A 288,358-nucleotide genomic window follows, 5' to 3' on the forward strand; every position below is an offset into this window, starting at 1 on the left:
ACATGTTCATTCTTCTGGCGGAAAGCGGATTAGTTCAGTGCGGAAATTCCACTGTGTGAACTGCAGAGCAGAATTTCCATTTAACACAATGGAAATTAGCTCTGCACCTATTTTAACGGCTGAAATTTCAGCGCTGATTCAGCGCAGAAATTCAGCTGCTTTTGCTCAGTGGGAACGAGCCCTAAGGCTGCCACTTCCTTATCCATGCTTTACACTGCAGCACTGCTTTCTCAGATTGACTGCTCAGCTGAATTGTAATACCACATACAACCTGAAGACAGGGGTGGTGCTGTATTCATAAGAAAGATGCTATGTTTTTTTCCCCAATCCTGGATACATTGTGAATACAATGTGATACACACTTGGGTCGCATAGTGGCTGCCCTGTCTCACAGGAAGGTACCAAGGAGGAGGAATACCCTCTACGTCATGCAAGCATTTGGTTAAATGGATGTATTTTCTGAAATCACAGCTATTTACACCAATATTCTATAATGTTCGGTGTTTCCTTTGTCCAATACAAGTCGTTGCAGCAAATATCACTGCATTGGAAAAGAGATGGCTAACGCAGATGTAGCAGAGCTGAGGTAGTGATTTTATAAATGCTTGGTTTCACATACGACTGTACTTACCTCCATTGTATTCTTCATCAGGGTACAGTCACACAGGGCAGATATACAGTACCACAGCAGAAAAGCCACATCAGATGGTGTAGATATTGGTGCAGTATTTTTATGCAAATACCATCTACTTCGAGTTCAGCATTAAGGGGGGACAATTGACCTGGACTGGTGGGGGTCCTGGTGGTCAAACCCCACAGATCAGCTTGCCATCTCTTCTTCCGAGGATAGGATAAGGGCCGTATTACACAGGATGAATATTGGTTAGAAAAATCGTTAGATTGTTTGTATTTGAACGATAATAGCAGGCAACGGTTAAACGACCAACGAGAAATTGTTGATCGTTTGATACAATCTGAACCTATTTTCATCATTGATCGATTACAAATCGTTCAAACATCGTTCGGTGTAATAATACGTTGTTCAGTCTATCAGCCAGGAAAGGAGGAGCGCAAGAACGACCGAAAGTAACGATCATGGTCCTGCGTAATATATTGTTTGTCATATCGGTCGTTTATCGTTAATTGGCGAAAAATCATCCCATGTAATACCACCCTAAAACTTTAGAGTGGGGCATAAGACGCTCTTAGCTCTGCTTCATCTGTGTCGAAGTCTCATAAAAAAAAAAAAAAAAGAAAAGAAAAAACTTCCTCTCCTGCGCAATGCAAATTCAGCTCTACTATGTGGGTATAGAGAGCATTCCCACCCAGGCCCTCTGCTGCCCCCTTATTGTATGGCAGGATACAATCACAGCAGTATAAGCCTCTGTTCACACCAGTGTTGGAGTTTCCATCATATATGATATGAAGAATAACACAACATAAAATTGATGGAACCTAAAAGACATATATATATATATATATATATATATATACACTCACCGGCCACTTTATTAGGTACACCTGTCCAACTGCACGTTACCACTTAATTTCTAATCAGCCAATCACATGGCGGCAACTCAGTGTATTTAGGCATGTAGACATGGTCAAGACAATCTCCTGCAGTTCAAACCGAGCATCAGTATGGGGAAGAAAGGTGATTTGAGTGCCTTTGAACGTGGCATGGTTGTTGGTGCCAGAAGGGCTGGTCTGAGTATTTTAGAAACTGCTGATCTACTGGGATCTTCACGCACAACCATCTCTAGGGTTTACAGAGAATGGTCCGAAAAAGAAAAAACATCCAGTGAGCGGCAGTTCTGTGGGCGGAAATGCCTTGTTGATGCCAGAGGTCAGAGGAGAATGGGCAGACTGGTTCAAGCTGATAGAAAGGCAACAGTGACTCAAATAGCCAACCATTACAACCAAGGTAGGCAGAAGAGCATCTCTGAACGCACAGTACGTCCAACTTTGAGGCAGATGGGCTACAGCAGCAGAAGACCACACCGGGTGCCACTCCTTTCAGCTAAGAACAGGAAACTGAGGCTACAATTTGCACAAGCTCATCGAAATTGGACAGTAGAAGATTGGAAAAACGTTGCCTGGTCTGATGAGTCTCAATTTCTGCTGCGACATTCGGATGGTAGGGTCAGAATTTGGCGTCAACAACATGAAAGCATGGATCCATCCTGCCTTGTATCAACGGTTCAGGCTGGTGGTGGTGGTGTCATGGTGGGGGGAATATTTTCTTGGCACTCTTTGGGCCCCTTGGTACCAATTGAGCATCGTTGCAACGCCACAGCCTACCTGAGTATTGTTGCTGACCATGTCCATCCCTTTATGACCACAATGGACCCAACATCTGATGGCTACTTTCAGCAGGATAATGCGCCTTGTCATAAAGCTAGAATCATCTCAGACTGGTTTCTTGAACATGACAATGAGTTCACTGTACTCAAATGGCCTCCACAGTCACCAGATCTCAATCCAATAGAGCATCTTTGGGATGTGGTGGAACGGGAGATTCGCATCATGGATGTGCAGCCGACAAATCTGCGGCACCTGTGTGATGCTATCATGTCAATATGGACCAAAATCTCTGAGGAAGCTTCCAGCACCTTGTTGTATCTATGCTACGAAGAATTGAGGCAGTTCTGAAGGCAAAAGGGGGTCCAACCCATTACGAGCATGGTGTACCTAATAAAGTGGCCAGTGAGTGTATATATATATATATATATATATATATATATATATATATATATATATATATTGAATGCAGCACAGTTAGATGGTGATCCCAGCAGAACCACAAGGAGGGGGATTGGGTTGAGGGGATATATTATCTATCTATCTATCTATCTCCTATCTATCTTTCTATCTATCTATCTATCTATCTCCTATATATCTATCTATCTCTTATCTATCTATCTATCTATCTATCTCCTATCTATCTATCTATCTATCTCCTATCTATCTATCTATCTCCTATATATCTATCTATCTATCTATCTATCTATCTCCTATCTATCTATCTATCTCTTATCTATCTATCTATCTATCTATCTATCTATCTATCTATCTATCTCCTATCTATCTATCTATCTATCTATCTATCTATCTATCTCCTATCTATCTATCTATCTATCTATCTATCTATCTATCTATCTCCTATTATCTTTCTTTCTTTCTTTCTTTCTATCTCCTATTATCTATCTATCTCCTATCTATCTATCTATCTATCTATCTATTTATCCATCTATCTATCTATCTATCTATCTATCTATCTATCTATCTATCTATGTCCTATATATCTATCTATCTCCTATCTATCTATCTATCTATCTATCTATCTATCTATCTATCTATCCATCTATCTCCTATCTATCTATCGATCTATCTATCTATCTATCTATCTATCTCCTATCTATCTATCTATCTATCTATCTATCTATCTATCTATCTATCTATCTCCTATTTTCTTTCTTTCTTTCTTTCTATCTCCTATTATCTATCTATCTATCTATCTATCTTGTGTTGACGGGATATAATATTATAGGCCTTACAATGAAGGAGCGGAGGGCGTGTATACCTGCCAATGACCGTCATTCATCAATATTGTATAAAAACAAAAAATCTTAACAATCCTAACACCGACAAAGGGAGAAGTCGTCTAAAGGCAGCCCCAGTTCTGTATCCTGTCCTTTGTCCGCTCTTGGCTTTGTGTGTGTGTGCAGTGTTTTATGCGTGTGCATTGTAGTGTGTCTGCCTCATGCATGTCCCATCTTGTGTACAGCTGTGTAGTTCTATACTGATGTAGCAGAGCTGAACAAGCGTCTTAGGGCTGCACAGTCTATATGCTAGATACCACTCACAGTATGATAGTCTGCAACTTTATAATATATTAGGATCCCCTTCTCTAATAGTGGAATTTGTGGAACCGCTGGAATCCTCATCATTCAGGAGAATGGAGGGAATTATTGGAGCAGACTGCGCATGCACAACCTGCTATGTGTGAACAGAGACCAGATCAGAAATAATTTGCTGCTGGAAAAATGTATCTGTCTGGAATAGAGATGCCCAACCTGTGGCTCTCCAGCAGCAGTCAGGGCATGCTGGGAGTTGTAGTTTTGCAGTCACTGGTTGGGCATCACTACTCTAGAGCAGGGATAGGGAACTTTGGCTCTCCAGCTGTTGCAAAACTACAACTCCCATCATGCCTGGACAGCCAAAGCTAAAGCTTTGGCTGTCCAGGCATGCTGGGAGTTATAGTTTTGCAACAGCTGGAGAGCCAAGGTTCCCTACCCCTGTCCTAGAGGATCATCTAGACTAAATTCAATTGTAACAAAACTTCCGATGTAAGAAGCAGCAAGAAATAACAATTTGCTGCTCAGTATTAGTGCATGTCTATAGCAGCAATGTAGATCTGCAACAGCTGGAGAGCCACAGGTTGGGCATCACGGCTCTAAAGGCTGTCATGGCATGCTGGGACTTGTAGTTTGGCAACAACTGTGGGGAAGATCTAGTATTGTCTAGTCTAAATACAATTGTAGCAAACCCTCAGCTGTGATAAGCATTGGGATGTTTCCATTCACTGACAGCAAAGAGACAAGGAGACACTGAGCTGTATCCCCGCACACACTCAGCTCCGCTACATCTTTAGGGTATGTTCACACTTACCGGATCCGCAGCAGATTTCATTTAATTAACTGAACACAGAATTAAATCTGCACCATCAAATCTGCTGCGGATCTGCTGCGGATCCTGTAGGTGTGAACGCACCTTTATAGTCACATGTCTGCAGGGTGTCTCTCCCGGTCACACAGTCCTGTCCCCCGTGGTCCCCCTTGCTCGGTGTCCGCTCCCCGGTTAGCGCCCCGCTCCATCCCCGGGTATCGCTCTACCTTGCGCTCACACTGCACGCTCACACACACACACACACACACACACACACACACACACACACACACACACACACACACACACACACACACACACACACACACACACACACACACACACACACACACACACACACACACACACACACACACACACACACAACAGGAGCCCCAGAGTAACAGCGCGCTAAGGGTTAAGGATTCCGCGTGACGCTATTGGCTCGGGAGGAGAGCGGCGTGCGCTGATTGGCGGAAAGTTTTGGAGTGGGAGGGTCTTGTGTTCTCGCTCTGCGGTCCCTGGAATCACAAAGCCTGCGGGGAGCGCATAGCACGGCAACTACCGGAGCGGGGATCCCGGGGGCTCTGCGTGTCCCAGCCCGGGGCTAGCACCAGCACAGCGGGGGAGCACGGGGATATAGCGGCTCTGTTATATGTGGTTACTACGAGGAGGAGGAGGAGACCCCCGACTGCACGGACTGCCCGGAGGTGGGTGATCAGCGGCGGCGGCGGGACACGGCATCATCCGTACACCTCTACAGGGCGGCATGTGCCCCGGGCATCACTGATGGAGCCTGCCCATACCCATCACCCATACATCACCCATACAGTGCCAGGATAACACCAGCCCATACATTACCCATACATCACCTATACATCACCCATACAGTGCCAGGATAACACCAGCCCATACATTACCCATACATCACCTATACATCACCCATACAGTGCCAGGATAACACCAGCCCATACATTACCCATACATCACCTATACATCACCCATACAGTGCCAGGATAACACCAGCCCATACATTACCCATACATCACCTATACATCACCCATACAGTGCCAGGATAACACCAGCCCATACATTACCCATACATCACCTATACATCACCCATACAGTGCCAGGATAACACCAGCCCATACATTACCCATACATCACCTATACATCACCCATACAGTGCCAGGATAACACCAGCCCATACATCACCCATACAGTGCCAGGATAACACCAGCCCATGCATCACCCATACAGTGCCAGGATAACACCAGCCCATACATCACCCATACAGTGCCAGGATAACACCAGCCCATACATCACATATAATCACCTATACAATGCCAGCCCATGCATCACATATATATTACCCATACAGTGCCAGCCCATGCATTACATATACATCACCCATATAGTGTCAGGCAGCCACCAGCCCATACATCACCCATACAGTGCCAGGCAAACACCAGCCCATGCATCACCCATACAGTGCCAGGCAGCCACCAGCCCATGCATCACCCATACAGTGCCAGGCAAACACCAGCCCATGCATCACTCATACAGTGCCAGGCAAGCACCAGTCCATACATCATACATACAGTGCCAGGAAGCCACCAACCCATGCATCACTCAAACAGTGCCAGGCAGGAGAAGACACCATCCAATACAGTCCCCTGTAATAGCAGATGCTGTATGATACAGTGCTTTTTGGGAGCAGATACTAAGTCATATAGTACCCTAGAAGAATACCCAGTATGCCATACAGCAGCCACCAGCCCATACAGTGCCCTATGGTAGCAGATACTGTGCCATACAGTGCCCTATAGTCGCAGATACTGTGCCATACAGTGCCCTATAGTAGCAGATACTGTGCTCTATAGTAGCAGATACTGTGCCATACAGTGCCCTATAGTAGCAGATACTGTGCCCTATAGTAGCAGATACTGTACCATACAGTGCCCTATTGTAGCAGATACTGTGCCCTATAGTAGCAGATACTGTACCATACAGTGCCCTATAGTAGCAGATACTGTGCCCTATAGTAGCAGATACTGTGCCATACAGTGCCCTATAGTAGCAGATACTGTGCCCTATAGTAGCAGATACTATACCATACAGTGCCCTATAGTAGCAGATAATATACCATACAGTGCCCTATAGTAGCAGATACTGTGCTCTATAGTAGCAGATACTGTGCCATACAGTGCCCTATAGTAGCAGATACTGTGCCCTATAGTAGCAGATACTATACCATACAGTGCCCTATAGTAGCAGATACTATACCATACAGTGCCCTATAGTAGCAGATACTGTGCCCTATAGTAGCAGATACTGTGCCATACAGTGCCCTATAGTAGCAGATACTGTGCCCTATAGTAGCAGATACTGTACCATACAGTGCCCTATAGTAGCAGATACCGTCCTTGTACTATGTCACATAAGCAATAGAATATGCTATAAAGTTAAACTATGAGCCAATGCACCATATGATACCTAAAAAGAATAACCCTACGCTATAAAGTGACATATAACCCAAAGAAAGGCCTATAAGAATAGCAACTAATCATACAGTGCTATATAACCCATATGCTAACTCTAGAATAACAAGTACACTGACCCATAAACTGTCCTATAAGAACATCAACCTATAGTGCCAAACAATATCCATATCCATGGGAATAACCATATACCAAAACAGTGACACACAAATCCTATAAAATCCTATAACAATAACCACCCATGTAATATCATATAACCCATATGGTGCTGTATATTTATATACCAACCCGTACACTGCCCAAGAACCCATAGAATACTAAGTCCCAAAATGCAGAAACCTACAGAACACCTTCTACCCTATGAAGAGCTGCTGGCCCATAGAGTGCCCAACAGCAGCAGCACCTAACCCATTGGCTGCTACCTCTTCTCTTATGTGCTCCACCGGAACAAGTGTCCTATAGGACTTCCCTGTAATAATCCTCTAATAACATGTCATGGTCATTGTATAGACTGCTCATTGTTACATTTGTGTTTGTACATATTCATCCTGTTATTATATACAAGTAACTGTGTGTGAAACCTATCATTTATACAGTACATAATAGATACAGTGCCCTATCCAAACAGCACATTACCCATACAATGCCCTATAGAAGCAATCCGTAATAGACACAGTGCCCTATACAGACAGAGTAACCCTATACTGTGTATATATACAGTGTCCTGTACCTTCATTTATACATTGCCATATAAGAGCATCTAATAACCCGGAGTGCCCTACGTGAACGTTTCCCTATAAGAGCGTCCTATATCCCATAGCGTTACCTGTATGCACAGCCTAGTTTTACATGAGCGGTAAGCACCCCATAGATTTCCTATAAACAGCACATAAACCATACAGCGCACTACAGTACACAGATCAAAGGAAATCTTTACAGCGTGTAATAAGTGAGGGGCGGCCATACATCTCTGTTCACAGACTAGGTAGCCGCACACAACGCCTATGGCCAATGTTACAGACGTAACCCTATGAATGTGGCGTATACACTTATATCTGATATCAGTATTGAGCCCTATGGGTCAGAATGTCTCATGATGTACGAGAATGTGTGTCACTCAATGGCCAAGTATATAGAGAAAAATTTCAACATTCCAGCATGTGATGGCAGATTATCAGAAGTGGTGGATTATCGGAGGGGTATGCCATCAGGATGTATACATTGCCAAGCTATATAATCTGTACACAGTAAACCAATTTGTGGCTCTCCAGCTGTAAAAGAACTACAATTCCCATCATGGGGCATTCTGGGAATTGTAGTTCCACAACAACTGGAGAGCCACAGGTTAGCGACCACGGCTGTATACAGTGTATGTATCCGGCACAGCGATGGAGGGCCACATGGTACATTCTCAGGACCCCGCTCAATTTCTTAAACTAGGTTATTCTTGGCTCCCAAGTTGCTCCTATTTACTTTAAAACCTTCCCGGAATTTGATATTTTGACTCAGAAACGCGGCGGACAAGTGTCCTGTGTTCATCAGGAGCTGAACCCACTGAATGCAGCTTTTCATGACGGCCCATCAATGTGACTGCGCCGTATAGGAAGTGAAGACCTATAGAGCACGTGGCGCTATTGATACCACATAGGGCCAGTGCAGACCAGAGGATTGACCTCTTAGGTTAACCCCTTAAGTATCAGGCTGTTTTTTTGTTTGTTTGGCTGGCAAGGGGTTAATAGCCCCCTCCCCCCCTGCCATCCCCCTTTTTTTTTTTTGCTAAATTTGTCGTCCAGATTGTAGGTGTAATTATTTAACTTGTTGGAATCAATCCGCGGATTGTTGTGTGTCCCCAGGGTGGGAAGCGTTTACAAGAGCCAGGAATTCTGACACTGTTTAGAGAGTGAGAGTTTAGCCGTGTACTTGGCTGCAGTTAACGTGCACCTCTGGGCTGTTTTCACAACTCGTTTGTAAATCGCGACGCCCTTTGACACGCTCGTCGTACGATTAATTGGCATCGACATTTAATTGGCAGCGACGTCGCATTGTCACCTACACTGGAGGAAACGCATAGTCCCAGATTGACATTGTTGGTGAGTTAGATTGTAAGCTCTTGGGACCAGGATTTTGTAATCAATAATAATAGGCAGTACAAATATAGTAGTAAAAATAAGATCACAATTACACCCAGGGCCGGAAGGAGATCGCATGGTGGTTTTTAATGCAGATTTGAGCGTTTTAATGGGTACTGTCACTTTAAAAAAAAACAACAACTTTTGATACATCGTAGGGACATGTCCAAAGTTGGGATCTTGGTGTTTGACCCTTTGCTGATTGTTAGAGCTGGGAGAAGTGCTGGGGTATGCGCTTCACTCCTCAGCTCACACTCTTTTCCGTTTTGCTGAAGAGGACAAGTTTCATTTTTAGTCTATGGGCCTGTTTCCTGACACAAGTCGGAGATAGAAGCGCCCAGCTATGTGCTTCTCCCACCTAATGATATAACCATTGTTGAGGTTCTGAATACCCAGACCAGAACACTATAGGGGCAAATTCCCATAGTGCAGATTTCTTTATTTCACAAATTCCTGCAATCAGTTGATATTTTTTCTCACATTTGCATTTGGAGTTTAAGCTCTGTAGGTCACTGTCATTATTATTATTATTTTTTTCTTGTAATATATTTTAGCAATTTTTTTATTCATTGTAATGTGGCATACATAGTAACTAGAGATGAGCGAACCGGGTTCGGGTTCGCGTCGATCCGAACCCAATTGATCGGCATTTGATTAGCTGGGGCTGCTAAATCTCTAAGGTTGTCTGGAAAACATGGATACAGCCAATGACTATATCCATGTTTTCCACATAGCCTTAGGGCTTTATCCAACTTCAGCAGCCACCGCTAATCAAATGCCGAAAGTTTGGGTTCGGATCGACTCAAGCATGCTCGAGGTTCACTCATCTCTAATAGTAACAGAAATGTACAGTGACATCATGTGTTTCCGTTACAGCAACATCAGGTCTTTTCGAGGTTATTACATTTTTTAAAATTTTAATTAAATTTCGAATAAAATTAAAATTTCTTTTATGAAAAATTAGATTTGTGTTCTTTGAAGATCTGTACTGGATAATATTGAAGTCAGATGTTTAATTTTGTCGTTCTTGTTGTTGCCTTTTAGGTATTTGAAAGGCTGAACGCGGCAGACATCATGGAATTCCAGTTTGCTTTTCTTGTTGCTGGACTATTTGCGTTTTGCGACTCTGCGAGAGGTAAGACTGATGTGCAAGAGTAATGTATGGCGACTGGAAAAGGGGGAGGAGTTGTCTAAAACAGCCAATCAGATTTCATCTTGTTATCTTCTGGTTGTTGTTTAAACAGCAAAAAACTATCAGATTGGGCGTTGTAATTAGTAAATGTTTTTCCCGTGACAACCAATGACTTTTCTGATTCTAGAAGTGGATGGCGCCGATTGCTATAGGTAACAAGCTAATGTCTCAGGTTTGTGTTTTCCTTTAAAAAAAAAAAAAAGTGAACTCTTTGAAGTTTTTGTCATGTAGTGGATGTGCCGTGTTGGGGAACTCTTTGGTGAAGTCTCTTATGACGTATGTTACGTTTGCATAGAATCTCATATTGGTGTAAATCAGGGATGGGGAACCTGTATCTCTCTGACTGCTGCAAAACTACAATTCCCATCACGCCTAAAGCTGTGGGTGTCCAAGTATGTAAGTTTTGCAACAGCTGGAGGGCCACATCCATCCGTGGTACAAATCAGTGAGAGACATAGGCATTGTGATGCGTTCCCTTTGTATTGTATTGATCTGGATGTAAACAAATGTTTCCATTCACTGACAGCAAGCAGAGACAATGGAGGCTGCGGTAAGGCTCCACTAATGGATATATCAGATGGAGTTTTTTTTGTTTTTCTCTGGGTAAACCAAACAAACCATGGGTGTCATTCCCCCTCAGTGTGAATTGTGACGGCTCCTGCGGTGCGGCACCTTTGTTATCACCATCAGACCATAATGGCAGCTGCTTAAGAGATCACTTGGTTTATCTTAGAGGAAGCCGGACACTAAATGCTTTACGACCTTTTAAGAAATTGTCTGACTTGGAATAGATTGTAGCTTTAGTCATGGCTGCTGCTGTATAACAAAGGGGGGATGAAAATGGAAACATTTATTTTTTCAATGTTTTGATTATATTTTGATTATTTGATTGTAAGTTTATAATTTACCTTAGACATTGTGAGACCATATACACAGGGTGGTCCAAAAGTAGGTGGACAGTATGTGGAATAGGGTTAGAGATTTATCAAACATGGTGTAAAGTGAAACTGGCTCGGTTGCCCATAGCAACCAATCAGATTCCGTCTTTTATTCCTCACAGACTCTTTGGAAAATGAAAGGTGGAATCTGATTGGTTGCTAGCGGCAACTGAGCCAGTTTCACTTTACACCATGTTTGATAAATCTCCCCCTTAGTGTGTAAATGAGCTAAGAGGTCAGAACCAGCTCAGTGGGATGGTTTTGGACCTTTTATATCAAATGGGCCTTTTTGCCCATAGCAACCAGTCAGAGCTCCATTTAATGTCTTCTATCATTGGTTGCTATGGGCAACAAGGGCTGGTTTACATTTAGGTCATTAGCGCCACCAACCACGCCTCTGTGAGCGGACATGGCGGTGAACATAAGTCTCATGTAACTGTCGTCGGTTGCTCCTCAGCCCCTGCACAGTATGCTCCTCTGTATTAGAGGCTTCATGCAATGAGATTGCTGTTATTGAGTATGAGTTTCTTTTCTCTAAGGGCATGTTCACACAGCTGCAGAAATGCAAAGTATCTATCATCTGTCAGTCTATCTATTATCTATCTATCTATCTATCTATCTCCTATCTATCTATCTCCTATCTATGTATCTCCTATCTATCTATCTATCTATCTATCTATCTATCTATCTATCTATCTATCTATCTATCTATCTATTTATTACCTATCTATCTATCTATCTAGTTCACATAGACACACACAACATAGAAGGATCTATCTATCTATCTATCAGGAACTCTTGCAGCACTCCAAGATAAGGTGAAAACAAACGTGTTTTTATTCCGTAAATGCGAAATTCACATGCAATGTTTCTGCTCCTTAGTGGAGCCTTTCTCAAGTGCTTGAGAAAGGATCCACTGAGGAGCGGAAACGCTGCATGTGAATTTTGCATTTACGGAATAAAAACACGTTTGTTTTCACCTTATCTTGGAGTGCTGCAAGAGTTCCTAAAAGATATTGAAGTCTGTTTCATCAAGTCCCTGCTCGCTGGCACCCCCTGCACCTGTATAGCAGTGCGTTCCTCTTGAAAACTTTATCTATCTATCAATCTATCTATCTCCTATCTATCTATCTATCTATCTATCTATCTATCTATCTATCTATCTATCTATCTCCTATCTATCTATCTATCTATCTATCTATCTATCTATCTATCTATCTATCTATCTATCTATCTATCTGCCTGTCTTATCTATCTTCTATCTATCTATCTATCTATCTATCTATCTATCTATCTATCTATCTATCTATCTATCTATCTATCTCCTATCTATCTATCTATCTATCTATCTATCTATCTCCTATCTATCTATCTATCTATCTATCTATCTATCTATCTATCTATCTATCTCCTATCTATCTATCTATCTATCTATCTATCGGATTATCAGCATTTCCAGAATAAAGGACTTTGCCCTCCTCTCATCTATGTATACGACATATATTACGGGATTATATCCCCTTGTCTGACTTCGCCCCCTCCTCCCCTCCCCCCGCCGCCTCCGTTGGCCTCCTTACAACCTGCACTTGATCTCTTAGCGGTGCGCTGCACTTAGTGGAGCGTACACAAGTGTGAAACTGCACAGATCCCTGCGAGAACAAAGCCGGAGGAGATCAGGACTGAAAACACCCGCCACATCTGGCTTAATTTTTCGTGTTATGTTTTAGTGCTACAAATTTCTCCATAATTTGTATTTCATTTCCTGATCTGCGAGTCCTCAGCGCTGTGCCGGAATCTGCAGCGTCTTTTGTTAAACTCCTTCGCTCCGTCTATACGCTTTATGTAACAGGTGTCGGTAGCCCTGGGCACAGCAGCTGCTGGTGCACTACATCTCCCGTAGCGCCATGCAGCAAGCAGCAGTTCTCATAGGGCTTTACATTACAACAGTGGCATGTTTGTGCTAAGAGCTCGGAGGTACCTGGTACAGTAGTAATGTGACTTCAGCTCCGGGTGGCGCTCACAAAGGAGCTTTTGTTGGGTCGGCGTAACCTAGAATTTCCTCTGTGAGCTTCTGTTTTTTTTTTTTTTGTAGAATATTTTTGTAGCCATTTTGCTGGCGTCTCTGATATATATATATATATATAAAGGGGGGCTCTGCTTTACCGGAGATCACAGAATTTCTTAGACACGCAGTTGGCGTCCCAGCAGACGCGATGTCATGTGCGGCCATTCCTGGAGTTCTATGGCAGGTTTACATCTAACCCTAGCCGGGCATAGATTTCATTTTTACGCTACGACCCGGCGAAGCAGCTGTTGGTTTGCAGTAGTTGGTATGCAATGTGTGCGTTCTGTGGCCTCAGACAAATAAAATAAAATACAGATGTAACAGAGATGAATTTGTTATTGTGACATTGTATTAAAGGAATCCATGTTAGTTACATAGTACGATTCACACATGTCTATCAAGTTCATGTGGCATGCAGCAGAGCTGAATTTGTTATTGTAACATTGTATTAAAGAATCCATGTTACATAGGTGCAGAGTACTATTGACACATGTCAATCAACTTCATGTAGCATGCAGCAGAGCTGAATTTGTTATTGTAACATTGTATTAAAGAATCCATGTTACATCGGTGCAGAGTACTATTGACACATGTCAATCAAATTCATGTAGCATGTAGCAGAGCTGAATTTGTCATCGAGAAAGGAAGATCAGTGTTAACGTATTACGCTATCCATTTCCCACTTTGGATATCAGTACATCCACCGGGATCCTTGCCTTTTGATTTTATCGCCCACTTGGTGGATAAAAAAAAGTACAGTGTGAATACAACCATGTACATGTAGCAGAGCTGAATTTTCTATTGAGGAAGATAAATTATCCTAATACAGGTGTAGCAGAGCTGAACGTCCCACCAACGTTATTGTCAAAGAAATCTTAATACACATGTAGCAGAGCCAAACTGGTCATTGCAAAATGAAATAACGGTTTTATAGGGATTCTAATATGGATGCAGCGCAGCTGAATCAGTTATTGAGTCATAGAGATTATTATAAGGAATTCTAATGCAGGTGTAGCAGTGCTGACTTTGTCACTGAGTTAGGAGGATGATTTTATAGCAATTCTAATATAGACATAGGAAAGCAGACTTTTATCGTAGAATTCTATGGTAGATGTAGCAGTTGAGTTGTCCTCAAGGTATTTTAATATAGATTTATTAAGACAATCCATGTTACATAGTTACATAGTAGAGTTGACACATGTATCTAGTTCATGTGGCCTGTAGCAGAGCTGAATTTGTCACTGAAAAAAGGAGGATCAGTGTTAAAGAATACCTATTAGGTTGTGTTCACACCATGCTCAATATCCCTCTTTGAGTTGAGTCAGCCAATCAAAACACAGGTACAGGTAGCAGAACTGAACTGCTCACCCAGACAGAAAATTATTTTCAGAGAAATCCTAATACATATGTAGCAGAGCTAAGTTGGTCATTAAGAAAGGAGATCAGTTTTTAAGGGAGTCTATGATAGATGCTGCAGAGCTAAATTTGTTATTGAGACAAGAGATTGTTCTTAAAAGAATTCTACTACAGATGTAGCAGTGCTGACTTTGTAAAGAGTAAGGAAGAATTTGAATAGAGATGTAATTTTATCATAGGGTTCTAAAGTAGATGTAGCAGAGTTGAATTGTCCTCAAGGCATGGGGATTGTTTTTAATGGTATGCTAATATAAATGTAGTAGAGCTGTGTTTGTATTTTTAAAGGGACCAAAACTGTGTGTGTAGAGATTATATCTATAGTAGTAAGGAAAAGTACACAGTAACACTAGGTGCACCAAATGACATACTCAGTTCAGAGTCCATAGTATACTTCATTGAGAGCTTATTTTATTAGTGACTATAATACAGTTGTAGCCGAGCTGAGTTTGCCATTGAGAAAGTGAGATTATTTTATAATGGTCCATAAAACAGTGGTCACAAACTCAGCTCTGATGATGTCTGTGTTCTATATACCCTAAATCATATAAACTATATACAACCATTAGATGTAGCAGAGCTAAATTTGAGCTGAAATAGAGATTAAATATGCAGATGTAGCAGAGTGGAGTGTGTCATTGCCATTTCCGTTCCATGATAATAAAGGTATATAATAGGTTTATGTGGCTTACTTATGGTGCGTTTACACAGACAGATTTATCTGGCAGATTTTGGAAGCCAAAGCCAGGAATGGATTTGAAAAGAGGAAAAATCTCAGTCTTTCCTTTATGAGAAGTTCCTTGTTTATAGTCTGTTCCTTGCTTTGGCTTCAAAAATCTGTCAGATAAATCTGTGTAAACATACCATTAAGGTCCATTTACACAGAAAGATTATCTGACAGATTATCTGCCAAAGATTTGAAGCCAAAGCCAGGAACAGACTATAAACAGAGATCAGGTCATAAAGGAAAGCCTGAGATTTCTCCTTTTTTCAAATCCATTCCTGGCTTTGGCTTCAAATCTTTGGTAGATAATCCGTCAGATAATCTTTCTGTGTAAATGAACCCTTACAGATGACCATGATTATCTCAGCTCTGCTACTTCTGAATCTGAGTTATTTTTTTTTACCTTTTCTCTAAACCAGTGTCCTGATCATCATTCAGTATTGGAGCGATCGCCCGCTGATGTCATACATGGAAACTATTTTTAGAATTTTCCGAAGTTACTAAAATAACTTGTATTTTATTAATAGGAGTTGGTGAGATGTTTTGTGTCATTAAAGTTTTAAAGTCTTCACTCTGGATCAGTAAATATAGAGTTGGCGGCCATAATTACAAGTGTCCGACCCCGGGCCGTGTCCAGTGTGGTTGCAGAACTGTTATTTTCTGGTGCTCTGTTAGGGATCCAAACCTCTATGTATGATTTCCTTCTTTGCTTAAACATAGCAGATTATAATATTATTTAAGAATTATTTTTTTTGCTACGCAGTTTGTATTTCTGTGCACATAATCAGATTAACCTTCTGTTTGCCAGTAATCATGTTTGTTCTAAAAATCAGGGATGATTGGGGAAAACCAGTGAGATCCCCTGACCATAGAGTTCACCTGCAGCGGCCACTACAGGTGAAATGTAGTATTACATGTACATTTCACTGCTGCTTTAGAAGTGAATACTCAAGGACATGTTTGGTCACTCACGATAAGGAAAGTAAAAGGTATATAGATGTTTAGGCATGTGCCATAGAGCGTATATATGACAGATGTGTTGTGACATGAGCTCTACTACGGCATCAGCCATAATTACAGCTTGCTCAGTGGGTGGCGTACAGTCACCCTCATTGTTCTGTAAGTGGAGTTTCTCAGAATGGCGGCGTACCCTATAAGCAGTGTTGATCCATTAGATTAGCGATCCTAATGGTGAATCACATGCTGGAGGACTTGTATTGGTTGCAGCACTGGGGATTCAGGTACAGGAGGCAGAAATGCTTCTGTTATATCCCTGTGTGTATGAGCTGCAGAGCCGGTGACATTGGATACATATAAGACGTTCTGTTCCGGAGCCTCCATAATCTGTTATAACCTGGCTCCTACCATACAGTTCAGCAGCTGCCCGGGGCCACAGGGTCACCCTGAGCTTATCCCCAGCTGTAATACGTGTGAACCTGGTGATAAGACCCAAACCAGACAGTGTACGGCGGCATTACAGGGACCAAAACTTTATATCTCTTTACATGGCATATCTATTTATTTGTCTATATCTATCTATCTATCTATCTTATCTATCTATCTATCTATCATCTATCTATCTATCCATACTGTGGGAGACAGATGCCAGTGTACAGCTGCTAAACAGCAACATCCATCTGAGCTATTCATTGTGACACCCTCCCAGCATGTATTTCAGCACACCCTTCAATCAGTTTAAAAATATTAGAAAAAAATCGATATCTACCTATATCCCTCCATAAGCAGAACCCCAAAGCTTCTCAATGAACCAGTGACCAAACAATATCAGCTCATAGACCTTTAGATATCCCATCACTCAGAATATAAGCCATGGAGACATGAATCCTTTGGTTCCTAGCTTAGACGTTGCTGTATGTTTGGGATAACTTGACGTGAGGTCAGTGGGGGTGTAATGCTATCCCCTGACATTTCTCAATAGTATTCTAAAAGTGGAGGTACTCTTTACGCAATGTGGCTGGAAGACGCTTGTCTACAGTCTATGTCTGAGGCTAACCCTAAACCATCAGTCAGCCATGATATTGAGTCAGCCAAGCTTCGTGAAGGAGCAGCCTAGCACTATTTTAGATTAGGGTTAGAAAAATCCCTGGAGAAAATAGCTGATGCAGCGGATGAATTTTTTGGATTGTTTTGTAGGGTCTTAATACCTGAGTAAGGCGCACCGCTTCTCTGAGAAATCTGGTCGTCCTTCTCAGTCTTTGAGCCATTCCTCATTTCTATATACACACACGTCAGAAAAGTCTTATTCCAAACACCCTGTTAATCTCCGCCATGTAATAACGCAGTTATGTTATAAATCCATATTTCATTGCGTTTCAAGACACCGCTCCTAGGTAGGCCTTCAAAACCCGTCGACAGGAATAAAAACACGTCTGGGTTTCTTAATTTGGAAAAGTCTGCCATCTTTCCCCCCGGTGTTTATTAAGAGCGAAATTCAAAGATGTTTAGTTTTCCAGAGACAAGAAAAACCTGTGAGCGCATTATATGGAGGCCGTAATGGGGGGACGCGGCGCTGTAGATAAATGCAGCCGGTAATGAGACGGTAATTTGGGGAGCGAGACGTTTCGTATGAGAGGGACGTTTAACATAATGGTGTAATATTCTTTAATTTTGTTATTTCTGGAACTTAATTCGGAAAAGCTGTCAAATGAGATTTTGCTCCAATAATGATTTTTTCATAAATGCCTGACTTTCATTTTAAATTAATTTTTCATTTTTTTTTATTAATTTTTTTAATTGACCAATTTCTGTCCAGTTTTAGGTATCGCCTAGATGTTGGTAAAGCTACTGCTTTTTAGTAGATGTTTGTTGTAGTACCTATTTCTGCCATTGAGTGGTGATGTAGAGCTCAGTCATGACATCTGCACTGCAGGGTTTCATATATACCAGCTGCTAGTTACAGTTTAAGGGTGTCTTAATTTTTTTCTTTCGTTTACACCTAGAAGGGCACCAAACTAAGTGTAAAATTGTTACCACAATAAGAGGTATTGATTTATTATTGTAATAGCACTTTCTTCCATTATGGGCTGAAGTAGAAAATAATTGTGTCAAAAAGTTGTATTTTTGCAGTACCAGTTTCTGCCATTAGGTGGCGCTGTAGAGAACAATCATTACTTCTGATGACTAGGGGTCAAAGTGAACCAATCCCAAAGTATAAAGGTGGTTGTAGCTTAGCATAAAGTTGTTACCACTGTTGAATTAACTCTTTCTTCCATCTTATGGTGACATAGCGCCTACCCATTTAGTTTGCAATAAAAATATGATGGATGCATGTGTCAAAAAGTTTACTCGTGAGTTGTATTTTTTTTTAAAAAAACTGTAAATTTCTACTATACTAGATAACACTTTGTAATGATGTAGGGCACATTCTTTGTGTTTAAAGACAATCCATCAGCTCTATATTAGGGCAGATGTGGGCATATACCTGATGGGAGATATAACACTTGATAGCTGTCTATTAGCTTACAGCTGTTTGCAAAGATATAAAATCATATTTTCCTTCTGAGCTCAAGTGTCACAGACCTTCCCTGGATGACTGATGTACTGTGCATAGAGCCCGGCCCCCTACAACGCCTTAAAAGCAAAACTTTTATAACTTTGCAAAAAGCCATCAGTTATGAGACACTGCTGGCCTAAGGACTGACCCCATGGCTGTTCCTGTTATATAACAAGAGCTGATATTACAGGTTACGTCACTTACGAAGATCACGTTGTTAAGTGAAGTTATTTATCCACTAAGAAAGTAAATTCCAGGACGTATGTATCAGATAAGTGGCTCTCCCCTTCCCAGGCCTCTAATTGGTTTGTCCTTATCAGTCATTTCAGTCCATTATCTCAGGTTTGCAGGTTAATGGAGAACTGTCTGTAATGCCGGCATCCTAAAATATCTCTGTCATGACATCAGCTTCGGTCAAGAAAACTGACTTCATCACTTGTGACATGGAGTAACCTCAACACATGTTCTGCATCAAGTCAAAATTGACTACTGCCACTTTAAACGCTTCACTTTGCTCGCTTCATCTGATGCCCGTGGATAACCTGATTGGGCAGGAGTTACCTTTTTTTGGACGTGCCAGTCCCGTATCACGTTGCCAAGTCCTCCTTCATCTCGAATCCCAGTCAGTAAGTATGACCAGGAGCTTAGAGAGTGCCACTCTCTGGAGCCAGATCAGACACGGCATTTAACAAGTTAATAGATGCCGTCTGTCATTGTGTTCATTCACTTTTTTTCCCTTCTCATTTCGTTTTTCTTTTTTTCACTTTTCCGAGTGGAATAAACATCATCTGTACGGTGTTGCCCTGATTACACAGTCGGCCCATTGTATCCCGACAGAAACATATTATTCCTCCGTGCCGTGAATAACCTAGAATTTTCATTTCATCAAAGACTCTTCAATTAACAGGAGGAAATCTGGCCAGTTTCTGTAGGCTACGTCTTCCATCCAGTGCTTGAACTTTTTTATACTTTAAAAAAAAAAAGTAAATTAAGAACAGAATTTTTTTTTTTTTTTAACGAAAAGGCTTATTCTGTTTTCTGTTCCTGCAGATATTTTTTTCCTCTGCGTAACTCAAGAAGTCAAAGTGGTTTTCGTCTTGGCAGCCGTCTGAGTTATTTCCCCCCCTTCTTTTCTAGCCCCCACTCCCCGACCCTTCCTTATTCCCATCTGGTAAATTTGCTTCACGAGCGTTTGATGGAATTCGAGGTGTCGCATCACCAAAGGGTACAGAGTTCCGACCCCCCCCCCCCCCCCCCGTCCCGAATGACTCCCGGTGTTGGTTTTTACGTTTTGGAGTTGATACTCCGCTCTGTTTGTAAAATACTTCCCCAATACCCGCAAATGAGACTACGCTCATATATTCTAGACGTTCTTTATGATGCCTGTAAAATTGGGAAGGGATTTTTGGCAAGCGCGGCGTCCTTACATGCTGAATCTATTTTTACTGTTTTTTCCCCCTGCTCCTGGACAGGTAATAATGTCAGTTTCTGTCATGCAAATATAGTAGCTGGATTGTATGGAGCGGGCAATGCCTAACCTAGTATGCGTTGTATTATATCAAGCGTTTATAAATAAAGTTATTTGATATGAGCACGACATGTTAAGCGAGGACAAGGCTGCACGTGATGGAGGTGTACAGCGCCATTGAGAGTATGTGATTAATAACAGCTGCAGGAGAGGAGTGTGTTGATCTTGTGGATGACAGTGACCTGTTTAGTCATGTGATCATGCTGGTCTTCATTGCATGATGAACAAGGCAGGAATATAATGTCCTAGAGCCAGTGAGAGCTTAGGGTTAATAATCCTTACAGGAGAGGAGTGTGTTGACTTTGTGGGGGAAAGTGACCAGTCCTCCACACCAAGTATGTTGCTGAGCTGAATAACTGGCTTATGGTGGCAGCTGTTGAAAAACTATAATTCCCATCATGCCTGGACAGCCAAAACTATGGCTGTCCAGCATCCTCACTCTGCTCCTGCTTCCATCTTTATTTCTCTGTGTAATGTGCTTTTGCTTGCTTTCATGATGTCATTGGGGCATCCTTCAGTCAATCACTGGCCCAGCAATAGAGACCACTGAGGCCAGCTGTTGGCTTTGAGTGCTGCTCCTGGCTTTGGCAAGGTTAAAGCAGGTGAGTGAGACATCAAAACTTTTGATCGTTCAGAGTCTAGTAGTTCACATAGGCAAGATTAAGTCGGGAGAAGCATTAAGCTAAGCGCTTCTCTCTCTCTCTCTCTCTCTGCTAACTGCTTACGAAAGGCTTCGTAGACTTCTCAAAGAAAGTAGCGAGATGAGCGCTTGTCTTAGCTCACTAGTGATCGTGGGGGCCTCAGCACTCAAACTCTGACCGATCAAGACTTTTGACATGTCTCCATGACATGTCAATAGTTTTTGTTAGTGACAGTGACACTTTAAATAACTGGGACATCTCTTTTAAGCAGCAGAAGAGGAATGTGATGATAGTGTGGGAAGCAGTGACCTGTTTACTCATGTGATTATGTTGGTGACGCCAGCGGTGCTGTAATAGGGTCTCCTATTTTAGGGGTCAGTACAGAAATAGAAAATTCTGGAGTCAGATCATAGAAAATAATAGCAGCAGGAGAAGAACGTGATGACCTTGGTGGAGACAGTGACCTCTTATTTTATTTGATGCTATTATTAAGGACATTATTGCCCAGGGTAATGACATTGTATGGACAAACAGTACCTATTAGGTATAGGAGCAGCAGCAGAAGAGGAGTATGTTGATCTTGTAGGGGTAAAGTGACCCGTGCTTCATGTGATTATCTCAATGAGCCCAGGGCTATAGCCTGCAGCCATAATGACCACATAGAATAGAGCAGCCGTACAAGGAGCTATCACTCCAGTCTAATAAAAGAAGACAATGGTGGGTGATTAAACCCATATTATGCCCACGCTTCTATTTGGGGCATTAATTAGTGTTGGTATTACAGCCCAGCGTGAGTTTTATAAGATGTTTGTTTTTCTAACCAGTTTTGATTGAAGGAGACACAGTAGCTATAAACCAGTTGTGGGTGAATGGCCGACTACTGTATGTGTGAATTACTAAACGCTATCTCAGGGGCCTAATGGCTGTATTCATCGCTTGCCAGCCCCTGTCATTTCACTGACTCTCTCCTTTCTGCAGTGTGAATGCCTGAATGGATTTTGCTTTGGCAATTAAGCAAGCCCCATTGTCCTGCCAGTCTCTGCCCCTTCCAGGGCATGATGGATTTATAAGGTTGCCACTTTATCATTCAGGACATGCAGCTCTCCTGCTTATTTCATCCATTTTCCATAACTCCAACTCCACACTCCGACTTACAGAAATTATTTGGAAGAAACATTTATCCAGTGGGAAGGTGGAAACCTGAACGGTGACGGCCAATATGGCCTAAACCACAATTATTTCAAAGGTTGTACCCAGCTTTCCCAGATCCATGACTTCTAAGCTGATATCTTTATGTGCATTTTGTTCATGTTTTGGTTTGTCCCTAAAGTTACATTCTCTATTATACTCAAGAGCTGCACTCACTATTCTGCTTGTGAAGTCACTGTGTACATACATTACATTACTGATCCTGAGTTACATCCTGTATTATAATCCAGAACTGCACTCACTATTCTGCTGGTGGGGTCACTGTGTACATACATTACATTACTGATCCTGTACCGATCCTGGGTTACATCCTGTATTATACTCCAGAGCTGCACACACTATTCTGCTGGTGGGGTCACTGTGTACATTACATTACTGATCCTGAGTTACATCCCGTATTATACTCCAGAGCTGCAGTCACTGTTCTGCTGGAGGGGTAACTGGGGGGGGGGGGGGGGTTGATGGGTTGGGTTATGTTTGATGGGGGGGGGTGGGTTGGGTTATGTTTGACAGGTTACTTTGTGGTGCCTGGTGTAAACGGGACACGTCACTAAGGGCCCTATTCCACCGGACGATTATCGTTCGCACAATCGTTAACGATTAACAATCTCAAACGACTGCTATTGCGAAAGACCTGAAAACGTTCACTCATTTCCATGGAAAGATAATCGTTACCTATGATCGTATTTGCGATCGTTTTTTCTTCGCTATTTCTTCGCTATTGCGTTAGTATCTACTGTGAACAACCGAACGATGTCTTACTCAATGCGAACGATTTGAAAACGTTTTGCGAACGAGCAACGATAAAAATAGGTCCAGGTCTTATAAAGCGATCAACGATTTCTGGTTCGGTCGTTATTAGTTAACTGCATTCCAACCGAACGATTATCGTTTAGATTCGAACGATTTAACGATAATCTGAACGATAATCGTCAGGGCCCTAAAACAAGCGGTTTCTGGACATTGAGCCAGCAAGAAATGCTGGGAGATTTCAGCTATGAAGCTGTGAATGTAGCTTTGCAGTATAATACAGGCCGTAATTGCTTTGCTTGACTAAAATGGCTAAACTGATCCCTTAGCAGCTTATATAGCTTATCCTCCCCATTTTCTTTTGTCCCAGACCCCAGACCCCCACAACCACACCCTACCTGCCACCAATCCCTATCCCCATTCTGGACGCTAGACCCACAACTACTACTCCCACTTTCCTCCCCCTGAAACCATCTTGCCCACCCCTAGCCACTGGTATTCTCCTCCCTTCCCCTAGAACCTTCCCACTCCCTCCATGCCCAGTCATGCTGGCCTCCCCTAAAGCTCTGCCTCAGTCCGGCCTGTACTGAATCCTTACTTATAGCAGCGTCATGGACAGACCCAAATTCTTACCCCTGAGTCCTTAGATCCCCCCAGTGTGACTCCTTATTACGTGGAGGGGACCCGCCTGTTGAGTGCACATCGGCTGGATATTTCTCTATAACCAGCTTGAGCAGTCAGTCAGTCTCTTGTGGCAAGTCTCATGTCTTTAAGAAACCTCCGCCTCCTCTTATTGCCTGAAGACGTCAGTGAGGGACCGGCACGAGTCAGAATATAATGTAAAGGGCCTTTATAAAGAGGGGCGAATAAGGAGCATTTGTTAAGGCTCTCCTCCCAGCGGCCATGTAATTGAGCCTTGTTTATCCTGTCCGCCCTTGCCCCGCTTAGGTTTACTACCACTGTTTGGCCAGAGGAAATGAATTAACATAATTTACTGTTTTTAAAACAAGACACATAGTGAATACCCCCCCCCCCCATCTCCGAGAGTGTTTACAGAGTCTGGGTCCATTTACAGAGAACAATAACATGATTATGAGACATAGACTTTCTCGAAAGACATGCTCAGGAATTTAGTTCCACCGCCACAGTAACATCAGTCTATGTCGTCACCGGCGGGTTAAAAATTATATTCAGACGAGTGGTTATAAACATGTCCGACATCCGTCTGTCCTAGAGGCCAAATCTATTTGCAGGGTTGTCCAGGATTATAGAAAAAGCATAGCTGCATTTTTTTCTTAAAACAGCTCCACTTCTGTTCTCAGTTTGTGGGTGGTATTGCAGCGTAGTTCCATTAGGGTACGTTCACACTTACCGGATCCGCAGCGTATTTTCCGCTGCGGGTCCGCAGCAGATCCGCAGCAGATTTCATTTAAATAACTGAACACAGCATCAAATCTGCTGACGATCTGCTGCGGATCCTGTAGGTGTGAACGCACTCTTAAAGTAATTAGAGCCAAATTGTTATACCCCACAGATCCTGAGGACAGGGGTGGCACTGGATTTGGGATAAAGCAGCTGTTATTCTAATCCTGGATATGGGCCAGTTCACACGGAGCCAAAAAGGCGGAATCAGCGAGGAAAGTGTTCCACCCGGAATCAGCACTCGTGAAATTATGCGCGTGCATTCAGGGCGGAATGCAAGCAGAATTTCCTCACGGACATGTGGGAGGTAGACACAGACATCAAACATGGTGTAAAGTGAAACTAGGTCAGTTGCTCCTAGCAACCAATCAGATTCCATCTTTAATTTTCCAAAGAGTCTGTGAGGAATGAAAGGTGGAATCTGATTGGTTGCTAGCGGCAACTGAGCCAGTTTCACTTTACACCATGTTTGATAAGTCTCCCCCAATGTGTTGAAAAGTTGTCTTTTGAATTTTTTTTTGACAAATCCATAAGGAAATTCCGCTTGCGTTCCGGGCTGAAAAATCTCAAAAAGGAAAATCGTGTCCGTTCTTCTAGCAAACATTGTTCCGCTGCAGAACGTTCCGTGTGGAAATTCCACTGTGTGAACTGCAGAGCGGAATTGAACTCAATGGAAATTGGCTCTGCAGCTATTTTATGGGCGGAATTTTCACAGAGGATTGAGCGCTGTAATTTTGCACCATGTGAACTGGCCCTAACCCCTTTAACTATCAACCATCAAGGCTCTATGGCCGACGTGTTTCCCATCAGTTATTTGAACTTTGCAACAGATGAATCAAAACTATGGAAAACAAATTCCCAGTCATTAAATTGGGATGCAGTTTTGAAGCAGATGCAACATACATTTCCTCATTGGCATGGCATTCTACAGTGTGAATGGCGCCCTACTATTGGCACAGTGCAGTTGCATGACTAGGCTTGTACTCAATTGGTTCATCCTGATCTCCCTGGTTCATGAAGTGAATGCCAGAACAGTACAGCCTATCATAACTACCCTGAGCAGGATTTGTTCACGAGGTCTGTACGGAGTGCGATACCCTGCAGTTATTTACAGCTCGAAACAAAGAGAGTCCACAGGCCGGGTTCATAAGTCAACTGCTGTGTACTTTCCAGCTGAGAGTCTGGGATTTCTGGAGCTCCTGGATAAAGGAATAAATATTAGCGTAGGCCCGGACATCTTTCCTGCATCACCTCGAAGATTTGTGAGCCTGCGGGGCGATTAGATGGTGAACAGAAAGGGAGGGAGCCGTCTTAAGGTCAAGGGTAGACGACTTAACAACCTTTTTTAGCAAGTTTTGTAACAACAGAGCAGGTCTCTGCTGTGGCGAGGGTCTTTTTAGGATTCTATAAGCATGGCTTTTGACGGAAACCACATTGCTGGCCCCCCAGCTGTTCCTCTTGTCACTTAACAAATGGAATGCTGAGAAGCGATTCTTAGGCCTCGGGAAGCCTCTATCTTTGGGAAACAAAGACTTTTTGGTGATTAACTTATTAGTTCTAGTAAGTCCTCCACATGGACTGAGACATAGATGAAGCCTGTCCTTCACTGTAATAGCCTCTAAACCTCGAATTTGGCCACTAATAGTCCAGGACTGGTGGAGCTACAGGATCCTACTTTTTCACATTTCATTTTCCTCAAAACTCCTGGAACAACATGTCTACCATGAACTTTCCTCCCACTTTTCATCCAACTTGCTTTTTGACTCCCTGCAATCTGGCTTCCGCTCCCACCACTCCACAGAAACTGCCTTAACCAAAGTGGCCAATGACCTGCTAACTGACAAAACCTCGCGCCACTACTCTGTGCTCCTTCTCCTTGACCTATCTTTTGCCTTCGACACAGTTGACCATTCTCTCCTCCTACAAATTCTCTCATCCCTTGGTGTCACTTGCTCTGCCCTCTACTGGATTGCCCTTACCTCTCCAACCGCACTTTTAGTGTTTCCCACTCCCACACCACCTCCTTGTCCCCTCACTGTTGGTGTTCCCCAAGGCTCTGTACTCTGGCCTCTTCTCTTCTCCATCTATACCTCTGGCTTGGGACATACAGAATCCCACGGATTCAGGTACCACCTCTACACTGATGACACTCAGATCTACCTCTCTGGTCCGGATGTCACCTATTTGCTTTCTAGGACTTCAGAGTGCCATATCCACCTCCTTCTCCTCCCGCTTTCTAGAGCTCAACATGGACAAAATAACTAATAATCTCTCCCCCATCTCACTTCACCCCGCCGTCTAATCTGTCAATCACTATGAATGATTGCACTCTGTCCCCTAAGTCCGCTGCCTTGGGGTCACCTTTGATTCAGCCCTGTCTTTTATACCACATATTCAGGCCCTGACTACCTCCTGCCACCTTCACCTCAAAAACATTTCCAGAATCCGCTCTTTTCTCACCCCTGACTCCACAAAACTGCTGGTCCATGCTCTCATTATCTCCCGCTTGGACTACTGTAACATCCTTCTCTCTGGCCTTCCATCTAACTCCCTTGCTCCCCTCCAGTCTATCCTAAACTCTGCTGCCCTACTAATCCACCTTTTCCCTCGCTTTACCTCTGCCTCTCCCCTCTGCCAATCCCTTCACTGGCTCCCATTGCCCAACGTATTCACTTTAAATTGTTGACCATGACGTACAAGGCCATCCACAACCTGTCCCCTCCGTACGCCTCTGACCTGATATCCCGCTACCGTACCTGACGCAACCTTCGATCCTCCAGTGACCTCCTTCTGCGTTCCCCTCTGGTTCGTACCTCGCACAACCGCCTCCAAGACTTTGCCCGAGCCTCCCCCATACTTTGGAACTCTCTACCTCGACACATCCGGCTCTCATCCACCATCAAGTCCTTCAAAAGTAACCTGAAAACTCATCTCTTCAAAGTAGGCTACAACCTACAATAACTCTGCATCACACTTGACTGGCTGCACTTTACCTCCTGTTTCTCTCCCATTACCTTATAGATTATAAGCCTTCGCGGGCAGGGTCCTCTTCTCCATGTACCAGTCTGCCATTTGCCTTCATGTTATGCGTTTTGATCTTGTATTGTTCCTGTCTGTTCCCCTAATCGCTTGTATAGCGCTCTGGAATTAAGGGCTCTTTATAAATAAATAAATAATAATAATAATAATTGTGGACAACTGTCTCTCCTATTAGGGCTAAGCTGCTGCCAGACTCCTCTGGTGGTGGCTTAGCTCTCCAAAAACAAAAGGATGTGGTCATTGAAATCCAATGGGGAGCATGCCACAATTCCTCTAATGTTGGAGGAATATGGAGGTGTAGGAGGGATCTGTATACTCTGCCTCTGACAGGTTTAGAGAGCCGTCATGTGGCCATGTGCAAAATCGTTTAACAGGTCTGCTCTGTTTTCTTCTGTTCTTGTGAAATTCCACATTGTAGTGCAGTTCTGAGCTGGATTATGAGACTTTTTGGATTATCGGGTAGTTTGTAAGATATTATGATTATAGAAAAACCATGTAGCTTTTTTGGCCGAGTGTGAACCAAGATATGGGAAGTTCTTTAAAGAAATCTTTTCAGTTCTTGCTCAGAGTTTTACAATTTTTTGGGAAAAATTGACACCGGATAATGGTCAGGATAACGTCAAGCTTGTGGTATGAAGTAAATCGATATTTTCTCTTTAAAATAAGAGGACGTCATAGTCATAGATTTAGGTGGGAAAATAATGAAATCTTTGTCCAACTTTTTTCGAATGTTTTCCGGCATGTTCTTTAGCTAACCATATTTATAAAAGGGAAAGGAAGGGGGAGCTCAGTGTTGGTTCCAGTCTCAATCTATCTCCTTCCACCCCAACGTCATTTTATTACCCTCTCACAATTACGGGATTAGCTCAGGGGTCTCTTTGCCACGAACAATAATGAACGTGTACCACCGCCACCAAGTTCCAGTTAATTGTTCACACCTGTAACTTGTGGCCTGGACGTGATGTGTAAGGTATGACAAGTAAATTAAGGCCAGATATAAAATAGGGACGGCACACTTTCATGTAGCGTTCGAGAACACTGGATATACTGTTTGCCTTCTGTAATGGGAGTTGGCACGCAGACGTATTCACGTAGTGACTGAACACTAATAGGATTTCCTGTTGTACCTCTCATTTGATTGAACCGGTAACTTTGGGACCTCTGATGAGGTTCAGCATAGAAGCCTGCGGTGTACGGTTTCACACGGACTGGAAAGAGTGTGAAAATGCCTTAAAAATAATATTACCCCTCCATTAAAATGACTTCAGCTGCTCCACAATCTTAGAGCTCTTGTGTATTTTTAATTTACATCTTAATTCGAACCAAACGGTGAATTGGTTTTCAAAAATATTTGGACGAGAGATCCGCAAGTCGATATGCGTTGGTTAGTTGTGACGTGACCTTGCCATGATTGCTATGAAATGGCTTTTCTGTTCCTGAGAATTAATTAGGTTTAACATTGAGGTTTATAATGTGTCGGAAATTGTGGATGGTGTGGCCCAGGTGCAGGTGGGATTGGGGGATTGAAAAGTCCTTTGTTTGGTGTAAAAGTCAGAATTCTATAGAATTTTAGGCAAGATTCTACAGTGTCTATAGTATCTGACTGCATGGATCTTAGTTTGTAGTTTGTTAGTTTGTACTTCTTAGATCAAGTTTTGAACTGTTGAATGTTTACTTGAAATGTAATTTCTTGGGTCTTACCCTTGCTTAAAAATCATAGGTCTTAATGGTGGTCATACAGATAAGTTGTTTCACTGATATATTTCAATGGAATCGGATGGTTATTTGAACCAGTATATTTGAACTGGATTGACCACCTATCTTATGTGTAGGGGGGCTTATAAGCCCTTCATAGATGGTAGATGTTAGGAGAACCAAAAAGGATCCAATATACTCAAACTTTTGTTTCTTTGGCAGTGGCATAAGGCCCTATTACACAAAACAATTACATATTTGGCCGATAATCGTCTTGTGTAATAGAAGGCAGCGATCAGCCGACATGAAAGATGTCGGCTAATCGTTGCAGTCGTTTGTCTTTCAACATGTTGAAAGATAAACGACTGATATAGCAGAGATCTGCTGCCGACGCTATCTGCTATGTGCTGGCCAGACAATCTAGCGATCACCCGAGCAGCCCCCCCGCAGCTCCCCGTGGCCCCCTCTGCACTCACCCACTCTCTGCCAACGCGAGTAATAGCGCTGGCAGCAAGCAGAAAACAAGGAACCGTCCAGTGTAATAGGGCTTTAGTCTCTTCTCCCTGCTCTTAAATTTATCTTGTAGCTACAGACTTGAGGGTCACATCTACATTAGATTGAAAATGGGTGTAAGGTCAAAAAGTACCAACTATACGAGTTTTTTTTTTATACTATTTATGGTCACACCATTGGGCAGTTTTGAATTAGAATTATATTTTGGGCACTTATTGAATCTTTTATGGACCATTGTAGCTGAACCGTAATCAATTTCAAGATTCATTATTATATTACCATGATTTCAACTTTTGTAGTTTTTCCACACACCGCAACCCTACAGCACTGTTATATTATCTATAGTTGCCTTTGTTTGTTGATCTAGTAGAACAATGTAACAGTGTACATAAGGTCGCTTTATCGTACCTGTGTATGTTGTTTATTTTTCAGCGTGTTGACATCGGTAAAAATCGCAGCATCTGATATTAATTTAAAGCAGTTCTCCAATTAGAGTCCTGTTAGCCGCACAAGTCTTCATTTATTAGGCTGTGTTTTTTTTGTTTTTTTTAATACAGGAAGGTGGTTTTGGCAGTTTGCTGCGAACTGTACCTCACAATACAAAGCCTTACTGTGTCATTAACATTTGTAGTCAATTATATGAACAGGGCAGAGGGTGTCCGCTATAAGGGATGCTGTGCAGAGCTAGCCTTCTCTAGCACTGGTCTATGGGCCCTATTCCACCGGACGATTATTGTTCAGATTATCGTTAAATCGTTCGAATCTAAGCGATGATCGTTAATTGCTTTATAATGCCCCTATTCCACGAGTCGTTTGGAGGAGCAAACGAACGCTATTAGCGCTCGTTTGCTCCTCGTTCCCCGCTCGCTGACGCCGCTATTCAACGCGGCTGCAGCGAGCGGGTGAGTGCGGGAGGGGAGCGGCGGGGAGCTGCGGGGGGGCTGCCCGGGGGATCGCTGATCGTCCGGGCAGCCCATAGGATATAGCAGCGTCTGCTGCCGATGCTCCTATTCAACGGAACGACGGCAGCAGATCGCTGCTATATCAGTCGCTTGTTTTTCAACATGTTGAAAAACAAGCAACTGCAACGATCAGCCGACATGAACGATGTCGGCTGATCGTTGCACTCTATTCCACGGGACGAATATCGTTCGTAGCGGCCGATATCGGCCGAATACGAACGATATTGCTCCTTTAAACGACACGTGGAATAGGGGCTTAAGACTTGGACCTAATTTTATCGTTGTTCGTTCGCAAAACGTTCGCAAATCGTTCGCATTGAATAAGACATCATTCGCCCGTTCGCAATAGATACGAACGCAACAGCGAATAAATAGCGAAGAAAAAACGATCGCAATTACGATCATAAGTAACGATTATCGTTCCATGGAAATGACTGAACGTTTTCAGGTCTTTCGCAATAGCGGTCGTTTGAGGTCGTTAATCGTTAACGATTATGCAAACGATAATCGTCCGGTGGAATAGGGCCCTATGGCTTTGTTCACACCTGTGTTGGAGCCTCCATGGCAGATTCTGTGAAACAGACCTTATTATAGTCAATGTAATTTGTTGGCTTCCAGTGGTTGTATTGGTCATGTGATGGATCATCTTTGTTGTAGAACAATGGGACAAAGTCTAGTGGAAATAGAGCATAATTGGCTACAGGTGGTCCTTGATTGATAAAGCCCACCAAGTAGATTCATAAGATCAGCTTCTAGCTGAACCTTATTTCATAACTGGTAACCAGTTAGGTCTAGGGCTGATGCTAGCCAAAAACATCAGATAAGTTGTTGGCTGAACACATATACAGTGGACAGCTATAACTTCCGACCTCCCTCTCAAGAGAATAAAAACATTAGATGTTATGAAACCCAAATACCCCCCATACACATAAGATGGCCATCTGGTTCCACCAAAATCAGTGGGTTTGACTCACATTATTTCCTATGTGTATATGGTCACCTTTACGCTACAAAACCTTAGAAGACATCACCAACTATTTCGATGGGCAGTCTTTGTGATGTAAGTAGCAAGTAGAATCGACCAATTTCTAGCTAGCTTTAAGATGGCCATAGATGTAAAGAATACTTACTAAAAACACACCTCGGTGCAATAAGCATGTTCCCTTTCATCTAACCACATAAGGGGTGAACAACACCCCAGTGATTTCCCATGTATGAATCTGAAGTGGTTGAGGTGTCCCACCCAGATCCTTCCAGCGTAGAACCCTTTAAAACCTATAAATCTAAACCTTGTACTTATTCTTTACTATATATCTGTAAATCTTGTAATCTTGAAGTAGGGGTATTTGACGCTTGCACTTTTTGAGAATTCCTTGGAGGAACTTCAGGATCTGATACTAGCTCTCATCCAGCTGCCATTTGTCATGTGTGAGTTGTTATGTTGTGTTTGTCCTGGTGAGTGTAGCCCTCTTTGTAGCACTTGATAACTTTTTTAGTGCTCCAAACACAATCCACCAGTCTTTATTTTTGGAAGCTCCGGTTACATAAAACAACACTATAGAAGGGGCTAATGTACATGTGATATTTTAGAAAAACATCAATCTCTGTCACGTGGTGTTGCCCACAAATCTTTTTTAAATTAAAGTCTTAATTTTCAGTTGTTTTTTCTTCTTTTTTTCCCCCAAAGTTGACCCTAAATTAATCCCTCGGTTTACCATTACTGTAATCACAGATATTTGCAGCGTCCATGACCTTTCTGTTAAAATGTCATTCTTCTTGTGATCCTGCTGCTTAGACCACAAAGGGAGAATAATTGATCAGTTCTTAAAATTCTACTTTTTTGGGAGTTAGAAATTTTCCAAGATTTATATAATATCTAGTAGACAATAGCTCTAGACTTAAAGTGGAAGTCCCTTGAAAATTAAAGTAGGAGAGCAGGCAGGAGGGGTGCGAGAAGATAATACACAAGTAAATTCACTCCTTCTCGGGCCTTTATTGCACAGCTCCTGGGTCCCGTTGACGACCAATGGCTGGCATTTCCTGCTGAAAACGGGGTATGTCACCTACCCGACTCTTCCAGCTGCGAAGGAATGGCCTAGCGTTCCGATTGCCTGCTTAACCAGTCAGTGACTGGAATGGCTGCCCCAGTCACTGATTGGATGAGTGGGTACTCACTCAGCCGGATACGTGACATTGCAGCTAAGAGAGCTACAGGACACCAGCAGTTGTCATCGGAACCCAGGAGCGGCGATACAGGGAACTAGGATAGGTACGTTTACTTTGTTTATTATTTTGCCACACCCCTGCCTGCCTGGATTTTTCAGTTTCATGGGACTTCTCCTTTAAGGCCCTATTACACAAAGCGATTATCTGCGCTCTTTGTAATTTCAAGTCTTATAACAAGTTTAAAAAGCAATGGCCGTGCATTGCTCTATGTAATAGCTGATGTGAGGCTTTAATATGTTAAAATAAAAAAAAAATTAAGTTATCTCTTCTAAAATATGATTTTTTTTGTTCTTGTATAATTGATTAAATGGGTCTGGCTCAAAAACACCGGATCTACTGTTGGGTGGAACTAGCTGAGTCCCAATATCCCCATCAATAATGTGTCCCCAGGGGAAATATTTCTCTATCTGTGATATTTGCCCCTAAAACAGGACTTGATCTTACAAGAAAAAATTAATAAAACCCCAAGACCTGCTGTGCTACGATGGGGTTCTCTTTTGTTTTTGGCAAGAACTTCAGCAACCTTACAAAGGCGGAATGTGCAATTTTTCAAGACAATCAGAAAAAAACATGGTTAAAAAAAATATTACGCTTATGTGAGGTTCTCAGCATTGGACATGAGTGAGATCTTGAGAACAAGAATTTTTCCGATATTATACAATTTATTTTTAGTGTCCCTTTAAATTTTGCCTTTTCTAAACCTTTGGTCCGGTATCACTACTTTTATTTTGCTTTTGGTGCTTGATTTTTTTTTTTGTCCATTTCTGTTTGACTTCTTAGCACAAACTTTTGGCTTCTTTTGCACATATTTTAGAAGGTATCAGAGCCCAAAAATGTTCTGGTTTGCCAACAGTGTAGCTTAGTAACCATGTGGGAGTCCCAGCAGAGCCTCTAACCGGTTAATGAGATACGTGATGACAAGAACCTCCCTGCCATATCAGTTTTTGCAGACGCTGTGTTCTTTTATTTTAAAGGCGCTGATTGGGATGATCAGACACATTCTCATGCTTCTTCCATGACCTTCCTCCTTCTTTTTGAAGTCGGAGTTTAATAAGCTTGGGGTGTGAAGAGTCTTGAAGTAGCCAGTAAAAGAATCTGCCATTGTTTCATCGTTGCCATTCTAAGCCTCCTGTAATGACTTGGCTCTTGTAGAGTAGACCTGGTGTTATATTTAAAGTAAGGAAACTCTATGTCAGAGGTTCTCAACTTGAATTATGGTGGTGAATCAGCCTTGCCACCCAGGGTTCGAGATTTTATTAGTGATTTGCCTCCTGTTTATAGAATTTTAGCATGTATAATGGCATACTGGTAGCTTTAGGGAGCCATTATCGGATAATATTGTTTAGTCTTGTAGTATGGTGGCCAGGGACATTTATAGTGAATAGAGGACCTCAAAGCAAATGTAAAATGGGACCTCCTTTGTGGTGCTTGCTTATGCACCAACACCATATCATCCCAAACCCTGTAGGGCTATGAGACAGGACTAGTGGGTGATTATACTGGTCTCTGTAGGGGAATGAAGATCCAGCATGGTCACCTACTTACTACTGTGCTAGGCACCAACTTATTTAGATACTTCCTCCAGAAATTATTTGTTAGAGTGTCGGAAGGCTTTTCTAATCCAGCCCTAACAATTAGACTCTTGTCCAGGAATAAAAGAATGTGGCTGTTTTCTTTTAAAAACAGCACCGTACCTAGGGCTGGGTGATAATGGGCTAAATCAATATCACGGTTAATCATACATGTAGCCATGGTAACGATAATTGAACGATAATTATGACACACCCCATTTTTTAACCACACCTCTTTTAGGCAGGCCAAACTACAGAATTTTAGTTTTTCTTTCTCCTCTTTCTTGTTTAAAGGTTACCAGTCGTTTGGAGTGGCCGGCAGGATATGTCACAGAAATCCTGCCGATGGGCTGTCCGTTTGGGTGTGTGCCCAAGACGGAGATCTTCTGGCTTGGTCCTTGACTGCATATACAAAGGCCGAGTTGGAAGAACTCTGTCTCTGGATCTTGGTGGCATATCCTGCTGGCTGCTCCAAATGATAGTTGCTAGAGATGAGCGAACCGGGTTCGAGTCGATCCGAACCCGAACGTTCGGTATTTGATTAGCGGGGGCTGCTGAACTTGGATAAAGCTCTAAGGTTGTCTGGAAAACATGGATACAGCCAATGACTATATCCATGATTTCCACATAGCCTTAGGGCTTTATCCAACTTCAGCAGCCACCGCTAATCAAATGCCGAACGTTCGGGTTCGGATCGACTCGAGCATGCTCGAGGTTCGCTCATCTCTAATAGTTGCCCTTTATTGCACTAAAGCTGGGATGCTTCCTTGAAAAAAAGACTGTAAGTGTTATTAGCACCAGCCCCTCCAACCTCCTGTATCAGTCTATTTTCGCCTTAGCCGTGATCTGGAGGTTATCAGGAGGTTTAACACAGGCCAGGCAAGGTAGCAGCGGTGACTCAAAGAAGCTGTGATGAGGAGGCGGAGGATGCGACTGCCGAATAAGGCGAGGGAAATATCATCCAGGCAGAGTTAAGGTCGGTTAACCAACACCAGAGACAGTATCGGTATTTTCACGGTATATCGCCCAGCCTTAACCATACCTATTAACAGGTCATACGTAGTATTGCAGTTTAGTCCTATTCACATTAATGGAGCTAAGCCGTGATGCTAAACATAATTCTTGGGAAGGTGTGAAGTCCTTCAAAGAAAAAGCAGCCATGTTTTTCTAATTCTGTACACCTTCTTCAACATCCTGCCTTTTAGATATTTTAAGGGGTTATTAAAAATGGAGAAATATGGCCCTTTTCTTCCAAAACCAGCCCCACTGTTGTCCTCAGTTTGGATGTGCCATTGCAGCTCTGTTTCATTGAAGTGAATGGAGCCAAGTTGTATTACCACACATAACCCAAGGGTAGTTGTAGCGCTGTGTTTGTAAGAAAGCGGACATGTTTTTTTTAATCCTGGATAAACCCCTTCAGTTTAGTTCTAAGGGTACTATTACACGAAGCCATTTTTTGACGATTGACGATAAACAAACTCAAATGACCGATATGGCGAACGACCTGAAATCGTTCACCCAATTAGACAGAAGATGATCAATTACACAGATGATCGTTACTTAAGATCGTTAGTGCGTTTGTCCTGTCGTTGCCACTGCATTCGCCGCTAGTGCAAACAACCTAACGACTTCTTATTACATGGGAACGATCAACGATAACAATAGGTCCAAATTCTGTTAAACGGCCAACGATTTCTTGTTGGTTGTTTAATCATTGTCTGCTATTACACTTAATGATTATCGTTCAAATCCGAATGATTTAACGATTTTTCAAACTAAAACTGTTCCGTGTAATACCACCCTAAGGATTAATAAATGTAATAGTTTAATATTATGAAGAATACCCCTATTTTATTCAATAGTCCAATAATTTACTACAAATACTTTTTCTTCATTTTAATATTAATAATTACATATTAAATATATTAATCAAACTGTAAAAAAAAAATTATATAAATATAAAATGTAATCAGTAAACTTTATTTTAAAGTAGAAATCCGGCCAAGAACTTTTTTATTTTTGAAGGTGGTGGTGGTGGGGGATACAAAAAAAACTATCTCAACTCACCTTTCCATGTGTCTCTTCAGCACTGGATTGTTGCTCCTGGGCCCCCACCAGGCTCCAGAATCTCAACTAAAGCCGATGTCACAACCCAGTTGATTGACTGGCCGCTCAACCAGTCAGTGAATGGGACAGGATGCTGCTGCAGTCAATGATTAGTTGAGCAGCCAGTCCATAAGCCATCAGCCGAGACAGGCACTTCCTCCCAAGTAGTGACGTCATCACAACTCGGAGGGGGGGGGGGGGGGGAGGTCCCGGGGCCGTTAGCGTTGCAGATAGCAGGCACAGGTAGAGATAAGTAATGACTGGTTACTTGGTACTTGGCCGATCTCCTTTTAATTGTTAAACATTATCAAATTTATTTATTGTAATTTTATACATTTTTTTTCTGTTTTTATCTTTATTTGATTTTAATTCTATTCTTTATTTAACTTTATTTTATTTTTTGTTCGCAATGTATTTTCTTTCTATTTCTCGGGGATCCTCTGATCCATTATTCATTCCAGGATTGGCCATGTTGGCTTTTGTCCTGTTTATTTGATATACCTGAACACCTGGTGCATGTAGAAGTCCTAGCAAGTTTGCACACCTCCAGGTTCCTCTCTTCAGTGTCCCAGCGTCTTTCATCTTCCAGAGCTTTTGTTCCTTATTTCCTTTACCCCTAAAAAGGATATTTTCAACAAGGCGTATTAATCCCCTATGACTGGCCCCCATGAGTGGTAGTCTGGAAATGAAAACCCTACCTTGCTAAAATAACATGATTGCCGAGCTCTCCTATCCATCTACATTCCCTGACTTAAGTATTCATTGCAAATCTCCCATGGTTTATACTCCTTCCTTTGTTTTGTTCTGCTCTGAAGGCTTGATTGAAAGTGACTGTGGCAGCAGTAATGCCTGGCTGACTTTGCAGAAAACAAGTCCCGGCCTCATTTGCACACTGGAGTTGAAAGAAGCATCCATTATCTGTGCTCATGTCGGCCAACCAAATGAGCCATATTGTGTCTGCCGAGAGATTCCCATTTTAGGGATAACTCAGGTGAAATTCTTCCAGACTCCGAGACTGATGTTGTTCCTCCAGCTGAAAGGCTTATACAAATATTCTCCATTGTCCGTGTCTATGTGATGGGCCGTGAATGGGAAGTGGCAGATACTTTAGTTGAAGGAGTTACTATAGGTTAATGACCGAATTATCTCTGACTGTAAAGAATAAAAAGGATCTGTGGGGAAGTATCTATCTATCTATCTATCTATCTATCTCCTATCTATCTATCTATCTATCTATCTATCTCCTATCTATCTATCTATCTATCTATCTATCTATCTATCTATCTATCTATCTATCTCCTATCTATCATCACTATCTATCTATCTATCTATCTATCTATCTATCTATCTATCTATCTATCTATCTCCTATCTATCTATCTATCTATCTATCTATCTATCTATCTATCAATCATCTATCTCCTATCTATCTATCTATCTATCTATCTATCTATCTATCTCCTATCTATCTATCTATCTATCTATCTATCTATCTCCTATCTATCTATCTATCTATCTATCTATCTATCTATCTATCTATCAACCATCTATCTCCTATCTACCAGTCTGTCTGTCTGTCTATCTATCTATTGATAAATTACACAGGTCAACAGCATTTTTGGGGTCAAAGATATTTCAACGAATTTAGGGTAACTTTGGGGTGCTGATTCTGAATATGTCATCAGTTTTGCCAGATTGGCTCAAGTTTTTGAGAATTTTCGTGAAATGTGTAAAAAAAAAAAGACGTAATTTGCTACATGCGCATTAACTTTATTGCTAAGTAAATGTTGATTTTAGTTTATTTTAACTAGTTTTAGAAAGTGTTATCTATCTCCTATCTATCTATCTCCTATCTATCTACCTCCTATCTACCTATCTATCTATCTATCTATCTATCTATCTATCTATCTATCTATCTATCTAACTATCTCCTATCTATCTGTAACGCCTGGAGTAGTGGATCCACTGGACCGGCACCAGCGATGGCACAAACCTCACCAGGGAGCGGAGTCTAAGGGGCCGCTGGTTTTCACCAGAGCCCGCCGCAAGGCGGGATGGACTTGCTGCGGCAGGCGACCCCCAGGTCGCTACCCCTGGCTTGGTTGCTGGTGTCGGCAGGCGAGGCGTGGCAGGAGATGGCACAGGCAATGGTCTGCAGGTGAGAGCGCACGTGACAGGCTGGACACGGGAACAGGTGGAGTGACAGGGAAACAGGAACCAGGAACAGGGACTTGGGACCAGGTAACGGACAGGACTCAGGAACAGGGACTTGGGACCAGGTAACGGACAGGACACAGGAACAACAGGGGGCTGGGCCAAACGCTATGGGAAGCATGTAGAGGCTCCAACACAGGGGACAGGGCATGCTGGGATTTATAGGGGAGTGATTGGGTGCAACTACCAATTAGGAGCGCACTGCCCCTTTAAATCTGAGACAGCCGGCGCGCGCGCGCCCTAGGAGGCGGGGACGCGCGCGCCGGCCGGCAGAGACCGCGACATGCACGGAGGAGAGGTGAGGCGCCCCAGGGGCCGAAGCAGCAGCAGCGCCGGGTCCCTACACACGGACCCCGGCGGCTGCACGGGACAGGAGGCGGTCGCGGCGGCAACCCGGAACGCGGGAAGCCGCCGCGGCCGTGACAGTACCCCCCCCCCTTTGGCCTCCCCCTCTTTCTTGCCTGCAAATGGCACAGGAAGCCACAAAGTCTTTGACATCTTGGGATAGGCTGGGCCACCAGTAGTGGCGAGAGATCCGTTGGCCGGTCTTACGGACTCCAGGGTGCCCGGCCTCCAACGAGGAATGTCCCCACTTCAAAATACCTCTTTGAAGCGCAGGGTGAACATGAGTCTTTCCGGGGGGTACTCTCTGAAGAGTGGAGGTGACGACTGGTACTAGGCGATCAGGCGGTATAACGTGGCAAGGGACTGTGGGTCTGTGGACGAGGACCTTCTGTAAGTTCTTCCGGTGGTGAGGGGACACGACCTTAGTCTTGGGTACGGGGAGAGGGTACACCTCGGCAGAGAAGGCATCCGCCGAGTCTTGGTCTTCTGCCGGTAGGCCGGATAGAGGCTTGGCCGGGACAGGAAATGACATAATACACTTGGTCTGAGGTGACTTGAGACACTGGTGGGAACAGTCCTGACCCCAACTGAGAATCTCCCCGGTTCTCCAGTCCAGCTGAGGGGCATGTTCTTGTAGCCACGGGAGTCCCAGGAGGACCGCGGGGGAAGAATGGGGCAGGACGTAGAAGGAAATCTCTTCTTGATGTGAAGGACCCACCTGGAGGACTAAAGATGCGGTCTGGTAGTACACACGGTCGGTAAGAATTTCGCCCGTGACCGAGGAGATAGTCAGGGGCCTGGCTAGTCGGGTCACGGGTAGCCGCCATCTTTGGACCAATGTTGCCGCAATAAAACTGCCTGCTGAGCCAGAATCGAGGAAGGCAGTAGTCTGATGATTTTGTCCTGAGGGAGTCCGGATGGAAACTGGCATAGACAGACTTGGAATGGTGGCATTCGCACCTAGGGACACCTGTCCCACCGGACCTAGGTGCGAGCGTCCTCCGGATGTTTGGGGACGTAGGGGACATCCCAGCCGGAAGTGATCGGAACCACCGCAATAGAGACAGAGATTCTGCTCCAAGCGCCGGATTCTTTCATCAGGCGTCAGGTGAGCCCGTTCCACCTGCATAGGAATCTCAGGAGAGGGTTGGGACATCGAAAGGTCAGGATTCTGGAAAATCGGCGCCAGCTGGGGATGGCGACGGGAATGGGTTAGTAAATGTTCATGCCGAACCTCCTCCTCCCTCTCCGAAAAACGAGTATCAACTCGGGTGGCCAGTAGAATGAGTTCGTTCAGGGAGGTAGGCAGGTCTCGGGCAGCGAGCACGTCTCTCACTCGACTAGACAGGCCCTTCTTGAAGGTGGCCAATAGGGCGGCCTCGTTCCAGTCCAATTCAGCTGCCAGGGTGCGGAACTGGATGGCGTAGTCACCAACAGAGGAGCTGCCTTGAGAGAGGTTGAGGAGAGCAGTCTCGGCTGAAGAAGCACGGGCAGGTTCCTCAAAGACGGAGCGAAACTCGAATAGGAAGGCCCGGAGATTGGCAGCAACAGGATCATCACGGTCCCACAGTGGCGTGGCCCAGGCCAGGGCTCTACCTTCTAATAGGCTGATGATGAAAGCCACTTTAGAGCGCTCGGTGGAAAACTGACTACTCAAAAGTTCAATGTGCATGGTGCACTGAGTCAGGAATCCTCTGCACAACTTAGAGTCCCCAGAGTACTTGCTTGGGAGGGCCAGTCGGAGTGAAGAAGCAGCGTCAGGAGATGGTGTGCGCTGGGCAGTAGTCTGCTGCTGTAAGGCGGCAGTGAGTTGCTGGATCTGCTGTGACTGTTTCTGGATTTGTTGAGCCTGTTGCGCGACCACTCTGGCGACGTCACGGAGATCTGGCACCTCGCCGGGATCCATGGTTGGAGCCTACTGTAACGCCTGGAGTAGTGGATCCACTGGACCGGCACCAGCGATGGCACAAACCTCACCAGGGAGCGGAGTCTAAGGGGCCGCTGGTTTTCACCAGAGCCCGCCGCAAGGCGGGATGGACTTGCTGCGGCAGGCGACCCCCAGGTCGCTACCCCTGGCTTGGTTGCTGGTGTCGGCAGGCGAGGCGTGGCAGGAGATGGCACAGGCAATGGTCTGCAGGTGAGAGCGCACGTGACAGGCTGGACACGGGAACAGGTGGAGTGACAGGGAAACAGGAACCAGGAACAGGGACTTGGGACCAGGTAACGGACAGGACTCAGGAACAGGGACTTGGGACCAGGTAACGGACAGGACACAGGAACAACAGGGGGCTGGGCCAAACGCTATGGGAAGCATGTAGAGGCTCCAACACAGGGGACAGGGCATGCTGGGATTTATAGGGGAGTGATTGGGTGCAACTACCAATTAGGAGCGCACTGCCCCTTTAAATCTGAGACAGCCGGCGCGCGCGCGCCCTAGGAGGCGGGGACGCGCGCGCCGGCCGGCAGAGACCGCGACATGCACGGAGGAGAGGTGAGGCGCCCCAGGGGCCGAAGCAGCAGCAGCGCCGGGTCCCTACACAAGGACCCCGGCGGCTGCACGGGACAGGAGGCGGTCGCGGCGGCAACCCGGAACGCGGGAAGCCGCCGCGGCCGTGACACTATCTATCTATCTATCTATCTATCTATCTATCTGCGTCTCTCAGGGCATGTTTACATAAGTTTTATTCCAGTAACTTATTTAAGGTCGTCTGGGATGCAATGAAATTAATAATTAATGCAATTCAATGATGCAGTAATGCAAGGAAAATGCATGTTAGAAGATCTATCTATCTATCTATCTATCTATCTATCTATCTATCTATCTATCTCCTATCTATCTATCTATCTGTCTGTCTGTCTGTCTGTCTGTTTGTCTTTCTATCTATCGATCATCTATCTTATCTCTCATATCTATCATCTATCTATCTATCTATCTATCTATCTATCTATCTATCTATCTATCTCCTATCTATCTATCTATCGATCATCTATCTCATCTCTCATATCTATCTATCTATCTATCTATCTATCTATCTGTCTGTCTGTCTGTCTCTCTCATGTCTTCTCTCTCTTCTATCTTTCTATCTATCTATCTATCTATCTATCTATCTATCTCCTATCTATCTATCTATCTATCTATCTATCTCCTATCTATCTATCTATCTATCTATCTATCTATCTCCTATCTATCTTCTTTCTTTCTTTCTTTCTTTCGTTCGTTCTTTCTATCTTTCTTTCTTTCTTTCTTTCTTTCCTCTCACATTAAATGAACCCATCTATCTTGTTATCCTTCCATGATACAATCTAATTTTCCATACACCATAAATCCTCTTCAGTGCCTCTGCCTAGAACTACACCCTCTTTGTGTATGTATACGCAGTAAATGGTTAATAATACTTCATGAAATTGTCTGTGAACTCCTTTTCTTCCCGCCGGCATCGATAACACAATATAAAGTTGTTCTGAGTTTAAAGAGCTGTTTTGTGCCCGGATTAAGTCTTTTCAGCGCTGCCATTAGCCTGTCCATGAAATAATCAATCTGACCATGAAATTACTTTATCTCGCATTTAATCTGTAAAACATTTGATTTCTGCATAATGCTCCACACGGCTGCATACTTCTAGCAGCACTGACTTGGCTTGTGTCTTTCCCCAGCTGCAGGCGGCTCGGCGCTGTCTCTCTGCTGTTGCCGGCCAGGGTGTTCTCCTGCCGAGAGACAGACAGGTTTAATCTCCCCGGTTGAACCAGCTGGAGAACTCCCTGTAGGTTCCTCTTCCAGCCGGAGCCCATTGGGTCACCTGTGCCCTCTCATTGATAGGACTTTGATGCCAGACACATCACACAGCCTTGGCATGAGTTGCATCGGCTATTGAAGGCTGTCTCGTCGTGTGAGCCGGTGTCTGGAGAAGTCTATGGCATAGGGAGAATGAGCTTTCTCCTAAATGAATTATGCAGATTCATACATCTTAAAAGACTCCTATTATCGCAGCGGGGGTCTCTTTCTAATAGACTGCTAAAGAACGCTGTGAATTTATATTTAGAGCATCGCGTAGAGTAGTGCTCCCATGTAATTGCTTTCTTACCTAAAATGTCATGTAAATTTAAAGGGACCTTTCATTTTCATCAATTTCTACTATTTAGTTATGTCTCTTGACAGTAATCTGATAACTTACTCCCAATGAGCTTAAAAGAAACACAACCAACCTAGTAGATATTACTACAAAGTGCTATATAATCTTTTGTGTCTCCACGGTAACAGACAACAAGTGCTGTGTAGTCTGATCCTGCAGCCATGATCCCTTCTATTTGTCCCTTTGCCTGTCAAAATACTTTTGGTATATTTGCAGGAAGGGGCAGACAGAAGTGCTGGATCAGACTACACAGGGTTTGTTGTCTGTTACCATGGAGACACATAGGCCTGCATAGAGACTACATGCAAGAAATGCTAGGAAATTTTTCGAGATGGGGACAAAAGCTAAGGGAACTTCCTTCACTTGTCCCAGATGTTATTTCTACAGTAGGTTCATACAGTATATGGGCTTCTGGGGTAGCTGTGCTAGGTTAAAAAAAAACATTTTTTTTTTCAGTGTTTTTCATTAGGTGAGTTGATAGGCCTGGCCCAGTACCCTTAGATTCAGTGCTATACCCCATCTCAACCTATTGAGTGAAGAGGGGACCTGAGTACAACAACACATTCAGCTTTTGCCATCCATAATACCCATGTGGGGTGGCTCCACATCTCTCTCTCTCTCTTGGGGTCTCTCTCTCTCTTTCTCTCTCTCTATATATATATACATACTCAAACTTAGAGTTATGTTTGATTCCCTCGAATTACTCTGTAAAATACCAAGAAACACCAAGGTTCTTTAGCAGACTGTAGATTATTTTTCTCTGCATCGTCTTTCAAAGAAACTCCTTGAACTGCCTGGGAATAATATATTACTTTACAGCTTCAATTTGTCCTTGTGTTTTTAACTTCCCCTCCCCACCATCTCTGCACTTTCCATTTATTGAGATAAGAAGCCTAGTGAAAGACAGTGCAAAGCACCATGTCCATTCACTAACTATATGGAGAAGGAAATTTGATACAGTGCAATGGGAGAGTGGTTTGACGGGCAGGAATTGAAGTGTAGAGGATGCAGGAGCTAGTGTGTATCTGTAAGATCGAGTGAATCATGATGGTATGCTTCTGCTGTCAGTTCTAGTATGATATCATCTTGATGGAGATCATGCAAGTGTTATCTTTCCTAGTCCGCAAAAGTCCGCTTCTATCTGGCATTGTTTTCCCGTGAGAGTGTACAGATACCAGGGTATGACATCCTTAGTCTGACCAGTCTTGTGTTGACTACTACAATGACTAAACCTTACCAGATGTTGGGTCTTTAAACGAAAGGCCTTGTACACCTAGGGCAGCCATAATGAAGGATACACGTTAACCCAATACTCATACAATACCTAGGAAAATCATAATGAAGGAAATCTTTGACCCAATAATCATCCAGTAGCTGGGACAACCATAATGAAGGACACATGTTGACCCAATACTCATCCAGTAGCTAGGGCAACCATAATGAAAGACACACATGGACCCAATACTCTTCCAATCCATAGGACATCTGTATGCAGCAAACACATTTCCTTTTTAGATAATGTCTGTTTTCAACTACGAAAATTCTAGATTATTACGATAGCCCAAAAGTGGTTAATCCATCCACCAAAACCACGATAAAAGAGTAACAAAATTGTTATTGTTATACAAATATGCTGCGAAATATACTGTTTACTTATTGTATTAGTACTTATTCTGTGTTACAGTACCCTATATAGTAGTGGAGCATAGTTATCCCCACCAATCAGTTTCCACCTAATCCCACTTGCCCCATAAACCATAACACTCATGTGGTAGGTGGCAGCTGTGTCCACATTACTTGTTATGACCTCGCCAAATGTTCTAGAATTCCAACCCCAATTTCTAACTATTACAAGTTGTGTCCAGGTTTAGTAAATGTATATTACTTGCACCCACCTTTCCAAAGAAGTTGTTGGGTTTCCACCTGACCCACGGGCTATAGGTTGGATCGAAGTATGTTTATTGTTATACAATTTCTATTTTAGACTTTCATTTCATAAGGAGAACTTTTTCTGTTGTTTTAGTCTCCATGACTTACTCCATATCTAATTATTCAGCGCCCTGTGAAATTTTTCTCTGCATCTGAGACACAAGTGTCTCGTGCTTTGTCATTAGATAACAGTGCTTTCCCCGACACAAGCAAGGTCACTAGACATGTCAGACACACAGACTACAAAAAATCACTCTGTGCACAGATTACTGGTCCTCAGCTGACATCCTCTCTCCAGATTATTCCCCGTTGTCAGGACATTTTAATGGGAGATTAGCTAAATAAAGACCAATTACTTACATAACTGGGCATGTAGGTCCACCATGAGTGTTTTTCTTTATTTTTGTTCTTTAATTACTTTTCACTGTATGGATTCTGGTTTGAGAGGGTAATGTGTCTCCTTGGGGAGGTACCCAAGTTAGGTAGGAAGCCTTTTAGACCAGGCAATGCTCTTAGGGAAAGAAAGTATGCAAAGTAGGTCTTCTCTGGAAGTAAAATAGTTGGGTCTCTTTCAGAGGTAGCTTGCTCGTGCCGACTCGTCTCCGATCTTTAGTCTGCGATGTCGTCTTCGGACGGCCCGGCCGAATCCCTCCGAGCGTCCTGAGTGCCGGCCGCCCTCTTCAGCACCATCAGATGCTCAGCCGCAATTGGCTGAGCACAGTTATGCTCAGCCAATCGCGGCTGAGCAGCCGATGACGCGGCAGAGGGCGGCCGGCACTCAGGACGCTCGGAGGGATTCAGCCTGGCCGTCCGAAGACGACATCGCAGACTGAAGATCGGAGATGAGTCGGCATGTGACAGGTATGTATAGCGCACCACACTTCCGGGTACACGGGTGGGGGTGGTGGGACACGGGGAAGGGGGCCATTCACAGACATAATATACATTACAAAGTTGTATAACTTTGTAATGTGTGTTATTCTGTGAATAATTGTTTACCGCCGCACTACCCCTTTAAAGGGGTATTCAGTTGATTTTTTTGTTAAATATTTGGCCCGTAGTGCTGTATAAATAAAAAGGAAGTGATAGTCACCTGCCCTGATTCCTGTTCCGATTTCTCTCAGCTCCCTGAGAGCGAGAAGGCTGAACTGTTTGGATTCGGCAATGCTTTCCGATGCCGAAAGCTTTGCATTTGACCTACTGCAGCTGCAGAGGTTGGATGCAGCCCTACGGAGGCCCAGAAAATATGGCTACAGCCTTAGGATATATGCTGTATCCACTTTTTCACGACTCCCCAGGGCTGCATCCAATTTCTGCAGCCTTGAGGAGACAAATGCTGAACGTTTAGGTTTGGTGAACGTTGCTGAACCTAAACAGTTCAGCCTCTCTAATCAACACTACTTATTACTCTTGTTGACAGAGAAGAGCGACGGTTGCCTGGGCAAGTCAGTTGTCACATAGGTCTAAGAGGGTAATGTGTCTCTTTTGGGGGGACCCCCAGGATGGCTTAGGAATATGAATCTGTGTGTATAGATTTTCAGTACACCATGACTTTCTAGCTGTCAATTATCTGATTATTCACCTCGTAGCGTAAGTATGGTTTCCTGTAGAGTGTATCAGAGGTTAAATTGCCATGCTATTTCAGAGCAACCAAGAGCTGGGCAAGTGTTCCAACCTGAAATAAAGGGGACAGGAGGGGGAAGTAAACTATTCAGACCTCAGGCTGCCATATCCTTTTCTTTTCTGCAAGATCTATCTAGGAGCCAAGTTCTGGACAGTACCGTTTAGTGGCCTGCAGTTCACAATAGCCACTTGAAAGACTCCAAAGGGGAAAAAGAACCCTCTCTAGAGGTAATTCCGGTTTTTGAATAGAATGATACCTGAATTATTGGCTTTAAAAAGAGCTTTTTTCAATCAAGCAGATAAATGGATACTTAATGGATGCTTGGGGGGGGGGGAGAAAATTGGCAGTCGAGACAGAGAAGGTCCTTGTTTGACTTTTAACTACCGAGCCAAAGCCCCTGACCTTGTGTGATTGTCGGTAAAAGAAGCTGCTTAGAAAGATTGAACTGGCTGCCTGCTTCTCTCGGAGGTGGGAATCGGTGTGTAATGACAGGTACAACAGGGTTGCGATGACAGATTCATTCAAACAATATTCAGAGACTGAATATGGCCTTTAGACCGTCAGCGAGCATTTGGCAGGCCCCACTTGATACATAGACGGGGGGAATGGGGGATAAGGGATTTAGCATGGTCTGTGCCAGCGCTGACGTAAGGCAGGTGACTCAGGTTGATTTATTGCCACTACCGAATTCTTCAACACAAAGCATAATGTTGTGTATTCACTATTATTCCCTAAGTCGTGCCGCCATGCTGTTGCCATGCTTAAATGCCGCCTGTTCAGGGCCACTTACCAACTGGAGGGCAGTGTTGAAAGTCTTCCAAGAATAAAAGTATTCTATGTCATGTTCTTTGCCTAACCAGGTGTGTTTTACCCGCACTGTTGCTTAGAGTAAAAAAAAAATCATGGAACTATTAAATAGTTTGGGCTTTATTTTTTTGTACATATGAGAAAATATTCAGCACTATCTTAAAAGAGTTGTAATATGAGAATCTACTGAGACAGTGCCACTTGTGTTTAGAATTCCGGCTTAACTTTTTATTTAAGTGAGGGCTGCAATACCAGTCATGGCCTACAGGCAAGGGAGGAGCTGTTTTCTGGTAAAAGTAGATGCCATACAATGTTTACATATGGAAAATAACACAGATCTAAAGGACAACTCCGCCCAATGTAATTTATACACCTTAGAAGGTTGACCACTGTTTGCGAGTGCCTGTAATGTACTTGGAGTAATTGTCACTTCCCAAAATTATTCCTTAAAAATGGAAAAATTTGATTCCTAAGGAAGTTTTGACTTGTCATCTTTCATTTTCTGTATACAGATGTGTGATGGCTGGAGTTGTACTATAAGTTATGAGTACTCTATAAGTTATTATGATGGACATTCCTGAAAGAAGGATTTTAGCTGTTTCACATTCATTCCGTCCCTACAGAACTCCCACTCATATTTAAAGGGGTGAGGATATGAAGCGTAGAGCGATTTACACATAGTAGAGCCCTAAGGACGCGTTTCAGTCTGTGTACTGGTGAGAAGAAATTGGAGTTTTCCTTCACAGTTGCTTGGCTGAAGATTTAAAGGGCATCATCATCCCTTGTATGTGGGTTTGCTGTAATTGATGCAGTTGTCTTTTTATGGCATGGGTGGCGTGAGATCCAGGAAAATCACTGTAGCAACCAGAGAAGGTCCCCAGTATAATGTGAGAACAGTGTCAACATGTGGGATCCTGTCTCCATCCCATTACTTCCACAGTAATGAAGGGCAGTGAGTGAGCAGGACCTCCAGGGTCACAGCTCAGTTCTTAGGAGGTCTTCCTGTGGAGGAGTCAAGAAGAACCCAGCTGTGGAAACAGTGCAGACTGGGAGCTTTATCTTTTACAACACATTCCATTGGTTCGGCTTTTCTCCTATATGTTTTTGTATGGTTGTAAGCTGTACATAATCTCGTTATACTGCCAGCACTCCCAGTTTATGTGAAAAGTAGAGTTCTTCCCGATCACTTGATGAAAAGAGAGTGTGTGAATTTTATGCTACAGGTTTTTTCCCATCATTTAGCCCAGTCTTGTATGCAAGTACCATCTGTAGCCAAAGTTCTGTGTTTCATTCCATTACCACCTTAAAGTGGCCTCCTCCACCATTTATAGCCAATGTCTTGTACCATCACAACCTCAAAGTGGCCTGCTCAACCATCTGTAGCCGTATTCCTGTGTGCAGGTACCTTGACCATCTCACAGTGACCTCCTTAGTCAACTGTAATATCAAACCTGTCTTCAGGTGCCACCACCATTTTGAAGTGATCCCTTCAATCATCTATAGCCATGGTCCTGTCCGCAGGTATCATCACCATCTTAACATTGTCCTTTAAGCGGTCACTACCTCAAAGTAGGCTCCTGTGAACTGGTACCATTGCAATCCTAAATAGACCATCTCAATAATCTGTCATTACTATTTTAAAATGGCCTCCTCAATCATCTCCTTATTCATCAGTAGCCACAGTCTTGAACAAGGGTTCCACCATCATTGTAATTTCAAAGTGGGCGCCAACCATCTGTAGCTGTGGTCTTGTACTTAGGTCCCACCACCACCTCTTCAACCATCTATAGGAGACAGATACAATAAGGAGTTAGTGAATTCATCTTGCCCTCCTTCATTTTATGTATTTTAAGGAGATGTCTAAGCCGGTTCAACTCTTCCAGACAGAAATGACTAAACAATTCATCTTGAGCAGCAGCTGACTTTGTCTTTCGGGAGTTGAGTCTTGGTCATGCTTGTACATGTGGGCTTTATGTGATACATGTTCAGGAAGGAGGGGCAACCACATGTCACTCAGTCAGGACTATGTAATTGGACGGTCCTGCGTTGTAGTACATAGGGCAGGATATAGTACACATTTTTTTAACACATCACTCGATACTTTTCTTTTACTCTGTTTTCACAGCTGAGGTATGACCACCCTCATACCGATGGAAGAGGGTCACAATTGCTGAACGTTGAGCTGTCTTTCACACCTGTTCACTATAAGTGCAGCTGGTTCTATCTCTTCACTTCGGGAACAAAAACAAAATCTAAAAAAGGCTTATGAAAAAATTCCAGAAATGCAGAGAAAAAAAGGGACACTGAAAGCAAAAGTTTTTGAGGCTATGGACAAAACCTGATAATATCAACGATTGACATCTTAAATTTTTTAATCTAGTGGATTTATACATTTTTACTTGTCCATCATTCGATTGGCCAATATGATATTAGGATGGTCGTATATGCATTAGTCAGGCCAGTACCGCACTTAAGAAGTACCTCTAGTTATATACTGAATTTATTCTACTTAGATTAATTATGGTGCAAATTTTCACCTTTTTGTTAGGAACACGGTTGGAAACTGACAACCACTTTATGGGCCAAAAATGCGTTCATAACTGTTATTACACTCCCCACCACCTCCTCTTTTTATTTACCAGAAGGGGTTGCAATAAGAATATAACAAATCAAAAGTAAATTCATTTGGTATTTTTGGAATTCTAATAAATTATTTTATCTCCTTAAAGTTCCGTAGTTGTGGGTTCTTAATAATTGAGTGAACAATTTTTGGCCGGGCATGTTGAGGTGTTAGAATGCCATAGAATGTACAGTTTAGTGTAGCTACCAAATTTTTGAGATTCCACTAGCCTTAGCTGGCCCTGTGTAATCTCCGACTCCTTTCGATATCGCTTCCCCTGCATGTAAACTGTGAGTTCCCAGTACTTCTGCCTCCCTGCTCCTAATATCTCCTCACTGCTGGAATGCAAGCCATGTCTGAGCTCATAGCTCTCTTATCAGCTAAAATATAAAGATAAATCTGAGCCCAGCAGATCTCTTTCCTGGGTGACGTCCATGTGTAAATATTCCTCACATTCATTCTATCTGTGGAACATAATGTAAAAACACGCTAAGTATCACTAAAACATAGACTGATAATGTAAAAGAGAAAACAAATGTATTTTTCGCTAGATTTTTTTTGTAAGAATTAAAAGAGAAAACAAATGTATTTTTCGCTAGATTTTTTTTTTTGTAGGAATTTGCTTCTCACTTTTTTTCATATACTGACAAATGTTTTGACATTAAAGGGATTTACTGGAGGAAATATTCTTTTGTTATATGTAGAGATGAGTGAACCTGGAGCATGCTCGAGTCAATCCGAACCCGAACTTTCGGCATTTGATTAGCAGTGGCTGCTGAAGTTGGATAAGGCCATAAGGCTATGTGGAAATAATGGATATAGTCATTGGTTGTATCCATGTTTTCCAGACAACCTTAGAGCTTTATCCAAGTTCAGCAGTCCCCGCTAATCAAATGCCGATCGATCAGGTTCGGATGGACTCGAACCCGAACCCGGTTTGCTCATCTCTAGTTATATGACTCCCTGTACACTGAAAAAAAAAAAAAAACAGAACTAAAAAACCCTGCATACTCACCTCCCCTGCACCTCGCTGCTGTCAGGTCTTCTGGTCCATGCTGTATCCCTCTTTTTTCTGATGACATTTCAAGCCCATTCAGCCAATGATTAGGCGGACAGTTCCTGACCATACAATAATGGGAAGAAGGAAGAAAAGGACTGAAACTAGGCCTGGAATGACTCGAATGAACCAGAAGTCCTAAAACCAACAGCAGTGGCAGCATATGGGGAGGTGAGTATGCAGACTATTTTACAGTGTACAGTCATACAACAAATAAATATTTTTCACTAATATTATCTATAGAATCTAATATAAGAGTTTATATTATATAAAATATTTTCATAGGATTCCAAGAACCTATCTTGATTTTTATGAATAAAGCAAATTCACTGAAGGGAGGAGTATTTGTCTGCTTTCAGTTATTTTGGTATCCCGTTGGGCTAGGAACCGAGCAGCATGGGGGACAATTACAAAGGTTTCTAATGCTTGTCATATTACAAAGTATGGTTCTACTATAAAAGAGAAGGGAAGAAAACTTCTCAGACGTTTTGAGCTGACTCTATACCTCCGCCCTAGAGGTAGCATTGTAAAAATTTTTTACTAAACATACTTGACAGCTCGTAGTGTTGTTTTATGTCTGAACCCATAGATGAACACACAGCTCTTCTTCAGGACATAAGGGTCTCCGAACTTACAAGTGTTAACTTGTGAGTTTAGAGATTGGCGTCGCTTTTCGTTCAGTCTCTGCACGCAAATGTGGAGATTAACTGTGAATCTGCTGTGTTGTTTTATGGGTTTGATTAGGGAATTTTATAGTCGAGCGAGGAAAAGTGAATGGAAAGCCAGAGAGATTAGAGAGACAGAGCTGAAGCCCATGCTTCCTGTTTGGGACCTGTATACGTCTCTCTACAAGTAAGCCTGTGAAAATACCCACATGCACTCAACATAAAGGAAGACTTTTCTCCAGACTTAGATGGTATGTTGATAGATTTTTATCATTAGTGTGTGGCTTTAGAGGCCACGACCCATGGTCTTCTTCTGAACCATCATAACTACTGCCGATTTCACACTAATCCATGGAATTCTCATGTTAAGTGGAGACAGATAGTAAAGTCCTATACATCCCAGGAGTTACAAAACGTTCAAAACTTGGAGAGCTAAACATTACAATCCATTGTTCATTTTTGGTTAATATATAAGACTTCCTGACGCTGAAGTCACCTTAGATGTCTGGTCATCCTTGCACCTGCTTGAGAAGAGGGAGAAGAGGGAAGGAACCTGTATATGTAGCAAGGCAAGACAAGTTATTGCAGACTTGTGGAGCCAGGTAGGGGGTTATTCAGGATTAGGAAAACATGGCTGCCTTCCTACAGAAATGGTGCCAGAACTGTTGCATAGACGGACATAGATTGCATCTTTTGCATTTGCCATATACTGTATTCCTTCCAGAACTACAACCATTAGCACCCACTAAATAAAAGCCTCTCTCTATACTTGATGACTTTGCTGAAGATCAAATACATGCATACAGCCTCACACACTATTGATTTTACTGTCTGGCACCTCTAACCTCTTTCAGAAACTTTCCTGTGTTCTTATACTTTTATGAGTTCATGTATTGGTAGCAGCTCCTGTTGTCTGTAGATCTTAACATGATACTTTTGCCAGATGGCAAGTGTTCATTTGTATTGTGTGATGGATCAAAGTTGCGGTCTGTTATCACCTTTAACATATTGTTACTGTGTACCCTGCTGAGATCTGGATTTTACCTGTACACCCGGCACCAAGTATCTTATTATAACGTTGTCAATATAACAGACAGAATTTATTATACCATAAACTGCATATGGATATCTGTGAGTTCAATAATACCTGTACACCCGGCACCAAGTATCTTATTAAAATGTCGTCTATATAACAATACTCCCGGCAGACAGGATTTATTACAGAGTAAATTGTATATACATATCTGTGAGTTCAATAATACCTGTACACCCGGCACCCAGTATCTTATTATAACGTTGTCTATATAACAATACTCCCGGCAGACAGGATTTATTACAGAGTAAATTGTATATACATATCTGTGAGTTCAATAATACCTGTACACCCGGCACCCAGTATCTTATTATAACGTTGTCTATATAACAATACTCCCGGCAGACAGGATTTATTACAGAGTAAATTGTATATACATATCTGTGAGTTCAACAATACCTGTACACCCGGCACCAAGTATCTTATTAAAACGTCGTCTATATAACAATACTCCCGGCAGACAGGATTTATTACAGAGTAAATTGTATATAGATATCTCAGAGTTTATTGTCGAGACCATAGGTTCTCAACAATGTTCTATGTATCTATCTATCTATCTATCTATCTATCTATTGCCTATCTATCTATCTATCTATCTATCTATCTATTATCTATCTATCTATCTATCTATCTATCTATCTATCACCTATCTATCTATCTATCCATCTCCTATCTATCTATCTCCTATCTATCTATCTATCTATTGCCTATCTATCTATCTATCTATCTATCTATCTATCTATCTATCTATCTATCTCCCTATCTATCTATCTATCTATCTATCTATCTATCTATCTATCTATCTATCTATCTCCTATCTATCTATCTATCTATCTATCTATCTATCTATCTATCTCCTATCTATCTCCTATCTATCTATCTATCTATCTCCTATCTATCTATCTCCTATCTATCTATCTATCTATCTATCTATCTATCTATCTATCTCCTATCTATCTATCTTCTATCTATCTATCTATCTATCTATCTATCTATCTATCTATCTATCTCCTATTTATCTATCTATCTCATATCTATCTATCTATCTATCTATCTATCTATCTATCTATCTATTGCCTATCTATCTCTCTATCTCTCCCTATCTTTCATTCCTTATCTATCTTACCTAGTATACTAGTCAGTCAGTAGTATCAGGTTAGTGTTTTGTTTCTTCTCATTGCACTAATGTTTAGAGTGATGGAACGTGCGGATTCTCTTTTAGAACAAATACGTTAAACATTTCAGGCTCCTCATTGTTTGCACTTGGTTATTTTTACTATTGTACTTAGCACAAAGGAAGCCTATTTTTTTTTATCAATGACTTGTTTATACTTCACTCCAGATGGGAATTTTAGAATCCAAACATTTTGTCTTCAAAGCCTTTTTTGCCCCATTTCTTCCGATGAAAAAAAGACTAAAAGATTTATATCAAGAGATTTTACTAGCTAATAAAACTGTACGGTCGAGATGAGACGTGCCAACTGTAAAGCACTCAGCTTAGGCGGCTGGAGGAAGGCGAAGGTGGCGGAGACGTGTTCTGATAACAGTGGCTTCAGCTTCCCAATTTGTCGGGGTAATACAGCAACTCTTCATAAATTGCTATTACTGATGAAGGAGTCTTATTTGCTCAAGGGATTCCGATAAAATTATTTGCTTGTTATTGGTCCAAGATAATCTACCACAGTTTAACCCTGTGTGAAAGATGAGAACTGTGCTAAATGTCACTGAGGATCAGCCTAGTATGCTGTAAATGTTATAAGTTGCTTGGAATGGTTCACTATGGGTACACCTGACATGGTAGCCACCCTTAGCAGTAAGGAAGTGCACAATTCATTGCTCGGTCATAATGCGTGAATGTTTGAGGCTATGGTTAAAAGAAGTCCTAGGTAGTGGATTTTTTAAAAAAGGTTTCTTTTTTAGGGGTTATGGTGACATTCTGAAATTTTTATTCTCATGAGACATAATTTCTTCGACATGTAGCCAAGTTGAGTTGACTATGGGTATGTGCACACAGAGGAAAACACGTGGAAGACTTGCGGTGGATTCCGCTGCTCGTTCCCACGCGCTTCTGCTTAACTCTCCGCCTCTGCAATAGACTCTATTCTATGGTTAGGCAGATTCAGCTGTCCGCCCAAAGAATGAACCTGAGCATTCTTTTGGCCGATGGCGGAATTCGCCCGACCATGGTATGGAGTCTATGGGATGGGCGAAAATGCGTGCACGAGTGGGGGCGAGCGACAAAATCTGTGGGAACTTCCCTGCTCGAATTCCTCAGTGTCAACCCACCCTATAAGTTGACTACCTCTCTTAAAATGGTTAAATTGTGGTTGACCACCTCTCCTAAAATAGTCACAAGAATCGAGACTTTGGTAAAAGAATTAGGCCTATGTCAAGTAGGTGCCTTGGTGATATGTCTTTCACCTCTTTGGCTTCCCAAATCCATAGAAAAACACCCAAAATGATCCTAAACTATGACTTGTTTTAACAAAACCTGAAATCTTTACATATTTTTCTACAACTTGGTGGATACTTTTTAGCATAGTTTAGATGTTCTTTGAGTGTAGTGGTAAAATATTCTACCCTCAACATTGATATGTAAGTCATTGAACCTCAAGAATCTCGTAATACTTACTGTGATTATGTTTTTCATATGTTCTCTTTAGTTTATGCTCTTGATATGGTATCATTTTGGACCATTGTTCTGTTCATATAAGACAAGCCACCTGGCAAGGCCTGTTCTATTGTGAATATTTAGTTACAATGTATTGGAATGTAGCAATATATGGTGACCATATCCAGGGTTGGAGTAGAATTTTGTGGTGGGGTGGTTTACACTTTTTGCAAATGGTAACCAAGAGCCTAAATTATTATTTTTGTTGGCATTTTTTTTTTATCAGTTTTGGGGCTGCTTTTAACTATTTTCATGTTTTTAGTGGGTCTGTATTTTGCCATTGCTGGGAGCTGTTGCATTTTTCTGCGTTTTTGTAGAATTTTGTGTAACTTACAACCATTTGGCCCTTTTCTTTGAAAAGACCACCCTTCTAGAAGACCATTGTCTTAAGTGATATAGTTGAGTACATGGAGAACATATTATCTTGGGGATAATTATATAACATAATTGTGTTCGTGTCCTATACAGATGGTGGAAAATTAGGCTTACGAGGATTTTTCCCCTTTTTGCAATCATCCATAATTTTACTTAATCGTGGAACCACTCAGAGAGAAAACTCCAAAGCTTAAAGATGCTACTGGCAAGAAGTTAAATAAATAGGACATTTAAGACGTAACCGGAGAAGTGGAGGATTACAATTACACAGGATGGTTATTTGTTTAAGGCTAGGCCGCGTTTTTCTGTCTCAGTGGAGCACCAAGGTGTTTATGAATCTCCTCTGTGATTGCAGCTAATGTTAGCACGCCTTTCAATTTTTACACTGAATCAATGAAGTCGGTATCCTGATGTTAGCTTGAAGCTCCCCGGTAATGTCTTTCTATGGGTCTTTGTTCTACATCATACCATGATGAAGACCAAAGTTCTATGGTGGCATTGATAAGACTTTGAAGGTAAATGACCTTTACCGAACTCCTGGATGTCAGTATTCCTTAGCATAAGATTGATTGTTTTCAAGGAGAAGCGCACCAGGCCTAAGCAGCCGGTATTGTTTTGTTAATCTTCATTGTCTCATGATCTTAACAGGCCTGGATAACAGTGTCTCCATGTTGTGTATGCACCAGTCTGCTTCAGCCATAATGATATCGGCAAGGCTATTTGTGTTGTTTCCTACACAGGAGTTTCCTGATAAGAAGGGTATAGGCTTATCTACATAGCTCTGTAACTCTGGAGGCTAATGCATCATTCTCTGCTTAGAACTGCTCCATATTGGACCTGAAATAAAGCAAAACATTAGCAGTTTATTAATGTAAAAAGTGTATACTTTTGCATTATTTTTTTTATTACTCCAGCACAACAAAAACAATTAAAGAAACGATTAAAAAAAATGTTTTCAGCTCCTGTGTGACCTTTGTTTTTCCATAGTTATAGATAGTGAACAAACATTTTGGAGGAGCTTTATCAAGCTGTCTTACGCTACAGTCGCACGTCAGTAAATTTTGCGGAACTTACGGACAGTGAAGGCCTATAATGGATAGTTTCCCCGGCCCGGCATGATGTATCAATATCATGCCGGGAGCGGGAAAACTGTTTGCATCTCCGTAGCATTGTACTGACAGAGCTGTGCGGCCTATTGTCATTACAATGCTGCAGAGAGTCAAACAGTTTCCCTACTGTCAGCATGATATTGATACATCATGCGGGGGGGAGGTTGGGGACAATCCACGACAGGCCCGTAAGGTTCGCAAAATTTACGGACGTGTAAATGTGGCCTTGGGCTGAGTTCACACTGCGACCTTGCAACCAGTTTTATGTGAAACTTACATCATATGAGGGCAGACAAGGACAGTCTGTAGTATCTTACATTTTTTGAACGACTAAAAACAAAATGGCGGCCCTATTGAATTTCGCAAATGTTTTTGAGTTCAAGGGTTAATTTCATCCCTAGCAAGCAGAAATAGGAAAAAATAACTGAAAGTTTACTTTGTTGCTGTCAAACAACTTTGTAGAAACATAGCCCCCCCCCCCCCAGTTAAAGCTAATGCCAGGAAATCCTGTATTTTTAGGCCAGTAGAGACCCTTTGTCTCACCTTTTTTGGATGAGTAAGTAAAGCCGGAAATTAGAGCCTTCCTACATTGTTGACCATTACCATTTGAATTAGTTTGAATCCCGATGAGTATCCTGATATAATCTGATGGACCATCCTAAAAAGTCAATGAAGTGGGTCTTTTTACTTGCAGCCATTGTGACCAGCCCGGATCATGTTCTTCAAAGGATGCCTGTCTATTTCGAGACACAAAGTCCATATCACAGCTGAACATTGCAGTCACCTGATAGGCCTTTGCGTCCAGCTCCGTGCGTTCCTTCCCAGTCAGTTTTTTTTTTCCTGTAGACTAGAAACTGTGGGTAGGAAATAAGGAATAAAGACGCTTTGTACATTCTTGGAGCCCATTCTGCCTAATCGATTATGACGGCCGGATTGGTTACCAGCTCCTGATAAGCTGTTAAGTTTGTCTTGGGACGTCTCGGAATGTTCTGTACCTTCTTGGTTCTTATTCCAAGAGAATGATGGAATCTGCAGGACTCTGAAATACAACTCCTTTGGGAGATGATGACTGGCTCTAAATATCGTCGCTATTGGGTTTCCCTACTGTTCGGGGAACAATACCAATGGTTCATCATTACTGTATCAGGTTTCATTTGAGACTGAATGTGATATTCCTTGATTTATAGATAGTCAAATCGTCTTTTCCTTGGATGTGTGTCGAATGGTAGATTCATTCAAGTACTCTTTTTTTGCCCTAAACATAGGCAACATACAAAGAGTGTATTACGATTCACAAGATAGAAGTGGATCTATAACTGCCGTTAGGTTAATGCCGACTAAACCTAGATGCCTGATCTAAGGAATCTTCCCCATAAAAATATCTTTATTGGTAAGATTTCCATGTTGCTGAGTAGTCAGCATTGGTAGGTATTCAGTAGGATTATTTAGAGCTGTGCAGAATGATAGTCACAAGTTATCACTAGGAGTTTTTAGGTAGAAACAAAGTAGTTACCGGAAGAAGGGGTTGTACTGAGAGGTTGATGAACGAGTGCTACCCACTATATCTAAGAGTCAGAATTAGAGTCAGGGTAAAACAGCAGTAAACAAGTGCTACCCAACAAATCTGAAGGACCAATATGTGGTAAATGGTTAAAGTCAGAATCAAGACTGGCTTAGAAGAACAGTAATAACTTAAGGTGGCCATACAAGAGAAAAGTTGGATTTTCTAGAAAATTGTTCCAGGATCGGTTGATCCTATGTATGCTGAGGTATGCACACTCTTGCCCCAACCAATGTTGAATTAAATGTCATTTAATGCTCATTAAATATCAACATCTGATCATTGTGTTCTTAAGGGACATACTTTGAGACACTTAGGAGAGGTCCTGGCAGCGGCTTATCCCCCTTTCCCCTTTGAGAAAATGCACAGGATGGGAGGAATAGCTGTCAGCCAGACAAGTGTTTGGCTGACAGCTGTTGTAGGTGTACGAACACCTTAAGTAATGGAAAAATGTTGCTCTCTTCTTCTTTTACTGTCTTTTATGCTCCTCAGAACTACTACCGGGAACCTAGTTTATAAGAGCTGCCTCATTCAAACTCATTACAGCTCATGGTTAGGAAACTATTTACTTTGGCGCCAAGAGTTTTATAGTTGGCACCAAACATAGAAGTAATGACTAATGAAAAAAAAAACAAAAAAAAAAACATTAAAGCACATTATTAGTCATCTGCATATAATGCATACAGTTCAACCTCATTTATCGCAGTGGGATCCTTGTCATCTTCAGGCTGGATCTGCTTAGGCTTACAAAGAACCTTGAAAATGTCAAAGCAGTATTAGGTGATTTGACCAAGGCGAAAGGTAAGGTGCATTGATTCATGTATTATGGCATTCCTATATGGTGGGCTTCTTTAGAAGAACCAGGACTGAAGCTGACTACCTATGGAGCTATCAAACATGGTCTATCTATTGGTGTTTACCACCAGTTGTATCATACAGATTATTTACCCTCATATTTTTGGAAAAGTCATCAAAGACACAGGTAACAAATGTGGTGAAGAATATAAAGAAGACCACATGATAGAGAAGCTTTTACTCTCGGAACTGAGCTAACATGGCACTCACAATAACCAAATCCCGCTCTTGTTTCGTAGCTCTGTTCTAGTGCCAGATTTCACCCTCCAGATAAGACTTTATTGGTTTTATTCCTCGTGTGTTGTGTCTGTGTAGTTTCTTGCAGATGATAGTCATGTTCTTTCTTGCTATGGACTTGTCCTCTTAGATTTACATTTTTTTTCTGAAACATCTGCAATGAAAATATACTTCCTATTTCAGTAAAATAAAGAAGCCACCACCCTTAGCTTTATACCTGGTTATTGTCGGCTTTTTCTCATAGTCCATGCTTATTAATGTGATCTCTGAGTTATTAATGTATAATGTATGGCATTAATGTACAACCACTCAACATTTATCTTCCATGGTGTACAGTTAGCAATAGAAGTAAATATTTAATTGGTAACTATGAGAAGTACTCTACGTACATCATGCCTACTGTCTAAAAACTTGTATATAACCTTAGATGCACACTTCATTTCATTTATTTGGAAGGCCAACATATAGTAACGTTTCAGATCATTGGGGGCCGAGTAGAAGGTTGTGATGTCCTTGTGGGAAATCAGAAGACCTTGTTTGGCCAAAAGGCTGTTTTTCTATTTCAAAACTTTGTCCTCCAAGGTTTAAAGGAAACACAAGTTGTATAGAGTGTCAACTAAAGCTTTACATATATAGTAGACAAAACCTGGCGAAATCAACCAATTTCATTGATATTAATTGATAGTCTAATGTGTTTGGATGGTACCTGACTTTTCCGATGCCAGTTGTTAGGGATCAAGCATGATAAATGTCTAAATAGTGGATTCAATAAAGCCTGAATAATATGTATAAGCAGCTGTATGTTAGTGAAGGTCTTGCATAGACTAACATACAAATCAGGATAGACTAGCCTAGCCAAAGTCTCATCCAACAGGATGGGTGATATTTCAACTCCTCCGCCCCTCAACCCCCCTGCCCAACCTCAGGGGCCCATTAGCTGCCGCTCCCCGGACCCAAGCTGCTGGAGCCCTGCCGCGGCTATCCTCGCGTCGGCCTCCGGTCCTCCGGGCGGGAGTTCCAGGAGCTCGGAGTCGGGGGCTCATTAGCCCATTGTCGCCATCACGAATATGTGCAATCGGCCCGAGGTTATCTAGAGTCACCAAGGCGGCCGGGGAGGTTTTTACTCCCCCCTCAATATCTTCCTTAGGGGAAAAGTCAGTAGATTACCATACACAGTGGATAGTTGTCTGGTCTCACCAATATCTATGGGTTATTTGTAAACCGTGGTGGCTGCCTTTAATGTTATGGGGACACAGAGGGATCTGAAAGAGAATTCCCATCCCTGATCTGACAGGACATCTACCCTAAAGTCAAAGAAAAAATATTTGGCCAATATTTTGGGAAATTAGGTTTGTCGTCTTATTCATGCATGGATGATTTTGTCAAAAGTTCTTGTCCTCAATCCTGTTTGTAGACTTTGTTCCCCAGAAATACTTTTTGACGAGCCATGTACCATGTCAAGAAAAAAAAGAAGCATGGCCATTCAGTGTGTTGGCAGAGCATGACTTGTAATGACTAGGTTGTGGCTGGTGAGGCTTAGCAGAGACATTGTGAAGCAGACGGGAGAACAATCTGTTTTGAAAGGTGTTGAATTTAGGAAAAGCCTGGCAGGCAGACAGATTGTCTCAATAGCTTACGTTGGCTGAGCACATTGATCCCTCTTCCTGGACTCCTAATGTAATTGTGATTTAGGTAGGCTTGTTAGTCATCTCTTGGCAGACGGATTCTCAACGCAAGACAGAAAGGAATGAAATACTTTTGTCTTCTGCAATCTGCCATGGAGAAAAAAAAAATCAAACCTCGTCTTTTATACATGTGATGCCTCAAAATGCGGGGACCATATCGGCTTTTGTTTCCTTGACTTGTGCGTCATATTTCCCTTTAAGTTTTTATGACTCCGAATTAGATGATACTTAATCGGGATGTGGTTGTATTTCACATCCTTCTGGGATGTGAGGGAACGCGTGAGTCCGCGGTGACACTGTGATATAGGGCCTGAAACACGCCTAGTTCACCTCTTCGAGCTACGTCATCTTTATAAGATGAAGAGGCCCTGAGTGCAATTGCCGATTATGACTCTTTTCTTTTTCCCCATTACTGTTGACTTGGTCAAGGCCCTAAAGATTTGCCTAAAATGCCTTATAGTGTTAGATGTGAAGACTTTAAAGGGATTATCCCAAAATTACATGGTGTACCCAATCCTCTGCTTTGGTGGGGTCTGGCACAATGGCCAAGGATATGCACTACCACTTCCAGTTGACATGTGCTTTTTTGAAAGGTGTGGGTTCCAGCGGTCGGATCCCCATGGATAAGCTTCATATCCCCTATCTTGTGAAAAGGGGATAACTTTTAATCTTGGGATAACCCCTTTAAGAAGTGTGTACTTTTTAGCAACTAATTTTACATTTTCCCTAATTGATCCAAGATATAACAATTCTTAAATTCTTCCATTTTAAAAAAAAAAAATATGTTTGTTCTGTTTGTGTTTTCACTATAAGCCTGGTGCCATCTACTTAAATACCAGCTCATGGTGCCCATCTTGTTGCGAGCACTGTGTTTTTTCTAGATCATGTTTACATTATTTGGTTTAATAGCAAATGCAATGTTTGTAGATGGGATTGCTTATTTTGACCATGTGTTGCTAAAGCAGAATGATAAAACTCTTTAATGGTTATCACACGTTTTAGATTTTCATTCCTCCCGCTGTTTGTGTCAGGCAGTGTGTGAGCATACTTCTAAAAACATGCCAGCTAACCCACAGTAACCCCTACATAGAGTGAATAAAAACTTGTACTCATTCAACTCTATATTACAGCTCTTAGGAACCAGTATTATAGTATACTCTTGTACTTAGAAGCAGTATTATAATAGTTATATTCTTGTATATAGGGGGCAGTATTATAGTAGTCATATTCTTGTATATAGCAGCAGTATTATAATAGTTATATTCTTGTGCATAGGAGCAGTATTATATTCTTGTACTTAGAAGCAGTATTATAATAGTTATATTCTTGTATATAAGGAGCAGTATTATAGTAGTCATATTCTTGTATATAGGAGCAGTATTATAATAGTTATATTCTTGTATATAGGGGGCAGTATTATAGTAGTTATATTCTTGTATATAGGAGCAGTATTATAGTAGTTATATTCTTGTATATAGGAGCAGTATTATAGTAGTTATATTCTTGTACTTAGGAGCAGTATTATAGTAGTTATATTCTTGTATATAGGAGCAGTATTATAATAGTTATATTCTTGTATATAGGGGGCAGTATTATAGTAGTTATGCGAGGGAAAGGTACAGCTGACCCGCACCGCCAGACAACGATCCAGTATCAATGGGCCCACGGGTATGAGTATGCAGGATACACCGCGGCGAGTTCGGCTGAGCACCGGGGGTGCAAGACGGTAGGACAGGAGTACACTGTGTATGGAGTAGACAAAGACAGCACTCACCCGGTATCTTCAATCAGCTCTCTTTATTCCATAGACCGCGGATAGCAGGGAGGGAGAGGTAAGGACGCGCACTGGGACGGCCGTTTCGGGGACACGCCCCCTTTGTCGACAAAGGGGGCGTGTCCCCGAAACGGCCGTCCCAGTGCGCGTCCTTACCTCTCCCTCCCTGCTATCCGCGGTCTATGGAATAAAGAGAGCTGATTGAAGATACCGGGTGAGTGCTGTCTTTGTCTACTCCATACACATTATAGTAGTTATATTCTTGTACTTAGGAGTAGTATTATAATAGTTATATTCTTGTGCATAGGAGAAGTTTTATATTCTTGTATATAGGGGGCAGTATTATAGTAGCGATATTGTTGTACATAGTGGCAGTATTATAGTAGTTACATTCTTGTATATAGGAGCAGTATTATAGTAGTTACATTCTTGTATATAGAAGCAGTATTATAGTAGTTATATTCTTGTACTTAGGAACAGTATTATAGTAGTTATGCTTCAGGAAGATACAGGTGCCGGCACTGTCTGAATACTGCTCGATCAGTAGCTGTGCGCTGGAGTCGGATTAAGGGCTAATAAACTGCACAGGTAAGTAGCCGTGGTGCTCGAACAGAGACAAGGGCAGTACGGTGTATAAAATAGAAAATAAGTCCAAGCACTCACCGGATGAAGGGATCTCTTTGTGCGTTTATTCAAGACATCACAGGGAGGGAGCGGTGGCAAGGTTGCAGGAGCGTGTAGCAGACAACTGTTTCGCGCCTCAGCGCTTTGTCAAGACTTGTCAAAGCGCTTAGGCGCGAAACAGTTGTCTGCTACACGCTCCCGCACCCTTGCCACCGCTCCCTCCCTGTGATGTCTTGAATAAACGCACAAAGAGATCCCTTCATCCGGTGAGTGCTTGGACTTATTTTCTATTTTATACATTATAGTAATTATATTCTTGTATGTAGGGAGCAGTCTTATAGTAGTTATATTCTTGTATACAGGAGCAGTATTATAGTAATTATATTCTTGTGTATAGGAGCAGTATTATAGTAGTTATAAACAGGGTAAGAACAATTCAACCGGCACCAGTAGATGCAGTCACTGATTGAGGACTGAGGATATGGGAGCAAATCAGCAGTGACGATGTGGGTAAACCCAAGATATCGGGGTGCTATGAACAGACGCAGCATGTAATGTACAAACAAGAGAAAGAGTTCCGAACTCACCGAGTGGAAAGCAGTGGGTTTATTTACATCGAAGGCTTCAGCTGGGAGGGGGAAGATGTTAAGCAGGTGCGCTCTTTGCAGTAACAAAACTTTATTACTCGCCCCAATCACTTCTGAAGAAGTTTCTGAGGTACTCGCTTCCATTCCAACAGGCAAAAGCCCGGGACCTGTTGGGCTACCTATTGTATATTATAAAAAATTTGCAGATGTCCTCCTTCCACATTTTACAAAACTCTGAAACTGTCTAATGTCAGGCGCTAAACTACCGAAACAAATGTTAGAAGCGTTTATTACTATTCTGCCGAAAGAAGGGAAAGACCCCACCCAGTGTGGAAGTTACAGACCTTTTTGACTTCTCAATTCAGATTTGAAATGGAGGGCGAAACTATTGGCTCTTAGAATGAAAAAACTTATTCCTGCTCTCACCACAGAGGAACAAACAGGTTTTGTGTTAGGTAGAGAAGGAAAATTTAACACGTCTAGAGTTATTCATGGGATTCATTATGCTAAGAGGTCCAAAGTCCCATTGGTCCTTCTCGGCACAGACGCCGAGAAGGCCTTCGATAGAGTCGCTTGGGATTTCTTACTTAAAACCTTACAAAAATTTGGTTTTCCCCCAATGTTTTCTACAGCCGTCATGTCCCTATACACAGAACCCTCAGCGAGAATTAGAGTCAATGATACACTGTCTGGCCCGTTCCAAATAAAGAATGGCACTAGACAGGGTTGCCCCCTGTCCCCTACCTTGTTTGTACTCACCATAGAGATCCTTTTACAGAAAATTATACAAACACCTAGCATTAAGGGCTTAAAAGTAGGATCCATGACCCATACTACAGCTGCGTTCGCAGATGACTTACTACTGTTCGTCACTAACCCCCAACAAGCCTTCTTAGTTATACTTAGTATATTCAAGGATTACGGCATACTTTCTAATTTTAAAATAAACTATGGAAAATCTGAAGCACTTATTATTTCGGTACCTACTGCACAAATTGTCCACCTTCAAAAATTAGCCCCTTTCTCTTGGCCAAATACGGCGATTAAATATTTAGGGAACCAAATTCCTAAAGATCTGAGTAAACTTTATGAACAAAATTTTTAACCCCTATTACCCAAAATTTCAAAGCAGCTGGATTCTTTTAAAATTCCTTATGTCTCCTGGCTGGGGAGAAAAAATATAGTCAAAATGTATGTTTTACCACAAGTCTTGTACTTCTTACAATCTTTGCCAATTAAGATCCCTGCTAGTTTTTTCTCAAAATGGAGATCTATTTGCTCCAAATTTATCTGGCAAGGCTCTAAACCAAGAGTAGCATACTCTTACATGAGGTTACCAAAGCACTTTGGCGGTAGTAGTTATATTCTTGTATATAAGGAGCAGTATTATAGTAGTTATAATCTTGTATATAGGAGGCAGTATAATAGTAGTTATATTCTTGTACATAGGAGCAGTATTACTGTACTTATATTCTTCTAGATAGGGGTCAGTATTATAGTGTTGTGCTTGGAGCCGTTGTCAACTCTCGCCCTGAATGCTTATTAAAAACTGAAATACTGAGAAGAAGGAGACAATAAGCACAGGAGAAAGTTTCTGGCTAAGTAAATAGAATATGGAAATGTTTTTATATTCCATATCTTTTTTTTTTTTTTTTACTGTATATCATGTTTGCATCCTTCGCTCTGTACATGCAGTACTCCCACCTATGCTCTGAAAACATTGTGCAGGGAAACGCCCAGAAGAGCGGCCCGAGCCTTGAGTTAACGTAATGTAATTGTGACAAGAGATTTCATGCTCTGTCTCCTGTAATACAATAAGAGGTGTTTTCTTGTCTGTGCTTTGCAGGCCTGTTGTTGTTCTCCGTGTGTGGCATCTCCTTGTAATTAACCTGAAGAGTGATTTTGCTTTACTAATTTGTAGGAAGTAGTTTGTGACATCTGCTGGCGCCCCGGGGCTCTTCTGGATGGAGTTGTGTTCCAGTTTTCTTTCACTGCTGAACAAATATGAGCACTTTTTCATTTTATTCCCTGATGGCCATTGAGAATTTTCTTTTTTTTTTTTTTTTTGGCAGCGATTTTCCATATGCATTCAGCAGTCTAGACACACCGATGCATACAGATTAACTAACTATACAGTATTTTTGCCCAATAAGGTCCTTATATACCATCTCAGCTTGGACTGGGTATCGCCAGAAAATGTTGACTTGGAGTACTTTTACATATATGACTACTGTATGTAGTTTGCCCTTTCTTTTCTTATGGCCCATTTTCAGACTTTTGTAAAAGTATATAGTTCTTGTATTTGACAAAGAAAAAAATCTCAAATAATTGGATTTACCATCAATTTGAAACCACTGTTAACAGGGTTATCCGGGAAAAATTAATAGTTGCTCATGCTGCCGGAGCTGTGGGGGACATGTCAGTAATGTATACTTACCTTTCCTGACCCCTCCTGCTTCTAGTTCCCTGTCCATCAGCTGTCTGTTTGGCTGTCCTAGCCATGATGGGAATTGTAGTTTTGCAACAGCTGGAGGGCCGCGGGTTTGAGACCCCTGGTCTAGAGTGTATGTGGACCAGCCATTTTCTATGGGAACATCAGATGTTATGAAAACACTGACAGTAGTGCAGAGCAGGCTATCAGCAGCGGGGGAGCGAGAAAGGTAAGTATACATTACTGACATGTCCTCCCAGCAACATGGCTAACTAAGAGTTATTCTTGGACAAACACTGTAAGTTTCTAGGAGGTCTTTGATTGATGAGTGTCCAATCATTGGGACTCTGATGAAGAACAATGATAAATTTATCTGAAAGAGTCAGATGAAGATCAGAAGTATAAGCTTATGGAACAAGAACAAAGTTATGATTCTTGAGCTGGGTATTCTTTATAATGTAGGCTTGCATGTCTCGAAAAGTGAGTTCTGGCTGAGAAAAAGCTAATTTTTTGGAAACTGTCCGTACCATATGGCATAACTGTGACCAGTTGTCATTGGCATTACGAAACACCAGTGTCATCTCTCAATTTTCCTATGGCACCATTAACAGCTTGTAAGTGGGTGAGGTAATGTGTTAGACTTGTGTTATTCTTTTCAACACATGGTTATGTATTGCCATGCTATTAAACATGTTTGCACGAGACATTGCTGCGGGGGTTTTGCTTAGCTGATTTGCTCATTTTTTTTGTAAGATCAAGTTTGTGCTTCAGGGGTGACACCATTGTGGTGACAATGTCGAATCATTTGATGTAGTCTCCTGTATTCTCCATAAAAGTGAGGACTGTGGATCAGAATTACCGCCTTTTAGATTAGTAATTGTTAACATTGTACCATGATCAGACCTGGAAAAAAAATAAAATTGTTCCTTCTCTGTTTCAGGAACGTCTAGAATCTTAACCCCCCCCCCCCACCCCCACAACTAGGGATGGTCCAAAACTGCCGAGGTTCGGGTTCGTATGAACCCGAATGCTCGGCATCAGATTCCCGCTGTCTGCCCGCTCCGTGCAGCGGGTGGATACAGCGGGAGGACCACCTGGAAAACTGGAATACAGCCTATGGCTATGGCTGTATCCCAGTTTTCCAGGCGGTCCTCCCGCTGTATCCACCCTCTCCACGGAGAGGGCAGACAGCGGGAATCATTGTCGAGAGTTCGGGTTCGTACGATACGTACGATACGTACGTACAGCCATCAATACTGTAAAAGTCACTTGCTGTTTTTGGAACCAGCAAGGTCTATTTGTGTTCCACAGAATCGTGGTTGGAAGACGTTTGTATCTTGGTTGGAAGTGTTTTGTATCTTGAGCTGTGTGAACTTCCTATGTTGTATGTCTTTCAAGTGATTTGCTTGTGAGTCAACCAAAAAAGATCCTCTGATCCTACCAGAAGCCACCTATTATGCAATCCAGTTACATTAGTTCTTGTCTCTCATGGTAAAAGTATTTATGTGTATTCCCTGATCTTGGGTGGAGATAGATAGTTCCGTGCTAATAACTAGTTACAATTTATTGAGGGATTTTTGAGGCTTTCAGGGGGAAGCCAGTTTAATGCCAGGTTGACTTTTTGAGTTGCTGAAGACCACTTAAAATGCTACTGAGTATATTGTATAATACATAGCCAAAATTTGAAAAGTTGTGTAAACTTTTAAATTTTATAGGTCCCCAAAATTTTTAAAATGTTAACTATTTATAGTCTGGACCCTGTAAGCACTATTTGTGCAGGATACTAAGCTAGGAATGGTTGATCCTTGCTATCAGGATCTATGAGGCAAAGTAACTCGACAGTAACTTCGGTGGTGGACTAACATGGACCCACTATGGACCCTGTGGTGGACTCTAGTGGCCTTACTATAACTACTGTGATGGACTCAGTTGCTCTTACACCGACTCAAGTAGTGGATAGGAGGGATCCTACAGTGACTCCCATGGTCTACTTAGTGGCCTTACAATGACTCATTTAGTCTTCCAGTGAGTTTGGACTTAAGAGATCTTACTGTGAATTCTGTGAGAGACTCATGTATTCTACAATAACACCCATGGTTGTCCTAATTTTCCTTCATTGTTCTTTACATAGATGGATGTTTAAGAAGGATCTTTAAGTTGAATCCAAAAATTAGACTAGTCTGTGATGCACGCAGCACCCAAGTCAGAGGTTTGGCATCCTCCCTGGTCATAGACATTAGTGACAGCTGCATTCGTTTATTCTTTACTTTTCACACTTCCTTATAGCAGTCTGTATTTATGGCTTTAGATAGTCTTTAAGAGTGATATCCAATACCATTCCCTACAATTTACACAAATCACTTTCTCGGACCATTGTAACTCTGTACTCCATTTCTATGAAAAGTCTGGATATCACACTCCAGGTGTTCCATGGGGTGAGGCCAAGTTCTCTTTGAGAAGACAATCAGGCACCCTGGGGCCAAATACTAAAAATGAAACGGGTTGTCTGCAGTTGACCTGTGACAGCTCAGCTGGTTAAACTTGTGACCTGTTTAAGTGCCTATACGTTGATGCTGGGACGTTACTCTGTCACATCAGGCAATCTGTCAAGGTCTTCAGAAGAGAATATACAACGAAGGACAGAGTCTGAATGGTACTGTCTGCATTTCATTATATTTTTTTCTGGCAAGAACATTTAGATTGATAAAATCCTATCTTCAGGGATGATGTCACAGGTGCGGACATGCATATTGCCGGCCGGTTTTCTGGCACTATCCCTGTTGTCAGTACATCTGGACACTTTTATATTATTCATTTGATATTATCTGATCTTGGCCCCAATGATCGTTTATAGCTTTTACTCTTCGAAACAAGATTTACTCAAACATACAATATCTCTACAATTTTTTATTTTAAAGGTAACAATTTTTGACTGTTACATGCAACGGCTAGGTTAGATTCTAAAGTGGACAGATACTATTTGGTAGAAGTGTTCTGCTCTCCTTGTTCAGCCTCAATTGCACCTTACACCAATAAAAATAATTTACAGTTACAAAAACAATTGGCATATCTCAGTGCAAACCTATGCCTACTGGAGTAAGGTAGATGCTTTATAAAATTGTTCAAAGGTGAAAAAATGTCATAAAAAAAGGTGTGGTTGTGAGTTCACGAAGGTTCTAACATTTTTCACTTCCAAATTTTAAGAAAATGGATGTATGCACACTTCGACCATTGGCGTTCATGATTACCGGTTGAAATAAAAATTTAAGTATTTTCATATAGTCTTTGTTTTTGGTTTCTGTTCTGGCAATGGATTTTTAAAAAAACTGTATATGGTAACTGCTGTATGTATTTTTCAGTGAATTACTACCGATTTTCTGCATATGCAGTTGAAATCTGTAAAAAGAACTGAGACATAAATGAGCCTTCTTAGGCTTCTTTAGTTTTCTTATCGTCCTATTTTACTCATTTGCAAGTAGAATATCCATGTTGACTTTACAAAGTGTCAGGACCAATGAAGCAGGAGCCATTTGTTGCTTCACCCTGAAAACACATCTCGTAGTTTTTGTTCAATAATATCAAGACTCCTTTTTGGTTGCCGATGTCTTGCTGAGTTTTCATTGGCCGCTCCCGTTTTCATTGTCATGTTTGATTTAAGACTCTAAAGTTTTTTAAATTTTTTTTAATGACTCCCGAGAAGCATGTGGTTCTTATGAGCTATTAAAACTTAGTTGGACAGAAAAATCTGCCAAGAAGCCGGGTCAATTCCTCTTGGAAAATAAAAAGAAAAGCAATCTTTATTTTAACAGTGTCTTAAGTTTCACTCTAGGTTCCATAAATATTTGTTGGTGTTCCGTCCTCTAAGACCCTTGCAAGGCCCTTGGCAGTAGCGTAGGCTATCTACTGAACAGTGAATGTAAATATATTCATTGGAGATAACCAGAAATTGAAGAGTGCCAAGGGATTGTCGCCAAAGAAATGGATCCCAGTTAAGATTTGAAGAATGTTCCCTTTTTTCATACAATGAGAACCTGCCAAGCAGTTATGTTCCAAGGATCTCAGTGTTAGAAACACAGTTTCTAAATTTTATAAAAATTTGTTATATAAATAAAATTTTAGAAATTTGACTGCACAGTGGGAAAACACATTCTCCACCAGCAGCGGCAATGGCATCTAATACTAGGAAAACAGACGTCCTTCTTGTGCCATTGTAGATGCATTTATAATGGATGACTTTTTAGCCGTGTGGATTTTGGAGTCCCTTGAATCCCATGGATACATTAACAGGTTGGGTTTCCCACAATGTCTACCAATGATGTTGGCCTAAGTTTTGGTGTATATAGTATCACTGTAATTAGTGGGATATAGCTACAGTTCCTAATACTGAAAAAGTCACAAAGAATTGTACAACCTACTTTAGTAAAGTGATAGTTCAGTATAGTATTTAGTGTAATTTACATAGAGATATATCGATATTGTGGAAAATTTCTCAGGGACTATAGGATTTTTTTTACAGTTGGCAATACTTTATAAGTCACCTAAATGGGGCATGACCATAGTACCTAAGACAGTCAAGGACATATAAAAAAAGAACGAGCTGCTGTTGCCCCTTTAAACAGATTAAGGCAAGGGAAGCTGGATCCACTAATCTTATACTGAGTATAACTCATCAATTTAGCATAACAGTTTTGAAGATTGTGCTTATATAGGCATGAATTACTATACCGCTTTTCTTTTTTCTTGCGTTATTCTTCAGGGCACAGAATTCTGTTAACAGTAGTAAAAATAAAAATACAAAAAATATATATACTAAATACTATTGTTTACATGACCGTTGATGCTTTTGCCTGGGGATAAAAGAGTAAATCCCTCACCCCCTCCACCGCATCTTCTCCGAAAATGCATGCTAAGTGCTGACAAGCAGAAGCTATTCACAACGCGAGTATTCTTCATAAGTTATGTACTCTTGTTAAATGAGACATGCTGCTTTGATGTCGGATGTCTTCCTGCTGGCGGAAGGCCAGATTATCAAACTTACAATTTCCACAGCGATGTATGCGGGGGTCTTTGTTGACCTTGTGAACAGGACCCCATAAATAGTTGCTCTGCCTTCTGATTGGCTGCTGGGCCTCCGTCCCCCTCTCTCAGCTGTTCCATAGCATTAGCCATGCAGACTGGGTTCATCATGGCAGACACCTGCCTAGCATACATAGACATCTAGACTCTGGGCTTCTTTGAATGGCTTTGGATGCTTTGGACTTTGATGTATAGTGATGACATTGTTATGATTGTATACGTGCACTGGCTCCATTGGCTCCGCATACATTACAAATATAGAACAAATATGATCTAAAGATGCACTGTAGAGGTGACATGTATCGCCTCCGCTACAAGAGAATGGTATAGGCTCCTAAATTTCTTAAGATTTCCATATCTTCTATCTATCTATCTATCTATCTATCTATCTATCTATCTATCTATCTATCTATCTCCTATCTATCTATTTATTTATCTATCTATCTCCTATCTACGTTTTATGGTATCTATCTCCATCATCTATATATATCTATTATCTATCTATCTATCTCCTATTTATCTATCTATCTATCTATCTATCTGTCTCGGCTGTACACCCGCTCTTGGAATTTCCTCTTTATAATTATAGTTAATGTGTTAATTTGTATACTTTGAACTCCATTACAGCAAATAGTCTCCTAGGAGCCATTTCACGACAAGTATGGAGGCCATATGTGAATTTCTCTTGCTAAATTCTCCTTTAAGTGCAGGAATGATCTCAGGACTCTACTCCCTCCCCAGGATACCATTAAAAGTGGTTCACAGAAAGTTAGGAATGTAAAGAGGGATTTTGTCAGTGCCTTGAGGTGCAAAACACTTCCCACAGTGCACATGATGCTGCTGCTTATATGCAGCTAATACCCACATGAGCCATACTGCTGCCATAAAGTGATCTGCTATACTGTGTATTGTGTATACTGCTGCCGTATAGTGATCTGCTATGCTGTGGATTGTCTATGCTGCTGCCATATAGTGATCTGCTATACTGTGTATTGTGTATATTGCTGCCATATAGTGATCTTATATACTGTGTATTGTGTATACTGCTGCCATATAGTGATCTACTATACTGTGAGTGTGGTGTCCATGGCAACCATTAGAATTCCAACACTCAATGTGTCAGTGAATGTTATTGCACGCACTTTCCATAGGCCACACCATGGTTTGTTTTTCATTATACTGGTTTCTACACAATGTCTGTTCTTTTACTCAGCATTCAAAATGGCTTCCGTAGTAGCACACAATATCAATTATAAGTAGAAAGTCATCACTGGAAGTTTACTTAGTTCACCAAGAAAAAAATTCTTTCATATCAACTGGTGACAGAAAAGGCCCCAGATTTGTAAATTACTTCCATTAAAAAATTGAAAGTCTTCCAATACTTATTAGCTGCTTTATGTCCCACAGGAAAGGGTGTATTCTTTCCAGTATGGAGAGCAGGAGAGGTTTTCTATGGGGATTTACTACTGCTCTGGACAGTTTCTGACATGGACAGAGGTGGCAGCAGAGAGCACTGTGTCAGGCTGGAAAGAAGACATCACTTCCTGCAGGACATGCAGCAGCTGATATGTACTGAAAGACTTGAGATTTTTTAAATAGAAGTTAATTACAAATCTCTGGCCACCAGTTGATTTAAAAGAAAAAAAGATGGTAGCAAACCTTTTTAAAAGAATTACTTTATAGTGAGCATCTTTGTATGACTTATTAGGGGAAAAAAAATCCACATTCAATTATTAAACTTGTTAAACATCTCCAATGTAAGGCATTTTTATACTTACAGTATTTTCCTGCATATAAGACTACTTTTTAACCCAGGAAAATCTAAAAAATCAGGGGTCGCCTTATATCCCGGGTGTAGTTTTATAAGACCGAAGAATATGTGGTCGCTCCATACGGTGGGGAAGATAACAACGTCTGCATCTCCTGTATGCGGCGACCATATAAAAGGTGGAGTAAGTTGCAGGTGTTTGGGGTATGGGAAAAAAAGAGATACGGTAGAGTGGCATTGTGCCCAGAAAACCCACCTCTTTCACCCGTCTGGCCCTTGTATCCTACCGGTATTACTGTACCTCCTTCTCTGCCTCTCCGATCTCACTGCTTTCTGATGTTTTTTTTTATTAATTTTTATTTGGTATACATTGAAAGAGGGATAGTCTTATATGGCGAGTATATCTCAAACTCTATATTTTAACTGAAAAAGTTGGGGGTCGTCTTATACACCCAGTTGTCTTATATGCCGGAATATACAGTATTTTTTCCTCTGTAACATTAAAACTAAGTAGTAGTCCTGGTCAACACCATGAAGAGACTTCACTTTTAACTTTTGTCATCCATGATTTAGTTGCTCCTTATATATCCCACCGCTTTGGCATATGGTGATCAATGTTATTTACTTTACCAGTAACATTTGGGGTCATTCACGCGTTCCGTGTATGGACCGTATGTGTGGGTGATGTGCTACATTTTAGCATGTGTAAACATAGCCTTAGGCTATGTTCAAACTACGTGAGAGACTGGCTGTTCTGTGACTCGGCCAGTCTTTGCCAAAATCATTCCGGCTGGCACTTAAAGGGGTAGCGCGGTGCTAAGAAATTATTCACAGAATAACACACATTACAAAGTTATACAACTTTGTAATGTATGTTATGTCTGTGAATCGCCCTATTCCACTGAATTGCGGCCGCAGAAAACTGACATGTCAGTTCTTTGCGGTGCCGTATGGGATCCCAACCGGAGGGTATACTATGTGTATACGCTCCGGCCGGGATCCTATAGCAGTAAAGGCAGTGTTCCACACCGTACAAAGTACAGCCGTTGTTGCCGTTGTTGTACGGCCGTACTTTTATGTAGTGTGAACATAACCTTAATGTTATGGCTGATCTGTTTTAAAATTTTTGTAATTTTTTAAAAATGTTTAAACTCCATCAATGTTCTATTTCAAACTACCGACAGCTCTTCCTGTCTATTCTAATAGAATTGAGTTCATACCAGAGACGTGAATCTCCACCGCATATCAATTAAGACCTCGTAAAACTCCCCCCCCTCCACCACCCGCACAAGAGAAAATAAACCAGAAAAAAAAAATTGAAATAAAAATAGCAGCAGTTTATTGGACTGTGCAAGAATCCCGCGGCATATGACCATAGCTATGCTTTGATAAATGGTTTGCCCTTCATTTGCCAGTATGGCATCAGGCGGCCTTTTCTGTGTGTTCAGGGTTTGTGTTTTTATTGGCCGGGATTCCTCCTCTGGATGGGGCCCATTATAATCCACAGTAGAATATACATTGAAAATCGCACAGCTGTTCACTAAGACAGGTGGACGACTCATCTCTTTTTTTTCACAGAATTGACCCTGCAGTTGCTTATCATTTACTGACCCCAATACATTGCCACTTTTGTCTCGGGGTAAGGGGAGGGGGTCTGGAAAGAAAAATGACGGTGTATAGATTTTCTAAGCCTTTGTATCATGTTACCGAAATGAGTATTGGAAGAGAATGAATGAAAAACTTTATATTAACAATGCTCATAATTGTAGATAAGATTGTCATTACTGGGCCAATTTCTTTTATTTTTGAACAGTTGGAATATAAAAAGAATTTCACTTAGTAAGTTAAATAAGTAAAGTAAAAATAGTAAGAAAAAAGTAAGAGTATTAAAATGTGAAAAACGATAAAATCATGAAACATCGTCTTTAAAATAGTATTTGTTTTTGCTGTTTTTTTTTAGAAAATATGTTTTAAATAAATAATTTAAAAAAATCTATTTTTCTTTTTTTTTTTTTTAAATCAATTTTTCTTGTTTTGGGGATTGAGCCATAGAATATGGCCTTTGTTTGCGACACATTTAAAAACTTTTGCACATTTTTGAAAACTTTTGATCTTGTTAAAGCTATAATAAAAAATAGGTTGTCAGTTGGGACATCCAAAATTATATATTATTATATGTGTGAACAAAGAGCCATTTCCCCACTGGATTTAATAGAATCCAATAGTAAAAAAAAACATTGTTTGGGGCCCTTTTTGTTGGCTGTTTTACATCCCAAGAAGGCTTTGTACCTACAACATCTTGATTTAGCTGTTTAAAGCGACTCTGTACCCACAATCTGTCCCCCCCAAACCACTTGTACCTTCGGATAGCTGCTTTTAATCCAAGATCTGTCCTGGGGTCCGGTCGGCAGGTGATGCAGTTATTGTTTTAAAAACGACTTTTAATCCGGCAGCGCTGTGCCTAACGGCCGGGGCTTACATTTTCATATGCATTAGGTTGGCACAACCTCTCCGTCCTTCCTCCCCGTCCTCCTCATCATTAGGAATGCTCCAGGCAGATTGCGTCCTATTCCCCTTCTGTGTGCATAATGAACATGGGCTGGATCGTTAATACACCTGTGCAAAGCTCAAACAGCAGTAAATGTTCCTGGATCATTCCTAATGCTGAGGAGGGTGGGGAGGAGGGAAGGAGAGGGTGTGCCAGCTTAATGCATATACAAATGTAAGCCCCGGCCGTTAGACACAGCTCTGCCAGATTAAAAGTTGTTTTTAAAACAATAACTGCATCACCTGACAGATCTTGGATTAAAAGCAGCTATCTGAAGGTACAAGTAATTTGGGGGGGTCAGATTGTGGGTACAGAGTCACTTTAAGGCAAAACAATGAACATTACATTCATAATGATGGCCGTCATTTGTGCCATTTGTGTCATTTGTGTTATTTGGCCTCAAACAACTCTAGATGGTTGAAACAAGGTCCTAAAATACAGTACATGGTTATATTTATCCTTTTATCTCACCTAAAGGGCTGAAAGTAGACAAGGCTAATATATATATATATATATTTTTTTTTTTTGCTTTTTTACGTATTTGAGTGGTGACAAGCTGCTCTCCATCATACCATCATAACTCTACAGCGTATGCACTGTCCTATAGTTAAGCATTGTGTCAAATGACCAGCTCACCTACGCACCAGTTAATCAGCTGAGCTCTGCTACGTCTGCCTGGTTAAGCAAGGAAATGAGAAATTCTGTATATAATCCAGGTGGCCTCAAATAATTTGTTTCCCTGGCCTTTCTCTCCTGTCATCAGACAGGGGTGAAAAAAATTCTGTCTAGCTATGTGTACATGTGGGTATATCATTAAACATACCAGAGGTCGGCGGAGGATGTGTTGCAGTGCGGACGTGGAGGAGCTAAGCAGCTGATGTATTAAATATATACTGTGATAAGCCGCTGCATTACAGGACAAATTTCAGAGGGTAATTATGTTGTCTTAACGTCGACCCAAATGTCACATTTACTAATCTGCTTATCTCTTTATCACCGATAGTGTAAAAAAAAAAATATTTTTGAAATTCTATTATGCATGTGTGCTTGTATGAAATATTAGCACATCCACGAGGACTGTACTATTACATCTATGCAGAGCCGATTTCTGGAATATTTTTGGATTTCCGCGGTTCGGGTGTCATATATTAAGCTTGACCTAAGGAATAATAATCAAATTCAGAAAACTCAAGTCCCAGCCAATTTCCACTTAAAGAAAATTTCCCTAATATTTCCGCAGTACTCGCCAAAGTCCTTGGCACCCTCAGAGATCATTTACTCTTCAATTTGTGGTGAAAATAGAGAATGTTCAATTTCCCTGCAGCGCCTCTACAGGGAACATGGAGAATTATATAGTCCGAATTGAAGTCGATGCGATGATAATAAGTGAGAGACACCTTTGAAGTGCCTCTGGCTTATTGATGAGAGTCCAGAGATAACTTAGGATCATTCATGATTAGAAGATCACAATAGATCCCTATTGTTTATTTATTTTCTAAAAGAACCTTTCATCACTTTGATATTGACTGAACCACACGTGATCTAGGCAGTTCCCAGTGGTTCCTGTCCTCCCTGGTGGCCTTGATTGATAGATCTTTTCCTGTACCCAAATAGGAAGAGGTCTATTACTCAAGATTGACGAGGAGAGGGTAGCACTGGGGTCCGCCTTAATGACTAATGGTTCAGTCTGCATGAAAGTGGTGACAGGTCTACTTTAATGTGGGGATTTTCTCTGTATTTTAGACTTATAAAGAACTAAATATGGAGACGTTGAAGTCTAAGGTCTTTATTATGGAGAATCCGATATGCGGCCTGTATTATGTCAAATCTGGTCTGGGAGCCGTATTAACAGGAAGATTATTTTTAGGACCTGTATTAAGAAGTAAATGGGGTGATGGGTGTATTTAGAGGCGGTCCTGTCTGGGGTCTTTTATGAGTAGTTTGGTCTGATGTCAGTATTATGGAGATGTCGGGGATCTATATTAATGAGGAGCCTTTTTCTAGGTTAAGAGAGAGTCTGACCTGGGGTCTGTATTTAGTATGGAGTCTGTATTACATAGGAGTGGGGTCTGGTGCCTTAAAGGGGTACTCAGGGGAGAGGTGTTTTAGAGTATCTCTGGGGAGGGGGTGGATGAAGATAATGATGTCCACTTACCTCCCCGACTCCAACACTTGGGCTCGCTTCACACTGCTCTGGTTCGATACTTAAGAAACAACTCCTGCCTAGAGTATCCCTTTAATTTATTTATGGTCTTGGGTCTATTTTTGCTTGTTTTAAATTTTGGGTTGAAAGAGAGTCCACACTTTTTAAACAGAACAGAGCAAATTCTGTATTGATAAATATGTTGGAACATTACTGAGTAAATAAAGAGAGCAATGGAAGTCTACACTATGAGGATTGGTTATTTTGATATAATCATAAAATAGAATTTATGATTAGAAGGTTATTTTAAGAACATGACCTATGACCTAGAATTTTGGGTATAATAATACATTTTAAACATAGATTTGTACAACCGTGCTGTAATGTGAAGTGTGGACCAAGCTATCTTATCTCACTCTGATGCCAGCCTAAAGCTAACATTGGCTGAACCCCTCCGGATTGTAGGCAGCATGTTGTCCAGGTTTTCTAGTTGCAAAGCACCAATCTTTTCATCATACTCATACTCTTTTCTTAAAAAAAAAAAAAAAAACTACCAGCACCTGACCCTGGGGTTTTTAAGATTGACACTATTTTTCTATTAATATATGTGTCTTTATGTGTATATATGTGCAGCGTTGGTTAGGGGGACTTGTGCCAATGGGCATCTGAACGTGAAAAATAGTTAGCAGCCGGAGGGCAGCGATTTAGCAAGCACTCGCGGAATTAAAACATATCACGTTGCTATAAAGTGCAGCATAGGCGCATCGCACTGTAAAACCACTTGAAGATTCCAGAATTGCCTTTATACACTCTGCTGGCTCAGCGCTGACAAATACCAGACAAAAACCCAACATAAAAATAAGAATAATATTTAACCACACCACCCTGATAAATAGCTCCTTAAGTCCCACTCGGTTGCGAGTATTGGAACATAAATAGGGAAACTCCAGGGTGGCCCCTTTTTGTCAATGTCTAACTCAAGGTGCGAGTATTGCGATCATGACAAGGGCTTGCCAAGGCAGGCTTCCATCCACAGACAGCCGTTTCGGGGTTTTTGCCCCTCGTCAGTGTGGAGTAGGATTCTGGCTAGTTGGGGCAACAGCAAATCGACCAACAAAACACAGTTATCACTGAACTCAAGGAGAACAGTGAAAAAAATTCCAAAGAAGTACTCATTCAAGAGTCTCCACTGATGACCCCGAAACGGCTGTATGTGGATGGAAGCCTGCCTTGGCAAGCCCTTGTCATGATCGCAATACTCGCACCTTGAGTTAGACATTGACAAAAAGGGGCCACCCTGCTGTTTCCCTATTTATGTTCCAATACTCGCAACCGAGTGGGACTTAAGGGGCTATTTATCAGGGTGGTGTGGTGCTCTCCCTATCATGGAGGCACCCCGTGGCAACAGGCTAGAGATATCTGGCTATCCCGTGTTTTGAGACTCGCAACCGAGGCTCCACGGACTCCTGTTTTGCACATTTTTAAACCTATTTCAATTTTTTTTTTACTTTTTGAAAAATAATACAATTGAACAATTTTTTTTTTATATGTATACTGGATCTGAGATAAAAATATGGGTTAAAAAGATGCTGTAAGGACTCATTTTCTCCTTATACATTGTAATCTTATGATATGAGAGCTGTCGAGAAGGACAAAAATTAAAGGTCAATGCCGTGAAAGTGGTCCTAGGGCTTGGGGCCTGGCACCAGCAACCCAGAACGAAGAGCCCAGCTCAAGAATTCTTGAGAATCCATACTTGATTTATTGTGTCCATGTAACCAGAGGAAGACTAAGTAACTCCCATGCTATTTTTGTAAAAAAAAAAAATTGTACACTAAGAGGATTACTGGTGAAGGTGATCTCTGAGAACCCATCTAAAGTTAAATTGACTTTTGTGCCATTTTGAAATAAAATACCTAATGATCCAATTTTGGTAAAATTTTATTCAAATTCAATGACACTTTATATTTTGTTTTCTTTACAGGTCCTCCACGCATTTCAGACAAAGTGATCCACCGGCAAACGGTACGATTAGGAAGAACCATCAAGCTGCTGTGTCCGGTTGAGGGTGATCCCCCACCTCTTACAATGTGGATGAAAGACGGGCGATCTATTCATAGTGGCTGGACAAGGTTTAGGACTTATATTCAAGGACTGAAAATTAAAGACGTTGAAAGCGAAGATGCGGGTAGTTACATTTGCAAAGCAACCAATGGATTTGGAAGCATCAATGTGAACTACACACTTATTGTAATTGGTATGTACATCACTTTTTTTATACGTTAAATTCAGATTTTTGAGCGCCATTTCGGCTTCGCGTAGATATACTTGCCAACAGTCCATATTCTGGTGGGACAGTCTTGAAAACCAGTCTATAATGTCTTGTATCTTCCAGATCAAAGGTGTCAAACTGTGGCCCTCCAGCTGTTGCAAAACTAAAGCTAAAGCTGTCCAGGCATGATGAGAATTGTAGTTTTGCAACACCCTGATGGCCGTAAGTTTGACACCCTGGTTGTAGACAGTGATGAATTGTAGTTGTTAGTCCCATTTTTACCCTGATGACTCAACCATTACCAAATATTCCAAATTTGCGGTAAATAATACTTCAGGATTGGTCATGATGACTGTTTCCCTTAAATGAGTAATATTTGGCTACTGTTTTGACCAGCTGCATCATCACGGAGCGAATCTAAGAGGTGAATCGGTTAAATCAGGGTCATCTTCTCGGTATTTTAGAAGCTTAGTAAAGAAGGCTATAACTTGTGGTGTGTGTACTTGGCAGAATTCTGCATGACTCGGAATAAAATAGGACCTTTTCGCTGACTTACCCTTTCGTTAGTGTTTAGGTGCCAACGGTGTTCAGGATCTGTTTATACGTCTGTTTATTTCTTGTAGTTTAGGTCTAATATTTGCAATCAGTTTTGTCTGTTTACAAGAAATTCTTTAAAAAAAAATTTTTACGCCTATAACTATTTTTTTAGTTAAAAAATGTGTTATATGTATATCTGTGGTACCTTACTATAACATCAAATACCTCTGACTTCACACAGAGGAGTATGGAGGTGTCTTCTGTCAAATTTAACCAGTTGGGCATTAGGACCCATGACGTAAATGGCGCCCACAGCCTCATACCTAATCCACCTTCCCCCAAAAGTTACAAGGGGCCTAGACATGAATGAGACTACACTGTTAGGCTGTCCAGTCTGGCATTAGCACAATGCTTAAAGGGGTTGTCCAGTCTGGATTCTTTTTTTTTTTTTTTTGCAATGCTGGGGAGGGTGTGGATAAAAATAATTACATCCACCTACCTCCCTAGCTCCAGTGCTGTTGTCTACATTCCGCTGCTCTGGTGTCCGGCTGCTTCCGGGGTTCTGAGACATGACGTGGCAGGCCCATTCAGCCAGTCAGCGGCTGCAGCAGTGTCCCGCTTCTGCCACTGACTTTCTGAGGAAGCCTGCCATGGCACGTTTCAGGACCCTGGAAGCGGCCGGACACCAGGGACTGGAACCGCGGAATGCAGGCAACACCCACTTCCTCCCCAGGCATTCCCAAAGAAAGGTACCCTGGCCGGACAACCCCTTTAAGGGGACTTAGCCAAAAGGCCCTACCTAGATTCCTCTTTTCCCCAATAAACATGTGAAATTAAAACATACCAGTATTTACTTTGCCAAAATCAGTACTTAAACCCCACTTAGGGGATGCCCAGGACTACCCCAAATGCTCTTTGGTTCACTGGATTGTCAGGGCAGTAAGTAATTATGTTAACTCTGTTTAAGCGTCTGTCTAAACATAGCCATGCTGGGCAGAGAGGAACAATAGATACTCAGCTACCGTTATCCCCTGCCGTTCCAGTTGTATGGTCGCGCTGCTCACCTGCACTTCCTCTTGACACAATGATGAAGTGACTGCTAAGCCCATCACTGGCTGCTGAGGTGACTTGCCTCAATCAGTAATTGGATGAGCGTCCACTTCCTTCAAGTGTCAAGACCAAGATGAGAAAGTGGTAAGTAGCACGATGAATACATAGTTTTTTTTCTTTTTATATAGCTTGGCCACATTTACATATAAAAGAAATCAATATGTTAACCAGGTTCAAGTGTATTGTATTATCAATATTATTATTTTTATTAATATTTACTTTTAGAGTGCTCTTGATGCCTGAACTCTGTAGATATAATAAAAAGTTAAAGCGAATGTACCATCAGTACATTCCCTTTAAATTTACACATGATTAGAATGGAGCCAACGTAGGGAAGCCGATGCCGCTGTTGGGACTTTCGGCCTGGTTCAAGCACACGGCACCAGTCTATTACCAAGCACCGTGTGTGGGTGAAGCACTGGAGGCGGGCCGGCCTTTCTCCAATGGGAGGAAACCTTCGCCCCTCTATGATGCGGCTCCATTAATTCTAATTGAGCCGCGTCATAGAGGGACAGGGGTCTCCTCCCACTGAGAGCGGGCCGGCCTGCCTCCAGTGCTTCAACCTGGGCCAGTTCTTGGTAATACGCCGGCGCCTTGTGCAGGTTCAAAAAAAGGGCCGCGGCTTACAATCTATAAATTATATTATTTATCTATGTTGGTAAGAAAGGGGCCTATCACCATTATTGCCAAAGGACCTAGTCCCGTCTCAGTCCATCCCTTGAATGTTTTTTTTTTCTGTGCTTTTTTCCCTCTTATTATCACCTGAGACATCTTAGAGCTCAAAATGCACAGTATATAGAATAAACTCTCTGATAGGTAACTTTTATTTTGCCCTCAGGTTCCTTCTGTACAAATTGTCCTGTCATTTTGACCTGAGATAATGATTGTTATGCCTAGACGTGCAGGCTTTGCTGTCAATCCTTATGAATGTGTGGAACGGTGGATAATTCTAGAACATGCAGGCTATATACGACATCATGCTGGGTGATTAGGACATGCTTCCAGAACTGACTAATGGAATTTACGGATGACATAATACCACGGCCGATATAGTAATTACCTTCCGCGAGCTTGTCTCCAATTGGCCGCTGTGGTTTTTCCTGCATGTGATCTCCCCGGGCTAGTAAATAAAATGTCTTCCAGATTAAATTAGACTCCAGGACACTATTTATAGTTTATCAGTATCAAAAACATATTCTCCTAATGCTGGAAATGACTTCCCCTTTAATGTTTTCAGATGTTTTTGAAAAGTCGTAAAAATTAAAAGTTTCTTCTGTTCGCCCACATACGGCATCCATGCTTTCTCCAGATGCTGTGGCTTAGCGCACGGTGGATATAGGATAAGCTGAGAAGGATTAGGTATATATGCATGGAAATGAATAAACATCCACTTTTTAGCTTCCAAAAATGTCCTTTGCAGAGATTTCTCAGCTAAGCTGCCTGTGTGTACTGCATTCTGTACAAATAAATGTCAGAGATGGGAATAATCCAGCCTCACAGTGTCTGCAGATGTGCAGCTTATCAGGCTACAGTCATCAGTTCAGAGCAGGGTGCAAAAATAGAAAAGAAAAAAGTGTAGTCTGGGGGCTGAGAAATATTTGTAGTTTCCAAAAAGTTTTTTTCCCCCGAAAAGATTTCGAGTATGTAATTTGAGTTAGTTAGTGGAAATAATAAAATGGCCATTTTTATACCCAATATGATACAAATTGATACAGTAAAATTCAATAAAAGTGTTACCCGGTGGCCTGATTTTCTATTTATATGGCATTAAAGATTCCCATACACATTAGGAAAACTTTTGGCAGGTTTAGCCAACTGTCTAAGGAAGGGGGTGTCAAACGTGTGTCCCTCCAGCTGTTGCAAAACTGCAATTCCCATCATGCCCGGACAGCCAACGCTTTAGCGTTGGCTGTGTGGGCATGATGGGAATTGTAGTTTTGCAACAGCTGGAGTGCTGTGACTTTGATCCCTATGATCTATGCAATATGGGGGCCTCCCAACTTAAGATTTCAATTGCCTAATCCTTTTATTCCCTGTAAGTAGCCACCAAAGATGTCTGGCAGCAGCATACCTCTGTTTTTTTCAATTCAGAGCATTAGGAGACTTGATTGAGCGGAGCATTTATGTCTTTGGCCCCATTCACGCTGAACAAATGTGGCGGAATTCCGCCGGGGAGCTCTCAGCCGCGGAATCCCGCTGTGAACGAATGAGAGGGTGCGCGTACGTCTGCTTCCTCCCCTCTCCCCTCAAAGAAATTACATGTCACTTCTGTGAGCAGAGAGCAGCGGCAGCGGAGGAGCGCGCGCCCTCTCATTCACTCACAGCGGGACACTGAGCATGGCAGAATTCTGTTGCATTTGCTCAGTGTGAACTGGGCCTTTAAGTGGAATCTGAGGAGACTGCTGTCAGCCAAAGAAATGTATGTGTAGAGTATGGTACCTTACCGTACCCACCGGTGGTGCCAACATGGTGACATAATGAATTTATCTCAAAAAACAAAATTTCCCTTTGTCATAAGTAAATAATGTGTCATTGCACATGTAATCTAGGACAGTAATTCCCAGGAGGGAGCATTGGAAAATTTTACCCCTTCCACAAGGAACCTCTACAGTAGGGATGAGCGAATTTACAGTGTTAGCGAAATGAAGCGCTTCCCAACACTAGGCCCCTGGCTTTACAGTTGTCTGCCTTTGATCTCCGATTTGCTTTGGGTGCGAAACAGAGATCAAAGACAGATGGCTGACAAACCAACGGCCGAGTGTAGGGAAGCGATTCACTTTGCTAAGGGTAGGTTCACACTACGGAATCCACGTGGATTCTGTGGTTCGTACCCGTTCAAGGCGGCGCACATATCCACCCATGCCTTAGACACCATTATATGGCCAGGCCGATTCCGCGTTCTGCCAAAAATCCTGACATGCCTATTCTTTCGGCGGACAGCAGAATCGGCCCGGCCATAGAATAGTGTCTATGGAGCAGGCAGATATGCATGCCATCGTGAACGGGTACTAGCCACGTAATCCGCCGGAACTTGGCCGTGTGGGTTCCGTAGTGTGAGCCTATCCTAACACTGTAAATTTGCTAATTTTTTCCCTACAGCTATTCCATACCTATTGCTAAGTACCATACCTACTGTAAATGATAACCCTGGTTAGGAAGCATTGATCTGTGGTGACAACTTTTTTTGGCCATACTGTATGTAGGTTTAAAATAATTCAATTCTAAATTATCTGTTCAGAAACATCCTGTGAAAAGTCCTCAATCTGACATCCGGCAATCTAAGATTTCATAATCTAGTTTTTGTGAGCCAATAATTTCAGAAAACTGGAGGCAGACAGATTGGAGGCAGACTCCATAGCTGGATGGCTATTTGACCATCTCCATCTTTATCCAACTCCTCCATTTGGGTTTTGAAGTCCTGTGTAATCATCTGTCATCAGCTCAGCATCCCTCTTAACCACTTTCTCTCCTTCTTCCATCCATATGTCAGGGCCGTGTTTCATGTCTCAATGATCAGCGTTGCATCATTCCGTTAACCTTCTTGCTGTCATTCTGTTCCTTTGAAGTTAGAAAGATGGGAGAGTTTTGTCCATATGATTTCACAAGAAGGGCTTAAATCCAAATTCAGTGACAAGTTAAATTACTTCTCCAAATTCCTCAAAATGTTTGGGAATTCTAAATGATTTCTTACAAATTTAACAATCTGACGCTTCTGTTTTTGGATAAAAGATATGTGCTAGCACTATGATAAATATTCTAAAGTAGGTGGCGCATATGGTCCTATTAAAAGCCTCCTGTATTTCCCATACATATATGTGTTTGTACTCAAAAGCATGGTTTACATTTAGGAAATTACCCGAACATAGTCACTACCTACCTACATTCAGGCCATTGAAGTTAATAGGGCCTGTCCATGCTTGTTGCAGGTTGTTGACATATATATACTAGAGATGAGCGAACCTTGAATACGTTCATTGCACTTGATTACTGGGGGCTGAAGAAGTTGGATACAGCTGTAGAGAGTCCTAGACAACATGGATACAGCCTATGGCTATATCCATGTTTTCCAGGCAGCCTTAGGGCTGCTTCCAGGTTCTTCAGTAATCAAATGCTGAGAGTTCAGGTTCAGGTGAGACCAAGCATGCTCGAGGCTCGCCCATCTCTAATGGCCCTTTTACACAGAAAGATTATCTGACAGATTATCTGCCAAAGATTTGAAGCCAAAACCAGAAACATACTATAAACAGAGATCAGGTCATAAAGGAAAGCCTGGGATTTCTCCTCTTTTCAAATCCATTCCTGGCTTTGGCTTCAAATCTTTGGCAGATAATCTGTCAGATAATCTTTCTGTGTAAAAGGGCCCTAATATGTGCCATGAGAAATAACAACCACCTCCAAACACCAGCAACGGGTATCCAGGCGCAGGTCCGACTAAAGGTGACCCAGTAGGGTGACCTGCGCCTGGATACCCGTTGCCGGTGTTTGGAGGTGGTTGTTATTTCTCATTATTCCCTTGTAGAGTTCGGGAGTGGCTGCGGTCCACAGTTCATGCTATTTCAAGAGTTGTGCCTCCTTGTTAGCACAACTCTACCAGGTGAGGGTTGCCATATTGCATCACTTCACCTTTTTTAATCCAGCTGATCCAAGCCATGGAGTGCTGTCCTATGTTCTTCTTTTAATATGTACCATGGAAGACACAGATGTGTGGACTCACCCTTAGAACATACAGAATTTTACTTAGTATTTACCAACTGAAGTCTCCTTACCCATATTCTCCTAAACATAAAAAGATCCTAAAGCTCCTCTTCCTACTTCATCCTTCAACTTTCATGGATATATTGCACTTCCTTCAGTGATATTCAAGGAAACTGCATAGTTTGCCTACCCCTTATCCCAGCCCTGGTCATCAAGGCGGCAGTCATCTCATCTGGCACTCTTATTGACCTCACTTCCAGTAAATTGACTTTCAAAAAGTTTATTAAAATCTTTTTGGGATATGTCTCGATGAGCTTTCATTTTTATATGTGTTTAAATGTTGAGTCCATTTCAATGTGTTATATGTTAGTAGAACATTATGAATGGCATATTCTTCTCTGTTCCCTTTATAGTCCCTAAGGAATCATTGCAGAGGTTTGCGGCACACACACAAAGTGCCTTATGAAGTTGTCTAGTCAGACCTTCGTCTCCGTGCTCTTGTTTTCCTTGGGAGTGCTGTGAACTAATTTTTTGATGGTTTGCTGCACTTGTAGATTTCTTCCCAGACTAGTATGAGCAGCTAAAGGCGCTTACCTTGGGTATCTGTTAGGTTTCTCCTTCCATATTCTCTTCCAGTATGTAGATGTTTGCTAATTTAATGAAGAGACGGGACAGCCAAGAACAAAGCGTGTAGTCTTTAACCAGTAGTCGAGTTTAACAGGCTTTGTGGCTTACCACAAGATTTGGAATGCCAATTACTACACAAGAACAAAAATTACAAGTTCAGCGAGAGGAATCCTTCAGTAAACCGACATCTATTGAGGCTCATTAAGGAAGATATGCAGAAGGATCGAAAATAAAAATATACAGAAAATCTGGAAAAAATAATAAACAGCTGGGTTTAAATTAAAGAGTGAAACACATAGCACTGTCCATGGTCTCCTTGATCGGCTGTTCATTTCCCTTAGGGATTTAGAGGAAGCGAGTGTGTTTTTTTATTAATTTGTGTGTTCCGGGTTAAACCAATTGTGTAAACAGAAGTATTCGCTCACTAATAATTTATTGAGATAAAATGTTCTCCACTTGGCTTGGAAAAATAGACTTAGGAAAAAGAATAACATGATGTGCCTTCAGTTTGGTCAGTAAGAACAATGCAGGGCTCCAGACTAAAAAATTTACCTAGGAGCCATTGGCTCCTAACCTGAAAAATTTAGGCGCCAAATAGAATATTTGGTCGCCAACATTTTAAACCATGTAAAATTAATGTTATGTTAAATGGGACTTACTGTGTGCAGAGGCCGCGGCAGCAGCCTCCTCCTTTAGATCCTTTCTTTTCTTAGTTTGAAAACGTTCAACATGGAAACTTGCAACTTGACAACCATATCCAGTCTGACTCAGTACTTCAGCCTCACTTGGCTAGCCTTTTAATGAGGCTTACTCTTCTGAACTTGAACTTAAAGGGAACCTGTCGACCCCCGTGCCGGGGTGACAGGCTCCCAACCCCCCGTTAGAGCTCCCTATATTCACCTCATCGCGCCGGGTCCCGCTTCTGAAGATGGTCGGGTCACGGAGATCTCAGCCGCTGCAGCCCGGCGTGCGCTGAGAGATGAGTCCAACGCTCATAGAGAATGAGGGGAGAGTCCAGCGCTCCGTCATTCTCTGAGCGTTGGACTCATCTCTCAGTGTGCGCGCCGGGCTGCAGCGGCTGAGATCTCCGTGACCCGACCATCTTCAGAAGCGGGACCCGGCGCGATGAGGTGAGTATAGGGGGTTCTAATGGGGGGTTGGGAGCCTGTCACCCCGTCACGGGGGGTGACAGGTTCCCTTTAAAAGCTTGCAACAGTCTATACATACTGAGCTAGACTTATGACTGCAGCCATAGTGACCCCCCCCCCCCACAAGATGTGTATATAGATAGATATATCTCTCACCTAGTGACTAATGCAAGTGACCCCCTACAATACAGACACCTGAGGGGCCCTGATAATAATAATTGTGCATATATCTATCTCCCAGTGTCTGCAGCCAGTTTGCCCTACACTTATAGATGGCCCCCTCCCCTTATAGATGCCCCCTCCTCCCCCCCATTATAGATGCCCCCTCCTCCCCCCCATTATAGATGCCCCCTCCTCCCCCCCATTATAGATGCCCCCTCTTCTCCCCCCCATTATAGATACCCCCTCTTCTCCCCCCATTATAGATGCCCCCTCTTCTCCCCCCCATTATAGATACCCCCTCTTCTCCCCCCATTATAGATACCCCCTCTTCTCCCCCCCCATTATAGATACCCCCTCTTCTCCCCCCCTTATAGATGCCCCCTCTTCTCCCCCCATTATGGATACCCCCTCTCCCCCCCCATTATAGATGCCCCCTCCTCCCCCCCATTATAGATACCCCCTCTTCTCCCCCCCATTATAGATACCCCCTCTTCTCCCCCCATTATAGATGCCCCCTCTTCTCCCCCCATTATAGATACCCCCTCTTCTCCCCCCCATTATAGATGCCCCCTCTTCTCCCCCCCTTATAGATACCCCCTCACCTTATAGATGCCCCCTCTCCCCCCCCCATTATAGATGCCCCCTCTTCTCCCCCCCCATTATAGATGCCCCCTCTTCTCCCCCCCTTATAGATACCCCCTCACCTTATAGATGCCCCCTCTCCCCCCCCCCCCCATTATAGATGCCCCCTCTTCTCCCCCCCATTATAGATGCCCCCTCTTCTCCCCCCCTTATAGATACCCCCTCACCTTATAGATGCCCCCTCTCCCCCCCCCCATTATAGATGCCCCCTCTTCTCCCCCCCATTATAGATGCCCCCTCTTCTCCCCCCCTTATAGATACCCCCTCACCTTATAGATGCCCCCTCTCCCCCCCCCATTATAGATGCCCCCTCTTCTCCCCCCCTTATAGATGGCCCCCTCTCCCCCCCTTGAAGATGGCCCCTCTTCTCCCCCCATTATAGATGCCCCCCCCCCCTTTCCTCTATGCTAAGCAATATTTTAAAAAAAACAAACACACAAACTCACCTGACAACCCGCTCCCCCGGCGATCCTCTTCTTCTTCGGACGCTGTCCCCGGCTGATGCGCGGCTGCCGGGGGTGTCCCGTCCTATCCCCGGCAGCGCGGCGCGTCAGTGAGCTCCTGTACGCCGGGGCTGTGACTTCTGACACAGGAAGCGTCTCTGACGTGCGCTTCCTGTGCCGGAAGTCAGGGCCCCAGGCAGCTCACTGATGCGCCGCGCTGCCGGGGATAGGACGGGACACCCCCGGCAGCCGCGCATCAGCCGCGCATCTTAAAGAGACAGCGCGCCGCCGCCGGGGCCAGTCGCAAATGGCGCCCAGATTGATAAATCTGGGCGCCATTTGCAAAAAGTCAGTCGCATTGGCGACCATTTTGGTCGCCATCTGGAGCCCTGACAATGTACCCATGTATTTCGATAAGTTGGGTCTCATCCAGGGTGTGATTCAGTGCACTTTGGGATGTTGTTCTGTGCATCAACACATTGATTACTTTTCCTTGCCCTTTAGAATTTGTGTTCACAAACATTTTTTGGGTTATCACTCAAAGAAGTGTTGCCACCACAAGTTATGATAGGTAGATCATTGTCCATAGAGTCCTATTTGTTGACATTAGAAAAAAAACTAGAATCCAATGGTTGAGATCAATGGATAAGCATCACAATTGGATCGACAGCAGCTTGGGTCCCAGATAGGACTTTTTTGTCACATTGTCTGGCTTTCACACCAATTTTTTTTTTTATGCAGAACTAACTATTTATATCTAGCCCATATGAATATCAGTGATTCGGAGCATGGCAGATTGACTTGTAACCTAAGTCGATGGCCAGCAGCCCCTTTCAAGAAGTTTTATGACCTTTGAATAATTGAATGTGCCATGGAGCCTGCTATGATCTTGTTATCTTCTGACCTCAAAGATAGGCTTCATCCTTCCAACTCTTTGTTCCAAACCATTAGAAGCCTTACATTGCCCATGTTCCCCAGCTGCTAACTATTCCGAATTTCATTGATGCCATGTGCTCTGACTGGTGCTTGCATTTTGTTCTCCTTCTTCTGATGGCAAGAAGAAGATCAAAGGCCTTACAGATGTTTTATATTGTCTTATCTTTAGGCGTCTTCAGTCTCTGTAATCAAAGGCAATGTATATGCTCCGGCACCTCTTGGTGTTATTGGCATACCTGGGTTCCCTTTCTGTCAGATCAGGGGGATTGTGGTAATTTTTCCATCATTTTAAATAACATCTTAAAGTCAGCTACAGAATATTCAAGAGTATAGAGCTATAGGAAACTATAGATTCTATGAATAAACCAAACCAAACAGAGTAAGATTGTGGAGAAGGTGTCACCACAATGTGGAGTGCACCTTTGTGTGATGGCCCCTGCCTTATCCATATCTACGGGTGATGACCATCTTTAATCGTGTATGGAATAAAGACCATAGGGGAGATTTATCAAACATGGTGTAAAGTGAAACTGGCTCAGTTGCCCCTAGCAACCAATCAGATTCCACCTTTCATTTTCCAAAGAGTCTGTGAGGAATGAAAGATGGAATCTGATTGGTTGCTAGGGGCAACTTAGCCAGTTTCACTTTACACCATGTTTGATAAATCTCCCCCCATATGTTTGCTATCTCAAATCAGGTATGGGATGTTGACCATACTTCAAAACAGTTTATTGACCATCTCAAATTATGTACAGGATGTAGACCATATGTTTGTTGACCATATTAAATCATGTACCAGTATATGGACCATATGTTTGTTGATCATTCCAAATTATATATGGAATGTGGACCATATGCTTGTTGACCAACCCAAATCATATACGGAATGTAGACCATATGTTTGTTGACCATCTCAAATCATATACGGGATGTAGACCATATGTTTGTTGACCATATTAAATCATGTACCAGTATATGGACCATATGTTTGTTGATCATTCCAAATTATATATGGAATGTGGACCATATGCTTGTTGACCAACCCAAATCATATACGGAATGTAGACCATATGTTTGTTGACCATCTCAAATCATATACGGGATGTAGACCATATGTTTGTTGACCATCTTCTAACATCCCATATCCGATATAGACCATATGTTTGTTGCCTATCTCAAATCATGTACACGATGTGGACCATAGGTTTGTTGAACATCTCAAATGGCATGCAAAATGCAGATTGTTGGCCATCTCAAACTATGTGGACTATAGATTTGTTGATGATTGCAAATTATCTATGGCAAGTGGACCATACGATTGTTGACCATCTCAAGTTGGGGTATGTGAACCATACTTTAAAACGATTTGTTACAACAAAGTTACCCTTTGGTTTAGTCTCCAAAATGTCCTCCTCCTTCTCCTCAGAATACAGTACTCTAAGAAGGATATACCTACTACTTTTTTTTTTTTTTACTAAAAACTTATATTCTTGCATTATTTCTCATCATTGGACCTCTTCCAAGAGATTTATGATATTTTGCTATGTAAAAAAAAATTTGGCAGATGTCTCTCTAATCTATTTAACTTCACGCTCCTCAATTCCGGCTAAAAAATAAAATAAAAATCATATTATTTAAAGTGTCCCTTTAAATAAAATCTTTGTTCCCCCAATGTGGATTCTGCATATGTACACACAACTTCATGAAGAGCCATTTCAGAGTTGAAATGGGGGCTGAAAGAATTTTTCTGGCAAAATGCTTGGAAAAGAAGACTCGAGACTCAAAGTCCCGAGAGCTCTAAAAATCTAGACTCTGCTTTCAGTGAGGGCCTGCTAAAGACATTAAGTTCCCTGCAAACATCCATCTATCAGCGGTAAAGTATTTGTAAAAGGCCTACTTTGTTCTGAACTCACTGGCCCACTGATTATTCACAGAGCCTTTATTGTGGAAATTGGTTGATGACCCTTTACCCTCAGTAATGATGACAGATTTATGGATTTTAACACCCAGGGCTGATGTATTTGTTAACTGTGGGCCAGCCTGAGCCACTGCTGCCAATGTCTATTTTTATGGTTCGTCTCTTTTATGGTACCCAATGCATCTGAGGAACAAACACAGATAATTTCTGCAAGAATAGCCGTAAGGCACCATGGCCCATTAGTTCTAGGCTTCACATCGTAGCTGTAAAGTATACGAGACGCTTATGCCAACATACCTTTGTGAACTTGGTGGATTGCCATGGCCATTGATGCCAGTTTTTATGGTTGGTGTCGTTTGAGTTGCTGTGGGAGTCTGAATAACATACACAGATCATTTGTGTTACGATATCCACATAGAAGGTCACTATGAAAATTCCCGTTCTAGGCTACATTTCATGAAATGTTGAAAGACCTCAACTTCTTTGCCTTAAATTACATTACCCATAAGGTCTACAACCAGCTCATGCCAACATGTAGATCAGGGATGGGAAACCTTTGGGCCTCCAGCTGTTGCAAAACTACAATTCCCATCATACCTGGACAGCCGAAGCTAAAGCTTCGGCTGTCCTGGCATGTTGGGAATTGTAGTTTTACAACAGCTGGAGAGCCAAAAGATTCCCATCCCTGATGTAGATCTAGGCTAAAGGTAGGACTTCATGGCCCATTAAGGTACCTTGTGAGTCGAACCTTGATTCAGCAAAAAAAGCCACATAGCCATGGTGACCCATCACTTTTGGCACAGCTGGCTCATAGGATCCTTGACCCTAATAGCCATAAGATCTACAAATAGCTGGTGTCAGTGTATACATCTAGGCCATAGACAGAGCTTCATGACATGGTGGTGTGCAATTCCTACTGTTTTTATGGTCTCTTCTGAAGTTCAGAGGGGCACCATGATGACCAGTCAGTTTGAAGCTACTTAGGTAGCTTCTTCTTCTAGAACGAAATTGGAGGCAGATATTGATATTGGGGGCAGGTTGTAAAAAAAGCAATTCATAGTCCATGCCAATACGATGCTGAGGGTATATACAGTATTGACCCCCTGTGGTGACTTGACATCTTGGATGGGGATTATTGTTTTGTATCAAGTGCATGACAGCATGTGAAGATTGGTTTGTAGTATGAACCCCTTATAAGTGGTTCAACATGGACATGGACAACCCCCTCGATTGTAGGTCATTCCCTTGCAAGCCAATTGCAGAAGGGTCTAATCTCTTTCTCCTCTCTCTATATTTTAGGTGGCCATTTCCTCCAGTGCAATCACTTGCAGTTGACTGACCATCTTCTTCCAGTAATTCAGTCTTCCCTAATCTAGTACGCCACTTTATTAACTTCACAAAAACTAAACAAAAGTAAAAAGTGTATTTTAAGAGTCAAGGGATGTATAGGATCCAACCCTTGCACACCGGCCATTGTTTTTTTTGTCGTGAAAGGGTTAACTGCGCACTTTATTATTATGAAGGGCTTAGGATGGAACGGAGAGGAGCGCTTCATGCCAGGTCCCTAGCACTTCATTTCTATTAAACATATTTTTTCCATTTTCAGTTTGTCCATAAAAACAAGGAAATGTAATTAAATAGGCAGCACAGCGATAGAAGAGGAGGACGAGCGCGCCCAGAAACCGCACAATAACCAAAAAATAAGACAAAAAGACACACTTGGCAGTAAAGGAACATTAAAGTCCCTCTCCGCAGCCCCATTCTTATTACAGGCAGAACAACATGCAGCTGACATTGGGCCTCCACAACACTGACTCACAGCAAATAAGTGTTACCCATAGCAGCAAATACATGGAGTCCGCTTCAAGACCAAGAGAAGATTTCTGTCTATATTGTAACTGGGACAAGGACATTGCCAAGTGGTAGCTATTCTTTCTGTTTATCATCACTCTCATAACAATCTTTATACCTATCCATCCATCCCGTATCAATCTATCTATCTCCTATCTATCTACTATCTATCTATCTCCTATCTATCTATCTCCTATCTATCTATCTATCTATCTATCTATCTATCTATCTATCTCCTATCTATCTATCCATTCATCCATCCATCCATCCATCCAGTATCTATCTATCTCCTATCTATCTATCTATCTATCTATCTATCTATCTATCTATCTATCTCCTATCTATCTATCTCCTATCTATCTATCTATCTATCTATCTATCTATCTATCTATCTATCTCCTATCTATCTATCTATCTATCTATCTATCTCCTATCTATCTATCTATCTATCTATCTATCTATCTCCTATCTATCTATCTATCTATCTATCTATCTATCTATCTATCTATCTATCTATCTATCCTACATTTCTAGATATTCTGGATTATCAGTCATATCTATCTATCTATCTATCTATCTATCCATCCATCCCGTATCAATCTATCTATATCCTATATATCTATCCATTCATCCATCCATCCATCCAGTATCTATCTATCTTCTATCTATCTATCTATCTATCTATCTATCTATCTATCTATCTCCTATCTATCTATCTCCTATCTATCTATCTATCTATCTATCTATCTATCTATCTCCTATCTATCTAATCTCCTATCTATCTATCTATCTATCTATCTATCTCCTATCTATCTATCTATCTATCTATCTATCTATCTATCTCCTATCTATCTATCTATCTATCTATCTATCTATCTATCTATCTATCTCCTATCTATCTATCTATCTATCTAACTAACTATCTCCTATCTATCTATCTATCTATCTATCTATCTATCTATCTATCTCCTATCTATCTAATCTCCTATCTATCTATCTATCTCCTATCTATCTATCTATCTATCTATCTATCTATCTATCTATCTATCTCCTATCTATCTATCTCCTATCTATCTATCTATCTATCTATCTATCTATCTATCTATCTCCTATCTATCTATCTATCTCCTATCTATCTATCTATCTATCTATCTATCTATCTATCTATCTATCTCCTATCTATCTATCTATCTATCTATCTATCTATCTATCTATCTAACTAACTATCTTCTATCTATCTATCTATCTATCTATCTATCTATCTCCTATCTATCAATCTATCTCCTATCTATCTATCTATCTATCTATCTATCTATCTATCTATCTATCTCCTATCTATCAATCTATCTATCTATCCATCCATCCCGTATCAATCTATCTCCTATATATCTATCAATTCATCCATCTATCCATCCAGTATCTATCTATCTCCTATCTATCTATCTATCTATCTATCTATCTATCTGTCAATCATCTATCTATCTATCTATCTATCTATCTATCTATCCTACATTTCTAGATATTCTGGATTATCAGTCATATGATATATTTTCTTGCTGTTGATCTCTTCTCTTTCTCTTCTTTTCTCCTTCCTTTAATGCTCCACATTATAACACGACTTTTAAATGAAGAAAAATTCTGGATTCCTGGTTGCATTGAAGGAATTTCACTGCATATCAAATTCTTATTATAGATGGGAAGAATATCCCCTGATCCAGGAACATCTAATATGGCCGCTATTAGTGAACAGTCATCCAGCTTTCCCTGCCCCCTGAGAAGCTGATCAGTGTAGCTGTGCAGCAGGGTAGCAGTCATGTAGCTATGTATAACCGGAGACTCATGGTTTCAGCTGACAGCTCTCATAGAATTACTGCATCTGTCCAGAGCACAGAAATCCCAGGAATCTCGCAGAAGAGTGCCATGGCGCCTCGTGACTGCCCAACACAATGCAAATATTTGTGCACCGTGTTCTGTCATTAAACAACTGTTTGCTATGAGACGCTGTTGTTCCCTCCGTACTTTATACTCTTTACTATTGGCTGACTTTTCTTATCCATACTTTCTGCAGGAGGTGACAAAGTAGGCAGCTGGGACTAGGAACCTTAGCTGCAAAGGTAAAGAGAGTTTATTTAGAGTTATTGGACCAATCTCAGTACAGTATAGCAGAATAGTGAGTGCAGCTCTGGAGTATAATACAGGATGTAACTCAGGATCACTACAGGATAAGTAATGTAATGTATGTACACAGTGACCTCACCAGCAGAATAGTGAGTGCAGCTCTGGAGTATAATACAGGATGGAACTCAGGATCAGTACAGAATAAGTAATGTAATGTTTGTACACAGTGACCTCACCAGCAGAATAGTGAGTGCAGCTCTGGAGTATAAGACAGGATATAACTCAGGATCACTACAGGATAAGTAATGTAATGTATGTACACAGTGACCCCACCAGCAGAATAGTGAGTGCAGCTCTGGAGTATAATACAGGATGGAACTCAGGATCAGTACAGAATAAGTAATGTAATGTTTGTACACAGTGACCTCACCAGCAGAATAGTGAGTGCAGCTCTGGAGTATAAAACAGGATATAACTCATTATCACTACAGGATAAGTAATGTAATGTATGTACACAGTGACCTCACCAGCAGAATAGTGAGTGCAGCTCTGGAGTATAATACAGGATGGAACTCAGGATCAGTACAGAATAAGTAATGTAATGTTTGTACACAGTGACCTCACCAGCAGAATAGTGAGTGCAGCTCTGGAGTATAAGACAGGATATAACTCAGGATCACTACAGGATAAGTAATGTAATGTTTGTACACAGTGACCTCACCAGCAGAATAGTGAGTGCAGCTCTGGAGTATAATACAGGATGTAACTCAGGATCAGTACAGGAAAAGTAATGTAATGTATGTACACAGTGACTCATCTTTTTTTGTAGATAAATTCTTCTCATGGCTTGTGAAATAATACATTTTCCATCTAGAGGTCATGTACAAGGTGTGCCATGCTGATAGTCCGGGCACGCTCCCAGTCCCTGGCACCTGCCTGTAGTAGAATCTTCCTTCCTGTATCTCCCAGTCTGTCTTATCTCCATCCCCATCACACAGGATGACACTAGTTAAGCATTGGTAGCCGAAGGAAATCCAGTGTGGAGGAAGTGGCCGTCCACTCACTGTTTACTTAGGATCAGCTCCACCGATCACTTCCAGATGTTGGCTTTAATTGTCACACTTTGCTGTGTTTCAGCAGTAATACTTGGAAAGGCCAGTTAATAAATCAATCCGCAGGACTCATCTCTGGACGCGGCTGCCAGAATTTTTTTTCTTTCTGGTCTCTAAAGTGGCTCTGAGTCTTAGAGAAATTCTAGCAGACAAACAATGGCGATTACATCCATCCCTGCTCTGACATCATCCCTGTTTTATTCAGTTACAATTGACGGCTGTAAAACATGGGAACTATGGGACTAAGCATCTATCAAACATCTCACATTTTTCTATAGTTGTATCCAGTATGGCTGCACTCACCCAGCTTTTCAAGGCTCCTGACTGACATATTTCTTGGTAATACTGTGATGTGTTCCTCGGGTCTAGGAATATCTATATACCTAGTCTTCCTCTAGATCTCATAGTTCTGAACCCTAGTGGGGTCATATATTCTTGTCATTGTATGGGCAGGAGATTCTCTTACAGAAATTTCTTTGATTGCCCCATGAATTTTAAGGGGTTATCCAATGAAAATCTTTTTCTTTTAATTCAACTAGTTTCAGAACGATATAGATATAGATTTGTAATTTACTTCTGTTTAAAAATCTCAAGTCTTCCTATACTTATCAGCTGCTGTATGTCTTGCAGAAAGTAGTGTATTCTTTCCAGTCTGACACACTGCTCTCTGCTGCCTCCTCTGTCTGAGACAGGAACTCCTCAGTGCTGCAGCAGATCCCCGTAGGAAATTTCTTCTGCTCTAGACAGTTCCAGACATGGACAGAGGTGGCAGCACTGTGTCAGACAGAAAAGAAAACAATATCTCCTGTAGGACATATGTGGTGTCGCCCGCTGGGAGGAGCGACCGGTCACTTGCCAGATGGTGGTTGGTCGGAATATAGTTTAGCCAGATGTTAGGTTGTCATGACACCAATGCCAGTTGGGCACACAGGTATGGTGGCACACCTGCTTTTATTTTAGATGGGCTGGCTATACATTTTCCCCTGTGGTCAATGACCTGCCTTGCTGTTTGAAGGTCCCTTGGGTACTTATCACAGTTGTCTGGAGTGGAGTTGTGACCCACCCGGACAATTGGTACCGCCACCCACAGAAAGGGGAGATGACCCAAGGAAGGTGCAATGACTGTGTAGGAGCTTAGCGAAATAACCACCGAGTCCAGTTAAAATAAATAAACTCTTTCTTACTGCTGGAAGGCTTAATACGGTGATATACAGTAGGATCTTGACTTGATAATATACTTTATTCTTTAGTGACACGACCTGTGCTGAGAGCTCAAGGAGAGGTGCAGCCGTGCTGACTGTGTTGCAGGCGGAGAGGTAGTAGAGGTTCAGAGAAGTAGAGAGGAGGATGTTGTGAGAGTCCTAACCCAATGTAGTGCTGTGCTCTGCCGGAACTTTAGAAGGAGAATAAGTAGAATACTTGAGAGTAGGGAGAATACTTGTGCCCGTGTTTTGACTCTTTGGTCTTTGCACCACCTATTGCCCACCAGTGTCGGGCGACCCATCCTGGAGGCTGACACAAGCCCCAGACCTTGTTACCTGGGTTGAGCAGAGTGGTCAGAGTTCTCTGATGACACCCACACTGTGAGATAGGGTACGTAGGCTTCTAGCTACTTTGCTCTATCTGGATCAGTTACTCTTTCTTCAGGATACTGTCCTGCACTTTTAGACTGGTTCTCGGCGTGGGTTGGGGTGATCCCTGACTTGTCCTATGTGTCTGTTCAGCACTGCATAGTGTACAATACTCCACAGTGGACCTGGCATAAGCCTCCTTTGGATTGGTTCTTCTTTCCCTAACAGGGGACCTGTCATAAGCCAGGGCCCAGCTTGACTACAGCAGGGACTGTCTTGTCTTGTGTCCTGTCTGCACAGGAATCTGACTTAAGACTGAGCTTCTTCCTCTTCCTCTACCAAAGCCAGAGTAAGACTGCACTGAGAAGAGAGTGCAAGAGAAAGAGAAGGATAGAGATAGGCAGAAAAGAGAAAGACCTCTTATTGGTGCATAGGTCCTATAAAAAAATAACCCCTTAGTTACCTACAGCTGTGCAATACCTAGGTACACAACATACATTCTAGCGACATCTAGTGGCAAAACTTAGGTACTACTTCATTACCACTTTTACTGTGAAGTACAGACTTTTGCGAGGGGTGTAAAGACAGGAAACACCCGTGGTGGGACACCACACATAGAGCAGCTGATAAGTATGGGAAGACTTAAGATTTTTAAATAGAAGTGAATTACACATCTATATAACTTTCTGAAACCAGTTGATTTGAAAAAATTAATAAATAAAAAAAAAATCAAAAAAATTATATATATATATATATATATATATATATTCTTTTTTTTGCTGGATAACCCCTTTAAATGGAACTCATGTCTTTGCCATCAACACAGCATTATCTAGGTGGACTCACAATTTTGTATTTGAATTCAGGGCCTGATGGGAGTTATAGTTTTTGTTATAGCTGGAGAGCCACAATGCTTTTGGGTAAACATAAGGCTTTCCTACTAAAGATTTATGGCCAACTTTTTTTTCATACACACACTACATACATATACATACATACTAAATACATACTTTTATACAAAGTCATGACATGCACACATAAACACACACTTTTCATATGTATACACATATATACTCACATAAGGCTATATATACACTTACATACACAATTACAGTATATATACGGTATGTACACACCCATAAATACCTAGATAATATTATATACTGTGGATAATGCTGAAAGACATACACATATATGTAAAGTTTCCTATCCATACATACGTGGCATATCGGATCAGACTTCTTCATATAGGGTGATACACCTCATAGAGACACCTTTACAAGCAGATACACCTACATACACCTTGCAGACATAACACACACACACACACATGCACCTATCTGTAATGCAGCAGCTGCCGGGCTTTCACTATGGGACCTCACTACATAACAGAAGAAGTGCACTATTGTGCGAGCTCGGAGAAAATAACTGGCTAGAAAATGCAGGGAATTTGTAGGCCACAATGTGTTTGCACTAGGAAGCAAGGGACTTACTGGAATGCAGAGCATGCTTCCAAAAATATTCATTGCAATAGCCCTCTCGGTTTATATCGGCTATTTTTATTGGCCCACGGGTCCCATGAATCCCGGTGATGTCATACTCCCTTATGGTGGAGATGAAAGTACAAAGAATGTTCTGTGGTTTTTCACAGATCGAGCCAACAGCTGAAACAGCTCACGTTTTTGTTATTTTAACCCCCTAACTGCCAGTGGGGTTGGATAGCGGTTGACAATCGAGCGATGTGCTCTACTCAAAACCGGCACACGCAGAGTTAAACGGCAACTTCCCGGGAAAAATGTTGTCTCTTCCCCTGTTGGGAGGAACAGAGCCGCCATATTCCTTCAAGTCCTAACTTAAATTTTTTTCTGTGTTGATCCAGAAGAAGACAAAAACAAAAGCTTACACAAGGGGCTATGATGTATTTTAAACATGATTATCATTGGGGCATTTTTAAAGGGGTTATCCAGCGCTACAAAAACATGCCTACTTTTTCCCCTCTCTTGTCTCCAGTTCAGGTGTGGTTTGCAATTAAGCTCCATTTACTTCAATGGAACTGAATTCCAAACCCCACACAATCTGGAGACAAGAGAGGGGGAAAAGTGGCCATGTTTTTGTAGCGCTGGATAACCCCTTTAATATATCAGGATGGAAACAGTCAACAACTTTATCATCAGGCATCCAACTCAGTTGAACTTGTGCTAAACAGGATATGTGGCCACTTTACTACTAACATTCCTATCCCTAACACCTAACCACACAGACAACTTGTATTTTTCAATCATTCCTGGTGGTCTAATTCAGAGAATCTAATTCTTCTTGGACCAAAAAAGTCTTGTATATAACATCCCTGGTGGTCTAGTAGTTAGTAGTGATCATGTAGTTAGTAGGTTCATCCCCTGTGGAGAGGTTAAAAGCAGCCATACTCATCAGATTGCTGTCAGCCAAATGATCATCGACAGGTCTTTTTTCCCATGAGGGGACATGGTTTGGTTGAGCGTGCATGTGTTCTCAGTGGAAAAAGCCACTGCTAGATACCTCTGGTGGTGCCTGATGTCACCAAAAACAAGGATCAGGCATTTGAATTCCAGTATGCCTCATCCTTCTCTCCCCCAAAATCTGCCAGCAGGGGAGATTAGCCAGTCCCACCAAAATCAACATATTAGGACCCGATTGTAGTAACCGCGCACTGATCTAGCAGATTGGCGCTCGCTTACTCCACACGTGGGGTAGTGGTAGTGGTTAGTGCTTATCTAGTGTAGTGAATAAAATCCTTTGTTAGAGTTAGAGAAATGAAAGGGATCAAGATAACATCCATGGTGGCCTAGAGTAGTATATTTAAAGGGGTTGTCCAGTCTTAGAAAACATGGTAGCTTTCTTCCAGAAACAGCACCTCTCTCGTCCTCAGGTTGCGTATGAGTTTTGCCGTTCAGTTTCATTGAAGTGAATGGAGCCAAATTATAATAGCACTCGCAACCTGAGGACAGGGATGGTGCTGTTTTTGCAAGAAAGCAGCTGTATTGTTTCTAATCCTGGATAACCCCTTTAAGGGGTTAATTGTCTGCGAGGGGGCTACTCTTCTGTGACGGTAGACAACCAGTTATTGCATTAGCAGATGTTGGTGGAGAGAAGGATCAGGTATACTGGATTTTTACAACCTGACCCTTTTGATTTAGGGGAGATAAGTCACTATGAGAGGACTCTAGAACAGTTTTTTTCCACTTCTTCTCATTGATAATACATGAATGCTTGGCCCTACTGAGTGTGCATGTGTATAGGGATATTAGGGTGTTTTGGCAACTACAAACACACTGTGACTATGGTAGTAATATGTATGAACATTGATCTAGCAAGGAACATCAGGGGATTTCAGCTCTGAAGCCTACAAAATTGTGAATTCGGCTCTGGATTACAATAAATTCTGTAACTCTACGCACAATTAAGGTAATCTGGTATTCCCAGGTAGATACAGTATACGTCCTCCAATATTGAGGAACCTGTGCTCCGCCCGGTGTACACAGGCCTGTCAGTCTTATTGCATTTCCAGGTAGTTATTTTTTATGGAATTCTCCAATTTCCTGCAAGACCGAAAATGTCAACGTTAAAAGTGTTTTGATTTATTGGGTAGAGCAGTCAGGCTCGTATGCTTTTAACGGGTCCCCCCAGGAATCCCATAGCTATAAGCTAAGTGCAGTGTTATGTTCATACATGCAGACTGATAAAGAGCCCACTCCGCTGACAGATATACAGTGGCAGGAAATTGTAAAGAGTGTCAAGGTTTCCATTGTAATTCAGCACCAGCGCCGTGCCCCACAGTGAGGGGGGATGATTTATGGGACGCAGCGAGCGAATGTTTGGGTTCTGGAGAGTCTGTAATGGTTACTTGCGAGATATTGTATTTTCCTTACTATGTTCATCACTACAGGGAGTCCAGGCTTCCCCATATTCACTACTTACATGGTCATTTCATCTACACTCAGCCGTCCTCCCACAGAGTAAAATTAGATCATAAAATTTCTTGGTTGAGCTGAAAAACAGCCTGGTGCTATGTTTTTTCAGTGGGTTGCTTTTCTCTTTTACTTTTATGGTATTTTTGTTTTTTTTAGGGTATGTTTATTCATATATACTATATACTGACATATATCAACAGTTCATTTAGTATATACTCATTTTACAGTAAAGTAAGAATTCTTGAACTCTGTGTTGTACAGATCCTTGGTTGCTCTTCCTTGAATTGTAAGGGTTAATTAGCAATTGGTACTATTCTCCTGTCATGGACCTAATTCTCGTAACCATTTTTAAAGGGGTATTCCACTCGAACATAAATTTCGATATGTTGCTGCCCATGTTGAGACTAACAATTCATTCCATACTTGTTATTATGTATTCAGTCTCCTTCCCCCAGTTCTCAGCTGCTGCTTTCTGCTGAAGACACAAAAATCTGTGTGTGAGCTTTTCTCTCTGTCTCCCCCCTCCCTTCTGAGACATTTGATGTAAACAAGTCCCTATCAGCAACATTGTAGCTTCTTTATAATGCTGGGAGGATTAATCACAGTGAGTTCATTAGCAACTTGACCTCAGAAAAACCCTCCCCGCATTACTAAAAAGCTACAATGTTGCAGATAAAGCCTGCCAGGGAGGCCTGAGAAGGGAGGGGGGGGGGAGACAGAGAGAAAAGCTGGGGATGGGAGACTGAATAGATAATAATAAGTATGGAATGAATTGTTAGTCTCACCATGGACAAAAACATATGAAAAGTTATATTTAAGTGGAATACGCCTTTAAGATAAATGGTGTAAATTTTTTAAAGGGAACCTGTCACCATAAAAAATGCAGTTCAGTCTGCAGGTGTGGTATTATAGAGGTTGAAATATAGTTTTATGGGAAAAGTTCTAGTATAACTTTCATATCCATGTAAATCTCTGCTCATTCTGGGTTAAGCAGTCAAGTGGACAGTGCTCTCTCCATATGCACACTTATACATTAACAGCTGTCAATCACGGAGCAAGACCGCCTACTTGACTACTAGGCCCAGAATGAGCAGCGGATTATAACAGGCCCTTTTCGGGCGGTAGCCCAGGGCTTCTGATCTTTAACTTGATACCTACAGATTGCACTGTTTGCCGATTCCCTTAAATGTATTCAGGAACAGTAAGATGACTACTAAGAAATGTTAGAGGGCAGGTCCTCTTTAAAGGGATTGTCTGTTCAACAGTCAGGATCAACTGATCACTGTGGATCCACCGCATAGAGTACCCAATATTATTTCAGGTTTCAGCTGACTATTCACTTTAGTGAATCTATAAGTGAATAGATGTTCTTCATCAGGCCAGGAGTTATTCTAAAGCTATCAATACATTACAGACATCACCTGGCCAAGGACTTGTTCATGATCCATGAAGGTTATTGCCTTAGACCAAGGATGCGGAACCCTTGACTCTCCATCTGTTGAAAAACTACAATTCCCAACATGCCTGGACAGCCAAAGCTTTGGTTTTCACTGCCCAAGCATGATAAAAATTGCAACAACTGGAGGGCCACAGGTTACCCATTCCAGCTTGAGACGACAACAACAAATTGACGATCGATCTTGCTATGATCTATGGCCAATTCTATTGGTGGGATGCAGATCTGTTCCCTGGCATGAACAACGGAACTGAAATACTCTGGCAGATCACATCACTTTTTCGACAGACATCTGCCACGTTTGTTTTTGACATGAAAATTTTTTGAATGTTTTATTTGAAACAGTTATGTTTCAGCCAATCAGATGAACCGATGTGAAGATGTAATGTGAAGATTGAATCCTCGGAACACAACCTCGAGAATATTCCTAATTTTCCTATAGGATAAAAACATATGGTTTTAGAAGTGCTTTTTAATGCACCCTGTAAAATAAATCCTGCATTTCATAAAATCATATAGCCCGAGCCCCTGTTTCTGGCAGGAGAACCATATTTCTGTTGGCTGGTATATGTTAATGTTTTTTTCTCCCTAGATAAATATCATTATTCACATACCATGCTTATTACAGATGGACGGTTTTCTGGGAAAATCTTAGACCTCGGCGTATTTCATCTCCTTTTTGTTCTTCGGAATAACAGGGTCTAGCGGACGGTTCGGCTACTGGATTCTATGGGAGAATGTTATTTTTGGCAGGAGCTGGGACGTTGCTGTGGAGCGGGGCTAGATTGGTTACATATCGATTAAACAGCATCTCACAGGATAAAAGGCCACGCACTAAATTATATATCTGAGAAGTTGGGGCCCGCCGAGGCGACGGGTGTGAGGGTTTAGAGAGTGGAGAGTAATTCAATAGTTCTCTGGGGAAGTTCATTGAGAGTTGGGCGTTGAGATAAATGGTTGGGTGTGAAGAGAAGTAATTAATAAAAGGGTTCAAGAGTTTAAGTGAATACATACGGCTGATGGCTAAATGGCACGGAGACACGGGAATGACTGAGGCCAGCCCCAGAGACTTCTACAGTGTTGTTGTTGTTGTCTATCTACTCCTAGGACACTTACGAACTAGGATAGACATTGGAGTAGGCTGCCCTAACAAGGTACAGTCATCAGCTTGAACAGAATCAGTCATGATGGCTGATCACGGAATGGCAAGGAGACACGGGAATGAGTCCAGCCCAAAGACTTCTACAGTGTTGTTGTTGTTGTCGATCTACTCCTAGGACACTTAAAATCCAGGATAGACATTGGAGTAGGTTGCCCCAACAAGGTATAGTCATCAGCTTGAACAGAATCAGTCATGATGGCTGATCACGGAATGGCAAGGAGACACGGGAATGAGTCCAGCCCAAAGACTTCTACAGTGTTGTTGTTGTTGTCGATCTACTCCTAGGACACTTAAAATCCAGGATAGACATTGGAGTAGGTTGCCCCAACAAGGTATAGTCATCAGCTTGACGACTGATCACTGAATGGCAAGACATGAGAATGACTAATGGGCCAGCTCTGAGGACCTCACAAGGTTGCCTAACTACATCTAGTACCCTACAGAGCCAGGTTAGGCATTTGAGTAGGTTGCCCCAACAAGTACAGTCATCTGCTCAAACAGGACCTGTCATGACTTACATGTCTGACGAGGTCCTGGGATTTGGATCACTAGATGGAAAGGAGACACAAGAATGACTGAGTTCAGCTTGCTGGACTTCCACAGTATTGTTTCTCTACTTCTAAGACACCTGAAGACCAGGTTAGGCACTAGTTTGCCCCAACAAGCTATAGTCACCTGCTCAAATAGGATCTGTCATGATGTATATTTTCCACGAGCTCCTCCAGTCCTTGGCTGATCACTTATTGGCAAAGAGACATGAGAATGACTGTAACAGCCTAGTTATAGTATTGGTGTCTTCGGCCTGGGTGTGACTTGCAACCCTGCCCCTTCTATACCTCCACCCCCACTTAAGACTGATCATAGAGTTTTGAAGATCTGAACTCAGTTTCAGTTATTCATCTTGATCAAAACTTACTTGAACTCCAGTATAGATTCTAATGGGGTTGTGACTGCTGTCTTGTTCATAGCAAACCTGCCTACGTGTACAATAATAATCCTTTAATCCCATTGTACCGTATAACAAGGCTATTCACCCTTCTTCTTTGGGGAGCAGACTTTTTACTTTTTTTTTTTTTCATGTACCGCCATCTAAGCTTACACAGATACTCATATACACTGTGGTCAGTGTAAGTAACCTTGATCTGCTGGTGTACTACAAATTTCAGCATACCCTGCTAGTGCGGACCTCTATGGCTGCTTGTTACCTTGGAGTTGACCCATGTTATGTTCCAGTACGAGGTCACAGCTTTTCCTTTAATCTCTGTGTCGCAGAGGAGAAATTACATTTTTCACTTACAATAATTGACAGGGAAGACGCTGCTGACGTTCAAGGGCTCAAGATTAAAGGCACTGACTTCTTTCCCAATAAAGTTATTTAGAGATAGACCTTATTTGTGACGCATGTACTTTATACAGCAGAAGCCCCGTTTCTTTCTGTGCACCAGGCATTTTCTCTAATATTTATCATGATGTCTTGTTGTACGGCATTACTTCTAATAGGTAGTTGGATGAGTCATGGTTCTCCTTGGTCATCATCTAGATAAGGTCCTCTGTTGGCCTTTTGTAGGGTTCTAAAACAGAGGTCACTATATCTTTTTGGGACTAGGAGTTCTGGGCCATGCCACCTTTAATTTTCCCCTCTCTTATGTAGGTTCTTCCCAATGGTCCCCATGACAGCCACTCATCTTCTGGTTGTCTTTAAAAAATGCAGCCACCAGGGTGATCAGCTGATCTCTTCAGGTTTCACTCCTGGCATCACCAGAAAGTGGCTTATTTTGCCAAGCAAGCGTTCCCCTGCAGCGGCCACTACTGGAAAGGTGAAGTATTACATGATGTCCATTCAGAAAAATGGCTGTTTAGATAACACAAGGACGTGTCAAGTCCTCCAGAACCAAGTCACTCTTCATTCTGGATCATAGTGGGAGGCCCCAAGCAGGAGGCCATGGCCTATGATATCCATATGACATCACAGGGTATATGGAGAGGTTTCGTCGTCTTTACAATTCCCCTGTCCATCCATCTTTTATCTTATATCCATGTGTCATGGGAGGATAGTTGTCAGACAAGTATTCGATCTTATATCCAGGGAGCATGGGAAGTTAATTTTCAGGCAGGTGTTCAGTCTTATATGCAGAGAGCACAGTATAATAGTTGTCAGGCCGGTGTTTGACCTTATATCCATCATTACTGATTACCATACGGAGACTTATGAGATATTGACACTGGGAGGGTAATAACCCCATTTTGGGCCCTGTTGGGGCTCGTAGTGATCTTCTGCTACATACTTCCTCATCTTATAAGACCATTACTGTATTCCCTTGGTTTACAGTGGCCTGTTGAACCCGACTACACCCTGTTATGTAAAATTTATTCAAGCCCCCTCTACCCCCTACTAGCCTCTTTTCCCAGCAGATGTTTTCCGTCCCACATTCCCATCATGGAGGACCATTATGTGTAGTAGTTACAGAGTGACATGCCCCATAATGTATGATTGTTTCCCTCTCCGCAGCAGGGTCACCTGTAAGTTATTTTCGAGCAGGGCCCTTCTCGGAAGGAGGACTCGCAGGAACAGCCTTATTCTTAGCAGCAGATGCCTTCACTTTTTTTTTAAACTTTTTCGAGGAAGGCATTTTGATAGGCTGCGATCTGGACACCACCTGCTTCCCAGGCTGAAAGCATGCCAGAATTGGATCTTTTGGACCCCAGAAACCCTTTCATGTGCTAAATAAGGCATTGTGCCTCTCAGCTTGGTAAATGTGTCTTTACTTGTCCTTCAGTGGCCCTCAATAGGCATGTGTCTGCGGACGGGCTGATGGAAGCACAAATGTTCTGCATTAATTGGCCTACAAGAAGGGGGAGGTAGGGGGAAGCCATTGGGAGATGCACAGGACAATATCACCAAAGGAAGAGAATGGGGGGGGGGGATTGTTTTTATCAAGGGGTAGAGCAAGAAAAAAAACATGACGTGTGAAAATAACTTGCAGCATTGAATTTCTCTAGGGCAGTGTTTCCCAACCTGTGGCTCTCCAGCTGTTGCACAACTACAACTCCCAGCATGCTATCAACTGCTGTATGCCCTGCAGGAAGTGGTGTATTGTTTTCAATGTGACACAGTGCTCTCTGCTGCCACCTCTGTCCGTGTCAGGAACTGTCCAGAGCAGCAGCAAATCCCCATAGAAAACCTCTCCTGCTCTGGACAGTTCCTGTCTCGGACAGAGATGTCAGCTGAAAGCACTGTGTCAGACTGAAAGGACTTATCAGGACATACAGCAGATGATAAGTATAGGACTTAAGCCTTTTAAATAGAAGTAAATTACAAATTATATATAACCTCCTGAAAACCGTTGCTTTGAAAGGTAAAGATTTATGCTGGATATCCCCTTTAAAGGCGTTGTTTAAGATTCTTCTAGCACCACCCCTGTACCAAGGTTGTACCTTGTATTGCAGCCTAACTCCTTCTAAGTGAATGGAGCTAAGCTGCAGTACCACATATAACCTGTGGACATGTGGGGCGCAGTTGTTGTTTTTCAGTAGATATTCTTTGACTACCTCTTCTTGTAAGTGACAACCTTTTTCCCGACCTCTTCCCCAGCTTCCATTGCTTCTACGCTAGCTGACACAGGCCCAGTTGTTAGTCCTGACATTTCCATCATGATGACTGGGCAAACACCATGTTGGCCAATTTTCCAGGACTACAAGCCCTGCTCTTCCCTGTAAATAGATTAATCATGTAAGCCGGCCATAATACGTCCTTTACATGTTGTCTTCAAGTCATTTACATCTCTGAAAGATTCCTTAAAGTTCATAAATAAAATATTCATCATTTTCCAGAAAACTGTGCCAGGCGCTTGTGCTGTGCGAGGTGCCTATTCCCAGAAGTGGAGCGTAGGGGTAGCGGGTTATGTCTTTTCTCGCCTGTGAACCCTGGCACAACATTAACCAGGCGCATGGATTTATAGACTACTGAGCCACCGGGATACACCGACAGCGTACTTCCAGGAGACAGAGAACAGTCACAGGGCATATACAGTAAGAAACCAGCAGCTGGACATCAACACAGTGTAGAGCCTGAAGGAGATAGATACATAGATAGATAGATAGATAGATAGATAGATAGACAGACAGACAGATAGATAGATAGATAGGATATAGATCATGGGTCTCCATACTACGGCCCTCCAGTTATTGCAAAACCACAATTCCCATTATGCCCAGACAGCTAAAGCTTTGGATTTGGCTGTCCAGGCATGATGGGAAATGTAGTATTGCAACAGCTGGAGGGCCGCAGTATGGAGACCCATGATATAGATAGATAGATAGATAGATAGATAGATAGATAGATAGATAGATAGGATATAGATAGATAGATAGATAGATAGATAGATAGATAGATAGAGATATGTGGTATCCTACCTTGGGTGCTACTATTATATACACCCTTCGTAAAAACCTGTACTTATTATACTTGTGTGGTGATGAAAGTAGTGATAAAGTTTTGCCACTAGATGTCGTTGTATTGAATGTGTGTGCTTAGATGCTGCACAGCTAAAGTGTGTAAAGGGTTATTGTTTCTTTGTATGTCACATGGATCTGCGGACCAACAGGAATCTATACTTCTCTCCTATTACCTCTCTCTTAACTTTTTCTGTTTGCACTCTTCACCCACTCACAGCGCACCTTAGATGCTGGGAGATAGGAAGTCATGTGGGAGACAGGAAGAGTAGTACAGTCTTAGTCAGAGCCCCGTATGGGTAGGAAGCAAGACAGCACACAGCCAACAGTTTTCTTCTCAGTGATTCTACACAACACTATGCAGTGTTAAACCCCTCTCAGGAGAGGACAAGTTAGAGACAACTTCAACCCACGCCGTGGATTAGGAAAGTAACAGAGTAGGACAGTACCCATAAAAGCCACAGAAGCTAGGAACTGATCCAGATAGAGCAAAGTTGCAGTAGGCCTAGGAACTCTATCTCGCAGTGCAGTTATCAACAGGGAACCCTCAGCATTCCGCTCATTCCAAGTAACAAGGTCTGGGGCCTGTGTCACCCTCTAGGAAAGTTCAGCCGAGCCTAGTGGGCATAAAGTGGTGTGAAGACTAATCAAAGGTCAATACACGGGCACAGGTGTTCTTCTTCTTTTTCTTTTAAGTATTCTACCTGATCCTTATAGAAAACAGCAAAAACGCACTATATATATTTCCAATGGATTCTCACTTTCGGGACCTCCACTCCGTCCCACACATTCAACGTCTCAGGAATAATTGTGAGAAAAAAACCTCCTACCTGATCCTCTACCTCTACCTGATCCTCCAACATCCCGGCAGAGCACAGTACTACTTGTATTTAGACTCTCACGACATCCTCCTCTCTGCTACTCTGCTTCTCTGCATCACTCTACAAGCTACTCAGTCAGTTCACCTGTATTCAACGCTCTATCTCTGTCGTCCTGTCGCAGATTCGGTTGCTGTATTACTAAGTATCTGTCTACCAAGTGTTATCAAGTGTATTATCCAGTGCTTTATCAAGAGAAACGTTATAATCTTGTAATCTACTGCAGGCACTTTCCAGTAAAAAACAGCTTTATTTATGATAAAGAGACTCTGTTATCTTTCACCTTACACCGACACAGCACACACCACAACCTTGGGACACTTCCCCTTTCTGTAGGTGGCAGATCCGATAGTCCGGGAGGGTCACTACACCACTTTGGTCATCCTTGATTCCACTAACCCAAGGGACCCTGTAGCAGCCCGGCAGGACACTGACCACAGGGGAAAAAGGTACAACCGGCCTAGTCAAATAACACCATCACACCTGTGTGCCCAACCGCCACTGGCGTCACAACATAACACCTCAAGGGCAAGGCTGTATCTTGGCCATCCACCACCGAGGTGACCGGCCACTCCTCCGACACAACACCCCGGGGGTACACCACAGATAGATAGATAAATACATAGATAGATAGATAGATAGATAGATAGATAGATAGATAGATAGATAGATAGGAAATAGATATAGAGATAGATAGATAGATAGTAAATAGATAGATAGATAGAATAAGATATAGATAGGAGATAGATAGATAGATAGATAGATAGATAGATAGAATAAGATATAGATAGGTAGATAGAGTGACCACCATGCTCCTTTATAGTATGGTGGCCCCCGTCTCACCACTCCATGTAGCTGGGTCTTGTACTTGTCCTCATCCCATTATTATTAAGGATGGGGGTGGAATGTGCAGATGTGACAAGTGTCGCTGCCATCGTAAATCCCAGATATAAATAAGGTGAGGGTCCGGGCGGGGGCAGGGTGGCTGCTAATTAGAGACACCAGTCCCTGAAGATGAATGGATCTGTATGTTTACTATGCACTTGTCTGCACACAGCCCTATGTCCCCTGCAGGTTTCTCCATACTGCCGGCCGGCTGTTAGGATGGATGATGGATCCCGCTCGCCTTCCTCACACTTGTCTCTGTGCAGACTACTCAAGTACATCAGTCTAGCTGTATGGAGACGACAGTGGAGACAAGTGTGATACAAAATGTCACCAGTCATCCACTCAAGCTATTATAAATTCTATTTCTGGGAAAGCTGGGTGACAACCAGTGCGACATGGCTGTCAGCAAGTCTTCTCAGCTATGTATCAATACCATGCATATCTAGTGAAATTTGGATGACTAACTGGAATGATAGCCCTTTTAGTTATCACTCGTCTTTCCAAGAAGCATAGAAAATAACTGGTATAAAAATTGTCCAGAATTTAAAAAAAAAAACATGGCCGCTTTCTTTCAGAACAGCGCCACAGTTGTCTACAGGTTGTGTGTGGTATTACAGCTCAGCCCTATTTATTTCAAGGGAATTAGCTGCAATACCAGACACAACCCATGGGCAAGTGTGGCGCTCTAGCTGAAAAAAAAAAAAGCTGTTTTCTAAACCTGGATTATCCTCTTTATAGTTATGGAAAAGATGCCCTGCAAATCTTAAAGAGTAGCTTAACACTTACCGGATTCCCATTTTGCTGAAAACTCGCAGAGTAAAATCCGCTGCAAATCCTGGTACAGTGAACTTCAATTTTAATTCGGCTGCAAGTATGTAACCCGGCCCCTTTACCCCCTGCCACCCGCAGCATACATTCCCTGCTCGGCATAGCGGCTACATGTGAGTCTCCCCTCGGTCCCGCTCAGCCAATCAGTGACTGCGGTGGGGCCGTGCACTGATTGGCTGAGCGGGACCGATGGGAGCCAGGAGCCTCACATGCAGCCGCAGCACCGAGCAGGTAATGTATGCTGCGGGCAGTTAAAGGGGTTATCCAACGCTACAAAAACATGGACACTTTTCCCCTACTGTTGTCTCCAGTTCAGGTGTGGTTTGCAATTAAGCTCCATTTACTTCAATGGAACTGAGTTTTTATTAAGAGAAAAGACCCGCCCACTCTGAGAAAATTTGAATATTAAAACTATTATGGCCCTGAATTCTAGGGCCATAGAAGCACATTCTGTAAAATTTTCTGTAATACTATATATACGCATGACTGCTGATTGTATCTGTGTATAAACTTGTTACAAATGGAATGACCCTTTAACTGATGTAGACCAGGGCAAATCTCCCACCTGGGCAAATTTATTTCTAACTTGAACGTATGGTAAAAGCCTCTTCTCGCCTTCTAGAATTATGTGACTTTTCAGACAGGTTGTATGAAAGTAGAACATTCTAGAAACAGCGCCCCCTTAGCCTGCATCTGGTATAGCATATTGCTAAATTGGGAAAAATCAGTCATACCATTCATAGGTGAGAGTGGTACTCTTGAAAAAAGTTGATTTTTCTTTCTCATTAAGCTTCTAACGTTGTGTTTTGAGATTTTTTTTTTTACTTTTTTCATCTGTTCACGGGCCATTTGTTGGCTTTCAGTGCCAGGAACACACCTGCGGATGGCTTCCAGGCCCATTTAGGTTAAAGATTTCTCAAGAGTCAATGAGATGATATAAAGAAAACAGGGGAAGGAGCAGGCACAGTTTAATGTACTGTATACACGTGTCCAGGTGGGCATTGCCCCCTTTGTCACTGATTACTAGAAATCATTGAGTACACTAGCCCAGCGGCTGACACACATCAGACGCCATACGGGAGAGTGGAGCCCAGCGAGATTGTATTTCACGCTTCGCTGTTTGTTAATATGAGCCTGGGGTATCGATTTCATACAGACCGACGGGGGCCCGGACCCCGAAGCAGACGTTCCACATGGATTCAGATCTGAAAAGACTGGTGTGACACATTTGTTGTTTCCACTTATGTGATAATGAAGTAATGTGATAGGCCGCCATTCATGGCTTGTTTATTGATCAGGATATTTTCCGTAGTCACTTTCCCAGTGGAGGGCCGGTGTCCTTACATTGGATCAGAATGAGCCGCCCGGGACTTTGAAAACTATACATGTGATGAGATTACTTCTGGATGGTCAGCCCTGGCCCCCCGGGATTCCTGGTCTGATCTTGGACATTGTGATATCGGATCAGTTGTGTAAAATGACACGCTCAGCTCTGCTACATCAGTGGCTTAATTGTGCTAGGGGAGGGCTCCCCAACATGGTAGAATTCTCACACAGCGTACAAATAGATTTCACCACATAGGGAAACAGTGATTTTTTAACATAACCAAAAGGGATCAGTTGAAACGGCCTGATCGCTCTGTGTAATAGGGCCCTATATCTATTAAAGACTGCATAGTGTGCGAGTGTTTTTTCAGATGGTGAAGGTGTATAGGATGATAGATATATGTGTGTGTTACATTGCAGTGTGTGTATGTCAGACTGTGTAGGTGTACATATGTCGGACGTCCATACACCTACACAGTCTGACAAACAAAAATCCATATAAATCTATATACCTACAGTCTGATATACACATATATCCTGATATACTTACACATAAATCCATATAAACCTATACACAAATCCATATAAACCTATACACCTACACAGTCTGATATGCACACAAATCTATATAAACCTATACACCTACGAACTGAGATACACACATATCCATATAAACCTATACACCTACGGACTGAGATACACACATATCCATATAAACCTATACACCTATACAGTCTGATATACTAACATATCCATATAAACCTATACACCTACACAGTCTGATATACACACATATCCATATAAACCTATACACCTATACAGTCTGATATACTAACATATCCATATAAACCTATACACCTACACAGTCTGATAGACACGTATATATATATAGAAACCTAGACAGCTACACAGTCTGATAGACACACATATCCATGTATGTCTATCAGACTGTGTAGTTTTATAGGTTTATATGGATATGTGTGTCTATCAGACTGTATAGGTGTATAGGTTTATATGGATATGTGTGTATATCAGACTGTGTAGGTGTATAGGTTTATATGGATATGTGTGTATATCAGACTGTGTAGGTGTATAGGTTTATATGGATATGTGTGTATATCAGACTGTGTAGGTGTATAGGTTTATATGGATATGTGTGTATATCAGACTGTGTAGGTGTATAGGTTTATATGGATTTGTGTGTATGTTTATATGTATATGTGTGTATCAGACTGTGTAGGTGTATAGGTTTATATGGATATGTGTGTATATCAGACTGTGTAGGTGTATAGGTTTATATGGATATGTGTGTATATCAGACTGTGTAGGTGTATAGGTTTATATGGATATGTGTGTATATCAGACTGTGTAGGTGTATAGGTTTATATGGATATGTGTGTATATCAGACTGTGTAGGTGTATAGGTTTTTATGGATATGTGTGTATATCAGACTGTGTAGGTGTATAGGTTTATATAGATTTGTGTAAAGGTTTACAGTAATACCTCGGTTTTCAAACGCTTTGGAACTCGAACTGCTTGGTATTCGAAAGAAAATTTACCCAGAAGTAGTGTTTGGAATTCAAACTTTGCTCGGTTTTCGAACGTTTTTCAAACGTATTTGCGAGCGTGGATGGTGGGTTGTACCTGGCGAGTTAAGCAGTGGTGAGGCTTCACATTACAGTACAGTGCTGTATAAGACTGCTGGAGTGCATATACAGTGCAGTAGTAGTACAGGCAGTGCACCACCATCTCCCATACATTACAGTGCTTGGATGGGGGGACGCTATACAGTAAAGGATGGGTGAGGAGTTGGTGACTACTGTACTATAATTGCTGGTTCTGATGAACATTTTTTATGTTTAATGTCCTGTACAGTATAGTGCTGTTCTGTACTGTAGTGATTATACTGAGCACTTATTGTAGGTAATTATTGGTGGCTGCTGGAACCAATTAATCACATTTACATTATTTCCTATGGGAAGACACTGCTCGGTTCTCAAACTGCCTTCCGGAACCAATTAAGTTCAAGAACCAAGGTACCACTGTATATGGATTTATGTGTATATGTATAGGATTTATGTGTAGGTGTATAGGTTTATATGGATTTGTGTGCATATCAGACTGTGTAGGTGTATAGGTTTATATGGATATGTGTGTATATCAGACTGTGTAGGTGTATAGGTTTATATGGATTTGTGTGTATGTTTATATGTATATGTGTGTATCAGACTGTGTAGGTGTATAGGTTTATATGGATATGTGTGTATATCAGACTGTGTAGGTGTATAGGTTTATATGGATATGTGTGTATATCAGACTGTGTAGGTGTATAGGTTTATATGGATATGTGTGTATATCAGACTGTGTAGGTGTATAGGTTTATATGGATATGTGTGTATATCAGACTGTGTAGGTGTATAGGTTTTTATGGATATGTGTGTATATCAGACTGTGTAGGTGTATAGGTTTATATAGATTTGTGTAAAGGTTTACAGTAATACCTCGGTTTTCAAACGCTTTGGAACTCGAACTGCTTGGTATTCGAAAGAAAATTTACCCAGAAGTAGTGTTTGGAATTCAAACTTTGCTCGGTTTTCGAACGTTTTTCAAACGTATTTGCGAGCGTGGATGGTGGGTTGTACCTGGCGAGTTAAGCAGTGGTGAGGCTTCACATTACAGTACAGTGCTGTATAAGACTGCTGGAGTGCATATACAGTGCAGTAGTAGTACAGGCAGTGCACCACCATCTCCCATACATTACAGTGCTTGGATGGGGGGACGCTATACAGTAAAGGATGGGTGAGGAGTTGGTGACTACTGTACTATAATTGCTGGTTCTGATGAACATTTTTTATGTTTAATGTCCTGTACAGTATAGTGCTGTTCTGTACTGTAGTGATTATACTGAGCACTTATTGTAGGTAATTATTGGTGGCTGCTGGAACCAATTAATCACATTTACATTATTTCCTATGGGAAGACACTGCTCGGTTCTCAAACTGCCTTCCGGAACCAATTAAGTTCAAGAACCAAGGTACCACTGTATATGGATTTATGTGTATATGTATAGGATTTATGTGTAGGTGTATAGGTTTATATGGATTTGTGTGCATATCAGACTGTGTAGGTGTATAGGTTTATATGGATATGTGTGTCTATAAGACTGTGTAGGTGTATAGGTTTACATGAATATGTGTGTTTATCAGACTGTGTAGGTGTATGGATGTCAGACTTGTGTATTGTACGGGTTAACATGTATGTGTGTGGTATGACATCTTTGCTAGTACAAGCGCTGTTTACACAGTAATATGCCAGCTTTTGCACACTTGTACTTGACATGGAGAGGCCGAAACAAGATAAATGTCTCTGGAAACAATACAAAGTGATTTTACTCTGACACTTAAAATAAATGAGCGGCCACAAGTGTAGAGAGTGCACTATTTACCCCCGATAACCTCCGTGTGATCAGACAGCTGCGGCTTTGTCCTGGGCCCCGGCCTTTTCTTCGCCGCCTTGTAGTTGAGGTGTGGCACAGAAAAGGCGGATTTGCAGGTAAAAGTGAGGCGATGACTCTTGTAAAGGCTGGCTGTCCGCCGTACATGTGGGAACAGTCATTAGGCTTTAGCAGACCTTTTGAAGGCGCAGAGGGTGAAGCAGAAGGTAATGGGAACTCGCTGCGTTACAGGTGACAGACACCTCGCCCCATTCTTTCCACACAATGGCCACATATGTAATTTACTTTTTTTTTTTCCTTGAAGGGGATTTATTTTTCTTTTTTATGTTAGAAATCACGCCGGGCTTTGATGTTGAAAACAGCATTATAGTCGAGCTCCCGGCTGACATGTTTTCTGTTTGCTCATAGTACAATGGAGCCAATTCTTACAAGAGTTAAAAGAATAGGCTCAGAATAATTCCGCCATAGATTGTGTACTTGTTCTGGAAGTTATCAGACATGTGAATAATAGCTGGTTATGCTCTCCAAAGAAATCTCATCTGCTTAGATCATTATTTAAAGGGATTCTCTACTTTCATTTTTTGTTTCAATATGGCTGTTGACTCAGTAATAGAAAGAGAGAAAGACAGGTTTTAAGACCTACATTGTCTCTTTTCTGCCCTTAATTTACCAGAAAGTGGTGGTTGCTAAGAAAATAGACTGGTTGCTATAGCTTGTCAAGCTACATTTCCCTAGCAACCAGTCTGTCTTCAGTAACCTCAGCCTTACATGCTGGCCCAATTGTCCTCATTTCCCCACAGACCTCAGAGGAGAGGCACATAGTCCAGGTCACAGAGGTGGGACCATATTTTATACCCATGGGCGCTCTGCAGCTCCTAAGTAGCCATACCGGCATTTGCAATCACACCTACCTGGCAATGTTGGCACTCAGGAACGGCCCCTTTGTGACACTGCCGTCTCCTATACCCCGACGCTGTCAGGGAGGTGTGAATGCCAGCAAGATTTTCCATCAGCCATGGCTACTTAGAAGCTACGGAATGCCTACATACTTAGATGGGTGAGCTTTACAAAGTAGTTTTCTGGCACATATAAGTAATACTCACAGTGTTCACTTTTATGTCAAGAAACAAAGCTGTGGGGCATATAGGGACGTATTTAGAGCTGTAACAAAACGTTTTTAGTGTGTTGGTTCCCTTTAATACTTAGGTGAAATTCTCCATATGGCACTAAATATTGTTAAATGCTCCTTAGCAACAGACTACAAACTGACAACTACAGTATAGGTTGTAGTCTGTTGCTAAGGACATATTTCCAAATGGCAAGTAGAAAATTTCAGTGAGATTAACACTAAATGCTCCTGTCTTATAGAGGCAGATGAGTCGTCCATCTTGCACACTAAGCTACTATTTTTGGTGGTTAACCATTTTAAAGCCAAGCGTTAACTAAGATGAAGCCTATGTTATATTAGTATTATGCAAGCCTATGAAACCAAATAAGAGGTTAGAGGTTAGGTTATATATACATGCTCCCATGAACATTTCCATGGATAACCTGGGACAATAACACCTTGGAAATACTACTACAACTGATGAACTTTTGAATTAAGTAGTGGCAATTTATTATGATTAAAAAAAAAAAAAGTTTATTGTGAACTTGACCCAAATTACCTTACATCTGCCAGATCCAAGACCCTTCAGCATTTCCTAAGTTTCACTGTCCTGGGGTTAAATATTCTTGCACATTTTTCTTGGCTAATTGTCCCATTGTGGCCCGTGAAGTCGCGTCTTTGTGCCTCACAGTAGGTATCGGGAAGTCGTGCAGAGCTCTTAGCTGAATCATATATGCCAGGTCTGAAAAGCCGGCCCTTTGTTTCCCAGCAGTGGACAGCCCTTGTAAGCTGATTAACAGTCATTTTGACACCTTTGTACTTGGTGCGCGGCTCTTAATAAACTGGCTCTCTTAAACACTAGGCCTCTGGGGAGTGGGGAAGCGTGAGCACAGCCGAATCGCTTCCTGTGGCTGAGGCCTAGTAAAAACTAGTATCTATTATTTGTGGAGAAAGCGTTGCAAAAGCTTAGTGCAATATAGACCTAAAAAAAAAAAAAAATACTTTTTTTAAACAGTACAGTTTTTTTTCATAATTTTTAAAAAGTACAAATACAGTTAAATTTTTTAAATTTTATTTTCACATTTGCCCAATAGTTCATATGTATTATGACTAGAGATGAGCGAACCTCGAGCATGTTCGAGCCCATCCGAACCCGAACTTTTGGCATTTGATTAGTGGTGGCTGCTGAAGTTGGATAAAGCCATAAGGCTATGTGGAAAACATGGATATAGTCATTGGCTGTATCCATGTTTTCCAGACAACGTTAGAGCTTTATCCAAGTTCAGCAGCCCCCGCTAATCAAATGCGATCGTTCGGGTTCGGATGAACTCGAACCCGGTTCGCTCATCTCTAATTATGACCTTTGAAGGAGCCATGTGTCCAAGCGAAGGCTGAGTTTCTCAGTGTCAGTTGCTCCATCTGTATCATGATTTTTTGTTTCAGGTCTTGACAAACATCCCTACTTTAAATCTTCCTGGGGCAAGAGCATACAGCATAGAGCATACAGCGTATAGGTCCCCTGTGAGATGGGCATTCATGGTTTGCAGAGTCTCTTAAACTGGCCATGCCTAGAATAAAAGATTTAAAAGATTTCGGTTGAGTATTGTTTGTAATTTAAAGTAACTGCTATTTGAACGATGATTTCGAACTTTTTAAAAACTCATTATTAAAAATAGATAAATTAAGCCTCCATTTAGTCTGCCATGTTGCTGGTGGTGTCATCATGCAAACAATCCCACAGACGATTGATCGACCATATTGAGTCCCAATTCTATGGCTACCTTTATTTATTTATTGTGAGACCCTTACCTTACAAACAAAATTAGGTGGTCATAGAGTTTCAATAACTGTTGACCGACAGTTTTCTCTCCAGACCTTCCTGTACACGAGAAAGTTTGGCACAACCAAGTGCCCCATAACAACACGTCTCTCCACCAACATCTTCTGTTGGTAGAGAATCAGGAAGCCGTCATACATCATAAACAGTTGGTCAACCCTCCCGACGACAGTAGGTTCGTCCAACTCTAGTCGAATGATATGAGTGCCGTAAGGTTGGTGGGAATCAACGCAAAGGATTGTGGAAAGGAGGAAGGCAACATAAAAGAAGCACGTTCTTCAGTCCCAGGTGGTTAGGGATTGTAGACACTAAATAACCCCTATAGAAGCTACCTGTAAAGATTTCTATATTGATTGTACCACAAACAGCTATGGACAACTTACCTGCTACCATTTTTGGTTTTAAGAGGGAAAATGCTATTGATCAGTTTCCCATTTCCCATTTTTCCCTCTAGTGATGTTCCCACCATAAGCCTCATCAAGCAAAAACAATATAAAACAGTTTGTTCCACACATGCATAAAACATCACTCGCAAACCATTGAAATAACAGATGCCATAAAGAATTTTCTTCCCCTCCTGTTCCACTTATGTTTAGGCAGAGCAAAAGATCTTATGTGAAGGGTTGCTTTTCTTGATAAAAAAAAAATAAAAAATACGCCCATCACCCCCACCCCCCAAAGCTCCATGCATTTAAATGGGGGAATGGGATTTTAACAGATACCATGGTGGGTACCATTTGTCCTTGATTAGACTCAAGAATGAAAAGAAAGCTTGTAGTTCATTAAGCGGTGGAGGATTAGCAATGTCGGAAGGCTGCTTTGAAAAGGCACTTGGGATGGTACTCAAAGAGGCCGGGTACCTTCAAAAATCTTCAAGCCTGGGGATTTCTAATGGTCTCTCCTTTGTGTGACATGTTGTAGGAACAAGAGTCCTTTCTCCTAATAGAACTTTCTTACAACCGGCTCCCCTTTGTCTTCCTCCTAGTTAATTACGAACTTCAGTAAGGCTTACCAGTTGGGTCTGACCCATACATAGCCGTGGAAAGATGGAAAAGAGATGAACCAATTAATTGAAACATGGGCCCCCCTTCCTGGTCCTTACCCCTTCTGGGCCGATTCCAAGAACAAATAAGAGAATTGTTTGCCCAAGCTAATGCGAGTGTGGGAGAATGTCTCTTTATACTGATAGACTTGTTGCATCTTTTACCTGTTCTTTATAATTTACTGGCAATATCAGTAATATCTCATTATCTCCCCGTGAGACCTTTCATGGACTCTTACTAAGATATTGTAATAGTCCTGCTTTTCCTAGTCCAATCCTTAGTAACCTCCAAAGCAGGTCATCAATAATCGGTAATGTCATGAGTAAAATAATACAGTGTAGTTTACCTATAAACATTAAGATGTTGCAAGTACATCTCTGCTTGCTATTGGTGAATGGAAGTATTCTTGTTTCAGTCTGGGCCTAAGGAGACAGAAGTCAGACTTTCGACTTCTCTATTTTCCCACACACCAACTAGTTTGTTTACGAGAGCCCCCAACTCACATTTGTTGGACAGATTTTCAACTATCATGAAGGTTTTATGGTTTCCTTAAAGGTTCACCTTAGTATCTGTCTTGTGATACATAGTAAGCTCATATTCCAATAGGAATAAGTACAACAGCGCTATACCATACATCCAATCTACACCATAAGATTGACAGTACTAAAACCTGGAGGCTACTGAGATAACTGTCAGTCACCAACAAAGACAGCCCACTGGACTCCTAAGCCAAGAATAGTTTTTCATATATATCTCAAACTGCTCAGCTTATTCTCTTCTAAAACTTCCTATTCAAAATATTGGGTTTCCAAGTAATACATGCCATGTTGCCTCCTCAAAGAAGAATAAAAAAAAGGTTTTAAGGTCAGATAACCCTCTAAGAATCTGGGACAGCCCCTTTAAGTACCTTTCAAAAGTTAAGTATATATATATATATATATATATATATATATATATATACATATCGACAACATTTATAAGGACACAAAAGTACTTACATTTGGCACGCTCTGGTATGCTTACAATGAAGGGCATCACAAATATGACACTGGACAGCTGGTACCATGTAAGTATACGGCTTAGACTCTATTCTCTATGGGCAGGAAGAGAAGAATATAGATACCCGTAACATTAATATATATGTATGCAACCACACTTTATTATTCATGGAGAATCGGCTTCCCACCACTATGCTAGAGTTGGTTTTCACGTAATCTGTGATAGTGGAAATAGTCAAGGTCTCTGACCTAGCCACTTCTGCCATTTCTTCCTGTGAAGCTTCTCTCAGGGTTGATGTTATTATAAGACACTAGTAAAGTTATTTTGTCATTTGTGATCGTAAGTGAGAAGTTATTGGATAGTACGGCGCGGCTCTACTGTAAAACAATGTGTTTCCCTCTGAACTTTTTTGGGCTATGGTATGGAAAGACTGCAGCAGTCTCCATGTAGTCAAATCCGAGGCCGGGTATTAGTTTCAAAGGGAACGATGAGCAGTCAGTATTTGAAAAATTTTAATTCACTAAAGCCTCCTGTTCTCCTTGATGTTTGCTAGAGTTACGTTAAGCAGCTGTAGTGTAGTATGTGCACATGGAGAAGGAAGGGTCCGTTGTGTGTCCGTCCTCTTGTGCTATCAATACATTTTGCCGCTCTGAAGACCTTCTTACCTACTCACGAGCCATGCCCATGTTTGACAGGAAAGTGCTTGGGGTGTTGAAAGCTTTGATGCTAGATGAGGGTTAAGCAGCTGGCAGAGGTGTCCTCTACAGAGAGAAATGTCACCCGAAAATCTCTGCCCGTGCGGGAAAATCCCACCCTCTTTGTAGTTTAATCTTTGCAGATTGATTGGGCAAGACCTGTGAGTGACCAGAATCCAGGAGAATGGCAGAAGACCTTGGGTGGAATGTCTAACACCGTGTCGTGCCCCATAAGTAACCTTGGACATCATATGTCAACTGTTACGTAGAGTCTCATGGTAGTTTATGAGGGTTCCTGAGGTCTGATGTGCTCTGCGTATCTGACATTGCCTTGTTAAAATCATTATACTGGAAATAACTCCTTGTGATTGATGGAGCTCTTTGGCCTAAAACCACCTGTTAAAAACACTGAAACAAACTGCTCCTGACATTTGTAATGGCATATGTCATGTAGGAATTAGGCTGTGTCCACACCACTGTCAGAGCCTCCAACACTATTCTACACTATGATGCACCAGTCCCTCTTCCATGTACACCACAATGCACCCCATTGTAAATTAGGTCTGTCAGATGCCATGTGTATCCGTTAATGGATCCAGCACCGGTTTCATGATTCCGGTTATAATGGAGACCATGACACTGGTGTAAACAGAGCCTATAAGAGCCATGCCCCAGAAGGCATTGGACTCCACTGAATGTCCTTGGCAGATCTGGCACTGCCATCAATAGAAACCATGACTGCAGTGTGAACAGAGCCAACTCATATAGGGGACCTTGGTTCAGTTTTATATGTTCTCCTTTGGGTGTTTATCCATCGTGAACTGAAAACAGCTCTAAGGTATATGTATATACTGTATGAGGAAGCACAATTAGAGCGTGGGGTCCTTATTGCGATAGTGCCCAAAGGTACTGGCTCAATTGGCTATAGTGGCACCATATAAATAGTGGGTATTTTTTAGTAGTTATGAGACTGCCAACTAACTGTTAATAACTTCACATCCATGGCACTTTTTCCACTATACCAAGTAAAAAAAGATTAGCTGGTACTACACGTTCTAGACGGGAGACCAACAACCATCTTCCTCGTTCAGCTAAAGTGTTGATGATGTCCTCAGTGCCATGTCACCAGTCGCTATCTCCTATAACCAGCAGGGTCAACACCATATTCAAGTTATTGCTTTATAAACCGTGAGGAACAAAAACTACAAAATAGTAATAACCCTTCATAATAGTCAATCTCTTAGGTGGACATCCTTATTATAGATCAGCAGCCCCCTTGGTAAACCCCATTCCTGCTCCATTAGCCATGAATAGATATTTTTATATATTTTTTAGGTACTTTTATCAATATACTATATGGAAGCTCTCTACTCTGGTGAGTTCATGACCTAAACTAAGTGACTCACAGGGTTTCTTTCACAGTCTGGTGGTCCTGGCTCTTGTACTATATCATACACAGCAAATTCTTTTATTCACAACGCTGAGTTTATACAGACGTGACTGATTTAGTCCAAAAGCAGGTCAAGACTATACATCACTAAACTCTGATTTCTGATGAACTATTCTGTCACGTCCTAAACCCTACTTTCCTGGCAGGCTGATCCCTGTAGATTTAGATGGTTATCCCTTTTTTTATGTCCTGACAAGATGTTATAGCTAATTCTTAGAGCAAAGTCTTATGTCTTGTATGTATAGGTTCGGTGTAGATCAGGGATTGCGAACCTTTGCCCCTTCAGTTGTTGCAAAACTACAATTCCCATCATGCCTTGTCCAGGTATGATGGGTGTGTAAAGGGAAACTAATTCCCATTATAGGCCTTAAAAATGAAATCACAAGAGCCCCTTTGTCCCACTATGTAGTAGCAGAATTCCCATGCAGAGATAAATGGCTGCCCTCCTTACCCCCGTTGACCCTTCCTATTGAGGGATGTATACACTGGTTTACTACCTGTTCCCTATAGCTCTTGCTAATCGTTATATCTCCTTCTTGGGACCTGTATGGCTGCCATTATAGTCTTTCCGTGAGTTGTCACCCATTTTTCCCAGATGTATGAATGAAAATTTAGATCGCAGTTTACTATGGGAAAATTTTTAAGCCACGACAAGTGTTTATCGCCTTTGTCCCATGGCGGAGAAGGTGGAGTGGCCTTAACAAGGCCCCGGCTTTTCTTCTGAAGACATTCCCTCATTCTGCTTCATCTGACAGGATTACATCACTTTCCCCTTCATTTCACTACCACCCCCCCCTTCTCTTCCTTGGCTTTTATTCCCTGATCGCCCCCTTGTCCTTACACAAGTGTGGACTGCCTTAATGGTGCATACTGACGGCTTCATCCCCCCCCCCCCACACACACACACCCCCAGCCTCTTCTCTTTGATGTGGTCTCTGGTCTCAGGATTAAGTTCAGGGGGTCACCCTGTTTATTTATGCAAAGCTGGATCTTCTGTGAAATTGGACTTTTAAGGCCCTCCGACATCAAACGCTGCAGGAGTGACAGTCAGGTCGGAGCAGTAGCTGCATCCAGAGCAGCAATCCCATGTACAGTCCATTGGGTGGCAGTAACAGGGTCAGAATGGGACATAAATTCTGCTCTGACATTTGATAGCATATTTATAACGAATTTGAAAATGTTTTTGCCCTGTAGGTTATGGCTGGTTGAGGGTGTATATAACATATACAGAATATAGACTGCTATATAATCTGCTTTAAACACAAAAGCGAGGCCTCTAAAGTCCATAGCACACTACCCATTTTGTATAGGCTGTAAATAATGGGAAGTAGTAGGGCAGGGAGGTAATGGCTCTCAGCTTTGTGATAGTTTTCAACCATTCATCTGCAGCATAAGGAGATAGATACTGTTTGAAGTATTGCTCACTGCCAGCACCAGCCCATCTGGCATTTGCCGAATAGGCAGACTGTCCCTGCTGGTAATTTCTGACATTTTTTTTTTTTTTTTTATGTAAGCAGAAACCTTATGCAGATCATGTCATGAGTGTAGAGCTGGTCTAAGAGAGTGCTCTGATACTTCTATGAGCTAGGTGCTGAAAATCATTTTCATGCATCATTTATAGGCATCAATAAGTACTGTTAACTGTACTGTCTGAAGCTTTAGATTTGAGGCAGAGACCTAACATTGAGAACAAAACAAACTCTGCTCCATTATATCTAACAAGCTACCCCTTTAATATTATTACATAATCTCCTTACATCTGACACACTCAGTCCTGTTCATATAACAAAGTCAACTCTGCTACTTTGCTCAGAAAAGTCTTCTAACTTATGGCAACCTCACACCCCTTACGTCTGGCTGCTTAATCCTGCTTATTACGACAACCAGTCCACTTCTGAAAAACTCTGCCCTGCTACTGCTGACAAAATGAAAACATTTCGGTAGTGCTACAAATGGCAAAAAAGGCACACGTTTTACTGTATACTACGACTATTGCCACACGTGTTAAAAAAAAAAAAAACCCTGGTATTGCCACTTTACTATTGTGTCTTCTGTTAAACTTAGCTCTACCCCTTATTTCTACTACACTTGACAAACTCAGCTCTGCTACTTCTAACCCAGGTCTGCTACATCTGTAAGTTGTAGATGTGTGTGCATGATTCCAATGGAACGGTGTGACCTAGCAGTATATAAAGCTTTAATGGACGGTGCAGACAGGAGCTGTGTGTGAATGAGCTCCTAGTGTAAGGAACCTGTGATGGAAGTGAAGGTAGAAACATCTGCTGCACATGATACCTTTCTATTAGACGTATCGGTAAAGTTTTCTTTGGCGCCAATTCAGAACATGAGCTTCCGATTTTTGAAAGAAAGGAAATGAAGCTGTCAGTGCGAGCGCTTGTTATAACTGGTAACACGAGGAAACGGGGAAATATGTGGAATCCAGACGCCATCGATAAGGACTCGGACCGAATTTCACTAAAATTTTCGCCCCTCGGAATGCATGAAGGCTACTTAGGGAATTATTTATTGGCTTATAAACCTTCTGATTTATTAAGTAGTGGCGGTATGTAATTGCTGTGCATTTCTTCCAGAAACAGCGCCACCTTGGCTCAAAGGCTGTGTGAGGTATTGCGGCTTAGCCAGTAATAGTTGGACAAACATGTAATACATCATCCCTGCTAAACTACAGTTATAGCAATCCCTTTAACCCGTTCCACATCTCACCACAGTTAAGGAGTTACCCAGGATTAGAAAATAAAATAACTGATCTCTTACAGAAACAGCGCCACTCTTGTCCTCAGTTTGGGTTTGGTATTGCAGCTCAGATCCATTGAAGTGAAGACGGCTAATCGTCATACCACAGACAACCTGAGGACGAGGGTGGCACTGTTTTTGGAAGCAGGCAACAGTTTTTCTAATCCTGAATAACCACTTTATTGGTTGGCCACAGCCTAGGATGGTCAAGGTCCCCAGATAGTAAGCTGGATTTTCAGGATTTCCTTATTATTTTGATCATTCGTAATAAAAATTGAGCTCAGCCAATTAGAGCGATGTCCCGCAGCAGAGATACCGGGAGCCCCCGAAGCAAGCCGGGACAGTGACGGTTAAAGGGGGCTGACTAGAGATGAGCGAACCTGGAGCATGCTCGAGTCGATCCGAACCCGACCTTTCGGCATTTGATTAGCGGTGGCTGCTGAAGTTGGATAAAGCCCTAAGGCTATGTGGAAAACATAGATATAGTCATTGGCTGTATCCATGTTTTCCAGACAACCTTAGAGCTTTATACAAGTTCTGCAGCCACCACTAATCAAATACCGAACGTTCGGGTTCGGATCGACTCGAACCCGGTTTGCTCATCTCTAGGGCTGACTATTACATACTCGCAGCAGGATGACAATGTCACCGTGAGTATGTAATCTCATTGAAGTCACAGTAAAGGTATCCGCTATGGATTTCGTATGTGTGTGAACCCACCTTTGGGGTAACTCAATGGCCCCTTTAAAGGGTTTATCCAGCATTAGAAAAAAACTGCTGATTTCTTCCACGAACAGCGCCACCCCCTGTCCTTAGGTTGTGTTTGGTATTTAAAATAAACCCCATTCACTTCAACGGAACTGAGCTGCAATGCCACATACAAACTGATGACAAAGGAAGCACTGTTCCTGGAGGAAATCGGCTATGTTTTTTAGAATCTTGGACAGTCAATAAAAAATAGTCCCTGGCAGCTTGATCTCGGCAAACCCTAAAGTGCCTGGCGTCTTTAAGCCGCAATATGATCAGTCTGATGGGGCCGGGCATTGTCTTGTTGGTGAGCGGTGGTAGTGCCCAGCTGGCACAGGCATCAGTCGAGCTATTTACAGAGTGGGCACCACGTCCCTCCGCTGCTCGGTTAACGGACTGTGTCTTGTCAGTAAGTGCGCAGGTTTCTAATATTTGGCAGGATAACAAGGGGAGAGCAACATCTTCAAAGGATCAAATAGATTTCAAGCCTTGCGGCCGACATCAAAGGCTTGGCAGCCACTCAAGTGGTAGTGGGGAATGCCTGTCACATGCTGGAAGTATATGTCAATGGTGGGTACTCTTGTAACACAAGTGCTGGGGGGAGGTGGGGTGGTAAGCTACTTGTAGCCCCTCAGCTCCAACCCTCCCTCCCCGCCTGGCATAATGAAGTGCGGCATTGGATGGGCCCCTCATTGGGTGTAATCGCCATTGGTTTTACATTACAGACGCCAATACGATCACGTTTATTTTTGCTTTCAACTCCGGAGCTCAGAATCCCAGAGGAAAGTTCATTGCATGAAGTACAATCCATAAATTGCTGCTCCATTCAGGAAAATGAATGCCTTAAATTCCTTCCAGTACCTTGTGAGATGCAGCCTGTGCCGGCCACCTCCGCTCGCTGTAATGTCTGCTTACTGGGTTACACGCTTTTACATATGTGCGGTAGAAATCAGCTATAAGAACCCTTCCTAGGGAATGAATAGAATACGAGAACTGCAGTAAAGACTGACACTGTCACTGGGATGTTGTAAGCTGGGTGACAACCTTACCGCCGTCTATAAGTAATCACTACCTGATTAACCTCAAAAATAACATGGGTGGGATTTATACTAAAGGATAGTTCAGGAATTATTATAATAAAAAAAAATAATAATAACGACAATAATAATAATAATAATAGTTGTTGTTAAAAATAACAATAATAATTAATAAATTATTATTGTTATTAGAATACATTCTAGATAATTATTATAATTACTGAATTTAATTAAAATAAATAAAAAATGTACACAATGGGGGAGTTTTATCAAACATGGTGTAAAGTGAAACTGGCTCAGTTGCCCCTAGCAACCAATCAGATTCCACTTTTCATTCCTCACAGACTCTTTGGAAAATGAAAGGTGGAATCTGATTGGTTGCTAGGGGCAACTGAGCCAGTTTCACTTTACACCATGTTTGATAAATCTCCCCCTATATTTTTATAAATCAATTGTTTTTCTTTATGTTTTTATTAACCCAATGTTTTCTTATCCTTTTAGGCTGGGTTCACACTGTGTTTTTGCAATGTCTTTAACGTATACGTTTTATGGAAATAAACGGATGCAAAAGCGGATGCAATTGTGTGTCATCCACTTGGATCCGTTTTTCCATTGACTTTAATTTAAAAAAAAAAAACGGATCGAAATGGATGTGTTTTTTAAAGTACAGAAAAATATTGTTGACTATGTTTTTCTGTCAGTTAAAAGTAACCAATTAAAAACAGATACGTTAAACGGATTGCAAAAACGCAGTGTGAACCCAGCCTAACATCTAAAGTCGCACTGAGAACTTCCAATGCTGTCCTGAGCTGTTAGACAGGCAGAGCTCAGCTGAAGTTAAACAGTGATTTAAAAAAATAACAGTTATGAAAGCAGGACACAAACAATAAATATTAAGGGTAGGTTCACACGTACCGGATCCGCAGTGGATTTCTCGCTTTGCAGTGGATTTCCACCCGGAGCCCCGCCCCCAAGTATACATTACCTGCTCGGCGCCGCGGCTGTGTGACACTCCCGGCTCCCCTCGCTCCTCTTTAGTCAATCAGTGCACCGCAGCACTGATTGGCTGAAGAGGAGCAAGGGGAGCTGGGAGTGCGGGCGGGGTGTTAAAGGGGCCGGGACTGCGGGTTGAGGGTGGCGGCGGGGTTAAAGGGGCCAGGTCCCATACAGGCGGATCCAGTACGTGTGAATGTACCCTAAAAAGGTACTTGTCAGACTGGAAAGAATACACTACTTTCTGCAGGACATACAGCAGCTGCCAAAGTACCCTTTAATGAGAAATTTATATTGAATATTTTTAGCAGTGAAATAAAAATATTCACATTTTTATTTTGTAGATGATTCCAGTGCGGGAAAACCCAACCAACCTCCTGATGGGCATAATCCAGATTTAGAAGAATTCTCCAACAAGCAATGGGGTGAGTTGACAGTTTTGACGCTCAAATTTTTTTGATTATATACTGTTCAATATGTGCTAAAATAAGTATACACCTGATAGGCCAGATTATCAAATTCTCTGGATTATTGGACATATGTCAGAAAATGATGTATTCTTTCTTACCCTTTCTAGAAAAAGATTCAAAGAAACACAGATATAGAAAATATTCATCTAAATCAAGCTTTTTGTTCTGGCTTTCTAAAAGTCATAATTATTATGCAATTTTTGTGTTGGAACTACATTTTTTAAAAACAAAAAAACTTCTGGATTATTGGATTATGAATAAAAGAAATCTTTTATATATATTTTTTACAGGGTTATCCACAATTAGAAAAAAAAAAACAACAAAAAACAGCACCACCACTGTCTTCAGTTTCTATGTGGTATCACAACTTGCCTATATTCACTTCTATGGAACTGAGCTGCAATACCACACACAAACTGAGGACAAGAATGGGGCTGTTTCTAGTCCAATCATGATTGTCAATTGACTGCAGAATAACAATTTTGTACTTAAATTCATACATTTTTATTACTTCATATCTGTAGAGATTTCATACCCCATTATCATATACAGCAGGGATGGGGAACCTTTGGCCCTCCAGCTGTTGCACAACTACAATTCCCATCATGCTAAAGCTTCGGCTATCCAGGCATGATGGGAATTGTAGTTTTGCAACACCTGGAGGGCCGAAGGTTCCCCTTGCCTGATATACAGTATTGAATATTTTTAAATTGCCATAGCACCAGCTCAATAGCTCCAGTCTAGTAAGCCCCCTTCCTTATATCAATGTCTCTTTGAGTCGCCCCATCTCTGAAGACCAACCAGTTTTTCCCCAAAACATTTATTTTTCTGCTGCGAGGGTGAATCGGCTTCTGTACTGTACTGTAGTAAGAAGCTTATTGAGCAGGGTGATGGCGTCACCTCCTGTGAATGTGGCCTTTCACTGTATACATGGAAGGATATTTGCAGCATATGTTTAGCGTTGACTTTGACAAGTATTCGACTACAAGCAACGGAAATCTGGCTGCAAAAAAAACATGAAAAATCCAATTGACGATCAAACGACATAAGTGTATTTATTGTAACGAATGTGCTGACTACTCAAGAGGCTAATTTATCCACATTTGGCTTGTTTGTATATGTTTATAGTGGTGGGTGGACATATAAATGTGTTATTCATCATCTATAATCCCTTTTTGGCCCAATGACTTGTTGACTCCTTAGGAGTAAATCCCTGTCCATATACCCTATTAGGGAACATTGATGTCATAAAGGGGGTAGACTCTCTCACTTATTTGGTGTGTATCCTTCTGCACAGTGTCTTAAAAGTTGGGTGTCGGGATACATAGCCATTATTACCACCAGGTAGTCATCTACATCTACTTGCATTGATCATGTGATCGCCAGTCTATGTGATATCAGAATGTTTTTTTAGACTTGAGAGAAGAAACTCATGGACAGGCAATAACTTTGCCAGTACCAGGTACTAGGCTAGGCACTAGTTTTAAAAAGGACCACTTAAAAATTAGATATTATTTACTATCATGAAATAGCTGAGGGTACCCAGTTTACACAACTTTTTACAGTTTCTTGATGCACCCTTCCGTTCCCGAGATATGTGGGTTTTTAATTTGTCTGACATTTTAGTTAATAGTCAGAAGGGCGTGAACTTAAAGGGGTACTTCGGTAAAATGTTCTTTTCTTTCTAATGAAATGATTTGTAATTTACTTCTATTTAAAAATCTCAAGCCTTCTAGTACTTAGCTGCTGTATGTCCTACAGGAAGTGGTGTATTCTTTCCAGTCTGACACAGTGCTCTCTGCTGCCACCTCAGGAACTGTCCAGAGCAGTAGAAAATCCCCTTTAAAAAACCTTTCCTGCTCTGGACACTTCCTGTCAAGGACAAAGGTGGCAGCAGAGAGCACTGTGTCAGACTGGAAAGAATACACCACTCTACTGTAGGACATACAGCAGCTGATAAGTACTAGAAGGCTTGAGATTTTTGAATAGAAGTAAATTACAAATCTTTTTAAGCTAATAACACCAATCTATATGAAAGAGAAAAAAATCCCCTGGAGTTCCTCTTTAATTTCCATAATGGAAGTGAATCAGCTGATGGGTGTGACTATACAGTCAGGGGATGTGAATTGTTTACATTGAGTGGCGTGTATGACTATAGATACAGGTGTATAATCACTTGATATTCAGCCCCTTAATAAAAATTAAATTCACGCCCATCTGACTATTAACTGAATTGTCAGAAACAATAAAGCCACATATCTCTGGAATGGAATCACGTATCAAGAGACTGTAAAAAGATGTGTAATCAGGGCACCCTAAGCTATTACATTATATGAACATCTTATTTTTTGGGGGGGAGTTGGCTACAGGTTCCCTTTAAGGCTATGTTCCTACTTCGTAATAATCAGGGAAGGCGGCTGTCTTATAATTCAGGAACAAGAAGACGGCACTCCAGTACTGTGAATACGTAATCGTTTATTCACCCATACACGTACAGCTATGTTTCGACTCAAGCATGAGTCTTTTCCGAACTTGGGCTTGTACTGGAGTGCCGTCTTCCTGTTCCTGAATTATTATCCTGAGGAGTCGGGGGTCGACTACCGTTGGGACGTGCACCCACTGGCTGGAAGCCATTTGACTTAAAGTCTACACAGTGCCATTCAGCTTCATTCTTTACCTGTCTTATAACATAGATGGCCCTAATAATGATTGTTATTTGCGGCGGTCTATTTTACGAGAAGTTTCCTTCCGACAATATTGTTTAGCAGTGGGAACATGGCCTAAGCAATAATCACATTCATGTATGCCTCCTTCTGGTCTTATATGGTGCCCCAGGTCCACCAACACCTTTAGGAAGTGTAATTTGTTGTATTATTTATGATTGTTATGTCATTTTTTTTTTCAGTCCGACCTCGCTTTACCCAACCTGCAAAAATGAGGAAGAGAGTCATTGCCCGTCCGGTGGGGAGCGCTGTACGTCTAAAATGCATTGCCAGTGGAAATCCCAGGCCAGAGATCACGTGGCTGAAGGACAACAAGCCGCTGACCACTCAGGAGATCGGAGAGAACAAAAAGAAGAAGTGGACGCTCAACCTGAAGAGCCTGAAGCCAGAAGACAGTGGCAAGTACACATGTCAGGTGTACAACAGAGTCGGACAGATCAATGCAACCTACAAAGTAGAAGTTATCCGTAAGTACCATTCATTGGGATTTTCTTGGCACCTCTCGTCTTTCTCTTCCGTATCAGCAATGATGAGAAGCACATGAGCTGGCCAGCCTGGTGCTCTCCGAGAAGGAACCAGGCAGTAGACATCTGGTAGCAATAACCATTCAGCTGTGTAGAGATACTAAAAACATGTGTTTACACTAAAACCAGGAGCACAGACAGGGAAATGAATCAGCCCTCATCCCCATGTCAGATTTGGCATTTTCATTGTATCAGAACCCAGGATACATAAAGGACTACCATCCCAGATCTGCCGGTGTACCTAACAACTCGTATCTGCTCTTGGACGCCTTTTGGCTGGATTACAGCAGGCTACATTATAGTAATATAGGATATAACAAAATAACAAAGAGCAGCTTGTAAAAATAGAAAACTTTTATGAGGTGGGAAACATTTGGCGTGGGTCGGTATAAGGCTAGTCCTGGATCACATCTTCTTACCATAGACTTGCCAGATATTTTGTTTGACATCTGTGCATTAATATGTTTAGGTCTTGCAAAAAAATCATATATCTGTGCATCAGTGAACTGACTAGAAATATTGGGTTTACATTTAGAAGTATTTTAGATTAAGAAAAAAAAATACTTTTTTAATAAAAAATAATTCACCCGTAAAAAGCATTTTAAAGTCCCCAGTGGGAAAAATGTTTCCCTTTTAAAGTCATATTATCACCAGTAAAAGAAAACATTTCCCCTTTAAATTTAAAGTAAGGAAATAAGGGAATGGCTATTAAATATGTATTTCCTCTCTTTAAATTAAAATTTTTTTCGATTAAAAAAAAAAAAACATAAAATATTTCCTCTTTAAATAGTCCACAATAAAAAACAACATTCTCCTTTAAATTAAAAAAATAAAATGTTTTAATAAACAAAAAAAATCCCCTTTAACCCAAGAAGTCCATGAGCCTTCATACCACGATGTGAAGGTTAATATCATTATAGTATTTTTGCCAGTTTGATATGTTATAATGTACAGCAAGTTTCCTTTTGGCCACTAGATGTCAACGTAGTGCACATACTTCAAAAGCAATCCCATTTACCCATTTACCACCTGCTGTAAAACTGATCTCACAATACGCTTTACAGAAATACATTGAATTTAATGACTCTTTTTATCTTTTCTATCTTCATCAGAGAGAACAAAATCTAAACCCATACTGACGGGTAACCATCCGGTCAACACTACAGTGGATTTTGGGGGCACAACTTCCTTTCAGTGTAAGGTCCGCAGTGACGTTAAGCCAGTGATCCAGTGGTTGAAGAGGGTGGAATACGGCTCGGAGAGCAAGTACAATTCCACCATCGACTTTGGTGGCCAGAAATTTATCGTCCTGCCCAATGGAGATGTTTGGTCTCGACCTGATGGTTCCTACTTAAATAAACTCATCATAACACGAGCGAAAGAAGAGGATGCTGGCATGTATATTTGCCTTGGTGCCAATACGATGGGATACAGCTTTAAAATTGCATTTCTGACCGTACTACCAGGTAAGCCAAAACTATTTTATGTGAAAAGTATAATAAAATTAAAGGGGGGTTTTCACCTACAGTGGAAGCAGCAATATTGGGGCTAAGCCAGTATTTGGGAGAATGCTATGTTCTCCCTTCTTCTATAAAATGCAATACAACAGTGATCTGTGTATGATATTGTGGTATTCAATGGAACTGAGCTGCAAAACCCACAAACTGAATACAGGAGAGGTGCTGTTTCTGGAAGAATGTGCTCATGTTTTTATAAGACTTGATAACCCTTTAAGGCAGAAGCAAAAATGGAGTCCTGGCCGGACAACTCCTTAAAAAAAAAAAAACATGCACTCACCTCCGTAGCTGTCATGCCACCACCGGTATTATTCCACTCCCTCTCCGCTGTGTGGCCACTTCCAGGTTTGGGGTTGTAACTTTGCAGCCATTGCAGACTGGATACCAATGGGTTGGGGACAAATGGCATGTTATTTGAATGGAATGTTGTTTTCTTTTTGTTTTTTTTATTCATCACTACAAACCGAAATATGTGCACAAGGCCCAAAACTGTATAGGAGGTAGCAACTGCACCTTGTAATAAAATAATTGGGCAACTGACTGCCGATATATCTGAAAGACCTTGATAAACATGATATTGTCTGGCACAGTGAAATCTGGAACTGGAAACTTTGCGCGAGCGGACTGCATAGCTGAAATGACTAACTTGTTGATATTAGTGGAAGGTATTAGTGACAATTAACCACATTTTATTTCGAGGCTGCTCCCAGCCGCCAGACTCACTGCTGAGCCATGGTATTTTTGAAACCACATGTGGCCGGAGAAGGTTTATTCTGCTACATTGAGGCAAAGACAAGATAAAACAGAACCTTGGAGATCCGTGCCGAACAAAAGCAAACTGTTTGTTTGTCCTTTAAGACCTTAATGGGACACCTACAACAAAGCCTTATTTGTTGGCAGCGTATTCTGCTACTTGGCAGATGTTGTGTTATCAGAATACCGTAGAGCACTAGTAGTCCGGAGTTCTGCCTGACATCTGTTCTTCATTTGTCTTTTCTGGTTTTAATCAGTTGCATCCATTTTTTTTCATCAACTTTTTTTTCCTTCTTTCCTATCTACAGATCCAAAGCCTCCCATTGCACCTGTGAGTATGTCGCCAAGTAGTCTCCCATGGCCCGTGATCATCGGAGTTCCAGCCGGAGCAGTTTTCATATTCGGAACTATTCTCCTATGGCTTTGCCAAACCAAGAAGAAACCATGTTCTCCTCCCAGTGCGGCTGTGGTCCACAGACCGCAGCCAAGAGTCTGTATACCGCAAATGGTGGACAAAGACTGCATCTCCTCCATAAACTACGAGGAGTACGTTGCTCAACAGCAACATTTACTTCCCCAAGGACCTATTTTGGCCAACGGTGTGGCATCAAAAATGTACCCAAAGATTTACACGGACATCCATACCCATACGCACTCTCATGTTGAAGGCAAAGTTCATCAGCATCAACATATTCACTATCAGTGTTAAATGCTATACACAAAGAACTTATTTCTTCTGCGGTACCTCACAAAAAGACTGCCTGGTTCAGCCTACACTGCCAGTAGACATGAATATGTTATGACTAATGGAATCATGAAGGATGATATAGAATCTCCGTGTAATCGGGGGACTTTGTTGCTGTTTTGTATTGAGAAGCACTGTGCTCCGACAATAAGTGGGTCGACTATCATTCAGTGCCGTATCCCTCTCAAGGGTCACCAAGCTTACTAGTCCAGTTGTCACATTTGTGCCTTTTTTTTTCTTTGGTTGGCCAAGCTTCAGGTACTGGTCAAGGTTTTGGCCTTCCGAAAGGTCCACAGAAGTATGGAAAGTCAACCATTAGACAGACCTGCATGAAGGCAGTATTTCTTAGTATTAGAGATAAGCTAGCATGTTCAACAGTGGAAAATAATTTCTTGAGTGATTTAATGTTCCTCAAAGTGCCTGCTTCTGTTTACCCTCAAACACCCTCTTAGTTAAATCTCGCCTTGTCTCCCCACGTCCTTGTGTCTTCTTGATGGACACCACTGTTACCATAGAAGATCAAGCACAGTCGAAGCTGGAAAGACCTAGGGTATGGGCTCCCTAAACCAAACTGCTTAGGATAAAAAGTGCTTAAAACTCACTTAAAGAGTATTTTCGAGAAAAACAAAATGTTACAGATAACAAAAGCAATAACATTTCACCGTCTCAGAAAGATGCCTTATAATCATGACTATAATGAGTACAGACTTTATAAAGCAATTTTGTGACTATAGAAAATGTGTAATTCTATATAGATTTTAAACTAAAGCCATGTATATTTAATTTATTTTGTTAAACAGAAAAAATGTCTATGTAAAATATTATTTTCGACAAAATGTTAATTTTTATTTTTTTTGTATGCTTTTTCTTCATGTGACTCCCAAATGTTCCTTATGTAGCAATGTGTAATGACTGTTTAAAGAGTACGGTACAGGGCAGGGGGCACTTATTTTTTTTTAGCTGTCCCTTAGGCTGTCCTTATTGTTATCATTAAATGGTTGGGTTATGTTTTGTATACTTTGCTCAGTTTTACCTATGTCATTGCAGTGCTCCTCTTGACAATCTTGTACAGAATATCCCCTCATTCCTAAGATCAAAGCTTTATAAGACATTTGGTTAAATGTATATTGTATACCTGTTGCTGAGGACTATTATGTGTGCGCCAGATTTGTCTGTTATTCTGCCAGCATTTTTGTAATTTCTCAATCTGAAAATTTTTTAATTTTTTTTAGAATAAAAAATGTCCTGGAATTTTCTAACATACATCATCATACATACATACATAACATAAGGTATTAAAAAAAAAAAATCTTAGTAATTTATCACTAAAAATAAAGGAAATGGTATTTAGAATAGCGCCACCTTGTGACTCAAATATTATTTAAAAAAAAAATTGTATTTAATATTTAAGGAAGTCCGATTTAAAGAGGTTATCCAGAATTAGAAAAATGTAATTGCTTTCTTCCAAAAACAATGCCCCCCCTATCTTAGGTTATGTGTGGTACTACAATTTAGCTCTGTTGATGTCAATGGAATTTATCTGTGATAACACGAAAGTGGTTCTGTTTCTGAAAAAAAAAAAAGTGTTTGTGTTTTTCTAAGCCTGGATAACTCCTTTAACTATTTTTTCATTTACATTTACAACCTTAACTATTTTACAGGATAAAGACTGCTTATAAAAATTATAGGTGTTACCCATGTTAGACAATCATTTTTTATGTTAGAGCACTCTCCCATACTGATCACACCATGCTGAGACCGCTAATGATCAGCAGTAATCTTTTCAAGTAGGTGTTTAGTTTTCCTGCAGCACCACCACAGGTGAAATAAGGTATTACATGATGCTCACTGAAATCCACCAGCTGTCTATTTAATACAGAGATGTTCTAGGTACTCCACGCTTTTTGTAGTACTGTTATGTTCCCTATTAAGATATTTTTCAATAGGTTTCCTACAACCTCTTAAACTTTCACAATTGTAGACATCTTAGGGGAGATTTATCAAACATGGTGTAAAGTGAAACTGGCTCAGTTGCCCCTAGTAACCAATCAGATTCCACCTTTCATACCTCACAGACTCTTTGGAAAATGAAAGGTGGAATCTGATTGGTTGCTAGGGGCAACTGAGCCAGTCTCACTTTAAACCATGTTTGATAAATCTCCCCCCTTATTTTCATTAAAAATGTAAAATTTAATCAGTTGACATTTGTGATATGATTAATAAATTATATAAATGCCACCCCTATTATCTAGCCAAACAGTATGTATCTCCCATGTGCCTTATGATGTTTCTTTCTGTGTGAGTGAAACTACTGTTATTGGTGTAAGATCAGCACAAAAGAAAATAAATAGTAAAAAAAAAAAAAAAACATAAAATGTATATTGGGCTAGCAGGAATAATACAAAGATAAAAAAATAAAATATATGCACACAACTAAACTTTGTCCCCCACCCCTTGACTATAAGTTCATCACAAACATTGGTCATAGATGTTGGACTGTGGGTTTATCTATAACAGTAATGGGGAACCTTCGGCCCCCCAGCTGTTGCAAAACTACAATTGCCATCATGCCTGGACAGCCAAAACCAGGCATGACAGGAATTAGAGTTTTGAAAAAGCTGGAGGGCTGACATTGCTCCATCCCTGATCTATAAAGAACACTATATATATATATATATATATATATATATATATATAATGTTAAAACCAAGTCATGAATAAACAGCTCAAAAATCTTTACTTTCTCGCTTCATAATACTATAACCCGAATAAGTTAACTAAGGGAAAAAATTTCCAGACTCTTTACAGATTTCTCTAAATCTTTAGTAGATGCCTATGACTAGACTCAACTAAAAAAAATGGAATTCAGAAATGATCGGTACGCCAAAGCCAAGCCATTACTCCAGCTTAGTCCGCACGCGTCATTCACGAAACATATGGAAATCTTCATCTAATTTTTTTTAGGTGTGTTTGTACAGTTAAAAATAATAATCCCAACTTCTGGGCAAAAATATCTTTTTATAAGATTTTATTTTTGGTAACAGGAAAAAAGTTTTTGGTTTTTGTAAATGTTAGAACCCCGTTTGTATCTAATGAAGCTCAATGTCTGATAATCTCTGTAATATCGCCTCCCTTTTGTTTTGTTTTATTGTTATTTTATTTTTTTGCATCTAGACATGTAAAAGTGTATATTATACATTTTTGTATAGTAAGATGTGTATGAAAATGTGCCATATGTGGCTTTTATAAAATCTGCTTATGGTTCAGAACCCATTGTTTCCGTCTTGTTTTTCTTTTGCATAATTGCTTTATTATATATTCATTATTATTATTAGGGAGTCAATGAAAAGGAGGATCCATTGCTGTTTCATTACAGGTAAAAGCAAGTTTCTTAAAGGAGAACTTCGGTAAAAAGTAAAAATCCAGTGTGGGCGAGTGGTAACATAATTATATATACTTACCTGTTTCCGGCCTCCACTAACTTGGTTCCACCTCTCATTCCCAATTTTCTCCCGGTTTCTGTGTTGTTAAGACTACACAGGAACCTACCCATTCAGCCAGTCAGTGACTGCAGATGTGTCCCGCCTCAGTTACAGTGGGCATATCTGAGCAAAGTCGTGACACTGCAGACTAGAAGATGCAGGAAGCCAGCAAGTGACCATGACCATGAGTGCTATGCTGCGGGGACATCTGGAAGGGTAAGTATTCTTAAAGAGGAAGCCCCTTGAACACTAAACTCACAAACAAGTTAACTCACCCTTTCCCGTGCCTCTGTTGCACCACTCAGGGGTTCCGTTTGCCGCCGCTAGCTGTCATCTTCATCAGGAAAGTGGGTACTTCATATATACCTGGCTCTTCCAGCAGCAATGTCACAACCAGCTGAGCGAATCAAAGGAGCAGCAGGGGTTCCTCCCACTGGGGGCGGGCCGGCCCGCCTCCAGTGCTTCAAGCCCAGGAATAGAATGGTGCCGTATGTGGGAACCGAGCTGCGGTTCAAAAACAGGACCAGCTACCCAGCACCATTTCAGCCATGAGATAAACTTAAAGTCAATGTACTGCTGGTACATTCGCTTTTAGCAGCTCAGAACTGGGAAAAGGAGACTGAATAGATAATAACAAGTATGGAATGAATTATTAGTCTCACCGTGGACAGCAACATATTAAAGGTTATGTTTAAGTGGAATACCCCTTTAAGTTTTAGCTTACTCATTTGAATAAAGTTTATAGAGGTAAAATCCATGTGGAAAGAAATACAGGAATTTATAATAATGTTTATGGAAACTTTGCTCCAAATACATAGATCACGTGTACATCTTGATGATTAATTTACAGGTTCATAATTTTTTAAATTTTAATTTTTATGTTTTCTGATGTTTTCCCCCGAGGACATCTTGTCATTAACTCAGTCTAATGAAATAGAACTAAAAGACTATAATAAAAGTATCTTTGAAAATAACACAATAAATACATATTGTACTTTGGAGCCAGAAGTGTAAGTTTTACAGCTTTTAACATGTTAAAGGAGTTGTCTTATACAAGACACTGATATCATAACTAGAGATGAGCGAACTTTTAAAGGTTCGGTTTGACAGGGTTTGCCGAACTTTGAGAAAAAGGTTGGGTTCGTCCAAACCGAAGCTTAAATGAACTGTACTAAATCAGCTAAACAATTGCAGGCGTTTAGTCGTTTTAGTGTGGTTCAGCAAGTTCATCAATACTTACCTGTCCGCGCTCCCCCAATGTTCCCCACTGATCGCAGCTGCCTCCACTTCCATATTGAGACAAGAGTGACAGCCCAGTCAGCCAATCTCTGGCCGCAATACTGTTGCCTCTCAGTGACTCAGTCATTGGCTGAGCAGACTAGAGGTGACTGCAATCAGTGAAGAACACCGGGGGAGCGCAAACAGGTTTTGTTTTTTATGTGTAATAGAGGGAATGTGTCATCAGAAAATGACATTGTTTAAATAATCTTAAGAATTTTTGGTGTCATTTTTTCTAATTTTCCATTTTTGTGTCTATGTTATAAAATAATGCAGAAATCTCATCTGAGACTTCCTGTTGTGTCTGTAGTGATAGTAGGAGGCTGCTGTAAAGTGATCTGTACAACAAGACAGCAATAGATAAAGGAGACAATAACAGCTCCCTGTGGAATGACCTCTTCAAAGATCACAGAGTATGCTCAGTAATGTTTCACATTCATCTCAAGGGGACAGAATCCATCTATTGTTGTCTATGTCCATGAGTGTTGATGTAAAGTATGTCACTAAATACTGTTTAGAACAGCTCAGGCAAGATGGCAGCCTCCATAACAATGTACAAAAGGCTAAATAAAAAAACTACAGTCATAAAATAGAAACGGATTAGAATAAATGAACATTTTTTGTATCTGATGCTAATCCGTAAAAATAAATAAAGGTGATTCATGCCCTTTAAATTATGTGGCTGCCATCTTGGTCTGGGTTTTTTACAAACTTTGCAAAAAGTTCGGTTACGTAGTGAATCAAACGTTTTGGTAATTTTGTAACGAATCTTAATTTGTGAAGGTCACTTCACTCATGCCTCATCATAACCCTATATGTATTGTCAATGTATGATTGGTTGGGTCCAACATCTGAGACCCCTGGCAACCTGTAGAGGAAAGTAGCAGCAGCACTAGTAAGCTGCTTTCCTACTTTCTCATGGATGAAGTACAAGTGTGCTTGATGTTTGCTCATCTCTATTGTCTGGTTCTCAGCCAACGTAGCAGATCATTTAGTCTAAGGATACCTGCATGAAAGAGTTCACCCATAAAGTATTGGTTGACTAATAAAACCAAAAAACAAGTTCATGTTCTTCGTCATGGCAAACATAAGAAAAACCAAGTCATGGATGAACACTCCAACCTACCCAATCCAGATAACTAATGCCATCAACCTGAAAAACAGTTATTAATGTTAAGTCCTCAGGTATACCCTACCAGAACAATCAAAAACATAAAAGGTATGACTTTCGCAATGGACAATACCCATTCAATATACCTAAAATATTTCTTAAAAGGGTTTATTTGCTGTAAAAGCCAATTTTCCCTTGTGGTAGTATGAGATGCTTCAGACATTAGAGGTAATCTCTTGGAGTCCAAACAACAGTTGAACTTGGGATAAACTTATCATGGGGGGGACATGCAAGCCTGAATACAGAGCTCAGCTTTCTTTGGCAATCCTATAGACAATGAATGGAGTGAGGTGTGCATGTCCAACTTATTGATTATACAGAAGCCCAACAGTCAGACCCCCATGATCTCACATTTACCCACCATCATGTGAATAGGACAAATATTTTAAGCTGAAAAACTGACCATAGACTTAAAATAGCTGTAGACCAAACAGCAATCTTTCCAAACCTCCCCATACACTTGGCCGAGCTGTACATGTGCTCTGAATGGGGAATAACTTCTTGCCAGAGATCTCTGCCATAGCTTATGTCCCCAAGAAAAAAAAAAAAAAGATAAGACAGAGTTAGGGTCCTATTCCACAGGCCGAGCAGGGCCTGATCAACCATGTTAACGAGCGCCGATCTGCCAGATCGGCGCTCGTTTACTGGGCCTATTCCACGGCCCTACAATCGTTTAGCGAGGGCTGCAGGGACATCGTTACTGATGTCCTTGCAGCCCTTGTTTCATACATTACCTGTCCAGGCTGCAGGTCTTCTCCTTCTTCCTCCCGGTCCCGCGCTGGCCGTGGCGGTCCTGGCCTGTGATTTGCTGAGCGGTCTGTCAGTTCAGACAAGCCGCTCCGAAGTTGCTGCAGCGCGGGACTGGGAGGAAAAAGGAGAAGACCTGCAGCCTGGACAGGTAATGTATGGTGCTGCTGAAATCGTTGATGATTTTAGGTCTGAACCTAAATGAACGATCAGCCAATGACAAGATCATCGGCTGATCATTCTCTCTATTCCACGGAGCGATAATCGGCCGAATCTGCCGAAACAAGGGGGGGATCTAGAGACCTTGACCATTAGATGGTTGCCTGGTCTTACTGAAAATTGGGGGGTTTGATTACTATTTATCTAATGCTGTATGTATGAAATGTTTGAGAGGTTACCTTACAGTATTATTGGGTTGCCAAATGGTATCAATACATATGGACCATCAATTTTCTTTATATGTGTGGTCAGAACATCTATCAAACTTGGTTGTGATGAACTGGTTCAGAACTGATCAAGTGCTCAGCTTCCAAGAGCTTTGATCTTTTATAGTGCTCTCGATTCTGTCTCAGATGGTGGTACCTATACAGTCAGTGGCATATTTTCCAGAAAATCATAAAAAATCCAAACCAATAGCAACTACAATACCTGAAACTTATGCAGTTGACCAATGAGTATGGCCATTCAGTGGTCATTGGATGGTGGCTCCACAACCCCACACACTACAGCTGTACCCCCAATGCTTCGTAGACCAGGTTGAAGGAACGTGATTAAACTTAAAAGGAAAAGATCTGTTGAACGTTATTAAACCAAGTCCTTCTTTTTCTATGGGAGGCCTCGCGCCAGTCCATGCACAGCACAAACAATATTTTTCTTTGAACAGATTTTCTTTTAATATTTTTGTGGGTAACCACATGGATAATAAATAACGTTTCTCTACAGTGAGATTCAAAAGGAAATTATTAGGCTCAGTTTAACCAAAAATAGCCAAGTCTTGTGGTGAAAATGTTAAATCGTCAATCAAGGGAACTTTTTAGACCCATCTAGGTATAGATCAAAGTATATAAAATAAATGTTCAGAAGCGAGTGTTTTTCTTTATATTGTCTGGCTGATGATTTGAGGTCAATGAGGGGTGAGACCACCACTGACATCTAGAATGAAGGGGCCTCTATTAACGCTATGCTCGATTAACTAAAAGGAGTTCGGAGGGACTTAAAAATGAATGGCTTATCCTTACGGTAAGCCATTAAGTTTTGATTAATGCGAGTCTGATCCTTAGGACCATCGCTTATCATCACAGCTCTAATATGTATGGGGGGTCTCAGTTGGATTTCAACATGCCCTAGCCATAGGTGTCTAGTAGCGAACAGTTAACCAGTATGGGGGTTCATCCAATTCCCTTACATGGAAAAGAGTGAAGAAATGCTACACAACCCCATCCCAGTAAATGCTACATTACCAAATACAACCCATGGAGCCTACAGCATGGTGAAGGCCAGCATCAGCCTGATGAGATACAGATTATATCCACAGTCAAATTGGCCCACCATAGTACTAAAGAATCATCCAGGGGGCTCTGACATAATAATGGGCTCTATAGTCTGTCAACCCAACTTAGAGGTGAATTTGGAGCCAATCATTTTCTGCTACGATATAATTCTTATGAGATCAGAGCCAAAACTAATTCCATAGCAGCCATAGTGGCTTCTCCCTGGGCCTTAGGGGAACCCAGGCAAATGATTTGGCTAGTGCAAATGTTAATTGTAAAGCTCCTTACACATATCCTTTATTTCAAGTGCACTATTGTGAACCCACAATTACATCAGGATTGGTAAAGCACTTTGGGCCAATGCACATGACCGTGGGTGCCATAGACTTTAAGTCCCTTCATAAGTGCATGGCCCATGATTGAAGGTGGCTCACTTATCTGGGGGCCGCCCACAGTCAGGGACCACGCATTACGCAGACAGACACACATGTGTGCAGGAAGCCCTACTGTGTCCTTAGGACATGGATACAGTTAAAGCTATGGGGTTGAAGACAGCCAAGGACTCCTTCCCCTGCTGTGTACAATAATAGTCAGCTTGGTAGGCCTTCAGCCTATGATACACCGGCAGAACACTAGTGCTTCACAAATAAAGTCAGTCATTCGCACCCCTTATATCCATAGGCCAAAGGTCAGGGGGTATAATCAGTATCAGACAGAAGAACAGTATTACCCTATGGAGCACTATAAGTGGGAAAAGGATGAGGATGGTGCTGGAAATGAGAGGAACCTAAGATGTGTTTGTGATCATGGGTGGAAGAAGAAGTAGTCATGGTAGTCTGGGCCAGATGAAAAAGAAAAAGAAAGAGAACGACTCCATTAAGATGCCCCCATTATTGGAGGTTAGTTCCCTGTTATCACTTATACAGTGCCCAGAGTCTTTGTAGAGCTGCCACTATGTAGTCACTGTATAGGGAGAACACTGGTCTTTGTGTAGTAGTTGTAACAGTATGGTGATAGTATGGCGGCCACCATGTAGAGGCAATGGTCACCTGTAGCCATGTTATTTGTCCCTTGCATAGTGCGATTATTAGTAAATGATGTTCTTACTATGGGGTTTAGTGGGATTTACTTGGAGAGACAACAGTATGTATGGTGATGTACTTGCTCCTCGTATAGCTGTAATGTTAGGTGACTGTAAATCTGTAACATTTAGTGGTATACTGTCATACGTAGTTGGGCACCTTTTAAAGAGGTAAATTATGTAGGCTCTATAGTACATTTTGATTGTACAATATATTGAGGAAGCTGTATCTAAGCATGTCATATGTTATATATATACTACTTAGTGGAGGAGCAGAACTGTATGCCTTGGGATTTGTGCCCCATTTCGGACCTTAGTAGTGTTATGGGGCCCAGCCTGTATAGAATTATTCCCACTATTAGATCTCGTTGATGATATGTCCTATGTATGTGCAATAATAACAAAGACTTCAATGTGATGAGAAGTGGGCATGCTCTGTATCGATGACCCTCAGAACAATCTGGTGGGACCAAAGAGCCCCAGTCTGTCATTGATTATATTCGTCCAATAACTATATACTGAATCACTGGAAATGTGATCTCCTTGGTTAAGAGTAGCGCTATGTAATATGGCAGGATCAGCAGAGGGGCTGAATAATGGAATATTAACAATACCGTAATTGCCAAACATATCAATAGATGCAAGAAAAATATCTTCAGGCACAACCAGATGAGAACATTACTGTGATATCATGTTAAGGAGAAGCAGAAGCCAAGCATAATACGAGAGCAGTTATATAGACGACACAAGTGGAAAAGTTCTATCAATGTTCTTAGAGGGTTTCTCCACTTTGAACAATCTGTACTTGTAAACATGCTGATCAAAGAGTTTCCCCGTGCTGGGATCCCCAGCGATCAGCAGAAATCTGCTGGCCAACATCTCAGCCTAATTTCCCTGCAGCGCCACCACAGGGGAAATGAAGTATTACACAGTGCTCACTGAAATCAATGGGCCATGTTAATACAGGCCGGCAGAGGTCATCCAGAGCATGAGACAATCTTTGGACAGACCCCCTCTCTATTAAAGCAGTCTTTCTTTTTCTGGGAACAGTGTCCTGCGTGTTAAAAGGTTGTGTCTAGTATTGGACCTCAGTTCCATTGACTCGAGTGTTGCAATACCTGGCACTGCATATGGACAAGAGTGTCTGAAAGAAGAAAAAAAAGGTACAAAAAGGAATAATTGAAGTTCATTTGTTTATTTTGAAAGCCAGATAGAATTTAGAGAGAATAAGCCATAGGGCAAATAAGAAAAAAACAAATATTATTGACATTCCTGCCAACCAATCCTTAAAGGGTTACTGTCATTTAAAAAATGTTAACGCGTGACACTGATATGTTTTGATTGGTCAGGGTCTCAGTGGTCTGGGTCCATGCCCGAATCTGGTGGTTCGGGTACCTAGACCCGAACATTGGGTGAGATTTATCAAACATGGTGTAAAGTGAAACTGGCTCAGTTGCCCCTAGCAACCAATCAGATTCCACTTTTCATTCCTCACAGACTCTTTGGAAAATGAAAGGTGGAATCTGATTGGTTGCTAGGGGCAACAGAGCCAGTTTTACTTTACACCATTTTTGATAAATCTCCCAGATGGACTTTATTGTGGAAGTCCATGTTCAGGTTCTGCATTTGGATATTAAATAAAGCTTGTTGAAAGGCTGCTGAGAAGCCATTCAACAAGCTTTGAGGCTGTAGGCATCTCCACAGCCAGTATTGGCATGGCTGTGATTGGCCAGGTGGGACATGTGACCTGCTGTATAAGAGCTGGGTCACTGGTCCTGGCACCAGACTAGTGTAGGGACGATGAGCTGCTGGCAGGCCGGGAGAGTTAGGCTGAAGACGCTCTCTATTTGCCCTTTTTGGGGCCCTAGCAGCCGCAAGATAGTATTTACCTCACTGCTGTTTTCCTGAGTGACCCACTGCCTGCAGCAGCAGCTCCATCACCGCCAGCACGGCCACGTCCCTTCTTTGATGTCTGTATTTTGTGGCAAAACTGAAATTGTGAGTGTGTAATGGATCACAATGAGTGTGTAACTAAGGGAACACCCAGGGAATTATTGTGAACAGCTAAACACTATTTTCCAGGTGCTAGTGCCCTGAAAAGGGCAATTAGTGAACTTCTTTGTCCCAAAGGACTTACCTGCCCCGGTGCCTAATTGAGGGGATGACAGACAAGTGTACAGCATTGGCTACTTTCTCCTCCACCTCTTCAATCTACGCCTCTTCCTCCACCTCCTCTTTTAAAATTATTTAATTTCCTTTTTTTTTCCTTTTTAGGTTACTTTCCCTATCCCATTTGTGGAGGACAATTGCCCTATTCCTACCCCTATTTTCTTTCTGTCCTGTTCTTACGTCCTTTTGAAGTCCTCTACCTCTTCCTACACCCCATTTTACAGCAATTTTTGGGCCTAAACATTTGTGTCTCCATTGACTTCAATGGGGTTAGGGTTCAGGTTCCAGTTAAGTTCAGGTATTTGAACCGGTCTTTTTTTCAAGTTCGGCCAAACCCGTTGAAACCAAACACCCACGGGTCTGCTCATCACTACCCACTGATTTCTAGATATAGTTCTGGAAAGTACATAGACTTACAATGTGCTTCTCCTGGAAACATCCAAAAATCGGTGAGGCAACGCTGAAACCCTAGAGAGTCTTTAGCCACAGCTAAAAAAACGTAGTACAGGAGACCTATAACAACCACAGTTTGCTCCTATTACTCCATAGTACAGACACCTGAGGAGATACTACAGGTTAAACCCATTTACCTTCATCCTGGGTATTTCTATCCCTCTTCTCAGTTATGGGAACGTACATTAAGTGGAGGATCCAGTCCAAGAGTCCTTTGTCCTACAAGGACTGGTGAGGGTGTGCCGCAATGAGCGTCAACCTTGCACCAGAAGACACGTGATTGAACTACTCATATATTATGTGTATTGGGAGCTGCAATACAATTGCTTGGCTGGCGGTGTCCCCAGCATCAGAGGGGGCTCTTTTTAGCTCTTACTGTATCCCCTTGCAGTAGTCATATACTAAGTGACTATGTGCTGTGGCCTCATTGTCCTTTCCAGATGGGTGGTGCCATCTCATTGCCTGGCTCCGGAATAATATATTACATTTCTTGGTTTCCACTTTAGCAGTAAAAGAAAAGAAAAAAAAAAGAATTCTGTCGGCGGTGATCAGTCATTCTGAAAGACTTTATATGCACTTTTATTGCCTCTGGCTTTTCTCCACACCAAGCAAAAAAATGTAGCAAGAGAGTCTCAGCCGGTGCGGATCAGCGTGCGGCTGAAGTTGGCCTTCACTTGGCCTGGTTGTTTTGTTTGGTATTGGTTATGACACACTTTATCCAAGTAACTCGCACTTCATCAGTCTCTGTAAAGGAATAGTGTGTGAAACAATAGGTGGATACTGTGCCCAGTCAACATGGATGTCCACCCAAGCTGGCATATAGTGGAATAATAACAGGCAGGCGGGACTGACCGGAGTGGATTATATAACCACTCCATTTATTCATTGATATATTCTTGCCTTGTTCGCCTATTGCATTCCTTTGTTTAAAGGGGCTCTTCACTGTTATTATATCCTGGCACACTGGGTTGAACTGGGATGGGACGCAATCTTTTTTATAAATGCCCACTTCCGACAATACTTCTTAGCCAAGTTTAAGGAGCACCTGGGGGCTGCCTAAAAAATACTGCATGTCATATCACACCCTCTAATGCATCTAACATAGAATATATTGTATATGTTGCACCTCTTCTAAGTTCCAACGTTTGCTGTTAAATGGGTACTCCAGGGGAAAAAAAATGTTTTCAGGAAGTTAAACAGATTTGTAATTTACTTCTGTTCAAAAATCTTAAGTCTTCCAGTACTAATCAGCTGCTGTATGTCCTGCAGGAAGTGGTGCATTCTCTCCAGTCTGACACAGTGCTCTCTGCTGCCACCTCTGTTTGTATGAGGAACTGTTAAGTGCAGCAGCAAATCTCCATAGAAAACCTTTCTTGCTCTGGACATGGACAGGCAGCAGAGAGCACTGTGTCAGACAGGAAAGAATAAATCGCTCCCTGCAGGACTTACAGCAGCTGATAAGTACTAAAAGGCTTGAGTTTTTAAATAGAAGAAATTGACAAATCTGTATAACTTTCTGACACCAGTTTATTTGAAGACATTTCTTTTTCTCCAGAGTGCCCCCTAATACATTTTATAGTTTTCTCTGGGCGGTGCCAAAATGGAGGCACGCACTCCCTTTTGGATTTCTCTGTTTAGATGGTGTAGCAGGGTCTGTATGATATATAGCAGCTCAGATGAATAGGAGTTAATGGGGTATTCCCATCTGAGCTTGCTATCTCCTATCTTATGGATAACAAACTGATTGCTGGAGGTCCGATTGCTGGGACTCCACTGATCCCAAGGGGATGCAATCGCCCAACAATGAACGAAGTGCTGAGCACTTAGGGGGAGAGTTATCAAAGGCCTTCATAAAGGCTTCATAGAGATTAAGGTGGAGATATATCAAATATGGTGTAAATTTAAACTGGCTCAGTTGCCCCTAGCAACCAATCAGATTCCATCTTTCATTCCTCACAGACTCTATGGAAAATAAAAGGTGGAATCTGATTGGTTGTTAGGGGCAACTGAGCCAGTTTCACTTTACACCATATTTGATAAATCTCCACCTATCTCTATGACACCACTGAACGCTTCTAAGTGCTCAACTAGGAGAAGAAATTGAGTGCAGGCCGCATCAATGTGCATCACATCAATGTTCTCAGGATCAGTGGGGTCCGGGGGTGTTTACTGGGGGACCAGCAGTTATCATCTTGTTATTCCCTATTCTTCTATTTCATTGAGTATGTACTGTATGAAGTGTTGGGGCAAAGGGTTATATTCCATTGGCGGCAATGGTGTGTCGGCGTGTGTGGCCTTTTGGGGGCACTACGCTCAACTTGTAGGGGCAAGTGGAATATTGCCAAGAAAGAAGGGGCTCTTCATGACACATCAAACACTTCTATAACCTTTATATTTGTGCGTTACTTATATTTGTACTTATTACTGTATTTGTACTTATTGCTGTACAGCTATATACAGAAGAGCTTGTAATTCAGTAAGGCCCATCCTTATGTGTTCTCTGTGGTTTTGTATCATTCTGACAAATCCAGCTCTGCTACCTCAGTATCTGGAGTGTGTTGTGTACATCCTGCTATGACATTAATATGACAACGCTTGAGCCCCCGGGGCTGCTGTTTGCCGGCGTCTATATACCGTGCGCCGCTCTATTAGCTGTGTCTGGAGATAGCTATTAGCGCTTTTGTGACCATTCTATGCTTTTTCCATGTCTTCTTTTACATCTTATTTTTATACAATGGAAAAAGTTACCAAATATAGAAGAGGCCGGAGCCAGACTGCCAGTTTTTGAAGAAACCTCCGATCTGTAAATTGTCAGGGTGTTTATGTCACTGAATAACGCAATGTTTGCATTTGCGATAAACAATAATTTATGACGGGAGCTTAGCTGATAACTTTTATAGAGGAGCTTAGCGGAGAAGGCAGACCACCCTATTTCTAGTCTACAACTTACTATTTGGAAATGTTTAACCCCTTGGATGTATCTATAGGCCTACGTGAGCACACACTGATCGTACAAACATACAAAATATAAAAAATATTCAATTCTGTTATCTTTACCCTGGTATAAAAAGCTATATATAGTTAAACATGGGCCTCCCATCTAATAACCAATATGGTCCCATCTCATCAGTCTGTGCTACAGTATATAGGCATATATTGGCAGTTGACAGTTTACGGAAACAGTGCCACATCAGTCTAATGGTTATGTCTGGTAGTGCAGCTCAGCTCTTTTAAAGTGAATAGGTTTGCAATATTACGTTCTGTGAACAGGAAGGACTATTTTTGGGAGAAAGCCGCCATGTTTTTTTCCCCCAATTTTGTAAAACCCTTTTGGTTGAATACAAGGGGTTTTCCTTCTGATAAAGTTATCCCCAACTGGCAGGCTGTTCTATAGGCTGGAGTCCCCCTCAAACTCAAGAATAGGGACCCCACTCTCCCATTAGAATGTACACCACACCTCCATTAATTCTCTATAGCAACTACAAAAACAGCAGTTCCTATAGAGAATGAATGGAGCACCGACGTGCATGCATAACCTGCCACTCCATTCTAATGGGAGACTAGTGTCCCCATTCTTGAGATGGCAGGTAGTTAAAACTGCTGTCCCTGTTCTGGATTCTCATCTCTTGGCCGGAATGGAGAATGATTACAATGGGCATCTCTCTCTTTGGAGGACCTTTCCTGTCTTTCATCAACAGACAATCCATTGATTTAAATGGGAACTGTGTAATTCAACCCTTACTCCAAGGTTTCTCCAGAGATTACAACCGATTGATGGGATAACCTTGTGATTGGCTCATTGTTTAGAGCAGGGATGGAGAACCTTGGGCCCTCTAGCTGTTGCAAAACTACAATTCCCATCATGCCTGGACAGCCAAAGCTTAGCTTTGGCTGTCCAGGCATGATGGGAATTGTAGTTTTGCAACAGCTAGAGGTCCCAAGGTTCCCCATCCCTGGTTTAGAGGTTCTTTAAACAATAAGGGATCATTTAGAAAGGAGAACCATTAACATAATAAAAAAAAAATCTAAAAAAACCCAAAAAACTGGAAAATATATATTGCCATGATCTGCCTCTTATGTAGAAGGAATCTCTCATCGACAATGAGTCGTAAAATGCTATATTCAACTCACAACCTGCAAAACCATGAACAGGTGGTAGTATTATACACGCAGAGTGATGAAATCTACAGAAAAGAAGATCTAAGAATCCCACAAAATGCAAAGTTAGGAGGCGTCAACAGATAAAAGGTTTAGAACTTTATGGGATGAACTCTGTCGGGGACGAGGCGCCGTCACCAGGTGATTAAATGTTTCCATTAGTTCTGGCTCTTGTTTAAATAAGACGTCAAACTTGTTTATCGCCTGTGAAGGTTTAAAGACAATTTGCATGACCGGAGATAAATCTACTGGCGGCTCCTCAGAAGGGAGGAGAGGGGACATGTTACAACGGTCCATGGGTAGCCAGGAGAACATGGTTGAGATGTTCTCTGCTTCTTTTTATATACTGTTTATCTTTCTTACATGTAAACTTTGCTAAGATGTTTCTTGAAATGATCAGCACACTCCTCGAAAAGAATGGTTGGCCTTAGCCAGTGATGTCATTGCACGTCATTGAGTTCTTGAGGCTCCCAAGATGACGATCACATGGGCTTAGAAGAAGACCAAACATTAAGCATGACACCGAGAATGCTCTTAGAAAATTAGAGGAAACATTACTTTAACCTTGACCTCTAATGGGAACATTAATAAATTAGGAGGGTCAAGTCAAGAACATGAGTTTTTGAACTTTCAAGAAGTCTCTTGAAATGTTGTTTCCTAGTCATTGTTGTGTGATTTATACAAAGAGTTTAAGATGAGAGTGCCTTTTCTTGCCTTGAATTAATAAACCAGTAAGATATAACTTGTGGAGGCCGTCACCCACTGGTACTACTTATCTGGTCAACAGAACAAAAAAATTAACAAGGTCAAGTGGATTTTGAAAAAAATCTTGAGGCTGGTGGCTACAACATACTTCACCCTCGCCATTAATTGTCCAACTTTACAGTCACAGACAGGAAGACAACTGCTGAGGGTATTCCAACGACAAATTCAATATTCATAATTTTTTTAAAGATTGTAAAGAATTTTCCTGTCCATGTTCATGCTCCAGCCAATGATCCCGGCCACCACCACTTTATGTAATAGTAGGTGGACCATCTTCATCTTTCTGGCGCACATTATAGTGGTCAATTCCTCTCTGTAGAATTCTGGTTTTTAACTTCTGACCTGAACTTTTGATGGCCATTCCCTGCTTCATTCAAGGATGCAACCTATAGTCAATGGCTGTATCCATGTTTTCCAGGATTCCATAGAGCTACATACAAGTTCTTCAGGCAGCCAGAGTCACAGGCAGAGCGTTCAGGTTTGGACAAACCTGAACGTTTGTCAGGATCACTCATCACTAATCGTAACCACATCTCCCGATCTATTGATGATTTAACTGTATCCAAGAAATCAGTCAGGCCAAGGAGGATATGTCTTGAAAGCCCACTTGGTCCCTAAGATGGTGAATTGTGTCCTTCCTATAATTCGGCCCTGAATGACAGACACCCAAGTAGGATTCCGACTTCTGCAGCCCCTAACACTTTGCAAATTAAAAAAAAATAAAAGTGTCTATTGATGGCTTTGCTAAATCGCTAAGCCAGTGATAGGTTTCCAGTGTCTTTAAGATAACTCTCATTGCTTAGTGCACCTTTCAGTGCAGGTTTTAAGATATGAATCTCTCACCGTTTCTTACAGATTCTCGTACTTCTTCCGAGGCTCAATGCGATAACAATTCTTTAACCCTATTCATTTTTCCAGCCATTCCCGTGGAAGGAATGAGAGCGCTTATCAACGGCGATAAAAAGTAGAGTTTGAGACTGAAACTGATCGCATAAATCTTCCAATGCAAGTATTCAGCAGAGGCACTGAGCCATCCTGCCAGATAACGGCTGTGTGTCTGACTCTCTTACTCTTGTGTTTATATCAAAAAGGATAGAAACTTGGCCCAGAAGGCCAGAAACACGATCTGTAAAATAATTTCTGAGCTGAGTCAAACAGATAGCTCACTTGTGCTGATAGTGGCATAGAATTCAGGGCCAAAAAACTATTAGCAAGCAAATTCCCTTAGCCATGCTGTGTATATTACCTGAGTCTTTTTCAATTTCCAGCCGAGACTTTTTGCTTGTTTAAAGGCTGCCAGTCCAACTGGATTTAATTAACTCCGTCAAGGTATTCGTTCTACTTTGTGTTTGCAACTAGACTGCCCTGAGTTCATTGGCCTGGAGACACTAGATGGAAGCTGAAGATCAATTTGGATTAGGGAAAAAATTTAAACAGAGAATTTAAGGAATATCGTAAACAAAAGTAAAATTGATACAAAAGCCCACCACTCTATCCACCAACCTCATCTGCTGATGGAGAGTTGGGAGGTTCCCATTCATGTCGTACCAATTGGCATTAGTATAATGTGTATGGGTACCTTTATATTTTTTTCTTTAGACTGCCCTGAGGTTCAGGCCTGGGTGGGACTACTAGCCCCATAGCTGAACCCCTGCCTGCCACCATAGACCAATAAACTTTTTTCCATATTCTGGTAAAATTCTGACATAAAATCTTAGTGCATTCACTCCGTAGTATCCATGACTTGTTTCGGTGCATGATATGCATCATTGACTCTGGGTGTGAATGCACTGAGATGTGATCTCGGAATCTTACCTGAATATGATTTATTGCTTAGTGATTTTACTAACGTCCTGGATGCACTACTTTTTGTTGGATGTCTATAGTGCACCTGGCCAGGATCTGTGCACCAGGATTTACACAAGGGTGAGCTGGTGAATATATACCTTTTTTTGGTCACGCCATACAAGACCGGAAAGAAGAGCACCCTCATTGACTCAATTGTAATTAATTATGGCAAAAAAAAAACAATGACCTCAGGGAGACCAGTTAAAAAAGACACCTCTCAATGAGAGATCAGTAAAGTGTATGTTAGCATCCACTAGTGGGGCTATAAGTTAAAGGGGTAGTGTGGCGGTAAAGAATTATTCACAGAATAACACACATTACAAAGTTATACAACTTTGTAATGTATGTTATGTCTGTGAATGGCCCCCTTCCCGTGTCCCACCACCCCCACCCGTGTACCCGGAAGTGTGGTGCGCTATACATACATATATACGATCTTCAGTTAGTGATGTCGTCTTCGGACGGCCGGGCCAAATCCCTTCGACCGTCCTGCGTGCCGGCCGCCCTCTGCCGCGTCATCGGCTGCTCAGCCGCGATTGGCTGAGCATAACTGTGCTCAGCCAATCGCGGCTGAGCAGCCGATGACGCTGAAGAGGGCGGCCGACACTCGGGACAGCCGGAGGGATTCGGCCCGGCCGTCCGAAGACGACATCACTGACTGAAGATCGGAGACGAGTCGGCACGTGATTGTATGTATAGCGCACCACACTTCCGGGTACACGGGTGGGGGTGGGGGGACACGGGGAAGGGGGCCATTCACAGACATAACATACATTACAAAGTTGTATAACTTTGCAATGTGTGTTATTCTGTGAATAATTCTTTACCGCCGCACTACCCCTTTAATACAGTAAAAAAAAAAAAAAGAGTTCATTTTAATAAGAAGAAAATCCCATCCCATATTAAAAGTTTAAATCTCCCCCCTTTTCCCATTTTATAAATAAAAATAAATACATAAACATATTTGGCATCACTGTGTGCAGAATCACCCACACTAAAAATTATCACATCCTGATCTTGCAGGGTAAACAGCATAAGCACAAAAAAAATGCCAAAGTGCACAATTGCACATTTTTGGTTACATCAAACCCAGAAAAATTGTAATAAAAAGTGATCAAAAAGTTGCAAGGTACCGATGAAAAGTACAGATCATGGCACAAAAAGACAAATTAAAGTTATGAGGATGAAATAGAGCAATTTTAAACACATTTATTTTTTTTTTTTTTTTTAAAAGGTTTTACTTTTTTTAAAAACAGTCAAAATAAAAGTTGCCTATCGATGTAACCATGCTGACTTGATGAACTTAGATAACATGTCAGTTTTACCATGGGGCAATTTCACTCCTCGAATAATTTTTAATAGTTTCGCAGCATATTTATGGAAAGATTAAGTCTGTCATTGCAAAGTAAAATTGGTATTACAAAAAATAAGGTCTCATGTGGGTCTGTAGGTATAAAAATGCAAGCGCTATAGCCATTTAAACACATGGACAAAACAAAAATGCAAAAATAAAAAGCTCTGGGGGAAAGGAGTTCAAGGACAATTCTGGCCAAAAGTATTTTTTAATATGTTATTACTTATAATAAAGTTAAACAAATTCCTAATGTACATTAATTATGGGAAATGCACATATACTGCTATTTTCCTTAATTTAGTAGATCAGGGAGACTTCCATTTCTCTAAAAACAAACGTGACATCACAAACCAGGGTGTAATTCCTATGGAGTGGCCAGCAGGGGGCGCAGTATACGTAGAAGCCTATGGACTTTATTGAAGTCTATGGAGTATGTAATATAATGTGAAACCTACACTTTATTGATGACTATGTGTATGGGGGATAAATGGAAGGCACCGAGCAGGGAGGGAGAGAGGTAGGTGCATCTATATACCTCCTCCCTCCCTCCCTGCTCGGTGCAGTGGGACAGAAAGACACTGCTACTACTCCCATCATCTGCTCATAGTATGAGCAGATGATGGGAAGAGGAGTACTAGGGAGATCCGCAGCACCAAGCCCCCCCTCAGCCAACATCGCCCCCACGCCCGCCGCACAGCTGCTACCGCTTCCGGTAACCTCCCTGCATCTGGCCCCCCAGCCGACAGTAAACTCGCTGGACCTGGCCCCCCAGCCTCCCCCCAGTACAATATTTTAAACGATCACCCTTCCCAATACCAGGTCTAATATTACATCTAATATAAATGTATAACCTATCTTGCACCCTTTCCCTAATTTTTTCTCATACTTACCCACTCTGGATGTCTAAAATCATCTTCTCTGTGTCCTCTCTGACAAAGTGCTGCTCTCTCTTCTCCCCTCCCTTTGTAGACACAGGACATGTGATCTCCTTTCTGGGAGCCAGGTTAGCTGTCTATTGACTTGGTAACCCAGTCCACAGGGCACATCATCTGCATCATCTCCATGCACCTGCTCACTGCTAGTGAAAGTGCTGCTTTCATAGACTTACAACTTCATGTGTCCCTGATGTTATAGATGTTCTAAGAGTCTGGATGGAACTAGAATGTTTTCATTCACAGTCAGCAAGCAGAGTTCTAAACCTACACTACACCCCTTAGTAAACAGATGCCTATTATGCAGCACATAGCTACACCATGCACGCATCAGCTCTGCTACTCTATGCATGCGTCAGCTCTGCTACATCATCAGCTAGTATGGAATACATACTGGGTTGATGTGATGCAAAATCAGTGAAAAAAACAGTCCTATGTTTACTATGCAATAGTAATGACAGCAGTGGGCAGGAAAGAAAGCTAAGGGGGCGAGTACGCAAATGGACCAATCAGGGAGATGCATGATGGGAAATGTAGTTTCCTGGCCATTGCCATCTTGAATCAGCTTTTAGAAAAAACTTGTAACTCAGGAATGGCAGTAGCTAGAAATATAGGAGATGGCTCAAAATACTCAGGGGGACTTAGGGAGTAAGATCAGCTAGGTTTGGGAGCATTTTATTTTTAGGTGGATAACCCCTTTGATGACAAATGTGTCTCCAATATGGCCATCAACAAGTTTATAAAAATAGCTATAATAATTAAAGCAGAAGAGACATTATTACATTCATGAGACATTCCCCTTAAATGAAACCTGTGTAACCTGAGGGGGCCTCCTGGAATAGTTCAGTAATTGTAATGGAACCACCCACGTCTGGGAGACATGATGCAGGTCACAGGCAGAAAACTCCCCAAAATAGCTTCCATTCCACATTCCACATGTATAAAATATCCACAGAACAGTGGATAAAATATCATCATTTTTTTTTCCCAGCTATGAAATATAGATCCTGTAGGATTTCATGTGTCAAAGTCAATTTTACAATACAGCGCTAGAATGGACATGGGACCTTTGTTGATGCTTTTGTACAATCCAAACACATGGTCGTAATCAAGCCGTCCCTATGTAGAGACCTTTGCCAGCTTCAATCTCACCTTGTAATGCAACAGAATTTTCCATTTCCATGTTACTTGTGATGGCCTTAAAGGGGTAAAAAAATAAATAAAAAATCAACGATTCATGTATTAAAGGGGTATTCCAGTTATTCTGCTTGCTGTCAGTGAATAGTACTATTCATTATTAGAGGAGAACTGTGTCTGAATCTAAAAATCAGGGACATGAGGTGGGGGAACATTATAAAGAAGCTATTTTTCCTGTCCTTGTGGCCCCGTAGCACAGTGTCACCAGCTCTCCCCAGTCTCCCAGCTTCCTGCATCATCACATCCTGGTGGGAATTGCTGTCTCCATTACTCCTGGAGACATTTATGACTATGAGTGGTCACCTCAAGTAGGTGGGTCTGCAATAGGTGCTCAGATGAGATTCAAATCCCAATGGTGGGGGCACACAACAACCTTCATTTGGCCCTGCCTATCTCATGCAGGTGCAGGCCTTCTATTGCCATTGGTCAGTAGTACCTTTTTATGACACACGAGACCCTGTCAAATCCCAATTAAAAACTTACACCTGTAAATACTATCTGTAGCATTGGATGTTTTTAGTCACTACCAATGTAAAGTCCTCGTTACTTGAGAAATTTGAACAAAAGACTGTCATTGGCTCCCCATCAGTATTCAGTGGTCTCCCCTGTTCATAGGCTTAGGCTTGGGGTTTTGTTTTAGTGAATGGCATTAGTGTCTAGTAACAAAACATAACCAGATTGACTCTAAACTATTAGTCATATATCCCTTCCTTTCCAAAATAACTAATGAAAGGCCAACATATGGCTATCCTTATACAATCAACTGGATGGATAGAAGCCTATTGCTAATCAATTACATTGCTTGAAGGTGAATTATGTTCAGCTACAGTGAAAACAGTCATTGGAAAAAGTTAAATGAAAACGGTCCAAGTAGATAATGGATTTAGTAGTTTGGCCCATCGAATATCCATGATGTGGCGTAATAGATTAATTCTTAGATGGTCATGCCTACTTATCCTTTAAATTTGCATTTATAAAAAAAAAATCTAGAAAAAGAAAGAAAGTAGGTATAATTAATAACAGAGCTGGTTCTTAGGGTTCCTGGCCAAAGTCTTGTGCAGGAGAAAGGACAACAGGAGGTTCAAAGTATAAAATAAAAACTATTAAGTCTTAGTAAGTGCTAAAGAAATTTTACCATCTACTGAAATAAAAGAAAAACACGACTCACCACAGGAATGTTCATGAACGCAACGCCTTGTACTGGAATAAAAGGACAGGACCCAAGTTGTTATCCTAAACCCACTGATGGAATGTGAACTTCTGTACAATATAGGACTAGGTCTGGTGGTAGCTGCTTAGCACTATTCAGTCTAAAAACTGATGTTTCACATATAATAAGTTGATCAAAGTTCTGTCATGCCTGTGCCTGTTTGGACTTCGGCACGGTCCTTAGTATTTGAATTTTATGTTTTGTTTGCACCAGTCTGTGTGCCTGCTCCAATCGTGCTGGACTGGTCCCTGACCTCCTATAAAGTGTTCATTTGTCCTGTAATGCTAGCTATTAGTCTCACCTGAGCGTGCTAAGCGTACCCTGTGTTTCATATCTCTATGGGGGAAATTTATCAAGGGATTTGCGCCTATTTTTAGGTCAATAATTGGATTTTTCACCGAGTTTTGGTCTAAGTTCTATTTATGAACCAGTATTTGATGGGCGAATATTTTTTAGATGCAACTTTTTTATTTTATTTTTGAGTATTCACCCAAAAGTTTGCATAATCCGGGATTAGGGCCCAATTCATCATTCGCACAAACAAATGCAGGCCTATGTCTGGTCGTCCTGTGGCAGCCTTGCTGACAAGCTCATTCTCATTCTCAGATGGTAATATTTTATTGAATTATGGCTTTAAAGATGCGTAAGACAGTAAACACCATAGTTACATCTGGATGTCTGTATCGTAATTTCAACAATAAGATCCATCAAGCAGTAAAGAGTAGATCTCTATATGAAGAACGTTGTCTATATAGTTATAAAAAAAGGCAACTTTATAATATTTGGTAAACCATTAATAAACCTTATACTTGGGTTTTAATATTTGGTAAACCATTAATAAACCTCATACTTGGGTCTACAGATCTTCAGTGACCTAACTACACAAATCTTTAAATCTTTGAAGAGTTCACAGTATGGGTCTTCAAATCTATAGAGATGACTAGATGGATATTTTGGTCTTTGGAAATACTGTAGGGTGTTAGGTCTTTTCAGAGTTGACTACATGGGTCTTTAGGAATTTGGAGAGTTGGCTACATTTATCTTCTCATCTTTTTAGCGTTGACTACATGAATCTTCCCATTTTCGGACAGTTTAGAAAATAGATCTTTAGAAGATTTGACTAAGTGGGTCTTTGTGTGTTTGCAGAGTTGACTACATGGATCTTCATTTCTTTGTAGAGTTGGCAACATGGACCTTCAGGTCTTTGGAAGACTTGACTACTTGGGTCTATAGGTCTTTGAGCAATAGGCTACATTGATCTTTGGTTCGTTGCAGAATTGGCAACATGGATTTTCATGTCTTTGGAGGGATTCACAAAATCTTTTAGGCTTTTAGAGTGGTAACTACATTTTCTAGTTTTTATAACATGAATTACTTTATCTTGTATTCTGTGAAAGTCTACAAATTTTCAGTGTGAGCTCAACCCAGGGGTCTTAAGGTATTCATTAAGATGTTTAAAATAGTCTTCAAAACATCAGTGAGCTGACTACAGGAGGCTTCAGCTTGTGGCTCTTTGGTCCTTTGCAGAGTTGACTACATGGATCTTCAGGTCTTTGTAGAATTGGCTACATGGACCTTTGGGTCTTTCGGAAAATTGATTACTTTGGTCTTAAGGTCTTTTAACAACTGACTACATTGATATTTGATTCTTTGCAGAGTTGAATGGCAGGAACTTACCTGACAGCACTCCAGCGACATCTGTTCCGGCTAGAGCGCAGCACTGCCTCCTCGGCTGGGGCCGCATGACGTCTCAGAGACCCGACGGCGTACCTGGTTACCAGGTGCGCCGCGGGCTCCAGTGACGTACAGCTGCCCAGCTGAGTGGTGTAGTGCTTAGCTGGACGGCATCAGTGCTCTGGGTGAGTCGAAGACGTTTCTGCCACTCATTCTGTAGCACTGCAGCTGATTGTGGTCAGGACTCAGGAGTCCGGACCAATCACCTTCTGGCCTGGGCTCCTGGTCCTGTATTTAACCCTTTAAGGACATGGCCCATTTTCGTTTTTACGTTTTCGGTTTTTCCTCCTTGTGTTTAAAAGGTCATAGCACTTGCATTTTTCCACCTAGAAACCCCCATGACCCCTTATTTTTTGCGTCACTAATTGTACTTTGCAATTACAGGCTGAATTTTTGCATAAAGTACACTGCGAAACCAGAAAAAAATTCGAAGTGTGGTGAAATTGAAAAAAAAAACGCATTTCTTTTATTTGGGGGAAATGTGTTTTTACGCCATTCACCCTGGGGTAAAACTGACTTGTTATGCATGTTCCTCAAGTCGTTACGATTAAAACGATATATAACATGTATAACTTATATTGTATCTGATGGCCTGTAAAAAATTCAAACCGTTGTTAACCAATATACGTTCCTTAAAATCGCTCCATTCCCAGGCTTATAGCGCTTTCATCCTTTGTTCTATGGGGCTGTGCGAGGTGTCATTTTTTGCGCCATGATTTGACCTTTCTATCGGTACCTTGATTGCCCATATACGACTTTTTGATCGCTTTATATTACATTTTTTCTGGATTTGATGCGACCAAAAATGCGCAATTTTGCACTTTGGGATTTTTTTGCGCTGACGCCGTTTACCTTACGAGATCAGGAATGTGATTAATTAATAGTTCGGGCGATTACGCACTCGGCGATAGCAAACATGTTTATTTATTTATTTATTTGTTTACTTTTATTTAAAACCTGGGAAAAGGGGGGTGATTCAGACTTTTATTAGGGGAGGGGGCTTTTTACTATAAACAACACTTTTTTTTTTTTTTTATACATATACTAGAAGCCCCCCTGGGGGACTTCTAGTATATACACTTGGATCTCTCATAGAGATCTCTGCAGCATAGATATGCTGCAGAGATCCATGAGATCGGCACTCGTTTGCTTTCGGCTGCTGCAGCCGGAAGTAAACGAGTGCCGAGCCGAGGACGGCGCCATCTTGGACGCGTCCCCGGCCGGCATCAGTAACGGAGATCGCTCCTCCGGGACAAGGTCCCGGAGGAGCGATCTCCCCCACTAGACACCAGGGAAACGTTGCCTCCGGTAATCGGAGGCAGCTGTCAACTTTGACAGCTGCCTCCGATTAGCTAATTAGCGGGCACGGCGATCCGACCGTGCCCGCTAATAGCGGCGGTCCCGGGCTACACGCGGCACCCGGGATCGCGGCACTTCAAAGCGGGGCCGCCGCGCGGCCCCGCTTTGAAGTGCAAGTGAGGACATAGGACGTACCGGTACGTCCTATGTCCTTAAGAGGTTAAATAGCCAGCGTCCATCTACTGATCGGTGGCTATTAGGTTACTCCCTGGTTCCAGCTTCCCTTTCTACTCCTGCGATCCCTGTTTCTAATCCCTCTGTTTTGCTCGACTTGTTATCTGACCTCCTGCCTGACTACTGACTATCCGAGTGTTTGCAGATTTTGTACCGTTTGGTTGTCCGTTGTCCGTTTGGTTCTGACTTAGCTTGTTCACTATCCTTCATTGTGTTTGTCTTTCCTGTTGAGTGTTTCACACATACAGCGTAGGGAACGCCTTTGTGGTTGTCCAAGGACGCCTAGGGCCGACTGAGGCAAGTAGGTAGGGAAAGTGGGTGGGTTCAGACTGTCCACTGTCTTGTTGTGTCCGTACCTTCCTGTCCTGACAGAATAGCCAGCCCAAACTGTAGTTTTGTTTCATAGACAACAGAATGGCCATGGCCAATATAGTGGACCAAATGCAGCGGCTCAATACTATGGTTAAGGATCTAGCTGTAAGGGATCAGGAGACGCCCCCTGGGAGCTCACGGTGACCTCCCCAGCACCTCCTGAGCTGCCTGTCCAGCTCCCAGAGAAATTCACGGGGGACAGGAGAAAATTTTGGGCCTTCCGGGAGGGATGCAAGTTCCCGCTCATCTGGGAATGAGACCCAGTTATGTCCCTTCTCCAAGGGCCACCCCAGGAATGGGCCTTCGCCTTACCATCTGACTCTTCTGAGTTACTCACAGTGGACCAGTTCTTTTTGGCATTGAGGTTGCTGTACGACGTCCAGTGGAGGAGTACTGTTCAGAGTTTAGGCAGTGGAGTGGCCTCTCCACCTGGAATGACTCTGCCCTCCGTTTTCAGTTCCGTGCGGGGTTTAGTGATTGATTAAAGGACATGTTGGTTGCTTATCGCACCCCTGACTCTCTTGAGGGGAGTATGACACTAACCATCCGAGTTGACCCACGTTTGAGGGATAGACAGCGTAAAAGGGGTACTCTAGACCATCCCAGAACCTCTTTGTCTCCTGTCTCCTACCCTAAACCTTCCCCTCCTGCTTTACCCACACCGGAGGAGCCTATGCAGGTAGACTCCACCGATGCCAAGGTCCGACGAGCACATCGCCTGCAGAACAACCTGTGTTTGTATTGTGGGAAAGCAGGACACCGAGTTTGGCAATGTCCTTCCAAGCCGGGACCACCACCGGAAAATTTCAGTGTCTGAGAGACTAATGAAGGGGTCTCTTAGGTGCACAGGTAACCTTCACCTAAAAGAATAAATTACTGTTGCCTATTGCTCTTGTGTTGAGGGAAAAAACTGTTTCAGAGTATGCCCAGATCGATTCTGGATCCTCAGCTAATTTTGTTAATTCTAAGTTCTTTTCAGCTTTAGAAGTATGTCCCCCTACTACTCAAGTGTCCAGTTAATGTCACTGGAGCAGACTCTGCCCAAGGGGATGTACGCTACATAACTCCCTGCTTGGAGGTTAAGGTAGGGTCTGTCCATGTTGAAAAAAAATGGATTTTCTACTTATGCATAATTTGTCATCTGATGTGATTTTGGGATAGCCCTGGTTGGAGACACATAACCCTGTCTTCTCTAATGCTCCTCTAAGGGCGAGAAGATTCCGGAATTTTTGTCGGACCATTCTGATGTGTTTGACGAAAGGGCTGTGGACGGGTTGCCACTCCACAGACCATATGACTGTGCTATAGAGTTAGTTCCCGGTGGCAAATATCCCCGGGGTCGTATATTTAGCTTGTTCTGTCCTGAGAGGGAGGCCATGCGGGAATACATAAAGGACAGTCTGCGTAAGGGACATATTCGTCCGTCCTCCTCTCCCTTGGGGGCGGGGTTCTTTTTTGTAGGCAAGAAAGACAGCCCTGTATTGACTACCAAAAGTATTTGACTGAACAAAATTACAGTTAAAAATCAGCACCCACTACTATTTATTTAACCAGATAGTGAGAGCTAAATGGTTCTCAAAGGTAGACCTACGGGGGGCATATAATCTTATCATAATCAGGAAAGGTGACGAGTGGAAGATCGCCTTTAATACCCCAGAGGGCCATTTTGAATACCTGGTCATGCCCTTTGGGTTATGTAATGCCCCGGTGGTCTCCCAACACTTTGTAAATTACATTTTTTGTTAATATTTAGGTTGATTTCTTGTGGTTTATTTAGATGACATTTTGATTTATTCCCCCAATTGGGCTTCTCACATCTCGCATGTCCGTACAGTAATGGAGTTTCTGAGACAAAACAGTCTGTGTGTCAAGTTATCGAAATGCCAGTTCAGTATCCAGGAGGTCTCGATTTTAGGTTACAATATAACCCCCAACTCATTTGGTATGGATCCTCTTAAGGTGGTAGCCATTAAAAACTGGGAGCAAACCCAATAACCTGAAAGCCCTGAAGAGGTTTTTGGGATTCGCCAACTATTATAGGAAGTTTATCAAAGAATTCTCACTTGTAGCCAAACCCCTTACAGATTAGAAAGGGGGCAGATCTAGTGAACTGAACCCCAGAAGCTATTAAAGCATTTGAAAAACTTCGGCAATGTTTCTCAAAGGCTCCAGTGCTGACACAGCCGGATTTTGAGCGTCCCTTCGTTGTGGAAATGGATGCGTCCGAGGTGGGGGTGTGGGCAGTGCTGTCCCAAGGGTCTAGCACCCTTACCAACCTCCGTCCGATTGCCTACTTTTCTAGGAAGTTCACCCAAGCCGAATGTAATTACGACATCGGCAACAGGGAATTACTGGCTAACAAAATGGCGTTCTATGAGAGGAGGCATTTTCTGGAGGGTGCCAAACATAAGGTGGTTGTTCTTACTGACCATAAAAATCTGGTGTATTTAGACAGTGCTAAACGTCTCACCCCCCGTCAGGCTAGATGGGCCTTGTTTTTCTCTAGATTTAATTTTGAAATCACGTATCGGCCTGGTTCCAAGAACGTCAAAGCTGATGCTTTGTCTCGCAGTTTTGACATCGAGAATTCCCCTGCGAACCAGCCCAATGCGATTTTAAAACCTGGTGTTGTGTCAGTCTTGCAACCAGACTTGATGACTCAGATTATGGAGGCTCTGGCACCCCGTAATGCTCCTGAGTCTCTCTTCTTTGTGCCTCCAAACCTTCGTCTCCGGGTTTTGGAGGAGATTCATAGTTCTGTTTTGGCTGGTCACCCCGGAGTGGCAGGAACTAAGTTTTTACTTTCACGCCATTATTGGTGGCCAACTTGGGCCCAGGACGTCAAGTCTTTTGTGGAGGCTTGTGAGACTTCGGTCCAAGGTTTCCCATAGGCCACCTGAGGGTCTCTTGCATCCTCTGCCGGTGCCTACGAGACCTTGGACGCACATTGCAATGGATTTTATTACTGACCTGCCACTGTCTAAGGGTAAGACTGTCATTTGGGTGGTCGTGGATAGGTTCTCTAAAATGTGTCACCTCATTCCGCTACATAAACTACCTAGTGCTCGAATTCTAGCCATGCTGTTTATAAACCACATTCTGTGCCTACATGGGATCCCTGAAAACATTGTTTTTGACAGAGGTGTTCAGTTTGTGGCCAAGTTCTAGAGAAAGTTCTGTGGTAGGGTGGGCACCTCTTTGTACTTCTCGTCTTCCTTCCATCCTCAGTCGAATGGACAGACTGAGAGGATCAATCAGTCCTTGGAGCAGTTTCTGAGGTGTTTCGTGGCTGACGCTCAGAACAGATGGAGGGATTTTATTTCACTCGCGGAATTTGCTCTGAACAATCATGAACAACGTGCCATTAATATGTCGCCATTCTATTGTAATTATGGTTTGAACCCCAGATACTCATCCACTCACTCGGCCGAATCTGTAAACTCTTCAGCTGAAGCCATTTATTCTAAACTGTGCACAGTTTGGGCCCAAGCTAATCAGAGCTTGGTTAAAGCCCAAGAGTCATACCAAAGGTATGCTAATAAAAGGCGCATATCTGGCCACCAATATGTATTAGGTGATAAGGTCTGGCTCTCGACCAGAAATCTGAGGTTAAGGGTGCAGTCAGGCAAACTGGCACCTACATACATTGGACCATATACTATTGTAGAGGTTATATTGTAACCTAATTGACTGGAGCACATCACATGGCTTACAGCCAGCTCAGCCCTGATTGGCTGAGCTTGCTGGAAGCCATGTGATTTGCTCCAGACGGTGAAAAGGCTGCAGGTGCGCATGTGCACCAGCAGCCTTTTCTCTCCCATTTACTGCACCCGAATCCGGAAATGAGGATGGGGGCCGAAGATGGCGGGGACGCGGCCAGCGGGAATTTTGAATAGTGATCGTCACCGGAGATGGGAAGTATATTTCCTGTGTATGTCTGTATTTTTTTTTTTTTTTTTTTTGGGGGGGGGGGGGGGGTGAAGCACGACTCCTTTAAGACAACGCCTATTGTATGCACACTGGCTATTTGTACACTGTTTCACTTTATGGGAAGCCATGAAAAGGTGCCACATAGGGACGGCATTGAGCATACGACCACAGGAGGATAAAGATAAATATTAGTGCCTGATGTTGTACTGTACACATATCACAAATTCCCAAGGCTTCTTAGTTACCTCAGAATAAATATTTACAAAATAAATTAGCAAATTTATAAATTACATTAATTTCCCTGTGAGTAAGAACGAAGCAAAAAAAACGGAGAGAACCATCTGTCATGTAATAGCTTCTATAAACTATAATTTAATGCTTAATTTGTGTAAGAAAACATAAAATGCTGAACGCAGCAGTAATGACTGAGGACGCGGAGTATACACATCCTGTCACTATAAACGCAGATACATCCTGTGATCTACAGATACCTGCCATTGCTTTGTACGTCTTTCAGATGTTAGGATAATTAAGATTTCTGTGTGCCATGCGTGTACTGTATATACTGAGCATACCTTGCCCACCTTAGTGGGTCATGACGTAGGGCAACAGATTACCTAAACATGGCGGTTTAGTAAGTCTAAATCTTTCAAACAGGACATTATCAGATATACTTGTACATTTGAAATATATTTATTCACACATAATGCATCAGTTTAGACCTAGTTTTCTTTTCTGCAATGTCTTGTTGTCCTTTCATTACTGCTGCCTCGTCTAGTTTGTTTATTGCATGCTGCCTACGGTTATGGCCACTGAAATCCATCAGCGATGGTCATCTTTACACTACACTTCTTTTTCATGAGATTGGCCTCTAAAGGGTCAATTTCCACCAATGTTCCGTCCCATATTGGACTGCAGGAAACGAGAATGGCACATACAACAAGGTGAATGGCGCAGTTGGGATTACAATGGAAGATGAAATTTCTCTGAGAAGTGCTAGCAACAAGGGAGCTGCCATTGTTGGTGAAGGAGAGAAAGTCTTTCGAAACCTGTATCACAATATTTTTTTGCAAAAGTGAAGTCAAATCATGTTAATGGTTTAAAAAAATAAATAAGCTTCTCAAACAATTAGGTTATATTATCATTTTATCTGCCTCGTATATTTACCATCATTTTCTGAGATACAGTTGAGAACAAATCTGAATCCACTTCCTTTTCAAAATGGCTGCCCTACTAGAATAAAAAATGTAATATCTCTGTAAGCAAATAAAATATAAATCCCATACTTTGGTCGGCATTCTAACTCACGCTTTAATACTTTTTGGCCTTTTCTTTCTTTTTTTTAGACGTAGTGAAACCCACTTCAAATATGACTTTTCCATCAAGGGTGGGATAGGATATAGCCCCTTATCTAATATGTTCTTTATACCATATCCAATGCATGAAATTGGCTCACTTTGTCGGTGATTTATGTAGGATTTTCAGAATGACATCACACACGTTGATCCCCGTCCTTGCCTGGAATTAGATGCAGTTTTAACTCCTGTCTGTGTCTGTGAGCTTGTGAGAAAATGTGCAGAATGTTTTAAGAATCTCAGCATCCAATAGATGTAATATTATCGGCGCTCGCTGCAAATGTCATAAGGACAACATCACAGGGGGAAGCGCTTTAACAGCTGGGAGATACAACAGATGTTCCCCAGACAGGACTACTATAGGAAGATGCAGTTTATGCAGGTCATGTTTCATAGACACATAGAGCAATGCTGCCAAATACTTAAGATACAACGTTTCAACGAGGAGAAGTATGTCCTGCTGTGGATCAGAACCAACATTCTGCTGAAATTTACAACCTAATCTGTTTTCCATCTTGACCCGTGCACTTTGGTGAACTTTTGTTTCCTCTGTGATCTGTGTGACTACGTTGATGCTGGCATGGCCGTGAACTGGTGGTACTCTCATAGTATATTATACAATACAGTATGCTTAGAGATTAATGCGGTAATTCTTTTGGCCCACGAAGCGTAAATGTCATGCATTTGTATGAATTATTACTCTCTTTTTCCTGGACAGAAAACTAAGATCATACTGTTTGAGCAAAAGAGGATAGAAAGGCGAGAAGCCTGAAGACTATACGGTCCTAGTCAGGGGTATATATAGTGTATAGGTGGATTGAGCTGATACAGAAGATCACACTATGACCTGAATTTATGGTCAAATAACGATACATTGTAATTTGTCATGTGTTCATCTGAAATGTAGGTATCAGATTGTTTTCTTTTCTATTATTATCCCCCAATAGATTCATAGAATTAAGTGTCAGTACTTTCTTTTTTTTTCATGACTGTAACTACTGCTATAGAAGCAAGTGGGTATAATATCTGATTTATTTATTAAAATATTACTTTTTCTGCAGCTATATTATACGGGTCTTTCAAGTTCACACTCCACCTGGTAATGTCATTGACCAGTGTGAGTCTGGAGAAGAAATGTGTGGAACTGATAAAAACAAGTGAACAATGCGAATAAAACTGTATTGTTTCCACAGAGCATTTTCCCCTCATTAGGCTCTTAACTGATGGCAATGCTCTATACGGTGGGGGTGGGGGGGATGAGGAAATGAGTTAATCAGCTACATTGTAATTAATAAAACATAGGCGATTAAATGCCCCTAAAACCAATGCACATTTCCTTCTGGATGAAGCTGATTGTTTGATGCTCTATGTGTAGCGTTGCTAGAAAGTTCCGACCTCTGAACTCGGTTTTGTAACTTGCAGCTGGAGACAGGAATTTTAATTGAATCATGAGATCATTGGTCCCTTTACACAATTACCTCACTTTGATTACATCTCAAGGTGAAAATCAACACCTCCAAAGAATCAACTGGTAAAACAGAGCTAAAACGTAGAAAAAAGGCTTCTTCCAAAGAAAAGTTTCTTTAAGATGGCTCACCCATCAAATGAAGAACTCAATTTTAGATATCAAAAGATGCCTAAAAATTAGAGATGAGCGAACCTCGAGCATGCTTGAGTCCATCTAAACCTTAAATTTCGGTATTTGATTTAGCGGGGGCTGCTGAAGTTGGATAAAGCCCTAAGGCTATGTGGAAAACGTGGATATAGTCATTGGCTGTATCCATGTTTCCCAGACAACCTTAGAGCTTTATCCAACTTCAGCAGCCACCGCTAATTAAATGCCGATCGTTCAGGTTCAGATGGACTCGAACCCGAACCCGGTTTGCTCATCTCTACTAAACATATTAGTAATTATCTGAAAAAAAAAATTACAGTTACACTCTTAATACGAAGTCTATAAAGCCTGAGCGCAGACAAAAACTGAAAATTCTGTATTTGGATAAAGTCATTACTACTTGCTGGGCCGTTAGGTAGTGATCGGTGCAGCCATGCCACTGTCCCTACCTACTTGGACAATCTGCCCTATATTGCCATCCCCAACTGGCAAAAGTGCACAGGAGAGAGAGGTCATACAGGCTGTATCAACACCAAAAAGGCATCTATGGCCAAAAAAAACCCCTATCCTAGGGAAAAAATAGCATCAAAACCAGAAAGGTTGACAAATAAAACAGCTTGCTTGAAAAAGACGACACTGGGGGAAATGTTGCTTCCTGTATGTACTTGGATGTGTATTTAAAGCCTTGGAACATAATCTTGTACTGTAGATGCTGTTGGACTTTTTCTTTGGATGATACCTTGGTCAGCTTTTGGGATTATTGACTTTCCAGCGTGCATCCTCCACTCCTTCTACCATTGGAATCTACTCTCATTGTGGTGCTGATGGACCTTCTCCATTAACTATGACAAATAAAACAGGTCAAGCAGGCTAGGTCAATACCAGGAGGTCACGTCAAGTTCAAATCGAAAGGCAAAGGCATGGTCAAATACAGGCTGAAAATCAGGATTCCCGGAAAGCTTCATACAGAACAAGGTAAATGCTACTGAGGCTCCGAGAGACCAATGGCAGGTACCTGTGGGCAGCATGAGCTCTGGTTAAATACAAAGGCTAGGGAGACATGGAAAAGCAATGCTTGATCTAATTGGTTCAGTGCATCTGCCACCTTTCTGGCCTCTCAAGGGGAGAGGACAGTGAAGGTACGAGACTAGATCGATTTCAAACCATATCCCCCGCCTCCCTAGTCCATGAGGCTCCTCAGGACTCTCAATATCAGGAGACAGTTTATCAGGATTACTCTCATGAAACCTTTTGTCTGTCTGCATGGAGATCCCTTATAGAGACCTAAGTCTTCTCCTTGGGTCCATAACCTCTCCAATGAATTTTCCTCCATGTAGGATCTCTGAATATAGTAACCCTTATACACCAATTCCCCTTAGCAGGAGAAAAATAGGAGAAAAGTCTCCCAGTAGACACAATAGCCTTAATGTATTTTTTTGTAACAAAGATTTATGAAAAATGTTATGTCTACGAAAGGAATTAAGTAATTTGAGATGAAATGAAAGGATTAATGACAATAATTTCATATGGACCAATGAATGAAGTTGCAAATTGGCCAAACAATACCATTAAACATTAGACAGGAAAAAGAACAGATAACTCACCAAATGGTCAAAACTAGAAAGACAGACAGAGAAAATAGATCAGGCAGGCTAGGTCAATGCCAAGAGGGCAACGTCAGGTCCAATTAATCAGGCGAAGGCAAGAAAATCAGGATAATTGTAGGCCAGATACTGAACAGGATAAATGCTAGTGGGGCTGAAAGAGACCAATCATGTTCATGTGGCCTGCAGGAACCCTTGTGAAAAAATAGGCTAAGGAGGCATGGGATGCCAATGCTGGACCTGATTACCCTGGTACTCTTGCCTTCTGAGGTGAGGACTAAGGATGAGCAAACTTGTCAAAGGTTCAGATTTGCTTCCAGTGCTACCAGTTATTGAAGAGTGCTACCTCAAATTAGAGGTGATGTCCAAGAGGTCCAAGAGGTCCAAGAGGTTTTGTGTGCTTACTTTTTTAAAAGCTGATCTGTGCCAGATTCCCTGATGTTAGCTTGACAGGGGACGTTATCTTGAGGCTTCTCTTGAGACATTCCTCCACCACTACGTTTTTATTGACATTGGTGCCACATTTTATGAGTATCTGACATTAAAAATAACAAGGCATGTCAAAGCTTATTGATCGCAGTGGCCCTGAGAGCCACTGCGATCAGGAAATATAGCTGTGGAGAGAGCGTGGTGGCTGTGCCATCCATACCTCGACAGCTTACTAATTCTGACAATTTAGCCTCATAGACTAACATTGTCAGAATTAGCTGATCAGTAGATATTAATTGTCATCTCCCCGTCTATATCTCTTGATCAGAGCGGGTGTCAGCAGTGAGATCCATTGCAATTAATAACTTTCGACAGTTCATCCTCTAAAATCCTCATGCCTTGTAATAGAGTACTCACTCCCTATACTTTTACCTTTAGTTTCTGTAATTGGAAAAAGCTGTCTGACAGCTACAATTCCTTTCTGTCACTCATTCTCCAGATCCTCCTCCCATGACCCTTTCCCAGTTTTTCATGGGGTCAGCCCCAGGGAAAAAAATCTTCCTCCTCCCAGTCTCGTTGTGTAGAGACAAGCTCAAATAAATATTTGCCTGTTGATGGGGAAACATGATCAGTGGCCAAAAATTGAATTGTCCATTCTTCAACTTTCAAGCTTATTAGCTATTATTCTTATTTATAGTGCCAAATGTTTCAAGTTTATTTTCCCTTGCATAATAGCCAGGTGTTATACTGTTGTGATGCCAGTGCCGGTTGGGCACACAGGTATGATAGCACACCTTTTAGTTTAGTGAGGCTGGCTATACCTGTTCCCCTGTGGTCAGTAACCTGTCGGGATGTGAGGGGGGTCCCTTGGGCGTTTATCAAGTTGGTCGGGAGTGGAGCTGTATCTCACCCAGACTACTGCCACTTTCACCCACAGAAAGGGGAGATGAACCAAGGAAGATGCAATGGCTGTGTAGGTGATTGGATAATAAACTCTTCTTCACTGCAGGAATACTTGAAACAGTGATACACAGCAGGCTTTTGACTCAATACTTTAGACCTTAGTGACCGGATCTGTGCTGAGAGCTGAGAAGGACTACAGCCGTGATGACTGAGTTGCGTGCTGAGAGGAAGAAAGAGTTAAGAGAAGTAGAGAGTAGGATGTCGAGAAAGTACCAACCCAAAGTAGTACTGTGCTCTGACTGAACTTGAGAAGTAGAATAAATAGAGATACTTGAGAGTAGAGAGAATACTTGTGCTATTTGTTTTGACTCTTTTGGTCTTTGCACCACCTATTGCCCATCAGTGTCGGGCGACCCATCCTAGAAGGTGACACAAGCCCCAGACCTTGTTACCTGGGATGAGCAGAGAGGTCAGAGTTTTCTGGCTGCACCCGAGATAGAGTACGTAGGCTTCTAGCAACTTTGCTCTATCCGGATCAGTTCCTCTTTCTTCAGGATACTGTCCTGCACTTTTAGACTTGTTCTCGGCATGGACTGGGATGATCCCTGACTTATCCTCTCTAAGTGTGCGTTCAGCACTGTATGCTGTGTAGAAGTGCTGCTTTCAAGAAGAGAGTGCGCTTGCTTCCTATTTGCGTCTATCCACTACCACACCTCAGACTAGATTACACTGGACCATTTTATGTCCTCAAACAGGGGACCAGGCTTAAGAAAAAATTAAGAACCCCCATGTTCTAAAGGCCCCAAATAGTTTCTTATGGTAATAGGTTATCCAGCACTACAAAAGCAGGGGCACTTTCTTCCAGAGACAGCACCACTCTTGTCTCAAGTTCACATCAATGGAAGTAATTGCAAACCACACAAGAGTTGTGCTGTCTCTGAAAGAAAGTGACCATTTTTTTGTAGTGCTGGATAACCCTTTTAATGGTTGCTTCACACACAATGGATCCGCAGCGTATTTTACGCTGCAAATTCGCAGCGAAATATGCGGTCGATCCCTTGTCATTCATTTTGAATAAGAAGACAAACTCGCAGCAGGATTGAAATCCCGCTGCAAGTATGTAAATGTCGCCCTTTAACCCCCTGTGGCTAGAGCATACTGTACCTGCTCCTGCTTGCTTCGGGGGCTACCTGCATCTGGACATCCCGCTAAGCCAATCAGTGTGCTGCGGCGGGGCGGTGCACTGATTCGCCAACTGGGGCTTCTAGCCGGAAACCGAAGCAAGCCGGAGCATGGAACAGGTATGCAAACCCCTTTAAAGGAGATGCGTTAACTCAACAAAAATTTTTTTATTGGAAGCTGGTCAGGTGTTTATCCGATGAACCAGCTTCTCAAACCTGCTGGTCAAAGAGTTTTCCTGTTGGCATAAAAAAAAATAGGATGGCCCTCCAAGAAATGGAGCAACTCTTTGTAGTGGCTCTCCATCCAGTATGTATAGGGGAGGTCCATATGGGAAATCTCCCTCTATGGTGTCCATATGACACAATAGGACATTTGGATAAGAGTTGTTAGGATGAGACATTCCTTTACAGGCAAGCTTTGGTAACAATTTTATCCTTTTACATTACACCAAACTATCAGGATGGCACAACCACTGAAGAAGATTGTCACAGATGGTAGAAACTCACATCTATGGGTTAAGATGTTTTTCAAAGTTTCAGAGCTAAATATTGATGACATCGAGTCACAATTGTAGGAAAAAATTTGATATTTTAAGCTGGAAAGATGCAGGGTTTAAGACCTTTGGTTGAGCAGTGAAGACTGGCACGGTTCTTTGGTTGTCAACACATTCCACAAAAGCCAGCGAGTCACACTCAGTTTACTTCTAATCTTTTCCATCCAAAAATTCCAATGTGGAGGAGAGAACTTGTGGTAAGTTCCCGGAGGCTGCCAGGCATCTGACATTCGGCTGCTAGGATAGACACCCTAAATTGACTTTGTGTAAACAATAACATAGTTTATTGGATTAGCAGGCACATTTCTTATAACTCAGAATAGGTTTAAAACTTCAGGGGAACCACCGAAAATACAAGTTATAGACCACATGCTGCGTGTTCCTAGAATGTTTCCAGAAGGGGGCGCACACATGTTTAAATTACAATATGTTAAGGGGGTAGTGAGATGGTTAGGGTATTACTTTTCATGCATCCCTTTGTTGACCTTTGTTGTCAATTAGAGTCCATATTTTATTGAGTTATGTCAAATGTGTCAAAGGTAAATTTCTTAAAAACTATGACAACATCTGCATAGCTGCAACCCTGCTAGGGGCCACAGGATATGGTTTGAAAGTTTTCTGCAGAAGAACCATGTGATGAAATCCATACCACTGACCACATTGAGCAAGCGGAAATCCTGACCAATGAGCGCACATCAAATAAAAGAGATGAGTAACTTTCATGGTCGCTTGCAGTACCACTTCCCACCACTACCGTCAGCAAATTCTTCCCATAGATAACAATGCAACAGTGCCCACCCTCAACCTATATTACAAAGTTTACTTAACATTGGAATTCAAAATATAATAACTTGTTACATGAGCTACAACATCAATTTTAATTTGTAGAACAGGTGCTACAATCTTTTTATGTGACCCAGGAAGGAAGCCCTACCAAAGTGGATGTCACAGAAGAGAATACCGAGTTTCTGATCTTGTCTCATGTAAATACCCCCATTGTCTCTGTTCACAAGCGAAGCTCTTGGGTTACATCACAAAACAGCAGAATTCTATCCCCTCTTAAAAGGTTTTGTCCACCTGTTGAGAGATGAGAGATAACAAAAGGATGGAGCCTAGAATACATTTTACGAGAGGGAGAACATGGAATGGTGGTAAACACCTATTTGTTGACTGAACAAATGTCTTCAGCATTGTCAGATTAATCCTCGCTACATCTATGACTATATATAGTGTTCTCGGATTATCTTCCTAATTACCCCTATGAGAGACATTGTTTGTCCTGGATAGTACTCCTAAAGTGTAATAACTGTGTAGTTGAATGAGCTTTAAATATTCGGTTAACTAGGATAATAGATATATTTAATGTTATTTACATTATCTTCCTCAGGGGGTTGTTCCATCTATTTTAGTAAGAGTGGTCCGTCCACCAAAAATAGACTATATTTTACTGTCATAATTCTCAATCTGGGGTTGGAATTGGAAGCAAGTATTTAGTTCTACCATAGTGCCCCCACAGGAGGTATGAGGTGTTGCACAGTTTAAACTGAAATCATTGACCTGTTTGTTACACATATGTACTTGGTATTTTTTTGTCCAGACAGTTACACAAAGTGTTTTTGGTATTGCAGTAATCACTTGAGTGGTCCAGACTGGCAGAGTGGGGATGATACGTCAGGACCCGTGTCCCCACTCAAACCAGGAAGCAGCCGGGGAAACGGGAACCAGAGCGGGGGACTACAGACCCCTTTGGTTGAGCCAGGGAGGTAGGTGCATGGTGTTATGCTCAGCCACCTCCTCCCAGCTCTTTTGAAAAAAAAAATATATTACCCCAGACTTCTTTAAATTCTGATATGTCATAGGTAAAGATAAACAAACTTTCTGAAAATTCCTGTTGCACAAACCCGAACGATCTGCATTCGAACACCTCTGTCTGGAGAAGGCGGACTACCTGGAAAACGTGGATACAGCCATAGAAAAAAAAGACCAAATGCAGGAATGTCAGTTGTCTCTCTTCTCAGCACAGGATGAATGCCGATTGGCCAGCAAATGTACACGCCAATGTACTATATATTTCCTGTTTGTCTTGACAGGTACACTTTAAGCAATCCCCTAACTATATGCTGGCTCTGGAAGGGTGTAATAGAAGTACAATCGTGGCAGGCCTGAAGGTCTCATAGGTGTCTAACCTAACACTACCCTAAAATCATGTTGCATAGGATGTGCTTGATGTTCTAAAGAAGGGCGCTCAATCCAAAAGCCTAGATGTGGCAGTCATTACTGACTGCAGCACCCAGTGGGGTAAAGATTCAGGATGGGAATCATTTCAGTCCTGACCCCTGTCTGCAGGTGTCAGGTGTAATACTATGGGTATAATATTAGCTATTAATGCATAGCAGATATCAGTAAGTGGTTAAAGAGCTGTAGGAACAGAATGTGTCTGCTTCTATGGTCAAAACAAAAATAGTCCACAGCACTGAACTTTCTAGGCAGACATCGGGGGCTGTGCTTCCTAAATTTCAAGGAGCTGGTGGAACGGGAAGCATCTGGTGCTTGTTAAATACGTTTGTAGGACGGCCAATGAACACTACTCAGCGTCTCACCTTTCATTCCACCACAGTACGGCGGTAAAGTGTACAGAATAAATGCTCGTCAGATTGATTCAACTTGAAATATCAGATCATTGCCCAAAATACCTCCCCGTGGCCTCACGTCTTTTGAGACGTCAAACAGTGAGACACGATTTTTGTAGAGGAAAAAGCTTCCTTATGATTACACCTCTACACAATGAAAGGAAATTAGATCATGTTAAGCAGTTAAGACCTAGCGTGTTCCAGAACCGTCTTCATATGTCTTATAAAAACAATAAAAATAATAACTGTCAGTCTCAAAGCGGAAATGGAAGAGCCTGTCATCTTGATGGACGTTGCCTTTATTTGCTGTCACCTTGAATTGTGTGATATTTTCAGGGGCTTTTGGATGTTTAGGATATCAGAAACATTATCCTAATGATAGTTTAGAATACCTTTAAACTATTTAAAACTAGTTTTTTTTTGTGTCTCTATATATATGAGTTAATGGTACATCTGAGACTTATATTTGTGGTCTGGGGTATGTATTACTTTAGTCTGTAGTCTACATTTTTGTCTATATTTACTTAGGGGTCTTGCCTGTGATTTCAATTACTTTGTGTGTCTGGTTTAGACTCAGTATTAAATTATTGGGTCTGGAGTCTGTATCTTCGAGGATTTTTGTATTACTTTTGGGGTTTGGTCTAGGTTCCATACTTTATGGTGTCTGGAATTTAGGAAGTCCAGTCTAGAGTCTATATTTCGTGCCTGCTCTATGTTGAGTATGACTTTAGGGGGGCATGTCCATGGTTGCATTTAGAGGGTCTTATCTGGGGTCTATGTTACTTTAATGAGCAATCAAGCAGTTAAGCTCGGGTGGGGGTGGGGGAACAGACGACTTTGGCTGGGAAGGGGAACCTGGGGGGAGTACAGCATGTGCTACAGTCTCCTCTCACCGCCCAATCGGCGGGAGGGAGCGGATCTCCCCATAGACGCTGTGGTTGGACCAACCACGGTGTCTATGGGGTTAACAGCCGGTGGGGTTCACAGCTCCTTTCCAGGCAGTGGCAGTGGGAGGAGGCAGTTTGTGGGGACCTCCTCCTGCCGCTGGATCGCAGCTAGGGACAGCGGGGGGAGGCAGGGACAGTATGTCGTCCAGCAGAATGGCACTGCTTTTCATGACGTCCTTGGATATCATTTTGGGGAAAAGGGTCAAAGTGTCACTGTTGTTTTAAAACTTTTGACATATCTAGAGACATGTCAAAAGTTTCGATCAGTGTAGGTCTGAGTGTTCAGACCTCTATCGATCGGGAGAACGAGCGGGGAGAAAACACATTGCAGCGCGTCTGCTCTCCACAGTCAGACTTATAATAGACCTTTATGGAGCCCAACTCTTTTTTTCTAACTGAAGTGTTGTCCTCTCCCCACTTGTCCTCCTGATTGGTACTGGTCTGAAAACTCAGACCCGAACTGATCAAAACTATACATGTCTCTATGACATGTCATTTTTTTTTTGTAAATGACAGTGACACTTTAAAGGGTCTGAGGTCAGTATTACTTTAAGGTGTTTGAAAATTTTAATTTTGGTGGTCCAGTCTATACATTATAATTTTTCTGAAGTCGGTATTACTTTGGGGAGTCTGGTCTAGGGTCTATACTACTTTAAAGGTTTTTGGAATCTAAATGTAGAGGGGTAAATTTTTAATAGGATCTGTATTACATAAGGGGATCTGGAGTCTATATTCCTTTAGGATGTGTGGCCTACCATATTTCTTTAAGAGAGCTCATCAATGGTTGCTTCTGGTCTGGGGTCCGGTCTGAAGGTTTTGTTCTGGAGTCTGTACTCAAGGGGTCTGGTCTGGCTGCTGAATTATGTTTGGGATTTGTAATAATTTAAAGGGTCTCATGTATTACTATAGAGACGTTGAGTTCTTTGGTATGTAATGGTTTAGGTGGTTTGGTCTGTATTTATTTCCATCGCAGGGGCACGTTAACAAAAAGGGACACAATTTTCGAAATCTAGGTCCACCAGTTTGCCTTAAGGTATAAAGTAGTCCCATGGGTGTCGTAAGAAGGAGATATAGTATGTCAATCAAGCGCAGGCATTTCCTTCCACATCCTTCCATCACTTGTGTCGCCAATACTCATGGGCGAGATGCAAGCACAGAGCTCACCGATCATATCTATAATGATATTATACTGAAGACATGAGGATTTTTCCAGTTCTGGATATTTCCTTTAAGTGGTTTACATCTAACCAGACCGTTTATAACATATTACGGCAAGTCATGAACAATATTTATTCAGCGCAAACCACATGAATGCAACCAGTTTGTTTTCTTTCAGGAAACCAGCGTAGTACATCATCTTGGGCTGTCCAGCAGCTGAAATGACTCGCTCTGGTACTGGAGGGGCGAGAGCTACGGGTCTCTGGGGTGTCCTGTCCTACACATGTACAGGAAATTGAATGCAGAAATGATTGCATATAAGGCTGTTAAGGAAGTGACAAGGCTATAAAGCAGATCTTTCATTGCCACCATTAGAAACATTCCGATTGCAACGGGTCACAATTTAATAGTGACTTCATGTTGTAATTATATGTGGGGTATTTCCTTTCAGCTAGTGGAAAACAAGCTTTTTTGAAGGGGGAAGGGAGATGGCTCTAAGTGTAGAATACCCCATATTTCCCAGATTTATGTTCAGGATCATTAAAGAGTTAAATAGCGGAGAACACCTAACAAGAGTGCCTCACACCGTGGAGGACCTATTATATCCATGAATTACATGTACAAACTATTCATTTCAATAGACATCATGTAATACCTTATTTTACCTGTGGGGGTGCTGTAGGAAAATTAATCTTCTACAGATTCTCCCACAGGTTACAGCTGGGGTCACTGAGGATCTCGGGGGAATGCTGCTGATCTGCCAAACCTAATAACAAAGTAAACATTGTAGATGGATTTATGTCTATGACTATGTAAACACTAAGCGCCATATTCCACGGGACGATTATTGTTCGAAAAATCGTTAGATCATTCGTATTTAAATAATAATCATTTTGTATAATAGCAGGCAATGCTTAAACGACCAACGAGAAATCATTGATCGTTTGTTAATAACTGGACCTATTTTCATCGTTGATCGTTCACAAATTGTTTGAACATCGTTCGGTGTAATAACATGTCGTTCGCTCGTTCCCTGGTCTATCAGCCTGGAAAGGATGAGCACAAGAACGACCGTAAGAAACGATCATTGTCCTGTGTAATAGGGTGAACGATTAAGATCGTTCGTCATAGCGGTTGTTTGAGATTGTTTATCGTTAATCACTGAAAAATCGTCCCGTGTAATACCACCCTAAGTTAAAAAAAAAAAAAGTATCCACTATGTAAAAAAATTATGTTAGTTATTACAGCATTTTAATTAACATCAATGGAGAGTGTGTTAAATAACGGACATTGTTTACGCGGATACGAATAATGAATAATGATTGTGACAATTATTTGCCGACTTCTTTTGCAAACAACAGACATTTTTTATTTGTTCACACACAGAAACACACACATTCGTTCATAGAGAATGAATGGAGCGGTGGTGTGCACACATGAACACAGCTCCATTCTGATAGCAGACTTGGATCCTGGGAAAATCCTAGCAGTCAGACCCCTGCAATGATAATTGTACTATGAACTTGTTATGTGCATTCATATCCCTATTGGTGCACCCCAAGATTTAATTTCCCTAGACTGTAGCTGCCTGACACTGGTTGCTAAAGTTCTGTATCGGGATGTAGCCGTCCCTAAACCACCAACACCGCGTTGTAGAGGTCCTCATGCCGTGTCCGGTTCAGGGGCCTTTCTCCCCATGCCAATATTTTGAAGAAAAAATACTTTTATTGCTTTGACACAGGGGGGCGGGGAGTCAATTTGGCATGGCCCAGGGCATCTGTGTACTAGGCCTGCGGCGCCTCTCTCCCAGCCTTCCTTCAATTTTGGCATGACCCTGGGCTGGATAGATGTGGGGAGAGAGGAGCAGCAGGCCTAGGGCATCCGTGCCTGTGTTTTTCAACTTAAGTCCTCAAGACCAACCAACAGGTCATGTTTTAAGGATTTCACAGGTGATATAATTATAGTCAGTGCACCAGTAACTGCCACAGCTGTTTGTTGTATGGGATATCCGCAAAATATGACCTGTTGGTGGGTCTTGAGGACTGGAGTTGAGAAACACTGGCCTAGGCCATGCCACATTGACTCCCCGCCCTGCCGCAGCAATAAAAGTAGTTTTTCTTCAATATACGGGTATCTGGAAAAAGGTGACCCCCAAACCGGTACCGGCGGTTTTGGGGCAGCTATATGCCGGTACACAGTCGCTTTAAGTTTAGTGTCCACCAATGCCTCAATATACAGTATTTATCAGTAGCAGTTTTGCCCAATGTTTTCCTATGTAGCACATTATTATACATTTTATTTCTCTGCCCAAGACCACAATAAACTTCATTTAGCATTTTTCCACCCGAGCCTCCAGCTCCTCAGCATTCTGCCCCAAAATGCTAACAGATTTAAAATTTAAACTAATTGAAAACTTTTATTTATATTTTTTTGTAACTATAGAGAAATACACAAATAAAATGATAATAATCTTGCTGCCAACCATGACTACCGTGTTTCTCCAACACAGTATAAGACCCACAAGCCTTTTTTTTTTGTCTTAAAAAAGGTCTAGAGCTTATTTTTGTGGTAATTCTTTTTTAGAGGTAGGGACAGTTCACACTGAGCAAGATCGTCGGAATTTCGCGGCGGAGAGCTCCCGCCTTGCTCAGTGTCCTACTTTGAGCAAATGGGAGAGCGCGCGCCTGTCCGCTCCCTCTCCTCTCCGCTCAAAGAATGAACATGTTCATTCTTTGAGCGGAGAGCGGCGGCAGCGGACAGGCGCGCGCCCTCTCCATTCACTTTACAGCAGCACACTGAGCACGGCGGGATTCCGCAGCGGAGAGCTCCGCCGCGGAATTCCGGCGATCTTGCTCAGTGTGAACTGGCCCGTAGGTAGAAACACAGTATGCCCATATACTGTAGCCTCACTGTATGTGGTAATTAGCCACCACACTATATGACTCACTGTTGTTCCCCTATACTACATCCCCCCCTCCCCCCCACGCAAGTAGTCTACATACTTTATATACTTTATACCTTCCCCCTCCTCTGTAGTTGGCCCATATACCCTCCATTACCCCCATATTCACTGTCCCCCACTGTGCATCTTCCTGACACTCCTGCCTTTCCATTGCAGCTGGGGTGGAGCTTAACAAGCCTGGCACTGATTGGCTGATGCTCAGTCACCCATTGTCCGGGATCTGGTAAGCTGACTGTAACGGGATAATTTTTGGAGTTTCATACCTACTCTAAAAAGCCTGCAAAATTAAACCAGGTCTTTTTCTCGGCGTAGGTCTTATTTTCGGAGAAACACTGTAGGTAGAGCTGAGGAACCTACTGTATACAACTGAATACACTGAACTCAGTTATAACATAGTATACAGTAAGCTTTCCTAGTAGTGACTGCAGTCTGAATTTGATCACCTACCTAATTTTTTTATCTGATTATCTCTTAGGCTATGTTCAGTGTCTCAATGGGATACCTTGCACGCTACTGCCCCCCCCCCCATGTGGAGGCGCGTAAAGCATCCCATTAACCACACTGAGGCAGGCGGGATTCCACAGCGGAGGTTCCGCCGCAGAATTCGGCCTGATTTACTCAGTGTGAACATACCCTAACAATGGACATTCATAAACTAATATAGTGGTACCTTGGTTTAAGAGTAACTTGGTTTAAGAGCATTATGGTTTCAGAGATCACAGTTTTTTTAAATTGTGACTTGGTTTAAGAGCATTGCTTTGGTTTGAGAGCTCCCTGTGCTGGGTGGGTGTGCAAGTGTGGGAGGGGCATGGTCTGCACAGGGTGGTCTACAGCCCTGTACTCTTGACCCAGGAAGTCTCCCTCACCTTCCAAATCATAGCAGATCCACTTCAGGCTGGGGCTTGCATCAGGGGACAGGACTGTGGAGGTAATCTCTCCATAGCTGTAATTCCTCTCTCCCCCGACAGAGAGCACTGCGTGTATGTGCCCACATCTGCCCTGCTCATTCCTTCATGCTCCTTGCAGTCTCTGTCAGCCCTTGTGTTTCCCATCCTCTCCATTACTTTACAGTAATTTATAATATCACATATTCTGCTGCTTCTTATTGTTTGTTTCATCTGTATTACATGTTATTCAGAATAATAAATCATTATTTTTGGGGTGTGGAACCAATTGTCTGCATCAGTGATTTCTTATCGGAAAATTTGCTTTGGTTTAAGAGTGGATTTGGATTACAAGCACGGCCCCGGAACGAATTATGCTCGTAATCCAAGGCACCACTGTATTACCAAAAGTAGATACTCAATACCTTGTTTCTTAAAGGATCATTGTCATGAAAAATAGTTTTTGACATATCAGGCATGTCAAAAGTTATTGATCACAGGGGGTCTCACTGCTGAGACCCGCACTGATCAGGAGATATAGCCTGATGACATGTCAAGAGTTATTTTTCATGACAGTGACTCTTTAACGGTATCGCCCAATTCTGTGTCTATAGTCTCTTATATCCATGGCGTTAATATTAAAACAATACCAGGACAATTACTGTTTAGGTTCCTTGTAATCTGTAAAGATTGGGAGGATTATACCTCAAAGCGGAAGGAGTGGCTTACCGAGTTCATGGTCTCCAGACAATGGAGCTTGCGTTGTGTCTGAGCCGTCTGACCTGACATTTACAGAGCTGTCTGTGTCTATTCAGCCATTGTTCTTTTGATTTGTGGCAGAGAACACTCCCTCGTCGGTTCTTTAATATTTCCAGGTCTTACTATATAACTAGTTGGGAACTAGACTTTATAAAAGACTTCAAAGTCTCCAAGACCTGAGGAACGTTTCGTGAACTGGGTTGTATCATTGTTCTCACAGATTGCAATTTTGCTCTTATAAAATAAGCCTCCAAGTTTCGAGATCCAGTTAGTTCTATACACCGATTGTTTGGCAAATAAAAGGAACTTTCCATTCATTTTATTGAGGTGGAGCAACAATTTTTCACATCGAATTTGCGTTTTATTTGCTGACCTCAGTGTGAGGATCCTGCTGAACCATCTCTTCTGTCCACACACCATTGTCTAGTCAACACAATTGGCAAACAGGTGACATCCACCCATGCGGTAATCATGAGATCACGAGAAATATCTTTATTCCTTCTATTTTCATAGTTCACATAGTTCATCGTTCGAACATGGTTCGATGTAATAACACGTTGTTAAGTCGTTCCCTGGTCTATCATCCAGGAAAGAATGAGAGCAAGAAGGACCGTAAGTAACGACCATTTGTAAAGATCGTTCATTATAGCAGTCGTTTGAGACCGTTTATCTTTAATTGCCGAAAAATTGTCCAGTGTAATATCACCCTAAGAGCTGTCCTCCCCCACCATGTATGCACAAAGGCACCTCCAGAAGATATCTGTACAGGTCAGTCCAATGATTTGGCATCACTATGCCTGCCAGAGAAGGCTGCTTGTAGGCTGAAGGCTGGAAGAGAGATAGGGTGGGAATGGGGATAGGTGAGTATTTTGGACACTTGTAGAGGCACTATCTTTAAGCTGGTGGCAGCACTAAACATGGCACACTAGGGGGAGCAATAAATGGAATGGGCTACAAATGAAAATCAACCATTGCAACCCATGTTGTGTTGCCACTGGCTGTTGGCACTATGGGGGCAGCATTGCAAGCAGTGGCACTGAGGAGGCATGGAATAGCGCTATAAACATGGAGCACTATAGAGGCATTATTATTGACCCTTACTAATACTAAGAGGGTACATTGAGTGGGTGCAATGATAGTGAGTGGGGGCATCCTAAAGCACCATTATTTAATATGGATCACTAAAGGGCATTAATATTGACTTGGGACACCAAGAAGGTACCATGACTGAGTGTGGGTAATAAAAGGGCAGTGGTGAGTTAATTTTTTTTTTATTCCTGAATAGGAACTTTAAGGTGGCCCCATTACTAAGTGAGGGCACCAAGTTGAAACCAGAACTGGGGGAGCAGTGAGCAGACACTATTTATACACTTACTACCATGTGGTGTCCTAAGGCTTGGTTCACATATGGCCAGCAATCCGGCACCATCCCAGATGGGAATTACCCATATGGGAATAGACAGAAGCTGGATCTTTTGCATCTGACGCCCCATCTGTGGTCTCATAGGCTGATATAGGCATGGCGTTCCACCTATAGACCATCCGGCATGTTTTCCATCTGCTGTGCATCCACCAGATGCTATGCAATGCTGGATAGCAAATTCTGGATGCATAGGAACAACACCTAGGAAGACATAAAATTGAAAGATTGCTGGCCAGGAGATTTCAATGGGGGGGGGGGGGTATTGTGTATACTGTATTCATTTTTAAGATGGAGCAAATTATTACCTAACTACATGACTAGACTGCAGGGGAGTCCAAACTACTCAGAGAGACTGCTATAATAGACACACTACACAGCCAGAAAAATTTTAAGGGGGGAGGTCCAGACTACACATCCAGTCAGTTGTTAAAGGGGGAGGTCCAGACTATACATTTATACTTCTGTTATAGGAGGAGGTCCAGACTGTACATCCAGTCATTTGTTAAAGGGAGAGGTCCAGATTACACAAGCAGACTGCTGCAATAGGAGACTACATATCAAGGCTGCTGCTATAGGAGATGCTCCAGACTACACATCCAGACTGAGGTTATAGGGGGCACTCCAGACTACACACCAAGGCTGTTGTTATAAAGGGAGGCATCCAGACATCCATATTGCTGTTATAGGAGGAGTTTCAGACTATACATTTATACTGCTGTTATAGGAGGAGGTTCAGAATATATTTCCAGACTGCTGTTATAGGTGGACATCTAGACTACATATCCACACTGCTGTTATAGGAGGAGGTTCAGACTATACATCCATGCTGCTGTTATAGGAGGAAGTTCAGACTATACATCCATACTGCTGTCATAGGAGGAGGTTCAGACTATACATCTATACTGCTGTTATAGGAGGAGGTTCAGACTATACATCCATACTGCTGTTATAGGAGGAGGTTCAGACTATACATCCATGCTGCTGTTATAGGAGGAAGTTCAGACTATACATCCATACTGCTGTCATAGGAGGAGGTTCAGACTATACATCTATACTGCTGTTATAGGAGGAGGTTCAGACTATACATCCATGCTGCTGTTATAGGAGGAGGTTCAGACTATACATCCATACTGCTGTTATAGGAGGAGGTTCAGACTATACATCCATGCTGCTGTTATAGGAGGAGGTTCAGACTATACATCCATACTGCTGTCATAGGAGGAGGTTTAGATTATACATCCATACTGCTGTTATAGGAGGAGGTTCAGACTATACATCCATACTGCTGTCATAGGAGGAGGTTTAGATTATACATCCATACTGCTGTCATAGGAGGAGGTTCAGACTATACATCCATACTGCTGTTGTAGGAGGAGTTTAAATGGGTACTCCAGCGTGGGGGCACTTTTGCGCTGGGACCGGGGATGAGGTGGCCGAGGGAAAAGACATCCACTTACCTCCCCGGTTCCAGTGGCAGATTCCGCCTCCTTTACTGAGTGGCTGAGCGGCCCTGAGACGTCACGCCTCAGGCCCGCGTCAGACAACTGGAAGCGGCCGGGAACCAGGCACCGGAGCGCCGCGATGCGGAACCCGCTGCTGGAACTGGGGAGGTGAGTGGACGTCTTTTCGCTCGGCCACCTCGTCCCCGGTCCCAGCGCAAAAGTGCCCCCACGCTGGAGTACCCCTTTAAGACTATATGTCCAGACTGCTGCTATTGGTGGACGTCTAGGCTGCATATCCACACTGCTGTTATAGGAGGTGCTCCAGACTACACAGCAAGACTTCTGTAATTGGGTGAGGTCCAGGCTACATAGCCATACAGCTATATAGGAGGGGGTCAGGAGTACAGCCCCAGTGGCATCCATCAACAGGAGTACTTTGACATCAGATGTCAATGTCACTGGACTCTGTTCGCAACATATCTTTGACAGAATTATATATTAAACCACAGTATATATAATGATTAAATATCACTATTTCAGTGACTTTTTAGAGATCGGGATAGTAAATTAGGAGTAACCAGAATCCGTTAACATCCCCCCACTTCCCATATAATTTTCAGTAACCTTGCAAAAGTTATATTATCCACTTATACTCCCGGACTCCCAAAGATGACTGCAGAGCTTATCAGCAACATTAATTCTAAGAACCCATTAATAATAGGAACCTCACAAGAACGTCTTACTGCAAGAGAAGAGAGACGTCTATTTGTTTATTAAAAAAGAGATTATCATAATTAAGAAGCTATTTAATATTATAGAGAGAAGGGAGAAAATAACAAGGAGCGAACACTGAAATATGGCGACCCAGATCTCTGGCACATCAGAACTACAGGATACTCAGTCCTTGAATGGTCTTCACTTGCTTAATGTCAAATGCCTTAGAAAGACAGCTGAAGCATACAGGCCACCGACTTTGATCTCCCTGTGCAGAGGGAGCTCAGGCTTTTGAAGAAGAGATGAGACGTTTAGAAGACCCTTATAAGCAGGAGCAATTATCTCTTAGGTAAAGAAAAAACACATATAAAATCCATTCTGCACAATATGTTTGATTTTTTTTTTAAATCATTTTATTAATTTTATCAGAATTGTTATAGTTCTAATACCAGTTTCCAATGCTGTAATAACTATGACTATGAATCACTAAAGCCTGCATGCATTGCGATAGTGTTTATTTTACATTCATCTTATAATATTTGTTGATTTTTTATTAATTCTAGTTTTATTATTATTATTATTATTATTATTATTTATTCTGAAATTAATTTTTCCGGAGGTTCATTTATTTGTTTTTATATTTAAAATTCTATATTTTTTTATTTCCTTGTTTTGCATTTTTATGAATTTATATATTGGATGTATTATTTTAATATGTATTTTCTGTTAAACATATATTATATAACTCATTATTATGAGTGTTTTTTATTTATATATTTAATTTTCTACGTATTTTTCGTATACATCTATATTTATTGTGAATTGTCCTGTATATATAAAATAATAGAATTTGTTTCAATCAATTTGTACCAGTGCAGAAATAAAAGTATGTATATATTCTTAAAATTCTTTATTTCTTTATTTAATCTATTATATTTTTTTTTCTAAAATTAAATATCATATTGCTTCATGTTTCAGAATATGATATGGATTTTTGAGTATTTTTAGTATGCTTTTTTATATTATTGCATTATTTATTGTAATAGAGTCACTTTAATGTTTTTTTTTTTTTTTTTTTTGCCCACATGGCAGCAAGGCAGGCTGATGAAACCAGTATCATTTAACCTGTTCTGAATCTAATTCATAACATTCCTTCATGTCAGTTCTTAGGGGGAATTCAAGGTTTTGTTCCAGGAGACAATCTTGTGGTTAGTCATACGTACAATTTAAACATCCACCAGATGTTCTTTTCTGCTATAGACAGTGTTTGAAAAATATTTAAAAAAATAAAATAAAAAAATTCTCATGTTCTGGACGGTCAGTAAAGTCAAAGATTACTTTCAGAACACTTCCAGAAAAAAGGATTAATAAGCAGTACAATAAACTATCTCACGCCATAAGAAATGAATCCAAAATCTGACCAACACAGTTTGGCGACAAGGACTTATTATTATTGAACTACCATTTAATAGCTTGTTCTGCCTTTCATAAATGGTATTTATTGAAGCAGAATCATACTTTGTCTTGATTTATGTTGGAACGTGGTACATATTAGAAAAAGTGAGTGGCGAAATAAATTTTGCTGAATCAAAGCATTTGGAAATAAAAATAAAAGTTTTAAAAAAAATTTAAATAAAAAATTGGACAATTTTTTTTTTAGAATTTAATACACGGTAACATTACTAAACCCAAAGTCATTAATAATGGGAAATATTGTAGGTGCTAGCTGGTAATTTAACATTCAGGGATCTGTAGAAGGTCAGGTGTATGTGCACTTTATTACCTTGTAATTCTTAGGAAGTTAGAGCACCACGATAGACTAATACATCAAGGTGATCATAGGGCCACTATGCCTATAGGACCCCCACCTAGAGGGTGGCAGTTTCGAACCTCATTGTGACATTATATAAGTTAGGGCATGGTGTCATTATGAAGATAGTCTGGGACCAGACAAAAATGTGACAGAGCCATCTAAGGCAAGGTCCACATATCGATTTTGCTATCCGTTTAATGTATCCATTCTATAAAAAAAAAACGGATGGTAAAAACGGCTGCTGTTGTATGCCTTACGGTTTAATCCGTTTTCCATTGACTTACATAAAAAAAAAAAAAAACTGGATCAAAATGGATTTTGTAGCGTACACAAAAACGAGGTTGACTACAATTTTCGGTACGTTTTCCAAGACGGATTGCAAAATTGTGATGTTAACTTAGCCTACTGAGAACCTAGCAATATTTCTAAGCCCTGACACAATATATTGGCATATATACGTAAAGTGGAGGTAAAGTCTCTTTAATGGACAATAAAAAGAAGTTACAAATAAAGTAAAAAATATACAATAAATAAATGCATTTTATTCTTGTAAATAATTAGTACATCTATATAACCTCCACATATTGAATTTGGTATCCCATAACACTCACAATATGTACCATACTAATATATACCTATTATACGTCAGCAATGAACAATGTTATAAATAGTGTTTTTTCTTGTCAGTAAGTGCTCAATGTCTCAGCAGCGCCACCAAAGGAAACATGAAAAATTACATCCAAATGTAACTTCAAATGGAGTTTCTAATTTGTTTATTAGAATAGTAGTATACGTTCATGTGTATAGGAAGGCTGGCTGAATTATTGTCTGACTCACAAGACATAGGGATAGAAGCAACTCTATAGTTCCTTTGAGATTGTTGGCTTTGGTTGCCGCCATTGCTCGGATATAGCCAGAAGACTACATATTTCCTGTTAGACCCTGTTCCTGTTAGACCCTGTTCACACTGATTTTTTTTTTAAATATCTACTGCAATCTAAAGAAAAAAAATCTACTGCACGAACAAGACAGTCATTACAATCATTGGTGTTAGATGTATAGAGAATGTACAGAGTTTACACTGGCACCATGGTATTTTCCCCAAAATTTTATGAAAAGATGAAATGGGGAACTGGTGGTGTCCCTAGAGTCTAACAATCTCCGCACTGACTGCACAATGTCGGACTGTGTAGGGATACGCCCTATTGACAAGGTGGAATGGTAACACTTAGATGACAATTTAGTCATACATTTCCAGGAGGAGTGACAGAGGAAGCAGCACGAGGCAGAAGGTTATACCAAACTGTAGTCACTTCTGAAATGACAAACCTATGTTAATAAAATTTTGCTTACTACTTATCTGAGGGTTGTCTTCTTTTTGAATGTGATATTAAATCTATCCTTCTGTTATGTTCCCATAACATACGGGATGCTGAAGATGAAGGTAGGTTTTAAGCTAGTTCCTCAGCTCCGTTTTTGAGAAATCTTCATATTATTCATCATGCAAATTAGGTGGTTTAGTGCACTGGGGGGCGGGGCTACCACTCTTAGTGCACCGATCTGCCTTGCACTCCTCATGAATATTCATCCAGTGTTCTGCAGCGTTTAGTGCCGGAGTGACGTCACTGCAGAGAGCCACCACAATATTCCTTAGGAGAGAGGGGCCATCCTGGGTGGATTGGTGCACAGTGGGTGGTTGCCCTACTTCCAATGCACCTAAACATCTCATTTGCAAATTGAATAAAGTCAAAATTTCATGAAAAATGATGCTGAGGGTCAAGGGCTGTTGGTAGTCACTGTAGTTTTAGTTGTAGTTCTGTTTAAAGGGGTTATCCAGCACTACAAAAACATGGCCACTTTCTTCCAGAGACAGCCCCACTCTTGTTTCACAGCTTGGGTGGGGTTTTGCTGCTCAGTTCCATTGAAGTGAATGGAGCTTAATTGCAAATCACACCTGAAAGAGTCGTGTTGTCTCTGAAAGAAAATGGCCATGTTTTTGTAGTACTGGATAACCCCTTCAACCCATTGACGACACAAGACTAGCATGCTCATCCTGATGCCATCTTTGCACAACGCCCTTGGCTGACCATGTCGGGTAATTAGTAATTAGAAATAGTAATTCACGGACGACGGCTGATAAATGTGTAAAAACAAAATCGTACATACTTCTCCGCGCTCCCTGACATCCTGCAAGCTTCGGCCTGCTCCCAGCACTGTCTGAAGTCACAGGCCTTTCAGTCAATCAACCCAGTGATTGACTTAGTGGGCCTGTGACTTCAAACAGTGCTGGGAGTGGGCAGGACGTCAGGGAGTGTGGAGAGATATGAACATGTTTTGGTTTTTTTTCCCCAAGGGCTGCACAGATTGCTAACAATGTCCGCAGAGCCCTTATTGGGCAGTGTATGGGCTCAGTAGGAAATCAGCGCTTGTTTACACTATTGATTAGGCAGTTAAATAACTATTTTTTCCCTCATATTTGAACTAACGGATACGTTTCCATGACAACAATAGAACACCTTAATAAAAGAAAATCTGCCAAAATCTGTGTGAACATGGCCTTATAATGACAGTGTGGAGAGAGCCTAATATGAGCCTAAAATAAAGTAATAATAATAATAATAATAAATTTATTTGTATAGCGCCAACAGATTCCGCAGCGCTTTTTTTCTAAAGTAGAATTTAGAAAATTAGAAATATGAGCAGCCTGCAAAAGTACAGTAGGTGATAAAATAATTTATATTACTGCTTTTCCCTCATTTATTCCATTTTATCATCTATTTAAATTCTACTTTAGTATGTATGAATATAAATTGATTAGAATTAGAATTTTTTAAATCTGGACAATTTACAAGAAAAACCCACAGACACAGTATGGAATGATGAAGATAATACAGGCAGTGATACATTCCAGATACTTCAGACCCATTATCGGCAGCATGTACTGTGACCTGTATAATTACATGGAATTACAATCGCAATAACACAGTCTCCTCCAGCGTCAGAATCACAGATACATCTATGTTTATTACAGACAGTGGAAAAAATTATTTTCACATTGAGTTCTGTGAAAGCTCCATGTATAATACTATATCTCCAGAGCGTGACATTAGAGCAACACCATAATAAAACAGAAAAGAGATGTGTGCACAGTGACAGTATAAAATATTTCCCTTCTATAATAAGAGCAGGACAGGGAAGGGTAATAGCATATAAAAATACTATATTATGGAATGACTTACAGATAGAGAAAGAAAAAGATACAGTATGGGTATGAGATAGATAGATAGATAGATAGATAGATAGATAGATAGATAGGAGATAGATAGATAGATAGATAGATAGATAGATAGATAGGAGATAGATAGATAGATAGATAGATAGATAGATAGATAGATAGACAGATAGATAGGAGATAGATAGATAGATAGATAGATAGGAGATAGATAGATAGATAGATAGATAGATAGATAGATAGATAGATAGGAGATAGATAGATAGATAGATAGATAGATAGATAGATAGATAGAAGATAGATAGATAGATAGATAGATAGATAGGAGATAGATAGATAGATAGATAGATAGATAGATAGATAGATAGATAGACAGATAGATAGGAGATAGATAGATAGATAGATAGGAGATATAGATAGATAGATAGATAGACAGACAGATAGATAGGAGATAGATAGATAGATAGATAGATAGATAGATAGATAGTAGATAGGAGATAAATAGATAGATAGATAGATAGATAGACAGATAGATAGATAGATAGGAGATAGATAGATAGATAGATAGATAGATAGATAGATAGATAGATAGGAGAGATAGATAGATAGATAGATAGATAGATAGATAGATAGATAGATAGATAGGAGATAGATAGATAGATAGATAGATAGACAGATAGATAGATAGATAGGAGATAGATAGATAGATAGATAGATAGATAGATAGATAGGAGAGATAGATAGATAGATAGATAGTAGATAGGAGATAAATAGATAGATAGATAGATAGATAGACAGATAGATAGATAGATAGGAGATAGATAGATAGATAGATAGATAGATAGATAGATAGATAGATAGATAGATAGGAGAGATAGATAGATAGATAGATAGATAGTAGATAGGAGATAAATAGATAGATAGATAGATAGATAGATAGATAGATAGATAGGAGATAGATAGATAGATAGACAGATAGATAGATAGGAGATAGATAGATAGATAGATAGATAGGAGATAGGAGATAAATAGATAGATAGATAGATAGATAGATAGATAGATAGATAGATAGATAGGAGATAGATAGATAGATAGGAGATAGATAGATAGATAGATAGATAGATAGATAGATAGATAGACAGATAGATAGCAAAGTAGAAAACCGCAGCACTCCAGATAAATTCAAAAGAAAGTGGTATTTATTTTCACCCAAAAACTTGCAAGTTTTTGGGTGAAAATAAATACCACTTTCTTTTGAATTTATCTGGAGTGCTGCGGTTTTCTACTTTGCTATACGTCTGACACGACTGGTCTCTCGTGCCTACCGCTTGGCACCAACTCATATTACATTCGTGGAGTGCTGCAGGATTTTTGCTTTGCTTATAGACAGATAGATAGATAGGAGATAGATAGATAGATAGATAGATAGGAGATAGATAGATAGATAGATAGATAGATAGATAGATAGGAGATAGATAGATAGATAGATAGATAGATAGATAGGAGATAGGAGATAAATAGATAGATAGATAGATAGATAGATGGATAGATAGATAGATAGATAGATAGATAGATAGATAGATAGATAGATAGGAGATAGATAGATAGATAGATAGATAGATAGATAGATAGAGAAGGCAGCCACACATGCAAATGAGAAGCCGTGGGTGCTTGGCAGAGTAAGTCCTTTGGCAAAGGTAGATAGATAGGAGATAGATAGATAGATAGGAGATAGATAGATAGGTAGATAGATAGATAGATAGATATGGGATAGATAGATAGATAGATAGATAGATAGATAGATAGATAGATAGATAGATAGGAGATAGATAAATATTTTGTGTTTTATGGTGCATATTAGAACTATTCTATGTAGTAAGACTCTGATTTACAGTATATTCTATCTGAATTCATTATATAATATTACACTCTTTATATTCATAGTCATAACCATCAGATCCTATTATTGTCCAATAGCCCAGATGAGTGCGGAGATACTTTGGATGCCATAAACCCCATAGTAACAGGAGTCTATGCACCATGCAATGAACATTTTCTATATCACAAACTGTGAATACTTCATATTTGTAGGGCAATACTACTTATGCCCATGGGTAATATTTGACAAATATCCTGATAGCTTTCACTGTGTGATATATGTGGCATCATCGTAATGTGACTACATGAATCATGGTAATGGGATATGTGACACATTTGGGGGTCCTGTGATAAGCACATGGATATTCTATTTTGCGGTTAGCAGCTGTCAGTCTTCATACTGTAGCATACTGACTTGCTTGTCACAGGTATGCCCGGTTAAAGAACCCATCCAGGACCAGCTGGGAGGTTTAATTGGCTACTTTGCAGCTACAGGCAGAGTGTATATATGGATAATAGATATTCATCGATGCACTTGTTAAAGAGAAAGTCTTAGAGGAGGGGTAAGCTGTTACCAGACAGCTCTATTATCAGCTTATCTCATGGTGGTTAAAGTCCAATGTGTCCGACCTTTCGCTCCCCCAACATCATCTGTCAGGAGCTGCTATACACTTTAGAAAGATGGCCGAACCTAATGAAGTTGGAGTTTATGGGGTCCTTTACATTATATTCGGAGAACCAATTGTATACATACGATAGAGGAAGACCATGTGGCTGCTGGTATTACATCCTTAGAGGGAAGAGGTCCAGTCCTGTTTGGTCTTATATATTTACCCTTGTAGTTCCCCCTCCACAGGGAAACAAGGGGGAGACCCAAGGACCATGAGAAGGTTCAGGGAAACTAACACTTGGCATTCTTTCTAGATGACACTACAATGGTACTCAGGACTACATTATAAATCAGTGGGATCCATTGAATACCAGTGGTATTTATTATGAAAATACCATTGAGAACATAGCTCTAGGAGGCCCTTGTGTTCACCTTCATGTAGTTGTAGTCTCATTAGGTAATGGTACTTGGCATAATGTCTAATCTATGGTAATCAACAAAGAAAAGCATGGTCAACATAAAGGCACAGACCAAGCTGAAGCTGAGAAGACAGGGCTAACTTGGAGCGAAAAAGAAAAATTGCCAAAAATTGGGAAAGGGTTTCACCAAGCCAAGATATCACAATCGAGAAGTCTAGATTCAGGAACCAAAAATGGAGCAAATGATTGAAGCCATGAAAATTGATAAATACAGTCTATCAGGGCTAGACACAGGCAAAAAGACAAATTTGCTCAGCTCTCCTAGAACACCATTCACACAAGGCAGGAGCATGTTGCTATGGCTGAAATTGCAAATACACAAAAACACAAAAAAAAAAAACAGCTCACCGCTAATGGCAAGATACAGGCCAAATACAGATATGAAAATCACTAAAAGCAGCCCCCCAACTACTAAAGAAAATCTCCATAAAAATACCATTTGCAAATAGTGTAAACCATCCCACCACAATAAGGTGGCCTCATGCCCGGGATGGACCTACACTGTACTTTGGCCTCTCCATGGCATATAATAAGCCTATGCTCTGGGCATGCAGGATGAAACTAATACTAGCAAAAATAATAGCCACCTGGGTGGGGTAGGTGGAGTGCACGACCAAGTAGAGGCAGCCACTCTACACTCCCGCATCAGAAATACAGGCAAAAAGACAAATTTGGTCAGCTCTCCTTGAACACCATTCACACTAGGCAGAAGCACGTTTCCATGGTGGAAATTTCAAACACAACAAAATGCAACAGCTCACCGCTAATGGCAAGATACAGACCAAATACAGATATGAAAATCACTAAAAACAGCCCCCATACTGCTAAACAATCTGCATAAAAATAATGAGGCTTTTGGTTACCATTTGCAAATAGTGTAAACCATCAGGGCTAGACATCAAATAAGTGTTTGAAACATCCCATAAGGACATTATGGGGAAGTGTATTGGAGTGACGCTCAAGCCTCGAGCGGTAACAAACAACTAGCAATCAATACTTCTGGATGGGTAAACAAAACTTTGCCCAGTTTGGCTAAATACCATAAAGAAAATACCATAGTCGTGCAGATCATAAAAAAAGATGTGTGGATTTACATGAATTTACTTAAATTAAAAGTAAATCCAATGTATTGTAATGTCAGTGGAACAGATCTGATGGTATATATATATATATATATATATATATATATATATATATATATTTATTTTTTTATTTATAAAACAGGCCTTAGACATGGCATGTGGACCCAATTTTAACAGCTACTACAAAATGGGTAGATTAAGGAGAAAACCATTGATATCTATAATATCCTGGTAGGCCGTGATGGTAACCGAAAATTAAATTTCATATGTCATATTTGTCAAGGAAAAATCCTCGTCTTCTAGCCTCAACAACTAAGCAGATTTAGATCGACCAATGGTTTCATGTTGTTCACGCCAAGTTTTGACGCCACTTTTTCCATGGTGCTACTTGCTAATGGCAGGCAATGTTTTTACAATCTTACATTTTCCTCTTGTGGTGACTCTGTCCCTGTAACCTTAACTCACTGTGTATGGTCTTCTTCAGGCCTCCACACCAGGTGGTGGGTATGGTAGGAATGGTAGGAGAGAATTGGAATTTATGTCCATATTAGATGTTTTTCACCCATAGAAAACCATATGTAACAATGTAGTAAAAATGCACTATAATAGATATAGAGAGGGCAAGTACTAAATTGGAAATTTTAAGGTTTCTGTTCCCCATTGGTCAATGATATCTCAGCAGAGACTTCATCTATGGAGGCCATACCTCACTGAAGCCCTGATATCTTGGAACAAATGACTTTGCACTCTCCAATTCCATCTATTTGCCATTAAGTCCTTTCTGTCCCCGAGGTCCCAACGTCATGGAACAGCAGTTTCGATAAGTCTGACCGATCACCGACAGGTGGGAATAGATCAGATTTTTAAAGAACGTGATGCGTGTTCTGTGTGCTCTTATTTACATGTTTACCTTGCTTCTTTCATGTAGCTATGACACCGGAGCCCCCGGATTATTGACATTATTCCGTCTTTAGTAATTAATGTCCTGGATACAGGGCGTGTCGTTCTCCAGCAAGGTCATTGCATGACAAGCCGACTAAAGTATCAGTAATCCATGAATGTCCCTGTGGATGCCAGTGATGCCACAAGTGGAGGATCAGCCTCTTCATTTGCAAATAACTTTAGTACGAACTCAATCTTCTGGATCGCTTTGACATAAAACACGATCATTATGGTGGCCTGGAGAGAACATTCCATTTGGTAAAAGGAATTTCTTTGAAGGGTCTATGGAGAGGCCAGCTGAAGTTGACGAAGAACCTTTTTGAGTCAAATATAAGGTTTTATCAGTATTTGAGTCTATTTCCTTCACTAATTTTCCTCTAAAGCAGGGATGGGGAACCTTTGGCCCTCCAAGCCAAAACTACCATTCCTATCATGCCTAGGTAGCCAAATCTTTGGCTGTCCAACCATGACTGGGTTGTATCTTTGCAACAGCTAGGGCGTTGTAGGTTGCCCATTCCTGCTCTAAAGGCATCTATAAATGGCTACATTCAATCATACTGATTTTGCAAAGATTAAAGTTTTGGGGTTTTCTGCCTAAGTTTTGGAGTTTTCTGCCTAAAAATTTCAATGATTTTCCAATGATGTTCCAGTAAGTTTATCCATTGCTTATTTGATATATGACAAAGAGCTCAGCTGTTACACATGTGCATGTTCCACCTCTCCATTTATTCTCTTGGATGCGGTAGTCACTACACCTAGGCAATTAGGGGAACCTACATTTTCCACATAGTTGTAGTTCCTAAAGGTGACCCACATCTATCAAACATTATGGCATGTTGGGAATACCTGTCGATATGGAATACTACTACATAGCGGCTTAGTAGTTCAGATTAGTGTCCTAGGTTCAAGCAAGTGCAAGGTCTTTGTGGAATTTGTATTTTCTTCCTGTAGGGTCAGACGAGCCCACCAGAGTACCAAAACGGTAACCCAGGCATTGATATAATAATAGGTCTAAAAGATACAGCAGAAGAACACTACATTAGAACCACCTTTATTTTAACCTTTCCTGTCATACATCATCTGTTCCATTAAACTGCATATAATTAAAGGAAGAAGCTATGTTTTTTGTAATCCAGGATAATCCCTTCAAGGTCCTGGGTCCGTGATGCCATGTTGCAGTACTCGGTTGTCAGCCTTGACTACGTGCTGTGCAAGTATTTAGAGGAAAGGTAGGGTAGCACTTTTAGTGAGTTCTCAGCCGCACAATTTCTGCCTCCATTATGGGCAGAGGGACATGGAGAGACAATGGAGACACTAGTAGACAATGGAGACATCTTGCGTTTAGCGTTTCAATGTTTATAAGGTTGGGGTTACATATCGTTTATGTATTTACAGGCAATAGATTCACCTTTACTTCTCTAAACTCGTAAGACATCAGGACGATGGATGTGAAATAATATGACTGGTGCTGGACTGTATATTTGTACAATCCATCTCTGCTCTCAGTACTCCCTCTATCAGTAATACAGAGAATTACAGCTACTACTCTAGGGACCTCTATGAGACATTGTAAAATAATTCTATTTATTTTAGCTATTGCATCAGGAGATGTTGCATGTAGAACTATACACTATACACTTCAACACATTGTGTATATGAAAAGTATATCTGACTCCCTCTAATCTTTACTTGCAAAGCCGGGACAGCCACCTTAGCGAAAGGCATGAAACAACACAGGGAAGGAGCACCTCTGCAAATTTTGCCTCAGGGCCTCATCTCCTGCCTGCACCCCTTCCTGAAAATCATCCTGAACAATGTATTTATAATAATATGCTACAGTATGATTAATTACTATTTTATGTATGTATGTTAGTGTATTCAGGCAGGTTTTGTCTTACTGTGTTATAGGTGATATTGTGTTTTGCAAAATCATCAAGTATCCTATTACAAACTTCAAAATTCCTGCTTTTTATTTATCAATAAAGAGCGTAAAATGTGTAAAAAGTATTGGAGGGAACAACAGTGTATTAAATATTATTTAAAACGACACAGAGAAAATGAAATATTCAAGTTTGGTGGGCATATATATGTATGTGTATATATATATATATATATATATATATATATATATATATATATATATATAATGTTTACTTATTATACCCACCAAGCCTAATGTTTCAAAAAAGTACAAAAATACTTTTTCAGTGAAAGATTTATCGAGATAGATGACAGATAATGCTTGGCCACTATGTCCCAGCCTTTTGAAGAAGGGCATGTAGGTAATATTTAAAGGGAACCTGTCATCATGAAAATATTATCTAATCTATAAGCATCATGTAACAGAGCAGAAGGAGCTGAGCGGATTAATATATGTGGACCATTTTAGACAAAAATACAGTGCAACCTGTATCTTACTGATTTGAAATTTTTAATCTTTGAGTCCAGTGGGTGGTCCTATTATTAAGTGACACAGCCCTCCTAAGGGCCCTATTCCACCTATTCCATGATTATCGTTCGCATAATCGTTAACGATCTCAAACGACCGCTATTGCGAAAGACCTGAAAACGTTCTCTCATTTCCATGGAACGATAATCGTTACTCATGATCGTATTTGCGATCGTTTTTTCTTCCCTATTTCTTTGCTATTGCGTTCGTATCTACTGCGAAAGACCGAAAGACATCTTATTCAATGCGAACGACTTGAGATTGTTTTGCGAACGAGCAACGTTAAAAATAGGTCCATGTCTTATAAAGCGATAAACGATTTCTCATTCGATCGTTAATCTTTAACTGCATTTCAACCGAACGATTATCGTTTAGATACGAACGAATTAACGATAATCTGAACAACAATCGTCCGGTGGAATAGGGCCCTAAGGATAGAAAGACCAGAGATTTCAATCAATAATTAGTTCAATATACTGAATAATTTCTCACTATAATATATATCAATCTGCTCAGCTCCTTCTGCTCTATAGTAATATGCTAATAGAGTAGATAGCATTTTTATGGTGGCGGGTTCCTATTAGATGCCATTTGTAAGAATAAAAAAGTGTGTATTTCCTCTTCATGCTGCCAAAATGCAAGATCTCCGGGGTGGTCTGTGTTTTCTGGTACTAAGACCTTAGCAGCAGATCCTGTAAGTCCTGTAAGGTGTGAGGTGCAGCCGCCATGGTTCAGAGGCCAAGTCACCTTCACTTTATCATGTCTTTCTTATGGTGCGTTTACACAGGCAGATTTATCTGGAAGCCAAAACCAGGAATGGATTTGAAAAGAGAAGAAATCTCAGTCTTTCCTTTATGACCCGTCCAATGTTTATGGTCTGTGCCTGGCTTTGGCTTAAAAAATCTGTCAGATAACTCTGCCTGTGTAAACGCACCATAACTGTTCCTGAACAATTTTAGAGATACTGTTGGGATGAAAAGGTGTACTTGGTACGCCCCAATGCCAGGACTAAATGTTTTTCATTGCCAGAGCATCACATAGACTCCGACATCTTATATTCTTCTCTTAATACCCTATTAAACAGGGAAATTCAGAGGAGCCAGCCAGCACTGGCCTGTCAAGTCAGCGCTCCCTTGCTCCTCATTCCCCACTCGCTGCCAGCGCTATTACACACGCCGACAGCAAGCAGGTATGAACTGGGGGGGCTACCCGAGTGATGGCTGGATTGCCCGGGCAGCCCATAGAAGATAGCGGCGGTCTGCTGCTGCCGCTCCTATTAGTGATGGCAACAGATCGCTGTTATGATGATCGTTGAGTTTTCAACATGTTAAAAGACAACGATCAGCCGACAACGATACAGCCGACTAGACAATTATCGGCTGTAACGTCCAATATTAGCCCAATACGGACCATAATTGCTTTGTGTAATAGCGCCTTTAGGGCATCCTTGTGATGTAAGGTAAGGTAAGTGAGGTGAGGTAAGTAATGCGCACTGCTCCAGTCATTCACAAGATATAGAAGAAAATGTAATTCACAAAATCAGGCCACCGTCTTCCATTGCTACATGGCCCAGTTCTGATGCTGACAGCCCCATTGTGGACAGGGGTCAGCATAGGCACTCGGACCAGTCTGTGGCTATGCAGCCCCATACTCAGATCCTTGTCCATTTCACCCTTGCCCATTTTTCCGGTTTTAAATTTAGAACCTCATTGCCCCTGTGTCACGTCCAGCAGTCATATAACTTTGTCCAAATCACTGCAAACAATGGCTCCACTGCTGAATGTGTCGGTAAGTCATAGCTAACTTGTAAGTCATAGCTAACTTTAATAACACTCTGTTCCTGGAAATCTCTCATTTCTCTTCTGTTATATTTTATTAAAAAATAAAAAAATAAAAAATAATTACTTAAAATAAGGTCATAAAAGAAAAAAACCCTAAAACGTGTTGTTTGCTTAAGTATTCAATCCGTGCATTGTGGAAGAGTGAAGTTTATACAGCTGCAAATCTACTTGCTAAAAAGAGTTTCCTGCCAATTAGCTGCCACCAGTCAATCACTGGAATAATTGGCGCATGTCCTGGATGGAATTCTCACAGTTAATGCAGGAAGGGAATCTGGGCGGTTGTAAAAGAATCAATCATTCGATCTAAACATTCCGATAAACTGGTAACAATATGTATTACTATAACCTGGACCAATACTTTGCCCGGCATCTGTAGGCGCCATCTCAATGAGGTGGAAGCCAACCATCAAACCGTCAAGATGTTACCTAAACAAAAGAGAACAACCAAGAATGTAAGTAAACGGGAAGACTCAGGAGAAGCGCCACGTTACTCTCTTGGAGCTACGGAGAATTTGATACCTAATGGTACTTTTACATGGAGCGATAATTCGCCCGATTGCACGATTAACAATTCCGAATGTACGATGTGTTTTTCATAACGATCAGCGTTTAGACGGAACGATATATCGTACGGAAAAACGTTTTGCAATCGATTTGAAATCGTTTAACCCTTAGACGACCCAGGGCGTATAGTTACGCCATGGAAGTCTGTCCCCAGACGACCTAGGGCGTAACTGTACGCCCTGGGTGTTTCTCCCGCTATGAAGCGTGCTCCGGAGCGGAGCGCGCTTCATAGCAGGTGGGGGCCGGCTGCAATCAGCAGCCGGGACCTCACCGGTAATGACACGTTGCAGCGATCGCGCTGCCGCGTGTCATTAACTCCTTAAACGCCGCGATCGCGGCGCGACCGCATCGTTTAAGTGTAAGTGACAGGGGGAGTCCCCTGTCACTTACCGATCGGGACCCCCGCAGTGTGACTGTGGGGGTCCCGATCGGTAAAACAGACCGCCGGAGGTCTCTCACCTGCCTCCGTGCGGTCCGATCGGCAATCTGCTGCACTGAGCCTGCACAAGCAGGCTTAATGAGCAGATCGCCGATAACACTGATCAATGCTATGCCTATGGCATAGCAATGATCAGTGTAAAAATCAAACTAATGTATGTACAAGTCCCCCAAAGGGACTTCAAATGTGTAAAAAAAAAAAAGTTAAAAACACTAACACACAACCCCAAAACCCCTCCCCCAATAAAAGTTGAAATCACCCCCCTTTCCCATTATATAAATAAAACATAAAAAATAAATAAATAGATAAACATATAATATACCGTAGCGTGCGGAATTGTCCGATCTATTAAACTATAACAAGCGTCATTGCGATCGGTAAACTGCGTAGATGAAAAGAGGGAAAAAAGTGCGCGGATTACCGATTTTATGTTACATTATATATAAAAAAAAATTAATAAAAAGCGATCAAAACGTCCGATCTTCACAAATATGGTATTATTAAAAACTAGAGATCATGGCGGAAAAAATGACACCCCATACAGCCCCGTAGGTGAAAAAAGAAAACCGTTATAGGCGTCACAATAGGCCCCTTTTATTTGTAATTAATTGCCAAAAAAAAGGATTTCATTAAAAAAAAATATATAACATTAGAGAATCTGTGTAAACCTGACCTATAGAATAATAGTATAATGTAGCTGTTACCATATAGTGCATTACGTAGACACAGGAACCCCCCAAAAGTTGCCATATAGCATTCTTTTTTACGATTTCACCTATTTATATCTTCATAAATAATATATTTGGAATTCCATCGTACATGTTATGGTAAAATGAAAGACGCCATTACACAGTACAACTATTCCTGTAAAAAACAAGCACTTACATGGCCTTGTAGATAGAAAACTGAGAGTGCTAGAGCTCTTAGAAGGGGAGGAGGGAAAAACAAAAACACTAAGATCAAAATTTGCGCGGTCCACTGGGTCATTTTGGGCCTGGTCCTCAAAGGGTTAAGCCTATCTCACACATAGGTTACATCGGTGGAAGACTGTTTACACGGAACGATCTGAGAATTTTTTGCGAATGACCAACGACAATTTGAGAACTTGTTGAAAGATCAAAATGAACGATTTCTCGCTCATCACTTGATCGTTCGCTGTGTTTACACGGAACGATCATCGCTCAAATGCGATCGTTTTTGTGCAAATTCGAACGATAAGCGTTCAGTGTAAACCATGAGGTTTTAATTGTCCATCAATCTATGAAGAAAAAAAATCTTTTCACACTTCAATAAAATATTAACTAATGAAAGGGAACTAGAGATGAGCGAATCACTCGGAAATTCGTTTTGCAAAGTTCACGAATATTCGTGCAAATTTGTTAATATTTGTGAATAAAACTCTAGTAGCTACAATAGTGGGACTTTGTCAACCAGCCTGTCAATCTTTCAATTTCCGCCATGGACAGTAGTGGACGTTGGTGGATCAGCAGCGTAATATCAATTTTCTCCCAGGACAACAGTGGACATTGGTAAATGAGCACCCAGTGAGGTATTAAGATTGACACTGTGTTCATTGTGACTTCCTATAGTGCACACCCAGCACCCAGTGACTTGGTATAATGCACACCCAGCACCCAGTGACGTCCTATAATGCACACCCAGCACCCAGTGACTTGGTATAATGAACAACAGTCACCTAGTTACCTGGTATACTGGACAATGGCTTCACTGACCCCACAGAAAACCACCCACAATTCACCCTTCTCTCCTCTCTGTCTCTATCTCTCTGTATTTCTCTCCCTGCTCTAACTGCCTGCTGCAACCTGATCTCCACTATGTAGATGTGTAATCAGCCGATTACAGGACCAAGAGTCGAATCCACACCAGAATATAGTAAGCGCAGGAGTATATAAATTTGCACACAGCGGTGCAGCCAGGAATCATCCAGAGGTAGATGGCATAATAAACATATATCCTTTATTACAACGCGTTTCGGCCCTATATTGTCTAACATGGGCCTTTAACATGCTTGATAAAGGCCCATGTTAGACGATATAGGGCCAAAACGCGTTGTAATAAAGGATATATGTTTATTATGCCATCTACCTCTGGATGATTCCTGGCTGCACCTCTGTGTGCAAATTTATATACTCCTGCGCTTACTATATTCTGGTGTGGATTTGACTCTTGGTCCTGTAATCGGCTGATTACACATCTACATTTGCTTCTCCCACCGTTGGTGGTGACGTCCCCCAGTACAGCTGCGGAGTACACTGTTTCATGCTGCATATAGAGTTGTGCCTAAATTTTGCACAACCTACCCAGGTGAGTGGATCCCTGTAAGACCCTGCTACCATCCACCTGGCTATCTTTTATCACACAAGGAAGCGCCCCCTGTCTCCCCTCTTCTGATCTCCACTATACACAGCTGACTGGCCGCCTCCAGGAAGCCAATCACCTTATATAGGGGGGTTGCTGACATCACAGTGGGGTTTGCAGCTGATTGGATGGGTGCTAAGGATTATGGATAATCACTTGCTCCCGCCAAAAGACATTACTGTAAGCTAACATTTGTGGCTGGCAGGGGCAGATTAACTTTACCATAGGCCCAGGGCTGTCCACTGAGCCTGCCCCCCCCCCACTGTAACTATGGCAGCTCTAGCGTGGCATTCATAGTAGAGGGTAAATAATGTCATAGTGACCTCATTTGTGCTAGATTGTGGTAAAAATCTGTGTTTTTTTGCAAATCATGGTAGAACTGTAGTCAGGAGACAATACACCACTGAAAGTATCAGTCTTTTTGGGTGGACATGGACCCCCAGGAGTGCAGAGCCCCGGGCTACTGCCCGGAAAAGCACCTGGTATAATCCACTACTGGTGGCTGGCATTGCGGCTGCCATGTTTAGCGAATTTGTTGTACGAATCAGTGAATTCCCTTTGCTCGTCTCTAAAGGACACCATTTGAATTCAAAGGACAACATTTTTGTTTCTTTTAATTTTGCATCAGATCATCCACACAGAGCAGATAAATCTTGAATCGCTTTTACTGCCTCATTTTAGCACGTTTGCTTTTATTCTTATAGTTTCAGTGCATTCTATCCACATCAGTCCCGCTCTCCTTTCTTCACCCATGTACAGTGAAGCTCACAGACTCTATTCACTTCTCTTCAGTCACCTTAAAACATCTTGTTCTGTTGTGCAACTCAAGAGCCGTTACCATAAATCACTGAGCTATCTGCTGCCTTTCTTTTTTTTCCCACCTTTATCTGACCCTGGCTCACCTTCATTTACTGCTACCTTTTCACTTGCCATACAAATTACACGATACAGAGCTCCCTGCTGCCACCTCTGTCCATGTCAGGAACTGTCTAGAGCAAAAGAAAATCCCTATAGAAAACCTCTCCTGCTCTGGACAGTTCTTGACACAGACAGAGGTGGCAGCAGAGAGCTTTGTGTCAGATTGGAAAGAATACATCACTTCCTGTAGGACATACAGTAGCTGATAAGTACTGAATTATCGGAGATTTTTAAATAGATGTAATTTATAATTCTGTATAACTTTCTGTCACCATTTTTTCTCTTTAGAGTGCCCCTTAAAAATCTATATGCCAACTGACTGCCAAACATTATGATAAATCTCAAGTCTGCCCCTTGACAAAGTAGGACCCTCCAATGATCTGACATCCTGACAGCAACCTTGCACTTGCCTAGAATTTTTCTCCTTCAGCAGTGGTCCGGATTTAGTTAATATCTATGAAACAAATACACATATGTATCACACATGTGCCAAACATGCCCATTTTATCTTTGTTATGCCATGCTATCTAATAACTCAAAATAACTATCTAATACTTTCTACTCCCTTGGAGTTTATCTTGCAGTCCGCAACATAATGATGCTGGTGGGTTTAATAAGCTCCAAAACTGGACTTCATCTATAGGAAACACTTTTCTAGGGTGTAAATAATGACTCCATGTGGTTAGACGCCCCCAGGACTTATAGTAGGACAGGATAGAAGACCTACCAGTAATCACACAAGAAATAAATACAAGCTTGTATGGAAGTCAGAAATAGGTACTCGTCATGATGATTGGAGCAGATAGGAGCATATTAGTAGTTGCAGGATGAGTGAGGATGACTGATGATTTCCAATGATGGAAATGTTGGTACTTGCAAGAGGGTTAATACAAACAGCAATCAAGTAAGAATCCCATATATTCAGCATTAGGCTCCGTTCACATGGTGCAAAACTAGCGGAATTCTCCCCCGCTGAATCCCGCCAGCCTCCCTGACATAATGACAGTCTATGGGAGGCTTGCGCGCCTCCTCTCTCCACGCTGAAGAATGGACATGTCCATTCTTCAGTATGTAGAGACGCAGAGAGAGGAGACGGGCAAGACTCCCATAGACTGTCATTAACAGACTATCAATGTAAAAACCTCCAACACCACAAATCACGGATCAAGGGGCACAGGTCCAGAGAGCCTCTCTGGACCTGCGCCCCTTGATCCGTGATTTGTGGTGTTGGAGGTTTTTACATTGATTATTCCTTTGGGATAGCGGGAGTGGCTGCGGTCCTTTTCACACATGCTTTGATGAGTGTTGTGCCTCTATCTATAGCACAACCCCACCAGGTGAGAGTCTCCTGACACACTGATTCTTCCCTATTCTTGTATATCATTGATCCACGCTATGGAGCGCTGTCCCCTTGTATTTTATTAACAGACTATGGCAAGGCATAAGCCATACCAACAGCCACATACAACTAAAATCCGTCATGGACAGGGACGTTTTAATACATTGGTGGGCCCAGTGCACAGCCCTCAAGAGTGGGCCCCCCCCCCTTCCCTTTCGGCACATTGTATAATGTACTGAATTTGCCCCCACACTGTATCAAGAGCCCCAATACATACAGTAGTTACCTTATAACACTATTTCCACCATACAGTGATCACATATTACATAAAAACTGCACTAAACAAAACAGAAAGATATCACCAATGATACCATTACATAATACCGCCACATCATGACCCCTAACACTACAACCCTATAACAGAGTGCAGTTACATCCAGTGACTCACTGGGGGCGTCTTCTCCGATCAGAGTCTGTCACCTTTTCTTTTTCTCTCCATCCAGCCTGGGCCACCTTGAAGTCTTCTCCTGGCTGTGAATCTTCTCTCCAGAATCTGCCAGACAGATATTTTAGGCTCCAACACATACAGTAGTTAGGTCCCTTGTACCCCTATACAGTAGTTACACCCCTCTGTACCCCTACATAGTTACACCCCTCTGTGCCTCCATAGTTCTAAGGTGTCCCTGTAGTATATAGACCCTCATGTGCTCCTCCAGTTATATACATCCCTCCTATGCGCTCCCCCATTAGTATATAGCCCCCCTGTGCACAATCCCCAGTAGTATATAGCCCCCCTGTGCTCTTCCACAATAGTATATAGACCCCCTCTGCTCTCCAATAGTATATAGCCCCCCTGTGCTCTCCAATAGTATATAGACCCCTATGCTCTCCCACAATAGTATATAGCCCCCCTGTGCTCTCCCACAATAGTATATAGCCCCCCTGTGCTCTCCCCCCAATAGTATATAGCCCCCCTGTGCTCTCCCCCCAATAGTATATAGCCCCCTGTGCTCTCCCCAATAGTATATAGACCCCTGTGCTCCCCCATAGTATATAGCCCCCCTGTGCTCCCCAATAGTATATAGCCCCCTGTGCTCTCCCCAATAGTATATAGCTCCTCTGTGCTCCCCAATAGTCTATAGCTCCCCTGTGCTCCCCAATAGTCTATAGCTCCCCTGTGCTCCCCAATAGTATATAGCCCCCTGTGCTCCCCAATAGTATATTGCCCCCTGTGCTCCCCAATAGTATATAGCTCCCCCATAGTATATAGCTCCCCTGTGCTCCCCCATAGTATATAGCCCCCTGTGCTCCCCCATAGTATATGGCCCCCTGTGCTCCCCCATAGTATATAGCCCCCTGTGCTCCCCCATAGTATATAGCCCCCTGTGCTCCCCCATAGTATATAGCTCCCCTGTGCTCCCCCATAGTATATAGCCCCCTGTGCTCCCCAATAGTATATGCGCTCCCCCATATAACATTGAAAAAAACAAACACTGTTACTCCCCTAGGTCCACGCGTTACTCTTCTCTTCCCTTTTGTGGCCGCACTTCCTGCGGTCACAAGAGGCTGCACTCCCCTTACCCTCGCGCTGACGCTCCAGTGACGTCGGGCGCTAGAGGGAGAGTGCGGCCTCTTGTGACTGCAGGAAGTGCGGCCACAAGAGTGACTGACAGGGAGGGAGCCAATGGCTCTCTCTCTGTCAGTATCGCTGCTGCTGAAGCGCCGCAGCAGCAGGCGGGCGGGGGCAGCGGTGGTCAGGGGGCCCTGCAGGGGGCGCCATGGATGGGTAAGTAGATTACCCATCCATGGCACTCCCCCCTGACAGGCTGCTGGCCGGCCTGCTCGGGGGGGGGGGGCCCTTTAACCAGTGGGCCCGGTGCACGTGCACCATGGGTCCTCTGGTTAAAGTGGCCCTGGTCATGGATCCATTTTTTCAGCCAAAAAAAACCTAAGCTTCTGTCTGTAACAAGGCAAAAATTAAAAAAAAAACAGGAGATAGTGAAATTCTGGTTGTTGACCTGCCCTGTGCAATATTGATTCATTCCCTTCTGCACCCCAACCTTTGACCCAATAACCCTACTACCTGTATCATTAGTCCTATTTCCTTACACCTTGTCCATTCTTCTTCCCCTTACTGCTGTTGTTCTTCAGGGATGAGTCGTGGGTTCTCTTTTCTTTAAAGCAATTCATATTGGACAATCTATAAGCGGATACAGCTCTCTGTGCTATCTGCAGACAACACAGTTATACACCTATTGCTCTGACAATCTATGCACTACTACAAAATGGTGGTGACTAGAGATGTGCGAACTTCGAGTGTGTTCAGGTTCCTCCAAACCGGGACTCTCTGCATTTGCTAACCAGTAACTAAAGAAGTTGGATGCAGCCCTAAGGCTGTGAACCTAAATATATGAACCTAAACACGCTCAAAGTTCGCTCATTACTAACGGTGACTGTCAGCTAACTGTAAGATAATGTCCTCTATCTGAAACTAAATCATCTAAACTACTTTCAACCAGTTAATAATTTCCCTACCCATAACTTACAGTTAGGTTGGGGAGTATAAAGGAAGTTTGTAAGCCATGCCCCTGTCATACTTAGCAGGTGCTGGTTGTTATCTGCAAGTGGCACTTATTAATAATGAACAACATCGGAGATCAATATGATGATGGTTATTTACTATTTAGATGATGCAATGCCAATCGACACCCTACAATGTAATCTCTGCTAGGCCTTGAGGCCTGCTGTGAATGATTGAGTCTAACTGTGTCAGACTTTAAGGGTGCTAACACACACGACCGATGCGCAGCAGATCAGCAGCAGATCTGCAGGAGATTTGATGGTGCAGATTTGATGCTGTATTCAGGTATTTAAATCAAATCTGCTGCGTATCCAAAAATTCACTGCGATACAGTGTGTGTGAAGCTACCCTACTACTAGAAATAAGTGAAGCTCAAGCATACTCGGGTTCATCAAAACCCCAGCGTGCAGCATTTGAATACCAGTGACTGAAGTTGAATGCAGCCCTAAGGCTACTTGGAAACGTTTTCAGGAGTTTTTTCAGGACTCCCTATGGCCACATTCAACTTCTTCAGACACTGGAAATCAAATGCCGCAGAATTGGTTTTGGACAAACTGTAGCATGCTCAAGGTTCCCTCACCTCTATTTACCACCAGAAAAAAATTAATAGATCAACGTAATTTATATGCATTGCATTGATCTATGTACTAAAAATGGGTTAAAATAATATTAAAAAATTAAATATATTTGGTATTGCCAGGCAGAACTGTCCAATAGTCCAAAATTGCTGATTTTTGATCACATCACATTTGAAGGAAAAAAATTAAGGCAAAAAGACATGAGCCCAGAAATTTGTGTTTTTTTCTTCAATATTTTTTTTCTGGCTTTGTAAGTGAGAAAATAAAAAACTTTTTTTTTTTTAAAAAAAAGAACAAAACATGGTTAAAAAAAAACAGAAACGAGAAGGGTCTGTCTAGACCACCTTCACATTTTTCTATGTTATGTAGTAAAATAGTTAATAGTATGCTGTCAGTGTAGATTGGATGAAGAAGCACAGCTCCTCGTATTACTGGGCAGGATTGTCTGCCTCATAACAATACAGAGAACATGATGACATCATCAGAAAAAAGTAACATCTGCTCAGTGAGGACAGAACGCTAACACCTGCGAGCGCAGATCACTCCTCACATGGTCTGTGCCAAAGGCAATATATGCACATCATAAATTCCTGTCCGACAGGTAAACCACCTCTTTACTATTATTAACAGTATAGGGGAAAACCGCAATGAGAATCTGCTAGAAGGATAACGGTATATCGCCGAGTATACCACCAGCTATATATTATCTGATCGCGAGACGTGAAGACCAACGTCTTCAGCCAACCTTAGACATGATCCAGCCCTGTCCTGAACAGGCCCGTATCCCCCCTTCTTCGTCCAATTATATCATTATAAGGCCAGGCCTGCTTCATGCCTAAACATTATCATTATTTACAAACCCCACGTCTTGTGGAATAAATACCGTAAACTTCCATCGACTCTCGCCAAACAGCCAAACCATGGCTGGACGGGGCCCAGACAATAGCGCAGAAAGCTCGTGTTTACTAACAAGTTACATGAATGAACTCGGTTTGACATTTTAGAGCATTTCAGGCTGAAAATATGGATTCTTGTACTCAATTTTATGGTCACCGGCCTCTGGTACAGTATGGTTTGTACACTATAGCACTTGTTACGTTCACATTACGCTTCCATCAGCAGTGATTCCATCAACCGGATCACCACAATCAGCTTAATATCATAAAATCTGCCTCAAGAACAGGCATCCTGCGTGTACAAGTCTCGCCTAAGGGGACACATTCTGTGCATGGTCCATAAATACAGACAGCGTCATACAGAATCGAGTTTAGAGCTCCTGGCATCATGATGCTGGGAGCTTGGAAACAGTTTAAGACTATGGTCACACGAAGTATGAGACCGGCCGTTCCATGACCCAGCCGGTTCACGAACGGCCGGTCTCAGAAAAGATCATCCAGGCCGGTACTGCAGTACCGATGGGATGATCTTTAGTGCCGCTGAGTTCTGATGCGGGCCCACAGCACACAATGGAGCGTGCGGCCGGAGCAGTTGAAGTACTGTATATATAAGGGAAGAACAGCACACCTTATCTAATATGGACTAAACCACTGAATTGCTTTTAAAGGAGACTATCTCCATATTTAGGACCAAGCACACAATGCCAATACAGTTCCATACTAGGTAATTATACAACCTCCACATTCTTGTATTTACTTCACTTGGTCAAAATATGGCAGAACTTCACTTCACTTATAGCAGTCAACTTTCCTGGCTCCTAACTTTGGTTCCAAGTACTCAGGTACCCCAGTAGGGCCAAACTGTGTAACAACCCAAAGGTTGCAAGAACAGTATATAAAGGCATGTATCAATACAAGCAGGCAACAAAAGGCAAGAATAGGAATTCACCAGTAACCTATAGAAACTGAAGGATTGTGGTAATGGGTGATGCAGATAATGAGCTGGAACAAACTATAAAAACTGTCCCTAACTATCCCTGAACCTGTCCCTAGATGTTTCCCTGAATCTTTCCCTAGATCTATCCCTGAATATTTACCTAGATTTATCCCTGAATATTTCCCTAGATCTATCCCTGAATATTTCCCAGATCTATCCCTGAATATTTCCCTGTATCTATCCCTGAATATTTCCCTAGATCTATCCCTGAATCTTTCCCTTGATCTCTGAATCTTTCCCTAGATCTATCCCTGAATCTTTCCCTAGATCTATCCCTGAATATTTCCCTAGATCTATCCCTGAATCTTTCCCTTGATCTATCTCTGAATGTTTCCCTCGATCTATCCCTGAATCTTTCCCTTGATCTATCCCTGAATCTTTCCCTAGATCTATCCCTGAATATTTCCCTCGATCTATCCCTAAATATTTCCCTCGATCTATCCCTGAACGCTGACCCCAACGTTATACACCAATTTCCCTAAAATGAATAATAGGCTTTATGCACATGGAAAGATAGAGGGTTAGAGAATTACCATCAGTGTCTTAGGTACCAAACATATCAAAAATGTGAAAAGAGTATACTATATTCTGCAATAAACTCTACTCAGCTCTTAATAGTGACACATAATAAAGTTACACATCCTGTATGACTATAATTGACTCAGCCATAAAAAGCAAATATCAGGAATGTGTTGTTGTTACGGCACTTCATGACCTGCAGTAAAATCCCCAATGATCAGAGCACAAATGGAAGTGATAGAAGCACGAGTCACAAGAACAGCACTGTGCTCCTGCGTGGTGATGAGGTGCTTCATTACACCAAGCCAATGAATGAGGTACACTTTCTTCCTGGACCTGGCTCCTAGTCTGCAGACCCGCTACAGTAATCATTTCTGCAGAAGAATAACCAATTGTCCCAAATCATTTAGTAGATATATAATGTACAGTAGTCAGGGTTCTTTAATGTATAACATATAATGGTGTTGTATAATGTATAATAGTGTTATATAATGTATAATAGTTAATGTTCTATAATGTATAACAGTTCTGTACAACAGTCAATAGTGTTCTTGAATATATAATTTACAGTAGCCAGTGTTCTATAATGTACAGTTGTGTCAGAGTATGTTTTTTGTGTGGCTGCAAGAGAATTACTAGCAAGATTTCAATAGGTCAAATCAGGTATCTGATGGAAAGTGCTATTTTTCATGATAAGTTCACCCCAAACTCCTCAAGGGTCACCAGATGCTGGATATAGTAGGGCTTAGTTACTAACTTACAGCAACAGATGTTGCCCAGGACATCATACAATGTAACTTCAATCCATGGAGAAGTACCTGCATATAGGAGAACCATGGTGACTTTTACCAGCCACAACTGATCTTTGTAGAGTTTGCTGCCTCTAACCTAAAGTAACATAAAAAAACACCTAATTGACATCAATTCTTTGCGCGTAGAGCGGCAGGAGCGAAAGCGATCAAGCCCTCTCATTAATAATAGTGAGCTCCTTACTCACTAAAAATACCCCATCAGTGCTCTCCACCCACTAATAATACCCCATCAGTGCTCTCCACCCACTAATATTACCCCATCATTGCTCCCCACCCACTAATAATACCCCATCAGTGCTCCCCACCCACTAATAATACCCCATCAGTGCTCCCCACCCACTAATAATACCCCATCAGTGCTCTCCACCCACTAATAATACCCCATCAGTGCTCCCCGCTCACTAATATTACCCCATCAGTGCTCCCCGCTCACTAATATTACCCCATCAGTACTCCCCACTCAGTAATAGTACCCAATCAGTGCTCTCCACTCTCTAACAATACCCCATCAGTGCTCACCACTAACTAAATATGCAGAAAAGGAGTCCGTGGAGCCTCGGTTGCGAGTCTCAAACCACGGGAATAGCCAAATATCAATAGCCTGTTGCCACGGGGTGCCTCTAGATGGGGAGAGCACCACACCACCCTGATAGGTAGCGCCTTAAGTCCCACTCAGTTGCGAGTATTGGAACATAAATAGGGAAACAACAGGGTGGCCCCTTTTGTGTCAAAGTGCAACTCAAGGAGTATTGCGACATGACAAGGGCTTGCCAAGGCAGGCATCCATCCACAGACAGCTGTTTCGGGGTATTTGCCCCTCATCAGTGTGGTGCAGGATTCTGGCTAGTTGGGGCAATAGCAAATCGACCAACAAAACACAGTTATCACTGAACTCAAGGAGATCAGCGAAAAAATTCCAATGAAGTACCTAATCAAGAGTCTCCACTGATGCCCCCCAAAATTTAAATATGCAAAACAAGAGTCCATCAGTGCTCCCCACTCACTAATAATACCCCATCAATGCTCCCCACTCTCAAATAATACCCCATCAGTTCTCCCCACTCACAAATACCCCATAAATGCTCCCCACTCTCAAATAATACTCCATCAGTGCTCCCCCCACACACTTATAATTCCCCCTCAGTACTCCCCACTCACTAATAATACCCCATCACTCCTCTATACTCATAATTCTGAATGCAGCTCTGGAGTATAATAGAAGCTGTAACTCTGGATGAGTACAAGACAACATAATTTTATCTTTAACTGTAAAATAGTGTCCGTACATAGTATCTGTATATTGTAGCTCTGCCTAAGGGATTCTATACACTTCACCATGTGCACTCGGTAATAATCCTGACATTCTGCAGACCATAGATTCATAAACCACATTTGATTCCTGCAAAATTATTTTCTTGGACCCGGACGCTTACACCTTTGATCGTCCTGTTCCTACATCTCCACTTTCAAGCTTAATATTTGCCATCTCGTAACTCAGCGGTCGCTCCATTTGGACTCAAGGCAAACAGAAAGATACGTATGAGAAAAAGTTAGCTGTAAAAATTGCATTTACCACAGACTGCCGACTCCAATTCACATGATCTGCCATATTTGTTTGAACTGTTTAGTTTCAAATAAATACTGTAGGAACCCTCCAAATTCTTCTGGCGAATCGAGGAGAAAAAAAAATTATGATTAAAATTCCAGAGAAGCAATATTGAGTTTCACGCTAATGTTTAAGTATATCAAACAATCACATACATGGGACAGAGTTGGCCGATAGTTCCGATGGTGCGGTGTTCTGTTTCATCCGTGCAGGAAAGAGCATGATCTAAGGCTCATACGTGTTCATTGTCAATTTAGTTCTTTGCTGTAGTTGACAAGACTTTGGCCGGATGTCAAAAATCACCCAATGGTAGGGTCAGAGCTCAGGTTCGGTGCAACATCCAGGCCATACTCTACTAACATAAAGGTACATGATCTGCTACTGGATATCTATGTTCTGTATGGAAGAATATCGTTACACAACAAGTGGAGCATTTCTTCAATCCTCTGAGTCTAATGGCAAGCAACAATTTTGCATGTGCCCAGCATTATCATGCTCTACATCTGCCAAAGGTTGACTGGTAGGATAGTTATAGGGGGTGCAGAGATAACAGTTGCGTCTGGGCACAGGTGCAAGGGAGGGGGCAGGAGGTCCATAGTGTGTGCTCCATAGTGTGCACTTACAGGGTTTTCTGAGGCCGCTATTCACTAAATTCACATGTCAGTGTTCTACGGCCCTGCCGGGATGCCATCATCCCCGGCCGGGATCCCTTCAGCCTGCAGCACTACGTAAGTTCCGTGGAAATCACGGCCGTTTAAACAACAGCCGTGATTTCCACGGAACTTACGTAGTGTGAACATAGCCTAAAAAATTAAAAATAGGAAATGTTTTCATTTTATTATATACATTTTTTAAATACATTTTTATTTTAAAATAAATATTTTCTTAAATTAAAAGCTAATGATTGTGCGTGTCACATAAAACTTGTCACATAAAACAAACAAACAAATAAAATGTTCTGAAATCTGTCAGAAGGTCTGAGGCCTCATTCACGCAATCCGTGGCGCTATCTGCGCCAGGGTGACCAGAGGAATATTGCGGCACAGATCCCCCAATAAAAGTGCAGCCCCTCACCGCCTGGCAGCGGAGATGACAGGAGCGCAGAAGACAACTATTCGCCTTCTCCCCCCTGTGCCGGCCGGCTTACATGATCACCGGCACAGGGGGAGTAGGCGAGTAGTTGTCTTCTGCGCTCCTGTCATCTCTGCTGCCGGGCGGCAGGGGGGATCCGTGCCGCGATTCGCACTAGGACATGTCCTATTTTTTTGAGGTGCGGATCGCAGTGGGGGGCGCGGCACGGAACGTGTGAATGGCTGCATTCATTTGAATGGTTCCTAAAACTGGCTGTGGTCACGACCATGAACAATTTTACTGCATGTGTGAATACAGCCTAACGGGTACAGTCTCCTGCCCTTATTTCTCCTAGGCTGATTTAAATTGACGATGCCCCTAGAGGTAAACACAAATTTTCCAATTACCTAGAGCTGTGACTTGAATTTCTCAGGCCCCAATGCATACACTGCACATGTCCATACCCCATATAGTTAGAAGAAATCTTGGTAATGTTGAGCAATTAACACACAAACTATATTGGAAATATGCAAAAACTTTTCTATTCAAGGAACTTCTCATCTTTTTTTTTTTTTTTTAAAGGAATATATCAAATCTATGAGTAAAACTACAAAGGATTTTCTTTCAACATATCAGATTGCACGGTATTATTCCATGTAGAAGCCATGGATTAATCTGTAGTAAAAAGAAGAAATTTAGGTTTAAGGAAGAACTTCAAAGTTGTTTTCTTAGTCATAATTCTGGTTTATCAGGGGCCGGGCTGGTTTTGTAAGACGATAGTTTGTAGAATACATTTCTTATATTTACACTGGTGGTGAGTTCGGAGAAATAAGCTCTATTAATACACGCATGACCCCGAAACATAAACTGCAGTTCAGCTCCTCCACCAGTGGCTGGGGGTATTTTAATTTCTTCTTCATGGTGGAATGTAAAATTGGTAACAAAGGGCAAAGACAGATCAGAGATTCAGAGATCAGAGGGTTGGGTGCTATGCCAACTGTATGTGATACCATGGCTTTTAAGTCAATCCATAGTCGAATGTCTATGTTACATTCTCCGGAGTCTCTTTTCGAGAAATCCTTCATATTGTTAGATGTTACAAATGCTTTTGTGCCTTTGAGGTTTATTTTCAAAGACCTTTTCTTTATCGCCATTATTAGCAAACTCAAACATGATTCCACTTCAGCAGAATAACTTCAAGGGCCGAAACTGCTGTTGGCAAAACAAAAAGCAAAAACGGAGAACAGCTGTGTGGTATCAGTTTTTGCTCGCTGTCCAGACCGGTACTGTCAGGCGAGTAAAAGAGTTGATGCATGTGATAGCAGGTGCATCATTGAAATGTCACCGGCTACACAAGAGAGCGGCTTCCTGGGATTCAGTAGTGCATAGTGAAGGGCTTGTCACTTTTCTACCAAGGATGTCATCAAAGATGAAAGGAAGATGGGAGCCATGGTTAGGGTTCTGCAATTCTGTACAAGTTCCATGTATCAATACCAAAGGGAGATTGTTAATGGGTATACAGATGACAATGCGATGCCCTGGCCCCTGGGGGCCACTTCCGCAGTGCTGGTGTTATGAGCGGGCAATGACCGGGGCAGCTGCAGGGGTTATACTTGTCACGGTATAGGCCTGAGGGCAGCACAGCTGTAGGGTCGGTCTGTGGAATCTGCGGGTGATGATGGGCACGCGATTCTTCGCTGCACTTAGTCAGGGCACCAGTTAGTGGACACCAATGCCAGGGTTCAGTAACAGCGGTTTTATTATAGATGAGGTAACTAGTAGCAACAGTTCTGTCCGGATGCAACCGGGTATATAGCAGGCTTTGACAAATAAGGCAGGAGTGGTGCTGCATAGGCTGTGAGAATACGTGCCGGATGATGGGAGTAGGAGTATGAGAGGAATAGCGGTGCTGGGTGGATTAGCTTGAGAATAATACTTGCTGTGAATCCTTGCAGCGATGAGGAGAAATAACGGAATGACACCCAGATGAGAGAAAAGAATCCGGTCACTTGAGCAGGCAGATACAGCCGAAGACTGGAATATAGCAGCAGAATCAGTCACTCTTCTTATGGTGAAAAGGCTGCAGAGAAGAAGCCCAACTCCTCTGAGGCAGGAGAGGGACGACACACATCCTCCTTGCTTGGAAGCAGGGGGAAGACTAACTTGTTAGGAGGAAGTGGGAGGTCACATGGTTGCTCCTGGCCAGAGCTAGTCGGCCATTGGAGGAACCATGGTTACAGGTCACGTGATCAACAGCCTTGCATACCACTGTACACTGTAATAATACACAGGAATACATGAGAACACACATGAGAATGCACATTACCAGAGAATACTAGGGGAAAACCAGCAGCAGTTGCAGTGCAAACACTTACCAGAACAGGCATTGACACAGCAATAGAAATGGGCATAATAGGAGTAGTAGTCTGCATGTTCTGGGACACTGCATACCTCCCTAGCAAATTTGAGCCGACCTCGGCGAATCTAGAAGGCAGCAAACATGAATAGACTGGACAATCAAACAACAGGAATGAATGATGAGAGTGAGTGTGATGAGGTGTGTGTTTCCCACGCCCAAGGCACAGGTGAGAAGAGAGAGAATGAGAAACCCTAGTGGCAGGACTTCACCTAGGGGTGCCTAACGTACTCTGGCGACCAGGTAGCTAGTGCGTGAACCATCTGACGTGTAAGCCAGGACAACTTAACTGCTGGCGGGGGACCCTCCATATTCCAGCCAGTTAGACAGTAGGTTTTCTGTTAAATGTGTTACCCTACTGGAAAAGAGAACTGTGAAGACCTGTGTACTACCTTGGCGTGTCTGAGTAGAGTCTTGGATACCTGGAAGAGAAAAGAACAAAATAATAAAAGCAAACATACATGGGGAGCTCCCTTTCATACCACTCAATCACACACACAAGCACTCCACAGGCCAAACACACAAAAAGGTATCCAAGGTGCGATATGTATGGACAAGTGTGAAGGTTAGGTATGACTATGTGTGATAACTACTGTGTTGGGACAAGACAGAGGTGAACAAATACTGGAAACAAAAAGGAAGGGAAACACAACAGACAACAAATACTGCGAGGTCTTGAGGAGAACTGGCTCACATGAATCTGAATGAAAATCTGAGAAAAATCTGAATGAAAATCTGAGGAAAATCTGCATACGAACTGGCTCAACTAGATCTTTCCAGCTATAGATACGATAATAATACACAATAATGAGACTGGATGAGAAAATACACTCCTACATAAACTGGACTTTCTCTGAGGTATATGTAAACTGACTTCTCTTACTCAGAGGAGGAGCTATCTGACTTAGACACTGGAAAATATGCTGTTTTACAAAAGAGGCGCTCTACTCTGAGGCAATCTATGTAACCTTGTGCTTACTCAGAGGAGGAAATACAAAGACTTCAATAACACTGAAATGCAATAGTAGGAAAAGTACAATAATGAAATAAGTGTAATAATACCCTGTGTGGAACACACAATCACAGGAAAGTGCATTAGGAAGGAATGGGTTAAGTGTCTCTGTTAGGTAGAGTCTCTTTTAGGCAATTAGACATCGTCCATGTAAAAGGCTCTGGGACAGGCACTAGAGAACCTTTTGTTATTGTAAGTGTCCATCAGCTCATGGCTGGTTAGTACAGGGAACTTGGTCAGGAGGACCAGGCACGAACCTTGAACGTTGCAGGAACTGGAACGAAACAGTTAGACAACAAAACAGTTTAAGGGCTCTGGTCTCTGTAGCGAAGTGGAGGAATTCCTCTGGTAGAGCGCTCAGACCGTCTCAGCGGAGGATCCTCTTCAACAGTGATTGGTGCAGGTACCGGTGGAAGATCACCCCCAGTGTCTGGTTGTAAAGATGGAGTCGTTGGAGGCACAATTGGAAGTGGAGAAACCGCTGAAACGGGTACAGGGAACGCTGGATAGCCTACGGCCATGAGGAACGGTTCAACTCGGAACATTTCTTCCAGAGAGAGAGGTTTAGCTGGAGCTGCCGGGGGAGCCGGAGGCGTGGATGCAGGTACCGGACACGGTGCTGTAAGGCCCTGTAGGTCCTCCTTAGTGCAACGTTTTATCCTATTCCGATGCACCGTCTGTGGGGCTAGCCCAGGCTTTTTGACTTCATACACATCAGTCTCTGGGTAAGGGATAGAGGAGATGACATAGGGCTCAGGCTCCCAAAGGCTTTCAAGTTTGTGAGAGCGATGATATTTCTTTAGCCAAACTTTATCCCCCACTTGTAGTGGTGTGGCATTCGCCCTTAGGTTGTAGGCATCCTCTTGGCGCTGCTGAGCCTCCCCCATCCTCCGGTCAACAATTTCCCGGGCATCCTGGATTCTCCTCTGATGTTCCCGAACCCAGTCCGTTTCAGGTAGGGGGTTGAAGGTGTCAGGAGCTTGGACTCCAAGAGCACGGTCCTGAGGAAGTTGGCCTTGGCGGCCGAACATCAGGTAGAACGGGGAGTAGCCAGTGGAACAATGAGTGGTATTGTTATAGATCTCCACTAGTTCATCCAACAAGTGGGGCCACTCTACTCTCTTGGTCACTGAAGCCGTTCGGAGCATGTTGATAAAGACCTGGTTAACTTTTTCACACAGACCATTCCCTTGAGGGTGATAGGCCGTGGTGCGGAGCTTCTTACATTCATGGTAGGCACACAGCTCCTGGAAAAGTTGCGACTCGAAGGCCGGACCCCGGTCCGTCAGCAGAGACTCTGGGCACCCATAGTGCTTTACATACTCCTTGTAAAAAGTAAGAGCAGTGGTCTTGGCGGTCAAGTCCCTGACAGGTACCACGACTACCCACTTGGAGTAGTGGTCAACCATGGTGAGGGCGTAGGTATACCCGCATCTTGTAGGGGCTAGCTTCACATGGTCCAGGGCGACTAGCTGATTCGGCCGGTGGGAGGTGATTGGATGCAAAGGGGCCCGGACTTCTCTTCCCCCAGCTTTGGAGATATTACAGGCAGGGCACTCAGCACACCAGTTCTCGATGTCAGCCCTCATCCCGATCCAGTAGAACCGCTGTCGGATAGTGGCCTCCGTCTTGTGTACCCCGAAATGACCGGACCGGTCATGGTAGGCATCTAGCACCATCTTAGCGTCTCGTCGGGGAATGAGGATCTGGTGGCACCTCTCCCCAGAGACCGGATCAAGAGAGTTCCGCAGGATCAGTCCCTTCTGTAAGAAGAGCCTCTTTCTTTGCCTCCAGAGTCGCCTTAGCTCGACATCAGGATAGGGCCTCTTTATCCGCATGGGGACCCGACCAGTAGAGAGGTAGTCATAGATCTCCCCCAGGACACGGGACTCTTCCTGGATGGTCTGCCACCTGGCCAAGTCTTGCGGGGCCCTAGGTGGAGGCGAAGGCGTTTCAGGCCCGGCTACATCAATAGCACTCTGGGTAGCGAACCTTTGATAGAAGGGAGGCATTTCTACGTCTTCCCAATCGCTGTCCTCTGGGGCCTCTTCGCCCTTGGATAGTCGGGACAGAAGGTCTGCATTGACGTTAGCCTTGCCACTGCGGTACTTAATTTCAAACTGGAAATTGGCCAGTCGAGAAGCCCACCGCTGTTCCAGGGCGCCCAGCCGAGCAGTGTTGAGATGCGCCAACGGGTTGTTATCCGTATAGATGGTAACAGGGGTGGCAGCCAGGTAGTCCTTGAACTTTTCGGTGACGGCCCACACTAGGGCTAGTAACTCCAACTTGAAGGAGCTATAATTGTTGTCGTTCTTTTCAGCGCCCCGAAGACTCCGGCTGGCATAAGCTACAACTCTCTCTTGGCCATCTTGAACCTGGGACAGCACAGCTCCCAGGCCTTGGAAGCTGGCGTCCGTGTAGAGCCGGAAAGGAAGGTTATAGTCCGGGTAGGCCAGGATAGGAGGCGTAGTCAACAGGCGTTTCAGGGTTTGAAAGGCAATCTCCTGCCGTTCGGACCACTCGACGGGGAGCCGTCGGTTGTAGCTTTCTCGAGGGCAACCCCGGAGTAACTCATTGAGGGGCTCGGCCACTTGGGCAAAGTGGGGAATGAAGCGGCGGTAATAGCCGGCAAATCCCAGAAAACTTCTCACCTCCTTGACTGTCTTAGGGGTATCCCAGTGTTCCACAGCCGAGATCTTCTCTGGATCGGGTTGTATCCCCCCAGCACTCACAACATGCCCCAGATAGTTCACTTGGGGTTTGAGAAGGTGGCACTTGGAAGGCTTGATTTTCAGGCCGTGATCGATTAGGACCTGGAACACTTCAGCCAGATGATGGACGTGATCTTCGTAGGTACGTGAATAGACAATCACATCATCTAGGTAGAGCAGGACACTCTGAAAGTTGAGATGGCCGAGACACCTTTCCATCAACCGCTGGAAGGTAGCGGGGGCGTTGCACAGACCGAAGGGCATGCTGGTGAATTCAAAGAGCCCCATGGGGGTGGTGAAGGCCGTCTTCTCACGGTCTTCGGGTGCCATGGGCACCTGCCAGTACCCACTGGTGAGGTCCAAGGTGGAGAAGTAGGCGGCTGACCCCAAAGCAGCAATAGACTCTTCGATCCGGGGCAAAGGATAGGCATCCTTGTGGGTGATTGTGTTTATCTTCCTATAATCCACGCAGAACCGGATGTTACCGTCTTTCTTTTTCACAAGGACAATAGGGGCAGCCCACGGACTCTGACTTTCTTGGATAACGTTAGAGTCTTTCATCTCCTTGAGCAGTTTCTTGACCTGCTGATAGTTGGCAGGGGGGATTGGCCGATGTTTCTCTTTGATAGGCAAATGGTCCCCAGTGTTGATCCGATGCTGGACCAGATTGGTCTTTCCGAAATCGAGAGAGTGTTTGCTGAAGGCCTCGTGATACCTTTTGGCCACCTTGAGGATGCCGTGGAGGTATTCAAGTGGGGTATTGGCATCGCCAATATGGAGCTCGTCCCACCAAGGGGCGAGAGCCCTGTTTGAGTCCCTTTGAGTGCCACGGATGGATCTCTGATAGGCAATGGTCTCCTCACAGACGATGTCCTCAGGATCGAGTTGGTATAGCATGGCCACGGTGGTGAACTTGGGTAGGTCAGCTGGGGAGTCTCCAAGGTTCACCAGACGGACAGGGACCTGACCATTGGAGACGGTCACCAGGCTTCTAGCGGCCCTGACAAGAGGTTGCCCCTCAATTTCAATAGCATCCAGAAGGGCCACATAGTCAGCATTGTTAAGGCCCGGACGGACCCTGCACCAGATGAGGAACTCACTGTTAGCTGGGATGATGATCGGACGAGCATCTCTAGTGCGGACACGGCAGATTTCTCCTCGAGGATTGGCAAACTTCCGCTGAGCGGTGAGCACTTTAATGGTCTTCTGGACGGCTTGCCTGTACTGAGGAGAAGCACAAGACATAGAGGCATTCAAGGCATCCAACACTTCAGTGAATACATGACGGATAATATTCATGCCTAATACCACGGTCCTACTATCTCCCTGAGCCTCAGTAACAATGATACCCTGACGTGCTAGCTCTTGCTTCCCTATGCAGACAGTGGGTTCCCAGTAACCTAGTTGCACAATAGGACGACCATTACTAGCAATAAGTTTCAGACGGTATTTCTCAACTGGACCTAGGGTTCTCAGATCCCAATGTTCTTCAAACACATGCCTCGGGATAGTGGTAACCTGGGAACCTGTATCTACCAGAGCCTCCAGGGGGACTCCGTCCACCCAGAGAGTCACATGCGGGCATTGTGAGAGGAACCTTGAGAACCACTGTGCTTCCTGCGGGCCTGGATCTCGACCTCCTGGGTATTGGCCCTCGGACCCAGGGGTAGCCCCGTTTAACTGATAGCATTGGGAGCGGTAGTGTCCATGTCGCCTACAGTGGCGGCAATAGGGGCGCTCAGGGGATCTAAGTCTCTGTGGAGGAGGCCGATCGGGAACTGCATACTCAGGGCAGGGGTCCTGTGGTGGTGGAGGTGTTGGATAGGCCCCTTGTAGCCCCCTTAGGGCTTGGCAGAGAGAGTCAACCACTTGCGTAAGGAGAGCAGGGATCGCTGGTGAGCTAGCCGGGATAGACTGTTGGGCAGCTTGTATAGCGGAAACCGGCGGAACCATATTGGGCACTGGAGGTGAGGGTATAGATCCCACCGGGTCCGGGCAATCTGAACCTGGAGTACAGCCGGCACAGGGATTGTCAATGCCAACCACCCTCAGAGCCAGAGTCTTGAAGTCCAGGAAAGGCATTGTAGGGTTTTGGGCAGCTAGCATACGCAGTTGGCTCTGGATGAGTCTAGAGTCCACCCCCTCTATGAAGCGGTCAGTGATCATACTCTCCACAGCCGAGGGGGCTATGGTATCAACCTGTCTCAGGGCCCGGTAGGCAGATTGGAGGGCTAGTGCATAGTCTCTGAGGGTCTCACCTGGCCTTTGTCGTCGGTCATAAAACTTAAGACGGACCTCCGTGGGTGACTGTACCTCAAATTCTTTACTCAGCCGGGCCAGGATCTGTTGTACATTAGCTTTCTCCGTAGCTGGCCACGACCGCACCTCCTCTGCAGCGGGACCCTCAAGTTGTCCTAGCAGCAACTGCACCTGCTGAGTGGGAGAGAGTGAGACAAGTTCAAGGGTGCGGGAAATTTTTTCCTTGAAATCAGCCAACGTGTGGGGTTCCCCTTTATAACTGGGAAGATTGTTGGGCCCAATGAAGAACGGGACCGCTGCGGTAGCCATAGCAACGGGAGCCGCGGGAAGTCTTCGCCGGGCCATCGGCGGACTGCCGGACCCGTCAGAGTCACTGTGATGGCCGGTGGACATGATGAGGGGTTCTGGTGTAAGGCGTCTGGAAGAGAGCAGAGGTGAGGAGAGCTTGCGGGAACAGCAGGCACCGATAGGCAGGGTGTCCGGGACCGGAGAGGGATAGGGCGGAAGTCAGCACCAACACTTCCGGCGGTCCGGGCACAATCTCCTTCCCTCCTGCAACAGAGGCTTGGATACTGCAGGGCCGGGGCGGAGCTTGAGTGGAGCGCGCGCGCGCGCGAAGACAGTGCGTCACAAGCTGACTTGACCCCTTAGCAGGCCGCAGCGCGGCAATAGCAGAGTCTCTGAGGATGATGAGGGGTAGCAGTACAGTTCTGGGGACACTGACAGTTGGCACAACACAGTCTGTATCCTGTTCGTGACGCCAAAAATGCGATGCCCTGGCCCCTGGGGGCCACTTCCGCAGTGCTGGTGTTATGAGCGGGCAATGACCGGGGCAGCTGCAGGGGTTATACTTGTCACGGTATAGGCCTGAGGGCAGCACAGCTGTAGGGTCGGTCTGTGGAATCTGCGGGTGATGATGGGCACGCGATTCTTCGCTGCACTTAGTCAGGGCACCAGTTAGTGGACACCAATGCCAGGGTTCAGTAACAGCGGTTTTATTATAGATGAGGTAACTAGTAGCAACAGTTCTGTCCGGATGCAACCGGGTATATAGCAGGCTTTGACAAATAAGGCAGGAGTGGTGCTGCATAGGCTGTGAGAATACGTGCCGGATGATGGGAGTAGGAGTATGAGAGGAATAGCGGTGCTGGGTGGATTAGCTTGAGAATAATACTTGCTGTGAATCCTTGCAGCGATGAGGAGAAATAACGGAATGACACCCAGATGAGAGAAAAGAATCCGGTCACTTGAGCAGGCAGATACAGCCGAAGACTGGAATATAGCAGCAGAATCAGTCACTCTTCTTATGGTGAAAAGGCTGCAGAGAAGAAGCCCAACTCCTCTGAGGCAGGAGAGGGACGACACACATCCTCCTTGCTTGGAAGCAGGGGGAAGACTAACTTGTTAGGAGGAAGTGGGAGGTCACATGGTTGCTCCTGGCCAGAGCTAGTCGGCCATTGGAGGAACCATGGTTACAGGTCACGTGATCAACAGCCTTGCATACCACTGTACACTGTAATAATACACAGGAATACATGAGAACACACATGAGAATGCACATTACCAGAGAATACTAGGGGAAAACCAGCAGCAGTTGCAGTGCAAACACTTACCAGAACAGGCATTGACACAGCAATAGAAATGGGCATAATAGGAGTAGTAGTCTGCATGTTCTGGGACACTGCAACAACAATTGGAAAACAATGTAATATTTAACTCAACAACAGATAAAACAAGTTGCAAGCTTTCGAGATTAGGTCAATTCATTACATATGAAGAAGAAGAAACCTAGGTAAACTCTAAAGGCTTGCAACTTGCTATCGTCTATCAACGGTATAAACTACAGAGAATTTTTCACCTAAGAGTCTAACATCACTTCAGAAATTCAAAAATAGTCAAAAATAATCAGTGGTTTGTCTGTCACTCATGTCTAGACAGTCTGAACTTCTTATTATTGAGTAATTAAGGGCCCTTTTACACTACCCGATATGTGCCCGACTACGGCGTCAAATGGTCAGCTGAATCAGCACTCACTTGCACACCCTGGGCTGCGCAAACACTCACTGAATTGTTAATGCAGCCATTTAAATACACTGTTATCGGCTGCACATCTCCTGTTTGAATTTGTCAGCTGATCACTGGCCTTTTAGTAGAGACTCATTATAGGGTGGATGATCTTTCCTAGAAACGCTCATTAAGGATAGATACCTTAAGGTTTAAATTAGTCCAGCTCTAAACCTCATAGTGCTTCCGAAACCGAACATTTGACCAAGAAAGCTTGGTCATGACTCTGTTGGTTTTCTTCAGTGTCTATCTCTTTCCAAGAAAATTTTTAGGTTAAGGGTTCTCCATTGTTGAATAAAACGGTTGACTGACAACAAGTGCTGACAACAAGTGTTAGGCGGAGAGGCCAAAATGTTCAGGTTCGGCTCCCTGGCCTACAGAGGTTAGAAATTTGTATACATGTTTTTCAGGACTCCTTAGGGCTGCATCTAACCTCTGCAGCTGTGGGGAGTTATATGGCAAGCGGTCAGGCTTGGAGGAGAACGTTGCTAAATGTTCGACCTCTCCAGTCAGCACTGCCGATAACCCAATGATCACAGGGAAGAAGGAGTAGAATCACTCTACTGATTGCTACTTCCGCTTGTTTTTAATGTTCTGGAAGAAAGTGGACATAGGTCTTCTATGAGCCCATACACTTCTCTTCTGTAATCATCAATGGAAACATTGAAAAATCCTTTTGGTCCTATCCATATATTGAACATTTTATTCCAAAACCCTGGAAATAAATATACTATTGCTTTCCCCTTCAGGGTCATGTACGCTGTTGGCACAATTTATAAGATAATGAAGCATAAAAAGTAAGAAAAAAGAAAGAAAGAATTACCAATAAAAAATAGTCATTACCTATCTTAGAATTCTGGTCTTACCTTATTTTTATGATTATTTAGGTTTTGCACAATAATAAATGTTTTCTCCGCATTTTAAACCCTCTCAGTGGTTTAGCAAACTGTAGACTACTGTAGCCACTACTCCGGAAGATTATTGGAGAGAAATTCACCCCACCATTTAAAGTCTGGTCTTTAAAAACCTGACCGATGGACGAACCCAAACCCTCATACGACAAAGGCCAAATGTTCGTCCCCAGTCTTTCATAATTCTGCACGAAGGACGTAGAACAATGGCTAATGTATAAATATTGGACAGATATATGGCGCTACGCAAGGCCATGGAAAGGACAGGATATTCAGAGCTACAGTGGATGATGGATCTACGTGGTGATAAAATTCAACTTGGCAGCCGGTAATATTTACAATAACTGTACCCTTAAAATAAACTAATAAAACATAAAGCATTAAAGAGGATTACGACACAACGCACACTCACTTCCTTGTGTCTAGACTAATTTACCCATCTTTTGTATACAAAAATTTGATGAAGACTACTAGCTGTTTCCGAAGGCTTGTCTGTATAGTATTAGATTTGACCATTGTTACTTTGGGTCAAGGCAAAGATAGCAACAAACCTAGGTAAAGTTGGTGAGGCAGGCAACCTGGGTGCTTGTGCCAGGATGGTGCCAACTAGCCACTATACCTTTACCACCAACCTTTTAAGATAAAAGCAACCCAGAGGGGTAGTTATGTAAACTGGTGAGGCAAGTGCTCAGGATTCTGATGCCAGGAGGGTGTCGATAAACCAGGGTATTTAGGACAAAAGAAGCAAATTAAATCTTTGAAGACGTTTTCAGCCATGCCTCTGGGCAAAAAAGCCTAATAATACTCTATGTAAAAACAGATCTTGTGCAGTAAGAAGCCATTGCTCTTACAGTCTCCTCTGCCCTCTCTTCTATTCAAGATCAGGCGCCCTGTTGGTGGTCCTTGAAAATAATTTATGGGTCTATATGAACTGCAGTGTTAGAGTCATTTGTTTTTCACCAAGTACTGTTGTTATTCTGGCTGACTTTTTCAAAGCCCCCACAAATATTTAGCTTCACGAGTATGGTTAGCAATGTGATGACCTTTCTTGTTGACCTCCAATTGGCTGCACATCGGCTCTGAAATATGTGCTGCTAAGACGTAAGATGGAGCCTTGTAATGAGTGTGATCCAAATAATCTACCACTAAAAAATGTGTCATGCCTCATTTCAGGCAGGAAAGATTTAACATGGGATATATCGCAAAAATTCCTGCCAAAAGTGGAGACCAAGGGTGAGCTGTCTGGGGAGCAAATGGTTTTCCAAAACCATGTTCTTTTTTGGATTTTTTTTTTACAAAGCAGACGCTATTCCCAATGTGGGGCTGTGCCAGGCAAAGCAACCCAATTTATTTATGCTTCAGGATAGGCGAGAAATCAGATGTAACATCATGCTTATTCATCTCTGGAGACTGGGCTAAATAGAAATGTAATCAGTATGTCATTCCATTGTAAAATATGATTGGCTAAAATAATAAGAAAAAAATCCTTCTGTATTCAGTAGTCACTTAAAGGGGCTGTTTGTTTTGGGCATTTCTTTTTTATTAGAAATTCCCATGGATAACAGAATCAACACATGGTGCCCTGCTGCTAGGAACTCCAGCGAGCATCTGTACTCTGTGAGATAATCATTAATAAATAAATAAGCATTAGCAAATCCCCATAGAAAACCTCTTCTGCTCTGGACAGTTCCTGACACAGACAGAGGTGGCAGCAGAGAGCACTGTGTAAGACTGGCAAGAATACACCACTTCCTGCAAGACATAAAGCAGCTGATAAGTATCGGAAGACTTGAGATTTTTAAATAGAAGTAATTTACAAACCTGTATAACTATCTGACACCAGTTGATTTGAAAATATTTTTCAGATTACCCCTTTAAAGAAGCCCCGCCCTTTCACCCTTTGCCTGGGAGTAAGGCAGCAAGCCTGCTCACCCAGGCTAATCACTGCCTCTAAGAGCTGCCCACTTTAGAAGCTGTTTTAGTCTCGCCGTGGGGTCACATGACTGTGCCATTTATATTACTGGCATCTTCTTATGTGGCAGAGGGTTTTTTTCGGCTCTAGCAAACACTATATCTATACCTGCTTGCAGTTTAGTTTATGGGTATGTTGCTCGCATATTCGCATTTTTGGCGGAATCCTCTATTAATAGTGAAAATCAACATCTAATATGCGGCAAGATGGGAGAAACAATAAAAAATTAAGCCCCCCCAATTATAAATCAAAGCCTGTATAATTTTCTTAGAAATATAAAGTGTTCTTGATATTTGACCATTCTTACGTTACATCAGCCGTGCTTCATCTGTCTTTCTCCAGTTTAGTCCCCATTAATCTCTCTTCCCCTTTCCAATCCCACAATAATCTGGCCATAGATATCTCTGGATTTGGCAAGACATGAAAGCAGTTCAGAAACACAGCATTGCTTGGGGTGATTTCTACCTTCCTGCTGTTTCATTCTGCGTTAAAAAAGCCAATGCCTCCTTGTCCAAATCCTCGACTTCCGTACTTGGAAAAATAAGGTGTCAGCCCATTTGGGTTGGCGAAGAAAGGAAGAGGCAGCTCCCTGGTGCTCACATTGCCTAAAATTAAGGCCATATGGGAAGAGTTTGAGTAAAGAAGCTGGACAAGAAAATAAGGTCTGCTTCATGATCCAGTATCCCGGATTGTCATGACAGGGGAAGCGGTAAATGAGCGCACATGTTGGACATTTAACTATGGGAACATAATCGTTTCCTGCTTTCCTGGCTTTAATATGATGTCTTGCTTGGACAGGTGGTGATAGAAGGGCCCATTATACCCATCAGCACTAGCTTTAGACATCTTTCTCTGGAAATCAATAAATGGAAAATGTGACATAAAGTAACAATTACTAAACTCCTGTCTTTTCCCCTTCTTATTATGTCACTCTTACTGTACATTGCATGCCATTCACAATGTCTCCGGTGCCAGCCATAATGCCACCCATAGCCAATCACAATACCCACACTTCAACCAAAAGTTCTCCTTGTTGGCCACAAGGCCGAAATATCTGGGACACATGTTTGAGTAGTGGTGGTGCTGTTGGTGGAGAACAACTGATTATTGGACCTACTGGATTACCGGAATGAGCATTATGACTGATCAAGATGTAACATGAAATTTGTAAAGTTTCTTCAATAAAGAAGATGTTTTATTGGACAAATTATTTTGGCTGATCAATGACGTTATGAAGCAAGCTATGCTTAAAACTTTCATCCAATTCTCACCGTCAGCCCTCAACTATGGTGCAGTTGGCCATTACATGGACAGACACTGCATGAAGAAACATTACACAGAGAAACATTGATGGTCTGTCACCAAGTGTCATTAAACAGGTATTACCTGTTAGGACATGTAGACCTGCTGAGCTCCCAAGTTGGTTTGGCTTGGGGCCATATGATAAGTACCCTATAGGTTTTTACTCTCTTTCCTACGCTAGGATGGACTTCTGCTGTTAGAAGGCACTAGGTTTCTTCCCAAGTGTAGCCTCAGGGAGGTAGTGGTCGCCCAGTGGGTCAGGGGGCCAGGTCAAGCACTAGAGAGATGGTACAGTACTTGTTTCATCCCAGTACCAGGTAGCTGTATGACCTGCCTTACACCATGAATGATCAGGTCCAACCACTCCCAGAAGCCCTCACAAAGGGTCAGTTTAGTGCTTTACCAGCCACCCTTCATATGAGTGCGACTGTGTCTGCTACTGTAGCTTAGGCCATTCCAGTTCACACTTCTGAACGGGGCTAAACTATGGTGCCATGCCAATTTGGACAATAATGTGCAATTAAAAATTCTCAAAACCGCCTTTAAATTATAGAGAACGAGTAAAGAAGAGGCACTAGATTCTCTGCCGATCCATTTCTAATCCTCTTCAAAAATGCAGTATAAAAATAGAAGACCTCAGAATATCCATGATGTCAGGCACGTGTATGGCCATCAATGTCCTGGCTGCCAATCTCTTCGAACTAGCAGCCAGGACCTCGAGTGCTGGCAGGATATAGGACCATCAGCAACCAATCTTTTTTCCTGAATGAAAAAAATTTGCTGAATCTTTCAATTCAGAAATTAGCAGATGAGTTTGAATTTAGTTAGGTGAGAAGAAAAAGCAAACAATAATGGTATTCATTGGTAGACAAGCCCTTTAAGGAGGTATTTTAGCCTAAGGGTATATAAGTGATAAATGTAAGATTGTTAAGTCACTAGCACAAGACCCATTCAGATGGGACCTACCAGTCCAGTGGCTGTATGGACTCCCAACTATCAAACATTTACGACCTATCCTTTAGATAGGTTTTAGGTTCTTGAAGGGAACCTATCATATGTCAGAGCCTGTTATAGAGCAGTAGGGGCTGAGAAGTTTGATACCAGTCCCAGGATAACTTTATTTATTCATATAAACCACTACTTATGGTCTAACTAGTCATGTGGGTGGTCCTACCCAGAGATTGACTGCTATCTGTGCAGGGCCGGGACAAGGAGTTTTGGTGCCCTACGCAGAGAAGTCAAATGACGCCCCCCCCCCTTGCATAAAAAAAGACATATATTCACATAGTGTATAGCCCCCCCTCCATATCACCACCCCATAGCACCCCATATTACCACTACACAATGGAAAAATAATATTTCGAACACACTGCTTAATGACTGAACAATACAAATACCACTGTACAGAGGGCGCAGTTACATTCAGTGACTCACAGGTGATGTCTTCTGTCATCAAAGCCGTTCACTTTCTCTTTTCTTCTCCACTCGGATCCGGCTCCATCATGAACTTCTGTTAGCCATGACTTGTCCCCGCAGCATCTATTGGACAGACATTTTAGGCTCCACAATTTACTAACACTCTCCTCACCCCTACACCATATCTCATCCATAGTGCCCCAGCATGAACAGTTTCCCCTATCTCACACCTACACAGTAACTAGCCCCTTCTCTTCTCTATGCTGTAAATACTGCCATTTTGCCTTGACACTTTGAGACCCCTTCTGCACCTCCACACTATTAAATGCCCCCCCCCCGTGTCTCCTAATGGAGTCATAATCCCCCCATCCTGTGCCCCAATGTAGAGTCATAATCCCCATCCTGTCCCCTCATGTAGTCATAATCCCCCCATCCTGTGCCCAGTGGTTGTCATAATCTCCCTGTAGCCTCTCTCCTCATAATCCCCCTCCTTTGCCCCCCTCCAATGTCCCTGTGTCCCCCATTTCCTGGATAAGTAAAAAAAACAAGTGTGCATGTAAAGAGAGCTGTCACTTTCCCAATTGGCCACCCTTTTCACTGCTTATGCCAGAATTAACAAAGCACTCAAGTGGGCAATTCTGCTCAGTGATTGACAGCTTCTTCTACACGCACTCTTAAACAACTGTCAATTTCAGAGTAAGGGCCTTATTACGCGGCCCACGTAAACTGTAGGCTAACTATGTTTACTGTAAACATAAACTGTAAACAAGCGCCGATCCACTAGATCGGAGCTTTTTTATAGAGCAATTACACGGGCTGACTATCAGACAGCAAGGGCTGCACAGATATCGTTAGCAATGTCTGTGCAGCCCTTGTCTTTAGTATAAAATAATAATCTATTAAAGGAAAAGCCCGGTGAAAATTTTTGTTTAAGTATTGTATTGTCCCCCAAAAGTTATACAAATCCCCAATATACACTTATTAGGGGAAATGCTTATAAAGTGCTTTTATCCCTGCACTTAGTACTGCATCAAGGCTTCACTTCCTGGATAACATGGTGATGTCACTTCCTGGATAACATGGTGATGTCACTTCCTGGATAACATGGTGATGTCACTTACTGGATAACATGGTGATGTCACTTACTGTATAACATGGTGATGTCACGACCTGACTCCCAGAGCTGTGCGGGCTGTGGCTGCTGGAGAGGATGATGGCAGGGGGATGCTCAGTGTCCCTCCAGTGCCCTGTGTCCCTCAGTGTCCCCCTGATAATGTCCTCTCCAGCAGCCACAGCCCGCACAGCTCTGGGAGTCGGGTCGAGACATCACCATGTTATCCAGGAAGTGACATCACCATGTTATCCAGGAAGTGAAGCCTTGAAGCAGTAGTAAGTGCAGGGAAAAAAGCACTTTATAAGCATTTCCCATAATAAGTGTATATTGGTAATTTGTATAACATTTTTTTTTGGGGGGGGGCAATACAATACTTTAATAAAAATTTTCGCTGGACTTCTCCTTTAACTTACCTTATCGCATTCTCTGGTGTCCTTGGGCCTTATCCTGTGTCCCAGGAGGCCTTTCCCGTTGTGTGCAGCTCTGCCTTCTCTGCACTGACCGCTCAGCCAATCGCTGGCAGAAACCTGTCTCGGGACAGTGATTGGCTGAGTGGCCGGTGGCCTGTCTCGGCCTGTGATTGGCTGATCGGCTGGAAGCCTGTGAATGCAGAGAAGGCAGAGCTGCAGATACCGGGAAGGCCTCCAAGGACACCTGGGAATGTGGTAAGGTGAGTTGATATTTTATTATTTTATACTACAATCATCAGCCATCATTGTAATAGCGATGTGCACCTGGCGCCCGATGATCTTAGGTCTGGACCTTAGAAAATGATCAGCTGATGATCGTTTCATTGGCCGATCCTTCTTACTGTTACATGGAGCGATAATTGTCCGAATCGTCCTGATTCAGCTGATTATCGCTCCATGTAATAGAGCCCTAAGATTGACCACTTGACTAATTCAGTTATTATGAACTAAGTAGTCAAGAGGGTGGTCAATTGTGGGCAATTGACAGTTGTCACTACATTCACACTTACACACACATACATAGCTGCCAACCTCTGAGTAGGACTGCCCACATCACTACTTAGGCCAGATTAAGCAGAGGTTTACATGAATAAATGACGTTATTCTTGAATATGAATCTATTCAGCTCATCTTGCTCTGTAACATGATGCCTGTAGATTGAAATGCATTTAAGGCTGGAATACCCCTTTAAGGCTCTAAATAATCCAAGAGGACCATAAATAGAACTGCACTGTCAATTTCCCGAAATGTAGTTGAAGCAAATTTCTGTAATTTTCACCAAACATTTGGTAATGTATCCCAGAGATGGGCCCCAATACCCGATCCGTAACGCCCCCCACCCACCATGTACCATTTATAATTCCGCTGTATAGACAGACTCCTGCTTGTGCCAGGGTTACTCTTTATAAGCATTGGCGTTCCTCATGGCTTTAATGATGCCATCTGATGAATTAATCAGAATTATTGCAGGAGAAGAACCCAGCAGGACATTTGTCAGATGATTTAAAATATTCTGAAGCTAATTTAAAAATCCTATTCACTTTCCATGTGTTTCTTAATAGGCGACTGGATCTCACTACAATAACCAGAATCCAAAGAACGAATCCAGAGAAAAGTTGGATGGAAAACATATGATTCAGAGCCGCGCAGAACATTTTATTACAATACCACCAGTCCAAAAATTACTAATTATCATTATCTAGGAGACTTGCTTTTCACATAAAATTATTCAATTTTTCAAAAAATTGTGTTATTTATAGAGTCAGCGTAGTCATCCCGGGCCATCAATTAAATAGGATTTGTAGCAACAAGGAAGCAATTTTTGCAGGTCATATACACAAGCTAGCCTTGTCCAAGAATACATCATGCTGTACTCTGAGGGTACAGGCGCCAGGAACAGTTGAAAATGCTTAATGTTTTAATCACAAATGCTGGATGCCAAAACATGTCCAGAATTCTTCCAGGAGGCCTCCAATCTGGTCACAAATTAAAAATGAAAAAAAAAAAAAAAAAATTAAAATGAACGGGTATGTTAAAGAGGTATTCCCATTTTAAATAGTGATAACAGAACACTAGGATGTATGCCATCATTTTATGATCAGTGGGGGGTCCGACTTTTCATCACATGTCATTTTGGAATCCCGATGACTACTCTGGTTAAATCTACTAACTTAAAAAGATCCGATGGCAAGGTATATGTTTGTTGTTGTAGTGAAGGTCCTTTCACATGGGACGAATGGCTCGTTCATTGGTTTATCATATCTGTTATGGGGGCATAAAGCATTGTTAGGGGCACTATTCTCCATGTAAGTGTGGTGTCCCACGGTTAAGTGTCCTAGGCATCTGTTGTAAAATTATCTCTGCAGTTCAATGGTGATGAAGGTGGCATTCTCTGGTTTGACCACTAGGTGTCAGTGTTATTTCTAAACTATATGTGTTGCACAGCTGAAGTAAGCAAAGGGTTACTGTTTTTATTGTACCATGTGATCTGTGCTGACCTATAGGAGATACTCTCTCTTCTTTTACCTATCCCTGCTCTACACACACATACTCAGCCCCTGGGGAAGAAGCTAGTTAGCCCCGTGTTGACAGGAAGTCAGTTTAGTCCAGTCTAGAGTGTTAGTGAGTTCAGTACACATGTATATGAACCAACAAGAGACATTCAGTTCTTTTAGTCTATCTTGGTTGTCTACAATCCAGTGCTAGACACTCAGGACACTTTATACCTGAGAAAGTCAGGTATAAAGCCAGCCCACTTCGAGAATCACTCTACGAAGTGCAGGGCAGTATCCTGATGTACAGAGGAGCTAGCCTGGATAGAACAAAGCTACTGTAAAGAAGGTCTACGTATTTTATCTTGCAGTGCAGGTGACGCCGGGACACCCTCAGGCACTTGGCTTCACCCAGGTAACCACGGCAGTTGCTTGTATTACCCTAGTAGGACGAGTACCTCGACACTGTAGGGCAGAAGGTGGTCAGACATCAGTCTAAGCATGGGTACAAGTTAACTTCTCACTCTCAAGTCTCAAGTATTTCTGTCAAGTTCCAGCAGAGCACAATACTACTTTGGGTTGGGACTCCCTTGACAAACTCCTCTCCTCTGTATCACTCTACTCTAAACTCTTAAAGCACCGCTACAACTACCTCTACTGTATTCAGCACTTTCAAGTATCTCCACAGCATAGACCCAGCTGAGCACTATTAAGCTGTTCTATTCATTCACTGGGACTCTCTTATCTCTCATCTCTTCCTCTGCGCCAGCACTTATACACTAGAGATGAGCAAACTTTTCAAAAGTTCAATCCGACCAGACTTCCGGATTGTTTTGAAAAGTTCAGTTTGACCGAATTTTGGATTTCTTTGGATTTCATAGTTTAAAGCATCTATATGATACGGCGGTAGTGTATTTGGTTGAATTTAGGGCTCTACATGTCAGTAACATTGTTATGTTTTCAATATCTCAAAGTCATTTTTTTTTAGACTTCAATATTCACCATTATAGGGTCTATGCAGGAAATTCACCATTACATGGTCTATGCAGGAAAAAGGTCACAAATGCAGTGAAGGAGCAGTCTCTCCATTACACTCTCGCAAGGGTCCAACTATAGTACTTGTATATCTGTATAGCACTTTTTTTTAGAGTTTTATTCTACACACATGCACAAGGTATATATTTGTGCCTCAGGAAAACACCTATGTCATATACACTCTTGCAAGGGTGACAGTATTGTACTTGGATATCTGTATAGCATGTTTTTGTTCTGTGCACCCTTTGCTCTCCTATGCCTAATCTATCTACCTATCTATCTTGCACCCTCTCTATTTTTCTCTCTCAATCACTATATGTTTCTCCTTTCCACTTTCCTAATAATCGTTTTGTCTTTGCTTTTGTACAATATCTTCTCAGTACAGCAGTGTGCAGCAGCAGCGTTTTGTCACTGATGAGCTCTGTGCACTGCTAACAGTCTCCTTCCTCTCTCTGTGCAGGCTGCGTAGTGCGGTCATGTGACCGTTTCTCTTAAAGCAATACCGACGTCACACAGGGGGTGGGCTAGTGCAACTTCCCTGCTGATTGGAAGTTTTCTGGGCATCATGGGAAAGCGCTTTTCCCGCCCAGAACACTTCCTGCTTTCTAAAATGGCAAGAAAAAAAAAAAATTGGAGCGGACTTCCAAAAATCCGAATCCAACCGGACTCAGACTTTTGGAAAAATCCGAACCGGATCCCATACCGGCCGAACCGGTTCGCTCATCTCTACTATACACATCTGCTACACACCTTGGGCCATTTTTCCCCTTTCGGTGGGTGGCGTTGGCGGTTGATTGCCACACAGGTGACAGGAGCTCAAGGGACCCATCACAGCCCGGCAGGTCACCGACCATTTTGGGGAACAACAAGCATGGAGATGGGCTTCTGAAAATACTGGGGACATGCTTCTGACAATATAATCAGCTATTGGCCCTTCACTCCCGACAATTGCTGTTTCACCCAGCATAGATCGTCCAAAAAACCACCAAGTGGGTGTATTGTGGGTGTGTTATGGATGTGTCCTTTAAAACCCGCCACAACCAACCGTTATTTTTTGGATGGGTTTTCTATTCTAATAATCCATCCAGTTCTAGTGTGGTGGGATGGTCAGCTTTTAGTTTTTTCCTGTGAAAAACCAGACAAATTACCAAGCGCATGCGCCACATTAGTGAATTTGACGCGGAAAAAAAAACACACACAACCGACAGCATAAAAGCTTAAAATTCCTGATGTCTCTCTTTCAGTAGATAGATACAAATCGGACAGAAGTTACTATGTCTTAGTATTTGTAGCTTCACATACTTGAAGACAAGGCTTCGATAAGAGCAAGGAAAGATTCTTCCAAGCAGTGCAATATTAAATATACTAGGCTTGGACAATTACTATATTGGAGTTGGGGAAATCAACATTAGAACGATTGGTTCCCATAAAGTAAAACTTTTGTGTATTAATAGTTTTGGATACCAGACAATGAGCTCTGGAAGCCAACATCGCCGCTAACCAACCCCAGCTACGACTCATGAGAGGCTGGGTAAATAATGGCCATACCCCATGGAATTAAAAGCTAAAGTGTTTTTCATGGTAACTAGGAGATTAATATTAGTCACTTATTTCCTTTATTTTCTTTACTTTTTTGTCCTAAAACAAAGTTTTTTTTTTCTTTTCTTAAGTCTTTGGCTAAAGGTTTGTGGCTGGCGGCCATCCAGTATTTTTGAACATTTGTATCTGACACGCTGTGCATTTGACCGAAAGGGAAACAGCTATTTGTTATGAACCTACTGGGAATATTAAGGACATAACAGGAATAGCAGATCGGTGGAATTGAAAGATTGCATTGCATTGGCTGGACCGAGGCTTAGAAAGTATGTGAACACCTGACAGCTGTTTGAGTCCTGTCTATTCATAACCTGAGATTCTGGCATCAAGTGGCCATTTGGTGCGAATGTTAGAACTTTTTTTTTCTCTTGTAGATTATTTTAATCCATAATCAGTTCATTGCCTTGTGAGTTGTTCTGACGTTACCGGCCGAGTTCCCTGGAGACTATGTACTGGCTGATACACTGTCAAAATGGGCTTGAATACAATTCTTAGATACTCTAGCTCCCTGTTTCTCATCATTCCGACAGTTTAGCAACAAAATGAACAATAAGTTTGGGCCATTTATCTAAAGCCGGGTTCACCCTATGTATTTTTTTTTATTTTTTTGTGTAAAAAGTGGGTGTAAAAACGGATGCATTTGTGTGCATCGGTTTTGATCTGTTTTTCCATTCATCAATATGCCTCCATTTTTTAATGTACATAAAAATGTGGTTGCCCCCTTTTTTGTGTACTTTTAAAAAAAATTGACGTATTTTGATTCGTTTCTTTTTTATAATGGAAGTCAATGGAAAAACGAATCAGAAGGGATGGACACAAATGCATCCGTTTTTCCATCTGTTTTTTTCCTCCGCTTTTAGTGTGGAGCGCATCGCCATCTTTCGCCAACCATAATTTTGATGACCATAGACATAGCCCTATTGTACATGTTTTTTTTTTTTTTTTGGGGGGGTGTCTCTTTATTCATCCAATCAGGCTTTCACCACTTTGTCCATAGTCTTAAAGTGAATGTACCACTTCGATTACAATAATAAGCTTTACATATGATCTTATAGGCGTCGCTACAATGAAACTGCTGATGTAGTAGGATGCAAGAAACAGATGATCCAGTAATCTGGTAAAATCCCCAACTTTTATTTCACACCATGATGCAGCATACCACAGGGGTACATGGGGCGTTTTTTGAACGCATGCAGGTTTTTGATCACTGACCAGTAGTAGTAGTAGTAGAACTCATACCCCACTCTGGTGCCGGAGATCAGGCCGCAGAGCCCGGCTAGGCCGGGCAGGAAACTGGGAAAGAAGAGAAGGCATGCGTCACCTGGGCTGAGGATATATCTGTGCCATGGGGGCACTGGGCCCGTCTCCAGTGCACCAACAGACCTCATTTGCATATCTGGATAATAGCAAAGATCCCAGGCGACCTATTGAAAAAAGGACCACATCAGCAGATTCAGTTCAGCCTATTGGGTTCACACTACGTATATTTCAGTCAGTATTGTGGTCCTTATATTGCAACCAAAACCAGGAGTGGATTAAAAACACAGAAAGGATCTGTTCACACAATGTTGAAATTGAGTGGATGGCCGCCATTTAATGGCAAATATTTGCTGTTATTTTAAAACAACGGCTGTTGTATTGAAATAATGGCCGTTATTTACTGTTATATGACGGCCATCCACTCAATTTCAACATTGTGTGAACAGATCCTTTCTGTGTTTTTAATCCACTCCTGGTTTCGGTTGCAATATGAGGACCACAATACTGACTGAAATATACGTAGTGTGAACCCAGCATAGGGTGTAAAGCTTATTATTGTAATTAAAGTGGTACATTCACTTTAATACTCCAAAACTTCACTGCAGTTTTTTTTTTAAAGGGGTTGTCTGGGATTAGAAAATGCACAGCTACTTTCTTGCAAAAAACAGCACCTATGTCCCCCAGTTGTGTATGTTATTACAATTCGGCTCCATTCACTTTAATAGGACTGATGATGTTTCTAGAATACAGCTTTCAGTAGTCCTACTTTGGATATTTTTTAAGGCATATAGCTCTACAATAGGGATGGAGAACCTTTGGACGTCAAGCTGTTCCAAAACTACAATTCCCATCATGCCTGGACAGCCAAAGCTACAGCTTTGGCTGTCCAGGCATGATGGGAATTGTAGTTTTGCAGCAGCTGGTGGGCTGTAGGTTCCCCATTCCTGCTCGACAATCTCTGGAGAAAAGCTTCAGGTTATAACGCCAGTTCCTTTCACCGAACCTGCAGCACGGCTCAGCTCTTATGGGTTTTAATAGGAACCATATGTTTACTCCGCAAAACACTCTTTACAACAAATATTTACAGCAGATATCATGGCTGACAGAAAGACAATGTAACATCTCCAGATGTTGGAATGGAAAAGCTCATTTATAATTAGAATTACATATACACAATAGAATTTACTTCTTCTTCTTGGTTTTAAGTTTATGGATATTGTAGATTCAGAAAATGGTTTCCTCCTAAATAATAAGCAAATCTGATTGCCATCTGGCTCTTGTAAGAGGGACGGGTAGAGGAGTAACAAATTCATATATTTGCTCATTTCCTGTAACAATTGGTAATATTCCCTGAAGATGTGAACTTATCCTTGTATAACATGCAGCCTATTTCCTCTAATGGAATATTATTATCTCCTTCCTTGTACAGTGAGTCCAGAAATACACAATGACCAGGGAAACCCAGGATCAACGAAGAGCTGGGAATTCAATTGACCAAGCAACGGTAATGTCGCATTTCCCCTTATTATTACACTAGTTTCCGAAAGCAAATGTACCACCGTACATTGCTTTTCTGATATTTACATGGATAGAATGGAGCCTGAACGGGGGATGCCGGTGCCACGGTCCTTTTTTTGAACAGTGACCTGGTTATCATGTACATCGTTATTCTATTCCCTCGCCCGCCACCAGTGGGAGAAAACCCCATGCCACCATTGGGAGAAAATCAATGGAGCCGTGTCATAGAGGAGCAGGGCTTCCTCCCACTGGGGGCAGGCCAGCCCGCCTCTAGTGCTTCCCTTCAGCATCCTCCACGCTACCCTGCCACCACGCTATCCATGTTAATATACCCCATCCTCACCCTGCCACCACGCTATCCATGTTAATATACCGATGGTACATTTGCTTTAAGCTCCATCCTTTATCCACTCAGACTGTGCCCAGTCTATGCCCAGCCCATGCTATCATTATTGAAGCCCATTTAAAAGAGAAGTCCGCCTGGGGGGTAAAGAAAAACACTACGGGCAGGGGGTGGGGGAAATTGGAAAAGGTAATATGCTTACCGATTCCTGAGCCTACACTGTGCCGCATAACGGAGCTCCCGGACCCTGACAGCTGTCATCTTCTCCTTGGTTCCAGGTGCGTCACGACCCAGGATCCACATCACAAACTGGTGGATTTAGCCTGCTCAGCCCATCAGTGACTGCAGCAGTGTCCTGCCCGAGTGACTGACTGGCTGAGCGGAGCACCGGTCGGCAGGGTCATGAAGTAGCTGGTGCGGAGCTCAGAAGACATCTGTCAGGGTCCAGATGCGGGTCGTGACTCTGCACGGGCACCAGGACAGGTGACTATAACTTGTTTTTATTTCTTTATTTAACCCCACCCCCTTGCCCTTAATGAGTTTTTAATTGCAGGCCAGACTTCTCCTTTAATTAATCACTGATCTGAATATTGGCAAAGATCCAAAGCAAATAGCAATGGTTGGGTAGTGAGTAGGGATGAACAAACCTTGAGCACACTCGGGCTTGTCGAGTGTGTGGCATTTCATTATCGATGGCTGAAAATGTTGGATGCAGCAAAGTCCAATATAACATGGACCCAGCCTATGTCCTATGGCTGTATCCATGTTTGCCAGGCAGCCTTAGGGCTGAATCCAACTTCTTCAGCTCTTCTCTAGTAGTGAGGATTTCCATTTAGTAATCTCCCATTGTGTACTCAATACTATATTAGAAAAATTTGGTAAGCCGATTTTGGAGTTCTTTGCTCTTCTAGAAATATTGTGATACCTTCAGGCACTTAAGAAATTGCCTCTTTTGCAAAAGGCAACAGGTTTTGCACCTGGGAAGTGAAAAACAAATGGCAGCAATGGCTTTTTACAAACCTTAAAAAAAAAAAAAAAAAATTAGGAACAGGATCAGTGTCACAGAAAGTGTGCATAATCGACAAAACCCTCTATGAAATGCTTGTTCACAGCAACTGCTGCACTTAACTTGTAGTAAAACAGATACCGCACAGACAGAACAGATGCAGAACACTCTCCGCAGTGCTGCTTTAAAGAGGGCCTGAATCCCACCACCAAAAAAATGAGATGTTACTACAATTAAAGGGCTAATCTAGAGAAATAAAAATGTTTTTTGATCAACTGGTGTTAGAAGGTAATACAGAGATATAAATTATTTCTATTTAAAAATCTCAAGTCTTCCAGTACTTATCAGCTGCTGTATGTTCTGCATGAAGTGGTGTATTCTTTTTAGTCTGACACAGTGCTCTCTGCTTCTCAGGAACTGTACAGAGCAGGAGCAAATCCCCATAAAAAACTTCTCCTGCTCTGTGCAGCTCCTGACAACAGTTTCATAATATACCTTCCTATAACCAAGATACTTGTATATGAATTTATTGTTTGAGGTTTACAAATCTGTATAGCTTTCTGATACTATAGAGGTTTTTGTCTTCCTCTGGATCAACACAGTAGGGTTTCCCTAGGTTGAACCTGATGGACTCTGGTCTTCTTTTAACCTTTTTTTTTTTTTTTTTTTTTTTTTTTTACTGCTCTGCAGTACCCCTTTAAAAAGGTTATCTATTGTATATGAAGTGTTAGGGGTGTCATCTTTTCGGGTTCCTCATCTCCTGGACAAAGTGGAGAACAGATACTGTACAAACAGCATCTTTCTCTCTGGAGCACCTGACCTGTCCTGTACACATGGACATACATACATCCTATAGATTTGGATGGGCCTTACATAGTGCTTAATTCTTTCTATGGCGGTGCTATACGGAAATTGTATACTTTTCTCCGTATATTACAGCTGAATGCTGGGGGGGCTTGGCAGGAAACTTTGTGTTTGTTTTATTGTTATTGGATCTTCAAACCAAGGTGAAAAATGAATTTAAACCAAATCACTGAGAACAACCTATAGGCTTAATGGTGACTGGTGAGTAATCATTGTATGTTATAATTCTGTATCACTTAGCAATCTGCGGTCTGCGTAGACATGACCGAGGTGAGACAATGCGTCCATAAAGCGATTCCGTTAATGGCACCAATTATGTTGTAGAAAGAAATTCAGGAAAACATTTTAGGTCTTATTTTAAGGTCACCGAATCCCATGGTATAGAAGAACAGGAAAATGGAAAGTTTCTGATTATTGTATGAAGTTCTTTAGTAGCTGTGCTCCAGGCTTTGGCAAGACCCCAGAACAACCACATCTAGAGGTCACACAAGGGGATGTAAAACAGAAGTAGCAAGGTCTCAGTAGGTAGACATGACATTTTAACTATGCCTACATGGATTACATCCGACAGTGACGCCCAGCTGGCTCATTGTAATACGAGCGGACATAGAAATGCATGAGATGAAGAAGATAAAGCATAATAATGGTCAGCTTAAAGGGGTGGTCTAGATTAAAAAAAAAACAAACTATTTTCTTATAGGGAAATATTAGAGGGGCGTCCTCTGTTTAGGATCTGCAGAGATCTGGAGATGTTGAGTCCCTCAGAATATTCATTAAGGCCCTATTATACCAAGTGATTATTGACAATCGCTTGGTGTAATAATGTGGTGTGGTAAATCCCCGGTGTGGAGGCAACACGGCCGGTCACTTGCCAGATGGTTAGGTGTGATGCCAGTTCTATGGTGGTTGGAGATATAGCCGTGCCCAGTGATGTTATGTCGTGACGCCAGTGTTGGTTGGGCACACAGGTATGGTGGCACACCTGCTTTTATTTTAAAGGGACGGCTATACATTGTTCCTCTGTGGACAGTGTCCTGCCTGGTTGGTGTGGGGTCCCTTGGGTACTTATCACAGTGGTCCAGAGTGGAATAATGACCCACCCGGACTATTGGCACTGCCACCTACAGAAAGGGGAGATGACCCAAGGAGTGTGTGTGTGTACTGTGTCGGTGCTTGACGAGGAATCACAAAGTCTCTTTTTCATGAATAAAATCTGGTTTACTCTGAATATACTTGTATGTTTTGCATTGATATAATACTTTACACTTGATAAGACACCTGATACTTTAGGATCCAGATCTGTAGTGAGAGTATAGAGAGTGGTACAGTCCTGCTGACTGGGTTGCGTGCTGAGAGGTATGAAAGAGGTTCAGAAGAGTAGAGAGGAGGATGTCGTGAGAGTCCCAACCCAAATAGTACTGTGCTCTGCTGGAACTTCGGAGGTAGAAACCAAAGAATATTTGAGAAGAGAGAAAGAATGCTTGTGCCTGTGTTTTGACTCTTTGGTCTTTGCACCACTTATAACCCACCAGTGTTGAGTGACCCTTCCTAGAGGGTGACACAAGCCCCAGACCTTGTTACCTGGGATGAGCGGAATGCTGAGGGTTCCCTGCTTACACCCGCACTGCGAGTTCATAGTCTTATAGCATCCTTGCTCTATCCGGATAAGTTCCTTTACTTGCTTATGGATACTGTCCTGCACTGTGTCTCTCCTGGTCCATGGTGTGGGTTGAGATGATCCCTGACTTGTCCTCTCTAGTGGAAGCATGACACTGCATAGTGTAGAATACGGTTACTGGAGAGAAAACTATGTCCCCACAACTTAGACTGGGGACCTGGCAGGGGCCAGGGCCCAACTGGACCGCTGTAGAGAGCACTCTGGCTTGTGTACTTCCTCTACAGAGTCTAAAGACAAAAGACCCTACACTTCCTCTACCCATGTGACTTTCTTCCTACAGCTCCTGTAAGGTGTGCTGTGAGTGGGTGAGGAGAGCGTATGTGTGAAGAAAGGGGAGAGATAATAAGATAGAAGAAGAGAGTAATCTTATTGGCGTACAGATCCATGTGACATACAAATAAACAATAACCCCTTAAGTACTACAGCTGTGCAACAATTGAGCAAAAACACTTGTAACAAGGACATCTTGTGGCGAAACTCTAGTACTATTACATCACCACTTACACTCAAAAAGTATAGGCTTTTACGAAGGGTGTAACCAATAGCAACACCCGTGTTGGGGCACCACAATAGATCATTTTAAAAGGCAACAATCAGCCAATATGAACAATGTTGAGCCCCTTCAGCTCTTACCCGCTCGCTGTCGGTGCGTGTAATAGTGTTGGTAGCGAGCAAGCGCTGACCTGACAGGTTGGCTCTCGATTGCTCCTCAGCATTGGCCCGTGTAAGAGCTCCTTTGGAATAGTCATGGTGCAATGTTTATTCCTCCTGTGGTGGCGCTACAGGGTAATAGAAAACTTACTGCAGGATTCTCAGGGATTACAGCAGATCTCTAGCATAATCAGTTTATCGGTAAAGTTGCTATCTGGCACTTAAAAAAAAGTAGTGATATAGTGTAACCCTTATATAAAACATAATACACTTTTTATCCTTACATCTCCATGCTCCATGCTGTCCTCCTTCGGCGTCTTCGGGTCCTCCATTGACCGCAGCCCCCGCCAATTGACAGTGATAGCCCATTCAGCCAGTCACTGAGTGAGATGGGAGAACACTGCAGCCAGTGCACCCAGGTTAAATAGGCTGTCAATGCCGAGATTAAATTGTATAGGAAGGGGCAGCAGTTCAGGGGGTACCCAGAGACGCCAAAGGAGGCCACCAGGGGAGAGCAGTGAGGTAAGGATAAGAAGTGTATTATGTTTTATATAAAGGCAGCACTACATCAAAAGGTTTTTTTTTAGTGCCAGAGTATAGATAGGTACAGGTAGATAAGTGTCTTCTAACCATACAGATTATCAGTATGATGTGGCATGGGATATTTAATAATCATATTTTACATTTCGGGACTGTCAATGCAGACCTCCTCTCCTGCAGAGAAGAATATTTGACCATCAAGCGGATGGAAGAAAGAAGCCAACATAGATTAAGAACTATCTGTCCAGGTTCTTTTTACATCTACATGTCTATCATGTGAACCAAACACCTGCAAAGTCAGCTGTATATAGTTATCGAGAGAAATACATATTCGGAGAGCGAAAAAGATTTTCTGACTGAGACTTGGCTAAAGAAATGTTCATTCCTTTGGGGAGAACATTCTGAAAAGTTAGGAAAATTACCCAGCTGTAAAGAGAAATATACTTTTCACATACATTTAGGATTTTGGCTCTCACTGCATTTAACATATCTGTTGCTAAAACCAGTGACCATGGCCAGAAGCATTTGCAGAAAATACTTTGAAAGATGCATCGAAAATATTAATGTAGGAAGTCTACTCATTCTTAGAGGAGAAGCTTCCATATGGATATGGTGGGTATTGCATAACCAAAGAGAAAGGTCAGTAGGTATTGAAGAGTTTCCTATAGAACCTACAGGCAGAGGTGGATAACAAAGGCATTGATAGAGTCACCATCACGTGTTTCTCAACATCAGAGAGTTAGCCAGACCTTCCTCCGGGAAGGAACAACCAAGCCAAGGAGGGTATCAAGTCAAAAAAAGCACCTTCCAAGCCACAATCAAAAAATGACAGGACTTGCAAAACACCTCAGCAAGGTATCCATCCACAGACAGCTGTTTCGGGCTATTTGCCCCTCATCAGTGTGGAGTAGGATTCTGTCTAGTAAGGGAGTGATGGTTGACCTCAGGGAGAACAATCAAAACATGGCAGAGAGAAACGTGATAGTGTCTATGTGGTGTTTTGGTTGATCTCCCTGAGGGCAACCATCATTCTCTTGAATTGATAGATCAGGGGCACAAGCTCACATCATATGTTCCCTCCTTCCCCACCAAGAATACATATCTATTGGAGACAGCATATCTATAAGACTTTTACAACATGGCTGGCATAGATATCACTAAAAGAGTATATCTATAAATAATGGAGTCACCAGGTAAAGGTCAGATACTAGCTGTATACACTGTATACACTGCAGTTACACCTAATGACTGCAGTACTGACTGTATTACTATTCCTTTCCTTTTCTTCTCCATCTGGTCCTTAACCACAATGTAGACTTGTTCCAGCCACAACTTGTCTCTACTCATAATCTGTCTATCCAATGTCCAATGTCTGTCTCTCATACAGTCATGATGCCAACCTTTGTGCCCCACACAGTGCCAGTGTCTTTTTGGCCTCAACTCAATATTAATTCCCCCACAAAGTAATAATTTTCCTTTATGCCCTAAAGTGATAATAACTTCTTTTCTAATTTGCCCATGTGCCCCCCTCAAACAAATAGTTGTACTTTTTGTGCTCCCACACAGTAATAATACACCCTTTTCCCCAAAAAATAATACCTTAATTGCACCCAAAAGTAACTCTCCTTTGTGCCCCCACAACTGATACAGAGCTCAATTCCTGGTGACATGACCGGGGCTAAGTCACATGTTTGTCTGTGTATCAGCCTGCTGCCTTTGAAGTCCATTCTGCTCTGTGCCACTCCACTCCGGGTGCCTGGAAAAGATGGATCCAGCCCTGGGAAACTTCTCCCAGGACTGGATCCAGCTTTTCCAGGCAAGCGGGGCAGATCGTCACAGAGCAGCATGGACTTTAAAGCGACACTATCAGCAGGTTCTGCCGAGATAACCTGCTGATATGCCACAAAAGCCCTTTACCTTAGGAGTTGATAGCTGTTATAAACGCTCTTCTGCGCCTCTGCATTCTTTATAAATTCGCTAATTGCCCCTATGCAAATATGGGGCTTAAGAGCATTTGGGGTGTCGCCTTTGTCCCGGAGCATTACTTTGTCCTACCCAGTCCGCCCCCATCTGTCCCATCCCCCACGCCCCCTCCCGTCCAGCTCGTCCAGCCAGCCTCCTCCCGTCCCGCTCAGCCCGCCTTCTCCCATGCCGCTGGTATGACACAGCCGATCAGGACCCCAGGACAGTATGCTACTTACTGCCATAGTTTGCAGCTGGCAGGAGTGTGATAGGCGCTGGGAGCCTGGGTTAAGCTGGATGGTAAAGCCCAGGCTCCCAGCGCTGATCGCGTTCTTGCCATTTGCAAACTATAGTAGTGAGCAGCATACTGTCCTGGGGTCCTGATCGGCATTCAAGCACCAGAAGAGTGTCCCCCACACTGTCCCGGGCTAGGTCCTGGTATGACACAACAGGAGCAGACTGTCAGCTCTGTGGCATGGGAGGGGACAGGCTGAGCTGGTGGGACAGTGTGGGGGGCAATCTTCTGGGCCTTCAATGCCAATCAGGACCCCAGGACAGTACGCTGCTCACTGTCATAGTTTGCAAATAGCAAGAACGCAATTGGCGCTGGGAGCCTGGGTTGAGCTTTACCATTCAGCTCAACCCAGGCTCGCAGCGGCGATCACACTCCTGCCAGCTGCAAACTGTGGCAGTGAGCAGCGTACTGTCCTGGGGTCCTGATTGGCTGTGGCATACCCGCGGCATGGGAGAGGGCAGGCTGAGCGGGACAGGAGGAGGCTGGCTGGGTGAGCTGGACAGGAGGGGGCGGTGGGACAGGACAGATGGGGGCCGACTGGGTGGGACAAAGTAATGTTCCGGGACAAAGGTGACACCTCAAATGCTCTTAAGCCCCACAATTGCATAGGGGCCAGTGGCGTAGCTACAATAAAGGCAGGGAAGGCGACTGCTATGGGGCCCCTGCAGGAAGGGGGCCCGAGGAAGCCTGCCCTGCCTTCATGGTAGGTACCCCGCTCCCCCAGGGGTCCAGAGAGGAAGAGGGACCCCCACTGCACTGTTCAGCCCCCTCACTGTAGTGCCGGGTGAGCGGGCTGAACAGAGGAGCAGCACCTGCCAGGTCCTGCACGGCACAGGAGAGGGATTAAGGACCTTTGGGTCACATGTGAAGATCAGCCCGGACTACAGGAGGAGGAGGGGGGAAGCCTGGGAGCTGTAAGTGCTGTGTATGTGTGTCAGTGAGTGTATATATGTATCTGTGGGTATATGTATATGTCAATGTGTGTATATATGTATCTGTGTATATATTTATATGTCAGTATGTGTATGTATCTGTGGCTATATGTGTGTGTGTGTGTATGTCAGCAATGTCTGTAGCACAGGTGTATATATGTGTGTGTTTGTGTATGTCAGTAGTGTCTCAAGTGATTGACAGGTTTTCTCCCAAAGATGTTCTGCAGCAGCTTCTATTAATGCTGGGCTCTATTCTATTCATGGTGTATACATCAGCACTAGTGTAATCACATTACGTATATATGTGTGTATGTCAGTGGCGTATGTGTAAATACGTTAATGGTGCCTCTGTGTGTGTATATGTGCGTCATTGTCTGTGTTTGGCGGGGGGGGGGGGGGGCGTACAGGATTCATGGGGCCCCATACAGTTTTTTGCTATGGGGCCCCATGAATCCTAGCTACGCCCCTGATAGGGGCAATTAGCGAATTTATAAAGAATGCAGAGGCGCAGGTAAAGGGCTTTTGTGGCATATCAGCAGGTTCTCTCGGCAGAACCTGCTGATAGTGCCGCTTTAAAGGCAGCCAGCTAATAAGCAGATTGCTGAGCTAACAATCTACGATCAAATGACTAATAAAAATTTGTTCGTATATAATTGATTACATCTTTTGAGCTGACCTCAAAATCATTGTTAATCGCTCTCAAGTCAAGGCTATGTTGACACTATGTAAGTTTAGTTCCGGATTAATATGAAACTGACAAAGTGCTGCCCTCTATGGAATCACGGCCGGAGTGTATACACATAGTATACACTCCGTCCGGGATCGCTAGCAGCGCAGCAAAAAACTGACATGTCAGTTTACTGCTGCCGCGGAGAACCTGTCAGTTCACACAATGGAGCGTGCGGCTCCAACCGCACACTCCATTGTGTGCAGTGGGGAATTCGGATGCAGGCACATACTGTTGTACCCGCATCTGAATTCATTACTAGTGGAGATCAGCAGAATACGGCCGATAATTACTTCGTGTAATAGGGCCTTTATACTAACCAATCTTATCATTGCTTTCTTTGTAAACAGTAATAAGAGTACAGTACAAACAAAGCAAATCGCTCGGCAATCTGCTTATCAGCCTGCTGCCTTTGAAGTCGATGCCAGTCCTGGAAGAAATTTCCTAGGACTGGATCCAGCTTTTCCAGGTACCCGGGGTGGAGCGGCATGGAGCAGTATGAACTTCAAAAGCAGCAGGCTGATGAGCAGATTGCTGGGCTAACAAAGCGATTCGCTTCGTTTGTACTGTACATTCGCTCATCTCTAACAGTAATGTAACCTGTTTTTGTCTTGATTGTCTTATTATTATGGACATCCACAATGGCTTCCACTCGTTTGGAAACTTTTGATATCTTTTTGACCTTTAAAAAAAAAAATAAAAAATGTATTATATTATTTTGTTCTATTTCCGCCAGTAAAAGACAACAGGAGAGCATCAGTCAGTGATGAATAGGATGTGTGTTGACGCGGAGGAGTTCTTCAGTTGTCCTGCACGTTCTGCTTAGTTACTGTAGGAAGAGGGGCGGCTGATTGTCAGGATCACAGTCTTTTATGTTTGATATGGTGATTACTTCAACACAAAATCATCTAAAAAAGATGGCCCTTACCTAAGAGAGATGGATGAAGCAATGACATATCCTGTCCAGCAACTGCTGAAGGAATGTGATATCCGCTCACCCGGCAATATGTGCTGCACGTCATATTATAAATGAGGCTGCTTTATCACGTGGCGCTGCACTGCACAAGCAAATACTTAGAGCCGAGATGTAGAAGACATGATGTGCTCATAAAGGAGATAAATTGAGTGAAATTACAAAAGACCAGAGATAACTGCAAGAAATGAAAGGCTAATGTAGCTAAAAGAGCTGTATGACCTTATTATTAAGGGATCTGGGCCTATCCTCACAACAGCGCCACTCTTGTACATGGATATGTCTGGTACTACAGCTAAGTGGGATGGTATTTATTGGGTTAAGTGGGTTTGGCTGAAATTGCAGACCTCATTTCTCATATCTATTATCTATCTATAAATCTAATATCTATCTATCTTTCTAGTTATCTATTTCTTGATTATCTATCTACTATTAATCTATCTCTCTATTAATCTATCTATCCGTCCATCTATCTCTTTATCATCTATCTATCTATCTATCTATCTATCTATCTATCTATCTATCTGTCTCCTATCTATCTGTCTGTCTATCTATCTATCTATCTATAAAGTAGTGATGATCAGCGGCACACCAATAGCTTGAAAAACGTGATGATTTATTCAAAACGAGCGAAACATTCAACAGGTGCAGCACAGCATAGCACGACGTTTCGGCGGGGTATCCGCCATTTTTGAAAATGGCGGATACCCCGCCGAAACGTCGTGCTATGCTGTGCTGCACCTGTTGAATGTTTTGCTCGTTTAGAATAAATCATCACGTTTTTCAAGCTATTGGTGTGCCGCTGATCATCACTACTTTATGGATTCAAGGTTCGTGGTCTGAACCAAGTCAGCCGGAACCCGCTTCGCTGGGACTTGTAGTGCCACTCACTTCCACTATTTATCTATCTATCTATCTCTTTATCATCTATTATCTATGTATTTATCTATCTCTCATCTATCTATCTATCTATCTATCTATCTATCTATCTATCTATCTATCTCCTATCTATCTATCTATCTATCTATTTCCTATCTATTGATCTGTATTTCTCGCAGTTGCCATCATCAGGTAGTTATCGGTCTCCCATCTCTCTATGGGTTGCAGGACTCATAGTGATGAAAGCTTTCCTCCACAGCCCTACTGTCAGCTGTACACACGAACATACATCATATAAACCCCTCAGAACATAAAACAGGCTTGTATCTTAGAAGTCGTGATGGTAAATCATTAGCAGATATCTTCCATCTGAGGTGGAGAACATCTGACATGCCGGAAGATTTATCATCTGACGGAACACTTTATTCTAGTGGTTTTCCTTTTATATAGTTTTCCTTTTGTGTTTCAAGCACATAAAGCAAATACAAACTCTATTTATCATGTCTAAAGGAATGAAAAGGGGATATAGAGAATATGGCCAATGTGGCGCTACTCTGCAGTCCTTATGTGTAGGACTGGTATCTGACCACTATATGGTCTCTGGATGGCAGTATTATCGGTTGTATTGCTGATATAGTGATAGTATACACTCCAGCTTGGTGACTCCTCTAGTAGCCCCTGTGCAGTGTACTTTATTTTACACACAGGAGGTATAGGATTTAAAAACTTAAAGGGGTAGTGCGGCGCTAAGAAATTATTCACAAAATAACACACATTACAAATTATACAAACTTTGTAATGTATGTTATGTGTATGGCCCCCTTCCCATGTTCCCCGACCCCGCCCGTGGAGCCGGAAGTGTAGTGCAGTATACATACCTGATCCGTGTCGACCGACCCCGTCAAAGACGTCATCTTTGGGAGGCCGGCTGACCCGCTCCTGCCGTCCCTCATGCCGGCCCCCTTTGCCACGTCATAACTATGCTCAGCCGCGATTGGCTGAGCAAAGTTATGCTTAGCCAATCGCGGCTGAGCACAGTTATGGCGCGGCAGAGGGGGGCTGGCATGAGGGACGGCAGGAGCGGGTCGGCCGGCCTCCCGAAGATGACGTCTTTGACGGGGTCGGTCGACACGGATCAGGTATGTATACTGCACTACACTTCCGGCTCCACGGGCGGGGGTCAGGGAACACGGGAAGGGGGCCATTCACATAACATACATTACAAAGTTTGTATAATTTGTAATGTGTGTTATTTTGTGAATAATTTCTTAGCGCCGCACTACCCCTTTAAAGTAATATAATCTCCACACCAGAACAACATATTACTACTGCAGTGATAGAATAATACCACTATAGTGATACTAAATTAAATATATCCCACATATAGTCCCCATGTGTGGTGGTGCTTCCCCGGTGTGGTGGACGACCGGTCACTTGCCAGATGGTGAAGTGTGACTCCACTGTAATAGTGGTTGGTTGGAATATAGCCCAGTCAGGTGTTATAATGTTATGATGCCAGTGCTGGTTGGGGCACACAGGTATGGAGGCACATCTGCTTTTATTTTATTTTTTATGCTGGCTATACCCTTCCCCCTGTGGTCAGTAACCTGACGGGCTGTTTGGGGGTCCCTTGGGCTCTTATCACAGTGGTCCGGAGTGGAGTTGTCACCCACCCAGACTATTGCTACCGCCACCCACAGAAAGGGGAGATGACCCAAGGAAGATGCAATGGCTGTGTAGCTGCTTGGATAAGAATCACAGAGTCCAGTTAAAATAAATAAACTCTTTACTGCCAGAATACTTGATACTGGCATACACAGTAAGTTTCAGCTTGATAAGTTACTTTAGACCTTAGTGACCAGATCTGTGCTGAGAGCTAAGAAAGGGGTACAGTCGTGCTGACTGAGTTGCATGCTAAGAGGTAGGAGAAGTTCTGAGAAGTAGAGAGGAGGATGTCGAGAGAGTCCCAACCCAAAGTAGTACTGTGCTCTGCCAGAACTTGAGAAGTAGAAAAAGTAGAATACTTGAAAGTAGAGAGAATACTTGTGCTCGTGTTTTGACTCTTTGGTCTTTGCACCACCTATTGCCCATCAGTGTTGGGCGACCCGTACTAGAGGGTGACACAAGCCCCAGACCTTGTTACCTGGGATGAGCAGAGTGGCCAAGATTTCCTGGTGAAACCCGCGCTGTGAGATAGAGAATAAAGGCTTCTAGCAACTTGGCTCTATCAGGATCAGTTCCTATTTCTTCAGGATACTGTCCTGCACTTTTAAACTCAGGGATGATTCCTGACTTGTCCTCTCTAAGTGTGCATTCAGCACTGCATAGTGTGTAGAAGTGCTTCTTTCAAGAAACGAGTGTCTGTCTCCATGTGCGTCTGTCGACTATCACACCTTAGACTAGACTGCTCTGGACTAGTGGTGTGAGTCCAGTGACAGGGGACCTGGAATAGGCCAGGGCCCAGCTTGACTGCTGTAGGGAGCGTTCCTGTGTGCGTCTGTCCTCTACAGAATCCAAAGTAAGACTCTCTAAGGTGTTTGTGTTTCTTCACTTCCTCTCCCCATGTGACAACTTCCTACAGCATCAGTAATGTGTGCTGTGAGTGGGTGAGAAGAGAGTGCAAGGAAAAGAGAAGAATAGAGATAGGTAGAAAGAGAAAGAGCTTTCATTGGTGCACAGATCACAGAACCAATAACCCTTTAGACACCATAGCTGTGCAATACTTAGGTATATAATACAAATACTAGCGGTATCTAGTGCTAAATCTAGTGGTAAAACTTAAGTAATACCTCACCAACACTGACACTTTAAAGTGCAGGTTTTTGTGAGAGGTGTAAGAACAGGCAACACCCGTGGTGGGACACCACACATTTAGTGGTGATCCCAGCTCTACACAGGGTGTGCAGACAGTATAAGAGGTTACACTACAGTACTACGGACATCCTATACTAGGTACCCCTCTCCCCAGGATACTTCTAGAATTGTAATTAACCCCTCCCTCAGGATGCCCCTAGTTTGGTACTTACTGCCCACCCCAAGGATGCCACTAGTATTGTAGTTAATCCCCACCCCCAGGATGTCCCTAGTATTGTATTTACTCTCTCACCAGGATGCCCCTAGTATTGTAGTTACTCTCTCACCAGGATGCCCCTAGTATTGTAGTTACTCTCTCACCAGGATGCCCCTAGTATTGTAGTTACTCTCTCACCAGGATGCCCCTAGTATTGTAGGTACTCTCTCACCAGGATGCCCCTAGTATTGTAGTTACTCTCTCTCACCAGGATGCCCCCAGTATTGTAGGTACTCTCTCACCATAATGGCAGTAGTATTGTAAAGTGTCACTTTCGTTATAACTTTCAAAATCTAAATCAACCTTAGATGGGAAATAAAGCAAGTTTGCAATTTACATTCATTATTTATTTTTAGTTATCATGGAAAACACGGCACTTTCTGTTTTCTGACAGTTTTTTTCTCATAAAACAGGAAACAGTCAGAAAGCAAGATGCCCTGCGTATCCCAGGCCATCCGAGCACTCACAGAGAGAAGGCAGTCATGTGATTGATGAACACATTGAGCCGTGACTCTCTGTACTGGCCGGAATACCTGTGTTTACTCTGTTTTTTTTTACAACCAACACAAGTCAGAAAATCTGCCTTCAGGAGACTGGACCTGGATTTCTGGTAAGTTCAGCTTTGTTTTACAGCACGATACCAACAACAAAAAATAAAGAATGTATATTGCAAACTTGCTTTATTAAACATCTACTCTACTCTGATTTAGATTTTATAAATTTATAACGACAGGTACACTTTAAAGGGAACCAATCATTCGACAATCGCCCTGGCAGCTATTAATACATTACTGTTTTCAGGCATATACTGTAAGTGTAATGTCCCGCTACAGGTGGTTCACTAAGTTTTATGTCACCCGGATAAAGGTAACTCTGTCAGGTGTCACACAAAGGGGATGAAGCTGTCTTTTGCACTTTCACCACTTGGTGTCTCACTCTCCCCTATCTGTTTGTAAGAGCACAGCTGAAGGTTGAGGGTTAACTATGCTGTTTTATGTTCCCTGTTTCTGATGAATCACAGGTGCAGGTACCACACACAGCTCTCAGCTACTCGCACTCTTTTCTTCTAACACAGCCCCACCAATAGGAGGTTAGACCCAGTCACCCCTGTATAGGCTGTTAGTTCCTGGTGAGGGGTCTTTGGTAGTGGATGGTGAGGGAAAGACACAGAGAGAGTTTTTGCTGCAATTATATTCAGGCCTGGTCCAGGGGCCAGAGCTCTTGTCAGGGACCAAAAGAGAAAGAGATTTTTTTTCTTATGAAAGAGACTCTTGTAAAGATGTCCAGCTGTATAGGCCTGGAGCTCGTGCTACCTAACCTGGCACTCCCTGATCTGGTTGGTCAGAAGGTGGTCTGTTACATACGTGAGTAGGGGTATTCTATTTCTCACACTAAGTACTATTCTCTACACTAATCCTGGCAGAGTATACCCTTCTCCCTTGGACAAGCCCCCCAAGACAGTCCCTATACCTTCTCTAAGTCAAGATAAACCTCTACTTCTACTCACTACTTCTTAGTCACTTCCTCATGCACTAGTGCATGGCCCTCCAGCTGCTGCAAAACCACAATTCCCATCATGCCCGGAGAGCTAAAGCTTTGGATTTGGCTTTCCAGGCATGATGGGAAATTTAGTATTGCAACAGTTGGAGGGACGCAATTTAGAGACCTGGCCACAAGCCCTATCTCTTTCACTCCTCTATAGGTACTCTCACAGATGCCAACAGTCCCGGTTTTGCCGGGACTGTCCAGATTCAGAGGAGATAGCCCTGGCAAAACCATGTCCCAGGAAGCTCCGCCCCCACCGCAGTAAGCCCTGCCCCCTTCCAGCGCTAGTGATGTCACTCATGCAGAGCAGGGAGAGGAGTCCCTGGGGGACTAGAGGAACCATACTGGTTAGGTAAGGCTGGGTTCACACTGCGTTTTTGCAATCCTTTTTTTTCATCCATTTTTTTGCAAAAAACGGATGAAGAACGGATTGCAAAAAACGGATGCATTTGTGTGCAGGTGTTTTGATCCGTTTTCCATTGACTACCATTATAAAAAAAATGGATCTGTTTTTTTTTGACGGACACAAAAACGTTGCTGACACTATTTTTTTGTCCGTTAAAAAACGGATCTGTTAAACGTATGCTGAAAATGCAGTGTGAACCCAGCCTAAGTATAGCTTTTTTTCTGTTTTAAATACAGATGAAGGGACAAGAGGATGCTGAAAGGGGTACTGGTATGATGATGAAGTGACTGGAGGAGGATGAAGGGGGAAGTAGTATGGTGATGGAGGGGCAGGAGGATGAGAGGGGTAGTACTATGATGATGGAAAGTCAGGAGGATGAAGGGAGTAGTATGATGATGGAGGGGCAAGGAGGATGATGAAGGGGTAGTAATATGATGACGGAGGGGCAGGAGGATGAAGGGGGTAGTAGAAAGATGATATGGAGTGCAGCCAGTCAGTCAATAGAATGCTATCTCTGAGTCTCAGCCTGCTCTGAGTGGGGAGTGTAATATAGTGGGGACTTGTAACTGGGATGTGTAATATGCTGGGGACCTGAAACTGGGGTGTGTAATATAGTGGGGACCTGATACTGGAGTGTGTAATGCTCCTTTTATGTTGTTCTGACTATAAATTCTAACTGGAAAAATTTGAATGCACACCCATGATAGGCCACACCCCACCGAGACCACACCCACAATATGCCACACCCCTTTTTAATGCTTAAGTGTCCCTGGAAAAAAATTTCTAATGTTGGCAACTATGTACTCTAGCCAGATATGTCTAGTTCTGGAACTCTTTTGTAATCTCTAAATAACTCACTGGATACCTGACTAGTCTATATTCTTTCCTCCTCAGACTAGGCCGAGCTGCAGCCAAGCTACAGACTAACAGAAGCTGAAACTACTTCTTCACTTACCTCTGCAGGGAGCTTTAGGATTGGGCAAAACCCACCCTGTGACTAGATCCGAAGCATCTGTGTGAGGGGAGAGTGTTGTGTGAGGTACAGTACCCTTAACAGGGATTGGAACTTGGATAACTTATAAATAAGCCTTGTGATGGGCCACAGGATATACACAATCACAAATGGTTAACCCATTATAAAGTGTGGACTGTCAGCTGAACCTGAGTAGTGTACTGTGGAACAGTGACACCAAGTGGCAGGAGTTACACACTACAGTTACCTGTTGCAGTGAATACACATATACAGGTTACCAACCTACACCTGTTAGAAAAAAGACAATCCACCAACTAGACACTTGTACAAAAAACTCAGTTAATTTTTATTTAAAGAGACAATCACTGAGTTCAGGGAGATCAGTGAAAAAGGGATCTGTGGAGCCTCAGTTGCAAGTCTCAAAACACGGGAATAACCAGATATTCCTCCAGAGAAGGAATAACCTTTTGCCAAGAGGTGCCTCCCAGTGGGGAGATCACCAAACCACCCTGATACGTAGCTTCCTAAGTCCCAATGGGAGGCACCCCTTTGCAACGGGGTTTCCTTCGAGACGGGGCGGCCGAGAGTTGCGGGCTGAGGAGGATGCGGGCTCCGGGCAAAGAGGTGCGGGGATCGATGCGGTTCCCAGGACAGCAGCAACGCTCCATTTAATGTAATGGCCTCCTGGGTGGGGGATGACTGAAGGGGTTGTGTGGGGGGAGATACATGGTGCGGCCACCGGGTGAGCTGCGGTGTGGGTAGCAAAGACTGTGGGTATGCTCCGGGTGGCGGGGATACACAGTGCCGGTGAGCTCCAGGGTGAGGGAGATACACAGTGGGGTGAGATCAGGGGGGTTGGGGGTGAATGGGGTTACACAGTGGGGAGGGGGGGGCTGCTGTCAGCGTCTCACTGTCCTCCCTCACTTCAGTGTGCTGGGTTAGTAGCACTACTCCCGGCCCATTGAAGATACTGAGGACACGTGATGCCGACTCGGAGGGTGGGGGCCAGGAGCAGGGAGTGGTGTCGGGTTGGACTGAGATTTGATGATTCTATGCATTCGGTGAGGGTGAATGCATCTAGATAACAGCAAAACTGTGCAGAATCCTTGATAACTTTATATTGGAAAGATAGAAAGCAACGTATTAATAATAATAATAATAGTAAAAATAATTTTTTGGGGGGAATACCCCTTTAAGGCTATGTTCACATGCTGCTTTTATTTGACAAAATTATTCCAAAGCAGGACAACCTGGAGCACTCAAGGCCCTAAAACATAACTTTTATAAAAATAAAAATAATATACTTACAAAATTACTAATTTCTGCACTAGGGGACCATAAACCAAATGAACCACAGAGTAGGGGATGCCACAACAACCAATAGGTATAGTATGGGGGTACATAGAGGGACACCGTGCGCTCTGTTCACTCCTAACAGTATAGTACTCTCCCTGTCTTTTGGGGTTACCCACCTCCTTAACAGGGTAACCCCAACCACATTGACATTCCCTAATCTTCCTCTAAGTGCAAGACAGATAACATACACACAAATAACATAACAAATAACATAACCAATAACAAAAATCTAAATCCAATGTGTTACACCTGTATAATATTGACCAAGACAGCAAGCCTGAGTGAGTAGAAAAAAAATAGATGAGAATATAATCGGGCTGAACTCAAGAGATAACTGACTATCCCATGCACATGATAAGCACATGACGCCACCAGGCTAGATACTGTTGACGATGTGCAGCAGATATACAACAGCATAAATTATGCGTGTATACTCATCCCATCCACCACTAGTAGGTAGCCCGTCATCCACTCGAAATGAGGCATGCTCCGGAGGGGATCAGCACCATGATGTAGCGCCCTCATCTCTAGAGCACAGCCCGGTTATATTCTCATCTTTTTTTTTCTACTCACTCAGGCTTGCTGACTTGGACAATATTTGCATCTGTGTTTATATCTAAGTTATTCTAGCTACCTGTGTGATTGCTATTATCCAGCCTATGTGACATCTTATGGCTCTATAATACACATGAAGTACTCAGGGCACCACTATACTATAGATCTGCTCCGTGTTCTATCATCTAGCAGCCCACCAGGGGTAGTGTAGGTGGTGCTGTTTATTATTATTTTTCACACTACATTTATTAGTTTTTGTTTTGACACCATTATATCCCTGATGATCCTGTATATATTACACAGGTGATACGCGTTGGATTTGGTTTTTGTTATTGGTAGTCACTTTTTGTGTATTTCTATGTTATTTGTGTGTTTGTTATCTGTCTTGCACGTAGAGGAAGAGTAGGGAATGTCACTGTGGTTGGGGTTACCCTGTTAAGGAGGTGGGTAACCCCAAAAGGCAGGGAGAGTACTGTACTGTTAGGAGTGCAGAGTGTCCCTATATGTTCCCCCGTACTATACCTGTTGGTTGTTGTGGCATCCCCTACTCTGTGGTTCATTTGGTTTATGGCCTCTAGTGCAGAAATTGGTACTCACATGGGTGTTCTAAGTATTTTTTAAGTATATTATTTTTATCCTGCTTTGGAATAATTAGTCTGTTTTTTGTGTTAGGGCACAGGCCAGTACAAATTGCATGGAGGGTGCGGTGCCACCTACGCTATTAAATTGGTCTAGTGTGGAGTCTCTGTTGTGATTTATTTGACAAAAACTTGCAATTTTTTATAATAATGGAGGTATTTTCAGGACGACCGTAATAATGAGCATGGCAGGTTTTCTTAATTTTTTTTTTTTACTACCGTTTTTTTCTTTTCTTTACTTCAAAATAAAATGTGAACATAGCCTAAGGCTGTGTTCTTACATTTGGGTGGAGTTTTTCTTCCCTAGTTCAAAACTTGGCAAATTTCAAGATGTTAATTTGATGAGAACAGAATGATTAGTTTCTGAACTATTCTGAGCTGAATCATGGGAAAATTACTCATAAGAAATTAATTACAGAAATGCCATTACCTATAATGGTGAACATCAAATTCTATTACAGACAACTACAGCCAAAGTATTGCTCACTGTGCCTAGTAATACTATGCTACAACCATGTTCCGTTTTATGAAGGGACTGACATCAATTCCTGCCTAAGGTATAACAAGAACAGTATTAATGGGGCTTACTGGGACCACAAAAACATGACAGCTTTCTTCCAAAAACAGCCACCGCCACCCTTGTCCTTAATTTGTGTGTGGTATTGCAGCTCGGTCCCATAGGAGAGAATAGAGCAGAGTTGTAATTCCACACACAACCTAAAGTCTGTCTGATCTGTATTTATTTAGGGGTCTCACCTTTTAGTTTGAGGTCAATATTTATTTTGGGATTTCAGCTCTGGCAGCCTAGTTGGGGACCAATGAATGGGCACCAGATGTGTCCATAGTCTGAAAAGATAAGTAGACCACTACTTACCATATACCATTAACTCCGTCACTACCAGTGACTCATTCACTATCTTTTATTGCTTCCATGGCTGTATGCCTAGGGTTAATGTTGTGTCTTTGCCCCGTAACCCTTGGTATCACCTTTGTCCGAGTCAGTAATCACCAAACTTAATGTGATATTTCACAATGTCACTCCTTGTTCCCAAGTAACCTTAGATTGTGGCTCCTTGTTCTTGTGTTCAGTTTCTTCCATCTTGGACCTTATTTAGCCTCTTAACATAGTCAAAGCTTTTGATTCAAATTATTAAAAATATAAGTGAGTTCCTTCAGACTTTACAGATTTAAATCCTTAAAGGGAACCTTCCCCCCCCCCCCCCCCCGTGCCGGGGCAGAGCCCGGCCGACCCCCTGGTGCAAGACCCATATACTTACCACTTCCACGAAGTCCGGCTCCTGGACCCGGTCCTGCCGCTGAGAAGTACCCGTCCAAAGCTGTGCGCACACTCACCAGAGATGAGTCCGACGCCCATAGAAAATGACGGCTCCAGTCATTCTCTATGGACGTCGGACTCATATCTGGTGAGTGCGCGTACAGCTTCAGACGGGGATTCCTCAGTGGCAGGACCGGGTCCTGGAGCAGGACTTCGAGGAAGAGGTAAGTATATGGGTCTGCACCGGGGGGTCGGCCATACTCTGCCCCGACACAGGGGGTGATAGGTCCTCTTTAAGTCTTTCCTGATATGTTTTATGCCTGACACCCTGCACCATATTTGTAGCCCGTCTTTGGACCTGTTCTATTTTACCAATACCTTTATGTGGAAACGGTATTCTTCCTACTGGTTATACCTCAAGCGATACACCCCAGCATATGATTTGCTTTCCCCACCGCCAGGCTGCACTGGTGACTTATTTTAAGACTGTCAGAAATCACTACCCCTAAATCCTTCTCTTCTGAAGTCTTTGCCAACACAGAACTGCCGATTTGATACTCGGATTGAGGATTCCTTCTCCCCAAGTGCATTATTTTACATTTAGAAACATTAAACTGCAGTTTCCATTGTTTGGACCCCATATCTATTGAAGCTAAATCATTTTCCATATTACTGACACATTCAGGAATATCCACCCGATTGCACACTTTGCACAGGACCCAAAACTGACCCTTCAGGTACACCACTGGTAACCAGTATCTGCTCAGAAAATACAGCATTAATAACAACCCTCTGATATCTCTTCTTCACCAACCACAAATCCACTGAACTATCCAGGGGTTTAGCCCAATTTTCTCTAACTTCTCTATCAGCTCTTTATAGGGAACTGTATCAAAGTCTTTGCTGAAGTCTAGATAGGCAATATCCACAGCACCACCTTCATCCAGCACTTTTGTGACATAATCAAAGAAATCAATGAGATTAGTCTGACATGATCGGCCCACAGTAAAGCCATGCTGGTTTGGATCCATCAAGTTGTCTACTCTTTGCATGCGTTTTTATCATCTTTACTAATATAGATGTCAAACTAACCAGCCTGTGGTTACTGGACTGTTCTCTACTCCCCTTCTTGTGAATGGGTACTGCATTGGGCTTTTGGGATAAGTGTGAATTAAAGGTGGGGAAAATAGGAGCCTATTTTGACTGCATGAAAAAAAAAAAAAATATCTCAACAGACTTGAAAATCTGATTTATCCACATAGATTATTCACATCCATTTTTCCACCTGCGATGCATGTGCTGAGCAATGTTTGATTCCAGGGGGAGATTAATACATGTGTATAATACTTGAGAATTACCCTGTAATGATGGCTTGCCTATGAGGGTACATACATATTCTGGTTTACAGATGTCCTAGTACATGCAGCTATGTGTTTATCAAGATCACAAGACGTTACCCCCCCCCCCCCTTCCCAGATGTGGGTCTGCAATCTCTCCACCTGTCAGACCTCCTGGTTCACTCACACACCCTTGCAAAATAGACCCCCTGCTGAGCACTGAGCACATTGTACGTGAAGACCTGGATCTTTGGCTATCAAAGAATGAAAGCATTGGAGTTAGGTTTATATATACAGAAGGGGTGCAAAGGGAGCCGTGGCAATTGGACTCTGATGTGGTCCAAAGGCCCTTCTACCACATAGGAACATACCAGAATTATAAACTGCACATAGTAAAAGGGAACCTATTGCATATTGCCAAATCTGCCTCAATCAAGAAGGTCCCTATACACTTTGATCAAAAGTTTGCCAAACCATCAACTTTGGCATGGCCAGCCGACTGTCTAAAATATGACAGCCTCCTGTCTCTCCCAACAGAAGATGTTGGGGAAAAAAGAGGCATGTTAGGCATGTTGGAGTGAACTATCAAACCAATTTGTTCTCTGAAAGATAAGTCACCACCAAAACTGTCTGACAGTAGCCTACCCCCTCTTTCTTTATAGAGAACATGTGAACATTCGGCCATGCTTAACAATCATGTTTATGGGTAGATCAGTATCCATATTTGTCATTGCAACAGATTGTACTAGCAGATGTGACATGACAGCCACAGAGGCCTTCAAAAGGCTCCCGGCTGCCATGGGAACCTATTGGCATCCTTTGACTTCGTCTTTTAGGTGCTGGTCATAACCATGACAGATGTATTGAGAAATCGGAAGAAACATCCGTCAGCCTTACAGTCTGTGCTAGCAGATCTGACATGACAGCCACAGAGGCCTTCAGAAGGCTTCCGGCTGAAATGGAACCCCTCGATTGCATTGGTTTGGGGCTGATTACAATTTGGTCAAATAATCATCTACGTGTTGAGAGCTTTATTGGTTGTGGAATCTAGATTGTTAAATAACCAGGATCAGAGTACTCTCCAATGCTGGTCACTGAATATTAGTTGGTGAAAGCAGCTGGCAGCCACCATGTATAGAGGGGCCTTCATAGAGTTGTATAAGTATAAGTGGGTGAAGAGGGCTGAGCTTTACATATAGCTTGTGAACGGTTGTGGTACAGTGGTTAACCTCTTTAAATCTGGGGAGGTCAAAGCAATCAAATAATTGAAGCCTATGGTTCCCCACTGTACCTCAGTATGCCTTTAATGGGGTGAATGGTACTCGCCTGCAATATCCTGCATATTTGCTACTAAACAGGTCTGTGGAGCCAAATAAATAGTAATGACAGGGTCTATATGTGCACCCAGTTACGTAAATTCGCAGGGGTGCCTAGACTCCACTGCCCCACAATCTGATATTAATGTCCTATTTTAAGGATATTATAAACAAAACCTGTTACTATGGGTCTTTATCCCACTAGAATCATTGCTTCAGGTGAAGCATATATGGAACCACAGGGCCTTAATGTGCCCCCTATACCCTCCTGCATACAGTTCTGCCAAGTGCATATGGCCCAAGATGGAACAACACTTTAAGTACACAACCAATGCATCAAGAGATCATTTTATACCATCTACTCCTTGTAGACATAACTATGTAGCTAAAATTGTTCTCTCATGTGCAGATAGAGCCCTCAAAGCAGGAAAAGTGCCCCCAAGCCAGTAAGAACTTGCATGCGGTACAGCACTGATCACATTAGCGGTCTCTTCGTAAACATCTAATTACTGTCTTCCCTTCGGCAGCTCCGTCTTGAGACGACTTGAGTCGTGGTGAAAGAGCAAACAAATTAAATCAACAGAGGTTCTATTTCATTTTCAGGATTCCTTTACTTTATTTACTATTGCGGAGGAAGTGCAAGCAAAAACATCTGGTCCTCGGGCTCGGGGCCAAGGCTTTAAAGTCTGCCACTGGGCTGAAACAAGAACTTTCTAATCTTAGTATTGTCTATGGGCCTTTGCTCAGTCTCCAAGACAGGCCTGAAGATGGAAGAGGTCTTTCAGCATCTATCCTTAGGGTGTAATACTGCACAGAACAGCTGCTCTATGTGCACAGATATACTAAGGCAGTTTATTTCCCAGTAATTCCATGGGAGGGATTGTGTGTACTGGGGCTGAGTATATGAGGACGCCGCTCTCTATCTCCCTATACGATACATAATAGCACAGGATTTACATTATTCCACACCGATGGCCAGGTATCTGTCTTCTATGTGAAACCAGTGATGGATTTTCTATTGAACTGCATGACCTCATACTGGACTATGGATTCATACTGCATACATATAGGATTGTGTCACCGCACCTACTGAGCTCAGGAAACGACAAAAAATATGTGTGAAGCTTCTGTATCAGAAATCAAGTATAGAAAATGCACATTCATATATCAGTCCTGTAGCAGCTGATGAGTGAGTGTGGGGGAACCGGAGCACCACGTGGCCTGCCTATCTATCTATCTATCTATCTATCTATCTATCTATCTCCTATTTCATTTCACTCTAATACCTATCCATTGTGCTTACAGTGGCACTCCTTTGTTTTTTCCTTTGTTTTATCCTGGGAAGCCCTAAGGAAATAAAATGGTGCCACCAGATACTGCCCCTGAACAGGATTTCTTTCTTTCTACCTACCACATCATGCTTTTATCCCCTTTACCTCCCTTTTATGCATCTTTTATTTTCTACTATTATCCCCATTCCATACTCTTGCTATACTTCCCTACCTTCCTTTCTTCTTTACTCCCTTCTATCCCCATCTTCCTTCTTTCTTCCCCTTTCCTTTGTTGATCCATCTTTCCCTCCTTTTTGTCTTGTCTTTCCTTGCTATATGGCCACTTTCTTTTTTTCTGTCCCCCTTTCTTCCTTCCTTTTATCCTTCATATCTCCCTTCCCTTCCTCACATCCTTACTTACCTGCCACCTTCCCTTCCTCCCTTCCTTTCCCCTGTCTTCCCTCCTACTGCACTAATTCCCTTCCTTCCGCCACCCTATCCGCCATACTACTGTCCGTCCTTCCTTCCTTCCTTCCTTCCTTCCTTCCTTCCTTCCTTCCTTCCTTCCTTCCTTCCTCCCTCCCTCCCTCCCTCCCTCCCTTCCCCCTGTCTTCCCTCCTACTGCACTAATTCCCTTTTCTCCCTCCCTCCCTCCCTCTTTCTTTTCTTTATTCCTTTTAGCATTCCTTTCTCCCATCTTTCCTTCCTTCTTTCTTTTGTCTTCCTTCCTTCCTTCTTTCTTTTGTCTTCCTTCCTTCTTTTGTCTTCCTTCCTTCCTTCTTTTGTCTTCCTTCCTTTGTCTTCCTTCCTTCCTTCCTTTGTCTTTCTTCCTTCCTTCCTTCCTTCCTTTGTCTTCCTTCCTTCCTTCCTTCCTTTGTCTTCCTTCCTTCCTTTGTCTTCCTTCCTTCCTTCCTTTGTCTTCCTTCCTTCCTTCCTTTGTCTTCCTTCCTTCCTTCCTTCCTTTGTCTTCCTTCCTTCCTTTGTCTTCCTTCCTTCCTTTGTCTTCCTTCCTTCCTTCATTTGTCTTCCTTCCTTCCTTTGTCTTCCTTCCCTCCTTCCTTCCTTCCTTCCTTCCTTCCTTCCTTCCTTCCTTCCTTCCTTTGTCTTCCTTCCTTCCTTTGTCTTCCTTCCTTCCTTTGTCTTCCTTCCTTCCTTTGTCTTCCTTCCTTCCTTTCTTCCTTCCTTTGTCTTCCTTCCTTCCTTTGTCTTCCTTCCTTCCTTTGTCTTCCTTCCTTCCTTTGTCTTCCTTCCTTCCTTTGTCTTCCTTCCTTCCTTCCTTTGTCTTCCTTCCTTCCTCCCTTCCCCCTGTCTTCCCTCCTACTGCACTAATTCCCTTTTCTCCCTCCCTCCCTCCCTCTTTCTTTCTTTTCTGTATTCCTTTTAGCATTCCTTTCTCCCATCTTTTCTTCCTTCTTTCTTTTGTCCTCTTACTTTTCTTCCTATATTCCTATTTAATTTCTTCCTTCCCTCTTCCTTCCTTTGCTTTTTCATTCCTTCCAGCTTTCCCATCATCCTTACTTTCTCACATCCCTTCTTCCCGCCCTTCTCCCTCTCTATCTTCCTTTATTCCTTCTTTTTTTTGCTCCTATGTCATACTTGAGCCCTACCCATATCATTACTATATATATATATATATATATATATATATATATATATATATATATATATATATATATATTTACACTTTTTTGATCTTTAACTCTTTTTTTTTTCATTACCTTTAATGGGGTACTTCTGCAAAAAACTAAAAAAATATTTCAAATCAACTGATCCCAGAAAGTGTCAGAGATTTGTAATTTTCCTCTGTTAAAAAATCTACTGGAAGGGTGCGTTCACACCTACAGGATCCGCAGCAGATCTGCAGCGGATCCGCAGCAGATTTGATTGTGCAGATTTGATGCTGTGTTCGGTTATTCAAATGAACTCTGCTGCGGATCTGCTGCGGATCCGCAGCAGAAAATATGCTGCGGATCCGGCAAGTGTGAACGTACCCGAAATTGTATTCTTTTCAGTCTGGAGAGCAGGAGGGGTTTTCTATGGGGATTTGCTACTGTTCTGGACAGTCCCTGACATATAGCATTCCCTACAGGACATTCAGCAGCTGATAAGTACTGTAAGACTTGAGATTTTTTCATAGAAGTAAAAAACAAGGCAGAAATTCACTGGAGTATCCCTAAATGTATTTTTTATAAACTTTTTTTTTAGGCTAGATTCACACATACTGTATCCGCAGCGAACTTCATGCTGCCAGTTCACAGCGAATACCAAACTGTCAATGAGATTACATACTCGCAGCGGGATTGTCATTCCACTGATAGTATGTAAATGTCGGCCCCCTTAACCACCACTGCCTGGAACATACTTTATCTGGTCCACGCTTCGGCTGCATCAGAGGCTCTGGGCGGCGGAGGGTTAAGGAGGCCAGCATTTACATACTCGCAGCGGGATGACAATCCCGCTGCGAGTAGGTAATCTCATTGAAAATGACAGTTTGGTATCCGCTGCATGAAATTCGCTGCGCATACGGTATCTGTGAATCTAGTCTTACTGTAGCAATAGTAATTCTCCATATTATTCAAACATAGTGTGTGTTATCAGCCGTGAAAGATTCTGGAATCTTCTGGAAGCTTTATTCTTTACTATGGTTGTTAGTAGAGGATAGCTGATTTGTTATTTTTGGCTTTTCATATTAGACATATTATACTTAAATTGCATGTGAAAGAAGGATTTTCAATATTGAGTGTATTTGCATTTTTACATTCTAGATTCTATTAAATTACTCAATTCCGAACTGTGTGTGTGTATATATATATGCCTGATAAGATCAAATGCATGAGCTTTCTTTACTTTCCCGGGGGGAGAAAAGGTGAGGGGGCTACAGTACACCGACTCTCTGCCGCTATTTCCAAATATGACTATTATGTGCATGAGCAAATATTAGATTTTCAAAGGAAGAGATGAAAAGCTCACATTTCTAGCAATTCCTTGTAAGGAAGCTTCTGGTTAAGCTGGTGCTTCTATGTGTTTCTTTCGTGCATTTTTTGGTTTTAAATTCTGTTTCTTCTGTGTGCCACGGCTGTCTCTGTATGTATGTAGGTCGGCACTAATGTTGATTGTATTTCAGGCTAATCTTTGGCTAAAAGGTGCCTACTGCTTCTTGCCCACTAGGTGTCACTAACCGTTTTTTCCTATAGCAAGCACAGGCTGAAGGATCTAAAGGGGTTAATTGCTATGTGTCACTTGACAGCCCTCCTAAAAATCAGGTATAGAGTTACCACATAGCCTGCTCCACCAATAGGAGACGTATTATAAAACTCTTATAAGTCCCAGACCTTACTTGGAGATAGCCCTGTTCTCAGATTGCTTGGAGAATAGTCTAGTTTAGATCCTGAGTGCAGCAGCACAGAAGCAAGTTCCTAAGGGAGTCCTTTGTACGGCCTGGGCCTGTGACCAGGGGCCTGAGTAACCAACATACTGCATCCTGCTTTTCTTTCAAGTTCCTACAAACCAGGCCATTGCCTGCTAAATTACTAAAGTGGTGACTACCTCTGAAGGGGGGACTTCACCTGTTGACGTTGTGAGGGATTGTCGCTCCCAAGTATCTCAGGTCTTCTCAAGTCTAAACAAAGATGTATCTTAAAGTGGCTGGAGAAGTTGCTTACACCATGGTACCCTGTTGCCTCCTGCTCAATTCTCTTAGTGTAATTTGAGGAGCAGTCGTGCACACTTAGGGCCTGTACTACTGGATCCGGCACTCTGTGATCTCTTCCAGCACCGACGGATCAGTCATAGTCGTGAGTAGAGGTCATTCCTCTTTTTCAAGTATTATCTCCAAGGTTGTCAGAATCTCTTACAGAGTGCCAACACTTGCACCACTGCACTACTGAGAGAACACCATGGAGAACCTTTAACAGGAGTGTACTGATATCTAGGGAGAGCTGCTACCGCTCCGAACCCTGTGGCAGGTGCCCTAGTGGCCCTGGAACATCAGCTCTGCAGATAACACCATGCACCCCTGGGTCACCACAGATCTATCTAGAAATAGGGAGGAAAAGCCCTATTACACACAGTCCGATAATTGTGTAAATAAACGTTCCTAGGATACTCAGGCCGTGTAAAATGTTCAGCAATCAGCCAACAAAGGAGGAGCACTCATTCTATGGATGATTAGAATTTTTGTGCAGCCTATAAAGTCATTGTTATTGTTGCTATTGCTGCCTAAACAGGCGATGTGCCGTCAACAATGATGAATTTGAATGACCGTAAAAAACATCCAGCAATTGCTCAGATAGGTCGGCTGCACGATTGAGCCTTGTAAAGACTCTGTATACAAGAACGATCTTGGTAATCTTCATGGCAGCAACGTTGGGATGTCTCTTATTGGCTTCATGTCTCTACTTGATATCCAATATGGAGCCTTGGTTATACCATTTACACTTCTCTTACTGCTTACTGCTTACACTTCTGTTTCACCCCAGTGCTACCCTAACCTATTACTTAAAGCGAATATACCACCAGGTACATTGCTTTGTTTTTTTTGTTTTTTTTTAACAGACTGACGCCGGAGCAGGGATGTCGGTGGTGCGGTCCGTTTTTTGAACCACTGTCCACTTCTTGTGCAACAGCGCCGGTCTATTCCGAGCTCCGGCCCACCCCGGAGCACTGGGGGTAAGCCCGCCTGCCCCAGTTTGATGATCTTCCCTCCATGAAGCCGCATCACAGAGAGGGTTCAAAAAAGGGGCCGTGCCACCGGCATCCCCACGCCGATCTGTTAATGTAAAAAAAAAACGAAGCGGAGTACCTGGTAGTACAAAGTGTAGGCAATAAACTACAGAACCAGTTAGAGGCACCTAGATCTTGAGGTCACAGTGACTTGGTGGGATATGGTGTTGTAGATGTGGTTGTGCTAACCCTGTCTCGATCTACACAGCAAAGCCGATAACTCGTTTGCAGTGAACAGAATATGTCAGCTTATTGTGGATTCTGTAATAGCCATTGTGGACACAATTATCATCTTTTTTTTGTCACATTTTCTTTATGTTCTCCACTTAAGACATGTCTGAGAATGGTTTACATGTAACAATCATTACATCTTAATAGCAATAAACAAATGAGGAGTGTTATCTAATCTCTATTGGGCATTCCCTAGCCCCTGACCACAAGGTAAATAGAACAGCTGTCGAAGCTCTAAGGAAATGTTCTCATCTCTTGTATTGCAACAAATGTTGTCACACAGACCCTTCTAATTTCCTATCCACGTTTTCATCCCCATCTGTTCCTAATCAGACTCCGAAATTAAGAAAAGAGTATACAGATTGATACTGAGCATTCCGATGTAGAAGGAGGCTTCAATCTCTTTGAAAAGTCTATTGCTTCTCTCCAGGGCTTTGTATGTTGTCAGCTGGGGAAGATGAAGTGGTGATGACAAAGGTTCTACCCCCGGTACATCCCTGCGGGATACTATTAGAAGAGTATGTCTTCACTGAGGCCGTTTCCTCCAGTGGTTTCTACTTGGATGAGAATAGGATTGAACAGAGGCCAGTGGATATCATTAGGAGATAAATACGTCTCTTGGCTTTGAACTTACTCGTCTTCGATTATGGACAGTCTCTCTAAGCTCTAGTCAATACTTGGCAACTAAAGAGTCTTAGACCTAATACGCTCCCTGGGCATTGAAATATGTGGTCCGAGAAAGTTGTTACATTGTACTAATTATGTCCATCTGTATAAATATTTCCACACGCCTTTAGTCGTCCATTCCTCCACATGGTTAGTGCAGCTTTACATAAACGGGGAGGGCATGAAAAACAAGACTTATATTACACTGAGGGATCATGTAGCTGTCTCATAGTTATTATGGGGGGTTTCTGTATTAAATCTAATACCTACTCTTATCTGTGCATCACAGAGAACACAATACAGGTTGTCATCTAGGTCCTTGCATCACCCGTATCTCTCTTATTAAGTCAGTCTATCTATCTATCTATCTATCTATCTATCTATCTATCTATGAAAAAAAATTCCAGCAGCACTCAGATATAAGGTGCAGGGGTGCCAGCAGTAAACACCCAATTCCAAGGTGTCTCCAATATCAGTCAAAATATACCGCAGCACGCCACAAATACGGTGAAAAAGGTGATTTATTTGCCCATGTGAGACAATGCAACGTTTCAGCCCAAGCGATGTGAGCCTTTTTCAAGCAGTGAACACACACCCCTCTGTGGGGGATTTTATACACAGCAAGTCAATATACAATTAGTGACAATGAAGTGAAAAAACAATGTAAATAGTACAAAAAGTGAGTTTATACGCATTAAGCGGTAATACACTAGTGATAAATATTGTGACCAAATTTACAAAGTTAAGCTGGGTTCACACTTGTATATTTCAGTCAGTATTGCAACCAAAACCAGGAGTAAATTAAAAACACAGAAAGGATCTGTTCACACAATGTTGAAATTGAGTGGATGGCCGCCATTTAATGGCAAATATTTGCTGTTATTTTAGAACAACGGCTGTTATATTGAAATAATGGCCGTTATTTACCGTTATATGGCGGCCATCCAGTCAATTTCAACATTGTGTGAACAGAGCCTTTCTGTGTTTTTAATCCACTCCTGGTTTTGGTTGCAATATAAGGACCATAATACTGACTGAAATATACTTAGTGTGAACCAAGCCTAATGGTGCGTTTACACGTAACGATTATCGTGCGAATTTGCGCGATAACGATCGAATTAGAACGATAATCGTACGTGTAAACGCAGCGAACGATCAAACGATGAATGAGAAATTGTTCATTTTGATCTTTCAACATGTTCTCAAATCGTCGTTGATCATTTGCAAAAAATTAGCAGATCGTTCCGTGTAAACAGTCGTCGCGAAAGTTCGGCCTCCCACAGCCCGGCCCCCCGCTCACCCGCAGCCCGGCCCCACGCTCATCCTCAGCCCCCTGCGCCGGCTCGATCGCCACCCCTGCCGCTCCGATCTCCACCCCTGCCGCCCCGATTGCGGAGCTGTTTGAAATTCCCGGCTCCCCTCTTCAGCCAATCAATGCACTGAAGAGAGGAGCCGGGAATTTCAAACACCCGCTACGCCGAGCAGGTAAGGTATGTTCGGAGCGGCGGCGGGGGTGGCTATCGGAGCGGCGGGGTGGGGATCGGGCCGGCGGGGGTGGCGATCGATCCGGCACAGGGGCTGCGGATGAGCGGGGGGGCCGGGCTGCGGGCGGGCGATCTTAAAACGTTCGCAAAACGATTTTTCCGTACGATATATCGTACCATCTAAACGCTGATCGTTATTTTAAAAAAAACGTTACTCCGACATCGTTAATCGTGCGATCGGGCCAATTATCGTCCTGTGTAAACGTAGCATTAGTGTATTGTAGTTGTGATATTAAAACAAACTTAAATGATCAATCAGGTAATTAGCAACCATAAGTGAGTGGACGGCGGATACAGCGATCCAGAACCTCTGCTGTGAACAAGCTTGTTTACTGAAAAACTGAAAAAACATAAAGGGAAAACTACGCCAGAGGCAGAGCTAAAAGCTGATGGGCCCTGGTGCAAAATTTTACCTTGGCCCCCCCCCCAATCCCACCGGATTAGACACAGTCAGAGGCAAAAAAATGTTATATCCATTTACTCTAAGGTGACGCCCCAAATGTGCCACTGTGTCCTATTGAATTGTCACTGCCCCCTCATGCTATGTACCACGCCTCTCCCTCATGTACTGTACCACTGTCCCCTATAATTAATGGACTGTACTGTGTCATTCCCTTTCATTGTTTCACAATCTTAGAGTCTCCAGCTAAAAAAACGACAACTTCCATCATTAACTGCCAGCAGGGCACGATGGGAATTGTAGTTCTGCAACATGGAGAAACAGAGACTGCAAAACTACAACTCACTTTATGAGCTGCCAGCAGGAGATGATGGGAGTTGTAGTTCAGCAACCTGAAGAGACACATGCTGCAAGCCTACAACTCCTATCATGAACTGTTAGGAGGGCATAATAGGGGTTGTAGTTCTAGGTATTATCTCACCTGTCCAGGTTGCTGCTCTTCTCTGGTCAGGTCTGGTTGCTGTGTATAGGGACGGAGCCAAACGCTCTGCTCCTCATTACAGAACAGAAGTGCTGGAGGCAGGAGAAGGAGCAGAAGGCTTCTGCCAGCAGTATATTCAGTAATCAGGGCCATTTCTAGTTCATTTTGGCAACAGGGTGATTCTTTTTAGAAGCGAAGCCCCCCGTCCCCCACCTTGTGTGGGTGTGGTGCTATCGATCACTGCCATATATAGTACTATATGTACTATTTATGGCATACTGTACTATTTGTACTATATGTGGAATACTATATTACACTGCTGTACTGTATGTAACGGATCAATATGTACCTTACTATACTTTATAACACCTTGTAGACGCCACATAGCATACAGTATACACCAGGGATGGCAGGACCCCAGTGGCCGGAGCAGTGGGTGAGGAGTTTTCTAATGCATTCCTAACCAAATATATTGTTCAGGACTCTGGGAAAGCTGTATCCCACCTGTAATGATCACAGTACAGCTCTGATCTAGTGTCTCACCCAACTCCTCGTCCGGACTCCTGAATGGTAGTTTATGACAACTGCATTGGAGTAAGGGGTTAACAACTGCATAACCAAGCAAACATAATGTTCAGGAGTCTGGGAAAGTTGTGTGTCTCTTATCTAATAACTATTACAACTAGAAAGTTGAAGTCTACAACCTTTGACCCCAGAGTTGTGTTGAAACTACAATTCCCACGATGCCCTGAGAGTTGTAATCTCATCACAGCTGGGGAGCAATAGGTTGCATACTGCTTACTGCCATACAGGATCCTGAGAAAGCTGGGTGACACTTGTTATGATGCAAAGTCACCCAACTTTTCAGGCTCCTGAATGGTGGTTCATGGCAGCTAAGCAGCAATGGTGGAGTGAGAGGGTTAATTGGAGTGAGAAGGTTACCTGAGCCTCACATGTGCTCCACAGTAGCCACAGCTCAGCAGGGTACACAGTGCAGGACTCACGCCCCTCCCCCTCATCCGTTCCTGGAGAGGAGGAAACCATCCTGGGAGACTGGGGGGGAGGACAGACTGGAGAAGCTGTGTCCACGGAAACAATGTGAGTGGGCCTACCAAGCTGAGCAGCCAGAGCTGTAATACTGGAGCTTTCACCGGACTGGACTGTACAGGGGGCGCTGCTTGCAGTGCAGGGAGTTTCTAGGTCCTTTCGGGGGTCGGGGTTTGGGGGGGGGTGCGGTTACCTCTCTCACAGGGTGCTCACTGCAATAGTTCCAAACCAACTGTCACTATGACAGCTGATTCGGGAGTACTACAGAGTGACAGGAAGTGGTGAGGGGGCCAGTGGGCCCCCTGTAGCTCGGGGCCCAGTCGCCATGGTGACCGCTGCGACCCCTATAGCTACCCCCTGGTCCTCGCTAAGGTGGAATGCACAGCCATCTTAGACCGCAACAGTGTGTGTGTCAGTAAGCTGTGCGCATGCGCATAGACTGCACTGGAGCAAATGAAAATGGGGTAGGGTGTGTATACATGATAACATGATCATGACGTGTTGAATGGGCGGACCAGTGTCAAAGAAGACTAAGGCTGGGTTCACACTACGTATATTTCAGTCACTATTGTGGTCCTCATATTGCAACCAAAACCAGGAGTGGATTAAAAACACAGAAAGGATCTGTTCACACAATGGTGAAATTGAGTGGATGGCCGCCATATAACAGTAAATAACGGCCATTATTTCAATACAACAGCCGTTGTTTTAAAATAACAGCAAATATTTGCCATTATATGGCGGCCATCCACTCAATTTCAACATTGTGTGAACAGATCCTTTCTGTGTTTTTAATCCACTCCTGGTTTTGGTTGCAATATGTGTAAACGCACCATAAGTCTGAAAACATCGTTCAACTGTTATACTGTGTTAAAATCATAAAAATAATTATAATTATAAGGAGCGGAGGGTGGGTAATGCAGGGAACCAACAAGAAACATAATTCATCCAAGCACTCCTATTACCACTGGACCTGATGTTGCCAGACACGAACGTTATCCAGACTACACCAAGCATCCGGTATTGCAATTCAGTGCGGCATTGAAGTCACACCGAGAAGCGCACCCGACAAACCGGTGGGGGCTCGCAACACACATACCTCCCTTACCGCTTCCATCGTGATGCATTAGTAGTGGTGGATATTCCAATGCTGTGAACACGTACATGATAATGGTATACACCCTCTACTGTTATAAACCTTACGGTCAGTTTATCCGAAGTGATAATAAATGAAAAATTAAAATGTCAAGAGTTCTTGAAGGATTCAGGCTGTAAGCCGTCGGATGTCAACCCATAGGAGATGTGCTTGATATCTTTATCTGCATAAAAAAGAGAAAACAAGACTATGAGAATTTCATTCTGATAAATAATGATTACATGATATGTTAAAGTAAATATGTGTTCATGGTTATACACTTCGAGGTAAGTATCACAGGCTAATCATGGTATAAGCTGATGGGTTTTAGGCATAGAATACATTCAATCAATCAATCAATCGGAACCAGTAAACGGATAGTTAATTACTGTATCTTGGGAGGATCTTGTAATCTACATTTAAACCTGAGGGTCTTAGAGTTTGTAATTTAAAAATCCATTCTAACTCACGTGTTTTCAGGAGGGACAGCCTGTCACCGCCTGTGGTCAAAGGGGGAACCTTGTCTATGAGTATAAACCGAAGATCCTTTTCAGCGTGACCTGCCTCGGTAAAATGTTTCGATACCGGTAAGTCTAAACGCTGTTTTCTAATCGTGTACCGATGTTGGTTGAGACGTGTTCTGATATCGTACGTAGTTTCTCCTATGTAAAGTCTGAGGGGGACATTTATTAAGTTCAGCGTTTTTTATACGCCGGACTTAAAAATGTCCCCGCATCTCCAGCGCTACGGAGATTTATGTAGAGGCAGTCCGCTCGGCAGTGCGCTCGGCCGAAAACCTACGCCAGCTGAGGACTGGAGTAGGTTTTCTGCGTATCTTTTGGCGGAACGGATGGTGAATCGCACGGACTCTTGAGTCCGCGCCCTCCGTTCCGCCCCCTTTACACCCCTTCCCCGCCCCCCGGCATACTCGGCGGAAAGTGCTGATTTGCGTATTTATATATACTGCGTGCTGCAGTATATTTTGATCTATCTATCTTTCTATCTATCTATCTATCTAAAAAAAAAAAAAGGCAGAATGGAGTGCACTCACAGGTACGGTGATGGAGTGCTCACAACAAGGACTGGAACCACTTCCTTACTTCAAACAAAAATCCAGAAATTGCGGCACCTCCATATCGTGAAAAACGTGTTTCTTAATTTCATATCAAAAAGATTTACAAACAAGTGCTGCAACGTTTCTGTCTCATGCTTGAGAAAGGTCTTGTGATGAGACAGAAACGTTGCAGCACTTGTTTGTAAATCTTTTTGATATGAAATAAAGAAACACGTTTTTCACGATATGAGGTGCCGCAATTTCTGGATTTTTGATTTTTTTTTTTTTTATCTATCTATCTATCTATCTTTCTATCTATCTATCTATCTCCTATCAATCTATCTATCTCCTATCAATCTATCTATCTTTCTATCTATCTATCATCTATCTATCTATCTATCTATCTATCTATCTATCTATCTATTATCTATCTATCTATCTATTATCTATCTATCTATCTATCTATCTATCTATCTATCTATCTATCTATCTCCTATCTATCTATCTTTCTATCTATCTATCTATTATCTATCTATCTATCTCCTATCTATCTATCTATCTATCTATCTATCTATCTATCTTTCAATAGATAATAGACTTTATCTGGCCTTCGAGGCGAGGATCTTGAAGTAGTATACCAATCTTGTCTTATACGTAGCACAAAACATGCTATCTGCTATGATATATCACTGGTGAAGATGCACTGAACAAGCTTGTACTGCGGTAGGCTGTTGATTTACTCAATACAGTAATATAGATGGCATTCAAGGAAGAAGGAGTTAAGATACAGTATCTCCCAACTTCTGCAGAGAGAAAAAAGGGACATACACACAAAATTTATACAGTGCATACATATTTACTATGTCAATAGGACATGTGGAAGAAGAACGGGTTACTGATCCACTGGCTTTGCAAGGTGCTATGAACAGTAAGAAAATGAATAGCACTAAAGAAATGAAAGGTTTATGCTCAGCACTGTTGCGGCTGAGATGAAAAAAAAGCCTTGCTTTACCTTGCATGGGCTTTGTAGATCCTCTGGACACTCACAGATGCAGGTATTCCCCAGTGGCAGAAAACCGCCTCCCCTCTATGACGCAGCTCCATTGATTCGGCCCCGGCCGATCTCCTGGAATAGACTGGTGGTTCTAAAAAAGGACCGCGGCACTGGCATCCCCATGCCGGCGCCAGTCTATCCATGTACATTTGCTTTAACAATAGACAGTGGATAGAAGATTGCAGGTAAGGAAAATACCTAGTTAGCAAGATCTGTATTTCTGGGAGGGGAAGTAATTTTTGGTAAATAAAGTGAAATACAAAAATGTTAGGAATCACATTTGGCTATCACAAGGAAGGAAGTTCTTTTAAATGGCTGTAGCCATTTAAATGGTTTCGTTTGAAGGTAGAAATGGCGAAAATACAATTATTTAGCCAGCGTAATGTTTCGAATAGTGTTGAGCTTCTCTGAACCGGTATGCTTGGAATTTAATTTCCCTCATATGGAGAAGGTCGATGCAGCCTAAGGACTGCCTGGAAAACATGGAGGTTTACCCGGACTCTCTAGGGCGGCATCCATCTTCTCCAGATGCTGAGCATTTGGGTTCCGAAAAGTTTCAGAACCTGGACACTGTCATGAAGTTCACTTAACACTAGTTGCGAACCGTACACTTGAATCTTTTTGAAGATAGACATATAGGAGATAGATAGACAGACAGAGACTAAATAAGTATTAAGAAAGTTAGCTAAAACCTCAACACAACCTGTTAACAATTGTGTTAAAAAGTGTAGCGAGTACATCCTGTGCCCCCCATGGTGGTGTCCATGTGTGGTATGTGGACACATCTCCTGTATTTCCTCATTGATCATGTAGTAGTGGAGCCTCAGTTGACAGAAGAAGCTCCATGTAGGAATTTGTGCCCGAGGACTGGAGTATGATTATTGTAGATTTAACAACCTAATGATTCAGCTCAATGTTACAACCTCAGTTTAGATAATGGAGTCAGACTAATAGCCATTTATGACTGTCTTCACTAATAACTCCATCTCTTCCATGTGACGGACGTCGGCTCTAATGTACAATAATGTCTGGTTTTACTAAAAAATGGATAAACCAGATTCTTCCACAGCGGGAGGGAGGCGTCTCTGCTCTTATGTGGAAGCATCAATTGGAGCATGCCATTTCTTTTACATTGCAAATGCATTGGCAGCCTAATGTCCAGGGCAGGTAAGGACGGAGAATTTCACTAAATCAACCACAGTGAAATTCTGCTGTAATTTGTCCTTTTTGATGTCTGGCTTTTTTGGGGGGTTGGTCTTTCCTAAAGTCATCTGTTTTTGTTTTTTAGCAGATTGAAGGTAGTGATTCTCCTTGTGGAATTCTTAATAGTAGGGGAAAAAATCTTTGGGAACAAGTATGAAAAATAGGTCTCCTCCAGAAGGGAAATAAGAAATGGTCTCTCTAGGAAGTGTGATTAGTTATAAAGCATTGAAACCAGTCCGATTTTTATGTTAAATATATATTTTTAAGTATTTTTGGTGATTTTTTTTTCTAATTTTCCATTTTACTATCCATATTATATAATGGAATCTTGCAGTATTTGGTCTGGACACTAGGTTTAATATTAAGATGAGATTTCCTGTTCTGTTTGTGATGATAAGGAGGAAGCTGCAGAAAAGTGATCTGCACAGAATTACAGCAAAAGGTGACCAGGAGATTAAAATGGGAAAAAAACTCCCCCACCCCTTCTTTAGAATGACCTCAACACAGGTCAGAGAGGTCACAGAGAAGGCTTACAAATGTGTCCCATACAGACAATAGGGTCTGGAGATCTTCATTGTGTCAATGTCCTTGGGGTTTGCTGTAAAGCATGTTACTAAATGCTGTTAAAACAGCTCAGGCAAGATGGCATCCCCAATAATATGTAATAAAATTACAATGTTATAAAAATTATAATGTAATAAAAAAATTACAATGAGAAAATAGAAACTGATTGGAAAAATAGAACATGTTTAAGTAACTTGCTCCAAGCGGCAAAAAGTGGAATGGCGGAATGCCATGCTAGACAGTATCATTTACTGTACCGGGACCGTAGGAATACTACTAAGATGGGAGACAATTGTGTCCTCAACTCCATATAGACCCCAATATGATGATGTATAAAGAAAGAGGTGAAGTTGCAGGCCTAGGGTACGGACCCCCTAGGCCACACCTCATTGACACCACTACTCATGAATAAAAGAACGTTTTTCACCCCAACCATGGCACCAGGTGGATCTTTAGCCAAACGACTAGGAAGAATTTACTCTCAGCAATCAAGTGGTACGGTTGGTTTGGGGGTGGGGTGGTTTGGTAAGTACATTTCTTATTGACATTATATTTACTGACATGTATCAACATTTTTTGTAATAGGCCCAGTAAACGAGGGCCGATCTAGCGCTAGATTGATCGCTATTGATCGGCCCGTGGAATAGGACCCTTACTCATGTTTGCCTAGCCAATCTACAGTAAAGCAAATTGCTGTGATAAAGGGCATCCAGTTTGCTGCAAAACCATGTAATATAGAATATTAACGTTACAGATTAATTTTAAATTATAAACATTTTCAAAATATCAAAGGCTTTGAACCTTTTTTTTTTTTTGCATTGGTCCAAAAAAAAATAACCTATTAATTTCTTAACCGTACGAAACTTATAATAGTTTTTATTCTTCAACTAAACAGTGCCATTCATCCTTCAAGCTCGGGTGTTAATGACTTTCTGTGCATCCCCACAGGACATCCAACCCAATGCCTGTTCTATAATCACGTATCCGTGCTCCTGACATGTTTTCATTACCTTCACTCTATATTTCCATAACCAAACGTCTCCCTTTATACGCTAAGCGTAAACATATGTTAATAGTACATTACAGTCACTGCTTTATAAAATATCCTCACATCAATAAAACTTTTATCCCGCGCCTTCCCGTAAACTCAATGACTACATTCTCTGTTGGAAAATCATAGAGAGAGCATTAAAAAAAAAAATTCAAAGCGGGAGCTACTTAAGGAAAAGTCCATAGAATATGACTCAAATTTCTAAAATGCATCTTGGTAAAGTAACCGGTAAGAAACAAGTGCCGTATCCAGGAAAGAAAATAAAGTGTAGTGCCGTATTCCCATCGGCATCCTCTAGGGGAAGTCTGGCGCCGCTCCAGCTTCTGACATTATAACTTCAATGAACATATTTCTGTCATGAACTCATAAAACAAAATCTCCAAATCCATTCCAGTGGTACAGAACCCTTTCATAAATTATTATAAGGCGTTATCTAATATGGAGTCACCAGACAGGAATTATGAATCTATGAAGTATCTGGATCAATAAAGCAAAGGGGGCACTTAATTCATTTCCTGTCAAATTATCGACAGTCCGAGTAGCTGTTTAACCTACCAAATTTTTTACATTTAAATTTTTACTTTTTGGTTTTGCAAATATAGAAGTGGCTGGTGATCCAGATTTATACAATATAAGTGAAGGTTAAAAGGGTTTCCAGGGTTTTTATTTATTAATGGCCTATCCTCATGAAATGTGTATCCAGCACCTTCACATATGTGTACTTGAGGAGTAGCACTATGTCTGGCCATTATATAACTTGTATATGGGACTTTCTATCAGATTACTGCTCTGCAGTCTTCATCTCTAAATTTGCTTGTGGGTTATGTTGTCTCCCATACACTACATAGGAAGAGGAGATGCTCTTATGTTTACAATACATCCTTAAGACAATATAGAGCAGTGTTGAGCAGTTTAAGGCCTCATTCACATGTTCCATATTGCGGATCCGCAATTGCAGACAAATTTGAGTACATTGATTTCTATTGGGCTATTCACACTGTCTGTGGTTTTACGGATCTGCAAACTGTGCTGCAATAAAGAAGAGGACATGTCCTAATACAGGACATGATTTGGCAGGGATTCACGAGTAGAAGTCTATGGGACTATCCAGAATTTTTGTGAATCAGTAATTTTTGCGCAAGAAACGTCCATATTGTCCACATAAAATTCGGATCACCTTCATTTAGAGGAGGAGTTCAGAGATATATAAAAGCAGGGGCAGGGGAAAAATTGATAACAAGTACTAACTTACCCCTCCCTGTGCTGACTGTGGCGCCGGGACCCACGCCGGAGGGCATTTTCCCCGAAGTTGTGATGATAGACTGGCCACTCAGCCAATCAGTGACTGGATTGGCGTCCCGCCCCAGTCACTGACTACTTAAACGGCCAGTCCATCCACTGGGTCGTGATGTGTCAGCGATGGAGATCCCGGAGCCAGGCAGGGGGTCCCGTGGCTGGTTCCGCCACTCACCGTGGGCACGGAGAGAGGGAAGTTAGTACTTGTAATCAATTTCCTCCTTGCCGGCTTTTATAAATCATGGACTTCTCTTTTAACTATCACCTTCCCATTTTTTGTGGATCCGAAAAAATACGGATCATGGATGCACTACAGATGCATTACATACAATTTTTTTGTTGATTGCAGATGCAAATTGCGAACATAATATACAAACCTGAAAAACACTGAGGCCTAAGCTATCAATCAAGTTCTAGTAGAAGATCTAACATTTACCGTAAGCTGTTACATAGTCTCTGTTTAATTCTGGCTTTTTCCAGCCACTCCCCTTCTTATCTCATTCCTCACTTCTACCTTCTCTGTAGACTTTAATAGGCAGCATGCGGTCACAAGAGGGAGACTGGTATGGCCCCCGGCTACTGCACGGCTCCCGGCTCCCTGTCTGTCCCGTCCCCGGCCGCACACGAACCATAGAGCTCTGTTTACGCCGGAGATGGTACTTCCGGCGCAGTGACCTCTGTGCCGGAAGTAACATCCCCGATGCGCACAGAGCTCTATGGTTCGTGTGCGGCCGGGGATGGGACAGACAGGGAGCCGGGGTTACAATGGGGGGTATCTATAAGGGGATTATAAAGGGGGTTACAATGGGGGGGCATCTGTAAAGGGATTATAAAGGGCATTACAATGGGGGCCATCTATAAAGGGATTTTCAAGGGGATTACAATGGGGGGCATCTATAAGGGGATTATAAAGGGGGTTACAATGGGGGCCATCTTTAAAGGGGGTTACAATGGGGGCCATCTATAAAGGGGATTACAATAGGGGCCATCTATAAAGGGGATTATAAAGGGCGCCATCTATAAGGGGGATTACAAGGGGGTCATCTATAAGGAAGACTACATGGGGAGTGTATGCAATAGGGCATGTACTATAGTAGGGGGCATATACTATAAGGGGGTCACATAGAGTCAGCCTACCCACTAAATGAGGCTGTAAAGGGGCCAATACAGATGTGCATTGTGTAAAGAGATGAGGATGGTGACAAAGTGAGGAGCCTAACATGTCTGTCTGGCAGATTCTGTGGATTCGTGGCTGGGAGAAGTTCTCATAATGGCCCAGGACAGAAGAAGAAGATGAAAAGGGAAGAACTCTGATCAGAGAAGACGTTCCATGTGAGTCACCTGATGTAACTGCACTGTAATGTATATGGTGTACAGGACCTGTGTGGAGCTGCGTCCACCTCTATATGACTGGATGAGTTGATAGTGATCTGTGTACAGTGGATGTTATTCAGTAGCAGCCGCGGTGTTAGTCAGTAGCAGCGGTGGTATTAGTCAGTAGCAGCGGTAGTATTAGTCAGTAGCAGCGGTGGTATTAGTCAGTAGCAGCGGTAGTATTAGTCAGTAGCAGCGGTGGTATTAGTCAGTAGCAGCGGTGGTGTTAGTCAGTATGTGGTGGTGTTATACAGTAGTGGTGGTGTTAGTCAGTAGCAGCGGTGGTGTTAGTCAGTATGTGGCAGTGTTAGTATATGGCGGTGTTATTTGTTACTTGTTATCTGGTACTGTGTTTTATTGGATTTAGTATACAGGATCTGGTCAGTAACAATATGGTGGTTGTGGTGTGGCGGTAATATTTCCTTCCTCTATACTGGTATTATTGGTAATATTGGTCTCAGTATACAGGATTTGGTTAGTAACAGTATGGCGGTAATATGTATGGTGATAATATTTCCCATATACTGGTATTATTGGTAATATCACTCTTGAGATTTATTATATATATATATATATATATATATATATATATATATATATATATATATACCAATAGCATCGCTTGGTTGAGGAAGTGGGGGGGGGGCCCAAGTTGACCTCTTGCACCAGGGCCCAAGAGACATTGGCTACGCCCCTGGTGTCAGGTATGGCAAAAGGCAGAAAGACAGGACACAGACAGTGAGCCCTAGCTGAACCCGCCCACTGTCCCTGCCTACTTGCCACGGACAGCCCCAGGCGGCTGCGGACAACTACGATGGCAGTCCCTACACTGATAAAGTGTAACACAGAACAGTGACAGACAAAACAAACACAATGGGCCAGAGTAGACTATCCGGGTCAGCAATGTCGGGCGGCAAAAGTACAAAATTAAGATCGAAAAGAGTAGTCAAAGTCAGGCAGTAAGATCAGGGCAGGCTGCAAAACAGGGAAGTCAGAAAACAAAGCCAAAGGCCAGAAATACACAGATAATAGCAGAGGTAAAAGCTGTAGCAGAGTATAACTCAATAGCCAGCATCTAACTGCTGAAGTGTCAGGCTTTTATAATAGACCAGGAGCCCAGTCCATTACCTCATTGGACCGGCCGTCTGAATCCACCTGTGCAAGTAAACCCTGACTGGCAGAGGCACCTGTCAGTCAAGAGAACACAATACTGAGCAGCTTAAGGAATCCTGAGTAGCAAAGAATCTAGCAGCAGAGTAACTCCTTCCCTGCCAGAACTCTGACAGACAAAACGGGTGGGGCCGAACAAACAAGACAGATCCCTGTTCAGACCAGGTTCAGGAATAAGCGCCTTCTCCACTGCAGTCTGATAAGATATATTACAATGTTTCTTACATTTTCCAATACAAATTGTTTAAAAACAAAAGCAACCATCTAATAAATAATTTAGTAGATGTTACTTATGATATGCATTGTGTATTATAATAGAAATGTTATTTCTTGCACATGTTGAGGCTTTAGTCATTTGTTTCATTCAAGCTGAGTCGTGATCACCAGCCTGACCCACAGAAAATCAGTGTTTAATGTGTCAGTAGTCTGTCCTGGGTCTGCTGACTTCATGTGAGTCATCACCTATCAGGCCAAGCATTTGACTCCTGGTGGATGCCATCCTTGGGAGTCCTGGAAAACATTGATACAGCCATAGGCTGAGCGTTCGGATTTAGAGAATATTGCCGAACCCGAATAGTTTGGCAAGTCCACTCAACATTATTCTTGAGTGTTACCTGTGGAAGAGCGAAGACGAAGACGGATTTTCTCAGTTTTTCCAGTGCATGGCACAAAGAACATCAGATGATCCCATCATGCATTGCTCCCATGGGCCCCAGCACTAGCCATAACACAATTTATCAGATCAGCCCAACTTTTCTAAGCAAAGGAAGCAAAAAATAGTTCCAGAACATGCCAAGTTGTCCATGGGAATAAGCATTCCTAGTCATTCACTGGAACAGGTAAGACCCACCGGAAAGAGCAAATGTCTGGGCTGTCAGTTCCTATGATGAGAAATGCCTAACTCGGCCGGGGACGTGACTATAGAACCTTGATGTATATCACGATAATGTTTGGGTTGGACCCAAGAGATAAACAGATATAGAATCTCGGGTCTATAAGTAGAATTTTTTCATAGATTTTGTTTAGTTTGGCACCACTTCAATCCATTCCTAAAGGTAGAACTCCAAAATCCTGAGGTCTAAGAGCAATTGTCAGAAGTGAATAATAAGCACATTTTACTCATTTAAGAGACCATTTATGTGGGGAAGGCATTCAGCTCTGAAGGTCAGATATTTCGGATTCCTTCTTGAAATATACAGTATAAAATTTGCAGATAAATTGGTCTCAGTCGGTCTCTAAAGGTTTCTTCAGTAGATGTAGACGGGAAGTTCATGGGTAATTTAACATAGTGCAGAATCATTTCATTTCCTCCGCTCGAGTGTCCACCATGAGTCTGTCGCTATAGTTTTAGTGAAACATTCGAAAAATTCAGTAACCACCAGCACAACGTCTAACGTCTATTACCTTGCTTAGATGGATTGTAAACTAGGGTTACGTGATATGTTGTAATTTATCATAACTGCGAGTCGCATTAATGTTATTATATTAATAATGTAGAGTGAAATCATAGCTTTAGGCTCCTACTGGCCAAATGATGAACTGCACAGAGATACTCCATGTCTCCAAGTCTATGAC

At 42.3% G+C, this 288,358-nt stretch overlaps 1 protein-coding gene across 2 annotated transcripts; it reads left to right on the forward strand.

Annotated features, from left to right (window-relative positions):
* Positions 1-5,200: 5,200 nt before the first annotated feature.
* On the forward strand, positions 5,201-140,931 carry FGFRL1 (fibroblast growth factor receptor like 1). 2 transcript variants are annotated; one of them, XM_069977257.1, is made up of 7 exons: positions 5,201-5,378; positions 10,343-10,433; positions 80,718-80,990; positions 131,275-131,355; positions 134,306-134,590; positions 135,760-136,113; positions 137,226-140,931. In XM_069977257.1, exons 2-7 carry the CDS (start codon positions 10,373-10,375, stop codon positions 137,624-137,626), a joined length of 1,455 nt encoding a protein of 484 aa, XP_069833358.1. In that variant the 5' UTR covers positions 5,201-5,378; positions 10,343-10,372; the 3' UTR covers positions 137,627-140,931. The 2 variants fall into 2 exon arrangements, with proteins under 2 accessions (XP_069833358.1, XP_069833359.1); XM_069977258.1 differs by lacking the exons at positions 5,201-5,378; positions 10,343-10,433 and adding an exon at positions 72,540-72,598.
* The last annotated feature ends 147,427 nt before the right edge of the window (positions 140,932-288,358 follow it).

Source organism: Dendropsophus ebraccatus, chromosome 7 (genome assembly GCF_027789765.1).
Source record: "Dendropsophus ebraccatus isolate aDenEbr1 chromosome 7, aDenEbr1.pat, whole genome shotgun sequence".
Taxonomy (NCBI): Eukaryota; Metazoa; Chordata; class Amphibia; order Anura; family Hylidae; genus Dendropsophus; species Dendropsophus ebraccatus.

Bases quoted from the DNA above. Each gene is read 5' to 3' on its own strand.
- FGFRL1 (XM_069977257.1), top strand. From the start codon at position 10,373: ATGGAATTCCAGTTTGCTTTTCTTGTTGCTGGACTATTTGCGTTTTGC. The intron at 131,356-134,305 runs GTGAGTTGACAG...TTTTTTTTTCAG, and splicing joins ATTCTCCAACAAGCAATGGG to TCCGACCTCGCTTTACCCAA. The intron at 134,591-135,759 runs GTAAGTACCATT...TATCTTCATCAG, and splicing joins CTACAAAGTAGAAGTTATCC to AGAGAACAAAATCTAAACCC.